Raw genomic sequence first — 288,358 nt, 5'->3', positions numbered from 1 at the left:
TTCAACAAATGTTGCTGGGAATTAGCTATCCATGTGGAAAAGAATAAAGTTGTACCCTGACTTAACACAATATAAAAAATTAACTCAAAATTAGCAAAAGCCTAAATTTAAGACCTGAACTATAAAACTTTCATTTATTTATTTTTTTTGAGATGGAGTCTTGCTATGTTGCCCAGTCTGGGGTGCAGTGCTGTGACCTCAGCTCACTGCAATCTCTGCCTCCTGGGTTAAAGCAATTCTCCTGCCTCAGCCTCCCAAGTAGCTGAGATTACAGGTATGTGCCACCATGCCCAGCTAATTTTTATATTTTTAGTAGAGACATGGTTTCATCATGTTGGCCAGGCTGGTCTCAAACTCCTGACCTCAAGTGATCTGCCCACCTTGGCCTCCCAAAGTGCAGGGATTGCAGGCGTGAACCACCGTGCCTGGCCATTAAGCTGTAAAAGTTTTAGAAGAAATATAAGGCAACATCTTCACAGAATTATATTTGACAATCCTTTCTTAGATATGACATTAAAGACGAGTGCAGCAAAAGACAAAGTAGGCAAATTGGGCTTCATTAAAATTAAAAAACTGTGTGCATCAAAAGATAATATCAACGGAGTGAAAAGGCAACCCAGAGAATGGGAGAAAATACTTGCAAATCATATACAGTTAGCCTTCCACATTTGTGGGTTCCACATCTATGGATTCAACCAAACACAGGTCGAGAATATTTGGAAAAAAAATTCACAAATTTCAAAAAGCGAAACTTGAATTTGTCACTCACTGAGTACTACATTGAACCCATGCAAATGAAGTGATGTGTAGACATTGTATTAGGTTTTATAAGTAATCTACAGATGATTTAAAATATGCGGGAGGGCAGCCGGGTGCAGTGGCTCACACCTGTAATCCCAGCACTTTGGGAGGCTGAGGTGGGTGGATCACTTGAGGTCAGGAGTTCGAGACCAGCCTGGCCAACATGGTGAGACCCCATTTCTACTAAAAATACAAAAATTAGCCAGGCATGGTGGCACGTGCCTGTAATCCCAGTTATTTGGGAGGCTAAGGCAGGAGAATAGCTTGAACCTGCGAGACAAAGCTTGCAGGGAGCTGAGATAGCGCCACTGCTCTCTAGCCTGGGTGACAGAGTGAGACTCCATCTCAAAAAAAAAAAAAAACAAAAAAAAGCAGAAGAATGTGCATAGGTTATATGCAAATGCTATGTCATTTTATCTAAGGGACATGAGCGGCCACAGATTTTGGCATCTATGGGTGTTCCTGGAACAAATACCCTGCAGATACAAAGGGACAACTGTATCTGATACTGGATTAATATCCAGACTATACAGAGAACTCTTAAAACTCAACAACTCCAAAAACGAACAACTTGAAAAAATAGGCAAAAGACTTGAATAGACACGTCTCCAAAGATGGTATACAAGTGGCTAAAAATCACATGAAAAGATGCTCAACATCACTATTCTTTAGGGAAATGCAAGTCAAAACTACAATGAGATACCACCTTATACCCAGTAGGACTGCTACTATCATAGAAACAGAAAATAACAAGTATTGACAAGGATGTGGAGAACATGGAACTCTTGTGCACTGTTGGTGGAATGTAAAAGGGCACAGCTGCTGTGGAAAACAGTACGGTGTTTCCTAAAAAAATCAAAGATAGAATTGTCATATGATCCAGCCATTCCACTTCTGGATATATACCCAAAAAGAGTTGAAAGCAAGGTCTTGAAGAGATATTTGCACCCTTGTGTTCATAGCAGCATTGTTCACTATAGTTGAAACATGGAAGCAACCCAAGTGTCCATTGGAGGATGAATGGATAAGCAAAATATGGTCTGTCCATACAATGGACTGCTATTCAGCCTTACAAGAAAGGGAAATTCTGACATATGCCACAACATGGGTGAACCTTGAGGACTTTATGGTGAGTGGAATAAACCAATCACAAAAGACAAGTACTGTGTTACTCTACATACATGAGATACTTAGAGTCATCAAAACCATAGAGCTGGAAAGTAAAATGGTGTTTGCCAAGGGCAGGGGGAAGGGGAGAATGGGGAGTTATTATTTAATGGGTATAGTGTTTCAGTTTTACAAGATGAAAGGAGTTCTGGAGATGGATGGTGGTGATGGTTGTACAATAGTATGATTTTTTTTTTTTTTTGAGATGGAGTTTCGCTCTTGTTGCCCAAGCTGTAGTACGATGGCGTGATCTCGGCTCACTGCAACCTCCACCTCCTGGGTTCAAGCAATTCTTCTGCCTCAGCCTCCTGATTTGCTGGGATTACAGGCATGCACCACGATGCCTGGCTAATTTTTTGTATTTTTAGTAGAAATGGGGTTTCACTATGTTAGCCAGGCTGGTCTTAAACTCCTGACCTCAGGTGATCTGTCCGCCTCGGCCTCCCAAAGTGCTGGGATTACAAGTGTGAGCCACTGTGCTGGGCCATGAATGTTTTTAATACCACTGAATCATACACATAAAAATGGTTAAGAGGGTAAATGATACAGGTTTTTTTAACCACAATAATAAAAAATTGAGAACAAACCTCTTAATTATATTTGTATATTTCAGCCACAGTGAGAAATTTAAATTGTATAAAAGATAACATTTATTATAGCATAAAAATTTCAAACATCTAGAAATAACTCTAACAAAATATGGGAAATGCTCTACTTAGAAAAGCATAAAACCTTGAGAGGGGGCAGGGCATTGTAACGCACACCTGTAATCCCAGCACTTTTGGAGGCTGAAGCAGGAGGATTGCTTGAGGTCAAGAGTGAGAGACCATCCCATCTCTCCAAAAACAACAATAATAAATTAGCCAGGTGTGGTGGTGCATGCCTGTAGTTCCAACTATTTGGGAGGCTGAGGTGGTAGAATTTCTTGAGCCCAGGAATTAGAGGCTGCAGTGAGCTATGATCACACCACTGCATTCCAGCCTAGATGACAGAGTGAGACCCTCAGTTACATGCAACATTATGTGTGAATTTTACAAATGTAGTAGTCTGAATTTCACGGTGGATGTGAATTTTCGGGGAGTACCATTTGTTATGGGTTGAATAGTGTCCCTGCAATGGATGTGTTGAAGTCCTATCTTCTCCTCACATTACATACTTGTGAGTGTGATCTTATTTGGAAATAAGGTCTTTGCAAATGTAATCAAATTAAGAAGAGGTCATTAGGGTGGACCTTAATCCAATATTGCTGATGTTCTTATAAGAAGAGGAGAAGAGGCAGAGATGGACACACAGAGAGGAGCAAGCCATGTGAAGACACAGACACAAGAATGTCACATGGGAACAGAGGCAGAGACTGGAGTGACGCATCTACAGCCAAAGAACAGCAAGGATTGCCAGCAACACCGGGAGCTGAGAAAAAGACCTGGAACACAGTCTCCCCTAGAGTCTTCAGAGAGACCGTGGCCTTGCCGACAACTTGATTTCAGATTCTTGGCCTCCAGAACTGTGAGAAAATACAGTTCTGTTGTTTTCAACAACTCAGTGTGTGTGATTTTTGTCACAGCAGCCCTGGGAAATGAATACAGCATTCGCCCAGTACAGTTTATCAGGATTTAGTCCAACTGACTGCTTTCCACTTGTCCCATTTTTCTTTTATTTTTTATTTGCAGCCTTCTTTTGGATTAACTACAATTTTTTTTCCACTTCATTTATTTTTCTCTTCAAGTATGTGCCCTCCCTCCCCTTACCTCCCTTTGCATGGCAAAAACCATAACTTTACAAAATGATACACTAGGAATTTCTGCAAGCACATTTAAAAAGTCTACAGTTAATCATCTTTGTCCTCCTCCCAAGTTACATAAAGATATTATAATACTTAAACTTGGATCAGCTCTTTCCTTATATGATATTGTTACTAGTATTTTAGTTTTACATTTTTAAAAACCTGTAAGTTAGACATCAATGTGATGTTATATGGTCAATGAAATTTAGATTTACTTACATATCTATCAATTTCTCTGTTTAACATTCCTTTCGTATCTCAGTCCTCCTATCTGGGATCATTTTACTTTTCTCTAAAGTACATATTTTGGGATTTTCTTTTCTTTTTTTTTTTGAGATGGAGTCTCGCCCTGTTGCCCAGGTTGGAGTGTAGTGGTGTAATCTCGGCTCACTGCAACCTCTGCCTCCCTGGTTCAAGCAATTCTCCTGCCTCAGCCTCCTGAGTAGCTGGGATTACAGGCGCCTGCCACCACGCCTGGCTAATTATTGTATTTTTAGTAGAGATGGGGTTTCACCTTCTGGCCAGGCTGGTCTTGAACTCCTGACCTTGTAATCCACCTGCCTTGGCCTCCCAAAATGTAGGATTACAGGCGTGAGCCACTGCACCTGGCCTGGAATTTTCTTTAGTAAGGATCTGTTGATGGTAATCTTTCTCAGCAATTGTTTATTCTTGAAGAATAGTTTATCAGGGAACAGAATTCTGACCCGACTGTTATTTCCTCTCATTGAATGTGTTACCACACTCTCTTCTGGCCTGCAGTGGGTGATCTCATATTTCTCGCTAGCTCCCCGTAAAGGACCTAATTCTCACCCATAGCCAGAAGATCAAAGTATATATTGCAAAGCTCAAGGACCAGGTGAGGGGGTATTGGGAAGATCAGAGGAGTGGGAGCTGAGAGAAACACAACAGCTCAGTGGGGGAGGGTGTCCTCTGATTCTTCAGCCTTTGCAGGGAGACTCAGAGACTGGGCTCGGCAATGGGAAAATAAACTAGAACTCCTTTACCACCTTTCATGTTTAAAATACAAGGGGGCACCCAGATTTGAACTGGGGACCTCTTGATCTGCAGTCAAATGCTCTACCCCTGAGCTATACCCCCAGTTATGCTAGTGGGGTCCAATTAATAATCTTTCCCTGTGCAGCCACACCCAGACCTGCTGTCCTAGATTCCACTTCAGGATGGGTTTCTGAGTTACAAGGCCTGACTTGCTGCCAACTCAACACCCTGTCTTAGAGGAAGCAACCAGTTCCTTCTCCCACAGCTCTGCCACCTCTCTGCTCTCAGTTCCTGGGTAAGTGCAGGGATCTGGGGAGCAGTCCCCCGACAGCTGGAAGGCTCTCTAGTGACACCTATATTGTGGGTTTTGGGCCGAGCGCCTGCGAACAGAGACTCAAAACGCCCAATGGTTTGGCCAAACCTGCAACACTTCAAAGATAGAACCCACATTTTTCTGGATACTGGATGATAGCTCTCTTCACAAAGCCATGCTCTGGGATGCAGGCTACCACCTCTTCTGTTGCCCCAAATCTCCATAAAGTCAACACTTTCATCTGCTAAGATGTGCCCTCTGAAGAAATGATTGAAGAAATGATTTTCTGAGTTCCAAGTACGCCCTTCTGTGCTCTGTTCTGTGATGCTGGGTCAGGGGCTCCGCAAACCACACTCCTCCTTTAGCAGCCAGCTTCCTGGCCATCCTGCCAGTAGGGCTCTAGAGGGACTAAAGGTCGGAGCAGGGAGAAGCTCCTTCCTGACTGCGTTGGGTTCCTGTCAGTGTCACCTGGTAGTAGCAGTGACAGTTCATCCCAGAAACAACCATGACCGTGGCCTGCAGCTTAGTCTCACAAGAGCAGCATCACCAGGCCTCTGCAGACATGAACACCCCCCGGGGGTCTGGGTCCCTGATCCACAGATATTCCTCAAGCCTCTAAGATTTTAACAATTTCAACCTCTTCTATTTGTTCCTTGCTCCAGGATGGCAGCGGCTTCTTGAAGGTACTAACGCTGTGATACTTAGTCTTCCACTCTGTCCTGTCAATTCCCTAATTCCTATTATCCTCCAAAAGGGCATGTTGAAGTTCCAACTCCCAGGACCCCAGAATGTGACTTTATTTGGAAATAGGGTCACTACTGATGTAATTAGTTAAGATGAGGTAATACTGGAGTAGGGTGAACCCTTAGTCCAATATGACTCGTGTCCTTATGAGAAGATGGTTGTGTGAAAAAGGCAGAGCTGGGGGTGACACATCTACAAGCCATAAAGTGCCAGGAATTGCCAATGAGCACCAGAGGCTAGGAAGGGGCCAGGGAGGATTGTCCCCTTAAATTTTCAAAGACAGGATGGCCCTGCCAACACCTTGAATGTGGACTTCCAGAAATTCTGAGATATTTCTGTTGTTGTAAGGCACACATTTCGTGGTGCTTTGTTAGGGCAACCCTAAAAAACTTAAACATTCCTCCACAATTATGTTGAATTCTCTCTGCTAATATAATTGGTGCAGTTTTTGTCTCAGAGCTGGACCCTGAATGATACACAAATAGCTACCTGTGGGGCACCAGGAAATATACCTTCAAGGAGGGTATTGGGATGGACTTGGTCTTGTCCTTGGTCTTAAGGCAGTGCTGAGCACCTGGTTGGATCCTGAATTGTAGGGGATGGCCGTAGGAAGAGGGTCATAAAGCCACTGTTTCATAAGCTCATCAGCTTCCTTCTGTGAGGGGACTAGACTATGGTCTCTACTCAAGTAAAACTCTATTTTGTCAGTTCAGCTCAAGGAGGAAGATGAATTCTTTAAAGGGGACACCTGGAGTTGATCCAGGGACCTCTTGATCTGCAGTCAAATGCCCTACCACTGAGCTATAATTGAGAATAAGTATGTAATTTGTACTTTCTTATAGTTCCACACATATGTACAGGTGCTCATTCTGACTCAACAGAGAGTGGCTGGTCCTGTTCAACTGTCAGTGGATCTCCTTATGCCATAACTATTTCCCTTTTCCAAAAAGAAACCATCATGTCTTGCCATCAGCTTGGAGGCCCGCTGGAGGGTCTGTGTGAGACCAGAAAGTCTGTGCCTGGCTTGGTATACAGGCGGAAGGTGAAGCCCAGAGGGAAGGCGCTGCTTACTGAGCAAGGGTTCGAACTTTCTTTGCCAGCTTTTCAGTTGAGATCACTTTCTAATATCCCCCAGTGTGGGACCAAGACGACCTCCCTGAATTCTCCTTCAAATTCCACATTTGTTTAAGGCAGTTGAACTTTAAAACAATATTTTAGTTTTTTTGCCTCATATATCGTGCCCCTTACAAAGCAGGTTCACTGTGCACTGGTTACCACTTCAGCCCACTGCGTCGCAGGCTGCACTGTTACAGAATCCTTGGGGTGTCGTTTTGCCAGCCAGAAACCTCTGTGGCCAGTGGTGCCTTTGCCTGAGTTTTGCTCTGGCCTTCTGGGCTTCTTCTACCCACTCAGCCTGTTAAGCTGCACCCAGCTCACACTACTGGCCTGGATCCCATACTTGCCAAGGGCAAGCCAGGCACGAAGTGGCAAGGGGTCTGTGAGTGAGAGTGGGGTCTGGCCACTGTCCACAGCTAGACACACAGGCTGTGGTGGGGCGGGCAGTTCACAGCACTGGCATGGATGCCAGCTCCCTGCAAGGCTGCAGCTGGACCAGGCATACCATAAGCAGCTTCCACAGCTCACACCAGAAAATGCAGTGGTGCCTGGAAGCTTGGAGATGCCAGAAACCACAGAGCCCTAAAGAGGGTGTCACAGCCCTGGCTCAGGGAGCTCCTAGGTCTGAGGCTACAGCTCTTCTCTCCTTCTCTCTTCTCTTCTTCTTGTCACCCACAACGTGGTGAGCAAGGGGCATGTTTCAGCCCTGCTTGTGTTACAGCTCTTTCAGCACCCCCATTTGGTGGGTAGTGAGCTCTTGTCCTGCGTCCAGGAAGAATGAGATACACAGACAAGTGGAGGGTGAGCAAGACAAAGAGGAGCTTTATTGAACAATAGAATGGCTCAGAGGAGACCTAGAATTGGTAGCTCCTCTCCATAGCCACGGTGTCCGGATGAGTGTTCAGCTTTCAGCAGAGACGTTAGCTCCTCTCTGCAGGCAGGTTGTCCCATCATCTCTTGAGCTCTCAGCGGAGAGGGTAGCTCCTTTCTGGTTGTCCCAGGGTAGTCCAGCTGGTTGTCCCATCATCTCTTCTGGTCTGGCTGAGTCCAGGGCTTTTTATGGGCCTTAGAGGGGAGAAAGTGCATGCTGATGGGTCCATGGGTGGCCATGGGCAGGCCCAGAAAAAGCACCAGAAGTACCCACTGTGGTCCATGGGACTGGCAGCTTGGTCCCAGGCTTCAGGCCCTCCCCAGCTTGAAGGTGGGACTTCACTGGGGACCTGCCCCTTTCTGCCCAGGAGCGTGTCTGCCTCTTGCCACTGTTTGTGGTGCCCAGGCTGTTTATGCTGAAGGGCACCTGCAGGCCAGCTCCGAGCTGCCCTCAGCTCCCCCTCAACCTCCTTCCAGTACTTGTTGGTGCCCAAAGTCCAGAGGGGGCCAAGTGGGCAGGGGGCTGGTGTGTCACCACTGTCCTGAGTGTGCACATACCCAGCCAGGTTATGACAGTGCTTGGGCTGGACCTCAACTTTGCTGTGTGATTGGAGTGGCTGTTGACAGTGGAGAGAAGCCAGACCATGGGATCAGACACTTCCAAGCCCACAGGAGACGGGGGGTCCTTCCTGGGTCTCTGAGAGTGCAGAGATGCCTCGGTCTGCAGCTGCAGCTTGAGCGGCTGCAGCTGTGCCCAGGAGGGTGGGGCTGTTGCCTGCTTCTGGCCCCCAAGGGCTTAGGGATGCCCAGTTCTGCAGCCATGGCTTGGGTGGCTGCATTTGCCCCTGGGGAGCTCCTGCCAGCTCTGTGGAGTGCAGCACCACCCCAGGCCCCACTCCACCTCAGGGACCGTCTCTGCCCACCCCTCTGTTCCTGGTTGCACTACTCTCCCGCTGACGGGTGACTCAGCCTGGCCCCATTGTGGCAGCTCCCAGGGCAGCAGGCTGTGGGGGGCTCCCAGGGGTGGGCTTTGGGGACTGCTCACCTCCTCTCTGCGTTTTCCCCTTTCTACGTTTTCCCTGCAGTGATGATAGATGAGGTGCCGGTGACACGGCAGCCCGGGCCAACCTCACATGAATAAACTCCATGCTTTTGGGGCTGGTCTCACGAGTCCTGGCTGCACCTTTGGCTGGGTGTTTGCAGGCTCCCAAGATGCAGCAGAGAGTGAGGTTGAGGCTACAGTGGAGGCTCTGGGCCTGGGAGCAGGTCTTTCCCGGCCATATGGGGACGGGGGTGGTACAGTCGGCTGCCTCAGGAACACAGGGCACAGGGGTGCCACCGCCACCACTGCTGCTCCCGCAGCCTCCTGCCACCACTGCCTACACCTCCCCACTGCAGCCAGCATGAGGCAAGTGGCCACTCTGCATGGCTTGCCGCTGCCATCACTCTACTTGCCCAACTCCAATGACACAGAACACTCCCACACACATGAGCTCCATAAAATGGGTTTATTACTTACACATAGGCAGCAAGGAATAGCAGAAGCTAGGCCTCTTGCACCAGTTAGTGAAGTTGTGAATGCAAAGGAAAAGTTCTTGAAGGAAATTAAAAGTGATACTTGAGTGAACACACAAATGTTAAGAAAGCAAAACAGCCATATTGCTGATATGGAGAAAGTTTGAGTGGTCTGGATAGAAGATCAAACCAGCCATAAGATCCTCTTAAGCCAAAGTTTAATCCAGAGCAATGCCCTAACTCTCTTCAATTCTATGAAAGCTGAGAGCAGTGAGGAAGCTTCAGAAGAAAAGCTTGAGGCTAGCGCAAGTTGGTTCATGTGGTTTAAGGAACATAGGAAGACAAAGTGAAGCAGCAAGTTATCCAGAAGATCTAACTGAGATCACTGATGAAGATGGCTATATAAACAACAAATTTTCAATGTAGATGCAATATTCTTTTATTAGAAGGAGATGCTATCTAGGACTTTCATAGCTAGAGAGGAGAAGTCAATGCCTGGCTTAAAAGCTTCAAATGACAACCTGACTCTCTTGTTAGGGGCTGATGCAGTTGGTGATTTAAGTTGAAGCCAATGCTCATTTACCATTCTGAAAATTCCTAGAGTTCTTAAGAATTATGCTAAATATGCTCTGCCTGTGCTCTAGAAATGGAATAACAAAGCCTAGATAAGAGTACATCTGTTTACAGTATGGCTTATTGAATATTTAAAGCCCACTGTGAGACCTACTGCTCAGATAGATTCTTTTTAAAATATTACTGCTTATTGACAATGTGTCTGGTCACCTATGAGCTCTGATGGAGATGAACAAGAAGATGAATGTTATTTTCATGCATGCAAAGACAACATCCATTCTGCAGCCCACGGATCAAGAAATAATTTTGACTTTGAAGTCTTATTATTTAAGAAACACATTTTATAAGACTATAGCTGTGATAAATAATGTGGTCCCTCTGATAGATCTGGACAAACTAAATTGAAAACCTTCTGGAAAGGATTCATTTTAGGTGCCATTAAGACCATTCATGATTCTTGGGAGGAGGTAAAAATGGCAACAATAACAGTAGTTTGGAATTTGATTCCAACCCTCATGGATGACTTTTAGGGGTTCAAGACTTCAGTAAAGGAAGTCACTACAGATGTGGTAGAAATAGCAGGAGAACTAGAATTAGGAGGGGACCTTGAAGATGTGACTGAATTGCTACAATCTCAGGATCAAACTTGAATAGATGAAAAGTTGCTTCTTACGGATGAGCAAAGAAAGTGATTGCTTGAGATGGAATCTGCTCCTGGTGACAATGCTGTGAACACTGTTGAAATGACAACAACAGATATAGAATATTTCTCAAACTTAGTTGATAAAGCAGCAGCAAGGCTTGAGAGAATTGATTCCAATTTTGAAAGAAGTTCTACCATTGGTCAAACTCTATCAAACAGCATCACATGTTACAGAGGAATCTTTCACAAAAGGAAGAGGAAATTGATGTGGCAAACTTCATTGTTTTATTTTAAGAAATTGTCATGGCCACTCCAAACTTCAGCAACCATCATGTTGATCAGTCAGCAGCCATCAATATCAAGGCAAGACCCTCCACCAGTAAAAAAGATTACAACTGAAAGCTCAGATGATCATTAGCATTTTTAACAATAAAGTACTTTTAAATTAAGGTATGTACATTGCTTTTTTAGACATATTGTTACTGCATACTTAATAGACTACAGTATAAACATAACTTTTGTATGCACTAGGTAATAAGAAATTCCATGTGACTCACTCTATTGCAATATTCACTTTATTGTGGTAGTCTGGAACTGAACCTGCAGTATCTCTGAGGTACGCCTATACTTATATATTGCTGCATAACAAAATAACCCCAAACTTAGCAGCTTAAAACAAAAAAACATTTATTGTTTTATATCATGCAGTCTTGAAGGTTCAGAAATCTGGAACGACTGAGCTGTGTGGCTCTGATTCAGGGTCTCCTATTAGATTGCAGATAAGATGTCAGCTGGGGCTGCAGTCATCCGAAAGTTTGACTGGGGCTAGAGGAACCACTCTAAGCTGACTCACTCACATGGCTATTAGAAAGAGGACTCAGTTCCTTAACGGATATTGGCAGGAGGCCTCAATTCCTTGCCATGTGAGCCTCTTACAGGGCTGTTTGATGTGTCCTTGTGACACAACAACTGGCTTCCCCGAGTTTGTTATCCAAGAGAGAGAAAGGTAGAGCCACAGTGTATTTTATGACTTTATTTCAGAAGTGATACATTGTCATTTCCACCACATTCTATTCATTACAAGTGTGTTACTAAACTCAGTAACACTAAACTTAGTGTCTTACTAAGCACATGGAAGATAATTGAGCTTCACATCTCCAAGGGAGAAATGTCAACATACTTTAAAACTACCAAAGTCAGCTCAAAGTAGAAGGAATATACAGTTGTATCAGGCTGAATATATTTAAATAGGCCTACTGAGCTGAGATTTTCCAGATTTAGTGTGTTAGCTCCAGGGACTGGGAATGACTCTGAAAGGATACCTTCAAAGGGGACATCTGGATTTGAACCAGAGACCTCTTTAATTTGCAGTCAAATGCAGACTATATCCACATTGTGCTAGTGTGGCTGAATGAAAAACAGGTCCAAAGGTAGCCTACACCAAATGAACTTGAAATGCCAGAGCTTCCTTGGTATGTTGTAGTGGAAGATGTGGTAGCTAGAACTGTAAGACGGCCCCTATGATTCCTGTACCCTAATATCCATACGTTTGTGTAGTTGCTTCCCCATGAGTGTGGATTGGATGTGTAACTTTTTTCTAATCAACAACATATAGCAGGCTGGGCGTGGTGTCTCATGCCTGTAATCCCAGCTCTTTGGGAGGCCGAGGTGGGTAGATTATCTGAGGTCAGGAGTTGGAGACCAGCCTGACCAACATGGAGAAACCCCGTCTCTACTAAAAATACAAAACTAGCCGGGCATGGTAGCACTTGCCTGCAATCCCAGCTACTCAGGAAGGCTGAGGCAGGAGAATAGCTTGAACCTGGAAGGCGGAGGTTTCAGTGAGCCGAGATTGCGCCATCGCACTTCAGCCTGGGCAACAGGAGCGAAACTCCATCTCAAAAAAAATTAAAAATAAACAAATAAACAAATAAAATAAAATAAATAAATAAATATAGCAAAGGTGATGAGATGTTGTTTCAGCAATTATGTTACCTATCTGGCAAAGATGAAGGGATTTTGCAAATGGAATAAACCTAATCAGCCAACTATAAATTAATCTAAAGGGAGATTATCCTGGATGTGCCTGACTCAATTGTAAGAGGATTTAAGCCTTCCTTGAGAGAGAGAGACCTCAAACAGCCACTAGGTCTGAAATTCCTCTATTCTGTCTACATCCTCCTGCCTTTTGCCTGTGAACAACAAGCTTAAGCTTATGTCTATAGGGTTCCAAAGATCCAAGCTTGTCATTTTCCTCCTGAAAGAGGTCAAGTGAACTCAGAAGAATCAATCCCATATTATAGGTCTTACAGCCATCATTAAAACAGTAGCCAGTTGGGCTCCCAAGACATCTGCTTCATTTAACACTTAGCACCATCAACCACAGTGATAGCTTGATTGGTTGTGATGCCAATGTATGCCATGGACTACTAGCATCCCATTATTTCTCATTGGCAAGGGGCTCCACATTGCACTCAAGCCAAGAATACAAACAAACCAATTTCCCAAACCCATGGTGTGAAACTATCTACTGATTGTTTCCACCTCACTTCTGGTATCAATTCTGTACCAATCAGGATCCAATAGGAAGACAGAAACCACATGGTAACTTAAATAGGAAAAAGTATACAGAAATAGTAACTCTAGTGGAGGATTGGAATAATGAGGGACATTGATTAGTAAGGGGCAAAGAGAACTCTAAAGAATATAGGAAGAGCAGATATAGGGAGTAAACCCTATCCCAGGGCTGAGAAAGGGCACCCAAACAAGGAACAGATCTGGAAAAACCCCACCTCCACTGCAGGCTAAGATTTAAGCTCTATTGAAAAGGCTGTGGTTGTGGCTTACTGTGTGGAGAAATTCACTCAGATGACACAGCAGGGTTCAAGGGGAATCCACCCCTTAGGGTGCTGGGGGCAACGATCCATGGGGAAATGTGCACCTGCAGCAGTCACTGGGAAACTGCTTTCTGGAGTTCTTGGGGAAACCAACCATGAGAAAGTTCTGCCCTCAGAACTCGCTGCAAAGCTGCCTGAAGGTGCTGAGGAAGTCATTCACAAGGAGGTGCCATGCAGCAATGCTCCGGAGAAAGCAGTCAGATGCTGCTGGCTCAGTGTACTGTGGGAGCCCAGAGCTACAGACAGTGCACACACTGTAGGAGCCGCCAGGCAGAGTGCACCACAACCAGGAATACAAACCCTTTCCTTCCCCAGCATCCCTCTTGCGCCTTCTACTGACAAAGCATAACATTGTGCCATTGACTAGGGAGAAATAGTTACAGGGTACCACTCCATTGTCACAGAGCAGGCAATGAGGGATGCATTTGGAGTCAAGAGACATTACTTTGATAACTGGCACAGGAGACATACTAACAGAGATTTTCAGTCCTCATCCTAGGGCAGGGCCACAGTTCTACCTGTCCCAGGGCCCCAACTGAGGAGGTTGGCCCAGCTGGAGTTGCTGGGGCTGGACACTAAGTCTAGGTTCCCCAGAAACAAAGCTTGAACCAACAAGGGCTTCTGTGTTGGGACCAGAGACCCCTCCTCTGCAGGTCAATCCCAGGCCCTGAATGGGCAACTTTCCCTGAGGCAGGCCCACCTGCAGTGTGTCTGCTCCACCTGCAGTGTATCTGCTCGCTGGCCCTTCTGTGTGTCTGTGCTTCCCACCTGGCTATCCATCAGGCTGCCAAAGCTACTCCCTCACCTTTCAAAAATATTTTTTATTTTATAGAAAACTACATAGAATAATTTAAGAATCACCAATATACTTAACACCCAGAAGTGGTAACTGCTATCATGTTAGAATTGGCTCATGATTTTAAGGTAGTGAAACATCACCAACACAGCCACGTCCTCTGCAACATCCTCCTTCCCCGGTCCACTCCCATTCCTCCCCTCCCTAAAGACAACTATTATCCTGAATTTAGGCTGCATCCTTCCACTTTCCACTCTTTTTTTTTTTTTTTTAACTTTTTGAGATAACTGAAGATTCCCATGTAGTTGTAAGAAATAGAGGGATCCTGTGTGCTTTTCAGCTAATTTTCTCCAATAATATAATTTTGAATAACTAGTGTACAATAGCACCACCAGGAAACTGATATTGATACAAGCCCCACCAATCTTATTCAGATGTCATTAGATTTACATGCACCTGTGTGTGTGTGTTTAGTTCTTTGCAATGTTATAACCGGTGTAGACTTGTGTGGCCACCACCACAGTCAACCTACAGAACAGTTTTCTCACAAGGGTCCGTCACGGCATACAATATGTAACCTTCTGAGATTGGCTTTTTTTTCTACTCAGCATAAATCCCTAGAGATCTATCCAAGTTGTTGTGTGTATCAATGGTCTACTCCTTTTTATGGCTGAGTAGTGTTTCATCATATAGATGAACAATAGTTTGCTAAACTTCATTCATCTATGAAGGATGTTTGGGTTGTTTCCAGCTTTTGGCCATGATGAATAAAACTTCTGTGAATACTTGGGTACAAATTTTTCTGAGAAAAAAAATTTGTGCTTCTTTGGCATAATGCCCAAGACTGCAATTATTGAGTCCTACAGTAAGCACATGTTTGGCTTGGTCAGAACCTGCCAAACTGTTTTGTAGAGCGGCAGTACCATTTTACATTCCTACTAGTAATGTATGAGTAATCCAGTTTTTCTGCGTCCTCAACGGCATTTGATAATATCACTTTTCTATTTTAGTTATGCTAATAGGTGAGTAGTGATATCCCACTGTAGCTTTATTAGCATTTTCCTAATGTCCAATGATGTTGACATCTTTTCATGTGCTTATTTGCCAACTGAACATCCTCTTCAGCGAAATGTCTTTGAAATATTTTGCCCATTTTTGAAATGGACTTTTTTGTTAAATTTTGACAACTTTATATATTCTCGATACAAGTCCCATTTTTAAAATATTTTTACATTTATATATGGGTATACAGAAACAATATTCCATATTTTCTGTGTATGTTTAAACAACCCAAATGGGATAATGCTAAACATATAGTTCTGTATCTTAAATTATTTGCACATGACACCGTCTTTTTGAGAGCTAACTGGTCACTTTTGCAGCTGTTGAACGTGGAGCACTCATGAGGTGATAATAAAAGCAACTTCATTTTTGCTCCTCACTGCCCCTTTTAAACTTTCTCAGTGAAATGGCGTTTTCTTGTCAAAGACACTTTAATGATCACTCTTATATAGCAAAAAGTCCCATGGCTGCAATCTTAACTCAGTCATTAAAATGTTCAGTCCCGTGGAATAACTGATACTCTGAAATCGATTGGAGCGTCTATCTTCCACTAGAAGTGGAAGAGTTGAGTCATGGTCCTTCCTCTCCCTGTCCCCATCTAGCATTCATCCCTAGCATCTAGGGTGGGGAGAGGGGGAAGTGGGGAGGAGAGGAAAAGGAGAATGAGAAAGTTCTTACTTGACTGGCACTGTAATAAGATAGCTTTGTTTTTGCTGGGCTTGGCAAGTGTTTCAAATGACTCCCTGGTCATTTCCATGGGATTCTTCAGAGGGCTCCATTGGGAACATCTGACTGCTTTTATGACCTTGCAGCACATCTCTCTTGGACTGACATTTCTACCTGCACCTCTGGCTTTCTGGGTTCCATGTCGCACAGATTCTCTCTGTTGGGGTCCATAACTCATCCTCTTGGGCAGAGTTTAATATAGCTCCTGAGTAGCTCCCTCTCTTGTGTGGCCTACAGGAAATACTCCTGTGGCTTCGGTCCCCAGCCCATGCTGGTGATGCAGGCCCATTTCCAAGAGCCGCATCACTCTCCACCTGCAGGGCAGCCACCTCTGCTCAGTTTTGTGCCCTCCTTTGTGCTGGACTCTGCTCCATCGCAAACCCTGACTCCAGGGCACGTGGACCAAGTTCTGTGAGCTGAGACTCCTTGAAGCTCCTTCACTAGGCTTGAGTTAGGGGAAAACACTCACCCCCAACTCTTTCCCCTTGAGAAGAGCAGGAAAATGTATTCCTCACCAACACTCTAATCTCTAACAAACTGACCCTCTTCTACCTCCTGGTAGGAAGCCATCTGGTTATCAGACATGACTGAAATTTCCACATGGTGCTGTCTCATGCCTGCTTTTGGTATCTGATACCTATTTTATCTTGGACCCTCAGCTTAAATTTTCTTTTAACTGCATAATTTTAAAAATTACATTTTAAGAGTCCAGAAAGTGTTATTCATCTATTCCACTATAAATGGACACACTCAGGACATTTCTTTTTTGTTTGTTTTTTTGTTTTCAAATTAACAATAGTACTGCAAAGAACATTTGTGCACATCTCCTGATAAACTTATGCTAGAGTTTCTTAGATGTACCAAGAAGTGAAATTCCTGAATTTTATGCATACTTTTAAGTATACTCTTATAGGTCTATATGATTTATATATTTATTTTGCTGTTTTATTGCCAAAATTTTCTCCATAGTGAGTGTACCAATTTACCAATTTTACAGTATCAGATATATAAATCTTAAACACAAACCCCAAATCTGTGCCCATCTGTACACTTCCTTATAAAGTCCAGTTTTAGCCAAGAGTTCTGCTAAGCCAGTTTAGCAAGAACCCCCCACACTCTTGATATCTGAGCACTCTCAATAGCTGGTCAAGTTCCTCCTCCTCCATCATCTTCCAGGTGATGATGTCTGATTTCCCTGGCCTGTCTTCAGCAAGAATCCTGTTAGACCAGTTTTTCCAGAATTCCCCTTACTCCTGATGTTACTTCTTAGTAATTTTCCATCCACTGACCCCTCACCCTGCTCCTTGGCTATAAATACCTACTTACCCATGCTGTATTCAAAGTTGAGCCCAGTCTGTCTCCCCCACTGCAAGACTTGGTTGCAGTGGTCTCTATACCTATTGCAATGGCTTCCTCACTGTGCTTGAACAAGATCACTGAATAGCTTTTTCTTTAACAGTATGTATGTATACGTGTGTGTGTGTGTGTGTGTATTCTGTATATTCTATCAGAAGTTTGAGTTCATATTTAGGTCTTTAATTCATCTGTTGTTTTTTTTTTTGAGATGCAGTTTCACTCTTGTTGACCAGGCTGGAGTGCAGTGGTGCAATCCTGGCTCACTGCAACCTCCTCCTCCTGGGTTCAATCAGTTCTCCTGCCTCAGTCTCTGAGTAGCTGGGATTACGGGCATCTGCCACCACACCTGGCTAATTTTTTTGTATTTTTAGTAGAGATGGGGTTTCATCATGTTGGCCAGGCTGGTCTAGAGCTCCTGACCTCAGGTGATCCATTTACCTCAGTCTCCCAAAGTGCTTGGATTACAGGCGTGAGCCACCGTACCTGACCTCATCTGTATTTTTTTTAATGGAGTGAGGTAGGGATCACATTGTGATTTTGTTTAGAAGACAATTATTCCAGCACCATTTATTGTATAGTCCACCCTTTCCCCACTGATTGGTGACACAATCCTGGTCTTATATTCTGAGGCCACACTTCATCTAGAGCAACACTGTCCAATAGAAATATAATGCAAGCTGCAAATGTGAGCCATATATGTAATTTCATAGTTTCTAGTAAACACATTAATAAATAAAAACAAATTATTGAAATCTATTTTAATGCAATATTCCATTTAACCCACATATCTAAAGTATTATTATTGCAACATGTAATTAATAAAAAAGTTAATAAGATATTTTACATTCTTTTTGTATTGTATTCAAAAATCTGATATGGTTGTGAGGGACATTTTCATGTTTTCTGACTGTGCAGAATCTTTGAGTGCACTTGCTGTATATGGGGAACGTCTTCTTTACAAGAACAGCATCCTCAAAATAGAAACTAGAAAACTTGTTCTCCAGGCCCCTTTGTGCTTATGGAATGGGACTGGGCTCCAGTGATGGGATGTACCCTTTAAGGCCTGAAGAGGGAAGAGGGAGGGGCAGGGTCCATTTGGCTTGCAAGGGTGGTGGTGTTGTCTTCCAGTTTTGAGGGCTTGAGTTTCTGGTAGAGAAGTGGTAGGAGTTGTGGTGTCTGGAATGTAGACTCTGTCATCTGGTGCAAAGTGGCACCTGCATTATTGTTTCTTCAGCAGGCCAGTTCTGCAGTGGTTTGGGGCATTTTTTCTGAAAGGTTAGACTGAAGACTAATTTTCCACAACTCTACCTTGTGAGAGAGAGGCTTTTAATAAACGTTTACTGCTCAGTCTAGGTTCTGTTGCTGGTCCTTAAGGGCCCTGATGAACACAGTGAGTGAAATCTTGAAGTGCCAGCTGCTCCACACTAAAGAGTTCTGAGAATGAATCTCCAGGAGGGGTGAATTAAAGCCATGCTTTTCAGTCTATCTGTGGTGAAAATCCAGCTTTATTTTTATTTTCTTAAAATCTGTCATGAATCAACACTGGTCCATCAGACTTGCAGACTTTGAGACCCGCCACACCACTAGAGCTGGCCAATGGCAGATTGTTATAGACTTTTTCAGCATTTACTCTCGATTTCTGAATTTCTGCCATCACAGACCCGTAACAAAGAGTTCATGGACTGGCCTCAGTTCATGGACCACACTGAGTAGCACTGAGCTGAAAGACATGCTAACCATGAATTCCTCTGGCATCCAGGGATGACTTTACCACTCAGTTAAGTTAGTTGTGCAAGCCCTTTGTAGAACTGCCTTTTCCAAACCAGTGGAAGAATCATGCACCAGCAGTTAGGAGCTGCATTCAGCTGCTAGTAACCAGCTGGAAATGAGAGTAACTACTGTGCTAAGGGGTACAGGCTCACTCATGACAGCATACCTTGCATTTCTAACACAGACAAGAAGTTCCTGGGGGACTTGTAGGCAGAGAAGCAGCAAAAGTGTATGGTTCCCTGAGCTCTCCTTATCCTGTAGAGATGTGGACTTGGGCCAGGCAGAGCTGGGTGCACCATGGGATGCGCAACAGTAGAAGGACTTTCCTCCTACATTACTCTGTATCATTAGAGGGAAGCTGAGAAAGCTGTGGGAACACTTAGTTGACTCTGTAACGATGAAAGTTTCCTGGTCAACTCTCAACAATGAGAGTTTCTTCCTGGTCAACTGTCAACAATGAGAGTTTCTACCAAGGAAATGGCCTTGGTAGAAAAACCTTTTTCATGACTAACTCAGACCTACGGAGGTAGGTGCTTGGTAGGCTGTTGATGGAGAAAGGGGATGAACTTTCTGAATCATCTGGATTTTTCTGTCCCTGGAGGTTTCAACAAGATAGCAATTTATGTATTTTTCATAAAGGATATATGGAGGTGTATTAGTCTGTTCTCACACTGCTATAAAGACATACTCTGAGGCCAGGTAATTTATGAAGAAAAGAGGTTTAATTGCCTCACAGTTCCACAGGTTGTATAGAAATCATGGCTGAGGAGGCCTCAGGAAACTTACAATCATGGCAGAAGGTGAAGAGGAAGCAGGCACATCTTCACATGGCCAGAGCACAAGGAAGAGGGTGAAGAGGGAAGTGCTACATACTTGTAAACAACCATTCAACAAATCTCTAGGAAGTTCCAAACTTTCCCTCTTCTTCCTATCTTCTTCTGAGCCTTCAAACTGTTCCAACCTCTGCCCATTACACAATTCTAAAGTCGCCTCCACATTTTCAGGTATCTTTACAGCAATGCTCTACTTCTCTGGTACCAATTTACTGTAATAGTCTGTTTTCACACTGCTATAAAGACATTCCTGAGACTGGGGAATTTATGAAGAAAAGAGGTTTAGTTGACTCACAGTTCCACAGACTGTACAGGAAACGTGGCTGGGGAGGCCTCAGAAAACTTACAATCATGGCAGAAGTTGAAGGGGGAAGCAGGCACATCCTCACACTGCCAGAAGAGGAGGAAGAGAGAGGGAAGAAGTGCTACACACTTTTAAACAACCAGATCTCATGAGATCTCACTCACTATCACAAGAAAAACAGGGGGACGTCTGCCCCCATGATCCGATCACTTCCCAGCAGGCCCCTTCTCCAACATTGGGGATTACAATTTGACATGAGATTTGGGTGGTGGCGTAGAGCCAAACCATATCAGGAGGTGAGCAGACCAGGGCTGGCATGGTAACTCGAGGATGTCTTTAGAGACACAGGCTCCTTTTGTCTCCCTGGTCAGCCTTCCTTAAAATGTGAATCCCATCCTCAAAGTTGACTCATGGTCCAAGTTGATAGCTTGTGCTCCGGCCATCACATCTATGTTATAAGTAGGAAGCAGAAGTAAAGGCAAAGGGAGCACACGACATGTTTGTCCTTCTCTTATATTTTCCCAGAAGTCTTCACTGTTTCTTATCCCTCGTGTGTATGCCACCCCTAGCCAAAGACGGCCCAGGAATGTGGTCTCTTAGCTGACAACATAACTGCTCAGTATGAAATCTGGGTTCTATTACTACAGAGGAGAAGAGAATGAATATTGGGTACTTAACTAGTAGCCTCCTTTGAGACACACACACACACACACACACATGTAGCACTGTTTCTGCAATTTTTAAAAAATGGATAAAACACAGCAAATATTCAGGGTCCCTGTGTTGCATCATTCCAGGGTACCATGTAATTGGTAAAGTTATATAATGTGCAACCTGTGTGTCTGCACATGGTTGCCCTGGCAGTCACCATCATCTGTCCACTGTTCCATCTATTAAGACCTATCATATTAATGCTTGCTGTTCTTCAGAGCTAATAAAATATTTTTATCCACTGGTGAATTGGTCTGTTTTCCCTTTGCATGATTACTGGGAGCTATGAGATGTTTTGAATTCCACAGTAAGAGCTTCTCCTAACCTAGGCTCTTGGGAATAATTATTTACCACCTCTCCTAGACATTTGGCGCTGGCCTTTTAATACTCGTTTTACCAGTTAGAGTTTTATTGTGTCTTTCATTGTAAGTTGCCTTGGATCCTTTTTTTAAAGCAAGCTTGGTGTAAGCAAATAAAATCTCGATGATAATAATTAGGTACAAGGGAAACAGAAAAAACCTAGGGCAGCCTTCCTCTACCCCTCCAGGAAATAATTACGGCTGAGGAGGTAAAAATGAAATATGTGAAAATGTCACAAGAGAAACACTTCAGTCTTTGCCATTGGTGGGAAAGGTGGTTCCTTGAGGTTGGCCTACCAGATAACAAGGAGCTATACTATAATTGCCCAGTGTAAAATGGTAGTGACAAAGGGGGCACCTGGATTTGAACCAGGGACCTCTTGATCTGCAGTCAAATGCTCTACCCCTGAGCTATACCCCCAAGGTACTCATCTCCTTTAAATAAAGATATATTAATAATCACAGTCATTCACAAGCTACACTCTGGCCACCCTGTCTCCTGTAGCTCCCCAGTAGCTACAGGCGTGGAGTTATGTAATGCACAACAGAGCAGCTCTTCTGTACAACCCCCTCCACACCTGCCCGCACCTGGCCAATTAAGCTGCAGCCTTAGCTTTTTAGGAAAAGGAGAGTGGTGGGGTTAAATCCAGATATAGACATAGCTTAAGGGCCTGGGTTTGGGCCCTGGGCCTGATTGTTCTGGAATGCAAAGAGCCCCTACTTGATAGTAATAGATGTTCCAATATTGAGCCATCAGTGCATTTCTGTTTTAAGTCCTTCTTGGTTATGTGGGATTATATCGGATAAGATTTTCTACTATTTTGTCTAGATTATTCTGAAATGAGATTGGACTATAGCTTTCTTTGTGGTATATGCTCTTGTAATTTATGTTTTATATCAGGATTATGTGAATTTCCTAGAATGATTTGGAGAGATGTAAAGCGTTCTATATGCTGGAACATTCTATATAACATAGAATTACATATTTTAAACTAAAGATTAGCAGAAACTTGCCTGTAAGCCTCTGGGTAGGGTGCCTTTTGTGAGGAAGAGCTCCTTAATGATCTTTTAATGAATTCTGTCATTATTGGTCTATTTAAGTGCTCTGCTTCATCTTAGGTCATTTTTAGTAATTCATTTTCACTTAGAAAATGTAATGAAGTTGTACAAAGTATTCGCTCTTTCTTTCTCTCTCTTTCTTTCTTTCTTTCTTTAGATGGAGTTTTGCTCTTGTTGCCCAGGCTGGAGTGCAATCTCGCCTCACTGCAACCTCCACTTTCCGGGTTCAAGCAATTCTTCTGCCTCAGCCCCCTGAGTAGCTGGGATTACAGGCACCCACTACCATGCCCGGCTAATTTTTGAATTTTTAGTAGAGATAGCGTTTTGCCATGTTGGTCAGGCTAGTCTTGAACTCCTGACCTCAGGTGATCCGCCCACCTCGGCCTCCCAAAGTGCTGAGATTACAGGTATGAGCCACTGCGCCTGGCCCATAGTATTCTCTTATAATCTGAAATTTTATTTAGGTATGTTCTATTTTTTTTCATTATGTTGTTCATTTGTCTTTTTTTGGCTTAGACAACATGAAAATCCATTTATTTTTTGAGGTAAAAATTCAGATCCAACTTCAGTTACCCAAAGTTGATCAGTTGATCTCAGTAGTTGTTGCCTCTTGTATTTTGAAACTCTGTTAATAGGTGCATACACATTTAAGATTGTTATGTTCTCTTGATGAATTGATCTTTTTATCATTACGAAATATTCCTCTTCAGTGCATTAATTTTTCTTGTTCTGGTCTATTTAGTCTGTTATAAAATAGACTTTTCATTTTTCTTTTGGTTAGTGTTTGTTTGGCATATACTTTTTCACTCTCTTAAACTATTCATCTTGTTATATTTAAAGTGGCATTCTTATGGATAGCTTATAGATTTCTTTGTTTAAGTGATTCTCCTGTGTCAGCCTCCCAAGTAGCTAGGACTACAGGTGTGAGTCACCATGTCCAGCTGATGTTTTAAAAAATTATTTTTCGTGGAGACAGAGCCTACCAGATAACAAGGAGTTATTCTATAATTGCCCAGTGTAAAACTGGTAATAACAAAGGGGGCACCTGGATTTGAACCAGGGACCTCTTGATCTGCAGTCAAATGCTCTACCCCTGAGCTATACCCCCGAGGTACTCATTTTCTTTAAATAAAGATATATTAATAATCACAGTCATTCACAAGCTATGCTCTGGCCACCCTGTCTCCTGTAGCTCCCCAGGAGCAACAGGTATGAAGTTATGTAATGCACAACAGAGCAGCTCTTCTGTACAACCCCCTCCACACCTGCCAGCACCCAGCCAATTAAGCTGCAGCGTTAGCTTTTTGGGAAAAGGAGAGTGGTGGGGTTAAACCCAGGTGTAGATGTAGCTTGAGGGCCTGGGTTTGGGCCCTGGGCCTGATTGTTCTGGAATGCAAAGAGCCCCTACTAGCCTCGAACTCCTGGCCTCAGTTGTTCCTGTGGCCTCAGCCTCCCAAAGTGCTGAGCAACACTCCCAAAGTGCTGAGCCAGTATGCCCGGCCACATTTGGTTTTATTTGTTCCAAACAGTAGATTTTGTTCTTGTTTTCCTGACTTCATTGGGACTGCATTTTTTTTTTTTTTTTTTACGATCTCATTTTGTCTCCACCATGAGCTTATTAGCTATTCCTCTTTGTTTTATATTTTTTAGGGTTCCTCTAGAGATCGCAGTATCATCTTTAACTTATCACATTTTACCTTCAGATAATGTTTTACTACTTCTCTGATAGTGTAAGAATCTTACAACAGATTTCCATTTCCCTCATTTTGTCCGTTGTGTTATTATTGTCATAGATTTTACTTCAATGTATATTATAAACCCAATGCATTTATATTATTATTGTATTACTTATTTTTATTTTTTCTTTTTGTTTTTAATTTTTTAATTTAAAAATGAGACAGGATCTCATTATGTTGCCCAGGCTGGTCTTGAACTCCTGGCCTCAAGTGATATTCCTGCCTTGACCTCCCAAAATCCTGGGATTACAGGTGTGAGCCACTGTGCCCAGCTACATTAATTATCCTTTAAAGAGTTTTTAAAATGAGACAAAATTATATTACTCTACATATGTACCATTTCTGACACTTTTTATTACTTTGTGCAAATCTGGATTTTCATCTGGTATCATTTTTCTCTTTCCCTGAAGAAGCCTAGTCTACTTCCTATAAAGTAAGTCTATGGGTAACAAATTCTTTCAGCTTTTTGTTGGCCTGAAAAAATGTTTACCTTCATTGATGAAAGATATTTTCACTGGGTGTAGAACTCATTGAATATAGAATTAGTAGTATTTTTAAAAAGATGTTCCTTTTTCCCTTTCTAGACTGCATGATTTCTGATAAGAAGTCTGCTTTCATTCCTCTGTGTTGGCTGTCTTTAATATTTATCATTAGCTTTCAGCAACTTTATCATGATGTGCTTTGGTTTTGTTTTCTTTATGATACTCATGCTTGGGATTTGTTGAGGTGATCTGTGGATTTCTAATTTTCATCAAATTTGAAAACTTTTGGACCATTTATTAAAATTTTTTTCTGTATTTCTCTCTGTTCTTTTCTTCAGAGAACACACACACACACACACACACATACCACACCACATTTTTTGTTTTTTTTAAAGACAGGTCTTGCTCTATCATCCATGCTGGAATGCAGTGGCATGATCATAGCTCACTGTTGCCTCAAACTCCTGGGCTCAAGCAATCCTCTCACCTCAACCTCCTGAGTAGCTGGGACTATAGGCACACACCACCACACCTGGCTAATTAAAAATTTTTTTTTTTTTTTTTTGAGACGGAGTCTTGCTCTGTCGCCCAGGCTGGAGTGCAGTGGCCGGATCTCAGCTCACTGCAAGCTCCGCCTCCCGGGTTCACGCCATTCTCCTGCCTCAGCCTCCCGAGTAGCTGGGACTACAGGCGTCCGCCACCTCGCCCGGCTAGTTTTTTGTATTTTTTAGTAGAGACGGGGTTTCACCGTGTTAGCCAGGATGGTCTCGATCTTCTGACCTCGTGATCCGCCCGTCTCGGCCTCCCAAAGTGCTGGGATTACAGGCTTGAGCCACCGCGCCCGGCCTAAAAATTTTTTTTGTAGACACAGGGTTTTGCTTATTACGTAGGCTGGTCTTGAAATTCTGGCTTCAAACAATCCTCCCACCTTGGCCTCCCAAAGTGTTGGAATTACAGGCATGAGCCACCATGCCTGACCAAATATATATGTATTAAACTGCTTGATATTGTCTCACAGCTTACTAAATCTATGCTTATTTTTTTGTGTCTTCTTCCTCCGTGTACTTCATTTTGGTAGCTTATATTGCTATGTCTTTAAGTTTAAAAATCGTTCCTTCTAAAAGATCGAATCCAGTTACTTTTCATTTCAGATATTATATTTTTATCTATAGAAGTTATATTTGGGCCTTTTAAATATTTTTTATTTCTTTCCTCATTATGTCCTTGTCTTCCTTTGCATATTTGAGCACATTTACAGGATTTATAATAGCTGTTTTAAAATGATTTTCTGCTAACTTCATCATCTCGCTCCTTTCTGCATCTGTTTTTCCTCTGATTATGGCTCATGTTTTCCTTTGTATTTTTGTTTGTATGTGGGACGTTGTGAATTTTGTGTTGTGAATGTAAAATTGGATGCTACATTTGGTTATATTCCTTTACAGAGTGCTGAATACTAGATTTAGTTGTATTCCTTTAAAGAGTATTGAATTTTGTTTTGGGATGCAATTAAGTAACTTGGCTGTCAACCTACTCCATTTGAGGCTTGCTTTTACATTTTGTTAGAGTGAGTCCAGAGTAGCCTTTATTCTGTAAATCAGTCCCCCTTTATCTATAGTTTCACTTTTCAAGGTTTCAGTTACCTGTGGTCAACCTTGGTCTGAAAATAGGTGATATAGCACTGAAGGGGTGGCCTGCCCCTCCACATCTGTGGGTGTTTCTTGTTAGGTGGAACGAGAGACTTGAGAAAAGAAATGAGACATAGAGACAAAGTATAGAGAGAGAGAAAGTGGGCCCAGGGGACCGGCGCTCAACTTACAGAGGACCCACACCGGCACCGGTCTCTGAGTTCCCTTAGTATTTATTGATAATTATCTTTACCATCTTAAAGATAAGGGAGTGGCAGGACAATAGGATCATTGTAGGGAGGAAATCGGCAGTAAGACATATGAACAAAAAACCTCTGTGACATGAATAAGTTTAAAGGAAAATGCTGTGCCTTGAGATGCATATGCAAACATCTCCATAAACCTTTTACCATTGTTTCAGCCTATCACATGGGGAGAAACCTTGGACAATACCTAGCTTTCCTAGGCAGAGGTCCCTGCGACCTTTGGCCGTGTACGTGTCCCTGGGTAGTTGAAATTAAGAGAATGGTGATGACTTTTAACCAACAAGCTGCCTTCAGGCACTTGTTTAACAAAGACACATCCTGCACAGCCCAAAATCCATTAAACCTTGAGTCACCGCAGCACATGTCTCTTGCAAGGACAAGGTTGGGGGTAGGGTCACAGATTAACAGCATCTCAAATACAGAACAAAATGGAGTCTCTTATGTCTACTTCTTTCTATATAGACACAGTAACAGGCTGATCTTTCTTTCTTTTCCCCACATAGCACAATAAAATATTTTGAGAGACAGTGAGAGAGAGGGAGACCACATTCATATGACTTTTATTAAAGTATACAGTTATTATTTTTCTATTTTATTATTGATTATTGTTGTTAATCTCTTATTGTGCCACACTTATAAATTAAATTATTATTATTATTATAGGCATGTATGTATAAGAAAAAAAGTATAATTAAGATTTGATATTATCTGTGGTTTCAGGCATCTACTAGGGATTTTGGGATATACCCCAGCTAAGAGAAACTACAATATAATTTACCTTCACTTCTATGGCAAGAACCTTCTGATAACTTTGCTCAATGACTTAGGTATTATGAGATCTCTCCACTCTCTTTGATTGGAACATGAATTCTTTCTGGTCTTGTGTGAACTCTAGGAGTTGTTTGCCTTGCTGCCTACTGGTGTATTTTTGGTGTTTTTTTTTTGTTTTTGTTTTTTTTCCTTTTGGACTTAAGGATTTTCCTGTTGTCTAGACAGAATTTTAAGGTACCTCCCAGCTCCCACCAAAATTCCTACCCCCTGGGATATATGCACCATATAACCCTCTTCCTTTCCTTGTGGGTAAAACTTATGAACATGATGGGATTTCACTCTCATGATTAGGTTACACTGTATCATAAAGGTAAAGGCATTTTTCGGATTAAGGTCTCTAATAAGTTGACTTTGATTAATCAAAAGGGAAGTTATCCTAGGTAGGTATGATCTAATCAGAGGAGCCCTTTAAAAGAAGGTCCTGGTCTTTCTTGAAGAAAGAGATCCTCCTTCTAGCTTTGAAACGATGGGTTGCCATTTTCTGGAAGGACCATGTGGCTAGGACCTGAGGGCAACCACTAGGTGCCTGGCCAACAGCCAGCAGGCAATAGGGACCTCAATCATATGGCCACAGAGAAATGAAATCTGCCCAAACCAGTGAGCCTGGAAAAGAGCCCTGAGCCTGAGCCTGGCTGCATCTAGATTTCAGCCTTACAAGGCTCTGAGGAAATGACCAGCTAAAATATTTCTGAATTCCTAACTGTCTCACTTGCACCTATGAGATTTTAATTTATGGAGGAGAACTGGAGAGACAACACAGAGACCAATGCCATTGAAAGAAGATGTTTATTACTTATATTATCCAACAGAAGGAGGCATGCCCCATCATGCAGAGCCACATGGGTGAAGCACCAGTTTTGGTCAGAAGACAGAAGTGACAGGAAAGCATAGGCCAGAACCTTTATTGGGGTTACCATGGGAAAAGTAAGGCAAAGCAGGCCCACAAGTTTAGGACTGGCTGGTTTGAATAATCCTGGTGAATCTTAGGGGCATAGAGCCTGTCCCTAATTGTCTTGATACCTGGCCCTGGAGTAATTTAGAGTAGGGGAATATTGCCATGGTATGTTAGAGTTTGATAAGGATGGTTTGGAGGATGGGCTCTGGGTTGGTTAGTTTGCATATAGAAGGTGTGCTCCCAGGTGAGCCCTTTGCTGTCTCTAAGAATTGGCTAACCCTGAGAGGGGCAGTCTCTGCCCAGTCAGTGAAACCACAAATGCCAGAGCATCAAGAATACAGACATAAGAAAATATAGTTAACATAATTGGCCCTGTAATGAATGGAGGCCAAGCGACAAAGAATCTAAGAAAGCACAGAACACCAACCCACAGAAACTGTGAGATAATAAGTTTGTGCTGTTGGGGCCTCTAAGGCTGTTTGTCATGAACCAATAGAAAATGAGAACAGTCCTCCAGGCACACACATCCTCGTCGTGGGACCTCTCCGCAGCTTCCCAGAACTCTTCATGCAGCTTCCTCCTCTTTGGTACTTTCACCTACAAACTCTAGCTTCCCTGACCTCCTTGAAGTCTTATTTTTCTCTCTTCAACTCAATGAGACCCCTGGGGACTGTGTTGATTCCCTGTCCCTTCACTGCAGACCACAGGCAGTAAGCTGGAGTATTGCAGGGCTTGGTCATTGTAGGGCCGTTGTTTTCCTTCTCACTGCTCTCCTCTGCTTATTGTTTAGTGTCTGAAAACCATTGTTTTATTTATTTTGCCCAGTTATCTCATTGCTTATGGCAAGGAGGCAATTCCCATAGTAGTTAGCTTTTTCATGGGTGGATGCAGAAATCCATGAACCCAAAAACCATTTAACAGTCAAGTTCGCTACTCCAGAACCATATAGACAAAGGATAACAATAGAATATTACTTCCAACCGGCATGTTTTCACTTGTGTATAAGTTTGTATTCTTTGGTTGCAGCCCACAGAAATTAACTCTGGATAATTCAAACAAAAAGAAATGTATAGTGTAGCTATTGGGTAACTCACAGAATGGCTGGTAGGCTGGAGAGCTAGCCGGCAGGAAGCAGAGTAGCTTGGTCATCTGGATAGCAGAGAGTTTGGCACTCTCTAGTAGCTGCCACCACTGAACACTCCACCTCTGCTGTTTTTTTCCTTTTTGAGGATGCTAATCATTGCATTTGAATTCATTTATTTAATTAAATTTATTTTTATTTGAATTTTTATTATTATACTTTAAGTTCTAGGGTACATGTGCATAACATATTAAGGTTTGTTATGTCTTTATGTATACTTGTGTGCCATGTTGGTGTCTGCACCCACTCCATCGTCAGCACCCATCCTTCGTCATTTACATGATGCCATAACTCCCAGTAATCCCCTCCCCTCCCATAATAGGCCCCGGTGTATGATGTTTCCTACAGGTCCAGATGATCTCATTACATTTCAGACTTCCCCACCTATGGTGAGAACATGTGGTGTTTGATTTTCTGTTACTGCGAATGGTTGCTGAGAATGATGGTTTCCAGCACCATCCATGTCTAAAGGACACAAACTCATCCTTTTTATATGGCTGCATAGTATCCCATAATTGTATATGTGCCATTTTCTTAATCAGTCTGTCACTGATAGACATTTGGGTTGATTCAAGTCACACTATTGTGAATAGTGCCGCCAATGAATATACATGTTCGGCGTATTGATAACTTTATAGCAGCGCGTTTATAATCGCTTTGGGCCTTCTTGGCTGTAGTGGCTTCAGGTCGCCTGTGCTTCAGTTCCTAGATCCTTGAGAATCGCCACACTGTTTTCCATAATGGTTGAACTAGTTTTACAATCCCACCAACAGTGTAAAGCATTCCTATTCTCACATCTCTCCAGCACCTGTTGTTTCCTGACTTTTTAATGATTGTCATTCTCTTTGTCTTGAGATGGTATCTCACATATGGTTTTTGATTTACATTCTCTGTGATGGCCAGTGATAGTGAGCATTTTTCTAAATAATGTCTGTTGGCACATATGCATGTCTTCTTTAGAAATGTCTGTTCATATCCTTTGCCCGCACTTTTTGATGGGGCTGTTTGTTTTTCTTGTAAATTTGTTTGAGTTCTTTGTGGGTTCTGGATATTAGCCTTTGTCTGAATGGTGGGTGGAAAATGTTTCTCCCATTCTGTGGGTTGCCTGTTGACTCTGATGGTAGTTTCTTTTATGCAGAAGCTCTTTAGTTTAATTAGATCCCATTTGTCAATTTTGGCTTTTTGTTGCCGTTGCTTTTTGGTGTTTTAGATATGCAGTCCTTGCCCATGCATATGTCCTGAATGGTATTACTAGGTTTCTTCTAGAGGTTTTTATGGTGATGAGTCTAGGCAGTCTCATCCATCTTGGATGGAGCCACACCATATAAAGTGGGGAAAGATCAGTTTCAGCTTTCTGTGGCCTTAATTTTCCCAACTTTTATTTTATTAATAAGTCCTTTCTATTTCTTATTTTCTCAGTTTGTCAGATGGCTGTAGATGTGTGCAATTTATTATTCTGAGGGCTCTGTTGTGTTTCCAGCTGGTCTATATTGCTGTTTTGGTCCCAGTACCATGCTGTTTTTAGTTACTGTAGCCTTGTAGTATAGTTGAAGTCAGATAGCATGATGTGCTTCCAACTTTGTTCTTTTGACTTAGTTATCTTGGCAATGTGGGCTCTTTTTGGTTCAAAATTATGAACTTCAAAACAGTTTTTCAATTCTGTGAAGAAACTCATTGGTAGCTTGATGGGGATGGCATTGAATCTATAAAACCACGCCCAGGCGATATGGCCATTATCATGATATTGATTCTTCTATCCATGAGCATTGTATATTCTTCATTTGTTTGTGTCCTCTTTATTTACTGAGCAGTGGTTGTAGTTCTCCTTGAAGGTCCTTTACTACATCCCTTGTAAGTTGGATTCTAGGTATTTATTCTCTGAAACAACTGTGAATGAGGCTCGCCACAAAAGAATTCTTCTAGAAAGGCAACTCCAGACACATAATTGTCAGATTCACCAGTTAATGAAGGAAAAATGTTAAAGACGCCAGAAAGATCAGGTTACCCACAAAAGAGAAGCCCCATCAGAATATGTGAATCTCAGCCAGCAGAAAACTCTACAAGCCAGAAGAGAGAGTGGGGGCCAATATTCAACATTTTAAAAATTTTCAACCCAAATTTATATCCAGCCAAACTAAGTTTCATAAGTGGAAGGAGAAATAAAAATCCTTTACAGATAAAGCTGTCTTGGGGAGATTTTGTCACCTGGGCCTGCCACAAAGAGACCCTGAAGGAAGCACACTAAACATGGAAAGAACAACTGGGTACCAGCCATTGCAAAAACATGCCAAATGTAAGACCATCCCATTCTGCTAGGAAGAAACTGCATCAACTAATGAGCAAAATAACAGTTAATATCATAATGACAGGATCAAGTTCACACATAACAATATTCAACCTTAAATGTAAATGAACTTTAATGGATCCATTAAAGGCCTGAACTGGCAAACTGGATAAAAGTCAAGACCCATCAGTGTGCTTGTATTCAGGGAGACCCATCTCGCTCGCACAGACACACATGGGCTCAAAAATAGGGATGGAGGAGAAGGTCTGCCAAGGAAATGGAGAACAAAAAGCAGGGGTTGCAATACTAGTCTCTGCTGTTTTTCTCCATCCTTAGGTTGCCCTACTTTTTGCATGCTTGGGTCCCCTAAGAAAAGTGTTTGGCCTAACATGGGACCACTGTCTGACCTGTGCTGGGATAAGGGGGTGTACCTTGCTTTACTATCCCACCAAAAAGACACCCAAAGGGAAAGAGGAGGCTCCCCCAAAAGAAGCTTAGGTTCCGATAGGAAGTGGGAAAGGATGTTGGATGGCCATGAAGAGACAAATGCCACTGGAGCCTTGAGGACGCACAGCTGCCAATGATGTCGGACATTCTGCACATTCCAAGGGCAAACTTCCTCCCCTGCAAACTGCTTCCCTTCCTGCCAGGATCCCCTCCTCACCATCTGGCCCCTGGATGCCCCACAACCATCCGGCTGCCCTTTCCAAGTCTGTGGCTAAAATCGTTGACTCCTACAACCAGAAAGGACTTCAGGATGACCTTTTCTGTGCCCTTCTAAGTTGGAGACAGCTGATCAATAACACAGTCAGGCAGTGCCATATGGGGCCTAGAGGCTGCATGTCTTGTCCTAAGACATGGCCAGTCACACCCAGTGTGTAGTGGGCACTGATGACAGGCCAGACTCTGAGCTGGACACTGTCCACGCATCCCTTTCACAACCCACCCGGCCACCCTAAGCGGTAATTTCTCTTTTCAGTGCTTACAGATGAAGATGCTGGGGTTTGGAGAGGTTAGAGAACTTGTTCAAGGCCACCAGCTAATAAATGGAGAGTCTGCCTTGGAGCCTTGGGCCCTGCAAAGTCAAGGCCAGTGATCTTAACCACGAAGTTATACTGCGCTGAATACAGAGGCCATTTTCCCCTCTTTGCTTGGTACAAATGAGGACACAGGAGGGGTGGCCCCAGAGTCTGAGGAAATGGTGACCACCCTCCCAGAGAGGGAGCAGTGGAGATTCACCATCATCTGTCTAGCACATGCTTTTGTAAAGGTGTTCATCCTGGGAGAACGTTCGCGTGTGTGCTATTGACAGGAGAGTTGAACGTGGTTGAAAGACCCCCACTGCAGGGATCGGGCCTGCCTCCACCCCTCAGTGGTTTGTGCCTCAACAAAGCTACAGGATATTCCCAAGTCTTGGCTTTCTCATCTAGAAAATGAGAGAAGGAAAGACCTTCTTATCCCCTGTGTGAGTTCCCTTCCACGTGTTGCAGGGAGTCTGTCCTACTTGCAAACATTGTCTGTGTGCGTGAGGAGGGGTGAAAGTGGGGCCAGGTGTAAGCTCGTGTGGGGGTTGAAGAGGAGGGTAGGGGATCGGTAGTAAACTTCCGTGTGAAGGAGTGATGAAGACAGGGCGGGATGCGGTAATAACCCCTAACTACACTTCCCAGCACTGACCAGGGCACGTGTGCACACCTGGGGCCCCTTGTGCTGTGGCGTCCAGAGAGGCAGACTCCACAGTGAGGCTTGGAGCTCTCCAGGCCACCCCACAGTCCCATAAATGACCCCCAACACCATCCAGCTCCTTTGGTCCAATCCTGAATTTGCCTTTGCTAAGCCACTCCCAGATTCTCTCAACACGGACCCTGCTCCCTGCCTCATAGTTCACAGAGACTCTAGAAGCTGTGTCTTTGACTTTCCCAACTTCCCACTCTTCCCAGGGTCACTCTGTCCTCACCTATCCAAACCCTGAGCTCTTCATGGCCCATTGTATCAATGATCTTCTTCTTGGAGTGTGTCCAGTCAATGGTGAAAATATGCTGAAGCACCCCTTCTGCAATGACTGACAGATAAATGCACAATGTCTTGGAACTTTCTTTTGATTCTCCCAAATCTAGCCAGACATCCATGGCTTCTTCTCTGTCTTCCAATTCCTAAATGATATACACCCAAAAATTCTTAAAAATTGTTTTTGTATCAAAACAATGTGTATGACTTAAAAAGTTTGCATAATACATGCATATGTGGGATATTACTCAGCCTTGAAAAGGAAAGACAGTCTGACACATGCTACAACATGGATGAACTTTAAGAGCATTATGCTAAGTGCAATAAGATAAGCCAAATACTGGATGATTCCACTCATGTGACGTGCCCAGTCAAATTCACAGAGACCAAACGTAGAATGGAGGTTGCCGGGGCGTCGGGGGAGGTTAAAAGCGGGAGTTAGTGTTTAATACAGACAGTTTCTGTTTAGGAAAATGAAAAGGTTCTGGAGATGGATGGTGGTGTTGGTTGCATGACAGTGTGAATGTGCTTAACACAACTGAACCATACACTTAAAAATAGTTAAAATAATCAATTTTATGTTATGTATATTTCACTACAGTAACAAAAGAAAAAGGCTTATAAAGCTTATAACAAAAAACAAAAAACTGGCAGCCCCATGTCACCTGTCTGCATAAAATCCCTGCTCCCCGAAGGCAACCGGTTTAAACTCTTAGTGTTCCTCCATGGTACTTCCATGGACCTGAAGAACAGGCTTATACTGTTATTTCTTCATTTTTTCAGTTTTTTATCTAACTTCCTCTGATGGAAGACAAGAATTTAGTTCTTGTATAAGCCTCTTTCTTCCCCACAATCTACACACACACCCACATACACACACAAACACACATGCGTGCACACACACACATATTTTCTCTCCCTCTAGTCTCTCAACTCAATATTGAATATTTATATTATTATGATCATGCGAGTATTTTTTTTTAACAGCTGGGCTTTATAGTGTCCTCTGATTAGATTTTCTCTCATACAGCTCTTTGTTTTCCTGGGAATTTATGGTGACCTTTTTGCTAAGTTTTCTGCAAACTTCATTAATCATCCCGATAGCTCTGAAAGAGGAATGAATCTTTATTTACTGGTGGAGTATTTTTTGTTTTTTTTTTTTTTCTCGGAGACATACTTCCCTAATCGCTCTGAATTGTTCCATGCACTCTGGGCCTGCTGCCAGCTACTACTTGGGATCCTCTCCTCCCCACCAGCCTGGGAAGTCACCAGCCCTCCCTGCCTTTGATGGTCTGTTGCATTCGTTTGATGAGTGCATCCTCCAGCTGCTTCCTAGGACTTTAGGTCTCTGAAAGCACCTTCTTCTAACATCATACTCAGTGGGTCGTTAGTCTGGAAATTTCATACCCAGAATTGGTAATAATTTTTCTGCACAATATTCAAAAGCTTTCCCCCCTTGTTTTTTGTTTTTGTTTTTGTTTTTTTTTGAGACAGAGTCTCGCTCTGTCGCCCAGGCTGAGTAGCATCTCGCTCACTACTTTCTCCCTGGTTCACGCCGCATTCTCCTGCCTCTGAAGCTCTTTCTCCGAGCAGTTGACCATATATACCACGCACTACCGCCTAGCTTAATTTTTATTTTGTGACGGGCTTCATCCTGTTATCCAGAATGGTCTCGATTCTCCTGACCTCGCGGATCTGCCCACCTACGCCCCAAAGTTCTGATCATATGGATTACTCGCCCTAACTTTTCTTTTCTTTTTGAGACAGTCTCATTTGTCGCCTTAGGGCTGGAGCGCTGATCTCGGTTTCACTGCAAGTCTACTCCGGGTTCACGCCATTCTCCTGCCTCTGCCTCCCGAGCAGCTGGGACTACAGGCACCGGCCACTACGCCCGGCTAATTTTTTTGTACTTTTAGTAGAGACAGGGTTTTACCGTGTTGGCCAGGATGGTCTGGATCTCCTGACCTCGTGATCTGCCCGCCTCCGCCTCCCAAAGTGCTGGAATTACAGGCGTGAGCCACCGTGCCCGGCCGCCTGCTCCCTAACTTTCAATGTTACTATTGAGAATTCCAAAGTGATTTTAATTCCCTATGCTTTGACTCTGTCCTTTTCCCCCACGCCGCTCCCCACAGGAAGCCGTTAAAAGCCTGCAGTTTCACAACGTAGTCCCTTGGCGAGAGTCTTGGTGTTCGGTGCTTGATGGGCCCTCTCTGTCTATAAACTCACTGCTGCTGCTCTGGAAAATTTTCTCCTCTCTGTCTTCTGAATTCTTCTGTCTTGGACATTGAAAGTTGGACTTTCTAAATCGATCCTCTAACAGATTTTAAAATCTGTTTTCTCCTATTGTCTTTATCACTGTCTTTTTTATTCTACTGTCTGGATAAGTTTTCTTTCAATCCTTCTACTGAATTTTTAATTTCTTGGGTCATATTTTGAGTATTTCTTTTTCTTATTCTTTGAAGTTCTTTTTGGTTTTATACTGTGTTCCCTTTTCATGCATGCAAAATCTGTCCTTATCTCCCTGAGGATAGCAATGAGACACACATACAGTTTTTGGTTTTTTGTTTGGTTTTTTTTTTTTGAGATTGAGTCTTGCTCTGTTGCCCAGGCTGTAGTGCAGTGGTGTGATCTTAGCTCACTGCAATCTCTGCCTCCCGGGTTCAAGCGATTCTCCTGCCTCAGCCTCCTAAGTAGCTGAGATTATAGGTACACACCACCATACCCGGCTAATTTTTGTATTTTTAATAGAGACGAAGTTTCACTATGTTGGTCAGGCTGGTCTCAAACTCCTGACCTCATGAACAAAGTCTTAAGTTTTCTTCTGCTCCTAGTAGTGTCTCCTTTTCTTTTTCTGTTTGCTTTCATCTATGTTTTTTATGTGAGAGATGTTGCCTCCAAAGTCTGTGGATCTTTAATCACTCATTTGTAAATCAAGAGTGAGGTGACTGACGCTGATTGGGTTCCCTCTGAGTATGGGTGGCACTTGTTGGCTGATGGCTTCATAGTAGGGAGATCCAGAAAAGCTTGATTTTGCAGATCACATGCAAGGACTCCAAATGGTATCGCCCGGCTCCAGCCAGAAAGTGTAATGTGGCTACCCGTGAGCTGGGGTCACAGAATAGGGGAAAGGGATGGAGAAAGTCTCACAGTTTAGCATGCAGGCTTCCCCTCAGTCCTCTCTAGAATGGGCAGGGACTTTCTCTTGTCTGGCACTGTAGCCGTGTTACCGTGCCATGTGCACTGTATCCATTCAACAAATGCTTTCTGAATGGATGAGTGAATTCCGCTATTTCTAGTTGAGCAACCAACACAGATACTCCGAAGTCTGGACTTCCTCTGGATCAGCCTTTCAAGTGGGAAACCTCTCTCGCATCTGGATTACTCCATGGCAGAAAGGATTGGGGGTCTTTCTGCTTTGGAAATAGAATTTCAACCAGGGCTTCTGTTTCCAGCTCCATGACAAAGGTCCACCCATTGGGCTCTAGGGCCTCCAATTCCTGAGCCCTTCTGGGGTTAGGGTCACCTTGGGAGTCAGTTTGCTTCTCTGGGTTCTGTCACTGAAGATATTTAGCTTGCAGCATCATCAGGTCTGTGAAATCAGTCATCCCTCCCGAACTGGGATGACATTTTCTGTTAATTTAATTCCGATTCTCTTTGTCCTTTCTGTGCAAATCTCCTCTAACACAGCGAAACACATCAGTTAATCTTCTGATTTTGTTTTTCTTGAAGATAGACCTCTTGGAATAGCCTGTATAACTGCTCTGAAAATGACATAAAGATTTTTTTGAGCAAAGAAAAACACAGTATTTATCAGCTAACCTCCCTAAAGAAAATATTGGAGTATTCTTCAGGCAGAAAACATGTATGGAATGTTGGATATGCAAGGGAAGAAAAACAATAACGAGAATAAACAGATGTGTTGGCCAGATGCAGTAGCTCACGCCTGTAATCCCAGTACTTTGGGAGGCCAAGGTGGGTAGATCACTTGAGGTCAGGAGTTTGAGACCAGCCTGGCCAACATGGTGAAACGCTGTCTCTACTAAATATACAAAAATTAGCCAAGCACGGTGGCGGGCATCTGTAATCTCAACTACTTGGAAGACTGAGGCATGAGAATCACTTGAACCCAGGAGACGGAGGTTGCAGTGAGCCGAGATCGCACCACTGCACCCCAGCCTGGGCGATACAGCGAGACTCATTCTAAAAAAAAAAAAAAAAAAAAGAATAAATAGGTGTGTCATGTAAATAAATATTGATAGTATAACACAATGATAATATCTAACATAGTTTAAAATATATAGATAATTACAACACACAGCAACATTACATAAGATGAGAATAAATGGACTTAAAGTGTTTTAAGGTTCTTGCGATTTCATGGAGAGAGGGTCAATGTACCATCGGTATTAAATTTTGACATGCTCAGCATGCATGCTATGCCCTCTAGGATAATTATAAAAAAAGAAGAGTAACAAAAATGAACTAGGAAGCAAAGTACAATAGAGGAGATCAATGAAGACAAAAGTTGGTTCCCTGAAAAGATTCATAAAGGCCAGAAATCTCTGGCAAGACTTTTAAGACAAAAAAATAGAATACGAAAATACCTACTACTAGGAATTTAAAAGGGAACATTACTAGAGGTAACACAGATTAGATGGAAATTCAAAGTTAAAATATGATAAACAACTTTAAAAAATTGAACATGTAGATAAAATGGTAAATTATAGAAAACCCAAATTTACAAAACTTACATATGCAGAAATAGAAAGCTGGAATGCTCCTATGACTATTAAAGGAATTAAATCCATCATTTAAAACCTTTCCCAAAGAAAACTCTAGACTCGGATGGCTTCACCAATGAATCTAACCAAACATTTTAGAAGAAACAATGCCTCTGTTATACATAGCCTTCCAAAGAACACGAATAAAGGGAGAATTTCTCAACTTAGTTTATGAGGCCAAAATAACCTTAACAACCTAAATCTGACCAGGACATTGTAAAAAAGGATAATTGCAGGCCAATATCACTTATGAATGTAGATGAGAAAATTCTCAAAAAGTACTAGCAATTCAGCAAATCATAAACAAGATAATGTGTTCTGATCAGTTGAGTTTACTCCAGAAATGTTGACTTAACATTTGTAAATCAATCAAGGTAATGTTAATGTCACCACATTAACAGAGTAAAGAAAAAAATCATATGATAATTTCAATAGATACAGAGAAAAGCCCTGATAATATTCAACATCTATGATTTTAAAAATCATCCATTATAATAAAATAACAATAAAAATCTCAGTTTAAAAATAGAAAGGGGCTGGGCACAGTGACTCACACCTGTAATCCTAGCACTTTGGGAGGCTAAGACGGGCGGATCGACTGAGGTCAGGAGTTCAAGACCAGCCTGGCTAACATGGTGAAACCCTGTCCCCGTCTCTACTAAAAATACAAAAAAAATTAGCCAGGCATGTTGGCACACGCCTGTAATCCCAGCTACTTGGGAGGCTGAGGCAGGAGAATTACTGGAACCCGGGAGGCGGAGGTTGCAGTGAGCTGAGATCGTGCCACTGCACCCCAGCCTCAGTGACAAAGTGAGACATCGTCTCAAAAAAAAAAAAAAAAAAAAAAGGAATTTTCTTAAATTAATAAAGGATGTCTAATAAATGTCAACTAATTGATGAAATATAAAAATATTTCTCAACTGGACATGGTGGCTCAATGAACCTGTAAACCTAGCACTTTGGAGGCTGAGGTGGGAGCCCAGCCTGGGCAACATAGTGAGATTTTAATTTTAGCAACAACAAAAAATTAGCCAGGTGAGGTGGTGCACAACTGTAGTTTCAGCTACTTAGGAGGCTGAGGTGGGAGGATCACTTGAGCCCAGGAGTTGAGCTGCAGTAAGTATGATGGTGTCACTGTACTCCAGCCCAGATGGTAGCGAGACCCTGCCTCAAAAAATAAAAAAAACCTTTCTCTCTGAGATTGAGAATAGGCAAGCATGATTCCTATCAACACTTCTATTCACATTTTTATGAAGTTCATAATACCTGAAAGAAGGCAAGTAAAATAAGTAAAAGTATATGTATTATAAAGTAAGAAATTAATCTGTTCTTATTCACAGAAGGTGGCCAGAGTTCCTAGACAATCCAAAAGGATATACAGATAAATCATTAGAATTGATATATGAGTTTAGCAAGTTTGTGACTTATAAGTAGTGGGAAAATGAAGTCTTAAAAGTATAACAGCATCAAAAATACCAAATACCTAGGGATAAATCTAATGAATATATTTACAGAGAAAATGATAATCTCTCTACACAGAAAGTGATAAAATATTACAGAGATAAAGATATTTCTGAGAGAAATAAATAAATGAAGGAATATATCATCTTCATGGACTAGAACACACACAGCATAAAGACATTAATGTGTATATAGATTCAACTCAATCTAAATCAAAATTACTGCAGTTTTTCATGGTGGATGGAGGAAAGAGATTAACAAGCTGATTCTAAAATTTACATTGAAAATGCAAAAGGCCAGGAATAACCAAGCTAATGTTCAAGAACAAAATAAGAGGAATTGCTCTTACATATAAAAATATTATTTTAAAATATTGTTAGCAAGTTATCATGATTAAGATGGTATATTTGCACAAGGAAGAACAAGCAAACCAAAAGAATTGAAATCCAAAGGAACCCAGAAATCGACTCACACACTTAGGGATTCTTGATTTATGACAAAAGCGGCAGTGGTGTTCCTGAGCAGTTCAGAAAGGATGGCTTTGTCAATAAAGCGTCTGAGCCCATTAGACATCAATATAGAAAAAAATGAAACTTGGACCCCTGTCTTGCACCAACACAAAATCAATTCTGGGTGAATTACAGATCCAAAGAGGAAAGGTGAAACAACTAGCTTTCTAGTGGGCAACAGAGGCGACTCTCTTCTGCTCTCAAAGAAAGTAAAGATTTTTTAAGCAGACCTTAAGAAGAACCACAAAAGAAAAAGACTAAATTAAAATTAGAAATGCTTGTTTATGAAAAGTTGTCATTAAAAGGTTGAAAGGGGTCAGGTGTGGTGGCTCATGCCTATAATCCCAGGACTTTGAGAGGCTGAGGCATGAGGATTGCTTAAATCCAGGCATTGCAGACCAGCCTGGGCAACACGGCAAGACCTCATCTCTACAAAAAAAATTTAAAAATTAGCTGGGCACGGTGGCATGCGCCTGTGTTACTTGAGATGCTGACGTGGAAGGTTCACTTGAGCCCAGGAGATGTAGGCTGCAGTGAGCCATGATCACACCGCTGCATTCCAGCCTGGGCAACAGAGTGACGTGCTCTCTTAAAAAACAAACAAACAAAAAGTTGAAAGGCAAATTATAGAGAAGGAGAAGATATTTGCACACATATAACTAACAAAAGACTTTATTCAGAATATATAAAGAAATCCTATGAACCCAGTACAAAAATGAGCAATAGACCTCAACAAGAAAGTTATCCAAAGAAAAAGTTATCTGAAGAAAGGTTATCAACCAACACATGACAAATGGTCCAATCTAGTCATAATTAGTGAAACGCAAAATAAAATCACAAGATACCCTACACACCCACTGGGATGCCTAAATTAAAACAGAAAAATACTAACAATAATTGTGTTGGTAACCAGATGGTGTAATGGAAAAACATATTGCTGATGTGAGCATAAACTTGCACAACAACTTTATCCACTAAAGTTGACATTATCCACTAGAGTTGAAGATACAGACACCGTATAAATGAGAAAATCCTCCCCTAGGTATATGCTCAAAAGAAATGTGCACTGAAAGACACATATATGAATATTCATAGTAGCTTCATTCATAATAGATTCAAATAAACAATAACCCAAATGTTCATAAAGAATAGAATGGATAAATACATTGTACCATTAGCCCAAGAGAATCTTATGCAGCATTAAAATGAATGTGCTATAGCTTCATGCAATAAAATGAATGAATCTCACTCTCTTAATCCATTCCAGCACCTATAACAAAATACCATAAGCTGGAGAGCTTATAAACAATAGAAATTTATTTCTCACAGCTCTGGAGGCTGGGAAGTCCAAGATCAAGGCAGATGCAGTAACTGGTGAGAGCTCCATATCTGGCTCATAGATGGTGCATTCTTACTGTATGCTCACAGGTGGAAGGGGTGAGGGGTCTCTCTCCAGCCACTTTTATAAGGACACTAATTCCATTCATAAGGGCTTCACCGCCGGGCACGGTGGCTCACGCCTGTAATCCCAGCACTTTGGGAGGCCAAGGCAGGCGGATACGAGGTCAGGAGATCGAGACCATCCTGGCTAACACAGTGAAACCCTGTCTCTACTAAAAATACAAAAAAAAAAACACAACAAATTAGCCGGTGTGGTAGCGGGCGCCTGTAGTCTCAGCTACTTGGGAGGCTGAGGCAGGAGAATGGCCTGAAACCAGGAGGCGGAGCTTGCAATGAGCCGAGATCGCGCCACTGCACTCCAGCCTGCGCAACAGAGCGAGACTCCGTCTCAAAAAAAAAAAAAAAAGGCTTCACCTTCACAACCTAATCATTTTCCAAAGGCCTCACCTTCTAATACCATCACTGTGGGGATTAGAATTTGGGGGAACACAGACATTTACACCATAGCACTCACAAATAGAATATTGACAGAAAAAAGCTAGACAAAAAGGAATATATATTTTATGGTTCCATTTAAACAAAGTTCATAAACAGGCAAAATTAATGCGTGGCAAGAGAAGTCAGAAGAGTCTGATTCTTTTGGGGAGGACAGGCCAGCGCCTAGGAGGGTCCTGCAGCTGGTTTCTGAGTTTCTGCTGTGTTCTTTTCTCAGCTGGTGCAGTGGTTAGTTACCAGGCATGCTCGCTTTGTTTTAATTCATTGAGCTGTACATGAGTCTTTGTGTACTCTTCTCTGTGTTATGCTTTAGTTTTCCAAAGTAAAAGGAAAAAACTAGCCATGAAAAGAAACCACTGGAATCACCAGGTCCTGCCGCAGGTGACTGCCAGATCCTCATCAGGTGCATCGCCCAGGTGCTGAGCCAGTGTTCGTGCCCAGGTGCTACCCAGGTGCCACCAGGTCCTGCCCAGGTGCTGCCAGATCCCATCAGGTGCTGCCCAGGTGTTGCCCAGGTTCTGCTCAGGTATTGCCCAGGTGCCACCAGATCCTGCCCAGGTGCTGCCCAGGTGCTGCCAGGTCCTGCCCAGGTGCTGCCCGGGTGCTGCCAGGTCCTGCTCAGGTGCTCATAGATCCTGTCCAGGTTCTCATAGATCCTGTCGAGGTTCTTCCAGGTCCTGCTCAGGCACCGCAACAGCAGCACAGGAGCTTGGGGGCCACAGTATCCCTGAGGCTGCTCCTAGGACCCCACCTCTCTGGAAGGCAGTATTCCCAGGGCTACATCTTATACTTTCAGTTAAAACAAATAAAACAGTTTATAAGGAAAAAAGTTAAAACCCCACCCCCAACCTCACAACAGCAGCAACAGCAGCCTCAAAAATACACAAACATTAGTATGTCGCCCTTGTCTCCCCCTTCCTCCCACATAGCCTCTGCCTGCTGACACCATCTGCCTGCAAAACAAATATGAACCTGCGGTTCCTTTGCTTCAAATCCTCAGTAAACTCCAAAATGTCTAAAATGTCAAAGCTTCCAAGCAGTCGATATATAAGGGTCCCTACAACCTGTATCAATCTACTCTTCCATCGTGGTCACCTCTCTCTCCCACCCCTCCCTGTTCCTCTCACTCCCTGTCCTCACCCTCCTTACCACCACCCCACAGACCCTTACAGGCACACATGCGCCCTCCAGCCACCGTGTGCTCTTCATGGTCTAGCATGCCTTCTAATGTGCCATCCAATGCACTTCCTAACCCCACTGTATGGACACACATTCATCTCTTGCAGTAGAGGTGACCTATCAGCTGGGTTTTTTGGTTTGTTTGTTTTTGTTTTTGTTTTTGAGATGAAGTCTTGCTCTGTCACCCAGGCTGGAGTGCAGTGGCACGATCTTAGCTCATTGCAACTTCCACCTCCTGGGTTTAAGTGACTCTTGTACCTCAGCCTCCTGAGTAGCTGGGATTACAGGCACACACCACCATGCCCAGCTAATCTGTGTATGTTTAGTGGAGCTGGGATTTCACCATATTGGCCAGGCTGGTCTTGAACTCCTGGCCTCAAGTGATCTGCCCACCTCAGCTTCCCAAAGTGCTGGGATTACAGGCATGAGCCACCAAACTGGGTATGTTTTTTGAAGACTTTTCTCCCTTTCACTGGCCCTGGGTTGAGTTGCTTTTTCTCTTTTCTGTTTTATTTTCCCCTTAATTTAAGATTTTGTTTGCAACTGTAGCACATATTATTATGTTGTCATTATGCTCTGAGCATGTCTTAGGCAGGAGAAGTGTTCAAATATTCCTCATCTGCATATGTCTGAAGCCTTGGCACTCAGTAGATGCTCAAAAAAAAAAAAAAAAAAAAAAAGTCAGTTGAGTTTAACCAAGGAGGGTTGATTGGCCTTTCCATTCTTAAATTTCAACAAGGCTATTCATGAATGTTTTGCCTTGGAACTGAGAAAGCATAGGCTGAAACACTGTGAAGACAAGAAAGGGATGGTTCATGGCAGTAAGTAAGACCACTAGTTAGAATTGGTGTTGCCAGCTCCTGAAAGCAAGCTTGAAGTCCTGGGCATGTCCTCACAAATGAAAGGTGGCAGTTGTGAAGTCACAGCAGGTCAAAAGGATGGCCCGGAAGTAAAGCATTTGACTGAAGGTCAGAAAGCACTTGGTATAAAGAGAGGAACAAAAGACCATGGAAGTGACAGTGTGCGACTTTTGAAGCTAGACAATAAAAGCATGGCAGCTTCCACCTTGGTCTTTTAGATTTATTACTCCTGGGGGAAGCCAGCCTCCATGCTGTGAGGATGCTCAAGCAACCCTGTGGAGGCTGATGTGGAGAGGAACTGAGGCCCTCAGCTCATAGTCAACATCAGCTTGCCAGCCATGGGAGACAGCCACCTTGAAAGTAGGCCCTCCAGCCCCAGTCAAGCCTTCAGATGCCACAGCCCCAGCTGACATACGACTACAACTGCAGGAGAGATCTCTAAATGAGAACTGCTCAGCTGAGCCCATCTTGAATTTCTGGCCAATAGAAACTATGGAAGTAAGACATGTTCAGTGTTGTTTGAAGCTCTAAGATTTGCTGTGATTTGTTTTGCAGCATTAACTAATCAAAATACCAGGTGAAGAAGACAAGTAGGAAAGGGCATTTGGGGTAGAGGATGCAGTATAAACAAAGGCTGGGCAAGGAATCACGTGTGTCGGGGAGCAGTGAGAAGGGTGGTGTGGGCCATGGAGGCACTGAGGGCACGATGGCTGGAGAAGGCAGCAAAGTCTAAATTGCTATGGGCCATGAGTTCCATGGGATGAAGTTTATATTTTGTCCTGTGAACACTGAGGATCCACAAATGGTTTTATTCAGGAGATGAAAATAATCTGCTCAGATTGTTCAGGAATCTCATGGTGGTGATCACATTGGAAAGGAGAGTCCAGTGGAAGCAGTTACAGGGATGTGACTTTAGAGTCACAATGATTCAGGCAAGAGTACATGAAGCCATGGCAGTTGGGGTGGAGACAGTGGACGAAAATTTGTAATAAAAATCTATAAGATTTGGGCTGGGTGCAGTGGCTCATGCCTGCAATCCCAGCACTTTGGGAGGTCAAAGTGGAAGGATCACTTGAGCCTAGGAGTTCAAGACCAGCCTGGAACATTGTAGTGAGACCCCATCTCCACAGAAAATTTAAAAATTAGCCTGGTGTAGTGGTACACACCTGTAGTCCCAGCTACTCAGGAGGCGGAGTTGGAAGTATTGCTTGAACCCAAGAGTTTGAGGCTGCAATGAGGCCTGTGCATTCCAGTCTGGGCAACAGAGTGGATGGATTTGATAACTCTTTGGACTGAAAGGTGAGGTGAGATGGAAGCAGGGAGGTGAAATACACAGAGGACCCCAGCTTGGAAGCCTTGAGGGCTTGCAATGTTCTCACTATTAATAGTTTTTATTTTTATTTTTAAAATTTATTTTTAGAAATAAGTTATTTCATGATTATTATTCTTTTTTATCTTCTTTCTTTCTTTCTTTATTTTTTTGAGACGGATCCGCCTCCCAGATTCAAGCCTTTCTCCTGCCTCAGCCTCCCAAGTAACTGGGACTACAGGCACCCGCCACCATGCCCGTCTAATTTTTTGTATTTTTAGTAGAGACAGGGTTTCACGGTGTTAGCCAGGATGGTCTGGATCTCCTGACCTCGTGATCCGCCCGCCTCGGCCTCCCAAAGTGCTGGGATTACAGGCGTGAGCCACCGCGCCCGGCCTCATGATTATTATTTTATGTAGTCAGTCTTCTCCCCACCAAAGACAAAAAGTTAGGTATGCCTGGAAGTTATAAGTTTAAATAGATCCCAGCTGCAGATGAAATTGGGATCAGAAAATAAGGGGAATGGGAGGAAAAGAAATATGACTTTGCACCAGAGATGATTTTGTACCAGTGATTGCCCTAAGCAGTTTGCACTGATATCTGGAGGAAGGCTTTTGCTAGTGGAGTGGGACCATCTCTCCGTGATGCACCAATTTGCCTCCACTCGTGTACATGTGGCATAAAAAGTTCCAGGCCCCCATCCTCTCTCTTCCCCTCCCTCTGGAGGATGCTGGAGGAGGCATGGTGAGGGTGGGCTGCACAGAGTATGGGAAAGGATGCGGGAGTCTCTGGCCAGTCACCGCAGGGGCCGGGAGTCTGGGTTGGGTATTTGTTCCCCTTAGGTCATTGTGTCCGGCGGAAGGGAGGTTTTCTGGAAATAATGTGTTTAGTTTGTATCAGGGGCGGTAAGAGCCGCATTTCCACACTGGGACGTTTCCTGGATGCACTGCTCTCTGTCCACAAGCAGAAATGGAAGTAGCCACGGCAGGGGAGTGGGGCCCAGGCGGCAACCAGAGCGGCAAGTGAGAGGCCAGAGGGAGCGGATGGAGCAAGTCCCGCTTATAAGGAGGGTGGAGTCCTCGGCGATGTCGCAGCGCAAACCGGCAGAAGTTGAGCTCCCGGGCATAACATACACGTTTGTCCACACGTGGTCTCCTCGCGAGGACCCCAGTTGTCCTGGTTGTGAGGATTCTGAGACTCAGTGACTTGCTAACAATGACACAGATGGCAGGAGGCAGAATCAGGATTCAAACCTACTCAAACGTACCACAGGGTTTCTGCAGAAACAGAGAGAACTTGCTAGAAAACTCATCGTGAGGCTAGCAAAGCTTGTCTGCTCCATTCTATTTCTTTGTCACAGACAAATAAGACATTACAGTCCTAGAGGCTGGCTTTTGGGGGGGTGGGAGAGGAAGAAAACAAGATACTCTTGCTGGATAAAAACATAAACCGTAGGTGACACCTGGATTTGAAGCAGGGACCTCTTGACGTGTAGTCAGATGCTCTTCCACCAAGCTATATCCTCTACACTGGCAAGGTCATCTCATTAGCGCCTTTCAAGGCTGCAGTCCCCTGCCTTTTCTGATCTCTGGCTGTTCCTGGGCTCTCACCTTCAGGGAACTGGTGCTGGCAACATGGTTTCTCGCCCCCGCCGCCAGGACTCACTCACGGATTCACTCCTAGGCGGCACCAGCATCATCCTCCTGCCCAGGTGCACTCCCTTTATGTAGTCTCTCTCCGGGTCCACCTCCCTCCAGCTTCTGCTTTGCTGTCCCTGGGGTGAGGGCTGTGAGAGCAAGGCCTGGAGAGCTCCCCTAACCATAGCTCTTACCTTGCCTCAGGCCCAGGACGCTGGCCAGGGAGCTCAGGGCTTCGCCCTGCCTCCTCTGGGATCGAGTAGGACTGCAAGAAGGACCCGTTCTCCTCCCTTCCCTCATCAGCCTGACCCTCTTCCCTCTGCGGTTGCTGTTGTCCTGCTGTTAGCACTCCCTGCCCCTCCTCTATGCAGATTCTTATTCCCTGATTCCCTTACCGAAAATCGTGGGACTTGTTAGCCTCTGTAATGTCATGAATCAACTCTTTAAAATTAATCTCCATCTAGATAGATAGATGATAGACAGACAGATAATAGATAGATGATAGAGCTCTCTTTTTCTGTCTACCTATCCAGATCTAGCTATCAGTATCAATCTATCAATCTCTATCTATCTATCTATCTATCTATCTATCTATCTATCCATCCATCCATCCATCTATCCACCCACATCCTATTGGTCCTGTTTCTCTGAAGAACCCTGACTACCATACCAGCTAAACCCCTGTTCAATAATAATGAAAAGATAAGAACCTTTCATTGATAAAAACTGAGAGAATTTGCCATCAGCAAACTCTCACTAAAGTAAATTTTATTGTATTTTGAGATAGGATCTCACTCTGTTGCTCAGGCTAGAGTGCAGTGGCATGATTGTGGCTCACTGCAGCCTTGACCTCCCAGTGGGGAGGTCCTTAAGTGATCCTCCCACCTCAGCCTCTTGAGTAGCTGGGACTACAAGGGTGTGTCATCATACCCAGCTAATGTTTTTTTTTTTTTTTTTTTTTGGTATTTTTTGTAGAGACAGTTTCACCATGTTGCCCAAACTGGTCTCAAACTCCTGGGCTCAAGTGATCCTCCTGCCTCAGTATACCAATGTGCTAGGATTATATGCGTGAGCCACTGTGCCTGATCTAAAGTAAGTTTTAAAGGATATTTTTTCAGGAAGAAGACAATTGTATACAGAAGTAATGAATGATAGGAAATAGGAGAGTTAGAAAAGAAATTTAAGAATCTGGCTAATCGCCGGGCGCGGTGGCTCAAGCCTGTAATCCCAGCACTTTGGGAGGCCGAGACGGGCGGATCACGAGGTCAGGAGATCGAGACCATCCTGGCTAACATGGTGAAACCCCGTCTCTACTAAAAATACAAAAAACTAGCCGGGCGTGGTGGCGGGCGCCTGTAGTCCCAGCTACTCGGAGGCTGAGGCAGGAGAATGGCGTGAACCTGGGAGGTCGGAGCTTGCAGGTGCACGCCGAGATCGCCACTGCACTCCAGCCTGGGTGACACAGCGCGAGACTCCGTCTCAAAAAAAAAAAAAAAAAAAAAAAAGAATCTGGCTAATCTAAAAACATTAATTGAGCAGAAGACTAATAATACAATAATTATTAATTTATTTTTAAATTAATAATCATGCAGGTATTTGGTGAAGCGAAAACAAGGTGAAGCGAAATACTTGCTTGAACAGTAAATTGACCACTTGCAGTGGCTCACGCCTGTAATTGCAGCACTTTGGGAGACCAGCTGGGAGGATCATTTGAGCCCAGGAGTTCCAGACCAGCCTGGACAACATAACAAGACTCCATCTCTACCAAAAAATTTAAAAATTAGCTCGGCATGGGGGTGTGCCCCTGTAGTCATAGCTACTTGGGAGGTTGAGACGTAAGAATCACTTGAGTCCAGGAGGCTGAGACTGCAGCGAGCCATGATTGTGCCACTATACTACAGCCTGGGTGACAGAGCAAGACCTTGTCTAAAAATAAATAAATAACTCATACAGAGAGATTTTAACATAGCTTTCTCAGTAATTGATAAGGAGACAAAAATGAGGATTTTAAAGATTTCAATAATGTAAATTATAACCTTAATTTAATAGATACATATATTATATACATTATATATGTAAAACATTGCACTCAATAATAATGAGGCTGGGAGTGGTGGCTCATGCCTGTAATCTCAGCACTTTGGGAGGCCAAGACGGGCAGATCACTTGAGGTCAGGAGTTCGAGACCAGCCTGGCCACTATGGTGAAAACCTGCCTCTATTAAAAATACAAAATTAGATGGGTGTGGTGGCGGGCACCTGTAATCTCAGCTACTCAGAAGGCTGAGGCATGAGAATCACTTGAACCTGGGAGGCAGAGGTTGCAGTGAGCTGAGATTGCGCCATTGCACTCCAGCCTGGACAAAAAAGCAAAACTTCATCTCAAACAAACAAAAACAATAATGAATGCACATTTTTTTCAAGCACAAATAGAACATTTATAGAAATTGACCATATTACAAGTCTAATTTTAGCACCTTATAAAGAATTAGCATAATACAAACTTCATTCTCCGACAAAATGTAGTAAAGGCAGAAATTTGTAACAAATAACTTCTAAATAATCCTGTATGCTTTAAAAAGAATTGAAAGACTTCTAAATTACTCATGGGTCAAAGAAAAAAATAACCATGAAAAGTGGAAATACCTGGAAGCAAACAATAATAAATATTATCATCAAAACTTGTGGGCCGGGCGCGGTGGCTCACGCCTGTAATCCCAGCACTTTGGGAGGCCGAGGCGGGCGGATCACAAGGTCAGGAGATCGAGACCACGGTGAAACCTCGTCTCTACTAAAAATACAAAAAAAAAATTAGCCGGGCGCGGTTGTGGGTGCCTGTAGTCCCAGCTACTCGGGAGGCTGAGGCAGGAGAATGGCGGGAACCCGGGAGGCGGAGCTTGCAGTGAGCTGAGATCCGGCCACTGCACTCCAGCCTGGGCGACAGAGCAAGACTCCGTCTCAAAAAAAAAAAAAAAAAAAAAAAACTTGTGAAATGGCTTCAGAGAGGGATGTCCCCAGGATTGACTCCTAAAAGTGAAAATATCAGAGTCCCGGAGCGCAGCAGAGTGGCTCACCACGGTGATTCTCAACAGTAACTCCATCTCCAGTGCTTCCGATAGGCTCTCTCCCTCTCCTTCCCCACTGAGGTACTTGCTGGGTTACAGCAGTCAATCTGCTCCTTACTGGAGTGCTAATAATTGGCTTCAGAAAGGCGTCCAGAAATCCTGGACTGGCAGAACTTCAATGTGGTTGAAGGTATGGAGCTTGGGCCTCAGATTTGCAGCACCAGACCCCTGAACTTGTAGATGCAAGCTAATTTGACCAGGCTCTCAAGGTGGCCTTAATTAGACTCTCAAAGACTGATACATAATAAGCCAGAATGTTCTTCAGGTCACCTGGGAAACTAAGAGCCATCAGAAGGTTGCTTCGTGAGGCTGCAATCACAGCAAATGGAATTGAAGGCTCTTGAGGGGATTTTCTCAGGTCATAGAAAATTATTATGACTGATTCTTCTTCCAAAGTATTGTCCCCTCTCTAGAGGCCAAAATCTCACATCCACGGAACTGAGACCCTCAGTGACTCCTTGCTCGTCCTCGGCAGGTCACTGAGTCCTGCCATTCAGTCCCCAGGACCTAGACACCCATCATCACTGCTAGTGTCTTGGCTCTGTGATCCGCTATGTGTGTGTCCAAATCTCAGTCCACAAATTGAGGAGTAGACGGTCTATGCCTTGTTACAGAACAACTTGATTTATATTTTGTGTCCTGTCCTGCTGGGTGACAGAAATTTAATGACTCAACTATAAATCCCCCCAATATTTCCCCCGTGTTGCCCCTAAATTCGGCAGTGGCTTTAGGAGTGCCACAGCCCAGAGGTGGGGATAAGGGTTTGCTTCTTCACATCATCTTGACCACATGTGACTGTGGGACATTGTGGTTTCCTGCTGCCTCAGGGTCCTTGCTGGTCCCCACTGTGCCTCCTCCTGCCAGCCCTGCCCATATGGCTCTCCCATGCGGGGACAGTGCTACCTCCACGCCAATCTTTATTGCCGGAGTCTCCCAGCACCCAGACTGCTGAAATTAAAAGATGAGCACCGACAATTTGCATTATACGGCGACATTCCTTCCCTGTGGTGTGAAAGGCACAAGGCCTACCTGTCCGGATAAGAGAGCAGGTGGCAACAGCAGCCACAAGGGGCAGAAACCTTGCTTTTTTTTTTTTTTTTTTTTAGATGAAGTTTAGCTCTTGTCACCCAGGCTGGAGTACAATGGCATGTGGTCTCAGCTCACTGCAACCTCCGCCTCCTGGGTTCAAATGATTGTCCTGCATCAGCCTCCCAAGTAGCTGGGATAACAGGCACCTGCCACCACACCCAGCTAATTTTTGTATTTTTAGTAGAGATGGGGTTTCACCACATTGGCCAGGCTGGTCTGGTCTTGAACTCCTGACCTCACGTGATCCACCCACCTCGGCCTCCCAAAGTGCTGGGATTATAGGCATAAGCCACCGCGCCCAGCCGTGAAACCTCGCTTCTTATCTTCCATTATGAGGATCCAGCTTTTCAAATCTTCTCTGTCTTCCCTCCACCTCCCCATGACTCTCCATCCTTCCCAGAACAGGTTTTACAGGGGCTTTCATATGACCGGCCGCTACATGCTTTCCATTAATTGCCTCCTTTTGTCTTCACAATGGGGTAGGTACTGTTGTTATCCCCAATTTACAAACGAAGAAACCAAAACTCAGAGACATTCAGTAACCTAGACAGTCTAACTTCAGAACCACAGTTCATGATCATATTACAAGAATTCTTTTGAAAACAAGGTCACAGAAGGTCTTTGCCTACATGGCATTGTGAGATAAAACATCTGCCACCTCCTTATTGTCTGATTTGCCTTTTTAGATATTTGGGAAATAACAGCTCACCACCCATGACTTTAGGCTGTGAGGTTATGAAACAGTTAATTAGACTGCCATTTCATTTCATTTACTTTATTTTATGTATTTTTTCTTGGATGTGGGCAAATCTCATTTTAATTGCAAAAGACTTCATTTACATCACATTCAATAATGAACCAACAGGAGAACTGCTGACTTTGGAACATATGAATATATAAAAATTCAGGTAGTCAAGATAATAAGTGCATGCAAGGAAAGCAATCCTCCCCATTTTTCTGAAAACTGTTTTACATTTTTAAAGATGACTAGGCATACTTGGAAGTTCAAGGCAGTAGGATGCACCGTGCAGGGAGAGAAAGAGGAAAGCCCTTTCCATGTTGTTAGGTAAATATATGTCAAATATATCCCACTTCCACTTAACAGTCAGTTGGATGAGCTCTTTGAACCAGGCTAGGGCAGAATACTTAGTAAAACTGGGCGCTGGGTGGGGATGCGAACCAGGAGAAGAGGAGCACCAGATCCCATAGGTTCCCCTCTCTAACACAGACGAGGCATGCTGCCCCATGTCCCTGGACATGGGATACACCAGCACAGTCATCAGATGGTTACTGCACCCACTGCCTGGTGCTGTCCAATGGTCTTAATTTAGGCCATGGAGAAAATCCCTTACCACCAAACGCAAACTGTCATTGAACTTAAGTCATAAAGGATGTTATGGGGGAAATTCTTGTTTGAAGAAGAATTTCTTCTTCAGTTTGAAGAAGTCACTTTGGTTGTTCCTTCACATGAACACTTCTCTCTGTGTCACTTCTGCTGACTCCAGTCCCACCCAGTGCATGCTGATTTTAGCTTCACGTTCATGGGCTGATGTTATATTCAAGTGACTTTATCTTCAGGTTCCAGGAGTATCACCATCCCAAAACAAAAGTGGGAGGGTCATTGGAGAAACTGGAGGTAGGCACTTTTCTGTTTTAAAAATCTCTGGGCAAGATGAACCATGCAGCCCATCCCTGAGGCAGGAACCTACCTGCAGAGCAGCTAAGGTTTCTAAGGACATTTGTCACCTAGCCCTGTGTTGCTAGTGACGCTATTGAACCAGAAACCATGGTGACTGGTTCTCAGTGTGCCTTCTTTTTTTGTTTCTCCTTTTTTTTCAGCAAAGTTCCTATTGAAAATGTCAGCCTGTCTCCATGGTGCTAAGAAAAGTAAGGAAAGAAAGTTTTCTCCAGACACACCAATATGAACTCCATTAATGTGAGACAGAAAACTAAATCAGAACCTCAAAATCAGACCCTCATTATGGAAAATTTCAAATATATGCAAAAACAGTAGAGTCTTCCATTTAGATCCAGTCCTAGTGGATGAGACCTAATTTAATTACATTTGCTTTAAATTTTAAAATGTATATTTTAGGCTGGGCACAGTGGCTCATGCCTGTAATCTCAGAACTTTGGGAGGCTGAGGTGGGAGGATGACTTGAAGCCGGGAGTTTCAGACCAGCCTAGGCAAGAAAACAAGACCCCAGTCTCTACAAAAAAAAAAAAAAAAAAATTAGCTGTCACATGGATCGCTATCGCAGTGAGCCCCAGATACTTGCTGTCACAGGATCCTTCGCAGTAAGCCCCAATCTTGCTGTCACAGGATCCTTCGAGGTAGCAATGAGCCCCGATCTTGCTGTCACAGGATCCTTCGCAGTGAGCCCCGATCTTGCTGTCACAGGATCCTTCATAGTGAGCTCCGATCGCACTGTCACAGGATCCTTCGCAGTGAGCCCTGATCTTGCTGTCACAGGATCCTTCGCAGTGAGCCCCGATCTTGCTGTCACAGGATCCTTCATAGTGAGCTCTGATCGCGCTGTCACAGGATCCTTCGTAGTGAGCCCCGATCGCGCTGTCACAGGATCCTTCGTAGTGAGCCCCTATCTTGCTGTCACAGGATCCTTCGTAGTGAGCTCTGATCGCACTGTCACAGGATCCTTCACAGTGAGCCCCTATCTTGCTGTCACAGGATCCTTTGTAGTGAGCTCTGATCGCGCTGTCACAGGATCCTTCGCAGTGAGCCCGGATCGTGCTGTCACAGGATCCTTCGCAGTGAGCCCTGACCTCACTGTCACAGGATGCTTCGCAGTGAGCCCCGATCGCACTGTCACTGGATCCTTCGCAGTGAACCCTGACCTCACTGTCACTGGATCCTTTGTAGTGAGCCCTCATCACACTGTCACGGAATCCCTCGGTGTTGACTTTGGTATCACTTCGCCAGTGGGAAATTTCTGTGGCCAGTGGCACCTCTGATTGAGTTTTGCTCGTGGCTGCTGAGCTTGTTCCACCTACTTGGGCTGGCAGGCTGTGCTCAGCTCAGGCTACCAGCCCAGATCCCCCACCTGCCAGGAGCAAGCCAAGTGCGGAGCAGTGAGGGGTGTGTGAGTGTGTGGGTGGGGAGGTCTGGCCACTGCACATAGCCAGGCACATTAGCTGCTATGGTGGGGTGGGCAGTTCCAGGCATGGGCACAGGTGCCAGCTCTGTGTGAAGCTGCAGCTGGACCTTCCACCACAGGTACCAGCAATTGGAGGAGGGGAATGCATTGGTGCCCAAAAGCTTGGAGATGCCAGGAACCACAGAGCCCCAAAGGGTGTTACAGCATGTCACGGTCCTGGCTTGGGGAGGCCCACAGCTCTTCACTCCTTCTCATCACTCACAGTGTGGCAAGTGGGGTTGGCGGTGTCTTGGGGGAGTATTTCAGCTGGTTTGTGTCACAGCTCTTTTGGTCCCACCGCCTAGCTCTGGCCTGGAGCTCCTGGGCTGGTCTGGCCCTGCCTCCTGCCACTGCTGACAGAGGGCGGGAGGGCTATAGTGTTACGGCTCTGGCTTGGGGAATCCCAAGGTCTGGGCCTCAGAAAGGTTGTCACTCTTAACTCCCACAGTCCAGAAACCTATCACTGCCCACAGCCTGGTGAGCCAGCCAGCAAAGTGTTACAGCTCCTTTTGCTCCCACCGTGTGGTGGGTCCCAAATTCTTGTCCTGTGTCCAGGAAGAATGAGGCTACTCAGACAACTGGAGGGTGAGCAAGGCAGAGAAGAGCTTTATTGCGTGACTGAACAGTTCTCAGCAGAGAGGAGACCGAAAGTGGGTAGCTCCTATTCACAGGCAGGTAATCCCAGAGTGTGTAAGTCTGGCTGAGTCCAGGGTTTTTATGGGCTCAGAATGGAGGAAGTGCATGCTAATTGGTCCATGGTGGGCCTGGAAGAAGCACCACTTGATTGGCTGAAAGGCATCAAGGAAGTTTTTTCACTCCCGGTAGCAGACTTCACTGGGAACTAGCAGCCTGGTCCCCAGGCTTCAGTCCATCCTTGGCTTGAAGGTGGGGTTTCATCTGGGACCCGCCCTTTCCTGTCTAGAAACCTGTCTGCGTCCTGCCACCAGCAGCATTATTGCACTCCAGCCTGGGCAACAGAGTGGAGGCCTCATCTCTTTATTAAAAAAAAGAATGAATAAAATAAAAACAAATAAAAAATGTATATTTTAAAAATAAACACTGAATTCACAGAATTCACACAATACAATATTCTAAAGGAACGAACAAGTAGGCAGTGAAATTCTCCCTCTTGTTTATCTACCAAGACTCCACTCACTGGGGGGGAAGCCTATGTTTCACGTTTCTTACATATTCTTCCATAATTTGTACGTGTGAGGAGTTATTAGTGCATATTTTCTCCTACCTTTTCTATAAACACAAATGATAGCACAGCATATGCATCTTGGTTTTTTTCTACCTAATTTAATTTTATAGTCTCCAGATACCTTTAATGGTGTCATAGTGGTAAGTTTTCCAGCTGAAATTTGTAGTAACATTAATGGGAGGGGGAACATTACCATAAAACCCGATAGGGAAAGGGAAGGAAACTTGGGAATAGAGGGCACCCAGATTTGAACCAGGGACCATTCGAACTGCAGCCAAACGATCTACCCCTAAGCTATACCCCCTTGCCTGAGGGACATTCCTTCTTAGCACATTTCACCTGTGTAGCCACACCCATTTGCTATAATACCTAATGTTTTTGTGCAATTATATTGTTCTAAATAAATTGTAAGAGTTTCATATGTATAATTTTAAAAATTATTTGTGGTAGTACTATCACCACTACCACCATCATCATTGATGACAATGACATATGGAATTGAAGCAACTTGCCCCAAATCAGTGTTAAGTGACAGAATCAAGAGCTAAAGGCAGGGTGTGGTGAATCATGCCTGTAATCCCAGCACTTTGGGAGGCTGAGGTGGGTGGACTGCTTGAGTGCAGGAATTCAAAACCAGCCTGGGCAGCATGGCGAAAACCCATCTCTACAAAAATAAAATAATAATAATAAATAAATATATATATGATAGCTGGGCGTGGTGGTGCACACCTGTAGTCCCAGCTACTCAGGAGGCTGAGGCAGGAGGACTGCTTGAGCCCAGAAAGTCAAGGCTGTGGTCAGCCATGATGCATTCCAGCCTGGGTGACAGTGCAAGACCTTAAAAACGATGAAAAAAAAAATAAATACATAAATAAATAAATAAACAGCCACTACATGATCCAGCCTCCACTAGGCTGCTCGTTACTTTGGGTGGGGTCTGCAGGGCTCTGCTGCCTCCCAGCTGACCCCACTCCCTGCTCTGTTACAACCTCATCCCCTGCCTCCTCCCTGCCAGCCCTCCCTGTTTTTATATAATGGGGTTGCCCAGAGAAGGCCATTTAATCCAAGTGCCCTGAGAGGGCCCAACAGTGGCTTCTGGAAGTCAGAACATTTATTGATTGATTTTTGCCAGTGGTAATTAATTTTATTGCAAGCTGTATACATTCACAATTTGCTAAAATTCTTGTCATTCTTACAAATTGCCAATAAATGTTCTCAATTTCATTGAAGAAAACCAAGTTAACAAATTAGAATTATTTCCGGTCAAAATACGTTCAGAAAGGAATTGCTGAGGAGGCTACACACCATAGAAACAGTGACATTTGTCAGATTATTTAACGATTATGATAAACTACTTCCAGACCTCTTATGTAACAGAATATTTTTAATAAAAGTTTAGATTTTCATATCAGCTAAATGGAGACATAATAACCTTTTTTAAAATGAGCTATAATTTATGCATCATATACTCCACCTTTAAAAAGTATATAATTCCGTGGTTTTTAGTATATTCACAGATTGTGTAACTATCACCACTATCAAATTTCAGGACATTTTCATCACCCCAGAAAGATACCCCAAACCCATCAGCAGACATCACTCCATTCCCACCTCCCCCAGCCCCTGGCAATGAGACATGTTAGCCTTGGAGTAGAGCTGGTTATTTGCAAAATCAGAGGGGTGGGGGAAGCCTCAAGAAATCATCTAGTTCATTTTCTACCCTTAAGAGCCTCTGAAGGGAGATCCACAACCTTCTATGGAAGCTACTGTGTACTCTAAAAATGAATATAAGGGAAGCAGACAAATGATATCTATATTATCCTAGGTAAAATGGTTTCTATATTCAGAAGAGCTTGCTTATTTTACAGCTATATTTTCAATCTGGGATCAAACCTTAATAGTATTAGATATGAATACATCAGAAATTACTCGAAGATTCACCACATTATTTGATAATGTTTCTACCATTTGATTGCTTTACTTTTAACGTGAGCATCAGGTTTCCTTTTTTTTTTCTTAAATCCCTACAGACAGACAGCATTAGGTTGTCTGTTGTGCCCCCTGAATCTTACTGTACACAAAAGTAAGTTGAGCCACTTTAAGGAAGTCAACATGCCTTTGGCTGTTACTTTGCTGTCACTGATTTTATTGGAAAAAGACAGTGGCACCTAGATGTCTCATCAAGATGTATAATGCAGTTCAAAAGCAGACCCTAGCTTTTTTTCTTCCCCTCAAAAATAGATCTGAAGAGTCTCAGAGAAACAGAATGATTCTGTAAATACAAGTGTAAGCTACAAATTGTCTAGAGTAATAAAAGAAAAATCTTTCCCTGCCTCCAAATCTGGTAACTATTTTTTTTAGACTTTTTTTATTTCCATAGGTTATTGGGGAACAGGTGGTGTTTGGTTACATAAGTAGGTTCTTTAGTGGTGATTTGTGAGATTCTGGTGCACCCATCACCCAAGCAGTAAACACTGCACCCAATTAGTGGCCTTTTATCCCTCAGGCCCTTCCCACCCTTTCCCACTGAGTCCCCAAAGTCCATTGTGTCATTCTTATGCCTTTGCATCCTCATAGCTTAGCTCCCACTTATGAATGAGAACATACGATGTTTGGTTTTCCATTCCTGAGTTACTTCATTTAGAATAATAGTCTCCAGTCTCATGCAGGTTGCTGTGAATGCCATTAATTCATTCCTTTTTATGGCTGAGTAGTATTCCATTGTATATGTATACCACAGTCTATTTATCCACTCATTGATTCATGGGCATTTAGGTTGGTTCCACTTGTTTGGAATTGCCAGTTGTGCTGCTATAAACATGCATGTGCAAGTATCTTTTTCATATAATGACTTCTTTTCCTCTGAGCACATACCCAGTAGTGGGATTACTGGGTCAAATTATAGTTCTATTTTTAGTTATTTAAGGAATCTCCACACTGTTTTCCGTAGTGGTTGTACTAGTTTACATTCCCTCCAGCAGTGTAGAAGTGTTCCCTTTTCACCACATCAATACCGACATCTATTATTTTTGATTTTTTTGATTATGGCCATTCTTGCAGGAGTAAGACAGTATCACATTGTGGTTTTGATTTGCATTTCCCTGATCATTAATGATGTTGAGCATTTTTTCATATGTTTGGTGCCCATTTGTATATTTTCTTTTGAGACTTGTCTATTCATGACCTTAGCCCAATTTTTGATGGGATTGTTTATTTTTTTTCTTGCTAATTTGTTTGAGTTCCTCATACATTTTGGACATTAGTAATGTTCGTATAGATTACAAAGATTTTCTCCCACTCTGTGGGTTGTCTGTTTACTCTGCTGTTTTGCTGTGCAAAAGCTCTTTAGTTTAATTAAGCCCCAGCTATTTATCTTTGTTTTTATTGCATTTGCTTTTGGGAAAGTCAGAACATTTAGAGGTTTTCTAAATGTGCAAATTAGTTAGTTTTTGTATGAGTAACGCTTTCACATGGCTCAGAATTTGAAATGTACAAGATGGCATACAGAGAAAAATTAAGACTCCATTCCATCCTTGTCACCTGGCCAGCATGTAACCTCTTTACTGGTTTCTTGTACACCTTTAAAAGAGAAACATTTCTCTTAGAGCCCCAGAGTTAACTTTATTTTAGTTTATTTCTTAGTTTATTTAGTTTAGTTCTTAGATCTTTATACACATGTGTACACAAAACTAGATATAACTGCCCTGTACTTACAGACTTATACGACTATAAAGACAAAATAATTTTAGAAATCAGGCCACAGGTGGTGGCTCAGGCCTGTAATCCCAGCACTTTGGGAGGCCGAGGCAGGTGGATCACCTGAGGTCAGGAGTTTGAGACCAGCCTGGCCAACATGGTGAAATGCCATCTCTACTAAAATTACAAAACTTAGCTGGGCATGGTCATGTGTGCCTGTAGTCCCAGGCACTCGGGAGGCTGAGGCAGGAGAATCACTTGAACCCAGGAGGAGGAGGTTGCAGTGAGCCGAGATCACACCACTGCACTTCAACTAGGGCAACAGAGCAAGACTCTGTCTCTCAAAAAAAAAAAAAAAAAAAAATTTTTTTTTTTTTAGAAATTATTACAAATGAAATCATAAATCAAATAACACTCAAATTGTTAGCTATTCAGAAGAAACTGACTTGCTAGAACTAATAGGCTCTGTGTAATGTGTTTGTGGGGCTGTCCCTCACAAGCCTGTGAAGACCGGCTGGTCCCCAGCACGTCTGGGAAACCGCCTGTTAGCACAACTCTCACTTCCCTCTCTTGTGGACTTAGTTCAGCTTCTGTTCTTTTGCCATCACAGGTATTAAAGCACCACATGGTGGTGACAAGTGAATCACAAACACACGCGTACAGGCACACCCAAGCACAGAGTGCCTAGAAACAGCTTTTGGTTATTAAGTGTCCACCCAAACAAGCCCTAGCATGCCTATATTAAAAATGTGAAGATTGTGATTAAAATTTGAATAGAAAAATTCTTAGGAGAGTTCAGGGACTGCTGGAAAGCACGGATCTAGCTGCCTCCTCCATGCCACCCACCTGGAAAGCGACTCAGAGGCCTGCCTGCGTCTGATTCGGCTGTTGACAATGGTCAGGACTATGACTCCGAGCTGGGTGCAGTGGCTCCGGCCTGTAATCCCAGCACTTTGGGAGGTGGTGGCAGGAGGATTGCTTGAACCCAGGAGTTTGAGACCAGCCCAGGCAACAAAGTAAGACCCTGTCTCTACAAAACATACAAATCACCTGGGTATTTTTTTGTTTTGTTTGGTGGCAATTGTGAATGGGATTGCTTTTCTGATTTGGTTCTCAGTTTGGTTATTGTTGGTATATAGGAATGCTAGCAATTTTTGTATATTGATTTTGTAGCCTGCAAGTTTGCTGAAGTTGTTTATCAGCTGACAAAGCTTTTGGGCCACGAATATGAGCTAGATATAGAATCATGTTGTCTGCAAACAGAGATAGTTTGACTTCCTCTCTTCCTATCTGGATGCCCTTTATTTCTTTCTGTTGCCTGATTGCTCTGGCTAGGACTTCCCATACTATGTTGAATACAAGTGGTGAGAGAGGGCATCCTTGTGTTCTGCTGGTTTTCAAGGGGAATGTTTCCAGCTTTTACCCATTCAGTATGATATTGGCTGTGGGTTTGTCATAAATGGCTCTTATTATTTTGAGGTATATTCCTTCAGTACCTAGTTTATTGAGAGTTTTAACATGAAGGGATGTTGAATTTTATCAAAAGCCATTCCTGCATCTATTGAGATAATCATGTGTTTTTTGTCTTTAGTTCTGTTTATGTGATGAATCACATTCATTGATTTTTGTATGTTGAACCATCCTTGTATCCCAGGGATGAAGCCTACTTAATCACAGTGGATTAGCTTTTCGATGTGCTGCTGGATTCTGTTTGCAAGTATTTTGTTAAGGATTTTTGCATTGATGTTCATCAATAATACTGGCCTGAAGTTTTCTTTTTTTTGTTGTGTCTCTGCCGGGTTTTGGTATCAAGATGATGCTGGCCTCATAGAATGAGCTGGGGAGAAGCCCCTCTGCCTCAATTTTTTGGAATAGTTTCTGTAGGAATGATACCAGCTCTTCTTTGTACATCTGGCAGAATTCAGCTGCAAATCCATCAGGTCCTGGGCTTTTTTTGGTTGGTAGGCTATTATTACTGATTCAATTTTGGAGCTCCTTATTGTTCTGTTTAGGGAATTAATTTCTTCCTGGCTCAGTCTTAGGAGAGTATACGTGTCCAGGAATTTTTCCATCTCTTACAACTAACCAGGAAGGTGAAACATCTCTACAATGAGAATTACAAAACACTGCTCAAAGAGATCAGAGAATACAGAAACAAATGTTAAAACATCTCATGCTCATGGATAGGAAGAATCAATATCATTAATATGGCTATACTGCCCAAAGCAATTTATAGATTCAATGCTATTCCTATTAAACTACCAATGACATTCTTCAGAAAACTAGAAAAAATACTTTAAAATTTATATGGGACCAAAAAAGAGACTGAATTGCCAAGGCGACCCTAAGTAAAAAGAACAAAGCTAGAGGAATCACATTACCCAACTTCAAACTATACTATAAGGCCACAGTGACAAAAAGAGCATGGTACTGCTACTAAAACAGGCACATAGACCAATGGAACAGAATAGAGAGCCCAGAAATAAGGCTGCACATCTATGACGATGTGATCTTTGACAAAGCTGACAGAAACAAGCAAGGGGGAAAAGACTCTCTATTAAATAAATGGTGCTGGGATAATGCAGAAGATTGGAGCTGGATCCCTTCCTTACACCATACACAAAAATCAACTTGAAATGGATTAAAGACTTAAATGTTAAAAAAAAAAAAAAAAGACTTAAATGTAAAACTGAAAATTATAAAAACCCTGAAAGACAACCTAGGAAATACCATCTTGGACATAAGAATGGGCAAAGATTTCATGAGAAAGACACCAAAAGCCATCACAACAAAAGCAATAATTGGCAAATGGGATCTAATTAAACTTAAGAGCTTCTGCACAGCAAACCATCAACAGAGTAAACAGACAACCTACAGAACAGGAGAAGATATTTGCAAACTACGCATCTGACAAAGGCCTATAAGGAACTTAAATTTACAAGAGAAAAACAACCCCATTAAAAAGTGGGCAAAGGATGGCCAGGGGCGGAGGCTCACACCTGTAATCCCAGAACTTTGGGAGGCCAAGGCAGGCGGATCATGAGGTCGGGAGATCGAGACCATTCTGGCTAACATGGTGAAACCCCGTCTCTACTAAAAATACAGAAAAAATTAGCTGGGCATGGCAGCATGCACCTGTAGTCCTAGTTGCTGGGGAGGCTGAGGCAGCAGAATGGTGTGAACCCGGGAGGTGGAGCTTGCAGTGAGGTGAGATCACGCCACTGCACTCCAGCCTGGCTGACAGAGCAAGACTCTGTCTCAAAAAAAAAAAAAAAAAAAAAAAAAAAAAAAAAAAAACTGGGCGAAGGACATGAACTGACATGTCTCAAAAGAAGACATACATGCAGCCAACAAGCATGTGCAAAAAAGCTCAATATCACTGATCATTAGAGGAAGCAATCAAAACCACAATGAGATACCATCTCACACCAGCCAGAATAGCTATTACTAAAAAGTCAAAAAATAACACATGCTGGCAAGGCTGTGGAGAAAAGGAACCCTTATACACTGTTGGTGGGAGTGTAAATTAGTTCAACCATTGTGGAAAGCAGTATGGTGATTCCTCAAAGAACTAAAAGTAGAACTACCATTTGATCCCATTACTGGCAATATAGCCAGAGCAATGTAAAGCATTCTACCATAAAGACACATGCACACAAATGTTTATTGCAGCACTGCTCATAATAGCAAAGACATGGAAACAACCTAAATGCCCATCAATGACACAGTGGACAAAGAAAACGTGGTACATATGCACCATGGAATATTATGCAGTCATGAAAAAGAATGAGATCTTGTCTTTTGCAGGAATCTGGATGGAGCTGGAGGCCATCATCCTTAGCAAGGTAATGCAGGAATGGAAAATCAAATCTGCATGTTCTCACTTATAAGTAGGAGCTAAATGATAAGAACTTATGGAGACAAAGAAGGAAACAACAGACACTGGGGTCTACCTGAGGGGAGAGGGTGGGAGGAGGGGGAGGAGCAAAAAAGATCACTGTTGAATACTGAGCTTAATACCTGGGTGATGTGATAATATGTACAACAAACCCCCGTAAAACGTGTTTATGCGTGTAACAACCCTTCACATGTACCCCCAACCCTAAAATAAAATTAAAAAAAAAATCCTTGAAATTGAAAAAGAAAAAGAAAAAGAAATCGCCTGTAGTTTCAGGTACTCTGGTGGGAGTACTAAGGTGGGAGGACTGCTTGAGCCCAGGTGGTCGAGGCTGCAGTGATGCCATGATTGTGCTGTTGCACTCCTGCCTGGGCAACAGAGCAAGACCTTGTCTCAAAAAGAAAGAGAAAGAAAGAGAAAGAGAAAGAGAAAGAGGAAGAGGAAGAGGAGAGGAGAGGAGAGGAGAGGAGAGGAGAGGAGAAAGAAAAGAAAAGAAAAGAAAAGAAAAGAAAAGAAAAGAAAAGAAAGAAAGACTGTGACTCCAAGGTTTTGATTTCTGCTCCAGAATCTCAATCTCACACCTCAGGAGGAGCATGGACTACCCTCCTCTGATTTTCTCCTCCTTCCAGTGCACCCTCCCCACCAGCCAATGGAGATAAACCTTTCTGAGGAAAACATTATCCTGGGGAATAATGAGTTGGTAAGCCAGTGATTAATGAAGTTGAGAAACTACAAAGCCATCATTAAAAAGGTGAACGTAAGTCTGTTATTGAGGACAATCCCCTTTCAGGTCTGTAGTCCTGGCACCTAATTAATGGAACCAAAGCTTTTGGAAGTTCATTTTATAAAAGGTGAAACAGTTGCCGTTATTGTGAATGCTGGTATACTCGGTTTAAAAGTGCAATATTGAAGGCAAAACTCTTTGTGCAGCAACAATACAAGGGTGCGATTTGGGGAGCACAGCACCGGGATGAAAACAATGTTCTTGGCAAGGAAGTCTTTAGTAAATCCTAAGAAGATTCAGCAGGATGTCGTTGGAACCAGATGTGGTGTACACACAACTCACAAGTCTATCCAAACAGGCTGGGATAGTCTACCAATTCAGATAAAGTGTGAGTTTTTTTTTTTAGGTGATATATATGCAAATAAACTAAATTTTTTTGGGTCACAGAGCTGATTTAGTATAATAAAATATGTCGTTATGGTAGTATGCACTTTCTGCAAGTGTTTTTGAAAATAGCTATTGAATAGAATCGCTAGTCAATATGTGGTCTACCAAAATACTAAAACTAAATATTGAAACAATTTTTTTACTCAAAAAATAATTCCAAAAAGTATATAATTTAGCATCCCAATGTCCTCTCCAAATCATCCTTACTTGAACAATATATGTGGCTGGGAACCTGACTGTGGCTCCAGGGGCGCAGGTGTGTGAGATGCGAGGCACTTCCAAGCCCGAAACCCGCGGGCCTTTTCTACACCTTTCCGGGAGCAGCCGCTGGAGATCCTCTCTCTCCGGGAGCCCCTGGCTAACCCCTACTTGGGTCAGAAGAAACGTGTGATGGGAAACCAGCCCCTCTCTGGGACTGAGCGTAAAGAAGGTCCTATATTTTAGTTCCAGTGGGGCTGCCAGGTCTTTGGAAATCAGAGTGCTGTGTATGCAGGTTTTCCTACAGCCTGGAAACCTCTAAAAGTCACTGCACAGGGGGTACCGGGATTTGAACCGGCAGGGTCTTTGGAGGAAATCAGGGTGCTGTGTGTGTAGGTTTTCCTAGAGCCTGGAAACCTCTAAAAGTCACTGCGCAGGGGGTACCCGGATTTGAACCAGCAGGGTCTTTGGAGGAAATCAAGGTGCTGTGTGTGTAGGTCTTACTAGAGCCTGGAAACCTCTAAAAGCCACTGCGCGCAGGGGGCACCCGGATTTGAACCGGGGACCTCTTGATCTGCAGTCAAATGCTCTACCGCTGAGCTATACCCCCTCCAGCAAGACAGCAGCGTCACTCACACCTTCGCAGTCAGCCGCACGCAAGTCGCGTACAGCGCAGCAGGGTCCGCGCCTTGGGCGGTGCTTTCCACCGGCGCCCAGTTCCGGCCTTTGCGTTCTCACCGTCACACTCCAACGCACTTTCTTCCCCCAGTTTGGGAAGAAAACCGGGATGACAGCCCCGGCTCACTGCGTTTACTCCTTCAGCCGTCCTCACCTCGAACCTTATCTTTAAGCGTCCCTTTTGGGCTCTTTCCCTTTTCGCTCTCCTCATCTTTATTCCCCACCTCTGTCCTCTTCCCAGGATCCTCTGACGTCACTCATGGCCCTCCCCCACACCCCTTCTCCTACCCGCAAACCACGAAGACCCTCTTAGGCCTTTATCTGATGCAAGGATTGTCTTTTTCAACTAACTGCTTATCTGCGATGAAAATGGAGGGCCTGGAGCAGTGAAGAAAAGGTAGACCATTTATTTCCTAAAGCAAAATAGGCGACGGAGGCCAAGAAAACCAAAAAGCGACAGCAGCGGGAGACAGCCTGCCCCACTAAACATCAGCATCTGCCAGGACGCAAGAATGGACTCGGCGCAGGGACAGAACACCTGGAACGCAGACCTGGGAGCACACCACAGTCCATGCACGAGCTGAATGAAAGAGCGTCACTCACGTTTACAGAGCAGTCGTGTTCACAGCGACTCCGTAAGGCAGGCGCTATGACTGGTGTCCCAGTTTTACAGATGAGAAAGCTGAGGCACAGAAACGTTGAATAAGCTGTCCAATGTCAAATGGTTGGTAAGTGGAAATGCAGACTCAAGGAGTCTGGCAACAGAGTCCATACACGCAACCACCGTGTTTTACACATCACAGATTCATAGGGGAAGGGAAGAGTCCCAGTACATACATTCTACTGGGAGGCTTAGTTGGCCATTTGCGAAAAATACAGTGGCAACTAAACTTCATATTATACACCAAAATAAAGTCCAAGTGGATTAAATTATTACATGTAAAATATCAAACAAATAAAAGCATAAGACAGTATAAATTGCATCGAACTGATTTCTGAAGGACTAATACACAATGGAACAAATCCCAACAGAAAATACCAATAGATTCGGCTACATACGCATTAAAGGTTCAGGTATGTAAACAAAATCAAAAGGTTAATAGCAAGTTGGGAAAATATTTCTATCATGTATGACAGTCAAAATATTACAAATTAATATCCTTAATAAGTAAAGAGCCTACATGTAATAGCAAAGGCCATCAAAAGACAATTCTCAAAAGGAAATAGTATCATAGTAGTTGATAGAAAAGAGTAAGTATTATCTCAGTAAGTCAAAATAAATCTTAGTAAAACCAAAGACATGCAAATGAAAACAACACCATTGAACATTTTTCCTGTATTGAAATGGACAAATATTAAAGTAGTAATCCTCATCCTGGCAAGGGCATGGTAAGACCATACTATTTTAGGCCTGTAAACTGGTACAATTTTTTATTTTTATTTTTATTTTTTTGCTCTATCGCCCAGGCTGGAGCACAGTGTCACGATCTTGGCTCACTGCAACCTTCACCACCTGGGTTGCAGTGAGCTGAGATCCTCGGCCTCAGCCTCCCAAAGTAGCAGGGATTACAGATGCCTGCCACCATGCCCGGCGAATTTTTGTAACTTAGTAGAGAAAGGGTTTCACCATGTTGGCCAGGCTGGTCTCCAACTCCTAACCTTAAGCAATCCACCTGTCTTGGCCTCCCAAAGTCCTGGGATTACAGGCCTGAGCCACCATGCCTGGCCTTGGTATAACTTTTCTCGAGAGGAAAGGCAGTATAAAATAAGAGATAAGTTCAAACAGTTCCCTTTGACCTAATAGTAATTTTATTTCTATGAACCCAGCCCAGAAAAAGCCTGAAATGTGAAAAAATGTTGGCTCAAAGGTATTTAAGTGCTCTTAAGTGTTATTTAAAATATTTAAGCTAATAGATGGCAGGGAGCGGTGGCTTATGCATGTAATCCCAGAACTTTGGGAGGCCGAGGCAGGTAGATCACCTGAGGTCAGGAGTTCGAGACCAGCCTGACCAATATGGTGAAACCCCTGTCTTTACTACAAATACAAACATTAGCTGGCCTGTGGTGGTGCGTGCCTGTAATCCCAGCTACTCAGGAGGCTGAGGTGGGAGAATAGCTTGAACCTGGGAGGCGGAGGTTGCAGTGAGCCAAGATTGCGCCACTGCACTCTAGCCTGGGCCACGGAGGAAGACCCTGTCTCAAAAAACAAACAAACAAACAAAAAAACAAAACAAACAAAAAAACAAATAGAAACAGAAATGCCTAATATTAGAGAGGTGGTTAAGAAGCTATGGCATAGGCACATGATAGAAAACTAGCTATTTAAAATGTTTGATATAATTCATAAGAAAATGTGAATTACATCTGAAGTCAGTGGTTCTCAATTCTGACTGTACCTTAGAATCACCTAGGGAGGTTTTAAAAGTACTAATGCAGATCAGTTGAATCAGAATATTTAGGGTGATACCCAGACACTGATAGTTTGTACTGTCAGGGGATTCCAGTGTGCAGCCACAGTTGCGAATCGCGATGTAAAATGAGAGGGGGTATTATCTCAAAGGTAAAAATAAACAGAATCAATGAAACAAAAAGCTAAAAAGAAATATTTTGAAATCCTAATATCTCCTAGCTCCATGGTGAGATTGTTAGTGACTATTCCTTCTTTATACTTTTTGGTATTTTCAGTAATTGTTCTATTTTCCTAAACCACTAAGAAATTATTTTGTAAGTTTAAGGGCCCCCAGAAGCACCTCAATTCAAATTGGAAGCTCTTGATCTATAGTTAAATGCCCTGTTTAGGGCCATAGCCCCTTCTTGTGCCCCCCTCCCCCATCTAGCCACTCCCAGGACTCAGTCAAACAAGCATCAGTGTGTGGAACAGGCGCAGGTCCTCTCCGTGGCCTTCTAGGGAGCCACTTACCTGTCAGCTTCCCAGATCACCCACCTGGGGGCATCTCAGTTCGGTGAGGATGCCCTTCACGTGCACTGTTTGCTTCAGGACACACATGTGAGGACTAAAGCATGAATACAGGGGTTATGGGTGATTTTAGAATGTTTTTCTTTATATTCCTCTATATTCTTCACATTTTCTGCAATAAAATGTATCACTTTGGAAATCAGAAAAAACCCATAAATATTACACATTTAAGTATATCTCTTCTCGTAATTATAAGCAATATAATTTCCTTTTGACATAATTAGTACATAATTGCTTAAGACAAAAAAAGACTCCAAGGAATGCTAATTTGGGAAATAAGTACATTATAATTTACACATAAAGTACTCATTCAAGTGCTTTTTTTTTTTTTTTTTTTTTTTTAGAACCAAGGTCTTGCCCTGTTGCTCAGGAGTGCAGTGGGCACGATCATGGCTCACTGTAACCTCAAACTCCTAGGCTCAAGTGATCCTCCCATCTCAGCCTCTCAAGTAGCTAGGACTACAGGCCTGCACCACCACATCATCTGGATTTGTTGTTGTTGTTGTTGTTGCTGTTGTTAGAGACAACGTCTCGCTCTGTTGACCAGGCTGGTCTTGAACTCCTGGGCTCAAGCAGTCCTCCTGCCTCAGTCTCCCAAAGTGCCAGGATTACAGGTGTGAGCCACCATGCCTGGCCTCATTAAGGCTTTTATAGGAATAATTAATTCCATTTTGCACATGAGGGCACAGCCTCAGACAATTTCCAAGGAACTCAAGTTCAAGACCTCTCTGTCCATGTCCAGGGCTCTTTCCACAATACTGCATTTCTTCCATCTTTTCTAGTAAAGCTTGGATAACTGCAAGAACAGAGAGCTGATTACTGGGATCTGAAAGAGTTACCACCTCATTCCCAGTCCTGCCCTCTCCATGTGAGGATGGGTGAATCTGAGATAGAAATAATGGCTCACGTGTGCTGAGTGTTTCTGTTGGAGGCTCATATACACTATCCTACAGAATCCTCATAGCTCTCTGAGGCAGGCACAATTGTTATATCCTAGGAAATAGTTAAGATTGCCCCCATTTTATAGCTGAAGAAACAGATTCAGGGGGACTAAGTGACTCATTCAGTCATTTAACAAATACGCTACGTTCCAGGGTCTAGTCTAGGCACTGAGGACTCAGCAGTGAATGAGGCAAAGAAAAACAGCCCTGGCCCCATGGAGCTGTATTCCCAGAGTGCAGTGTGACAGACAAGCAAACGAATGCATGAATGAAATAATCACAGATATTGAAAACACTACAGGAAAATAAAGCATGGTATTCTGATGGAAGACAACAGGGATGGTCAGGAAACGATGATTGGAGTTGAAATCTGAATGATAAGAAGCCAGTGAGTAAAATCTGGATGTATGTGGGGGCTCACACCTGCAATCCCAGCATTGTGGGAGGCTGAGGTGGGCAGATTGCTTGAGCACAGGCATTCAAGACCAGCCTGGGCAACATAACAAAACCTCATTTGTACAAAAGATTAAAAAAAAAAATTAGCCAGGCGTGGTGGCATGCACCTATAGTCTCAGCTACTTGGGAAGCTGAAGCCAGAGGATCAGTTGAGCCTGGCGAGTCGAGGCTGCAGTGAGCTACGATCATGCCACTGCACTCCAGTCTAGGTGACAGAATGAGACCCTACCTCAAAAAATAAGTAGATAAAAATAACTAAAATTCTGGATGCAGAGAATCCCAGGCCTTGGGTAGAGTGACCCACTTGGAAGTGGCTTGGCAGCATGAAGCAAGAACGAAGCCAGTGTGGGGCAGCAGAGGGGGCAGAGCAGGACACTGATTTGAGTTGGAGGTGAGGGAGGTGAGGTGGAGTCAGGCCATGGAGGGCCCTATGAGCCAGGTCAGGAGGTGGCATTTGTTTACTGTGCCATCCCAGGGAGAGTGGAGCCTGGATTTGGATCTCCCTCCCATGTGCAGGGGCCACATCTCTGAGCCCTGCCTGAGAGACTCTGCTGGGCTTGGCACAGGTCTTCCTCATCATGGGCCTGTCCTGTGGAGACCAGCTACCCAGGTCAGTCTGTAAGCCTCCTCGGCCATGGAATTAAAGTTATTGTTCATCCAGACGACCTGGTTTCTGCCCATGAGGAGCAGGTTTAGGTGGAGGAGGCACACATGAACATCCACTGTCACTCAGTATCACTTCAATGATAACTGTCTTAAGTTCTGTGAACCTAGAAGGGGGAAGGTGGACAGTGGGCACCACAGTTACCCTAAGCTGGGGTGTTCCAGAGGCCTTCTCTGAGGGAGTGACATTTCCACAACACCGTGCAGGAGGAACGTTAGTTGGGAGATGAGCAGCCCAGGAAGCTGGACAGCATGGGTGAAGCCTAAGGCAGTGGGGCGCCAAGAGCAGAGAGAAGGTTAGGGTGCTGGAGTCTGGGGGACAGCCTGTGTGGACTTAGTAGGGTCTTCCCAAAGTTCATGTCCTTCCAAGAGCCTCAGAAGGTGACCTTCTTTGGAAATAGGATCATTGCCGATGTAATAGTTAATGAAGACAAGGTCATCCTGGAGCAGGGTGGGCCCTCGGTCCAATATGACTGTTACCATCAGAAGAGAGGAGACACGGGGAGCAGGCCAGCTGCATGCTGGCGTGCTGCATCCAATGCCAAAGCCAGGAGAGTGGCATGGGACGGTGTCCCTCAGAGACTCCAGTAAGAACCAAGCTGGACCACACCTTGATCTTGGACCTCTGGCCTCCAGAACTGCGAGAATCCATTTCTGTTGTTTAAAGCCAACCAGTTTGCGGCACTTTGTTACAGCAACCCAGGACAGGGCCGAGGAGGCAGGCAGGGCCTAGTGGGCCCTGAAGAGATTTTGGACTTTACCCTAAGAGCAATGGGGAACCGCCCAAGCAAGAGAGGACTATGATCAAATTTACCTTTTCCAAAGATCCCCTGGCTGCCTAGTGCTCCCACAGCATTCAAATCCGTTAAGAGTGAGGCCCCACAATAGGGCAGAGGCCCCGCCGCCTGCACAGCACTCACACGGAGGCACACGGAGGTACACGTTCCTCAAATGCACCGGGTGCTTGCCAGCCTTCCCGCCGGCCCACGGAGCGGGGCTTCCCTGCCTGCTCCCCACACAGAACGAGGGGGAGACGGCCGACCTGCGGGGGGATCGTCTGGTCCTGTGCCTCAAACGCTGGACCAGGCAGTTCCACTCTAGGAGGTTAGTCTTCGTAGGGCATTTGTTTTCTTTATTAGGGGGCCACCGCAGCCTGAGCTAAAGAATTTAGTCTTCGGAAATAACTAGGCAGACATTTGAAAATATATCAAGGAAAAAAAAGTGCAGCCTTATCATGAGAGAGTGCCTCCAGGTCCACCTCCCATGGGACAAACACAGCGAGCGGCCAGGGGCTGGGCCTCAGCCTTGGCTTCCTCATCTGCACGAGAAAAGTGGGTAGAATGCCTGCTGCCCGGGAAGGAGCTTGAGCAACCCTAAAGCTCGGGGTCAATTAACGGAGTCCCCTCTTCTTCTGGGACCCCACGGTCCTCTGGGTCTTCTGTGCTCTTTTGTGCCGTGGGTTGAGCCTTCGGGTTGGGGTAGGTCTCATATTTCCTGTGCTCTCAGATTCCTGCGGCCGCACCTTTGTTTGCACCAACTGTGTTTGCACCAACTGTGTTTGCACGGGGATCTGCCGGGGCCTTGGGCCGGCAGGCCAGAGAGCGCAAGAAAAGCAACCTGAGAGCGGCTGCCGCTAACCAGGGCTGGCTCCGGGTTGCTCCCGCACTGCGACGGCGGAAGTGCCCGCCGGCTGGCAGGCGGGGCTGGGGCTCGGGCGTCTGGATGAGCGGGTCCCTGCCGCGAGGCAGCCCCCGCGCCACCACCGAGAAGGCCGCGCGCATTCCTAGAGCGGCCACCAGCGGCCAGGTGAGGGCGCCGCGGCCTCCGGGGCCTCCCCGGCTCTGGCCGGCAGGGGGCAGCGCGCGGCCTCCTCGCGGCCCGACGTGGCGCGGGCCCGGGAGGCAGCCCGTGGGCCGCCGGCGCGCCCTGCCGGGCACCCAGCAGCGCGCTCCCGTTGTCATCAGACGGGGGAAAAAACGCCCAGGAAGAGGAACGTCTAAAAGTCAAGTCATCAAAATTAATTTAATCGAGAAAATGTGTATACTTAAAATATGGATAGAGACGCATAAATACATCTTTAAAGTAAAAATATAATCGTTTAAGTCCTTGCTCCATTGGCTCGCAGCTGCACTCACAGCACCGGTGAGACTGACACGGTTGTGCCCCATCCCACAGGCGCCAAATGGGGGGCGCAGGATTTTAGGGGCTCGAGTAGGGCCTCTTGGGCGGCAGCAATGGAGCCGCGAGGCCGGCGGGGAGACCGAGGACGGGACTCGCTGAGCTCTGGGCGAGCCGCGGGGACTCGCGGGGACCTGGACAGGCCTGGCTTGGGGGAGGGCCCCTTCTCGGGTTCCCAAGGCCCCGGTGTGCCGCTGCCGTAGGGAAGCAGGAAGGCACGGCCGCGCCAGGCGACCTGAACGAGAGGAAGCCCGGGGTTGCCGCTCGCGGGCGCGGCTGGCGTTCATACCCAGCCAGGAAGGGCGGGCGGGCCTCGGGTGCCACGCGGCGTGCCCGGCGCTGTCCCCGCAGTCCCGCTCGCTGCCCGTCCCTGGACTCCTTATCAGGCAGCTGGGTGACCTTGCTGCAAAGGGCAGGACCGTGGAGCAGGATTTCTGCCGCACACCAGCCACCTGCAACGGTGGTAAGGATTTGGCAGTGATGCGGGTACTCTACCTAATATTGGGGCTGAAATGTCAGAAGGAATGATAAAATCCATTTTTAAGTGATAGCGTTTAAAAGTGTTGGATCAGTTTTAATGAAGAGAATCATCTCCATCCCAGCTGGGCAGAGATTTGCGATTGTACCCGTGTTTCTTCCCGCACATTGTCACCTGTGGCTTGTTCATCCGTTCATTTCGCGTTCACTGAGGACCTCTGAGGACTTTGCGCCAGACTCTAGAGCAAGCGCGAAATGAACAAAAGCCGGCCCTGCCCTTGGGAAAAATCAAACACACAATGGCCGCTGAGTGCACGCTCCGAGCACGCGCCAAGCCCTGGAAAGCCCGGTAGAGGGGACTCTCCAACCTCCCGCAGTGATGTGTGTGTGGCCAGGGGTCTTGCGAGGCTGCACCTTGCACCTGAATCTTTCGTTGCCTTCACCGTGGAAGCGTTTGCTGTAAAAATAACATGGGGTTGGGGCGGGGGGGTGAGGGGGGACGTCCTTGTAGCTTTCTCACAGAGCTTAAGACATCTGCCCTGCTATCTTCCCCGGCCTTCCAGGGATTCTCGGTAGATGTTAGCTCTCTGGATTTCACTGGCAAGGTTATAGAGACTTACTATTTTCTGATAAGAACATCTGCCAAGTAACATATAGAAAATAGGAAAGCATGCATATCCCACAAGGAAAGAAATAAACCTAAGAAACTGTGTTCTGTCAAAGAATTAAGTAAGCATGGAGTGTGTCACTGGATAAATTAAACATACAGAGTTTGGATTGAGGCTAGGAAAAGTTGAAGCAAGAGAAAAGGAGCCCTGGTGACTTGCCCAGGGCAGAGGTTTTTGAAGTGAGCTTCCTCCTTGGAGACCCCTCAGTACAGGGGGAGTTTGGGAAGACGGGAGCGCCAGAGCAGGTAGGCTTGGCTCCCTCTCCAGCCTCTTAAGGCACGAGTCATTTTACATATTTAGCTTCTGAAAATTGTTTTATTTAAACAAGGGATACCAGAGGCTTCAAACAAAAGCTTGAAAACACTGACAGATGAAGTGCAAAAATTTTATCATTATAAATTTGATAAAGATTTCATGTCCTGAATCTGAAAGAGATTCTAAAATATATTACAGATTTAGTTCTACAGAGAAGGGATGAATGCATCCAAGTAATTTCACAGGTGGAGATGGTTAAAAGTCCTCATACTGGGTGGTAAATAAAATTGATTTCTTCCATAGTTATGGAAGAGACTTGACACCTCGTCTTGGAGAAATAAGGGACTTGTTCAATTTTCAGTTTTTATTGTTTAGAACATAGAAATTCCTTCTACAACCAGAAAAAAATGCTATTTTCATTTGGGGGCAAAGAATTTTAAATAAAATTCTGGAATTCTGTTACGTGATTATTACATACTAATGAGAGTTAATCTTTTTGGTAAAATAAACACCCAAGCATGTTTGTAGGCAATTAACGTTTATTTCAAGACTCTGAAGAGCTGGCAACAATTTGGGCAAGGAAAATGTGTCTATTTCTCTCAATTTGTCTACTGTATGAATTAAATACACCAGAGATTGGCTTAAACTGGTCTGAATATTGACTTGCTTTTTTAGCATCACTCTGAAACATTTGAGGTTTTTTGTTTTTTTTTCCCCCCAAACTTATTTCAGAATGCATCACTGGATAAATGGGCTTGTTAAGGCATTGATTAATTCAAGATAAGGTAAGGAACCACTGGGTTAAAGTGGGAAATAAATAATACAAATTTTAGCTGGACAGTCATTATTATTAAATTGTTCAGGGGGTCACTATGGGAACCAACTTAGCGTCTTTACTTTTGGACAAAATTAATGTGATTTATAGTGATGACTATCATCCAAATAGAAAAATACATACAGAATTTTTTTAAGAGACGGGTTCTCACTACGTTGCTCAGGGTGGTCTCAAACTCCCAGGCTCAAGCGATCCTCCTCAGGCCTCCCAAAGTGCTGGGATTACAGGCGTGAACCACTACACTCAGCAGAAATTTTTTGTATAGGCCAGACGCGGTGGTTCACACCTGTAATCCCAGCACTTTGGGAGGCCTATGGAGGAGGATTGCTTGAGTCCAGGAGTTTGAGACCAGCCTGAGCAACGTAGTGAGACCCCGTCTCTACTAAATATAAGAAAATTAGTTAGGCTTGGTGGCTTATGCCTGTGGTCCCAGCTACTCGGGAGGCTGAGGCGGGAGGATCACCTGAATGTGGGAGGACCCAGGTGTAGTGAGCCATAATGTCGCCACCGTACTCCAGCCTGAGACAGAGCAAGACTCTGTCTCAAAAACAAATAAGTATTTTTTATCTTAAATTTTAGAATTTGCATAATTCTGCAGCAAATTCGATCATGGAACCATGTAGTTCTTGGCTGGTACCTTCTGTGGAAAAATGGCAAGTTTCACCTTCCATACTTGTTTACTTTTCTTAATTGAGTTTAGCTTAAATTCAAGCTATTTCAATCCTTTGAGGACATAATTTTATTATTTGTATATCCTGTAAATGAAGAGCTGATTGCATTTAATTTTTTAAAATATTTTATACTTATTAGACTATACCAATTTTAAGAAGAAACAGTCTGTTGTCCTGATAATCATTCTTTAAATAAAATTACTAGCAGGGATAGAAATTTTCATTGGTACATTTTGTCATTAAAATGCAACTTTCCATTACCTAAATTAATAGACAGCAGTGATGCTCCTGTCTTATAATACTTGAGTTATTTTGAGAACCTGGATATTATTTTACAAAGAGAAGCAGTGAGTTTCATTCATGTGGTAGTGGCGGGGAGGGAATGGTGAGAACTCAGAGGTAGCATTGAGCCGGCAGGATTAGAGTCAAGGATGTATTTTATGTTATTAGAAAGCAGGTAGTTTTCCTTATAATAATCTCCTTCATGCAACTACTCCTTTGACTGATAAACAAATGGTTTCTTAGGTCCCAACATCAGAAATAAACAGAGAAGGGTGGCCTTTTGCCATATCAGTGCTCTTCCCAAAGTGCCTAAGGTATAGAGGGCTCAGTCTAAAATGGGGGCTGGATTGGTGTTCTAACCACCAACGTGCCCAGGAACACCTATTCTACCCTGGTCAGGTGAACCTCAGTGCCTATCCCAATGTCGCCCGGGCTCAGCTGGCCAGGCAGCCAGGGAACTGTGCTGGCCAGGCAGCCAGGGAACAGGTCCAGACTCACATGCTGTGCCCATAGATAGTGAGAGCTGCAAATCAAAAAGAAATAGTCATGTTGTGCCCTCTTTATTAAGGATCCATGTTGAAATTGGGAGGCAGTATGTAACAGTGATTAATAGCACACAACTGGGCTTCCCACACACTTAGGTTAAATTCTGGCCGTGTGACCTTGGCTGCTGATTGCTGAACCTCTCTGAACTTCATCTGTTCAAGGGGACACAAATACCAATTTCACAGGTTGTTCCAAGATAAAATGAAAGGAAAGCATTTACGATTTGGCACAGTGACTGCAACATGGTAAAACTCAATGAATTGTTGTGATTTTAGTTATTATCCTTAATAAACTTTTGGCTAGTTCTGACTTCTGAACAGAACTTTTCATGTAAGATTGCGATCAATAGTACTATGTTTAATGTTTTCTTTCCTTTCTTTCTATCCTGGTCTTTTTCCCTTTTTTCCTTCCTTTCACCTTCCTTTTTTTTTTCTTTTTTTTTTTTTTTTTTAGAAAAATCATTTAACCGGGAGCTGTCCTTTGTAGAAAACAGAAGTAAAAGGGCTAAAGTCTATATTTTAATGAAAATTCCTAATTTCAAGGAAACCAACTAGAAATGGTAGATGTAAAGTTGATTTTTTTACAAATTGTAATCTAGAAGTTGCCACTATGACTGGGAAGCAACAAGCCTTCAACAGCAGTAATGCTTTCCAGAGTGCTGGAGGAGAGGCCCTGGCCTGACTCAACGTTGCCCTGGCAACAGTAGGGCCTGGAGGGCCTCTGTCCCTGATCCCTTAATCTGAGGAGCTGCCACCACAGTGCTTGAGGAAAGGTCTCCCACAGACACCTGGCTGGTTCAGGCTACATCCACTGAAGAGAAATGAAGAAAGGCGGCCGGGCGCGGTGGCTCACGCCTGTAATCCCAGCACTTTGGGAGGCCGAGGCGGGCGGATCACGAGGTCAGGAGATCGAGACCATCCTGGCTAACACGGTGAAACCCCGTCTCTACTAAAAATGCAAAAAATTAGCCGGGCGAGGCGGCGGGCGCCTGTAGTCCCAGCTACTCGGGAGGCTGAGGCAGGAGAATGGCGTGAACCCGGGAGGCGGAGCTTGCAGTGAGCCGAGATCGCGCCACTGCACTCCAGGCTGGGCGACTAAGCGAGACTCTGTCTCAAAAAAAAAAAAAAAAAAAAAAAAAAAGAAATGAAGAAAGGCTGGGGATGCGGTCCTTGTCGGAGACAGCCGCCTAAAGGCCTCTGATGGTCCCAGCTTTCCAGATCCCCAGAGGCTTAATCAGGCTGCCAGTCTCCACCAGATGCTAAGTGCTGTCAAGGCAGCCATGGATTCCTAATCCTCTTGTGTTTCTCCACAGAGCCCAGCACAATTCTTTGCACACAAGTGGTGCTTAATAAATACTGGGGGGCTGGAAGACAGTGAGCATCCCCTCAGTACCAGCCCTCCTGTCCCACCTGTGACCTCAGAGGACCCAACTCCTCTCCTCTTCATTTCTCAGCTGTAAAATGCTAGGGCTCGGCGCTAAGTGTTTTTTCCTGCCTTGAACATTTTTTTTTTTTATCCTCTTACTGTGTTCATCATTTTGGCAAATGCACAGGGCATGTTCTGTTTAATATATTGTTTCCCCCAATTTTATCTTCAGTCAAAAAATCTGGAGGCAAAATGGAATAATTTAAAAGAGGTGCTGGCTTTTCTTTTTTCAACAACCATACTGACCCCAGGAAAAAAACTTTTTGGCCAAGCACATGGGCTTTGGAGTCAAAGTACTGAGTTCAAATCCTGGCTCTACTATTTGGTTGTTGTGTGACTTTGGGCCTACTTAACCTCCCTGAGCCTGGAGCTCTTCACCTATAAAATGGGTGTAATGAAACGTGCGTCAGAGTTATGAAGGGATGTATGTAAAGTCTTCCAAAGTAAGAAGCTCTCAAGAAATGGTAGTTATTCCTTCTGCTACACAGCTTTATGGGGCCAACGGCAACAGGCAACTTAGGAGTTCAAAAGTCTGACTTTCTAGTTAAATTAAGGGCACCCAAGAAAAGCACTGTGAAAGAGGACCGGAAAACCCAGCGAGGTGGGGTACTATCTCCTGCAAACTCTGGAGTGTGGCCAAGGGGTGAAACGAAACCCTGTCCACTCCTAGATAAGGACCATGATATAGTTGTGGTTTAATTTGCACTTTCTTACACCAAAATAATCTCCATTTGCCTACTGAAATTTCTTTCTCAAAGATTCATTCTTTTAGGATATAACACTAGCCCACCACCAACTTGAACTTCTGTTTGAAATGAGTAAACTCTTACTGAGACCTTAGTATCCGCCAGTGTGTTTGCTATGTATTTATTGTGATTTAAGCCTCAGAACAATGGGACCTTTATTGTCCCCATTTAACAGATGAGGAAATTGATGTTCTGTTAATTAACTTGTTCAAGGCCATACAACTGAAGTTTAAAGCCACATCTTTTTGACGCCAAAGGCTACCTACACTTTAGGAACCAATAGCAGAGATTAGGGCAAATGGAAAGTGAGATTCAAGATGGTGGCAAGAAGTCAGGACAAGGGGAGAGACGATTTGGGGCACAGGGTGCTAGGCACTTACGAAGAAGAGGCATGAGGAGGGAGTCAGAGCCAAGGAAGGGGAGGTAGTAGTCAGGGAAGTCATGGCAGCCCAGCTATGTGTTAAGATGAACCAGTCTTGACGTACTATGATGTGTCTTGAAATACTTTAAATCGTATTCCAATAGACAGAGACGTAAGGATGCACGAACCAGACTGTTCTAGTTGATGCAATAAATTAAGTCAGTTAAAATAAAAAGAAATACCAATCTTTGACTATATTTGGTTTAATCTTTTTAAAAAACAAATTTCAGATGGGATCAGTGGCTCATACCTGTAATCCCAGCACTTTGGGAGGCTAAGGTGGGAAGATGGCTTGAGGCCAGGAGTTTGAGACTAGCCTGGGCAACACAGAAAGACTCCCCCATCTCCAAAAAAGTTAAAAAAAATTAGCTGGATGTGGTGGTACACACCTGTAGTCCCCCAGCTACTCGAGAGGCTGAGGCAGGAGGACTGCTTGAGCCTAAGAGGTTGAGGTCAGAGTGAGCCATGATTGTGCTACCACATGCCAGCCTAGGTGACAGTGCAAGACCCTGTCTCAGAAAACAAGCAAAACAAAACAAAAACCACCCAGATTTCCTAGGAAAAGAAAGCCTCTCAAGCACCATTCCCATTTGACGCCATAATGTCCTGCTAACTTCATGTAACAAATGAAGTTCCTCTTTGAGTCTCCCACATGGATTCTACCGCACTCCACCTCAGTCTCCAATCAAGCTGGACGTTTCAAGCACTCTTCAGTCCTCCAATTCGAGCTAGTAAAAATTTAGGGCAGCAACAGCCCTCTACCAAATACCTCCCCAAATTCCTCCACTAACAACAACTCTTTGAGACTTCAAATATCCTCATGTTCAAAAGAACCATTTCCCCTGCCATCCCTTCAACCTCCACCCACGGGTTCTGCTATCTGCAACCTGTCCGTGGAAGTGAGCTGGTTCTCCCACACCTGACTGTTAGGTTTCTTTGCCTTCTACCAGATTCAGTCCTTGGATAGCTATTTGCATCATCTCTCTCTCCTACTCAGCAATCTTCAATGGTTTTTCCTACAAGATCCAATTCAAAGTCTGCAGCCTTGCAGTTTTAGATCCTCTCTGCACCCCTGGTCTACTCCAAACCAACATTTGGCCCTGTTTTTCCTAGAAAGGCCCTTTCCTCCAGCTCAGGTTTAATTCATCACTGCTCCTGATCTTACATGCAGCCTACTCTCCACACTTTTCCTTTTATGACCACCCCCACCAAGAAAGCTTTCCTCATTTTTCTCATCTATGGAAATCCTCCCCATCCTGTAGGCCCAGCTCAGATTCCACCTGCTGGGGGAAGCTGTCCTCCTGCAGGCGCCCTCTGCCTGGCAACTGGTGAAGCTGGCTGCACACTACTGGAACTACCTGCCCATGTATCTGCACCAGCCCCGCAGCTGATGCTTGAGGTCTTGGTGGAAACTGCCCCTCAGACCTTCACACCAGCCCAGACCTCTGCTCCCTCCTCTGGCCACCATCCCTGTGTCCTACCATCGACTTAGAAATTCAGTCTAAATGGAGAAGCTTCACATGTGAGATCTTGTGCTATCACTTCCCCTTTCTGTGCTTAGCTTACGAATTCTTTATACAAAGAAGAGGGAGTTGATGATCTCTATGGTCCCCTGAAAGTCAAGAGTGTATCACCTTCGTCCTCCAAATCCCCTTTTGCAAACCCCCTTCAAGTATCTTGTCACAACTTGACAGGCCTGGCTTCAGCAGTGCTCTCCTCTCAGGCCAGTCTCTCCGCTTTCAGCCCAGCTTCCTCAGTGTGCGAGACTGAGCTGCGCACTCTGCTAGCCTCCGTGAATTGTCCCTTCGAATGGCCTGAATTCTCTCTGGGCCACTGCCAAACCCATCAGCAGAGTAAATCGCTCTGTGGGCAATGTAGTATGCCTGCAGTTTCTCTTTCAAAAGAGAGAGCTGTAGGCAGATGGGAAATGAATGAATACCTTGAGAAACCAGGATTCATTAGTGCATTCAGCAAGTCCAGAGTAGCTTTGATGCAACATTCAAATAAAAAATGTTCTGACTGGTGCCTTTTGTGGCTTCCGCAAAGACTGGCACCAGGGGCCTCTGCACCTCTTCCCTAGGCTTCCCTCCCGCCACCCTACTCCTCAGCCAGCTGCATTTCAAGCTAGGCAGGAACGCCTGGGCACTGAGGGAAGCGCCCAGCTTTTGCTACAGGACTCCAGCTCATTCCAAACCTGACCGTCACTCTTGTTGATCATGCTAGTCAACTGGGACCTATTACGTCCTGAGCTCCCAGCATCCTCGCGGACTCCAGGGCAGAAGCGAAGGTCTAGGGATTCCCGCGGTCCTTTAGACGTCAGTCCTGCCTCTCCTTCTCCATTTCAGAACCAGCGGGATCAGCGTCTCCTTTACCACCCAAATGGAGAAGGCACACAAAAAAGGGTCCCAACAGAACCTGTCAACTGACACTACCATATGTCCCTCGGGCCTTCTCAAACCCTCCCCTTCAAACCAAACAAAAACGGCAAACAGGAAACGCTCGTCTTTTAAAAATTACTCTATTATTATCAAATAGAACCACAGTATCCAAAAGGTAATTATAAAGTTCTATCCCCAACTAGATGGGCCCTACACCGCCCCTCTGAGTGGCCGGCGGCCAAATCACGCCCCCCGTGCTGATTGGTTTCATCCATTTTATTGTCAAGGAAATTAACAGCCCGAAAGGGTTCCCCAGGTCCGCGCCCTCCCCCCTGGGGCCCCGGGGAAACGCGGCAGCAAGGGACCTGGTCTCACTGCCCCCATGTCCTTGGGAGGAGGGACGAAAGGAGAGGGGAGCTCACGGCAAAGGGGCTGGGGGCGCCCCGCCCCCACCCGCTGGGCTCGGGCCTGGCGGTGTCCGAGGGGGGCTCGGCCCGCGAACCTGGCCGGGCAGGGGTGGCGGGGCGCGCGCTCACTCGCCCGTGTGGGTCCGCAGGTGGTACTTGAGCGACTGCTTGTAGCGGAAGCACTTGGCGCAGTGCGTGCAGGGGTAGGGCCGCTCGCCCGTGTGCGCACGCTGGTGCTCCAGCAGATGGTGCTTCTGCGTGAAGCGCTTGCCGCACTCGGCGCAGTGGTAGGGCCGCTCGCCTGTGTGGATGCGCCGGTGCTCCAGGAGGTGGTGCTTGCGGATGAAGCTCTTGCCGCATTCGGGGCAGGCATGTGGCCGCTCGCGCGAGTGCACACGGCAGTGGTTGGTGAGCTTGGACTTCTCACTGAAGCTCTTCTCGCACTCGGGGCACTTGAAGGGCCGCTCGCCCGTGTGAGTCCGCTGGTGGCGCAGCAGGTGCGAAGGGCGGCTGAAGCTCTTGCCGCACAGGCTGCAGATGAAGGAGACCTCATGCTTGCCCGCATGCACGCGCTGGTGGATCACCAGGCTGATGTGCAGGCGGAAGCTCTTCTTGCACTCGGGGCACGTGTAGGGCCGCTCGCCCGTGTGCGTGATCTGGTGTTTGGTCAGGCTGGACTTGTGGCTGAAGCTGCTGTCGCACTCGGGGCACTTGTAGGGCTTGGGGCCACTGCCGCCGCTGCCCGAGCTGGGTGACTTGGGGCGTGGCTTGAGCGCGTGCTTGGGGTTGAACGTGGGCCCGCGTTCGGGTGAGACGCAGCCTCCGCGCACGCGGTGGATGCGCTGGTGCAGCGTGAGCTGTTGCTTGTGCCGGAAGCTGATCTCGCACTCGGCGCACTCGTAGGGCCCCTCCTTGATGTGGTTGCGCTGGTGGATGATGAGGTTGATCTTCAGGCGGAAGCTCTTGCCGCACTCCATGCAGGTGAAGGGCCGCTCGCCGCGCCGGTTCCGCTGCTGCTGGCTCGAGGCCCCGCGGTTCTCGCTCAGGTGCCGCTCACCGTGCATGGAGGGCGCCAGCCTTTTCACTGCAGGGTTTCCTAGCTGCAGAGGCGGGGGGCTCTCCTCGCCCTCGGGGGACATCTCCCCGGGCAGCGGGGTCTGGTACATACTGGCCTCGTATCTCCCGGACAGCTGCCCAAGGGATTGCAAGTGCTGCGGCAGCTCATCCTCCTCTTCCTCTTCTTCCTCCTCATCTTGTTCCTCTGTCTTGATCACGATCCCTTCTGCTCCAGGGACAGAGAGAGAAAGTCGTTAGCTGTTGCCTGGCGCCCCTAGCCTACCTGGATGGAGGTACAGCATTGCTTTACCCTCACCAAAACATTGCATTATTGGCCCAAATTCCTTCTTTTGGGAAAATTCTCCTCTCTCTGCGGCCCCTGGTCCGCTCCCCTCCCCCAATGAAGTGGATGCGTAACCCAGGCTGGCCTTGCTATTTGGTTCAGGAATGAGTCCAGACTTAAAAGGGGCTAAAAAGAGTTCTCCTTGGATTTATACGGAGGACCGCACGGGAAATCGCTTCCTGTTGGTTATGATGCAAATGGTAGAGCCGGACCCAGCAGGAAAGAAGGAAACCAGTACATAGAGCCGATGTGGGAACACCTGGATCCAGCCATGCCTGATGCTGGAATACTCACGATTCTCTAATTATGAGTGATACACACCCCTTTTTCCATTAGGCTACTTAAAGGTTGGGTTTCTACCAGCTGTACCAAAGGGTCTCCACTCCTCTAAGGTTCTCAGTCTTTGCCCCTCTGAGGACATCTCTGCCTGAACTCTGCTCAGACCAGCCCACTTCTTTCCTAATCCACTGGGAGATTTCTCCTCTTGGTGCCTTTCCTCACCTTCCTCCAGAAATTTCCCTCTCCTCTCCACGTCTGCCTTGATTATCAAAACCTACAGCACTCCACCCCTCCTTGGAGCCCACAGTACTCACTGGTGCCCACCCTAGGAATCAGGAACCCAGCCTTCTGCAGCCTCTCATGGGTGGAAGATGCACCGGCACAGTCAGACTCCACCACTCTTGAACCTGGATCAGCTGCAGGCAGTGTACGCCCCACCCAGGGATGCCCCCTCGACTCTCTAGCCTGGTCCTTTATGATAATGTAAGTTTCAGAGAAAAGAAGTGGCTCCCGACTCCTGTTTGAGTTTTCTCAAGTGGCTTGTACTTATTTGGCACTAACTGGTGAGTTCTATTTTTAGTCACCAGCTTTGTGTGACATGAGAAAGTCACTTACTTCTCTGAACCCATCTGTGACGAAGACAAAAAGTCTGTGTGTGCAGAATAATTAAAATCAAACCAACAAGACCTTTTCAGAGCACTCATACCTGTCTTCTTTTCATGAGCACAATATCTTATTATAGGGCAAGTCAAGCAAGAATTCTCCCCATTTTACAGATGGGTCATCCAAGCTCAGAGATACCAAGTGACGTTTCCAAATAGAAAATGAAGTCCTAGGCCTTTCTGGAGCTTGCAGGTTGGGACCCATCTGGTCTACCTCCTCAAGTAACAGGGACTGAAGCTAGCAATGTTCGTGACCCAGCCAACGTCTTGTAAAGTTGCTAGTGACTCCCTGTCTTCCTTAGCACTTCCTTGTCCTCCTCTACAGCCAGTGAACTACAGTGGTAAAATTAGGACACAGGTGTGCTGAGTCAAGGCTGCCTCAGTAGTGTTAGGATTCTCAGCAAGAAGTGACCCAGAACATCCTTGGAGCACGATGCCTAAAAGATCAAGAGCAGGCAGCTGCAGAGTGTGGTAACTAGTTGCCCTGGTGTTTATCCTGAAAATACTGAGTATCTCTGAAAGGCAAAGGGGAAAATAGATCCTGAGAAGGGCTAAACTCTCCTTGAGGATCAAAGGTGCTTATTTCTTTTTATCTTTTTTTTTTTTTTTAATTTATTTTTGAGTCTGGCTCTGTCGCTCAGGCTGGAGTGCAGTGGCATGATCTTGGCTCACTGCAACCTCTGCCTCCTGGGTTCAAGTCATTCTCGTGCCTCAGCCTCCCAAGTAGCTGGGATTACAGGCGCCCGCTACCATGCCCAGCTAATTTTTGTATTTTTAGTAGAGATGGGGTTTCACTATATTGGACAGGCCAGTCTCGAATTCCTGACCTCAAATGATCCACCCGCCACAGCCTCCCAAAGTGCTGGGATTATAGGCAGGAGCCACCGCGCCTGGCCAAAGGTGCTTTTTTCTTAATGGAATGATAAACACCAAACATTTGGCCCTAAAACTCAAGACTCACAATTCCACAAACTACTGTTTAGTAGTTTTCTAAAGTTCTACTACAATTAATGGGGACTGCTCAAAAGGCAACTGAATTTATACAATGATGGTCCCAATTTGGCATGTACTCAGAATCTACCTTAGACAACATGGTATGTCAAAAACACTTCTGAAATCCCATGGAGTTACTTAAAAATCAGGTGGTAGATCCATATATGTACATATTTTTGAGACAGTGTCTTGCTCTGTCACCCGGGCTGGAGTGCAGCAATACAATCATGGCTCACTGCAGCCTCAGCCTCTCAGCTTCAACCAATCCTCCCACCTCAGCCTCCCAAGGAGCTGGGACTGCAGGCATGCACCACCATTCCCGGCTAAGTTTTAAATTTTTTGTAGAGATGGGGTCTCCCTATGTTGCCTGAGCTGGCCATGAACTCCTGGGCTCAAGCAATCCTCCTGCCTTTGCTTCCCAAAGTGCTGGGATTACAGGTGTGAGTCACTGCTCTGGGCCTAGATCCATATCTTTTGACCAAGAGGAATGGTCATTAATAAAATGCAAATTATGGAGGAATTATCTACAGATAATTTTTAAGCAGTTTACATCAATATAATACTTTTAAAACCAGAAATGGATGTGGATATATTTCTAAATATAAAAGTGTTATACAAACATGTAATGGTGAATGACTTACACATAAACAAAACATCCAGACAAAAACAGAAGTCCAAGTGGGTTCTACCAGTTTTTCAAGGAACACACTCAATTCCTATTTTTTTTCAGAATACAGAACAAGAGCAAAAGCTGCCCAGTTCATCTGATAACAGTATAATACTGTTTCCAAAATTAGATGAGAATAATTCAAGAAAACGTTCATTTCATTTATGAATACAGTTGTCTAACTTGAGTAAAATATTTATTACCTAAGTCCAATAGTGAATTCAAAAAATACATCATGATGATCAAGTAGGGCTTTTCTTGGGCCTGCCAGGATGGCTCAGCATCAGAAAATCCATCACAAAAGATGTCCTGGGATCAGGCCACCATGAGCCCCAGTGCCTTACTGTTCTTGAACTCAGAAGGAGCAAGAGTGAGCAGCACGGTGATAAAGTTTTATAATTAAACAAAAATGAAGACTAGGTTCGAACACAGAATGGCAGTGCTATCATTATTTGAAAACCATGCTCTCCAGGGCTGAAATCTTCAAGGTAGTTGAGGCTTCTAGGGTGATGTGAGATGATCAAGGACACGTTGGGAGAGTTCTGGCTTTGCCACTCTCTGTGTGGCCTTGTCCAATCTATTTAACCTCTGCCTGTAAAATGAGGGGTGGGATAGGTGAGCTCTGAGATCCCTTTCATTCTTGCCTGAACCAGTCTTTAGCGGTAACCACTTCTTTCCTGGGTTGGAGATGGGTTCTTATAAGTCCTGCGTCACGAAGCCTATACCCGAGGCCATGCTTGGTAATTCTTTCCCACCTGTTGCCCCATCAGTGTCCAGCTACCTCTCTGAAGGAACCACAGCTGTCCCAGGGGGCAGCGGCCCTCTGGAAGGCCTCATGGCAACACTTCTCTGGCCCTCCCCACCCAGCACTCACCCGTGCAGTTCCTCTGCTGCACCAGCATCTGCTTCAGTTCGCTGAACTCACTGGAGCCTTCCGTGGACTCCTCCAGCGTGTTCTCTGGCTCCTGCATGTCCAGGTCTGGCTGTTCCCCACAGGGGTCACCCAGCTCTGAGTCCTGAAAGCCGTGCTCTTCCACCTGTCCCATCAGGGGCTCAGGTGTCTCCAAACTTTCTGAGCCCTCGTCGTTGGTCTGTACCTCGATCTTAATCACGATCCCGTCATGTGCTGAGAGAGGGTGGGCAGGGGTGAGAAGAAAAGAACCCAGAATGTTCATGCCAACTGCCCAGGTTTCTGCAGCCCTACAATTTACATCTCAATAAGTCTCATCTTAGAGACCCTGAAGAAATGTAATATTGAGTTGGAAATGAGTAGACACAGAATTTTCTGGACACCTTGTAGCTTTGAATACCAATACAAACTGCAGTCAAGTTAAAATAGATGCAAAGTTTGTTTGCCATGAGCACCATAATTAAAAAAAAATTCAGCATTGTCAGGGTTTATTTTATTATTAGTCTTATTTTTTCAATAGACAAAGGTCTCGCTCTATCACCCAGGCTCGAGTGCAGTGGCACGATCATAGCTCACTGCAGCCTTGAACTCCTGGGCTTAAGTGATCCTCCCAAAATGCTGGGATGACAGGCATGAATAAGCCACTGTGCCCAGCCAGGGTTTATTTTAAAGAGATGCCCATTCCTTTTCTCAGTCAGACCAGCCAACTGGTACAGTTAACACAGTTTCTCTCTCATCTGCTCGCTCACAATCAGGTTGATGAAGAAAAGGCCATCTCCTGACTACTCCCACCCCTTGGCCCCATACCCTGAGGTGTCCAAAAAACAGACTCACATTCCCAAGCACGTATGCATGTACACCAGGGGCATTTGAGTTTGTTTTTAGTTAAATAGCATCCTATTACACACTACCCTGAAATTTATGTTTTTAAACTTGCCTATAGGTCTGTAGACTAATTTCAAATGTACCATTACATACATAGGTGTCATTTTACATAAATGGGATTATAACACATTTTTGGGTTTTAGTGCAGTATTTTTTTCTGTCTAATTTGCGTTCCCCTTCCCTCTCTTCCCATTTCACTGTTATGACTTCCCAGGTAACTCCTATAATTTACCAGGACTCTTCTCTGTGCTTATGAATAAGCCACATACACGTTTATTTATTTATTTATTTTTCTGTCACTATTGGCCTCCTCTGTGTTCCTCTACTCAAATATCTTGTAGAAATCCCTTCAATTTCTTTCTTTCTTTTTTTTTTTTTTTTTTATTTGGAGTCTCACTCTGTCACCCAGGCTGGAGTACAATGGCGCAGTCTCGACTCACTGCAAGCTGCGCCTCCCTGCTTCAAGCGATTCTCCTGCCTCAGCCTCCCGAGTAGCTGGGATCACAGGCACCTGCCACCACGCCCGGCTAATTTTTTGCATTTTTAGTAGAGACAGGGTTCCACCATGTTGGTCAGGCTGGTCTAGAACTCCTGACCTCATGATCGGCCTGCCTCAGCCTCCCAAAGTGCTGGGATTACAGGCGTAAGTCTCCTCACTTTTTTTTTTTTTTTTTTTTGAGACAGAGTCTCCCTCTGTTGCCCAGGCTAAAGTGCAGTGGCATGATCTCAGCTCAGTGTAACCTCTACCTCCCAGGTTCAAATGATTCTTGTGCCTCAGCCTCCCAGGTAGCTGGGATTGCAGGCATGCACCACCACACCCAGCTAATTTTTTGTATTTTTAGTAGTGATGGGGTTTTACTATGTTAGCCAAGGTGGTCTCGAACTCGTGGCCTCAAGTGATCTGCCCACCTCAGCCTCCCAAAGTGCTGGAATTACAGGCATGAGTCACCACACCTGGCCTCAAGCCAATTTCTACAGTGCTAATACATTGTTAAAAATGCTGTATATATTCCATGGTCAGGATAATACCGTAGCTTATTCATTCTTTCCCTAATAGAAGAACATTGGCTTTTTTTCCCAGACTTTTGCTATAGTTAAATAGAATATGTCATGTACAAACATATTCATTCATTCATTGAATGTTTACTAGCAGATATCTACTGAGCACCAATTACATGTCATGTGGTCTAACAGCTTTTGATATATCAGTGAAAAAAACATGGACCTTACATAAGGTGGTAGACACAATAAATAAATTACATTGGATGTTAGAAGGTGACAAGTGCTGTGAGAAAAAGAGAAAAGAAACCAGGAGATAAATGAACCAAGCAGCCTCAGTCCTGCCCTCCTGAGGCTCCTCCTGCTCCTCTGCCAAATCCATTCATTCCCTTACTAAGAAATCAGACAAACTCATCAGGCTGAAAATGGGTGCTAGATGACCTAAGCTGGATTCCTTCGGATGAGTGGCACTCCTTTAATGCCTCTCTGATTCACCAACTCCACTGGTTTGGAAGTGGATGGAATATAAAGCAGCTCTAATGTTCTCATTTACCCCGATTCCCTCAGAACTGTGGGACTCTCCCACTCTCTCCAAAGATGTCTGTGTCCCATTCTCTATGAAAAGGAAAAGAAAAACTCATCCATACCTCCATCCCCTACTTCCTGCACTGGCTCAGAGTCACCATCTTTACCTCCCTTTTCTCTCCAATCTCAGGGAAAGTAATGTCTCTCTTCCCTCCTCCTATCACTGAAATCCTCTGCTTGTTTCCTTAGCCCTGCCCATTTCTTTCTCCCTGGAGTTTTGCTCCATTAGTTGTGTGCCTTTTCTCCTCTGTCTTCAATCCTTGTCTCTGTGCTAAATCGTTATGATCCCTCCACAAACATGACCATGACCATGACCATGACTCTAGCATCAGGAAAACTTCTTCCCTGACTTCACAAACTACTTAAAATATTTTGCTTGCTTACACCTTAAAATAATTTTTAAAACTATGTACTCCTTTGCATCTTTTTGAATAAATATATAAAATGCATCAGTAACTGCAAAAGATGTAATTTCTGGAGTATTGTAAATATTGATACTTTGAAATAAACTCTTCCATCACCCTTTAATGTCGCCAATGGAATCTAAGAACCCCAGCAATTTTAAACCCACCATTATTCACTTAAAAACACATGAACAAATTCTTCTTTGATAGCTGGAATTTTTATATCATTCCTTTTCACCTTGAACTTCTATTTCTATTCCCACTTTGCCCACAGAATTTTATCCTAATAGAACATATTTGTATGCTTAGAAGCCTTTTACTGATCACTTCATCTACCACTCTGCCACAAAAATGTGTATGTAAATTGAAGGTTTAATTTTGCTTTCATTTCTAATAACCACAGGTCTCTAAGTGTTCATTTTTTTCCTGGCTTAAGTTATCCTTAGTGATTATCACTACAGAATGATAAATAATTATCCAAGATAGAAAATAAAGAAACTTTGGGAAATGTATCTTATAAGGATGAATAGAATTTTTTTCCAATTAGTTTACTTATCTGGAAATCAATATTCTTATTGTAGAATATACAGTTCAGAATCAATTTGTCTGTTTCATTTTTATAAATGAAACCTCATTTACATTGGGAAACCTCATTTACACAAATATGTAGATGGGCTGGAAGCAGCTTTGTTATGGAACTGTCACTCAATTCTGAACTTCTGAATTATATGCCACAAAGATCACATGGTCAACATTATCATCAAAAACTGTTTCTAGGGCCAGGCGCGGTGGCTCACGCCTGTAATCCCAGCACTTTGGGAGGTCGAGGCGGGCGGATCACGAGGTCAGGAGATCGAGACCATCCTGGTGAACACTGTGAAACTCCATCTCTACTAAAAATACAAAAAAACTGGCCGGGCGTGGTGGCGGGCACCTGTAGTCCCAGCTACTCGGGAGGCTGAGGCAGGAGAATGGCATGAACCCAGGAGGCGGAGCTTGCAGTGAGCCAACACGGCGCCACTGCACTCCAGCCTGGGCAACAGAGCGAGACTCCATTTCAAAAAACAAAACAAAACAAAACAACTGTTTCTAATGACCTATCAGTTCACAACATGATTAGTTTCTCTTTCAATTTTGTTAAAGGTAAAATATTGCAAACAACCTAAGCTGCAAGAGAACTTGCCATCCAGGCCCCAGAGTGACGCGCTGCAGGACATGTATCCCAAAATTCTGAATATTCTCTCTGTTTGGTGACCTGGGGGCTTTATGCCTCTGAGAAATGCTTTATAGTAAGATGGAGATGGGCAGGAAGTGCCTGTTTTGTTTTGTTTTTTAAGACATGAGGCCTTGCTCTGTTGCCTAGGCTGGAGTGCAGTGGTGAGATCATAGCTCACTGCAGCCTCAACCTCCTGGCTTAAACCACCTGCCACCTCAGCCTCTAGAGTAGCTGGGACTACAGGCATGTGCTACCATACCCAGCTAATTTTTAAAGTTTCTGTAGAGATGAGGTCTCCATGTTGCCCAGGTTGGTCTCAAACACCTGGACTCAAGTGATCCTCCCACCTCGGCCTCCCACAGTGCTAGGATTACAGGCATGAGCCACCATGCCTGGCAGCCTGTTTTTTTTTTACATAATGGGAGAGTAGATGAGAAGCCACATTTCAGAGACCACATGCATTGTGTGCTTTTGGCTGATCAGCTGGACAAGAAGAGATGGACTAACGACCGGAAACTGTGCCCTCAAAGACATCTGTATTATGTCTCTCCTGGGGAGTACCCTTATCCCCTCAAGAGCATGGGTACCCCAGCTTGAAGACTAGTGCCTTCAACACCTGGCCCTACTTCAAGACCCAACTTGAGTGTCCACCATTCCATCAAGCCTCTTCAGTGCTCTCAGCTGGACACAGCTGTGCTCCTCCCTGAGCTCCAGGCATTCGCCTGCTCCTCTTTGTGGCACATACTCTTTCTCCCTCAAAACAGGCAGTATGTACACACTTTGACCCTCCCCTCCACTTGCTAGATAGCAGGGAACGCCAGTGTTTCCCACCAACAATGTCTCCCCACCCCAAACAACTTTTCAAAGAGTACTGACAACCAAGCTGCATTTATTTATAAGCAGGAATTTGTTCTCCCATTTAAAAAATTAATCGAAGACACACACATTGTGGGAATATAGTTTATGAAAAAGGTAACATTTCAATCCAGTGGGGAAAAGTTTAAAAGGAATGGAGACAACTGGCTTCCTGACTAGAAAGGGAAAAAAGCTACTTCACGTATTTCACACTGAACTCCTGATGAACAACAATATTTATGTATAAATAAGAAATTCACACCTAAGTTTTACAACTTTAAGCTGAGGAACAGGCTATCTGTAACCCTATGGGACTTCAGATAGTCCTTCTGGAGGACGTTTGGTAATTCGTGCCAAGCATATTAAACATGCCCAACTCCTATCAACTATAATTTTGCTATAAATTGTTTTGAAAGGATTCTTGTAGCTTGCTGTTGCCATCATTTGGCTATAAGAAACTTATTTAATCTGTGATTGGTTTTTAATAATTCATGTTCATAAGAACTCCTGTGAGGTGGGGAAAAATCCCATAAATTGTTTTCAAATGTATTAAACATTTGCGAAGACTGAATTTATTAGTTATTGAAACTGATATAATGCCATATTTTTAGACATTTAGTTAAAATAAGCATTTAATTACTTAGACTTAGCAATTTTCTTTTTGTTTTCTAGGGCAAAAAAAAAAATTTATTTTGTGTTTCAAAAATTTTTATAGCTTTTTTTGAGATGCTCACAGACCTAAGATCTGTGATCACAGTGTTTACTAAATAAAATAGCTTGAGTAAATATTTCTACATTTGATATGAAACCCAGATTGGGAGGCTGAGGCGGGTGGATCACCTGACGTCAGGAGTTCGAGACCAGCCTGGCCAACATGGCGAAACCTTGTCTCTACTAAAAAATACAAAAACGAGCTGGGCGTGGTGGCAGGGGCCGGTGATCCCAGCTACTCGGGAGGCTGAGGCAGGAGAATCGCTTGAACCCGGGAGGCGGAGGTTGCAGTGAGCCGAGATTGCGCCACTGCACTCCAGAGTGAGACTCTGTTTCAAAAAAAAAAAGACTGATAAATTTGAATACATAAAAGTTAAAAACTGCTATTACACACACACACACATACACACACAAAATATAAAAGTAAACCACAGGCCAGGCGTGGTGGCTCACGCCTGTAATCCTAGCACTTTGGGAGGCCAAGGTAGGCAGATCACTGGAGGTCAGGAGTTTGAAACCAGCCTGGCCAAAATGGTGAAACTCTGTCTCTACTAAAAATACAAAAAAATTAGCTGTGCATGGTTGTGGGCGCCTGTAACCCCAGATACTCGGGAGGCTGGGGTAGGAGAATAGCCTGAACCCGGAAGGTGGAGGTTGCAGTGAGCTGAGATAGTGCCACTGCATTCCAGCCTGGGCAATAAAGTGAGACTCTGTCTCAAAAAAAAAAAAAAAAAAAAAAAAGTAAACCACAAACTGGGGAAAGTATTCATATACATACTGTTAGGCAAGGGCTAATATCCTTAATATTTTAAAAGCTTTTTACAAATCAATAAAAAGATGAATAATCCAAAAGAGTAACAAAAAAGATTATTTACAGAGTAGTAAGAGATAATAGTAATCAATAAAGGTATGAAAATATGCTCAACATCACCCTTATAGAAAGTATGTTTCATCCACATATTGTGTTTTTTCTACTTACTACTTTGGCAAATGAGAAAAAGATAAATAATACCTGTTACTGGTAAGAGTGTATAGAAACAAACATTCTCATGCTTAGATGGATGAAGGCATGTAAATTGGCACAAGTGATTTGAAGGGATTTGCCAGGATCTATTAAATTTTTAAGTGGGTATATCCTTTGACCCAGAAAATCCATTTCTAAATAAGTTCCTGACAAGTGCATGAAGATCTATTTATAATAATCTTTACTGAAGCACTGAAACTTGTGAACAACCTAAATGCACATTAATGGGACAGTATTTAAACAAATTATGAAATCAATACACAGAATACTACTGTCGGCTATGAAAAAGAATATGACAAATTTATATATTGTGACATGTAAAAATGTCAATGATATACTATTGAAAAAAGAAACTTGCTAATACTTCTATATTGTCTGACTTTTTTACAATGATAATGTGTATATGTATTACCTACATAATTAAGGCTATGTGTATGTAATCACATGCACATAAAATTGGAATGAATAAACTGCTGACTCTTGAGAGAATACTATCGGGGACTTTCTCTCTGTACTTTTTCTTTGTGAAATTAAAAACCAGTATTGCCACATTAACTCTCTCTACCAGCTCAAAGCAAATAAATATTGGTTGACACTGACTTTCCAATCTTCTCATGGCTATACTTTGTTAGGTTTTTTTTAATTAAAAAAATTTTTTTTAAAGTTATACATGCACACAGGCTCGTTGAACATAGTTGAACAGTTCTTCGAAAAAAAATTTTTTTTTGAGACGGGGCTGCAACTTCCACCTCTTGGGTTCAAGTGATTCTCCTGCCTTAGCCTCCTGAGTAGCTGGGATTACAGGCACGGGCCACCACGCCCAGCTATTTTTTTCTTTTTTGCCCTTTTAGTAGAGATGGGGTTTTACCATGTTGGCTAGGCTAGTCTCAAACTCCTGACCTCAAGTGATCCACCTGCCTCGGCCTCCCAAACTGTTGGGATTAGAGGTGTGAGACACCACACCCAGCCCAGAACTTATTTTTTAAAAAGTTCTTTTCCACTCACCTACCCCCATTTCCTGCTCCCCGAGGCAATCACTTCAATGATTCCAGCTGATTCTTTGGTCATTTACCTCCATAACTCTAAGTAACACACTTATATTGCTACTCCTTGAGTTTTCAATTTTAAGCATCATCCATTGACTTCCAAGGGATGAAGGTCTCCTCTGAACTGATCCTGCCAATACAGTTTTGTAGTAATTTTAGTTGGATCAATACTGGATGTTTACCTCGCTAGATTATATCAATGTTATTTATAACAAAACTCTGTAGTATAGTGAGTACTTCCAATGCCTGTAAACCTTCTTGCCTTCCCTAGATCTGACACTTTTTTCTTTTGCCCAGCTTACGACTAATTATCATGAACTCAGCCCCAAACTCCCCCAACCTTACCTTGCTGTGTAACTCTCCTCTCCAAACATTCAAATATATTGGGTGTTTATCCATTTCATCTACTTGAAGACAAATTTCTGGGACCTGTGGAGGTGCCCCACACAACCGGCTGCCTCTAGGTGCACAGCTGGCCTCTCGGAATGCCCTTGGGCCATGCCCCTGGAGTGCCCCCACCTCTCTCTCAAGTTGGCGTTTGTAATGCCTCCTTCTTGGTTTACTTCCTCATTTTGGCAAAGCACCTCCCCCACTTTGATAAAGGATTTGTGGAGACTTGAACATCTCAAAATGTCTCAGTTTCACTCATATTTAATCGAAAGAGTTTGGCTAGATATTGAATTATAAGTTGGAAAATATTTTCCTTTGGAATTTGAAAGGCATTGCTCTACTGTCTTCTAGATCCCAATGTGGTTACAAATGTCTGAGGCCATTCTAATTCCTGTTTCTTCGCATGACTCTGTTTCTCTTCTCTGGAAGCTCATAGGATTTCCTTTGTTCTCAGTTGCTCTGAAAGTCCATGCTGAAAGTGTAGGTCTATTTTCTTCCAGTGCTCTGGGCAGCTGGCTCTTTCAATCTACAAAATTATGGCTTTAATTGGTGGGAATTTTTCTTGAATCATTTTGTTGATAATTCCCACCTGTTTTTGCTACTCTTTTTTTCTGGATATTCCTATTATCTGGATATTGGATTTCCATCCTTCAGTTTTCTTATTCTTTCCCTATTTCCTTCCATCCTTTATTTTTATTATTTCCCTATTTTCTTATCTTTTAGCTTTATTTTCTGGGATGTGTGCTTATCCTCCAACACTGCTCCTAAGTCTCTAACTTGTACTATTACATTTTTGATTTCCAAGAGTTCCTTTCTCTTCTTTTTTAAAAAAACAAGCATTACACTTTTGTGTCATGAATGCATTCACTTATTTTATCTAAGGATTTTATATGTAAGTATTCATATATACATTTTTTTCCTCTCTGCATGGTCTCTGTTCCTCTAAATATATTTTTTCTGATGTCTTTACTTATTCATCTCTGTACACCACAGACTTTTCCCAAATGTCTTCTGGTTCTTGGTTGTCCACGGAGACTTACAAGAGGACACTCAAGAGAACAAAGAGCTGAATGCATTTGGGTGGGGCTTGCTAAGTATGTGTGGGTCTCTGCTTGGCCCATAGGGAGCTTTGGCCAAGTCATTTTACTCAGAAACCTCTTGGCCTGGTCCCAAAAGTCTCCAGATAAGGCTCTTCCAATATCCTGCCCGATGGGTTTAATTCTGGGTGTTGGCAACATTCTGGGAGTCGAGTTAGGGAAGAAGTCTGCAGATCTCAATATCTGCACGTCAAGTCTCCTTCTTCCCATTTTCGATGTAGTGCCCCACCCTCAACTGTGCCTGGTGCCCATGTCCAGAAAGCCTCCTTTGCACCCTCTCCAGAGAATAAGCCTGTCACATAACACGGCTAGAGAAACGCAGATGCCTGTAGTAGGGACTGAGGGAGGCAATGGGAGCTGAGGGGAGTGTTAAGTGGTCTATTTAAAAGATGTTCAGCCAGCTGTCTGTGTTTAGCCTCACTTCATTCCTATTTCCAGGAATCTCTAGAGTCTCTGGTACTATTAACTCTTGAGCCCCAAGCAGGTGTGGGGGTGCAAATTGAGTTTCTTCTCAGTTTTCCCCAGTACCAATTTCAGATTCAGCTTACTACATCTATCCACTTGCTTCAGGGCTGAAAAACTTCATTGCTGTATCTCTTTTCTTTTTAAAAGTTCCTTCACTCTTATTTTAGAAGGATTTGGGAGGCCGGGCACAGTGGCCTCTAATCCCGGCACTTTGGGAGGCCGAGGCGGGCAGATTACCTGAGGTCGGGAGTTCAAGACCAGCGTGACCAACATGGATAAACTCCATCTCTACTAAAATACAAAATTAGCCAGGCGTGGTGGTGCATGCCTTAAATCCCAGCTACTGGGGAGGCTGAGGTGGGAGAATCACTTGAACCCTGGAGGTGGAGGTTGCAGATCACGCCATTGCACTCCGGCCTAGGCAACAAGAGCAAAACTCTGTCTCAAAAAAAAAAAAAAAAAAAGAAGGATTTGGGGAGGTAGGAATAAATACATGTTCAATCTGCCCTGTTGAACTCAATCTTTCATTGTATACTGTTTTAAAAAATATATTTTTACTGAATAAGAAGTAATATATGCTTACATCAGAACATTTTACAAAACATAGAGAAATACGGCTTTGGTATGTTTCCATCCAGTTTTTTTAAATCTACTTTTGCTTACATCACTGACCTCACTATATTTACTTTTCCCACTTCTACATCCTTAATCCTCCTATCAACTGGATCATTCCCATCAACATTTCAAACAGGCTTTAGCAATCCCCATCTTAGGCAAACAAGAATCCCCACAACTGTCCCATATTTCCACTCCCCCACAGCTACACTTGTTGAAATGACTGTCAGCACGTGCCATCTCTACTTCCCTGCCTCCCACCCGCTCCTCACCCACTGACTATCAGGCTGCCACCTCCACTAAGCTACCAACGTTAGTCTTCCTAAGGTCACTGATGATTTTTAGCTTGCAATCCAATGGACACTTTTTAGTCTTCCTATTCCTAAACCACACAGCAGAATACAACACTGTTGGGCATACTCTCTCCTTCTGGAAACATTCTTCTCTAGAAATACCCAACAGGGCACTATCCTAATTTTCCTGCTACCTTTCTGGCCACTCTGTTTCCTTTGATTCCTCTGGCTCCTCCTTCTTTTTCCAAATCCTACAACAGTGGTTTTCAACCCTGGCTGCACATGAAAATCACCTTGGAAGCTAAAAAATACTAACACCTGGGCCCCATCGTGAACAACATATTCCAAATTCCCGAATCTGCCCCAAAACCCAGGGTTCTGCAGGGCATGGCTTGTGTTCTCCTCTCTTCCCCCTCTACAGACTGAGCAACCCAATGTATCTATGCTGCCGACACCAAATGTCCAAATGTGCCAAGGCCAGATGTCTCCAGCTCAGACCTCTGCTCTGAACTCCAGACTCCTTTATTCAGCTGCCTTCTCAACACCTGCTCTTTGATGTCTCACAGGGATCTCAAACCTAATGTGTTCAAAACGGAATTCTCAGTGTTTCTCCAAATCTGAACCTTACATTACCCTCCCTCTATTCTTACTTAAGCCAGAGGCCTAGGAGCCATCCTTAGCACCTCCCCATCCCTCCTATTCAACACCCACCAATCCCTAAGTCCTTCCTAGTCCACTGCCAAAGTATACCTTGACAACAGCCACTTCTCTCTCAGGGTGATGCCAAGGTTTCCTACCGGGAAGACAGAAAGAATCTCCAAGTGGTCTCCTAGCTTCCAGACCATCCTCCCTTCAGTTAGTCCTCCACGGAGCAACCGGAACCCTACTTGGCCTTCAGGTTTCCACTAGAAATCCCATGTCCTCAAAGAGGCCTTTCTGACTTCCCAAACTCAAGGGCACCTTTCCTGTCGTGGGCCTCGCAGTCCTGGATGCTCTGCGTCCGTCACAGCTGGTGCCCGTGCTTTCATCTATCGGGGGTGTTTTGGTTGTTAATGTCAGTCTCTCCACAGGAGTTAAGTCTGAGGGCAAGGGCCTCAGGGTTAATGTAGTTCTTGACACAGTACCTGCTACCAAAGAGATCTGATGAACTAAATAAACATACGAATGAAACTTATGGTTTCAAAACTCTTCATAAATGTGATTTTAGTGTGTAATAGTCTATTATACTGTGATTTGTATTTGTACATCTTAATCTATATTTTGGATTCTTTTTCATGCTAGACTCTCAGGAAGTAAATTATTAGGTCAAATGTAAGAACATTTAAAATATTTAAAATATACTTAATAATAAGCCAGGCGCAGTGGTTCATGCCTGTAATCCCAGCACTTTGGGAGGCTGAGGCAGGTGGATCACTTGAGGTTAGGAGTTCAAGACCAGCCTGACCAACATGGTGAAACCTCGTCTCAACTAAAAAAAAGTACAAAAATTAGTTGGGCGTGGTGGTGCACACCTGTAATCCCAGCTACCCAGGAGGCTGAGGCAAGAGAATTGCTTGAACCAGGAGGTGGAGGTTGCAGTGAGCAGAGAGCACGCCACTGCACTCCAGCCTGGGCAACAAAGTGAAGCTCCATCTCAAAAACAAAACAATATATATATACACACACACACACACATATATAGTAAAAAAATATGTATATATTTTTAAGACTAGAAAGCATCAAATTGCTTTCTCGAGAGACTGAAATGATGAACACTCCGAGTGGCAACGTCTGAGCACACAGATTTCAGCCATGCTTTCTGGTTCGCCTTACTCTTTGCTAATTTGCTAGGTGAAGATGATGCCTGGCTTCTCCAGCCTCCAAGGCCACCCTTCCAGGGCTGTGAATGAATGGGAGCCCCTGTTCTGAGTATTTGGAGGGTTGACATCTGAATCATCTTTGGATCTCTTTGCCCTTGGGAACCCAACCATTAAATGGTAGTTTATTTGCTGAATTTACTTAGCCAATTCATAAAACTGTCATGTTTGGTATATTTGGAATTATGAGAAGTCTCAATTTTCTGGACTTTTCCCCCTTGGTCTCATACTTTTGGTCTGGCCCATGGCTGGATTTGCTGCCATTCTGCAAAGGGAGAAGGTGCTTGGATGGACATGTTACCACTGGAGTGTAGGGGCTCTGATACCTGCAGTTTTGCAGAACCAGCCTGCAACGGCAAGGCCGGGGCCTTTGGTTTAGCACAGAGGTGCGAGTGTGCAGCTCACGCTGTGGAGCAGCACTGCCTATGTCCTCCCCTGTCCTCCCACTGCAGACTCCCAGGGGCTGGAGATGGTGACTGGAACAAATGACACATTTCAGCCACACAAGGAGGCCTCTGTGAGGCTGCCTATTCCAGCAGAAGCTCCTGTGGAAGTGCATGTGCCAGAACAAACCCAGCCCAGGGCCGAATGGATTTGAGTTATTTTGCTTTTCAATTCTGGCCCCATTCTGTGAGAGGCCCATCTGTGATGAGGCTGTGAAAAGCAGACAGAGAAAGGGGATCCATGCTCTTGCATCCAGCTCTTCCAAGAAAATTCCATGAGAGCTGCACCTGAACCGCAAGTCCCTGCTGGGACAGCAGACTGTATTTTAGGATTTTTACCACAAATCATCTCTCCTGACTTCTCATTCTCTGCCTCCCAACCCTTCTTTCTCATTTCTTCTACCTAGAATCTCTCTATTCCTACTTGACCTTTGTTTTTGGATGTGGCCACTCAAACCTTTACGGTACTGACTGATTTTCCTCAACCAAAAGTTCACCCTGCCATGTGCCACACTGTCACCAACACCTCATCCTCATCGACTTTTAAATTCCTCTTTTCTGTCTGCCAGAATGAACTCAGGGTTAGCCCCTCCCCTCGAGTTAAATTTTAGGCAAATTCATAGAAAGTGACGCCGCTGGATTTCTCTGGGACATGCCAGCACTTGTATTTTTACAGGGTTCTGTCTCTCCCAGAAGTCACCTTTCCACTCAGCACATGGGGCTGACATTACTCCATGTTCCTAGAACATCTGCTTGGAGCCAGCTGATAGGTTCCCAAATCAATGACATTAGTTCCTAACAAGACCTGGCTGTTGGCCCCAAACAGAGTTCTCCAGGTGGATCATCCTCTTTCAGCAGACATGACTGCCAGTAACACTCAGCTATGTTCACACGCCACACCTGCCCACAAAGGACCAGGATCAGCTTCCGCTGACGACCGTCGAGGTAAGTGATGCAAGTCCAAGGGCAGTTCCCAAACAGGGGCTTCAAAGAGCAACCACGCACCACAAGAGCTCCTGCAGCATGAGTGTGTGAGCCACTGAGCCGGCCGCCGTGAATGGGGTGACCCCAGGCACACCAACAGCGGCTGGTCTACTGAGCCACTGCTATGTGCCAATCACTGTGCCAGGCCCCACGGTTAGATATTAGTGCCAGTTCTATTTTATAGATGAGACTCTAAAAAGATCTAGTAACTGAAATCCCATCACCAGTAAGCAGAAAAACTGTACTCAGATACAGACAGCCTCACACCAGGGAGTGCACATGAGCCACACAGCCTCTGGTCAGTCTCACCGGGAACATATCCGCTGACTCCACCTACATGCTGTCCTACTGAAGCTGTGCGTGTAGGATGTTCCCGGTAAAGTCCATGCCTGCCCCTTATCCCTCCACTAACTACCTGCAGGACTCACGGATGTGGTCCTTTTCTCGGAAGTTCCAGGAATTTTAAGCACTAATGATTGCTTGACAAGTGACTGCCTTTCTTTGAGTTTCTCGCTTTATTTCCTACAGAGAGTGAGGTGACACTTGGTCATGTCAAAAAATTCACGGCATTCCCATTAATCAACAAGTTAGGCTACTGGTGATCATGGCGCTCCAAAGGAGGTCCTGGCACCTGTGGGCCTCCTTCCTCCTAACATATCCCGGCAGGGCCTACCTTGGATTGTGCTGACTCATGCTGGGGCTTCCTGACTGGTGAAAGATCTAGAATGCAGAGCTGTGGATCACCCTTAGCCACTCACCAGCACTGGGATCTGTTGGCGTCTCACCCTCCTCAGAGTCTTCCTGCTCCTGCATGGTGGGCCGCTCCCCGCGTTCCATCTGTGACATGAGGTCTGGTTTGGAAATTGCATAGTCTGGACAGAAGAAAGGGAAAAAATATGCTCTGGGATGAGGTTGCACTGGATGTTGTTGTATCTTCTGTGGGCACGTGATTTCAGGAGCAGCTCCTCGACTGAAGACCATAATGGAAAACCACCAAGCCTCCCCACCTTTTCCGAAGAGAGGTGTGTGTGTGTGTGTGTGTGTGTGTGTGTGTGTGTGTGTAGATCATGTTGCTCAGAGGTGGTCAAAACCTGCCCAGGTTTTCATTACAAAGGCAGAAGACATTTGAAATTTTGTAAGGTAAAAAACTAATCCTGGCCAGGTGCAGTGGCTCACACCTGTAATCCCAGCACATTGGGAAGCTGAGGCAGGTGGATCACCTGAGGTCAGGAGTTTGGGACCAGCCTGGCCAACCTGGTGAAACCCCGTCTCTACTAAAATTACAAAAAATTAGCCAGGCGTGGTAGCGGACGCCTGTAATTCCAGCTACTCGGGAGGCTGAGGCAGGAGAATCACTTGAACCTGAGAGGAAGAGGTTGCAGTGAGCCGTGATCTCACCACTGCACTCCAGCCTGGGCAACAAGAGTGAAACTCCGTCTCAAAAAAAGAAAAAAAGCAAAAAACTAATCCTGATAAAAATCTAAAAGCCATAAAATACAATATCAAAAGATTTTCTTACATAAAATGAGTTCGCAGTTCTTTGGAAATAAAGTTAAAAGATGAAGAAACTTAGAGGAAATGTTATACATATATATATACATGTTTGTCATATGGCAAAGGGTTAATATCCATAGTTATACATAAAGAACTTCTATAACTAGTAAAATTGCAAAGTTATAAATAGGTAAATCGTACAAGAAATATGAATGGCCAATAAATATATAAAAAGATGCACAAGTTCACTAATCATCAAAGAATACATATTTAAATAAATGAAGTAGGCCAGGCACGTGGCTCACGCCTGTAATCCCAGCACTTTGGGAGGCCAAGGCAGGCGGATCATGAGGTCAGGAGATCAAGACCATCCTGACTAACATGGTGAAATCCCATGTCTACTAAAAATACAAAAAAAAAAAAATTAGCCGGGCACGGTGGTAGGCACCTGTAGTCCCAGCTACTCGGGAGGCTGAGGCAGGAGAATGGTGTGAACCTAGGAGGCGGAGCTTGCAGTGAGCTGAGATCGCGCCACTGCACTCCAGCCTGGGCGACAGAGCAAGACTCTGTCTCAAAAAATAATAATTAAATAAAAAATAAAATAAATGAGGTAGCATTTTTTACCTATGAAAAAGACTAACATTTAAAATAGAAGAACATCAGCTCAGGCCAGGGTATGAAGTGGTACTTTCACATACCCTTGCAGAAATATCAACTGGCTCAGCCTTCTGGAGGGTACCAGGCAGTAGCCATAAAACTGTAAATGTGCATCCTGTTTACCTGGCAATCCCACTTCTCAGTATCCGTCCTACTGAAACACACAGAAGTGCACAAATACACAGAGATGTTTATCATAACACTTTGTAACAGTGAGAAAAACAGAATCAACCTACTGATCAGCAACAGCAGAAAGGTCAAAAGCCCTAATGGTTCACATGGAACACTGCATTGTCTTTCCAAGGAGGCCTACGTATGCCGACATGGAACACTCTCTATGCCCCTACATTAGGTAATATAAGCAAATGGGCCCCTCTGTGCAAATCCCAAACCGCATGTGCATCAGTCCATGTATCATGCTTATATCTGCACATGCAAAAAAAGATGAGAGAGATCACAGGTCAAGGTGTTCATGGTGGTTACCTCCAGGGAGTGGTACTGGTGAATGGGTGGTGGTTGCTCTTAATTATATAAATCATTTAAATTGCTGAATTTTCACAATTAAAAAACACAATTAAAAGAATTTTAAAAGGAAGGGAATGTATCCTATGGAAAGGTATGTATAAAATTGTCAGTTCTAGTTGGAATTAAAGTTTCTATGTGACAACACATTTAAATGTTTAAGATAACATTTTTGTATATATCCAAAAAGTTCTCTATATCGGAGAAACAGATACGCATATATAAAAGTAAAGTACATTTTTCCTTTTTTTTTTTTTGAAACAGAGTCTCGCTCTGTCGCCCAGGCTGGAGTGCAGTGGCTTGATCTCGGCTCACTGCAAGCTCCGCCTCCCAGGTTCACGCCATTCTCCTGCCTCAGCCTCCCTAGTAGCTGGGACTACAGGTGCCCACCACCACGCCCAGCTAATTTTTTTTTTTTATATATATTTTTAGTAGAGACGGGGTTTCACCGTGTTAGCTAGGATGGTCTCGATCTGACCTTTTGATCCGCCTGCCTCGGCCTCCCAAAGTGCTGGGATTACAGGTATGAGACACCGCACCCGGCCATGTAGAGTCACAGGTTTTCTTCCTTAAATATTCCTAATGAAAATCACAAGAATCTACAGACTTTGGGGTAAGACAGATCTCCGTGAAACAAGCATTTAACCTCCCTTATCATAGCCTCAGTGTTCAGGCACCTGAATCATCAAACAGGAGTGTGAACACCAGTCTTAGCCTCCCCAACATCTTGGCTGTGTGGGTCCAAGAAGGTGATTCTTGTACAGCACCTCAAACGTGGCTGGTACACAGTAGGCACTCAGCATACTTTTCTTTCATTCTTTTTTCCTTCCTTAATAATAGTTTGCTGGACAAACTAATTTATTAAAAAAGGGGTCCATGGGGAAAAATATGACAGAGAGACCACTGATGTCGAGATCTTTCTCTTCCTCCTTGTCCCAGCAGCTTCTCCGAGAGTGGGGTCTCAATTTACAAGCCATTCTGGCCTGGGCCGCGCTGATGTGTGTGGGTATATGAGGGCATTTGCTTTAATTTGTTGTGATCTGTAAAACTCTGTTCTCCTTGCTTGTGACTATTGGCTCTGCTGAGGTTCAGAACTCCCTAAGGTTATGAATGCACCTTGAGCTGGTGTCCAGGCAGCCCCCAGCGAGTGAAGACTTCTCCTTACCCATGGAAACCAGGGACTCGTAGTTGCCTCTCATCACGTTCTTGTAGAGTTCCTTCTGCCACTCGGACAGGTTTCCCCACTCCTGCTCCGAGAAGTGGACAGCGACATCATCAAATGTGACAGGGACCTGAAACCACACAGCAAACTCGGCTCAGACCCGCTGGAAGGCAGTGACAGGCCCACAGCTGGCCAATCCCAAGGCCCAAACTCCTGGCTCTGGGCCTTCATCTACAACTTTTCTAGAAGTCTGGCCACTGTCCTGGCCCCAGAGAGTGAGGGGCCTGTCTTGTTGGATCCTTTTCCTGCCCTTCAGGATATAATTCTTGCAGCTCTAAAGCATGGTCTGTGGACCAGCAGCAATGGTGCTACTAGGAAACTTGCTAGAAATTCGAACTCTCAGACCCCACCTTAGACCTACTAAATAGCTTCTGCATTCAGTAAGATCCTGGGGAGATCCATGTGCCCAGTAAAATTTGAGACATGCCGGGCTAGAGAACAGAATCTGTTTTCTCCCTACATATGGCTGTGAAAGGGGGCAGCAGCACTGAAGAAGAGAAAGCAAGCCAGGCTACACTCAAGCTCTTTCAGAACCTTCTGGAAAATAATATGGAAACCTAACTTCTCCAGCTTTTGAAAGGAAACCTCTTGAAATCAGTTTTCCTGGCACCAATATGGCTTGTACGTGAACTGATAAACATGTGGAGCAGGACAGATCCTTGTGATGTTTAACCCAAGCTCCGTCCTCTGCTGCAATTGTAAAGCGAACGCACCCTCAGTGACTGATGGTAAAGCCTCTCCACGGCTCTCATCGGCCTTCGCTTTGCCTTCATAGCCTCTCACACCATGGACAGCTCTGCTGAACACCCTTCTAAACTGACAGCCCCTGATCCCAGGGGCATTTCTGTACTAGCCTATACTCTCATCAACACAAGAAATAATTTGATTTTGGCACATCCTAGCAACTGGGATCACTATATTTTTTCCTTTCTCAACCACCCCTTTCTTTCATATTATACTACATTCCTAAACCACACTCCAATTCAGATTCCTTGGATCAGCTTCCTTGGGAAGCCCCAGTTGGGATGTGCTTACCTTGGGAACTTCTCCATTGCTGCCGGGGGGCAGCCGCAGGATCCAGAAATTTCTGTTTTTCAGCAGGTTCTCCATGTTCTCCAGCCGCCTCTGCAGCAGCCCATACTCCTGCAGCAGGGTCCCCAGCACGACCCACTTGCTCTCCAGATGGTTCGCAAACTCCACGGCTGTCTTTTCGCAGTCGGCTATCTTCTTTTCATTTGTCCCCGTCCTGCCTTCCAGAGTCAGTAGCCTCATGGCCTGGGCCTCCAGCTTCCTCTCCACTGCTTGGACGGCAGCCCACACAGCCAAGCGGGTGATCTCCGCCGTGGGGAGTGGCTGTTCCTTCTGGACTGCAGAAGAGATCTGGAAGGGGGTGTCCTTTTGGGAAACCGGGCTCTGGAGCAGGGGGTCCACGTCAGTCTCGGGAACTGTTGGGGAAAGGGTCAGGGGGTCTTTCTCAGGAGTTTCAGGGGAGTGAACGGGGGCTTCTTGGTGGGGGGGGGAGTGGGAGAGAAGGGAGATTTCTTGTTCAGCAGCAGCTGGGGATGGATACTGGGTCCCTTCCTGGGAAGCCAGGGGGCCCTGGAGAGGAGTCTCTTGCTCAGAAGCGGCAGAACACAGGAGTGAGGGTCCCTTCTGGAGCACATGTGGCATCCGGCCAGAAGTCTCTTGCTTGGGAGCACTGGAAGTTTGGGGCAGGGAGGCTTGTCGGGGAATGGTGGGAGACAAAGAAGGAATTTCTTTGGGAGGAAGAATGCGGGATTGGAACAGAGTTTCTCGGGGGAGTCCAGCAGGGGCCTGACGTAAGGTTTCTTCTTGCGGAACACTGGGGAACGACAGAGGTGATGAGCGTTGATTCTCCATGTCCAGCTGTTGAACCTGTGTTCATGGAAGAAAGGAAAAGAGGATTGAAGGTCACAGTCTCCAGCTAGCAAAATAAATCCCAAAGACAAGTATACACATAAAAAGTGCTTCCATTTGGTAGCAATAACATGTGCCCCTCAAATGTGAATCTCTTCTAGAGACCACAGCACCAATTTAGACATCAATTATAACACTATTATGAACAGCAAATGAAAGATGATTATGCCATCTTTTCTTTCTTACAGAGCCATCTCCTTTTTACAACATACACTGCACAGGTACCTTACGAACAGCAGTGTGGGAGAGGGGAAGGGTGCTGGGCTCCTGTTAGAACATGTGGCTTTTGGCCCTGTCTACACCTATTGCCACCTGTGTCACTCTGGATCAGTCGTTTGACCTCTCTGTTCTTAGTGCCCTGTGTCCTCATCCATAAAATGAGGATAATAATATCTGGCACACACACCACCCCCCCGAGTTGTTAGAGCAGTGAACATAAAACTTTGAGAAACAAAAGAGCAGAATTTTGTAAAAGCCAAGCACTTACTATCCTACATCTCCCAGCAGGGGTGGGGGTTCACCAGCAGGGGCCGGAACTGTTAATGTTCTTAACTGGAAGGTGGACTTGGCATCCAGCCACCACCACTTCTACCAGCATTAGGCCTTTGTGGTGCCCTGGGTTCCTTCCTTCGTTCGGTCCAAAAGTGAGGACATGACATTATCTGAAGTTTCCCAGACTCCTACTCTTTGATAACAGTTGCACTGCAGACTCATCTCAATGAGTCAGTATGGTATATGTTTGACTTGGAAACATCTTCTATGTGCCCGGCCCCTGCTGTAGAGGCTGAATGGACTTCTGGATATTTTGGCCTGGTTCTGCTATAAGCAGAGCGAGACATCAAGGCAGGTGAAGGCAGGCAATTCAACCACTCCTAGGAGTGGGCAGTGATCCACTGCAGTAGGTGTGCTCAGGTGGTCTGGGTTCCACCCTCGGGTTTCCGAGGTGGGGAATGAGGAAGCAGTGAGGCCTGGAAGGACGGGCAGCAGAGCAGAAGTCAGCCGGACTGGTGACTGGTATCCAGATTTGGGGGGACTAGAGCACCACAAAGACTGGGAGTCCTTCTGGGATCTCAATGACCCACGCTCTCCTTGTTCCCCACCCTGCCATACTCACATTGAGAGAATTCTTGAGTCACTGGGAGGCGAAGCCACGATCTTCTGTGAGTAACTAGTTATGTATTTACCTACCTAGATCACCAATATCTTTCGGAACCGAACACAATTTCTCCTGTTACAATGTCTGTCCACTCCCTCATCATCTTCCTTCAGTGAATCTGCTCAGTCACTATGCTCTATATCCAAGTGGTCTTTAATTAAAATTTCAATTTTCTTCAGTTGAAAATTAGCATATCCCCAGTGTTCAGTCTGACATATAGTATGTGTATAGTATGGGCCTGAAGAGTAAATTGTTGAGTTACAAAAAAATTATTAGGATAAATAATGACGTTCCTTTAGTCACCTATCAGAGACTTATCTAAAGCTATTCCATATCTTCTACAGCTTTTTTTTCTTTTATTGGTTCACTCAGAGGTGACTTAACTGTGACAGCATCATACTTTTAAGCCACGGATTGAATATTCAAGATCCTAGTCACAAAAGGTTTTTGAGGTAGTATCGTCTAATGGCCTCTACCTTGAACCAGACATGAGCACTAATCAGCTGAGAATGGCTAACAATTATCCAGTATTTATTATGTGTCGTGAGCTGTGTTAAGCATTTTAAAGGATTATCTCATTTAATCCTCACAAAATCTATGAAACAGGTACTACTAGAGTTACTACCCATACTTAGTACAGGAGGACACTGGGGACAGGAGAGGCTAAGCAACCTGCCCCAGGTCACCCAGTGTTCTGGTTCCACAGCCTGCAGGCTACCTCCAGGCCTTAACTGTCAACTGAGGCAGCTGACCAGGCAGGTGTGTGCTCTGAATCCTTTTTACCTCTAAAATCCCGAGGCCAGATATTATTAATATACAAAGACTTGTGGCAGGTTTGATAGGGTTGGGAGAGGTGGGGAGGAAGGCCTTGCCTTTAGAGATATTATCATTTAAGTTGGGGTCAGGGACCTCTTTGAAAACCTAATGAAAGTTTTGGGTTCTTGTCCTCAAAAAAGACACAAGGGCACATACACAGAATTTCGCAAACATCTTCAAGGAACTCACAGACCCCTAAACCTGCAGGCTCATCAACAGCTAAGCCATCTTTCAACTCTTCACTGAGGTGAAGGAAGCGCTGGGGGCCCTCAAGGCTAGGCGCCTGGCTCTCAGGGAAAGTGACTGCCTAACACAACACAATAGCCACATTACAGCCCTTGCCTCAGAGGGAGATTAGGGTATCTGCCTAGCACTAGAAAGAAGGGGGAAAAAAAATCCCAGGGGAGCAAGTGAGTCTCTGAGTAATGCAGAGGTTTAACTGAAACAATGAAAAAAAAAAAAAAAAAAAAAAAGCCGCCAGTATAGTAAACAGAGCCAGCAGACCAAGGCATCTTTACCAGCTAGACAAATCAGAGCTCAAAGGAAAATACTATTTCTTTGCTATTATTAGACTGTCTCTCTCCATTTCCGGATTTGGAGGACTGTAGAGGGGCCACAGGAGTGTGTTCCCTCCCTCGCCTCCCAAATAAAAGCCCTTTGCTATCATTTCATCCATCCCAGTAAACCTGTGGCTTATCTCACCCTAAGCAGAAAGAAATGCCCAAAGAGAGGGAGGGAGCTGTAAATATGTCTAAAACGAATAAGCTCAAATTCTCAAATTGCTGGTAGGGGGTTGGAGGGAGAATTCTTTTGAACCATATTCGTAGGATTTAACCGTCCCTCCTTCCCCCACGGATCAAGAGTGGACAGAGTCTCCAGGATTCATGCCACATTAGCAGAAGCATCCATAACCACAGTATCTGACTTATTAAGAAAGTCGTGGCATTTTTTTGAATGACCCCGTATGGTTCACCCAGCATTATATACCATTCAAGGCCCCGGAAGGACTGAGTCTGGAATAAGACATGTAAAAATCTTCGTTTTATTTTACTTTCCCAAGAGTTTTTTTTTTTAAATTAAAGAATTGGGAGGCTTTTTAGAAAGCTATATATCCTGCCTCCTTCCTGTGTACACAATAGGAAACTGAGGCTCAAAGGCACTGACTCCCATGCAGCAATCCTCTCACTAACATGGCCAGGAGGTCTCAAAGAGCAGGTCTGCGGGAGGATCTGAGGGATGATTTTTTAAGAGTGGCTCCCTGAAGAGGAACATCAGCCCCCAACCCCCGAGAAGCTCACTCCCCAGACACCATCTGTCAGGACACCCAAAGTTTAGCCCGCGACCTTCCAGACGCAGAGGCCGGAGGCCGAGGCTTGAGCTCAGAGGGTAACCTGCTCCCACCGCGGAGATGCCCAGCTGGGCGCTGCCCGGCCTCCCCCACCGCCTCCGACGGGCCGCGTCTGCTGCCAGGGCGGCCCAGGCCCCTCACCCAGGGGCGGCCGCCGCCAGAGCCACCCCCTCCCCGTCCAGGCCCGCAGCCCGCTGGGCAGGCCTTTCTGGGGCCGCCGCACCGTGCCACGGATGCCTTGCTACGTGACCTTGGGGCCGGAAGGGCGGGTGGCCGCCAGGTGTCTGTGCCTCAGTGTCTCCGTTCTGCGAAATGGGAGAGCCGCGTCAGCGCCGCGCCCGGGCCGGCGAAGGCTCCGCGGGGCCGAGCTCTGCGGAAAACGTGCCGGCCGCTACCCCGACGGACGCAGCGCGGGCCCCGCAGGGAGCGAGCGCGCCTCCGGGCGCCCCACCTCGGGGCCGCGTGTGTGCCGGGCCGGGCGTCAGCGCAGCCTCGCACGGACGGCGGTGGGGCCCGTAGCCCTCCCCCACCGCCCGGGTCAAGACGCGCGGGCCCCTCCAGGGCGCCCCCACCCCCCGCGCCAACGTCGCAGCGTTTCTGCCCCTTACCAAGATCCCAGGCTGGCTGCCGAGCTGGCCACGCAGGCCGTCCCGTCTCTCGAGGCCGCGCGTCCGTGCGCGCGCGGGCCGCCCTCACAGGAGCCGGGGCCGCCTCGGCCATGGCCCTGCGCTGTCCGACCCGGGCCCCCGGAGTCGCCGCCGCTACTGCCGCCGCCGCCGCCGCCGCTGCCGCTGTTGCGCGCGGCCCCACGCAGGCCCGGCCGCCCGGCGCTCTCCGCAGGCGGCGCCGGCCCAGCCCTGCCTCCTCTGCCGGGACTCGCGCGCGGCCGTCGGCCCCGGCCTGCCGGGGCGCGCGGGCGAGCGGGCGCGGGCCGCGGAGCCCGGGCGGCGGCGTCGGAGCGGGCGCGCGGCTGTGCGTGGATGCCCTGGCCGGCTGCGTCCCGGTGGCGAGCTGGGCCCCGGCCCTCAACGGCCCCGGCCCGCGCGCCGCCTCTGCGCCGCGGCTGGGGACCTCGGTTTCGCCCCGGCCCCGGCTGCGAGCTGCGCTGCCGTCCCGGCGCCTCTTCAGCAGGGGAGCTGCACAGCAGCTGCCATGTTGCTACAAACTGCATCCTGGGAGGCATGTCCCTCTCAGGCCGTTTAAAGAGAAACACTCCGAGGCTCGTCGGAGGCTGCCGGAACCCAGACAGCTCCATCTACAGCCGGTAGGAGCGAACAGTGTCGAGCGAGCCGCCCGGCGGCGACGGACACGCCCTGAGCCCGGGCCAGCCCGTCGTGGAGCCCGGGCCGAACCGCCGGGGCCTCCCACCCTCCAGGACCCTCCGGCCTCTCACCTGGGGTCCTCTCCTGCCCGGACACCCTCGGGCGAGGCCAGGAGGCGCGCGGGCGGAGGCGAAGTCGGAGCGCGCAGCCCAGGCGACGTGCTGGGGTCTGGAGGCGGCTTGATTGGCTCCGACAGCCTTCCTCCCGCCGATCCCCTGCGCCTCTCACACCCAGAACCCGGGGTCGTTCCCTTTCAAAACCTGCGCTCACAAAGGGATCTAAGAAACCCGTCACACCAGAGAAAGCCCGGAGTTCATGTGACCAGCTCAGTGCAGCCCGGGTTCCAGGGACGCGGGCTGTGCTTCCAAGGGGAGCCAGGGGGTTGGGTGCTTTTGTGAAATGCCCGAGTGTTGTTTTCGACATGAAAGGACAGAATTCCTAGAATCAGACCCTGCTGGGGATGGAAGTGGCCAGACGGGTCATTTAGGAGGAAACTGAGGCCGAGTGGGAGGTGACTTGTTTACCCTCAGTCACAGTATGAATGAATGCTCTTTGTAACCATGAGAAGTCCCAAAAGAAATGCAAGAGCTTAGAGTTGAAGACTCCCCTTCCTGGACAGGTCCACTTAACCGTGTATTAATTGAATACCTACGAGGTGGCGAGAACTGGGGATAAATTGAAAAGGAAAAAAAAAGAAGAAACTATAGGCAGGCGTCCTGGTTTTAGCGATGAAGCCCAACTGGAACTAACTTAAGTGGGGGGGAAGGCGGGGGGAGCAGAGGACATGTGTTTACCTAATGGAACCCCAGGAGTGGAACTGGTCTTGGAAGGCAACAGGACTCAGTATGCTGGCAGCTCAGATAATGGAAAGTTATAGCCGGGCGCGGTGGCTTATGGCTGTAATCGCAGCACTTTGGGAGGCCGAGGTGCGATCACGAGGTCAAGAGATTGAGACCAACCTGGCCAACGTGATGAAAACCCGTCTCTACTAAAAATACAAAAATTAGCTGGACGTGGTGGCACGGCCCTGTAGTCTCAGCTACTCGGGCTGGCTGCGGCAGGAAAATCGCTTGAACCCGGGAGGCAGAGGTTGCAGTGAGCCGAGATCGGGCCACTGCACTCCAGCCTAGGGGACAGATCAAGACTCCATCTCAAAAAAAAAAAAAAAAAAAAAAAAAAGGAAAGTTACGGATAGAGGTAAGGCCAGAGCTATGCATCCTGTCCCCTCCCTTCCCGGAGGCTAGAGTTCTCACTCAGGTCTTTATGCATTTCCTAACATGTGTGCATTCGTAAACAATGCACACTACGGGTTTTGGTGTTTTTACATTTTATGTGAATGATATTATCCAGTCCCTATCCTGTTGCAACTTGCTTTTTTCCATGGGTCATTTTGTTTTTGAGATAAAGACATGTTTAAACAAGAATATCTGGTTCATTCATTTTACCCACAATATAGTAGTTCATTGAATATATAAACTACAGTTTACGTTCCATTCGCCCTGGAGGAATGAGAACAAACCTGCTGCCGGCGACATCTGCATGCATGTCTCATTGTGCACTGCTAAAGTGCGTCTCGAGAGACGCCTAGACATGGGACTCTGGATGGCAAGAGCACCTTCATCTTTCCCTGGCTTCCCGAACTGCTTCCTGAAGGGATGGTGCCCACTTACACATCCACCATCGTGTAATTTTCTCTTTCCCCATCCTGGCTCATACTTACTGATAATGGACTCAGAACGTTTGCCGACATGATGAGTGTGAAATGGTAGCTCATTATTTTAATTTGTATTTGTATTAATGAAGTTGGGCATCTTTTCATGTTTACTAGACATTTGGTTTCTTCCTCTGTAAATTTCCTCTTCATATCATTTGCCAATGTTTCTGTTGTGAGATCTTTTTCTTATTGGCTTATAGTTGTTTCATTAAAAATCTATTCTGGATGTTAATCATATCACCAAACATTTAATGTAATTACTAATACGATGGCATTTAAATCTACCATCTTACTAGTTATTTTCTATGTGTTCCAGCTGTTCAGTGATACCTCTCTCTCTCTCTCTCTCTCTCTCTCTCTTTCTCTCTCTGCCTGCTTTGGGGTTGAGGTTTTTTTTTTAAATTCTATTTTTATATTAATACTCTATTTTTTAGTAATTTCTATTTTCACCGTTCTTTTACTAGTTACATATAATGGTTGTCCTCAGTTTTACAATATACATCTTTAATTTTTTAACAGTCTACATAAATTATGCCACTTCACATATGGTGCGATAACCTTACAACAGGTTATCCCTACCATCTTTTATACTGTTGTTAGCATACATTTGATGTTTATGTATATAATCTCCACAATACCTTGTTAGATGTGCAGATGGCAAATATCTTCTCCCAGCCTGTCTTTTAACATGTTTCATGGTAAGTGTTGCATAAACATTAAACATTTTTAAATTAAAGTATTATTTATATGCAGTGTAATGCAGATTTCAAGTTTGTGGCTTGTCTAGCTTTGACAAATGCAAAGACTTATGTACTCCATACCTGCCGTCAAGACACAAAACATTTCAGCTGGGCACGGTGGCTCACGCCTGTAATCCTAGCACTTTGGGAGGCCAAGGCGGGTGGATCACCTGAGGTCAGGAGTTCGAGACCAGCCTGGCCAACATGTTGAAACCTCATCTGTACTAAAAATACAAAAATTAGCTGGTCATGGTGGCAGGCGCCTGTAGTCCCAGCTACTCAGGAGGCTGAGGCAGGAGAATCGCTTGAACCTGGGAGGTGGAGGTTGCAGTGAGCCAAGATTGTGCCACTGTACTCTAGCCTGGGCAAGAGAGCAAAAACTCTGTCTCAAAATAAATAAATAAATAAATAAATAAATAAATAAAGCATTTCATTACTGAAGAAAGTTCTCTTATGTTCTTTTTCAGTCTTTGAGTTCTGATGAATCCATGCATCTGTGTTCTGCCATGGTAGATTACTTTTGCCTTTTCATAGAAATGGAATCATACATATACACTCTTCTGTATGTAGGTTCCTTTAGTCAGCATACTGCTTTTGAGATTCTGTCATGCTGTTGCATTTTCAGTAGTTCAGTCCTTTGTGTTTCTCAGTAGTACATATTTCATTTCATAAAATTACATGCTTAATATGAATTTATTCCTATAATTGTGTATACTCGTGGTTTATTTCCCCCCCACAAGACTACCAACTGTATATTTGCACATTAATACTAAATATTGTGCAGTCAGCTGCAGATTTTTGTTATGAATGTATCACAAATTGTTAGCAAAAAGTGTTTTGTATTTTCTTCAGTAAATGGTTCTTCTTTTAAAAAACATTTTGTATATTGTATTATTATTTATTTCTGATTACTGCATTGTAGTTTTAAAGAGTAGCCTGAGTAAAATATGTTATTTGGAATTTGTTGTGATTTGCTTTGCAACCTATTTTTGTAAATATTCCATGTATACTTGAAAAGAACAAAATCTCTAATTGTTTCAACAAGACTAGTTGAATATGCTTTTGAAATTTTCTATATCCTTACTAATTTTTCTTTATCAATTACAGAGAGAAGTATGTAGAAATCTCCTATTGTGACTTTTCCTTTTTTTTCTTTGTAATTCTGTCATTTTTTGCATTATATATTTTGAGGCCATGTTGTTAGGAACATTGAACCTCATTTTTTTTCATAACATTGTGATCTTATTTATTGTAGTAATGCTTTTTGCATTAAAGCCTGTTTTGTCCAGTAATATTAATGCTCCAGCTTTCTTTTGGTTAATGTCTGCTCGTATATCTTTTTCTGTCCAGTGAGTTACTTTGAACTATTTTGTGCCCTCAAGTTTTAGGTATATTGCTTGCAAACATCATGTGACAGGATGTCAAGCATTATTTTGCCTGTGTCTGGGAATTGAGGCTAAGGCTCAGTACTAAGGATAATAGTTGTGAGGAACCCCACATTTTAACTTCATGTGGCCAAAAGGAGTTGAGACAGTCACTTACAGAGCTGACCAGGAGGTACCACCTCAGGACTGGCCCACCACTGACACCCCTACCCCCATACACAGAAAAAGAAGACTTCAAGAGAGGGAGATTGTTGGCTATTCCTTCCCTTTCCACCACATGAGAGAGTCTTGGTCTCCTTTTGTGGGAGCCCAGGACATGGCTCATGAGCCTTTTCAGTCTCCATCTTCCACTGTAGGGAAGAAGAGGAGGCCTTTGATATGTGTCTCCTGAAGTGTGTGGATGTACTGAATCATGGAAACAGTATTTCATGTCGATTTCTGAAGAAGTAACTCATCAGAGTAGGGCTTAAAGTAACATAGGGGGCAGGTGGGGCTATTCCCACTCCATCCCAGTTCCTCTCAACCTGATGGTGCGATGAGACTTCATCAGCTTCCTTGCCTCCCTGGGACAGAGCAGGGAGGGCAGGGAGGGGCAGGGACTCTGTGGCTGCTGTGAGCCACAGGCCACAGGATGAGACGTCCGCCCCTGAGAAAGAGTTAGGGTCAGTACTTTCCAGATCCCTCTCTTAGGAGTGATTCTCAGTGTCAGAGCGGGTGAGGGTGAAGCTGAGCACTACCCCACTTACCTGGACGCTGCCATACCAGCAGATGCCTGCAGTCACAGGTGGAACCAAGCTGAATGAAGGTTCTCCATCAACAGATGTAAGCACATTCTCCTCTACCTCCTTTTTGACCTTATAAAGCCAAAAGTGAAGCTTTGTGAAGGCCTAGGCTAGTGTCTGTGAGGGAAGCATGACAGGGTCTGAAGAACAGACTACATGTTCTCTTCACCCTAAGGTAGATCTAGCCTGAACCAGAGTTGAGGGGACCTGAGTTCTGTGTTGAGCTTCACTCAAAGTTCAAATGTGCCTCACACTAAGACTGAAATGAGACTTTCCTTATAACAGAAAGTGATGAAATATAGTATTAGAATTTTGACAAGATGTCATATGGTATCAAATAGCTGGAAAGCAAGGAAGGGTTGATATAGCACAATTACAGGGTAGTCATGAAGAAAAAGGAAAACTATTTTATGGTTATGCTCCAATGAATGAATACTCCTAAAACTTAAAAGCATAGAGCTGGATTTTTGTTTTCTTTTATAATCTGACAACTTGTTTTTAAACTAGAACGCTTATTTTGTGTACATTTACAGTGAATACAGATGTATTTAGATTTTTTTCATCATTTTATTTTATGATCTTTTCATCACTTCTTTCTCCCTTTCCCTGCCTTCTATTAGATTAGTGAAACTTTCTTTATTCAAATTTTCTCCCTCTGCTAGGCAACATTCTATTTCTATTCATCTAGCAGTTTTAATGAACATTTTAAACGTGTGTTTGACTCACAAAGTCTATATGTAATTGATATCTCTGCGCTTATCTTGAAGTCACAAGGACCATAGAATACTTTCATTTTAATCATACTCCATCCACCTTACATGTGATTGTTTTCTAGTATTTTAGTTCCATTTTTTTGTATCCCTAAAATTTGTATTGTTTTATAAAGCCAATGCATGTTTAGATTTACCCACATTTACTGATACTTTTTCTCACCGTTGTTTCTTCTTATATCCTTCTCCTACTGGATTTACCTACTAAGTTCAAGTTTCTTCTTCCTGAAAGATAGTCCCTAATAGTTTGTTTTCAGTGAGGGTCTATGAATGGAATATCTGAGTTTTTATTTTCTGAAAACATCTTTATTTGGTTTTGCTGTTGTATGATAGTTGATCAGGGTATAAAATCTTCATTGACAGTATTTTCCCTTACCACTTTGTAGATGTTAGTCCATTGTCTTCTGACTTCCATGTTTACCATAAAAGAGTCTATTGTCAATCTAGTAGTTTTCCTTAGAAGCCAATCTGGTTTTTTCCTCTGGTTGTTTTCAGGATGTCCTCTTTGTTTTTGGTGTTTGATAGTTTTATCACAATATTTTTACATGTGACTTTACCTTTTGTTGATGAAAATAGTCAAACTATAAAATATTTGAAGAGATTTTTTTTCTGAGCCAAATATAAGTGACCAAGAAGTCAACAAAGAAAAAAAAAAGAGTGACCAATGGCCCATGACACAGCCCCAGGGGATCCAAAGTGGCTGGGCTACAGCTTGGTTTTTTATATTTTAGGGAGACACAAGACATCAATGAATACATGTAAGACGTACATTGGTTTGGTCTGGAAAGGCAGGAAAACTGGAAGCAGGGCCTTCCAGGACATAGGTGGATTCAAAGATTTTCTCATTGGCAATTGACTGAGTTATTATCTAAAGACCTGGAATCAATAGGAAGGAATGTCTAGGTTAAGATAAGGGGTTGTGAAGACCAAGGTTTTATCATGCAGATGAAACCTTCAGGTAGCTGGCTTCAGAGCTCTTATGAGACCTAAAAAGATGCCAGACTCTTAGTTAATTGTCTCCTGGATCATGGAAAAGACCTGGAAAGAAACAGGGATTTTCTATAGAATGTAGATTTTTCCCCTCAAGAGACAGCTTGGCAGGGCCATTTCAAAATACGTCAAAGAAATAAGTTTTGGGATAAAACACTTCAATTTTTTCAGGGCCTGCTATTTTTCATGTGATGCTATACTAGAGTCAGGCTAGAAATTGTGTCTTATTGCTACAAAAAGTCTTTTCTGGCAGTCTTGGGATCTCCATTTTAATGTTAATGCTAGTCAGCTGTGCCTGAATTCCAACAGAGGGCGGGTATAATAAGGTATGTCCGACCTCCACTTCCCATCATGGCCTGAACTAGTTTTTCAGGTTAGCTTTTTCAGGAATGCCCTTGGCTGAGGGAAGGGTCCATCAGTCAGTTGGGGAGCTTAGAATTTTATTTTGGTTTACATTCTATTTACCTTATTCAGGACTTGTGCCTCTTAAATTTGAAGATTTATATCTTTCATCAAATTTTGAAAATTGTTAGCCATTCTTTTTTTTTTAAAGTTTCTTTTCTCCAGATTTCCTAATCATTGCTTTCTAGATGAGAGCATCTGATTAGATAGAGGCATGGCAAATATTCCTAGCCTATGTTGTTAACATGTCATGTTTCTGTCCATAATTTTCTGTGTCCTTCATTCTGGGTACTTTTCTTATCTAGCTTTGATTTAACTAACTCTTTTTAGCTGTATCTAGTCCTGCAGTTTCACCAGTCCATTAAAAAATGTTCAAAGAGCATATATTTTATATATTCTAGAAATTCTGTTTCAAATACTACTTTCTTTTTTTATAGTATCTTGATTTTTTTAAAAATTAGAGATTTTGCACTCCTGGTATCTTGTTTTATGTTAGGGTTTGGTGATTTCTAGTTCTATGGTTTTCCCACTCTGCTTTTTCTACTTTGTGCCCTCTGTTAGTCTTACACATTACAAAAATACTCATTTTGTATTCTCTTCTGGATTATCTTTACATGAATTCAAGCTCTTGGATTTTAATCTGCTGCTTGTGTCCTCACTGATGGTGGATTGTTTCCTTGTGGATTTTGCAAAGTGTGACTATGAGCTTACACTGAGCAGGGCTTGTGGTCTGGATTGTGGGACGGTTCCTCCTGTTTTTGAATTTGCTTCAGTCAGAAACCTCAAGTGCTATCACTGGGCTAAGGCCAATTTTTATGTCAATGTATCAGCCCAGTGGATAATGTACATTTGAATCACAAACCTGTATGAGGTACTAGCTGTGGTTTTGAATTCTGAAGGAAGATACCACCCCCTCTGGTGCCATCACCCAGAGTCCAGCCTGAAACAGATAAGCTCTCTGTCGTCTGTGGCAGCCGTGGAGCTACGCCACTCACATCTCCATTCAGGAACTTACTATTCAGCTGCAAGGTGCCCTGCTAACAGCTTAAGTAGTGAACCCCTTCAGAAAATGCCCTGGTTTTCATGCTTTTCTTGGGCAGCCCCAGTCCATGGCTGAGCAGGTGGGGTCCTAGGGCCTGGTTATTTCTGCCCAACATGGAACTTCTCTGAGAGGCAATATTTGCTCTTGAGCCCCTCATCGGGTTGGCTGAAACTCAGATCCACATCCTGCTCTGTTCCTGCTTCCTTACCTCTTTCCTTTCACAGGTATTGGCCCTGCCTTGTGGCCTAAGACTTGCCTGAAAGATCCTGCTTCCTCCCCCATTTATCTTCTACAGGCATTATTCCCCAGTAGACCTCCTGAACTCCAAGCCGTGTCTCAGTGTCTGCTTCCCAGAGATGTAACTAACACAACATCCTTTGTTGTTGGGATGCATTTTTTTCTGAACCATGTATTTAATGAAGACGAGGCCCTCGAAAATGAGGCCTCAAGGGGCTTTATGTGGAGGTGCCAGTTTTTACCTCTGTTGGCCCAAGGCCTACATATCCTTCTCCTCACCCCACTCCAGGTAGGCCCAGCAGCGACCCACGTGCTGACAACTTGGGTGTACAGTTTTGCCTTCGTTTGGGGCACACTGGAGTTTCCTTTTATTTCATTCTATCTTAGCTCCATATTTAAAGTTATGTTTGGCCAGGTGCGGTGGTGGCTCGCACCTATAATCCCAGCACTTTGGGAGTCTGAGGCGGGCGGATCATGAGGTCAGGAGACCTATACCATCCTGGCTAACACGGTGAACCCCCGTCTCTACTAACAATACAAAAAAAAATTAGCTGGGCGTGGTGGCGGGCACCCGTAGTCCCAGCTACTCGGAAGGCTGAGACAGGGGAATGGCCTGAACCTGGGAGGCGGAGCTTGCAGTGAGCCGAGACCGCACCACTGCACTCCAGCCTAGGCGACAGGGCGAGACTCTGTCTCAAAAAAAAAAAAAAAAGTTACGTTTATGAGGTCCTATCTGGAACTTCCAGATGTAGTTGGGTCATACAATCCACAATATTTGCATTTATGACTCTGACCAAATTTTTTTTATAAAACATAATTATTTAAGTGTATGTATTTCATGTCTAAACTGTGTTTTTAATGTCTTTAAATAATCAGGTACAACTGTACAACTCTGGGTTAAAAGAAACTTGACAATTACAACAAAAATAGAAACTTCGTTTTATAGCTGTCAGGGAATAAAGGCCTCCTTATGACTTCTAAGTTTCTTGCCTCATTTTTAAATTTTTTTTTTTTAATTTTTTGAGATGGAGTTTCATTCTTGTTGCCCTGGTTGGAGTGCAATGGCATGATCTTGGCTCACTGTAACCTTCACCTCCTGGGTTCAAGCAATTCTCCTGCCCATTCTCCCGAGTAGCTGGGACCTCCTGTTCTGCCCGTTTCGGCCTCCCAAAGTGCTAGGATTACAGGCATGAGCCACCACGCCCGGCCTCTTGCCTCATTTTTAAACAGACAACTTTTACACACAAAGTGAGAGATGGTCTTATGAGGTGACAGACGGAGCCTGAGCAGGGGTCTGCGGGAAAAACAGAGGAGGTATCAGTTCCACCTGGAGAGATCAGGGAAGGCTGGGTGATGCTTTGGGCCAAGACCTGGGGGAAAGTGGGAGTGCACCAAGTGGTCCATGAGGAGGGGAAGGACACAACATGCAGTGGGAACGGCATGGTGCTTAGGGAAAGGCTGGCAGTTCGGTTTGTCTAGAGGGTGAGATGCAAGCGGAGGAGCAGAACAAGGAAGGAGTGCCCTCATGAGGGGCTGGATGTGCTGCGCTGAAGTATGCATTTCAGCAAGCAGATGACGGGGAGCCACTGGAGTACTTTACATCAGGGAGCCTCAGTAAGCAGACTTACCAGTTAAAAAGGCCCCCCGGGTCAGTATGAAGGATGGACTGGTGCAGGGTGGGGGTAGGAGTTATAGGCTTAAGGCCCAGAGAGACCTCTAACAAGCCTTCAATGTGGAAAAATGATTGACAAATGTCAGAGGAATGTCAGCGTAATAGTTACAAGTGGCCAGGGCAGTCTTCAAAGATCTTGATGCTATTGAGATGGTTAAAGTGCAGCTTAACCCATCTTGTCTTCAGTCTGCCTGTGAACATGACAATGATGCTGCATTGCTACTTAACAATGGAAAGAGTTGGAGGGAGGGGGCCATCTTCAGAAGCATCAGGAATAAGAAAACAAAACTGTAAAAAGATGAAGGAAAAGATGTCAAGAGGAGGCAACAGCAAATGAACACCTTTTGATGGGCAACAGAGGGTGGCCAAGATGAAGGAATGGCTGGAATGATGAACCTCAAATGTTCTCATTTTGGCACAAGTTATTTCAGTGCCAGAACATATATGAATGTCCCAGGGAGTATTTGGCCTGGCCTCAGAGAAGCAATGAAGGTTGCCCTGAGTTTTGGGAGGTGTGGTAAGCTGAATAACACATCCCTCCGCCCAGGGTGTCCACATCCTAGTCCCCAGAACCTATGAATGTGTTAACCTTATGTAGCAAAAGGGACTTTGCAGACTTGGTTAAATTTGGATCTTGAGAGGCAGAGATTATCTAAGTGAGCCCAATGTAATCCCAAGGGTCTTTAATGAAAGTAAGGCAGGGCAGTGAGTCAGAAAAAGATGTGACAATGAAAACAGAGGTCAGAGTGATTCCTGTGGAGGAAGGGGCCACGAGCCAAGGAATGGAGGGAGCCTTAGAGGTTGGAAAAGGGGAGGAAATGAATTTTCCTCTGAAGCCTCTGCCTCTGGAAGCAATTCTGCCCTCATGATACCTTGATTTTGGTTCCAGAACTCATTCTGGATTCTGATCACCAGAATGGTAAGATAAACGTGTGCTGGTTTCAGCCACTAGGTTCCTTATCATTTGTTATAGCAGCAGCAGCAGCAGCAGCAGCAGGAAACTATCAGAGGAAGAGAACCCTGTGCTTGGCCAAGCATGACGCTTTGGGACAGTGGTAGTGCAGGGGTTCCCAGGAAGTCCGTGGGGAGTGGTGGCCCTCTCATTCACTGGTACTCATCTGGTCTCCCTCACAACTGACTGGGCACCTCCTCTGGATGTATGAAGCAGAACTCAACTCCCCTGCCCAAACCTGCTCCTGTGTTCTCTGTCTTGGTGAGAGGCACCCAAACCAGAGACCAAGGAGTGCTTCATTTAGGAAACCATGCACCAGGATTCTGGCTACGATACTCCAGATTTCTGCATGTGGTGTATGGATGAGAGGGAGTGTGAGAACACACAAGATCACTGGGGAGGGTACGGGGTGAAGAGGTGCCCCAAGCTGGACAGACACCAGAGGCTACTCCAGACTCAGCCAGGGGGCAGGTGGACCATAAGCACAGCAGAGAGGTCAGGACTGACAAGGAGGGCAGCATGTTCCCATCCCCAGTTATCCTCACAGCAGCCAGGGCAGATCTTCTCCCATGCCCGCTGTGGCAAAAATTAAGGTGGATTTGACATTTTCATTTTCTTAAAAAGGCTATGACCAAAACAGAAGACTGAAAACTCGAGATAAAATGGTAATGATTATTAACTCTGGCTGATGGGAATATGGCTAGCCTGGCTCAACTGCCATTGGCTAGACTTTGCTCTAAGACCTGGATTACAACTACAGGCATCACGATCCTTTCTTCACCTCATGCCCAGCCAAGAAAAGATGCAAGAGGCCAGGTGTGGTGGCTCACATCTGTAATCCCAGCACTTTGGGAGGCCAAGGTGGGCAGATCACCTGAGATCGTGAATTTGAGGCCAGGCTGGCCAACATAGTGAAACCCCGTCTCTACTAAAAACACAAAAATTAGCCAGGTGTGGTGGCTGGCGCCTGTAATCCCAGCTACTTGGGAGGCTGAGGCAGGAGAATCACTTGAACTCAGGAGGCGGAGGTTGCAGTGAGCCGGGATTACACCACTAGACTCCAGTCTGGGCAACAGAGCGAGACTCTGCCTCAAAACAAAACAAAACCCCAAAAACATGCAAGAAGAAAGCATCCAACATCCATTTATCTTGGATACTGTGCAATTTTTCTCCCAGACTTTCCTATCTTCATGTATGTCATCTCAAATCCTACACAATGTAATGACATAAACTATGTTTATATCCTGTTGGAAAGTGATTTGATGTGTTTTGATTCTCTCTCTAAATGTCAGTTTCTCTTCACAGAGTCAGATCTCTCTGGAATCTTCCATTCCTAGTTCTCAAGGTCAGTCACCTGTCTGGGTCCAGGTGACCAAGCCCAGAAGGAGGGCATTATGAAAGCTGACCGGACAGCCCCTTGGAGGGCATGTTTGGGGGCATCAGTGACAAAGACACATGCCTAGGAACGGAACCCAACAAACCGCCTTGGTGCTGGTTAGGTTTTATTTTAACAGGATGTTTTCTCTTATTTTTCAAAATATCAGTTATATCAATATTAGAAGTGTAAACAGGTACAAAATATACAGTACATAGAAACAATTTTCTTAACTAGTCTATTGCCTAATAAAAGTATGCATGAGGGGGCTGAATGAATGGGCGCTGCCAGGTCCCTCCCTCTGCAGGGGAGACAAGAGGACCAGTGGCTGCTTCAACAAAACAGGAATGGGTATTTGTGTGGTAGGAACAGCACTGTGGTCAAATTAAGAAATCTGGGCCCACCTTTATGATGTTAGATGCTGGAATGAACAAGCCACTTGGCCCCCATACCCAGTCTCATGAGCTGGGCCCTCCAAGTGCCCCCAACAGGTCTGAGAGTGCACATGCTAAGGAGACTAGGGCACAGGGGAGGTGGCTGCTACAAGCAGAAGTTCCTTCGAGGCCTGGTGACTGGACTCTTGTCGGTGTGGGACAAATATTTTAAGAGGGAAAACCTGGAAATCTCTGCTTTCCCGCAATGATGTTCCAGTAGGATGAGACGTCTCGCCTGTGGCTCTTCCCCACTCATGGCACACCATGTGTACTCACAGTGAGAGGCCGAGGTGTGTCCCCTCTGAGCGGTTTGCACCTCTAAAAAGAAATCCCTGTCCTGCTGCTTCCCAAGGTCACAGTAATGATCAAATGAGATGCATTTTGAAAATGAGAAACCACCATACAAAGTGAACAGGAGACAGAAGCATCTCACCGAGTGGGAGGCAGCCCCAGGTGGGGGTGGGCGGCCAGGCTTTGCTCCTGGGGTGGTGCAGCTCCCCAGTTTCAGCTTCTCCATCTCTCCAGACCTAATGCTGTGATTTCTGACAACTCGTCCTTATGAGGCCGAGGAGTCACACACTAGGAGACACCACCAGGTGCCCTTGGGACAGGTACTGCAGATGGCCTGAAATAGAGAAAATTGGGGCCAGCACTTTTGGGGGACCTTTTCAGGAGAAGCAAGCTGGGAAATGCAACCGCTATTCCTGGAGGGGTCCTTCCTGCTGCGCTGAGGTGTGCTCCAAGGGACCCAATGGCCCTCACTGCCCAAGGGCTTGGTGCTCTGGGCTCAGTCAGCCCACCTGGGCAGAGCAGGGGCGCCCACAAGACCCCATCCCCAGGAGTCAGTGGGCCAGGGGTCCCCAACTGCTAACCTTCCAACACACTATCAGACTCAGTGACATAGTGACAGAAATGCAAGCCCTGAAAACCAAAAGTACCTACAAAATTCAAATGGCCCTATTACTATTTTCCAGCTTTTTCCTCAAGAATTAAAAAAAAAAAAAACCGGTTTGCAATTAAATTACTTAAAATTCTACAGCGCTCCCATTTCACAGAGAATTCTACTTGGTTTCGAGGTGGCAGCTGTCCTGGTGGATAGTTTCTCCTTCTCCAGTGATCATCAGTTCAGCAACTTGGACATTTGGGTTCTCCCCGTCCCGCGTCTGCCTGAAGCTTCCACGCCGCCCTGCTGCCTGCACACGGGGCTTTTTACACGTGCGGCCAGCCGGGGTCACGGGGCTGGTGGTGCTCACATGTCCCCGCCATCGGTGGGTCCTAGGACGCTGAGGCCACAAGTCCAGTCGGTCACAAGGTCTGTGGAGGCCAAAGGTCCTTTGGAGGCGGGGCTCTTGAACGGGTCGGGTGGTGCGGGCGGCGTCGGGAGTGGCTGGCCTCGGGCCGGGGTCTTGGCGCCCGCCGCATGGTTGCGCTGGTGCTTGCGGAGGTGGTCCTTGCGGATGAAGCTCTTACCGCAGACAGTGCAGGTGAAGGGCCGCACGCCCGTGTGCGTTCGGTAGTGGTCGATGAGCTTGGAGCGTTCGGTGAAGCGCTTCTCACACTCGGTGCAGGGGAACGGACGCTCGCCCGTGTGCAGCATGCGGTGGCGGATGAGGTGCGCAGGGCGCGTAAAGCAGCGGCCGCACTCCCCACACCGCAGGGCGCTGCCATCCCGTGCGCTGCCCCCACCGCTGCCGCTGCCGCCGCCGCCGCCACCGCCGCCGCCGCCGCCACCGCCGCCGCCACTGCCTGTGCCAGGGGCCGACCCATCGGGCACCCCGCAGCTGCGCTGGTGCGCGCTCAGGCTGACCTGCAGCTGGAAGCTCTTCCCACACGTGGCACAGGTGAAGGGCCGGCCCCCGGGGGGCGCCGCGGGGTGCTTCTTCAGCCCTGGCTTGTGGCCAAAGCCTTTGGTCCGGCCAGGGTATTTACAGGGTTCGTTGAAGGGCCTCGGGGCCTGGCTGGGGTCCAAGACGGCCTCTCCGTTATCTGAGGAGTAAGGAAGCCCCTCCGGCCCTGTCCTCGGGTTCAGGCCCACTGGCGGTTTACACCGGAAATTCCAGCCCCACCGGACCCCCCCGAAGAGCCAGTCCCCAGGAGGGGTCTCCTCCTGGGCCACAGCAGGGCTGAGCTCACTCATGTCCCTCTCAGGCCGGGCGGGCTCTCGCAGCCCCAGCACAGGGTCCTGGCTGGGGAAGGAGCTGCCCTGGCTTTCCCAGGCTCCTTCCTGGGCAGGACTAGGGAAAAACCGTGTGGCTTGGCCTGGTCCAAACAGGGTCCCGTGAGCCTCTAGGTCAGTAGGATGTACAGGTGTGGCCACCACCTCCTCTTCCTGGACTTCTGTTTTTATTACAATTTTTACATCTGCTGAGAAAGACAAAAAGACACATATTGACCTGTCCCTCACCTGCTGAGCGAGCCACGATCTGCCACCATCACTGCTCAGCAGCTGCTTGGCCACACAAACTCCACCAAGGCCCTCGTGGCTGAGCCCAGAGGGCAGCTCAGCAGAGCAGCCTGGTGGTTGTGAGGCGGCCTCCCACCCGAGGACACCAGTGTTCTGGCACCTTCACCACAGGAAAAGCCACCAGCATATCTGCTCCCCAGGTTCCATTTTTCAGTGTGGCTGTTAAGGCGAAGCATGAATTGATCCTCAGAAAGGAATTCGGACTGCTGCAGGTACTGTGCCCCACCGCAGGGCAGGGAATGAAGGTTCAGACAGGTCGGCCACACAGCAGCTGTGGGCTGCAGGCAGTTCCTAACCCACAGCTCATCTGTGAATGCCCACTTCACAGGTGTGAGAATTAAACTAGATGATATGTCTGAAAGTGCCTTAGTGAGCTATTTGACATGCAGCAGCATTCAATAAATGGACCCACTAGCTAATGATAAAAATATTACTGAATAAGAATGTGTTTGATTTTATGTAAGTGTACTTGAACTTCACATTCTGAGGTTTCACATCAGGGATCTTGGCTATTAGCACGTGTTCTGGGTGCTAAAATATGACGTTATTAAAGTAACAGGTGACTGGGCTTTACAACAGAAGTAAACAGAAAGCTAACAGATAAATTTGGTGGCAGTTCTTCTGAAATCGGCTTTCAGACACCTGTCTTTGGTAGTACCAATATCTAAGAAGTGGTTTCAGTTCAGTTTTGTTTTCTTCCATGCCAGAGAGAAGCCACAGTTGCTTAAGCCTGGGGAGGAGGTATATCCTTCAATCGATCAGCTTATTAGAATACACCACTTAACACCATATGAAAAAGCAACAGACTGAAACATGGATGTCCTCAAGAAGGGCTGCGGACGCCTATGATTTGGGAAGGAGATAAAGAACAGAATGTGCAAAGGGTCATAAGAGTGCAGACACCCTAATGTCTATTGGCTGGAAGGTCAGAGCAGTTCACCAATGAAAATGAGACGCCTGGACGGAGGTACTCCCCACAGGCAAGCATGGCCCTTCCCTTCCTCCTGTTGCCACCCGTACCTTCTGTGGAGGCTGCTGTGTTGAGCTTCAGGGTCCCATCCGAGCATGCTGAAGAGGGATGGTGGGGAGGGAGATCCGCCTGCCAGGAGGTGGGTGGGATGGTGGTGGAAAAGTTGGAATGGACACCTGTGATAAGGGGAGAACAGAGCCTGTGGGTTAGGGGAGGGATGGGGAGGACAGAAGACTGCTGGGGAGGAGAGCAGGCTAAGCTCTGAGGTCCTCCCCACTGGGGGCTTTTCTGAGTGATCCCGGTTCTTTTGTCCCCCACTCTGAGGCACTGGGAAGCTCAGACATCATCGCTGTGTTTCACACGGGCCCGTCTTGAATAGAGGCAGCCAGTGACTTCAATGCCCAAAGATGGGGCAAGAGGAGCGGCCGCATGGTTATGCAGGGGCCACTGGAACAGGGCCAGAGAGATGCCCAGGAACAGCATCTGCGACCTGAGAGAGGCTCGAGACAAGTCCTTCAGTACAGTCCCACCTTAAAATGGGAAAATTTCTAAAGTTGTCAGGTCGGAAGTGTTGAGGGCCCACAGCTCCCCGATGCTGCCACGAGCCCTCCCCTGTCCCTCCTGTGATCCCTGAAACTCATTCCTTATGTCCCTGTCTCAGCCACTTACCAGAGGTGGCGTCCGTGGAGATGTCTGCTGCGCCAGAATCCAACTGGCTGAGGCCCCAGGGCTCCTCCCCGATATCTGGCTGCCCGGCTGCCCATGCCTCCACACCTAGGGCCTGCTGCTCCTGGAGCTGGAGCTCACCCTCCTGCTTGATCTGCATCAAGAGGTCTGGGGCAGGAACTGGGGGCCCCGAGCCTAGGAAGGGGAGCGAGTGTGAGGATACAGCATCACGGCCCCAAGAGGTCTGGGGTGGACACGCACCTAGCTGGAGAGGTAGACACAGGGGCCTTACAAGGGTCCAACAGCAAAAGAGCCTGGTGGGAAGGCAGGTAGCAGCAAACAGGATGGGGGCCTAGGGCAGAGCCTGAGGTCACATGGTATTGGGAATGCAGGTAGGGCAGGAAAGGGTGAGGTGGGGGAGGGGAAGAATACACAAGCACATTCTCAGGGCTAGGCTGCCAGTCCAGGGGGAGACTGAGTTGCCCTGGGAATGGCCTGCCCTCACTTGAAACACAGAAATCCTGGACAAAAGTGAACCCCAAGTCCCCCCCCAAAACCTTACTCCCCTCATATATTTAAGTGAGTGCAAAAGAAAAGATCCCAGAGGTAAGAATGACAGAGAACACACAAAGTCCAATCAAGAGTTACAGTGGAAGGCAAGCGACCTAGAGTTGTTGGAATAGGATACAGGCCTTAGGGGCTGGGCTTTCATGTCCATGTGAGGCTGGGAGTGTGGCCGAGCCACCTGCCTGAAGCCAGGAGCCATAGGCTGTGGCCTGTCTGTGAGATGGGGACTAGGAAAACTCCATCTGCCTGCGGGAGCCACCAGGAAGCAGCCTACTTGTCCAGGGCTATGTGTGGGAAAGAAACCCATAAAAACTTGGAATCCCATGTCCACACAGAATTCACACTACCCACATGGGCAGACACCATAAACTGAGAAATTCACAGAAAAACTGGCTGACAGCCATGGCAACTTAGGAGGCCCCAGCATGGGCAAATGCAGATCTGCCTCCGAGGGGCACCCACACAATGCAGTCCACAGGGGGCTCCTAAGGGAAAACTAAAACCAGAAGAAAAACTAAAACTTACAAAACAGAAGAGGTGCCAAATGGCCATGATAGTCATGGCAGAGTTCACTCCCAAGAACTACAGAAAAAAAGGAGAGGCTGAATGATACAGTAACCTAAGTATGTCTAAGATCATCAAAGAGATAAAGAACAGAATCTTTAAGGCAAGAACTGTAAATTATTTTGAAAAAGGTAGATTTGAAAAAGAACTCAACATTCTACAAATGACAGAGACAGCTATGGAAATGAAAAACTCAAATGGATGGCTCTGGCTCAACAACAACAGACTGAACACAGCTAGAGAGAATATTAATGACTTGGGAGAGAGATCCAGGGAAATAATCCAGAGTACAACATTGAGAGATAAAGAATGACAAATACGAAAAAGTTAAGAGACATGGAGGATAGAATGAGAAATTCCAACACATGCTGGTAGAAATCCCAGAAGAAGAGAATGGAGAAATGAGTAATGGCAATAGGTAAAGAAATAATGGTTGAGAAATTTCCAAAACTGACGGCATTGGGTAAGTCCACAGTTTGAAGGAACAGACCAATTCCCAAGTAGGTAATAAAACAAACAAACCTAGACAACATTCATGTGAAATGGAACCATAGGAAAGACAAAGAGAAAAATCTTAAAAGGTACCCAAGAGACAATAATAACATTCACACTAAGAGTAGATTTTCTTCAGCAACTAGGATATCAGAAGATCATGGAATATCTTCAAATGTTGAGAGAAAACATCTGTCAACTCACTTTATGAGGCTAAGACAATTTTTGTTGCACAAACTAGAGGGGTTGTATATGAACAAATTTAAAAAATAATCTCATATATGAACAGATATGCAAAGATTCTAAATGAAAGAATTACAAATCAAACCCAGCAATATAGTTTCAAAAAAGAAAAAGACATAATATATTATGAACACATTGGGTTTATTCTGAGAGCTCAAGGATAATACTAGAAAATATAATGAACAAAGTTAAGATTAATAGCAAAAACAATAATCATCTCAACAGATGTAAAAACAACATTTAGCTCTTCTATTTTTGACATATGGCTGGCTAGATGTGCAAAGAAACAAAAATTCCTCCCAATGCGGAATATCTAAAATTGCTGAGTAGGCTGGGTACAGTGGCTCATGTCTGTAATCTCAGCACTCTGGGAGGCTGAGGTGGGAGGAGCTCTTGAGCCCAGGAGTTTGAGGCTACAGTGAGCCATGTTTGCGCCACTACACTTCAGGCTGGGTGACAGGGTGAGACCCTGTCTCAAATAAACAAACAAAAAAAGCCAGCCTAGGCAACATAGAAGACCCTGTCTCCACAGAGGGGAAAAAAAAAGTTTTTAAAAAAAAGTTAGCCAGGCATGGTGGCATCCCCTGTGGTCCCAGCTACTCAGGAGGGCCACTGTGGTCCAAAAACTTCCAGGTCAAGACTGTAACTTGAAGTGGTCTTAAGTCTGCACTGGCATCAGATGACCAGCCAAGGAACACATACACATTCTCAGGAGGAAAGCATTTTAAACATAGCTTTCAAATAATCAATGAGATTATTTACAGAAATAAAAAAGGGGAGTGAAAGTATGAGGAAACAAGACTATCAAAACTGATCAAATTTTGAAAAAGAATCAAATGTAACTTTAGAGTGGTAACAAAAATAACTGAATTTTTTTTTTTTTTTGAGATGGAGTCTCGCTCTGTTGCCCAGGCTGAAGTGCAGTGGCACAATCTTGGTTCACTGCAACCTCTGTCTCCCGGGTTCAAGCAATTCTCCTACCTCAGCCTCCCCAGTAGTGCTGGGAGTGCAAGTGCATGCCTCCGGGCCCGGCTAGTTTTTTTGTATTTTAGTAGAGATGGAGTTTCACTGTGTTGCAGGCTGGTCTCGAACTCCTGAGCTCTGGCAATCTGCCAGCCTCGGCCTCCCCAAATGCTACGATTACAGGCGTGAGCTACTGTGCCTGGCCAATAACTGAAATTTTAAAATCCAATGTGTAGGTTAAACAACAGAATGGAAATGACTGAATGGTGAATAGTGAACTAACTAGAAGATAGAATAAATTATTCCAAACTTGGCCAGGCACGGTGGCTCACACCTGTAATCCCAGCACTATGGGAAGCCAAGGAGGGCGGATCACCAGGTCAGGAGATCGAGGCTAACATGGTGAAACTCCGTCTCTACTAAAAATACAAAAAATTAGCCAGATGTGGTGGCGGGCGCCTGTATCCCAGCCTACTCGGGAGGCTGAGGCAGGAGAATGGAGTGAACCCGGGAGGTGGAGGTTGCAGTGAGCCGAGTCGCACCACTGCACTCCAGCCTGGGCAACAGAGTAAGACTCCATCTCAAAAAAAAAAAAAAAAAGGCCAGGCGCGGTGGCTCAAGCCTGTAATCCCAGCACTTTGGGAGGCCGAGACAGGCGGATCACAAAGTCAGGAGATCGAGACCATCCTGGCTAACATGGTGAAACCCCGTCTCTACTAAAAAATACAAAAAACTAGCCGGGCGAGGTGGTGGACGCCTGTAGTCCCAGCTACTCGGGAGGCTGAGGCAGGAGAATGGCGTGAACCTGGGAGGTGGAGCTTGCAGTGAGCTGAGATCCGGCCACTGCACTCCAGCCTGAGCGACAGAGCGAGACTCCGTCTCAAAAAAAAAAAAAAAAAATTTCAACCTCAACATAGAGACTGAGCTGAAAATATAAAGAGGGGTTCGAAGTTATAAAGGATAATATGAAAAAGTTCCAGAATAAAAGGTTAGAGAGAAAGGGGGCAAGGCAAAATTCAAAGAGGGAAGATAACACATTTTCCCAAATTGGTGAAACATTTTAGTGATTACAGCAGGATAAAAGAAAATAAACCCACATCTAGACACATTGTAGTAAAACTGCAGATCACCCAAGACAGAGACCTAAAAGCAGAGAAAGAAAAAATGCAGATCATCCACAAAGGAATCCTGATTAGACTGATGGCAGATTCTCAATAGCAACAACAAAAGCCAGAAAAAAGGGGCAAATTATCTTCAAAAGCTAAGAGAAAATAACACTCAAGCTAAAATTATGTCTTTCCACTACAGTTGTCCCTTGGTGTCAGTGGGGGATTGGTTCTAGGGCACACCATGGATACCAAAATCCACAATGCTCAAGTCTCTTATATAAACTGGTGTAGTATTTGCATATAACCCACACACATCCTCCTGTATACTTTAAATCACCTCTAGATTACTTATAATACCTAATACGGCATAAATGCTATGTAGATAGTTGTTACTCTGTATTGTTCAGAGAATAATGACAAGAAAAAAGTCTGTATATGTTTAGTAGACACCTTTTTTCCTGAATATTTCAAATGTGCAGTTACTTGAATCCACAAATTTGGAACACATAAAATACAGAGTACTCACTGTATAGGGATGGAATAAAGATATTTTCACACATATAAATATATATAAACTCATATACACACACAAAGTGAGGATTCACTACCATCAGACCCACAAAAAATAACTTCTAAAGGAAGAAAAAATTTCTAAAGACTCCTCTATAACAACAGAAATAGAATACATTAACTGTCAAATTAATTAAAAATAACAAAAGTTTGAAAAGGAAAAAACCTAAATGAATAATTCCCAAAGGAGGGGCAGGAAAAATACAGAAAAGGCAGAACTAAAGATTAACAACACAGTTTAAGATTGTAGAAAATAATCCAAATAAACTAATAACCATAATCAATGTAAATGGTCTAGACCAGAGCTAAGAAGAAAAAATAATGTGAACCACATATCTAATTTTAAGTATTCTGGTAGTCATGTTAAAAAAGTAAGAACAGGTGAAATACATTTTAACAGTATATTTTATTTAGCCCAATATATTGAAAATGTTATTTCAAAATCAATATAAAATGATTTATATTATTTTATACATGCATGTTTTGTACACATGGCTTGTTTTTGTACATAGTTTGAAATGTGGTATTTTATCCTTACAGCACATTTCAAGTGCTCATGTGGATAGTGGTTACTGTTTGAATATTTAACAGGTAAAGGTAAAGATTATCAGACTAAAACCAAACAAATCCCCCAGCTATCTGCTGTTTACAAGAGACATACCTAAACAGAAGGACGCAGAAAGCAATGTAAAAGAATGAAAGATGTACTAAGCCAGAACAATGTAAAGAAATGATTTAGCTATACCATATCACATGAAATAAACATTAAAAGTAAAAATATTCATAGAAATAAAAAGCATTACTCCATAATAGTAAACTAACCAGGAAGATAAAATAATTCTCAAGGTTTTTTTTTTTGAGATGGAGTCTTCCTGTCACACTGGCTGGAGTGTAATGGTGCAATCTCGGCTCACTACAACCTCTACTTCCCAGGTTAAAGCGATTCTCCTGCCTCAGCTTCCCGAGTAGCTGGGATTACAGATGTGTGCCACCATGCCTGGCTATTTTTTGTATCTTTAGTAGACACGGGGTTTCACCATGTTGGCCAGGCTGGCCTCAAACTCCTGACCTCAGGTGATCCACCCGTCTCAGCCTCCCAAAGCGCTAGGATTACAGGCGTAAGCCACTACGCCTACCCAATAACTCTAATTTTTTAAGCTTATAATATAGCTTCAAAATAATAAAGCAAAACTGATAAAACTCTAGGGAGAAATGAGCAAATCCATTTTTGCAGTGGGGGATTTTGATGTATCTCTCTGTAATTGATAAATCTAGCTAACTAAAGGTTACATAAAATTTGACCAACTCTACCAGTAAACCTGATCAAAGGGACCAAAATAGATTCCAAACACAGAAAACACAAGCTTTTTAAGCTACACAGAGCATTAAGGAAAAATGAACACTTTCTAGGTCATGAAACAGACTTCAGCAAAATTTAAACGACTAGTATTTTACACACTGCATTTTCTAGCTACAACATAATTAAGTTTGAAATCAATAACTCCCATACATACTAAAAATTTAAAATATATTGCTTTCTAAATAATCTGAGTCTAAGAAAAAAATCGCAATGAAAATTAGAAGATATCTGGAACCCAATATTAATGAAAATATTGTCTATCAAAATGTATGGGCTACAGCTACAATGGTACTCAGAGGAAATGTTATAGCCTTGTATGTTTATATTAAAAAAGAAAACACAGGGGCTGGGAGCAGTGGCTCAAGCCTATAATCCCAGCACTTTGGGAGGCTGTGGCAGATCACGAGGTCAGGAGATTGAGACCATCCTGGCCAACATGGTGAAACCTCGTCTCTACTAAAAATACAAAAATTAGCTGGGTGTGGTGGCTTGTGCCTGTAGTCCCAGCTTCTCAGGAGACTGAGGTAGGAGAATGGCTCGAACCCGGGAAGTGGAGATTGCAGTGACCCAAGATCGCGCCACTGTAAGCCTGGAGACTGAGCGAGACATCGTGTAAAAATAATAATAATAATAATAATGCGCGTAAAAAATTAATGGGTTAAGCAGTCAATGCAAGACATTAGAAAATAAATAACATTTAAGAACCTTTTCAAATGTAGAAGGAGATAATACATATAAGAGTATCATAAACTAATAAAAGAGAAGACAAAGATAGAATATAGTTAGTCAAAATTGGTTCTTTGAAGAGACTATTAAACCAATTCACCTCTAGCAAGATTATCAAGAGAATGGGAGAGACAGCACCAATAACCAATTGGAAGAATGAAAAAGGGAACATAATGATAAATGTAGCAGAGATTTAAAAGATATAGAGGATATTATGTTATTCCAAGTAATTTGAAAACTCTGGGGAAACTGACAAATTCCTAGAAAAATTTCAACCTGCCAAAACCAAAGAAGAAATAGAAAACCCGAATAGTCCTATAACTAAAATAAATTAAATCGGTAGTAAAAAATCTTCCCCACCAAGAAAACTTCGGGCTCAGGTGGCCCCACTGGTGTTTTCTACTAAACATTCAAGGAATAGGTAATTCCAACATTACAAAAACTCTCTGAAATTTTTTTTTTTTTTTTTTGAGACGGAGTCTCGCTCTGTCGCCCGGGCTGGAGTGCAGTGGCCGGATCTCAGCTCACTGCAAGCTCCGCCTCCCGGGTTCACGCCATTCTCCTGCCTCAGCCTCCCAAGTAACTGGGACTACAGGCGCTCGCCATCTCGCCCGGCTAGTTTTTTGTATTTTTTAGTAGAGACGGGGTTTCACCATGTTCGCCAGGATGGTCTTGATCTTCTGACCTCGTGATCCACCCGTCTCGGCCTCCCAAAGTGCTGGGATTACAGGCTTGAGCCACCGTGCCCGGCCAAACTCTCTGAAATTTAAAAATAGAATGAATACATCATAGCTCATATTTTTAATACCAAAACCAGACAAAGATGGTCTGAGAAAAGAAAATTACAAGCCCATCTTTTCCATGAACAAAGATTCAAAACTTCTAAACAAAATAATTAGCATACAGCAATGTACATAAAGGATCATGACAAAGTTAGGTTTATTCCAAGACTGCAAGGTTGGTTCAACATTAGAAAGTAACATAATTTGCCTTACTAGCAGGTTAAGGAGAAAAAAACGCATAATCATCTCAATGGATACCAAAAGAAATTATATAAAATTCAAGTCATTACTGTTAGAAACACCTAGCCAACCACAGACAAAGGAAACTTCTTTAGCCAGATAAAGGATATTTGTAAACAAAATCTTTAGCAAATATTATACTCAATGTGAAAAGTTAAAAAGTGTTCTCTTTAAAATCATGAACCAATAGGATACCTGGTATCATCATTTCTATTTAAGGATTTTCTGGGAGTTCTCAGTCAACACAATAAAACAAGAAAAAAAACCCGTAAATATTTAAAAAGAAATTATTACTCACAGATATGATTAACTTTTCAGAAAATCTGAGAATGATTAGACAATTAATAGAAAGGTTATTAGCATTAATGAAAATTTTAGTAGGGTTCCTAGATCGTTAAATAAATGAAAGACAACTATATTTTTATATATTAATACTGTGAGGTTTTTGAGAAAGCCTATCAATTACAATTTTTCTTCCTTATCAAGGGTCTTAACAAACACAGAAACAAAGCAAAAAGGAAGACAGGTGAGGCTAAGCTATTTTTATTACTGATAATTCACGGCAGAGACACTGGAATGAGCTCTTGTGATGGGAGAAAAAGCATTTAGAGAGGAGTATTCTCTGCCCTCAAGTCCCCAAAAGCAACAAACAGAAAATGCAATTTGAAAAAAAGATATCACCGACAAAAGTGATTTTTTTTTAAAAGAACCTAGGAATATATCTAATAAAATATGTCCAAGACCTTAATATAAATATAAAACTTCACTGCGACATTATAGACAAACCAAATGGAGTGACTTAGGACATTCACAGATAACATGACTGAATATAGTAAAAGTGTCAATTCTCTCCAAAATGTTAATAGATGGAATGCAATTGCAACCATAACCCCAACTGGAATTTTTCATGGAACTTGATAAGGCAATTTGAGGGTTTATCTGAAAGAGCAAAGGGAAAGAAGAGCCAAAGTGTAGTGAAAAAGAAGCAGGGTCTCCACCTCAGAGCACCACAAAAGTCCATTTCTGAAGGATGAAGAACTTGAACATGAAAGATGAACTCTGAAAACCTTTAGTAGGAAATATGAGAAGGTGCACTGGTGCGCTACAGCATTGAAGAACGTAAACATTTCTTAATTGTTTAAGGCACAAAAAGGATAAACCATAAAGGAAAGACTAGTAAATCTAAGAACTTTAAAATGAAAAGCATCTGTTCTTTAAAATATACCACAAACGGAAAAGATAACAGCAACACACATAGTTGACAAAAAGATTAATATTTAGAATACGTAGAGAACACTTACAGGCCAGGCACAGTGGTTCCTGCCTGTAATCGCAGCACTTTGGGAGGCCGAGGCAGGCAGAGATCACTTAAGGTCAGGAGTTCAAGACCAGTCTGGCCAACATGGTGAAACACTGTCTCTACTAAAAATATAAAAATTAGCTGGGCGTGGTGATGCCCACCTGTATTCCCAGCTACTTGGGAGGCTGAGGCAGGAGAATTACTTGAACCCAGGAGGCGGAGGTTGTAGTGAGCCAAGATTGCACCACTGCACTCTAGCCTGAGCAACAGAGCAAGACTCTATTAACAAAAAACAACTTTAAAAAATGCAGAGAAGACATAAACACACATTTCACAGAAGAGGAAGGACAAATAGCTCACAAATAGAGGATGTAATGTTCAATCTCATTAATTAGGAAAATCCAAGTTTTAAACCATAAATTTTAAACCATTTCCCTCACACCAAATGGGCAGAAATAAAAACAGCATTTCCCAGGCTGGTGAGGATAAGGTGTGATTGCAACCCCCAGGCCCTCCTGGGAATACCAGCCGGTATCCCCACCTGACATCACCTGGAAAAGTTTGAACACGTGTCTCTTCTTTCCTATGGCCCAGCAGTTCCACTCCTGGATCTACATCTAGAGAAACTTTTACATATGCATAAGAATGTTCACAACAGCAAAAACAGCTAAAAAAAAAAAAAAAAAAAAGAAACAACACGAACACCCACCAACAGTAGAAGGAATAAATACATTGTGTTATGGTCATAAAATACAAAACTGTAAAGTGCTGAAAATCATGAAAATGAATGAGCCACAGCTCATTAACATGGATGGCTCTCAAAAACATAACGGCAAATGAGAAAACCAGGTTAAGGAAGAACATATGTGGTATGATTCCATTTATAAAAAGTTCAAAAGCAGGTAAAACCAAATGTATTTCTTAGGATACATACTGAGGGAATAAAAATGTAAAGAAAGGCAAGGGACTCTATTTCTGAATTTTCAGTTTATGTACATTATAAAAGGAAGGAAGGGGTGTGATCAGGGAAGGACGGGGGTCCAGGAGGTTCAAGCTGTGGTCTCTCTCTCATGCTGGGTGTTGGGAATACGGGTTTACTACTCATCTCTAAACGTCACATGAATTTTGTTCTGTATGTATTTTGTTTGTTGTTATATATAATACACAGTAACAATGTTGTAAAACAGGGGTCCCCATGCCCCGGGGAACCTGGACTGCACAGCAGGGGGTGGGTGGAAGACGAGTAAGTGAAGCTTCATCTGTATTTACAGCCAATCTCCATCGCTGGCATTACCGACTGAGCTATGCCTCCTGTCAGATCAGTGGTGGCATTAGTCTCACAGCAGCGCAAACCCTATTGTGAACTGTGCATGCGAGGGGTCTGGGTCACACTCCCTTCTTATGAGATGGAACAGTTTCATCCCCAAACCATCCTCCTGGTCCCCCATCAGTGGAAAAATTGTCTTCCATGAAACTGGTCCCTGGTGCCAAAAAGGTTGGAGACCGCTGTTTTTAAAGAAAGAAAACACAATATTTTTAAAAAGGAAAGCATCTGATACAATATAACACTTGTTTGCAATAAAAACTTTTGGGTAGCCTGGTTAGAAAGAAATATCTTTAACAGTATTTTCAAAAGCCAAAGGCAAAAATCATACTTAAGGCTGAAACTCTAGAAATATATCTTGTCCACAGACAGGATGCCACTATCACTGCTGCTATTCAACAATGTCCTAGTCAAACTGCTAAAGAAGAAAAATGAAGTTATAAAAAGTTAAAAAGCAGACACAATCTTTGTATGATTTGTAGAGGATATAATAATCTACATAAAAAATCCAAGAGAATATAAAGAAACAAGCCATTAGACATGAGAGCAAGATTTTTTTAAAATAAAAGTCAACAGCATACCTGTACACCTGCAATAACTATTAATACATGTAATAAACTGTAAAAATCCCATTTATAAAGAAAAACAACTATCAGGAGAAAACTGTAAAATCTTATTCAAGCACATAGAAGGAAGCCTTCAATAAATGAGTCTTCCAGTAGAAGTACAATGTTGTTGGCGGTAGTGGCTCAAGCCTGTAATCCCAGCACTTTGGGAGGCGAGGCAGTACCCAGTCAGGAGATGAGACCATCCTGGCTAACACAATTACGTCTCTACTAAAAATACAAAAACTTAGCAGGCCCGGTGGCCTGTAGTCCCAGCTACTGGGGAGGCTGAGGCAGAGGTGGGGGAATGGCGTGAGCCGGAGGCCGAGGAAAAGCTTTGCAGTGAGCTTGAGATCCAGCCACTGCACTCCAGCCTGGGTGACAGAGCGAGACTCCATCTCAAAAAAAAAAAAAAAAAAAAGAAAGGCTAATGTTGTCATGAGAGCAATTCTCCAGAAATTAGACTGTAAAGTAAATGCTATTCCAATCAAATTTCCAACAGGATTTTCTTAGGAACTTGACATACAGATCCCAAAATTCATATAAAAGAACAAAGATCCAAGAATAGCCAAGACAATTTTTTGAACAGCAAGTAGAGAAGGATTAGTCTACTAGATATCAAGGTTTATTATGAAGCTAAAAGAGCAAGGTGTTGGTGCAGAGACCGACAAAGAGACCAATGACACAGAAGAAAGCACCCAGAAACAGCCTTGTGCACATGCAGAAACTGGCTCAGGACAGAATCGCATCACAAATCAGTGGAGAAAAGCTAACACATTCAGCAAACTTTGCTGGAAAATCAGACCATCGTTGTCGGAGGAAAAACTGAAACCCTCCCTTGCAAGCTACGCATATTTTAATTCTAGATAAATTAAAAACTTAAATTTGAAAAGCAAAACTTTTAAAAATTTATAAAAAAAGAGAGAATATCTTTCTGACCTTGAGTGAGGTAAGCAAGGATCTCTTACTACAGAAAAAGCACAGATCATAAAGGAAAAGACTGACATGTTTGACTCTTTCAACAGTGAAAACTTGCATACAAGAACTATAACGTTAAAAGACCTACCACCGACACGGAGAAAATGTTTGTAATGCAAATAATAGACAAAGGATTCGTATCTAGAACACATACAAAGAAGCCCTGAATCAATAAGAAAATGAAGAATATCTCAACAGAAAAACAGAAGACAATTCACTGGAGAAGCAGCCAAATAATCATATAAAAAGGGTGCACATACTCACTAACAGTAGGGAAAATACAAGTTGAAACGAGAGGCCATCTCACCCCCATCAGGTTGGCAAAAATGTAATTATGGAAACTGGGCAAAGATGTTAGGAAGCAAGTTCTAGGAGCACCTGTTGGCACTGGGTACCCCGGGGAGGGTGATACAGTAGCAGAAAAGGTGAAATCAAGCCTACGACGTGGTAAGGCCACTGCTGGATCTGTTTCCTGGAGTAGCATCCCCACAGGGGCACAAAGAAACAGGCGCAAGAACGCTCACTACAGTATTGCTTGTGAGTGAACAATCAGAAAAAGTTTAAGTGCCAATCAGTGGAGGAATGGAAAATAAATTACAATATAGTTGCTTCTGGAATATTAACCATCTGTTAAAAGGAATGAACTTGATCTACATGTATCAACATGGATACGTCTGAAATACAGAATAAATGAGTGATAAATATAACAACATCTATGTAATTTTTCAGAACACAAAAAAACCATACTATATATTGTTTACAGCTACCAAAGTACACAGCAGACGTTTCAAAATGTGGATAGGAAGAATAAACACAGAAAATTCAGGACAAGGGGTTGCCCTAGGGAGGCCTGGGAGACCTAAAAAGGGATTTAAATGGTATCAGAAATACATTATTTCACACACACACACCACACACACACACGTTTTAAATTGTGAAACAGCATACATTCAGCAAATAGTTATTGAATTCCTACTCTGTACTAGGCAATATTCTAGGGTCCTAGAATGATTAAACAGATAAAAATTTTTCTACTTTTGAAATTGACATTCTAATGGAGACCTGACATATGATGAATGTATAAATAGGAAACATATATATGACGTGACGCTGTCTGACACGGAAGACCCAAAGCAGGAAAGGAGGCCTGGAGTCCTGGGTGGGGAGGGGTTGCAGTACCGATGACAGGAAAGGCCTGCAGATGGGACCTGCCTAAAGAGCACTCCCAGTAGAGGGCACTGCGAAGGCCCTGGCACAGGGCAGAGGGGACAGCAACGTGGATGGTGCAGCTGGGCAGAGTGAGAGAAAAGTGGAGGAGGTGAGCCGATGGTGCAGGTCAGATGGAAAGCCAGGACTTGGGTCCGACTTGGGTCTAAAAGGGATCACTCTGCTGGGCTGAGATGAGACTCGGGGGTATCAGAGCAGGAGGAAAGGGGCTGGTGACAACCTCAGCAGGAGATAATGGGCCTAGGTGGCAGAGCAGAGGGGACAAGGCCAAGTAAGAAGACAGACCTTTCAGCACCATGGAGGGCCCTAGTAACCAAGGTTGGAGAGGTTTTGGTGGAAGAGGTAACACAGTGGGAGGGAAGGGGCAGGAGACAGCAAGGGCAGATGTCCCCAAGGGACTCTGCCACAAAGGGGAGCAGAGAAGCGGGCAGGGGCTGCAGGGGTAGAGGTCAAGGCAGGATTGCTTGTGTTGCCCTTGAGAAGGTGGCATGAGGTGGGATCTGGCGCCAGACTGAAGGAGGGCTTTGGCTGGAGGGCTGACAGTTTAGCAGTCACAGGAGTGAAGGCAGAGAAGGGGGCACAGGTGCAGGCAGATGGCGTGGGGAGGGCTGTGCGAGTGGTGTGTTTCTCTTTAATTTAAAAAAAAAGGGTTAAAATATAAAACTATTCTCAGTTGTGCACCATACACAAACAGATGAGCTAGGTTTGGCCCTCAGCCACAGTTTGCTGGCCCCTGGGCTAAGGAGACACAGTGTGACTGTGTGGCAGAGCACCCACTGAAGTCGCTGGTCGTGAATGTCATGTGACACCAGCAGCCAGCTTACCTGGTTCTCTGCAGTCACGTGCAGCTGCTTGGCTGCAGGTGCAGAACACTAATGGATTTCACAGGTGGATACAATGACCAAAACAGGGGTAAGAGCGCTGAGGCTGTGTGCAAGGGGGAACCACAGTGGTGGGCATGGAGGGAAATGAGGATGAGCTAGGGCAGTGAAAAGGCAGCAGGGTTGGTGGCTTGCAGGTCTTGAAGGACTGGAAATTGCTGGAATCAGGACACCAGACAGGGAATTGAAGGGACGGCAGGAGGCAGCTGGGGAGTGGTGTGCTGGAGATGGAGATGGTGGGTGTGGTGCAGTCACTGTCATCACAGTCACAGATGGCCGTGGGATGGGTGGACGGGGCACAGGACCATCCGCATGGAGGCAGCCATGGCCAAGACTGAGGGCAGGAAGAGTGACAAGAAAAGAGGGAAGGTCTGCAGAAGCAGCAAAAAGACGAGGCCTGAGACCCAAAGGCAGGGTCTCTAGATAGGGATTGAGGCTGGCAGAGGCACAATCTGAGGGGTCAGGACCCTGTCCCCGGTGGGCCTGGGCTTAGAGGGAGGCAGGGAAGAGGATGACAAGCACTCAGAGGGCTGCAGTCCCCTGGAGCTCAGTCCGAGCAGGGAGCACTCAGGACCTGCGTGGTCTGCTGAGCCCTGAGTCCCACAAGGCTCAGTGGGGGGATGTACAGGAGGTGAGAAGGGGAGGTGAGGTCTCACAAGGGATGGGCAAGGCCAAATGTGGCAAGGGATGAGCTGGGAGTCCTGGCTTCTCAGACAAAGGGGAGAGAGATAAAGGCCACACAGAATCCCTGCCAACAGGCTCAAGGTGGACAGTGGAGTTTGTGTCTACTCATCTTGTCTAATGGTGGGTAGAGGCCACCATTCAGGTAGAGCTGCTGAATATCATACAATGCAGCTAGAGAGTGTTATGGGGTCTCACCAGCAACCAGCATATTTCGAGGCCCCTCTTTATTCTCGTTTAATGATGCTGTGGAAGTGAGGGAAGCCTCCACACACGGTGTAAATACAACGAAACCCACCCACCCAGAACCTCCCACCCAGGCTAGGAAGCTGGACGCGCATGGGTTGTAACCCTCTTTTCCAGCCCAATAGTATGTGTTCTCAGCCGTCTTTCTGTCCTCTAGCATTCAGCACTGTCCTTGACACCTAGAAAATTCTCAAAATACATCTGTAGAACTGTCAATGTCCTGAGGACGACTAGCAAAGCGCCCAGCTCAGAACATGCTTCTGCCCTTAGGAAAGTGCAAATCTGACTGACATGAGATGATGAACATGGGGGATGCATTTAATTTCACACAAGTGGAGCACAGGAGGGCCTCTGCGGAACACCACCTTTTTAAGTGTCAGATGAAAGCGAAAACCAAGGCAGGTGGGACGGTCAACGGCGGGTCTTCTGGAGGAATCAGGGGTCGAGCCTTGCAGAGATGTGGTCTCCGTGGTCAAATGACCCAGCAGGTCTTCACTTTAGGAATTTGGTTTTTCTCCTGTGTCCACCTGTCCTTCCCTTAACTTTCAAAGGTGCTGACTGGCTCCAGGGAAATCTGAGACACTGATATCTGGTAACCAGATTCACCTTAAATAAATGTGTGCTTCTAATCATACCGAACCATAAGGCTGACCAATGGGTGTATGTTCTACAACTGCTATGGGTTTAAATTAAGGTTGGTTCTTGGAGGCAAGGCTGACTCTTTGCAAAGCTTTGAATTAATTTTGTTGTCAATATACAGCTGACCTCGAACAACATGGGTTTGAACTATGCAGGCCCATTTCTAAGTGGATTTTCTTCTGCCTCTGCCACGCCTGAGACAGCAAGACCAACCCCTCCTCTTCCTTCAGTCTACTCAATCTGAAGACAACAATGAGGATGACCTTTATGATGACTCACTTCCACTTAATGAGTAGTAAATATCTTTTTATTTTTTGAGACAGAGTCTTGCTCTGTCGCCCAGGCTGGAGTGCAGTGGCACAATCTCGGCTCACTGCAAGCTCCGCCTGCTGTGTTCACGCCACTCTTCCTGCCTCAGCCTCCCGAGTAGCTGGGACTATAGGCGCCCGCCACCATACCCAGCTAATTTTTTGTATATTTAGTAGAGATGGGGTTTCACCGTGTTAGCCAGGATGGTCTCGATCTCCTCACCTCGTGATCTGCCTGCCTCGGCCTCCTAAAGTGCTGGGATCACAGGTGTGACCCACCACGCCCAGCCTATTTTCTTTTCCTTATGATTTTCCTAGAAACATTTTTCCCTAGCTTATTGTAAGTATACACTATGCAACACATAGAACATACGGAGTATGTGTTATTGACTGTTTGTATTATCAATAAGGCTTCTGGTCAATAGGAGACTATTAGCAAACTTTTTGGAGAGTCAAAAGTTATACGTAGATTTTTTGGCTGCGTGGGACCGGGGGCTGTTGCCCCTGGCCCCTGCGTTGTTCAAGGGTCAGCTATGCTCCTGCCTTCCCTCTCGGTGTCCTCCTCTCCCTCCCCTCATCCCGTTCCCTGCCTTTGTCTCTTCCTAAAAGATTAGGTTTGCCACCTGTTTCCCTGATAGAAAGTGTTCATTTCTGGAGCATTAGCTGAATAAGTTAGAGATTAAAACAACTATAAAAAACTCAGACATAAAACCTGTAAGTTTCCTGTTTCTCCTCGGCTCTCTCTGGAAAGATCACACACTTTCTGGCCTTCCCCTCTCTGTTTCCCGCACATCACCTGAGGCCTCCCTGGCCTTCTCCCAGCCCTTACCTGGACTCGGGTCCACAGGAACATCTGGAATCTTGGGGCCAGGGCGGCGCCAGTTGCAGGGCTCCTTCCCTTGTTCAATCTGGGAGAGGACCTCGGGCTTGGAGATGGCGTAGTCTGAGGAAAGACAGAAGGTTAGTTTTTGCCACGTTCCAGTCAGAACTGGGAACAGTCAGCCCGGAAAACCAACAATGGTCTAGAAACGAAATCTCTTGATTGTCACAGAGCAGGAGCTTCCAACTGCAGGCAATTTTGCTCCCCAGGGGACATTTGGCAAAGTCTGGAGACAATTCTGGTTGTCGTGCCCAGGGCTGGGGGAGAGGTGATTGACATCTGGAAGGTAGAAGCCAGGGCTGCTGCTGAACATCCTACAATACAGAGGATGGCCCCCGACACACAGAATCACCTGGTCTCAAATGTCAACAGTGCTGGGGTGAAGAAACTGCTGCAGAGCACGCACGTTACACAGCAGTGCACTTGTGCTGACGAAACATAACCTCACATCTGCACCTGCTCCTGTCCTCTCTAACAGGCCTCACTGCCCTCGGCTCCGGGGTCACACAGAAACCATCGGGAAGAGGAAATCAGCCCAGAAAGAAACAGTCCGGGCCCTTCCTGGGCAGGATCAAACAAGGAGAGCAGCAGTAGCCCCAGGGGCTGAGGGAAGCAAAGTTCTGAGGCATGAAGACAATGTCTGCTGCAAGCAGCACTGTCTGCCCATGTTCTCCACTGACCTCGAGGCAAGTTGCCATAAGGGCCACGCATGTTTGTAGGAGAAGGCTGAAAGAAAGAGTCTTTCTCTAATGTGAGTCAATTACATACTGGATCTGAGAGCAGAAGGGGCCTTCCTGCTCCAAGTCAGCAAGAACAGAAAGGTCCACACCCTGGGCCTGCGTAGGAGAGAAGCCACCGCCTTTCCCAGCCTGGCATTCTGGGAAACTCAACACAAGGAGAAGGGAGCTTTTAACTCCATCACCCAGGGCTCATCTTTCACAAAAGATAACTTGCAAAGTCAACAGTGTTTTTGGTGATTCACATATCACTGTCATGAAAACAACTATGTGGAAGGAGAAGTTTGAGGACTTGCAAAATCCTATTTAACAGAGAAATGAGTGTCAGGTCTTACCCAGGGAGACCAGTGTCTCGTAGTTGCCCCTCATCACATGCTTGTAGAGCTCCTTCTGCCAGTCCTCCAGCTTGCCCCACTCCTGCTCGGAGAAATACACGGCCACATCATCAAACGTCACGGGCACCTAGAACCACAAATGTCACACTCGCTCACCCACACGCTCACGGGTTTGGCCACTTGACCTCCCCAACCCCAAGGAATCCCAGGGCTACCTTTGGGGACTCCCCCTTGCTGCCCGGGGGCAGCCGCAGGATCCAGAAGTTCCTGTTGCGCAGCAGGTTCTCCACATTCTCCAGCCGCCTCTGCAGCAGCCCGTACTCCTGCAGCAGGGTCCCTAGCACGGCCCACTTGCCCTCTAGCTGATTCCCGAACTCCACAGCTGTCTTCTCACAATCGGCCAGCTTCTTCTCAGCCATCCCGGTTCGACCTTCTAGGGAAAGCAGGCGAGCAGCCTGCGATTCAATCTTCCTCTCCATGGCCTGAATCGTGGCTGCCATTGTCCACGGAGAAATCTTCGAGAAACAAAAGAGAAACCGGCATCATTCATTCCACCCACTGACTTCATTGAGCCCCTCTCTCACTAATATGTGTGGACAAGTGGGGCTATCCCGTACCACATGCCAGATCTCAGGCTGGCAATCACCTGTTTGGGTATGTTAGGTCTATGTCTGGGTGGGTGCCTTTACTCCAGGCCTCTGCAGCACAATGCAGACCCTTCTCACGGTGCTTACCACCCTACACGGTAATTTCCTACCCACGCCTATACTGTGGGCTCCCTGAACATGGTATTGCATCTTTTCATACCACAATCCTTGACACATGGCAGGTACCCAGTGCAATTTTGCTGTGTAAACAGTGACTTAGCATTGCTGGGCATTTTAGTGGAGAAATGGTAAACTGCAGATTTACTAGAGCCCAGCCTGCACCTCCCCTCATGATTACACAGGAACTGTCTACTGATGATGACCCAGCAAAAAAAACAGCTGGTTCACTGAAACGGCACAAACAAAAGTATTGCTCAATTTCTTTCTTTCTTTCTTTTTTTTTTTTTAAAAGCATCTCATGTCCTCTTTTAATAAACATAAAAATATAATGGCCAGTTCCTCTTCCCCCAGGACAGTCTCATTTTGTCACCTTCCCATCTGCCCCTCCCCCACAAGCTAAAATCCCCATGACATCAAATCTCCATCAGTCTAGAGTTTTTTGACACTGCATGAGCCATACAAGATTCTTTCTCTTTCCCAAGTCCCACCCGCTCAAGGTAAAAACGATGGCCTCCAACATTTTTGTAGCTGTACCAGGGACAGTGACATACCCTGCAGCCTGGTGAGGAAAATGGACATATGCCACAAAGTTAGACTTGTATATGGGCAGCAACCATCTTAATTAGAGATGAGGGGCTTCCCTGTCATTGGAAATGTGCACATGGTGTATCAGTGACCGACAGCTGGGAAAAGGAAGAATGGGCACATTTTGCCTTGGGTAGGGAGCTGGACTGTTTGAGCCACCTACATCTGAATGTGGGACCTACAGGGCAGAGAGGCGCTCCTGGTATCGGGACCTGAGATCAACGAGGATCAACGCCTCCTTACAACATTCTGCAAAATAATTCCTCAACAAAAGGTCGGTGACTATTTCCAAAATGAAAAAGTGGCTACTAGAAACCAGTGTGGATTCACTTAGAGAAAGTCACTGAGAACTAGAACGTGGATGGACACCTCAAAAAACAGAGACAAAAGGAGAGTTTGAGCAGAGGCAGAAAAAAACTTGCCTAGGACAGTGCTGAAGAGACTATTTGGAGGGAAGCAGGACGCAAACAAGGTAGGACTCTAAAGGGTCTTCAAAGCTGGGAGGTTCTGGACAAGCTGAACTGTTTCTAGGCGAAAACCCCAATGTGGGTGGGAGTCTTGCTCTCAAGTAGTAGGTGGTCCCGCAGCACCTGGGTGGGCTGGCTTGGTTCTGGGCTTGAGTCCACCCCCCACCTAAGGCCACTGTTCCTTCCCTCACCTCTCCTTTCTCAGATCCCTGTCACGTGATCCCAGAAGCCAAGAGTTTACTCCAGAAGCTTCCTTTCAACTGGTCACCAGCTCCGCATCCACTGAAATCCTCCCCATCCTCCACGTGCATTATTACGGTCTTTGTGTGGCATGAAAGGGATCTCCGCATAAACTACTTTATTAAGAAAATATTAGTCTTTTACAGATGGAGAACCAGGTGCACGGTTTTCTTACAATTCTGATGGGGCCAGGAAACCCTGTGTAAGGCCCTCACATTATGTGGTGGGAGGTGGCGACTTTGCGCTGCTCACTCCAGCCCAGCTTCTTACTGTCTGGTGGCTGGAATATGTGGGGCTGTCCTTAGACTCCTGCCAGGAAGCCGAAATTCTTTGCTTGAGAGGAGCTGATGGTAAGAGGAGCCGGATCCCTCATCCACTGCCCACCCGCAGGATGAAGTCCAGCCATGCAGGCCCCTTCCTAGTCTCTCTCTGCAGACTCCTTTCCCACTGCCTCCAAACCAAAACCATCTTCTCCAGGCTCATGGGCTCCTTTCTGTTCCTCAACACGCCCTGCACTGTCCCGTCTCTCTGCGCCTTTGCCCAGGCACTCCTCCCTTCCTGAAAGCACCACGGGTCTAGCTGGGCCTGAAATCCTAACCTTCCCTAAAATCCCAGCTCAAATCACAGAGGCACAGAGCATCAGGCCAGGAGGGGTGGACACGGTACCAGGCGGCCCCCTGACACTCCTTCCCCGGGAGCCCACCGCAAGCTTCCACCTGGGCGCCAGCACTCACCACTTTCTGTTTTGCACGATTATTGCCTGCGTACCTGTCTGCTTGGTCCTTGAATACACGGAGCCACTGTGTGTCTTTTTTCACACTTTGCAGCTGGGTAATCCTGGGCAAGTTAACTTCTCTAGGCCCCGGGTTTTTCTTTTGTATGACAGAGATTAACACCAGTACCCACCCGACAGGCTTGCTGTGAGGACAGACTAACGCCTCAACAGGGCTTGTTCAAGTGCCTGGCTCTATATTCCCTTCCGAGCCGACCCCAGGGAGCTGCGCACGTAGTGGGTGTCGGTGTATGCGGATTCGAAGCCGGACACCTCCCAGGTGCCACCAGGCCGCTGCGGGGGAGATGGAGAGGGACCTACAGGCCGAGCGCCAGGCAGAGAAAGGAGCCGCGGGTGGCGGGGGGGGGGCACCCAGAAGGAGGGGACAGCGGCTGGGGCGGGGGCAGGAAGCCCCGGAGGGCCCAAAGAACTTGGCGTGGGGCGGCCCCGGCGCGGGGACAACCGTTCCGCCAGCGCTCGGGCTCGGCTCAGAGTGGGGACCCGGCCGACGGGCGCAGTAGGCCCCGGCGGACCCCGCGCCCCATTCGCGGGAGCCCCAGGCCCAGTGGTCCGGTCCGGACCCCGGAACCCCTCCCCAGGGCCTGCGGCGCCGTGTGCCGGGCCCGGGCCGCCCGGGGCCCCAGGCCGCGAGTCCGTGCGCGCGCAGGTCGCCCTTACCGGAGCCGCGACCGCCTCGGCCATGGCCCTGCGCTGTCCCGCCCGGGCCCGGAGGAAGTCGTCGCCGCCGCCGCGCGCGGCACCACGCAGGCCCGGCCGCCCGGTGCTCTCCGCAGGCGGCGCCTGCCTGGCCTTGCCTCTGCCGCCGCTCCTCACTGGCTGCCCCTGCGCCGCGCCGCGCCGCCCGCAGTCGCGCCGCCTCCGTCAGCGCCCGGCCGGTCCACACTGCATCCTGGGAGCCGGCGCAGCGGCCCGGCCGACGAAGGCCCGTGAGGCTTCCTGGAGGCAGCGCGGCCGCACAGCCCCACCTGCAGCCCGAGAGGCGAACGGCAGGCGCGGCGCCCGCCTGCCCGCGGCCCCGCCCCGCCCCGCCCAGCCCCGCCCAGCCCCGCCCGCGGGGCCCGACGGGAGGACCTAGCGACCCTGGCCGACCCCGCGACCCCGGCCGGACTGCGGAGCGCGGGGGGAGTCACTGCACTGGCCCCGCGGCCCAGCCCGAGAATTCGGTTACCGAAAGGGTCCCCCTCATGGGACCCGCCTGGCCGCGCCCGCGGGCGAGCACGGGCTTCCGGGCAGGGCGGCCCCCTCGCCCCGGGAGGCCCGGCTCCCCCGCCCCGGGAGGCCCGGCTCCCCTTACCCCGCCCCAGGGACACTTCTGCTGCCAGAGGTCCTGGGTCTGGAGGTTTGGGCTATTTTGCGGGGAGACAGATGTAGCTCATGCCCATCTGTGTTTGAAATGGAATAAATACTTTCAACAGCAGGAATATAGTTCGGTAAACCCCGGTAGGCAGCCACCTAGCATTTTCTGTAATGGGTTTTTTACAGTAAATATTTTTCTTTTTTTTTTTTTGAGACGGAGTCTCGCTCTGTCACCCAGGCTGGAGTGCAGTGGCCGGATCTCTGCTCACTGCAAGCTCCGCCTCCCGGGTTTACGCCATTCTCCTGGCTCAGCCTCCCGAGTAGCTGGGACTACAGGCGCTCGCCACCTCGCCCGGCTAGTTTTTTGTACTTTTTAGTAGAGACGGGGTTTCACCGTGTTAGCCAGGATGGTCTCGATCTCCTGACCTTGTGATCCGCCCGTCTCGGCCTCCCAAAGTGCTAGGATTACAGGCTTGAGCCACCGCGCCCGGCCCAGTAAATATTTTTCAATGGCATGAGCAGTGGAACGCAATAGCATCATTTAAAATTATTTCGGTGAAGGTCTTGGTAGGGACAGATGTTCATGATGTTATAAGAGAAAAAGCCTGTCCGGGACGATCCTGTCTTTGTTTTAAAAATAACATTTTAAAACAATATAGGACATATGTAGCGTTATATACTGTGTACATGTGTAATTATAGTTTTGAAAAGTTTGGAAGCATATATATCAACATGGCCTCAGTAGCTTTCTTTTAATAGATCACAGGCCGTTTTTATGTCTTTTCTGATTTTTTCCAATTTATGTTTTTGTTTTTCCATAACAAGGATAGTATTTTTAAACAAGGAGAGAAAAATAAAAATTTAAATGTTCTTAAAGAGGCCAACCAGAGCAGGGGAAGGAGGGCGTCTTGGACGGGCCCCTCCGTAGTTTCAGAGGCGCATTGCCTTTCAGGAACACGACTTGCTCATCTGTGTATTCCCCAAGACTAACTAGCCAACTGCCTAGCACACACTGATAAGAAAATATGTGAGAGATCTGTAATCGTTTTCAAAGAAGGCAGACCTTACAGAACAGATAAAATTTGAGCTGGATCTTGAAGAATTGGCAGAGAGCATTTCAGACCACAGGGTGGTAGTAGAGGTGTGAGCTGGATGACAGCCTAAAAAAAAATTGAGGCAGGAAGATATACAGCATTTTAGGCCCGGACGCGGTGGCTCACGCCTGTAATTCTAACACGTTGGGAGGCCAAGGTGGGCGGATTGCCTGAGCTCAGGAGTTTGAGACCAGCCTGGGCAACACGGCGAAACCCTGTCTCTACTAAAAATAGAAAAAATTAGCAAGGCGTGGTGGCACGCACCTGTAATCCCAACTACTGGGAAGGCTGACGAACAAGAATCGCTTGAACCCAGGAGGCAGAGGTTGCAGTGAGCGGAGATCACACCACTGCACTCCAGCCTGGGCGACAGAGCAAGACACTGTCTTGAAAAAAAGAAAGGAAAAGAAAAAAAAAAAAAGAATTCCAGGACAGTCCTAAGGCATTGGATTAAATGGACCCAACTGTTTTATTCTGTTGCAGAGTGCACCTGCAATAGAAATACAGTGATTAGAAATAAGAGACATGGACATTTTTAGTGTGCAATTAAAAAAGTCCACTTTTGACAGCCTGAGTCGGATATGCCAGGGCCATCTCTAGGTAGTAATTTCCAAGCCTGACTCTCAGAGCAGCTGCATTAGTCTCTGGGGAAGCTTGTGAAGGATATGGATTTCTGGATCCCATCTCATATCTACTGAATCAGAATGTCTTTGGAATGGGTCCTGAGTATTGTGGAGAAAACTTATTTTAAAAGAAGGTCTCTTTTTAACAAGTTCCTTGTAGGGGTCGAGGTAAGGGTGAAAGTGGGGCTCTGCGGACAGCCAAGTTAGGGTAATGATGACTTGCTCTGTCCTCCACTGAAGACAGGGATCTATTGCAAAGCATTTCTGGTGCTGGTCTTCCTGCCTCTATTTGCAAAAAGAATGAAGATAAACCTCCTTGGATAGATAAATGAGGCTTCCAAAGCCTTTTGCTCCATTTTGGACACAGGTGTCAAAAGCTGGCATGAGAGTTTCCACTCCTGTGCCTTTCCTCATGCTTTTCCCCTCTCCTCTTGCCCACCCAAAGTTCTCACACCTTTTCCAGACCAGCATATGCCCTAATTCTTCCAATTAAGTCTCTCCATGCCAATCACGCCTGCAGCAAGCTACTTTAATAATTTTTATTATCGGTGCCGTTCTTTCGGCATTGAGAAAAAAATTACAATACAAGCGAATAGTGTCCTAACTCACCTCTTGGATTATAAGTTCCCTGAGAGCAGGGACTATATCTTATTTCTCTTGTCTTTCCTGCAGTGCTTACTACCGGGCAGGTTTAGGCAATATAAAGTAATGATTTAGTACAAGTCTTTATTGATTGCTCTGTGTGGTGTGATAAACTGTGGTCCAGAGAATCATCCCCCTCCTCTGCTCTAATACTTCTGCAGCCCCTACAGACTCCACCTTCCTGCTGAGTAGTCCCAGAAAAAAAATCGTAAAGCATTTTCAACACACCCAGAAGGAGCCTGGAAGGGCTGGAGAACATGAGACCACATGTCAACTCAGGGCGTCAGGGAGGCAGGAAGTGTGTGGTTCAGACTGCGTGCAGACTGTGTAGATGTAGGGGCTACCGATCCACGCACCCCTGTGAGTGCTTCCTATACTTCAGCAGGTACAGCAGAACAGATGGACCTCTACTTTTCCAGCTGCTCCCTTACGCCTGAACTTTTCCCCTGGGACCAGGCACACAGCCTGAAAGTTCAGGCTTGGGGTTTTCAAAAAGATTGTGGTAATCGTTGCTGCCCACTAAATATTTTTAGCTGGTTTCCCTTGAGGAACATGGCTGGATGGCACTTCCTGGTTTCTTCTGGCTGGTTTGGACCATGTGACAAGTTCTGGCTGATGTTTTTTCTTTCCCTCTACTATGGTAACCCAGCAATATTTGAGGAGGTGGGTGCTGTATTTGCCTGCATCCTGGAGGCAGGGGACATTGACTGGAATCCCCAGCTGCCCATGATGAGCTCCTTACAGCATGAACATGAAACTTTTTGTTATAACATGGTTTGGGGGTTGCTTGTTTCACAGCTTGACCTAGACTATCCTGACAGATACAAAGGCATGGTGAAAGTTGGCCAGGCGTTGCAGCAGGCATCCTTGGGCTCCAGGTGGTGTCTGCTTGAGCCAAACTTCACTTACATTGTCTGAGTGCTCTCACCTTGAGCATTACCCTGCAGCGGTTAGAAGTGGTGAAGTGCTGGAGAACTTGCAGCTGGCCCTGGAGTCTCTCCCGTGGAGCCAGTGCCAAGTTCCTGCCTCGAATCCCTCAGTGAAATTTGCAGATTGGGATGGGCAGGGCCATGGCTCTGAGAAGCTACCTCCTTTCCTTCTTCTGCTGGGAGCTGGGAGACTCACAGTCCTCTGGGGTTGGCTGGCTGGAGGCCAGCGCGTCAAAAATATTCTATACCAGAGCCCTTGAGTACAGAGAAAAGTATGTCCTGTGGGTCTGGACGCTGCCTGAAATGGCCCTCAGTGAGCCAGAAGTTGTGATGAATTGTCATACTTTAACAGTCCATGTAAATCGTGTCTCCCTTATAAAACTTCTGTGCTTGTTTTAATTTTAAAAGATTATTTTGATTTATCGACCACAGTAAAAATTTTATTTGATGTTTCAAGACCCCTCTGTTGCTCCTGAAATGGGAACAATTCCTTCATCCCCCTCTCAGGGTGTGAGATGGGGGCTGTGGCTCACGTCGTTGGTGCCCCGCTGCTCAAACCTCTAGCGGGAGTAGCAGGCAGGTTGTGGGGCTCCAACCCCACAGCAGCATCTAGTGTAGAGTGTTTACAGCTCCTGAAGCCCCAGTGGCTGTGTGTTACAGTGCGCTCTTTCAGTTTAGCCGTCCACAGGCAGCTTATGTTAATCAGCTCAATTAGACCCTCTGCCTTATCACAAGGACAGAGGGCTTTCTGTATCCTGGAGTTCTTGCCTTAGCGTGCCAGAAAAATTAGATCATGCGTGGGCTTGGGGATGGGTGCAAGGTTTTTTGTTAAGTGGTGATAGCTCTCAGTGAGGTGGATGGAGAGGCCAGAAGGAGGATGGAGTGGGAAGGTGGACTTTCCCTTGAGTCGGGCCGCCCAGTGGACAGGCCCTCCTCCGACTGGTCTCGGCTGAACTCTGTGTCGTCCCGTCACAGATGGCCTGCCAGTGTCTGCTGGTGTCTGCCAGTGTGTTCTTCTGCTGTTGAGTTCCTCTTGATGTCTAATTGCTTGTGTCTGTGCCTACTAGGGTCTGAGGGTTTTTATAGGCACAGGATGGGGGGTGTGACAGGCCAGGATGGTCTGGGAAATGCAACATTTGGGCACAGAAACAGACATACCTGTTCTCACCTAGGTCAGTGGGCACAGGCCTGAGGGTAGAGCCTTTGCCAGGGACCCTGCCTTTCTCTACCCAGTACTTTCCTGTCTCCCTCCTGTATCACTCCCACATCCCTCCCCACTCTGGACCTCCCTTTCAGGGAGTCCGTGCCTCCGTCAGAGAAGCACAGCTCCAGGCATCTCAGGTATTGCTGAGTTTCCACCCTGATGGCATCACCCTCTGCCAACCTAGAGGTAAGATCCTGATGTGGCATTAGAAAGCCAGGGGCAAGGTGAGCAAGTGGCAAATGTGTGGAGGAAGTTTCAGTGCCCTGGCGTCCATGATTGCCTTTCAAGTTTTCTAGAAGCTTCCATAGCCTCAGTTATTCTGATATGGTGATGTTAAAACCTGCCTACACCAAGGGTGTTTATGACTGACAACAACTTAGAGAGTGACCCATCCCAGGGCCCTGGCTCTTCTCTGGGGTCAGAGCTTTGAGCGACAGGAATGAACAACAGGGCATTCCAGACTCCCTCAGCAGAGTGCAAGTCTCTGCACCTGAGTTCTCGAGGGCAGGATTGAGGTCACCTTGCGCCGGTGGAGATGAGGTGGATGGTGAAAGAATATAGGAGGCCTTTACTTTAAGCAAACTCCAAATATGGAAATATGGAAAAATCCAGACATATGAAACAAGCACCAGAGTTTTGTTTTTAGATCCATTTAAAATTTTTAATAACTAAAGTTATTGAATTTTCCCGTAACTAAAATCTCCACAGCTTTTGAAAATAGTGTTCTAGGTACAAAAATTGGATTTCTCAAGGAGCACTTACTGTGCAGAACATGGCCCACCCCAGAAATATTATTAATTATGATAGAAACAAGCTTATTACTCAGATGCTGACTCATATTTACAAGAGATTTTGAAGTTTTATAAGGGCTGACCTTCGAGTCATCAATTTTTGACGACCTCACAATAGTCCCTCATGGCTTTTAGAGTGGGGGAAGCCTGTCACATCAAAGGCTAGCCAGATGAAATGAAGAATATTTTATAAGGACACTGAGTCCTTTTGAGCTTGGCTAGGGACAAAACTCACTCAGCAGAAATTAGTCAACAAGTCTATACTGAGTATTTACTGGGTCCTCAGTCAGATTATATACATGAAATGTATATAATCAAGGTGACAGTATTTTCGAAACAGAAAACTCAGAGTTTTTAGTATAACAAATGATATTTATGTCATTTATTGGTGCTAAGAGATAGTCTGGGAGATGCAATTTGGACCTCAAATATAGAAAAATATGGGCCAATTTATGCATTCATTTGAATAAAAAAGAATATGTGAAATTATGATTGTCCTGGGAAAACAAGTATGCATGGTCATTGTTCAACAAAAACTGCCCAGGGTTCAGCACAAAGATGAAAGCTGCAGTCCTTGCCTCAAAGAGCTCACTGTCTAGTTGGAGATGGATGTGCAAATCAACAACAATAAGGGGATAGATGTGAAAACAAATTCCAGGAGAGTGAATAAGGAGTGCTAAGTCTTGCCTGGGAGTCAGGGATCACTTCTCAAAGCAGGTAACTTGACCTGAACAGAGAAGAATCAGTAGAAGTTTGCCAAGTAAGCGTGGGTCAAGGAATATTCCAGACAGGAAATAGAATGTCTGAAATATGGGGGAATGGGACAATGCATAGAGAATGACAAGAAAATTCAGTATGGTTAGAATGGTGGGTGGCCATGGGATGGGGTGAGGGATGAGAGGCAAGAAATAAGACTGAGGTGAGATCATAAGTAGTTCTGTATACCATGTTCATAATTTATTGTAATTTTTACTATTTTTTTGAAATAGGGTCTCACTGTCTCCTGGGCTGCAGTGCAGTGGCATGATCTCGGCTCACTGCAGCCTCAACCTTCTGGGCTCAAGCAATCCTCCTGCCTCGGCCTCCCGAGTAGCTGGGACTACAGGTATACGCCACCACACCTGGCTAATTTTGTTTGTTGGTGGAGATGGGTTTTTGCCATGTTGCCCAGGCTGGTCTTGAACTCCCGAGCTCAAGCAATCCACCTGCCTTGGCCTTCCAAAGTGCTAGGATTACAGGCGTGAACCACTGTGCCTGGCCTCATGTACATAATTTAGATGCTATTATCTAAGACAAGTGCTATCAAATCATTTTAGCTCCAAGCCCCTTTCTTCAAATAAAAATCTGAGAAGTACAATATAGAAATCGGATCAATGAGAAAGTGCCCAGTGGGAGTCTTTCTCTCTCTCTCTCTCTCTCTCTCTCTCTCTCTCTCTCTCTCTCTCTCTCTCTCTCTCTCTGTGTGTGTGTGTGTGTGTGTGTGTGTGTGTGTGTGTGTGTGAGAAGGAGGAGTCCACAAGCCCCCTGGCAGCTTCACCATTTCCACATCCCTACTGGAAGTTCTAGAAGAATTTCCACAGAACACACTTTGGACCCACTGATTTAGGAATTGGAGAGTAGCTGATAAATTCTGAGGAGGGAGAATTAGGTATTTTGAAAGATTACTCTTGAGGTTTTATGACTGGTTGCTGTAAAAGGAGGGTGGCTCATGCCAAGAGATAAGCACAAAAGTTCAGGTGAGATAACAAGAGGACAAACTGGAGCTCTCATTGTTGAGAAAAGAGGCCCTGATAAACACACCACCCTTTCAGCTTTGACCCTTGCAGGGCTAGATCAGCTTCATAAGAATTCACATCCAATTTGGAATCATATCATTCCCAGATTGATCTATGATAATCTGCTTCTACTCTAACTGCCTGACAGGAGGAAAAGCAAATTTCTCTGAAAGAAGATAACATCTTGTACAACCTCAAAATATTACATTTTCAAATATAGTATCTGTCACTCAATCAAAGACAACCAAACATGCAAATAGATAAAATTGAATGAGAATCAAGAGAAACACAGACAATAGATACAAATTCATGAGAAAGCCACATAGTAAAGTTACCAGACATAGACTTTAGGTTAACTGTTATTTATAAGTTTAAATGTGATTAATAAATGACAGAATGGGTAATTTCAATGGAGAATTAGATATGATAAAAAGAATCAAACAGTAATTCTATAATGTAAATAAATAACTTAGTAGATGAGTTTAACAGCACAGTGGGCACAGCTGAAGCAAGAATTAGTAATACAGAGTACAGGTCAGGAGAAAATATCCAGACTGATGCACAGAGAGACAAATAGTGAAAAATATATAAAACCTAAAAGAGAATACAGGACATGGAGAAATGGCCTAACATATGTATAATCAGAAACCCAGAAAGACAGGAGAAAGAGAAAAGAGGTAGGAGTAATACATAAAGAGATACTGACCAATAATTTTTCAAAACAAATGAAATGAGACAAGTGCAACTTGCATGAGTTACAAATTCCAATTAGAATAAATAAAAAGGGGACAATGTGAACTGACAAACATACTATGGTTTATTTATCACGGGAACTCTCTGTACCTTCTTCTTTTTTTTTGAGACGGAGTCTCGCTCTGTCGCCCAGGCTGGAGTGCAGTGGCCGGATCTCAGCTCACTGCAAGCTCCGCCTCCCAGGTCCACGCCATTCTCCTGCCTCAGCCTCTTGAGTAGCTGGGACTACGGGCACCCGCCACCTCGCCCGGCTAGTTTTTTTGTATTTTTTAGTAGAGATGGGGTTTCACCGTGTTAGCCAGGATGGTCTCAATCTCCTGACCTCGTGATCCACCCGTCTCGGCCTCCCAAAGTGCTGGGATTACAGGCTTGAGCCACCGCGCCCGGCCCTCTGTACCTTCTTCTTAATTTTGCTGTTAACCTAAAACTGTTCTTAAAAATAAAGTCTATTTAAAAAAAAAAACAACCCTCACTTACAAAAAAGGAAACTAGGCCTAGACTCACAGACAAATAACTGAAAACCGAAGGACAAAAGGAAATATTATATGTAGCCAGATAAAAAGGACATATTCATTTCAAAATAACATAAAATAAGACCTATCACTAACTTTCAACAGAAAAATGGAAGCCAAAGGACAACAGAATGACACTTTGAAAGGACTGAAAGAAAATAACTGACAACCTACAATTCTATACTCAACAAAAGTATCCTTCAAACACAAACATAAAATAAAGACACTTCCAAAAAGCAAAAACAGATAATTTGTTAGCAGCATATCCTTACTAAAGAAAATAAAGAGGGGGAGTTTTTAAGGCAAAAGAAAGACGAGTCAGATGAAAGAAGGTGTAAATGCAGAAAGGAATGAAGAGCAACAAAAAAAGTAAATATCCATGTAAGTCTGCATTAATTTCAACTATGTAAAGCAACAAATAATAATAATAATAATGTGTCTCATCTTTAAATTATATGTAGGGTTTTTCAAAATGTGATAATAATAGAAAAGGCAAGATAGAGAGTAAATTGACTTAAAATGTTATAACATCCTATGTTGTCTGAGAAGCGTTAAGAGTAGTAACTTAAATAAGATTTTGGTAAGTCATGGCTGTGTATTGTAACATCTAAAACACTGAAGGAATAGTAAAAGAATGTATAACTTAATTAGTTTCCTAGGGACACTATAACAGATTACCACAAACTGGGTGGCTTAAAACAACAGAAATTTATTCTCTTATGGCTCAGGAGGTCATAAGACCAAAATCAGGGCATTTTGGGGGCAGGGCCATGCTCCCATCAAAGGTTCTGGAGAGGGTGCTTCCTTGTCTTTTCCTGCTTCTGGTGACTTCTGGCATTCCTTGGCTTGTGGCTGCATCTCTCCAATCCCTGCCTTTGTCTTCACATGGCCTTACCTATGTGTCTGTGCAGTCTGTGTGTCCTTTTCTGTCTCTTATAAGGGCATTATCATCATTGGACTTACAGCCCACTCTAAGCTCTACTTTAATTACATCTATAAAAACTGTATTTCCAAATAAGGTAACATTCTGAGGTTCTGGATGGACATGAATTTTGCGGGAACACTATTTAGCTCACTACGATAACTAGCAAAAAAGATTTTAAAAGGTAGAGAAAAGGGAATATAGAAGAGTTGACACAATGAAAAAAACAAATAATAACAGATATAAAAGCAAATATATCAGTAATTAAGTGAAATGAAGTAATTAAAAAACAAAAATTTCTAAAATTAGAATTAATGTAATCTCCAAACAATGAAATTATAAGAGACATACTTTGAAGGTGAAGATATGTAACATAAAATAACGGGGAAAATATGTACCATGCAAACCTAACAAAAAGAAAGTAGGTAAAGTTATAGTCCACAAATTATATTTTAAACAAGAAGTATTCCTATAGCTAGAGATATTTCATAATGATACCAAGGTCAACTCATCAGAAACATTAAAACAAATTAAAATTTTAATGCACAGAATATCACAGTCTCAAAATAGATAAAGCAATAATTAAGAGAACTAAAAGAAAAAGTGTTTAAATATATAATCATAGTGGGTGATTTTATTTTATTTTATTTTATTTGTTTTAAACTTAAACATTCAAAGCCAATTGTTCTGAAGAGTGGGTGATTTTAATAACCTGTTTCCATAACTGATAGAAAAAGTGGGGAAAATTAGAAAACATGGGGGGCCTGAAAAATCTCAATTAATAATTTTTTTCTAAGCTGGGCACAGTGATGCATGCCTGTAGTCCAGCTATTTCAGAGGCTGAGGTAGGAGGATCTCTTGAGCTTAGGAGCCTGAGAACAGCCTGGGCAACATAGCAAGACCCTGTCTCAAATAAAAAATTTTGATCTACTTTACAAGTATAGAACAGTATGCAACAATTGAAGAATAAACTTTCATTTAAGTGCACATGTAAAATTTACCAAAATTGACCACGTGTTAGGTCATCAAGCAAGCTTCAACAAATTTTGGAAGACTGAACTAATAAACTATATTCTTGGCCACAGTAGAATAAGCTTGAAATCCATAACAAAAAAATAATGAGATAATCCTCAAATGTTTGGAAATCAGACAATACACTTCTAAATAACTCATAGAAATTAGAAACTACTTTGAAGAGAATGATAAAATGAAAATAGAACATATGTAAAGTTTGCATGTTACAACTCAAGCTGTGCTTAGAGGGAAATTTAAATCCTTAAATTCACATATTAGAAAGAAAGGTTAAAAAACCGTATAAGTAGCCATACCACACAATTAGAAAAAGAAACAAATTAAACCTGAACAATGTAGAAGAAATGAGATAATAAAGACAAAAACAGAGTGACATCACCAAGACGGCAGAACAGAAGGTAATCCACTCACATCCCCCCACAACAAAAACAACAACAATTCTACATGCATCAACAGTCAGAAATCTGTCTGTGGGAGCCTCAGGATTCAGGTAGGTGTTTGTGAAACCTCGGTGGAGTCCAAGACCTTGGAAGGCCATTTTGAGAGTGCAGACTAATACCTAGATGGCTGATTCATCAAACTTGCTCCTAGGTTCAAGCTCCGAAATGACAATCCTCCCAGGTCCCTGTAACAGAAACCATCTGCCAAGGGGGCAAGGAGGAACTGCATACACTACTGCCTTGGTGGAAAAGCTCATCTGCCCACTGACATTGGTCACAGTAGTGAACCTGAAAGTTGCCCTGTAACTCAACTACAGCTCCCCTTAGCTAAGATCCCAGCTCAGGGCTGCTCACACAAGGATCTGGAGGGAGACTTGCCCATATCTCACAACCCAGGAGTCTGGGCCTCCTTGTTGGGCTTGCCAACCTCCATCTCACCGCAGATCCCAAGGGGATACAGCTTCAGCTCTGGCCCCTCCTGCTGCAATCAGAGAATGATCTTCTCTGTGCTTAGGTCTGCTGGGAAACCTATACTTGTCTGGGCCAATGAGACAGGCTCTCCAGCCTCTGTCTCACAGCACATCCCAAGGGGGCCCAGTCCTAGCCCCAGCAACTCCTGCTGCAATCAAGGAACTATCTTGTCTGTGCAGGGACTTTGCCAGGACACACATACTCCTCTAAGCCAGTGAAGGTGGGCTCTCCAGCTTTTGCCCTACAACAGATCCTGAGGGGGCCTGGTCTCATCTCTATCCCCTCCTGCTGCAGTTGAGAAACTATCCTGTCTATGCAGGGACCTGCCGGGAGACACCTGCCTTTATGAGCCAATGTGATAGCCTCTGTTCCACTGCAGATACAAGGAGAACAAGTCTCAGCTCTGGTCCCTCCTGTTGTAGTCAAGGAATAACCGTGCTTGTGCAGGGACCTGCTGGGTGATGCATGTGCATCTGAGCCAATGAGACAGGCCAACCAGCCTGTGTCCCACAGCAGATCCTGAGCTGGGGGCAGTCTCAACTTCAGCCCATCTCACTTTTTTTGGGGACCCATCCTGCCCATGCAGAGGCCCACTGGGAAGTGTGCCCATCTGGGCCACCAGGACATTCTTGTGGAATCCGGTTCCTGGCCAGCATTCCAGGAATGCTGGATCTTACCCAGGTTTATCAGACCTGGAAAGCCACATCAACCTAGACGTCCTTGTGAGACTTGTGGTAAGCCTGAGTTTAGAGTATCCTCTGTTGCTGAGATGGCTGCAAGTGGTCACAGTCTAAGGAAACTCAACAGTTAGTTCTTAGAATCCCTGGAAGACCTTCTGAAGGACAGGCACAAACAAAGCCAGACTGTAAAGGCTAAAATAAATACCTAACCCCTCAATCCAAAGACATTGTCACACATGCACAAGCATCAGGAACATTTAGGGAAATATGACCTTACTAACATACAAAATAAGGTGCCAGAGACTGACCCTAAAGTGATGGAGATGTGTAATCTCTCAGCCAAACAATTTAAAACAGCTATTTAGGCCAGGTGCAGTGGCTCACGTCTGTAATCCCAGCACTTTGGGAGGCCGAGGCGGGTGGATCACGAGGTCAGGAATTTGAGACCAGCCTGGCCAACATAATGAAACCCCGTCTCTACTAACAATACAAAAATTAGCCAGGCATGGTGGTGTGTGCCTGTAGTCCCAGCTACTTGGGAGGCTGAGGCAGGAGAATTGCTTGAACCCAGAAGCAGAGGTTGCAATGAGCCAAGATTGCACCACAGCACTCCAGCTTGGATGACAGAGTGAGATTTCAAACAAAACAAACAAATAAAAAACCCCCAGCTATTTAAAAGAAGCTCAATGAACTTCAAGAAAGCACATAGAGCCAATTCATAAATTTATCAGAGATTGAAATAATTTTAAAAAATCAAACAGAAATCCTGGAGCTGAAAAATACAGTGAATAAAATGAAAAATGCAATAGAGATCATCAATAACAGAATTGATCAAACTGAAGAAAGAATCAAGTTGAAAGATCGACTATTTGAAAGTACACATCAGAGGAGCAAAAAGTTTGAAAAAATGAAGAAAGCTGACAGGTCCTATGGGACAACATCAAAAGAGTATGCATTCAGGTTGTCAAAGCTAAGGAGGAAACTGAGAAAGACAAAGGTGTAGAAAGCTTATTCAAAGAAATAACAGAAAACTTTCCAAACCTGGAGAATGATATAAATACTCAGGTACAGTAAGGTCAAAGGTCACCAGTGAGATTCAACCCAAATAAGAATATCCTAAGACACGTTATAATCAAACTCTCAAAGGTCAAAGACAAAGAGAAGATCCTGAAAGTAGTGAGAGAAAAGAAGCAAGTAACATGTAAGGGAGATCCAATATGCATGGAAGCACACTTCTCAGCAGAAAACTTACAGGCCAGAAAGGGGTGGAATGATATATTCAGAATGCTGAAGAAAAAAGGCTGTAAACTAAGAATATTATATCCAGGAATACTATCCTTTAGAAATGAAGAAGAGAGAAATACTTTCCCAGACAAACAAAAGCTGAGGAAATTTATCATTACCAGAACTGTCCTGTAAAAAATGCTAAAGGAAGTTCTTCAAACTGAAAGGAAAGGATGCTAATGTAATTGTTACACTGATATTGTAATTGTGGTGTATAAACCATTTATATCCTTACTAAGTAGAATAAAAGACAAAACTATTAAAAATGATAATTACTAGGTTGGGTATGGTGGCTCATGCCTGTAATCCCAGCATTTTGGGAAGATGAGGTGTGCAGATCACCTGAGGTCAGGAGTTCGAGACCAGCCTGGCCAACATGGTGAAACTTGTCTCTACTAAAAATACAAAAATTAGCCAGGCATGGTGGCAGGTGGCTGTAATCTCAGCTACTCAGGATGAAGCAGGAGAATCACTTGAACCCGGGAGGTGGAGGTTGCAGTGAGCCGAGATTGTACCACTGCACTCCAACCTGGGCAACAGAGTGAGACTCTGTCTCAAAAAAAAAAAAAAAAAAAAAAAAAAAGATATCTACTACAGGTTGTTTAGAAATAGGCAATAGGAAAGGGCAAATTGTGACATCACAAATTCAAAATGTGGGGCGAGAAGGGAGAGAGTTAATGTGTATAGTTTTTGTTTGTTTGTTTGTTCTTGTTTTTGATAAAAGCTAAGTTGGTATTTCATGTAGTTTGGCTCTATGTCCCCACCCAAATCTCACCTTGAATTGTAATCCCCATAATACCCACATCAAGGGTGGGACCCGGTCAGAGGTAATTGAGTCATGGGGGCAGTTTCTCCTATGCTGTTCTCATAATAATGACTGAGTCTCACAAGATCTGATGGTTTTATAAGCATCTGGCATTTCCCCTGCTAGCACTCATTCTCTCTTCTGCCATCCTGTGAAGAGGTGTCTTTCTCCACAATTGTGAGTTGCCCAAGGCCTCCCCAGAGATGCAGAGCTGTGAGTCAATTAAACCTCTTTTCTTTAGAAATTACCCAGTCTTGGGTAGAATGAACTAACAGAGTATTAGTTACTTTTTTCACTAAAAAAAAAAGTGTGTATTGAGATTAAATTCACATACTCTACAATTCACTCACTTATAGTCACAGACTTGTGCATCTATCACCACAATCAACTTTAGACCATTTTTATTACTCCCAAAAGTAACCCATACCTTGTAGCCATCACTGTATGTTATCCAAATCCCTCAGTCCTACACAATCACCAGTCTACTTTCTATCTCCATAGATTTGACTATTTAGAACATTTTCTATAAAGGAAATTATGTAATATGCAGTCCTTTATGAATGGCTTCTTTTACTTAGCATAATTTTCAAGGTTTGTGTCATTCATTTTTTCAGATTTCCAAATTCTCTCCTGGATCAAGTTAGAGCACCAGAAGTCTACATACTAGGATGATAATAGTTTATCTCAGATGTTTCATTTATTTGCTTTTTTTATTTTTATTTTTTAAATTTTTAAATTTTTATATTTCAATAGGTTTTGGGGAAAATAGGTGGTGTTTGGTTACATGAATAAGATCGTTAGTGGTGATTTCTGTTTTTAGTGTACCCATCACCTGAACAATGTACACTGTACCCAGTGTGTAGCTTTTTATCCATGACCACCTGCCACCCTTTCCCCCAAGTCCCCAAAGTCAATGTTTCAGTCTTATGCTTTTGTGTCCTAATAACTTAGCTCCCACATATGAGTGAGAACATATGATGTTTGGTTTTCCATTCCTGAATTGCTTCACTTAGAATAATAGTCTCCAATTCTATCCAGGTTGCTGCCATTATTTTTTCCTTTTTTTTGGCTGAGTAGTATTCTCTGGTATATATATGCCACATTTTCTTTATCTACTTGTGGATTGATGGACATTTGGGCTGATTCCATATCTTTGAAATTGCAAATTGTGCTGCTATAAACACGTGTGTGCAAGTATTTTTTCTTGTATAATGACTTCTTTTCCTGTGGGTAGATACCTAGTAGTGGGATTGCTGGATCAAACAGTAGATCTACTTTTAGTTCTTTAAGGAATCTTCACACTGCTTTCCATAGTGGTTGCACTAGTTTACATTCCCACCAACAGCGTAAAAGTGTTCCCTTTTCACTGCATTCATGCCAACATCTATTTTTAAATTTTTGTGATTGCGGCCATTCTTGCAGGAGTGAGGTGGTATCACATTGTGGTTTTGATTTGCATTTCCCTGATAATTAATGATGTTGAACATTTTTCCATATGCTCGTTGGTCATTTGCATATCTTCTTTTGAAAATTGTGTATTCATTCCTTAGCCCATTTTCTGATGGGATTGTTTGTTTCTTTCTTGCTGATTTGTTTGAGTTCTTTGTAGATTCTGGATATAGCCCTTTATCAGATGTATAGATTGTGAATTTTATTTTCCCATTCTGTGGGTTCTCTGTTAACTCTGCTGATTATTTCTTTTGCTGTGCAGAAGCTTTTTAGTTTAATTAAGTCCTATCTATTTATCTTTGTTTTTGTTGCATTTGCTTTTGGGTTGTTTGTCATGAAGTCTTTGCCTAAGCCAATGTGTAGAAGGGCTTTTCCAATGTCATCTTCTAGAATTTTTATGGTTTCAGGTCTTAGGTTTAAGTCTTTGATCCATCTTGGGTTGATTTTTTTATAAGGTGAGAGATGAGGATCCAGTTTCATTCTTCTACATGTGGCTTGCCAGTTATCCCAGCAGCATTTGTTGAATAGGGTGTCCTTTTTCCACTTTATGGTTTCATTTGCTTTGTCGAAGATCAGTTGGCTGTGAGTATTTGGCTTTATTTCTGGGTTCTCTATTCTGTTCCATTGGTCTATGTGCCTTTCTAGCAGTACCATGCTGCTTTGGTAAATGTGGCCTTATAGTGTAGTTTGGAGTCAAGTAATGTGATGTCTCCAGGTTTGTTCCTTTTGCTTAGTCTTACTTTGGCTATGTGGGCACTTTTTTGGGTCCATATGAATTTTAGGATTGTTTTTTCTAGTTCTGTGAAGTATGGTGGCAGTATTTTGATGGAATTGTGTTGAATTTTTATATTGCTTTTGGCAGTGTGGTCATTTTCACAATATTGATTCTACCCATCTATGAGAATGGGATGTGTTTCCATTTGTTTGTGTCATCTATTATTTCTTTCAGAAGTGTTTTGCAATCTTCCTTGTAGAGGTCTTTCACGTCCTTGGTTAGGCATATTTCTAAGTGTTTTATTTTATTTTTTTTGCAGCTATTGTGAAAGGGGTGGAGTTCTTGATTTGTTTCTCAGCTTGGTCGCTGTTGGTGTATAGCAGAGCTACTGATTTGTGTACATTAATTTTGTATCCTGAAACTTTGCTGAATTCGCTTACCAGTTCTAGGAGCTTTTTGAACGAGTCTTTAGTGTTTTCTAGGTATACAAACATATCATTAGCAAACAGCAACAGTTTGACTTCTTCTTTACCAATTTGGATGACCTTTATTTCTTTCTCTTGTCTGATTGCTCTGGCTAGGACTTCTCAGTACTATGTTGAAGAAAATTGGTGAAAGTGGGCATCCTTGTCTTGTTCCAGTTATCAGGGGGAATGTTTTGAGATTTTCCCTGTTTAGTATAATGTTAGCTGTGGGTTTGTCATAGATGGCTTTAATTACATTAAGGTATGTCCCGTCTATGCCAATTTAGCTGAGCATTTTATTCCTACAGGGATGCTGGATTTTATCAAATGCTTTTTTTTGGGGGAGGCATCTATTGAGATGATCATGTGATTTTTGTTTTTTATTCTGCTTATGTGGTATATCACATTTATTGACTTATGTATGTTAAACCATCCCTGCATCCCTGGTATGAAACCCACTTGGTCATGGTGGATTATCTTTTTGGTATGCTGTTGGATTTGGTTTGCTAGTATTTTGTTGAGGATTTTTGCATCTGTGTTCATCAGGGATATTGGTAGTTTCCTTTTCTTGTTATGTCCTTTCCTTGTTTTGGTATTAGGGTGTTACTGACTTCATAGAATGATTTAGGGAGGGGTCCCTCTTTCTCTATCTTTTGGAATAGTGTGAATAGGATTGGTACCAATTCTTCTTTGAATGTCTGATAGAATTCTGATGTGAATCCACCTGGTCCTGGACTTTTTTGTGTGTTGGCAATTTTTAAATTACCATTTCAATCTTGCTGCTTGTTATTGGTCTGCTCAGAGGTTCTATATCTTCCTGGTTTAATCTAGGAGAGTTGTTTCTTTCCAGGAATTTATCTGTCTCCTCAAGGTTTTCTAGATTATGCACGTAAAGGTGTTCATAGTAGCCTTGAATAATCCTTTGTATTTCTGTGCTATCAGTTATAATATCTCCCATTTTGTTTCTACTGAGCTTATTTGGATCTTCTTTTTCTTGGTTAATCTTGCTAATAAACTATCAATTTTATCTTTTTGTTTCATTTATCTTTTGTGTTTTTGTTGTTGCTGTTGTTTCAATATCATTTAGTTCTGCTCTGGTATTTGTTATCTCTTTTCTTCTCCTGGGTTTGGGTTTGAATTGTTCTTGTTTCTCCAGTTCCATGAAGTGTGACCTTAGATGTCTACATGTGCTCCTTCAGACTTTTTGATGTAGGCATTTAATGCTATGAACTTTCCTCTTAGCATCATTTTTGCTGTATCCCAGAGGTTTCAATAGGTTGTGTTACTATTATCGTTCAGTTCAAAGAATGTTTACCTTTTCATCTTGATTTCATTGTTGACCCAACAAACATTCAGGTGCAGGTTATTTAATTTCCATGTTTTTGCATGGTTTTGAAGATTTCTTTTGGAGTTGATTTCCAATTTTATTCCACTGTAGTCTGAGAGAGTACTTGATATAATTTTAATTGTCTTAAATTTACTGAGACTTGTTTTGTGGCCTATAATGTGGTCTATCTTGGAGAATGTTCCATGTGGTGATGAAAAGAATGTATATTCTTTAGTTGTTGAGTAGAATGGTTTGTAAATATCTGTTAAATCCATTTATTGTAGGTTATAGTTAAAGTGCATTGTTTATTTGTTGATTTTCTGTTTTAATGACCTATGTAGTGCTGCCAGTGGTGTATCAAAGTCCTGCACTATTATTGTGTTGCTATCTATCTCACTTCTTAATCCAGTAGTAATAGCTTTATAAATTTGGGAGTGCCAGTGTTATGTGCATATATATTTAAAGTTTTGATATTAGTCCTTTTATCATTATATAATGCCCCTCTTTGTCTCTTTTAACTGCTGTTGCTTTAGAGTTTGTTTTGTCTGATATAAGAATAGTTGCTCTTGATTGCATTTGGTGTCCATTTGCACAGAATATCTTTTTCCACCCCTTTATCTTATGTGAGTTTTTATGTGTCAGGTGAGTCTCCTAAAGACAGCAAAAACCTGGGTGGTAGATTTTGATCAATTCTGCCATTCTGTATCTTTTAAGTGGAGCATGTTGGCTATTCACATTCAATGTTAGTATTGAGATGTGAGGTACTATTCTATTCATCATGCTATTAGTTACCTTAATACCTTGTTAGGTTTTTAAAATTGTGCTATTGTTTTATAAGTCCTGTGAGATTTATGCTTTAAGAGGTTATATTTTGTGTATGTTGAGCATTTGTTTTAAGATTTAGAGCTACATTTAGCAGTTTTTCTAGTGCTGGCTTGGTAGTGGCAAATTCTCTCAGCAGTCACAGGCCTCACACTGCACTCTGCTCCCATGCAGCCTGCAGTCCTAAAGATCAGTCTTACTCCCACCGTGCCGCTCAACAGCACCAAGTCTATTTCAAGGCAGCCAGTGACCAGGGCTGAGAACTTTCCCCAGAACACAAGCCTCCCTGTTGAGAAAGCAAGCAGACTCATAGTTTTTTGGCATCTCAGGCACTGTGTCTGCGGCACTGATTCAGTTCCTTCAGTGAACTTGTGGATTCTCTTGGCTTTCTTGGTATGTTTATGTGGTAGCTCTTGGAGCAAAAGTTCATGAGGTGATTCTCCACATGCTGCTCTATCCATCCGAGTGGGAGCTGCAAGCTAGTCTCACCTCCTATCTGCCATCTTCAACCCCCATTCTGGTATTAGTTTTAAATAACTTGTTATAACTATGGAATTTTTTATAAGCCTCATTGCAATCACAAAACAAAAATGTATACTAGACACATTAAAAATAAAAAGCAGGCCTCTACCAATCATTTAACGAAGAACTAATACCAATTCTACTCAAACTATTTCAACAAATTTAAGAGGCAGGAATACTTCCAAACTCATTCTAGGAGGCCAGCATTATCCTGATACCAAAGCCAGACAAGGACACAACAACAGCAAAAGAAAACAATAGGCCAGTATCGCTGATAAATATAGATGCAAGAACACTCAACAAAATACTTGCAAATGGAATTCAACAACACATTAAAAAAAATCATTCACCAGGGATGCAAGAATGGTTCAACATATGTAAATGAATAAATGTAACACATTGCATTAACAAAACTAAGGACAAACCCATGTGATAATTTCAATAGATGCTGAAAAGCATTCAATAAAATTCAACATCTCTTTATGATAAAATCTTTCAACAAATTGGGTATAGAGGAACGTACCTCAACATGATAAAGGCCATATATAACAAACACACAGCTAATGTCATACTTAGTACTGAAAAGTTGAGAGCCTTTCCACTAAGATCTGGGACAAGACAGGGATGCCCACTTTCTCTACTTCTATTGACCTTAGTACTGTAAGTCCTAGGCATAGCAAGTTAGAAGATAAAGAAAGAAAGGGCATCAAAACTGGAAAGGAAGAAGTCAAATTATCCTTTCTTGAAGATAACAGGATCTTATATTTAGAAACACCTAAAGTCTCCACTAAAAACTCTTAAAACTGATGAACAAATTCAGTAAACTTGCAAAATACAAAACCAACATACAAACGTTAGGGATATTTTTATACACTAACAGTAAACAATTTGAAAAATAAATCAAGAAAACAATCCAATTTACAACAGCTTATAAAACATGATAAAATACTTGGAACTCAATTTAACCAAAGAAGTAAAAGATCTCAACAAGGAAAACTATAAAACACTGATGAAATAAATTGAAGAGGACACCAAAAAATGAAAAGAAATCCCATACTCATGAATTAGAAGAATCAATATTGTTAAAATGTCCATGCTACCCAAAGCAATATACAGATTCAATGCAATCCCCATCAAAATACCAATGACATTTTCACATAAATAACAAAAATATCCTATAATTTGTGTGGAACCAAAAAAGATCCTGAACATGATACTGCCATAAAAACAGACATATAAACCAATGAAAAGAATAGAGAACCCATAAATAAATCCATGCACTTATAGCTAACTCATTTTAGACAAAGGCACCGAAACACACATTGAGGAAAGGACAGTCTCTTTAATACATGGTGCTGGGAAAACTGTATATATGTATGCAGAAGAACGAAACTATATTCCCATCTTTCACCATGTGCAAAAGTCAAATCAAAATGGATTAAATTCTTAAAGGTAAGACCAAAAACTATGAAACCACTGTAAGCAAACATTGGGGAAACACTACAAAGACATTGGTATGGGCAAAGATGTTTTTGGGTAAGACCTCAAAAACATGGGCAACAAAAGGAAAAATAAATAAATGGGATTACATCAAGCTAAAAAGCTTCTGCACAGCAAAGGAAACAATCAACAAAGTGAAGAAACAGCATACAGAATAGGAAAAAGTATTTTCAAACTACCAATCTGACTATATATATATATATATATATATATATATATATATAAACCTTAAACAACTCAATAGCAAAAAAACCAAATGACCTAACTAAAAATCAAGCAAAAGACCTGAATAGACATTTCTTACAAGAAGACATACAAATGGTACAAATGGCCAAAGGTATATGAAAAACTGCTCAACATCACTAATAATTAGGAAAAATGCAATTCAAAAGCACAATAAAATATTATCTCACCACAGTTAAAATGGCTATGATAAAAAAGACAAAAGGGCCGGGTGCGGTGGTTCACGCCTGTAATCCCAGCACTTTGGGAGGCCGAGGTGGGCGGATCACGAGGTCAAGAGATCGAGACCATCCTGGCCAACATGGTGAAATCCTGTCACTACTGAAAATACAAAAATTAGCTGGGCGTGGTGGCCCGTGCCTGAAGTCCCAGCTACTCGGGAGGCTGAGGCAGGAGAATCGCCTGAACCCGGCAGGTGGAGGTTGCAGTGAGCCGAGATCACACCACTGCACTCCAGTCTGGCCACAGAGCGAGACTCTGTCTCATAAAACGAAACAAAACAAAACAAAAATGCTGACAAGGATGTGGAGAAGGGGGAATCCTCATCCACTGTTGGTAGGAGTGTGAAATCATATAGCCATTATGGAGAACAGTGTAGAGATTCCTCTAAAACTTACAAATTGAACTATCATATGATCCAGCAATCCCACTTCTGTATATATATTCAAAAGCAGGGATATCAGTATATTGAAGAGATACCCACATTCTTATCTTTATTGCAGCAAAATTCACAATAGCCAAGTCATGGAATCAACCTAAGTGGCTATTAACATATGAATGGATAAAGAAAATGTGGCCTATATACACAACATAATATTAATCAGCCATTAAAAAAAGAATAAAATCCTATCATTTGCAGCAGGATGGATGGAACTGGAGGTCCTTATGTTAAGCGAAATAAGCCAGCACAGAAAGACAAATATTGCATATTCTGACTCATATGTGGGAGCTAAAATAGTGAATCTCATGGAGGTAGAGTGTAGGGTGGTGAAGGCCAGAGGCTGGGGATGGATGAAGGAAGGGAAGGCTGAAGAGAAGTTTGTTAAGGAGTATAAAAATACACGTAGATCAAAAGAATAAGATCTAGTGTTTGATAGTACAATAGGGAAACTATAATTAACAATAATTATTATAGATTTCAAAATAGCTCTGAGAGAAGAATTATAATGGTCCCAAGATAAGTTTTTGAGGCGATGGATAGTGAAATTACCCAGGTTTGATCATTATACATTGTATATAGGTATGAAAATATCACATATACCCAAAAATATGTACAACTATTATATATCAATAAAAAATATTAGAAAGTAAATAAATAATGAAGATAAGAACAGAAGCAACACATTTATAGATAGAATCAACAAAGCCAATGTTCATTAGTGAAAAAGACTAACAAAATTGGTAAGTCATTAGCAAGACTGATCAAGAGAGAAAAAAACAGGGCACATATAGCCAATATCAGTAATAATAAAATGGAAGAGCACTTCAGATCCTGGAGACAACAAAGAGATAAAAGAAGGATTTTATGAACAAGTTGATACCAATACATCTGAAAAAATAAATGTAATTTTCAAATTCCTAATAATATAATTTATTAAAACTGACCAAGAAGAAATAAAAAATTGAATTCACTTTTATCTTAAATAAGTTCTCTAACTAAAAGCCTTCCCAGAAAGAAAACTTGATTCTCAGATGGATTCTCTGGTAAATTCTTCTAAATATGTAAGGAAGGACTAATATTAATCTTATATCCAACCTTTCAGGGAATTAGAAACATAGGACATACTTCCTAACATATTATATAAGGCCAATATTATATTGATATTAAAACCTGATAAAGACAAGAGAAGAAAATTATGGGCAAATCTATCTTGTGAACTAGATGAAAATATCCTAAACAAAATATTAACAGATGAATCCAACAATATTTAAAAGGATAAAGCATTATGACTGATCAGATTTATTCCAGGAATTAAAGGTTAACATTTGAAAATCAATATAATTCATTACATTAACAGAATAAAGGAGAAGAATCACACAATCATCTTAATCAATGCATAAACAGCATTTGAAAAACTCAACATCTACTTGTGATTAAAAACTATTGGCATAATATGGATAGAAGTTGTAGTTTCCTATGGCTGCTGTGGCAAATAACCAGAATAGGTGGCTTAAAAGTACACATTTATTATTTTACAGGTTCTGTAGGCCAGAAGTCCAAAATGAGTTTCACCAGGCCTAAATCAAGGAGTCAGCAGGCTGCACTCCCACCATAGTCCCTAGGGGAAAGCCCACTCTTTGCTTCTTTTAGCTTCTGGTGGCTGTTGGCATTTCTTGGCTTGTGCCACATCCCTTCAATCTTAGCCTCTGTGGTCATATTGCCTTCTTCTCTGTAAATCTCTCTTTGCTTGTCTTTTATACAGATACCCTTGACTTATTGCATTTATGGTCCATCCAAATAATCTAGAATAATCTCCCCATCTCAAGATCTTTAACTTAATCACATTTACAAAGACTCCTTATCTGTGTAAGGTGACAGTTAGAGGTTCCAGAGATTAGGACCTGATATGTTTTGGGGCCATTACCCAGCCTACTATTGAAGGCAACATTATTAGTCTGATAAAGGGTGTTATAAAACTTCTATAGTAAGTACCACACTCAAGGAGGAAATACCGGAAAGGTTTTCTTTGAGAGTGGGAAAAAGGAACTGATACCTGGGGTTACGATTTATATTCAAAAGGGAATGAAAAGCATGAATGATAAGAATAGAAGAAATAAGACTGTCATTATTCACAGATGATATTGTGCATGCAGAAAATCCAAAATAATATACAGATCAACTATTAGAATTAATAAGTGAACATAGCAGGTCATTGTATACAAGATGAAGCCACAAAAATTAGTCCTATTTCTGTATGACAGAAATATGAAAGTTAGAAAAATTTTAAACAATTCTATTTATAACATAAAAATCCACTACAGAGGAATGAAAGTGAAGTTGTGCAAGATTTCTGCACAGAAAACTATAAAATGCCATTGAACATGATATTTTATTTAAAAAATGATAGCATATACTAAATTAGTGGAATGATAGACTAAGTATGGTAACAATATCAGTTGTTCCCTCTTCTTTATAGACTCAGAGTGATTTCAACCAAAATCACATTTTTTTGTGGATATTGACATGCTAATTCTAAAATTTTAATGGACATTTCATAGGCCAATTGGTGTGGCATTGGTTCTTGTATAAATACGTAGATCAGTGGAACAGAAGAAAAGGTCCAGACACAGACCCACACCTATGTGGGCACCTGATTTATAACAAGTTTTGTGCTGCAGAGTTTGGGGAGAAGGAATGGTTCTTCCAGTCACTGATGCAGAGTTAGCTAGAAAACTGTATAGAAAAAAGGTTTAGACTTTCACTCTGTACAACAAAATTAATTCATAATGGATTGTAGCTTGAATATAAAAAATAAAACAATATGCTTCTGGAAGAAAACATAAAATAATATCCTTGCGTCCTGGTGTAAAGGTAAAGATTTACTAAAGAGAACATAAAAAGCACTAAACATAAAGGAAAAGATTGATTCATGAGACTGTTATAATTAAGAATTCTGGTCAATAAAGGACACCACTAAGAAAGCTAAAGGTCAAAGAGAAAATATTTGGGTTGGGTGCGGTGGCTAACGCCTGTAATCCCAACACTTTGGGAGGCTGAGGCAGGTGGATCACAAAGTCAGGAGTTCGAGACCAGCCTGGCCAACATGGTGAAACCCTGCCTCTACTAAAAATACAAAAAATTAGCTAGGTGTGATGTTGCTCACCTGTAGTCCCAGCTACTCAGCAGGCTGATGCAGAAGAATCTCTTGAACCCGGGAGGTGGAGGTTGCAGTGAGCCGAGATTGTGCCACTGCACTCCAGTCTGGGTGACAGAGTGAGACTCAGTCTCAAAAATAAATAAATAAATAAATAAAATAAAATAAGATATTTGAAATGCACATAATTAAGAAAAAACTTACATTCAAATATAAAGGTAATAACTACCAGCCAATAAGAAAAATGACAGAAAGCCAAATAGAAAAATGAGACTGGAATAGAAAAATCATATCCTAATGGCTAATAAATTGGTACACACAGCCACTTTGGAAAATTGTATTTTATTAACTACCAAAACAGAACAATTGCATATCTGTGATCCAGCAATTCTACTACTAGGCATGTATTTAATAGAAATGTGTACATGTGTTTCTCAAAGACACATATGAGTACATTCATAGCTGCTATGAATAGCCTTAATATTCCTAATAGCCACAAGTTGGCAACAACCCAAACACTCTTCAACAGGATGTTAGGTGAACAAATCGTGATGCATTTGTATAGCAGAATACTATACAGCAAACAAAAGTTCAGAATTTTGGTAAAATTACTACAGAGGTGGGGTTTTTGTTTGTATATGGTTGCCATATGTTTTAAGATCACTTTAATCTAGACTAGTTCTCTAGACTTCTGTTTTCTTTCACAATGTTGACATTTTTGAGGAGTCTGAGCCAGCTGTTTTGCAGAAGGTCCCTGTATTCAATATCTATACAGCAGCATGACTGGATCTCACAAACATAAGAGTATGTAAAGTCAAAAATAGGCCCAAAATATGCTAAAATTAGTGTATTGGTTTCTTTGGAGAGGATTTGAGGATTTGTCTGATTGTTTTCTCGTTATTTAAATAAAGTTCAGAATTTTGGTAAAATTACTACAGAGGTGGGGTTGTGTTCTTCTCAGTGCGTCACTTCAGGAGGCAAGGAAGTCAGTTCGTCCTACGACTGGTGAAGTTGAATTTGATTGTTTAACTTAAATGGTGTTTGACATATTTTTAAAAATTCTGTTTTCCAACAATTTTCAACTAACAAATTTAGCATCTGATAATGATTGTTACCCAAATCAGTTACTACAATGATGTTTATAAAATGATGTTTTATATTTCCATCATTCCATCTATATTTGTTAGTTAATGTTTTTGGTAAAGAAGAGTTTTTCTTTCTCTCTTTACCTTAAATAAAAAAAATAAATTTACTAATATGGATTCACAGACTCTTTAATGAGCTATAAAACACTCGTATCTTTATTTGTTGCAATGCTTAAATTGTCCTAAATTTAGCTAGGAGTGAGTCTCTCCAGGCTGGCTCCTGTGTTCTGTTGACATGTCTCAATCAGTTTTTAAGCACTTTCTTCTGGCACAAGATGTTCCATTGTTTATCTTTTAGGTTTCCTGTCCAGCCCTAGAATCAGGCATTTCTTCAGGAGTTCCCGATTTCTTTTTCTTTTTCTTTTTCTTTTTTTTTTTCTTTTTTTTTTTTTTTTGAGACAGAGTCTCTCTCTCTGTCACCCAGGCTGAAGTGCAGTGGCGTGATCTCGGCTCACTGCAAGCTCCAACTCCCAGGTTCATGCCTCACCCTCCCAAGTAGCTGGGACTACAGGTGCCTGGCACTACACCTGGCTAATTTTTTTTTTTTTTTTTGTATATATATATTTTTAGTAGAGACGGGTTTTCACCATGTTAGCCAGGATGGTCTCAATCTCCTGACCTCGTGATCCACCTGCCTCGGCCTCCCAAAATGTTGGGATTACAGGCATGAGCCACCACACCTGGTCTCCTGATTCCTTTTAAGGGGATTTAATTCCAAGGGCATTAGGAGTGCTCACAACTAAATGATTGGTTCTGGTCCCTTTCAGCAGGCAGTTAGGAAATTTTGTGTGTGTGTGTGTGTGTGTGTGTGTGTGTGTGTTCACACCACTAATTACAATGTTAGTCCAACACTGTGGTAGTTTCTTGCCTCCCTCTGAGAGAGGAGAAAGGAAAAAAACCCGGTTGAGCAGATAGTTAAGGCAGGTCCTCAGTAGAATTTTTTCAAACAGAGAAACAGCCTGAAAAATCAAGCTGCAGGCCAGGCACAGTGGCTCATGCCTGTAACCCCAGCATTTTGGGAGGCCAAGGTGGGCGGATCACAAGGTCAGGAGATTGAGACCATCCTGGCTAACATGGTGAAACCCTGTCTCTACTAAAAATACAAAAAATTAGCCAGGTGTGGTGGTGGGCACCTGTAGTCCCAACTACTCAGGAGGCTGAGGCAGGAGAATGGCATGAACCCAGGAGGTGGAGCTTGCAGTGAGCTGAGATTGCACCACTGCACTCCAGCCAGGGCGACAGAGGGAGACTCTGTCTCAAAAAAATAAAAATAAAAATCAAGCTGCAGCTGCACAGATATGGGAGGAAAGCCCAACAAAGAAATGCCTTTGTTCTTTGTGTGATCAACAGACTCCCAAGAAAAGGTTTCCTCCCCTTCTATGACCATGCAAATGGTGGTCTCCCTGGAAACTTGCATGTCAGGGGAGGCTTCCTGAGACATGCTGCAGCTGCACAGATAAGGGCAGTTACACAGACAGCTACACAGACAGGGCAAGTTTCTTATGAAAGCCTTTGTCTTCAACTGAAAAAATGGCAACACTTCTGGGCCCCCTGCTGTGGAGAGCTTTCCTCTTTTGCTTTTTAAACTTTTGCTCCAACCTCACCCTTGGTGTCCACACTCCTTAATGTTCTTGGTTGTGAAACAAAGAGCTCAGGTAATACCTCAGACAACAACACTGCAACATTGTGCTGTGTTGGCCTGGAAAGGATATATTGGAATGGTGAGTAGGAGCAGACCTCCAACTCTTTACTTTCGTTTCTGAGACTTCTCATTCTCAGCTTTTAAAAATTAAACAGAACACTGGAACCCTGTCAGCCAGTTAAAGATGAATAGTGTGGCTGCCAGCCTTACAGAACTAAGGGGACAGGCATGTTGGAGAGGACTTTGTCAATCTCCGATCACCATCAGGTGGTGGGAATGTTGGCTCTGTTCCAATCGAGTTTTCTTTCATGGAAAGCCTAGCCATTGCGTGGGACTGGAAGGAGGTCCTGGGGCAACTGAAGGTTTCTGGCCAAAGCTACACCTCAGTGTTACCTGAAAGCCCCTGGACTAACTCCAGTCCTCAGCAAGCCATCAGGGTGTTGGCACCAGGACTTCCAGATTTTCTTATCACATTGTCTTCCTTTCTTTTTTGTGGCTGTCACGTCTCCTATCCCTTTTTTGTATGCTATGTTAAAGGAGTTTTTACAGCCTGGGGAGATAATCTTGTTGGGTAAAGTTAGCAAATGTCTTAGTAGCCAGGAGTGTAACTCAAATAATTGCTGCTTCTGTGATTTTCTTGGGATGGGGTGATTTCAAGATTTCAGTCTAAACTTTTCAGTCTAAACTTTCACCTAGTAAGGGCCTTTTTGTCCCCCAGTGGTAGTCATTCATGGCACTGTAAAGGGGGATATTTCACCCTGAGTGAATACCCTTTTCTCCATTTGGGTTGTTTTCTTTTTCCTCCATGGAAGAACTCAACACTGCCCAATGAATTCAAAAAGTTCCTCCATGAGACAAATCAAATTTTTTCCTGCCAGTAGGCATATTGTGGGGACAGCCTACCAAGCCTCACACCTCTCTAACCTCTGCCTGGAAAGAATTTGGAGTCAAAGTTTTTACCAAACATTTCAGTCCCTGCTACGCCACCTAGTGAAATGGAATTTTTCTTCATAGGGAGCTTTATCGGCCCTTTGTCCCAAACCTCTAGTTCCCCAAATCCTTTCCCTCCTACATCTCTCTATCAGTAGTCAGAACACATGCCCTATTTATAGGCAGGTAAACTGCACTTTCAATAGTTGGGAGGAAATCACCCTAAAGAGACAAATTCTAGCTTAGTACTGTCCCCATAGAAGGGACGACAGCCATGTAATCCTTATGTTCTTCTGAGGCACCTGTTATACATCCAGCTACATTGGCATTTAAACAAAAAGGGGATTTTATGCTTAGAAATCTGTTGGTTCCATTTTCTGGGAATTCAGTACTTCATTAGAGCCATAGTAAGAGAAGCCAGGTATAGAGTCAGGACATTCCCTCCATTAAAGGGTCTTGCCCACATCCAGTTACTGCACAATCTCTCCTGGGCCCATGGGGTACCTTGGAAGCCTTTTGAGTCGAGTAGGCTTGGGAAACCCAGAGACAGAGAGCTAAGGCATCAAGTAGGTAAGCATGACTACTCCTGCTGACTAGCTCTTACAGATCCATGGGTGAAGGTCAAGCTTGCATCCGTGGGCAGCACCTATGATGGTTGCTGGGACCCAGAGGAGACAAAAGGAAAGAGAAGGGGGACACCCTTCCTATCTTTCTTTCTATCCTGGGTCACTCTAATAGGAGGGAGAAGACGAAGGGACACCTTTTCCCCCTCCCTTTCTAGATCTTCAAGCCTTCACTCCACTTGAGTGCAGCCTGGATCTCCTCTAACCCTCAGACCTTGAAGTTTGTTCTGGGAAAGCCCCAAATTCACTCATATATTGAGGTCTTCTAGGATTTAACCCAAGTATTTAAACTCTCCTGGAAGGATGTTATATTAATCTTAAATCATACCCTAACTGCTGCTGTGAAACAGGAAGCCCTGCAAGCAACAGAGAAATCTGGGGATAAACTTTCTGTCTCATACAGTGCCAGGGAAGGGGAAGAGCCTTAATCAATTGGGAGAGTAGTAATGCCCTTGGAGGACCCTAAATGGGACCATGATAATAGCATCAGAGATGGAGAGGGAAGTTCTTTCAAATGTGTATATTGGAAGACTTGCAAAGGACTGGAGCCAAACCTATTAACTACTTCAAGCTTTCCATAATAGATCAAAAACTGGATGAAAATCCCTCAGCCTCTCTGGAAAGGCTGAGAGAAGCATTAGTGAAACACACCTCCCTGTCTCCCAATTCAATTGAAGGACACCCAATCTTAAATAACATATTTATTACTCAGGCAGCCCCTGATATCACAAGGAAGTTGCAAAAACAGGCCCTGTCCAAAGATCGCTGATTTTTCTGACCCTCAATTTGAAGAGTTGCAGTATGTCAATAACATTCTCCTCTGTGCCCCAACCAAGAAAGTCTCAGGAAGGCACTGGGGCTGTCCTCAATTTCTTAGCTAAAAAGACATATAGGGTTTCAACATCTAAGACTCAGACTTCAGTAAAGTACCTAGGTCTAGTCTTATCAGAAGGGACCAGAGCACTAGGTGAGGAAAAGATTAGGACCATTTTCTCTTTTCCCCTACCCCAAACTCTTAAACAACTGAAGGGATTCTTAGGCATTACTGGATTTTGCAAACTATGGATACCTGGGTATGCTGAGATAACTCACCCTTAATATCACCTCATAAAAGAAACTCAAGCAGCTAAGACTCACTACCTGACTTGGGAACTTGGGGCTAAAAAAGCCTTTAACCAGTTAAAACAAACCTTAGTTAAACCATCAGCCCATAGTCTTCCGATAGGGAAGGCATTCAGTCTCTATGTATCAAAAAGGAAGGGAATGGCCCTGGAAGTTTTGACTGAGGCGCAAGGTCCAGCTCAACAGCAAGTAGGTTACCTAAGCAAGGATCTAGACTTGGTGGCTAAAGGATGGCCAGCCTGCTTCTGAGCAGTTGCTGTGGTGGCTTTGCTGGTGCCAGAAGTCACCAAGTTAACCATTGGGAATAAGTGTATATACCCCACATAATGTGGTAGAACTGCTGTCCTCTAAGGGAAGTCTCTGACTAACAGATAATTGCCTCTCCAAATATCAGGCTTTGCTGTTAGAGGGGTCTGAACCCAGCCACTTTCCTCCCAGAGGAAACTGGAGAACCTGAACATGACTGTGAACAGGTAGTGGTGCAAACTTATGAAACTCCCCCAGAAAAATCCAGAAGCCGGACATGCCAGCAAAAGGTTAAAGTTTTGTTTTGTTTGTTTGTTTGTTTGTTTGTTTTTAACCAGATGGACTTTTGGCTTCTTTCTCCCTGTGCAAACTGGTAAAAGGAACGATAAGGATCACTGTTTGTATTCTCAGCAAAGTTTTAATTAATAAAAAAGGAAGTTCTTAAAGAGTACTCAGCTTAATTAAAAGTGGATATCCATGGGAGGCTGAGACGGGCAGATCATGAGGTCAGGAGAACGAGACCATCCTGGCTAACATGGTGAAACTCTGTCTTTGCTAAAAAAAAAATACAAAAAATTAGCCAGATGTGGTGGCGGGAGCCTGCAGTTCCAGCTACTCAGGAGGCTGAGGCAGGAGAATGACATGAACCCGGGAGGTGGAGCTTGCAGTGAGCCAAGTTCACACCACTGCACTCCAGCCTGGGAGACAGAGCAAGATGCTGTCCCCCGCTCAAAAAAAAAAAAGTGGATATCCAAGTTATAAGTGTATTTTTAAAAGCCTTGACTGGGGATGGTGGCTCATGCCTGTAATCCCAACACATTGGGAGGCCAAGGAAGGTGGATTGCTTGAGGCCAGGAGTTTGAGATTACCCTGGCCAACATGACAAAATCTCGTCTCTACCAAAAATGCCAAAAAAAAAAAAAAATTAGCTGGGCACAATAGCGTGTGCCTGTAGTCCCAGCTACTCAGAATGCTGAGGCAGGAGAATCACTTGAACTTGGGAGGGGGGATTGTATTAAGTCAAGATCACACCACTGCCCTCAAGCCTAGGTGAGAGAGCAAGACTTTCTGTCAAAAAAAAGGACTTTGTGTTTTTTTCTTCTTGGATCTTGTTTTTCTGGAAAGGTTTTCTTTTCTTCTTTACTTTTTCCTCAGTCAACTAAATTACTTTTCTCCATTTTGTCTTGCCACTCTTAATGCATGCATAAAAAGCCCTAGGACAATTTCTAATGGCCTGGGACTCCTTGGAAAAATAGAAAAGACACCACGGATTCCATTTTGGGAGAAATCTCTATCTTCCTCATGGAACACCAGGTATTGGAGGTAAATAGATCCCTCTCAAAATCTGTTTTTGTATAACAGGTATGCCTGTTTATTAGGCCCTAGAAACTGCATGCTTTCCTAGACCTACTCTTAAAGGACTTCACCCTGAGGCTAGTAATCCAATATGGAGATTGATAAACAAACAAACAAACAAACAAACAAAACCTTGTAACTGCTGCATCTTCTGTCTGTGTAGTCATATGTATTATATGTGTAATGTTTATATTTAAAAAGCTCCAATCAATTGGCTTAAAAAATAAGCACTTAGATCAAATAAAAGCTATAATGCCTTTAGTTCATGTCACTTTAATCTTTAAGAAATAAGACTAGTCTTAAACATTATAGGTAAAATACAAATGTCCTCAGATGTAAATATGTGGTCTAAATTATGCAGGTCAGATACTAGGTTTGCTAGTTGTGTTTTTTTTGAGACGGAGTCTCGCTTGTCACCAAGGCTGGAGTGCAGTGGTGTGATCTCAGCTCACTACAAGCTCTGCCTCCCGGGTTCATGCCATTCTCCTGCCTCAGCCTCCCGAGTAGCTGGGACTACAGGCATCCACCACCACACCTGGCTAATTTTTTGTATTTTTAGTAGAGACAGGGTTTCACCATGTTAGCCAGGATGGTCTCTATCTCCTGACCTCATGATCCACCTGCCTCAGCCTCCCAAAGTGCTGGGATTACAGGCATGAGCTACCATGCCCGGCCTAGGTTTGCTAAACGTTTTAAGGTTGTAAACTGCTCCTTTGTTCTTTGAGAACAATTTGACTTGGCTGCTTCACAATTGATAAGCCCTGGGTACATATCAAATTTACCATGCCCTTAACTATGCTGGAAGGAGTCAGACTTTATGTGTGCCTAGTTTATAATTAAAACAACTTACCAGGTTTTACATTAAAGTTAAAAATTGCTAAGAGTTACCACTATAACATGTAATCGAGACTACTGAAAATAGATTTACATGCAAGGTATGTAAAAACAGTAAAATGTATTTTAGTAAAATATTATAAGAAGACATGGAAAAGTAAATTTCTGTCTAGAGTTAAAGGGTTGTTTTAGATTAGAGTCATCATGTTGACTAAAATAAATAGCTTATAGTGATCTGGAATTGTATTTTGTAATGTCAAGTGCTTTGAACCTCTAACATATTTAACCGGCTTCCCAAAATCAAACCTCAGTTTCAAGGTTGTCTTTTCTAACCCCTAGCTTTTGGATGCTACAGAGGGCCCCTAGAGCACCCAACAGGGAGGTAAACAGGATTATTTGACATGTTTGGGTATGTGGAATTGTCTTTTTTTTTTTTTTTTTTTTTTGAGACACTCTTGTTGCCCAGGCTGGAGTGCAATGGTGTGATCTTGGCTCACTGCAACCTCCGCCTCCTAGGTTCAAGTGATTCTCCTGCCTCAGCCTCCCGAGTAGCTGGAATTACAGGCATGCACCACCACTCCCAGCTAATTTTGTATTTTTAGTAGAGATGGGGTTTCTCCATGTTGGTCAGGTTGGTCTTGAACTTCCGACCTCAGGTGATCTGGCTGCCTCAACCTCCCAAAGTGCTGGGATTACAGGTGTGAGCCACTGCGTGAAGCCGGGATTATCAAAATGATGTTTAGTACTCTTCAGGTTATATTTTAGTAAATAATATCAATATATATTCCAACCTTATATGGGATTTTAAAAATTATAATGTCTGGGCTGGGCACGGTGGCTCATTCCTGTAATCCCAGCACTTTGGGAGGCCACGGTGGGTGGATCACAAGGTCAGGAGATCAAGACCATGGTGAAACCCTGTCTCTACTAAAAATACAAAAAATTAGCTGGGCGTGGTGGCGGGCACCTGTAGTCCCAGCTACTCGGGAGGCTGAGACAGGACAACGGCATGAACCTGGGAGGCAGAGATTGCAGTGAGCCGAGATTGTACCACTGCACTCCAGCCTGGGTGACAGAGCAAGACTCCATCTTAAAAAAAAAAAAATTATAATGTCTAAATATATGCTACCAATTATAATTAAGGATTTTATGTTAAGTTATTGAAAACCACAGAAATAACCAAATTTCTTTGCCAAACATGTTCTTAACTGTAAATAACCTGGACATTTCATCATTTCACAGACAATTGTTGTCTTGTTTTGATCCTCTTCAAAAGATAGTTATAATCAGCTATAGGACTTTGACAGGTGCTCTCAAATGCAAGTATCTGATAACTGTGGAGATTTTAACATTGGAATAAAGTAAAAGTGTGCAGGACTCATGATGAGCTGAAATGTTCATGAATATTAAGCAAAGCAAGAGTTAACAGAATGGACTGAACTAACAGAAAACTGAAGTAACCTTTTTAGCCTTTTTGCTTAAAACGTTACTGATCCTTGTTTTGTTTTTCAGTCAAGAAAACTTATCTTGAGCTATTTACAGCCTTTAATGATTGAGTAAGGTATATTCCTGTAAACAAAATTTGAAGCATGTTTGTTTATCTCTGCCTGGCATCTCCAGAATTTGGAAACTATTTGTGGGTATTCCAAAATTATGGCAATATACTTATTTGCATCAGTGCAATAAGAATCCATTTTCTTTTGCAACAGGACACAGCTGGAGATACTGGCCATTTTACCAAGGCTTTGACCAGAATGGTGTTCTTCCCTTTAAGGAATCAAACTTCACTTGCAGAGTCAATAAAAGCCCCTTGGAAAAACTAACCTCATACCTTGTCTACATAGTCCCTGTACAGGGTTCCTAAACTTTCTGACAGGCCCAGGAGCCCCATATTTTTGGGACCTCAAGAAGAGAGGAATTTACCCAACTCATAGATATTTAAGGGTACAAACCCATGGGTGGGCTCAGGTTTAAAAGGTCTCATCTTAGATTTTTTGTGGAGCAGAGCTCCATCAAGGCCAATTTAAAAGCATCTGTGAAGGATTGGTATCCTTGCTGCACTTTACACAAATAATCAGGCCAAGTATAAAACTAAAGTTTATTTTGCAAACAACTAAGTCTTATCATGATTTTTTTTAGAAAAAAAATGAGGACTGGACAGAGAAAAATTATGTTTCAAGACATATACACTTGTCAATTAATTCTAATCTCAGTTGTTTTTAAGTTTTTGCCTACATTATAGATTCACCTTGCTTATTCCTGTAAACCAACCAGTGATCTATGGCTGCAGCTCAGAAGAAACAAAAGGGATAGGTAATATAAATAATCTGGATCGATATTTTAATTCTGAGCAATTATCCTGCAAACGCTGCCAGGTGATGGAAATAGATAGGGTGCCCATAACTCAGAGGTTTGTTTGGGAGAATAAGACCAAGGAACCTAACCAAAGCCAAGTCCCATGCACCCAAATCTTAACAGGCATAACTATAGCCACCAGTTATTGGGGAGTGTTGACAGCCTTGGGATTTTTAAGCTGTCCTTACCCCCACCTTGTTTTGTTTTGATACATGTCCTCTAATAACCCAAACTATTTCTTCTCACTTAGAGGCCACTGAACTTCAAATGGTAATGCAAATGGAACCACACATGGCCACACCATTCTTCTGGGGACCCTTAAATTAACCTCAGGAGGAGCCCTGACTGTTATAGTCCCCCACACGATGCCACTATTTAGCTGGAATTAGCTAGAAAGATCATCATCCAACCTCCCTAACAGCAGCTGGGGTCTCCAGTCCTGAGTAGGGAAATGAGAACAGAAAAAGGAAAAAAACCCAGGTAAGCAGACAGTTAAGGCCAGTCCTCAGTATAATTCTTTTAAACAGAGAAACAGCCTGAAAAATCAAGCTGCAGCTGCACAGATAAGGGAGCAAGGCCTAACATAGAAACACCTTTGTTCTCTGTGTAATTGGTGGGTTCCCAGGGAAAAGTTTCCTCCTCTTCTATGAGCATGCACACAGTGGGATCCATGGAAACTTGCATGGGAAGGAGGCTTGCCTGAGACATGCCTGCAGCTGCACAGGTGAGGGCAGTTACACAGACAGCTGCACAGATAGGCGAAGTTTTTTGTTTTTTTTTCTTTAATGAAAGCCCCTGTATTCAACTGAAGAAAAGGCAACCCTCTCAGGTGCCCCTTCTACTGCGAAGAGCTTTCCTATTTTGCTTATTAAACCTCTGCCCCAGCTTCACCTTTGGTGTCCATGGTCCTTAATTTTCTTGGTCATTAGACAAGAGCTCAGATAACAAGACTGCAACACCTCCATCCCATGTTTATATTTCCTATCTTCCACAAATGGAACACTAGCACCCCCAAATATCAACATGCACGTTTTGTAAGCTATACCAAATCAACTTACTAAGTAAAGTTCAATATCTATTTTTTTCAATATCTCACTTTTTTCCTTAGAATATACACCACTGAGAGTTTTTTTTTTTTTTCTTTGTAGGCATGGTATCAATGTAATATATCATTAGATTTATTGGTTTTATTTATATTTATTTTTAGGTTTATCTCCTCATACTTGTTTTATTTTTTGGAAATGTAAAATATTAAAATGATTCAACAGTCAAGGCTATATAAAAATGTATACTTAGAGAAGAGTCATTCCCTATTACATTCCTTGCATTTCATTTGCATCTACCCATGAGTAATGTTCTATTTCTTGATCTGGATGTGAGATTACACAGGTATATTTATTTCTTCTTCTTCTTAAAGCTGATCACTTATTTGTGCTTTTTTTGTATGTTTCACAGTGAAAAAGTTTAAAAATATCAATGAGATGTGTCAGTCAGTATTCAATTAGGGAAGCAGAATCACTTAAGTATTATTGAATGAGGAATTGTTATAGGACTAAGACCATGCACAATTATAGGATGAGTTAGGGAAGATGGAGGATCAAAGAGCAGTCACTATCCAACCTTCCTAAAGCATGGCAAGGTGGACAAGTTGAGATTGCAGGGGGCCCTGAGAATCCAAGCACATTCAGCTGCTAGAGTGGAGTTACAAAGTGTCTAGAGAAAAACTCCAAAGAAATTTAGCTACCACTTCTGTGGGTCCTCTGACAAGTATCTGGTGGTGGCATTGGGGCTACTGCTAATGGACATGGCTGGCCATTGGGAAGAGCTGAACACAGAGTAAGGGAGAGCAGGATGAGCCGGAATCCACTGGTATCTGTATGTCACGACAACTAGCAACAAGAGCTGTCAGAGAGTAATGGCTGTGGCTTCTCTTCTACCTCCCAAATATCACTCAAATTCTTTTGTCCAACTCTAACCTGAATTTCGACCAGGAAATAATTCTGGGAAAGTAGTTTTAGCTATACCAACTGGTACACGGTACAAACTGCCACCAGAGAGATGATAACAGTCTTAGGGCAGTGATTGTTGACATGGAGAAAAGGAGAAAGATTAGGGAGATGTATATGAGTTAGAATTGATCAGATTAGTTAATAAACTAGATGTGAATAATGAGGGAAAGCAAAATCTAAATGACTCTCAGGCTTTAACTTAGACAGCTGTGTGGGTGATGGTGCCATTGACTGAGGCAAAGACTCCAGGTGGAGAAGGCGGAGATGATGGCTGCAGGGAGATAGGGCATTTAGTTTTGCCCATGTTGATTCTGAGAAGGTGGTGGGGCTTCCAAGTGAAGATATGCAGTAGGACCCAAATATATTACTATATTTTTTAAATGGGCTTTTGCTTATTATGACAATTTATCCTCATTCTGACTGGATTTGTCCTCCTATCTAAAATAGCCAAAAAACTGAAAAATATAGGAAACAACAGTTTCAAGACATTGGACATCAAGCAGCAAGGGACCATGATCCCTGAGCAATGGAAAATAAGTCCTATGAATGCTGTAATTGACTGCCTTGGGAAAGCGTCTAGGATACGGCACAGAGAAGAGAAACCCAGGCCAAGCCCTATGGACTCCAAGAATTAAATAGATGGAGCTCTGAGCCTTGAGAGATAAAGGCAGTCAGAGTTTGCCAAAGAGAATACTGGAGAGGAGAGAGATGCCCAGAGATAGAGAACTCTGGAGCTCTGCAGAGGATCATGCTCAAATGCTCAGCTAGGCACCGATCAGCACATGCACATGAGGAAACTCTCTAGGGCCAAGGAAAGAACCATCTGAAAGGATAAGTGGTAACAATGCATGGTGTTCACACTGAAAATAGTACCTATTTTCACCAGCCAGACTGGAAAACCTCATGATTCATGGGGCACTGGGTGGAGAATACAGAAGTGCCTTGCCCTGTTTTCAAGCAGCTTGATTGAATTCCAGAACGAAGCTCAAGAATATCTATGCAAGTATTAAAATATCCAGCTGCCAACAAGATAAAATTCACAATGTCTGCAGCCAAAAATTACTAGGTATGAAAGAAGCAGGAAAACACCACCTATAATTAGGAGAAAAGTCAACCAATAGAAACTGACCCAGAAGTGACACAGATGTTAGAATTAGAGAGAAGAACATTTAAAGTCATTATAAGTGCATTCTATCTGTTCAAAAACTTTAGTGGTATAGACTGAATATTTGTATCCCCCTCAAATTCATATGTTGAAATTTTAAACCCAAAGGTGATGGATGGTATTAGGAGGTGGGAATTTTGGGAGGTGATTGAACAGAATTTATGCCCTTATAGAAGAGGCCTGAGAGAGGACCATCGTGCCTTCTGTGATGTAAGGTTACAGCAAGAAGATGGCTGTCTGCGAACCAGGGAATGGGCCCTCACCGGACATGGAATCTGCTGGTGACTTGATCTTGAACTTCCCAGCCTCCAGAACTGTGAGAAATAAATTTCTTTATAAACGACTCTTTCTCTAGTAGTTTGTTGTAGAAACCAAGCAGTTTCATTGAAGTTTTTAAAAAAATAGTATATAATAGGGGGAAAAACCAAACTATTTTCTTCCACTATACTCTCAATATTCCACATAAAACACTTCTGGTCACAAAAATGTGGGGCTGTTTTTCCCATAAAGTAATTCTCCAGTTTTCTACAAACACCAGCTAGGTGTTCTATAATTCAACTAATTCTGACTCTATCTAAATGGAGTTAGAATGAGATGCCACAGGTTAAGGGCTTAGTCACATATGTCTGACCTCACTTCAGTTGCCAGTTTTGAGTGCAAACTTCCAGTACTTCTGATAGGCTGGCTATAAATTGGGAGTTCCTATGACCTCCTTCTCATATTTGGTCTTTTGCTAGAATGGCTCACAAAACTTAGGGAAGTACTTACTTAAACTTACCACTTTGTTTTAAGGGACATTACAAAGGATGTGGATAAACAGCCAGATGAAGAGGTACATGGAGCAAGGTACATGGGAATTGGCATGAGGTTTCTGTGCCCTCTCCAGGCATGCCACCTTTCCAGCACCTTCACATGTTCAGCAATCTGAAAATTCTTTGAAGGCCATCTTTTGGGGTTTTATGCAGGTATATTTAAAGAGGCTTCATTGTGAAATCATTGATCAGTAGTAAACTATTCACCTTTCAGTCCCTCTCCTCTCCCTGGAGGTAGAGGGAATGGGGCTAAAATTTCCAACGCTTTAATCACAGTTGATTCTCCTGGCAACTATCCCCCATCCTGAGGCTATCCAGGACCCTCTAGCCATCAGTCCTCTTACTACCATATTCATCAGACACTCATCACTTCAGAGATCCCAAGGATTTTAGGAGCTGTGTGCCAGGAAATGGAGGCAGAAACCAAATATGTATTTTTTTATTATGTCACAAAGACTAAAAGTGAATGAAAGAGATGAAAACTACAATGGTGAGTAAAAAAGACACTGCTTGATTAACAAAAGATTAGACATTGTAGAAGAATCATCAGCTTGAAACCATAGCAACAGAACTATTTAAAGTGAAATACCTAGAGAAAAGAGAATTTTAAAAGAAAGAAAGAAAAAATACAGCTAAGTGAGCAGAAAAGAATTTCTGAAAGTTGGAGTGTAGGGCAGAAAAATATCTGAAAAAATGCCCCCCAAATTCCAAATTTTAGACCAACTCTACACCCACATATTCGAGAAGCTTAATGAAACCTGGGCACAAGAGACGTGAAGAAAATAAAACCAAATTACATTATAGTCAAATTACTCAAAACTAGTAATAAAGCAAATCTTAAAAGCAGCCAGAGGGGGGAAAAATGCTATGTACAGAAGAATCAAAATAATGACAAATATTTTATCGGGAACAATGCAAGCAAGAAAACAGTAGACCAATATCTTCAAAATACTGAAAAAAAAGAACTCTCAACCTCATTCTATACTGAGTGGAAACACCTCTTCAAAACAAATGTGAAATAAAAGCATGTTAGACATAATAAAGTTGAAAGAATTCACCACCAGGAGACTCACAGTGAGGCAAACGTTAAAGAAATTCTTTAGGCAGAATAAAAATGATACCAGGCCGGGCATGGTGGCTCACGCCTGTAATCTCAGCATTTTGGGAGGCCGAGGTGGGTAGATCACGAGGTCAGGAGATCAAGACCATCCTTGCCAACATGGTGAAACCCTGTCTCTACTAAAAATACAAAAATTAGCTGGGCATGGTGGTGTGTGCCTGTAGTCCCAGCTACTCCGGAGGCTGAGCCAGGAGAATCTCTTGAACCCGGGAGGTGGAGGTTGCAGTGAGCTGAGATTGCGCCACTGCACTCTAGCCTGGGTGACAGAGCAAGACTCCATCTCAAAAAAAAAAAAAAGATACCAGGTGAAAATATGAATCTATAAAAAGAAATAAAGAGCATCAGAAATGGTAACTATGTGGGTACATCTATGTACTTTTTCTTAAACTTTAGATCTGTTGAAAGATAACCAACTGTTTAAGCAAAAATAACAACAATGTACTGTGATATTTGTAGCACATATCAAAGTATAATACACAATAACAATAGCACAAAGTTTGGGAGGGGAGAAATTGAAGTAGAACATTGTGAAGTTCCCAAACATGCAATGGTATCGTATCACTGGAAGATAGTCTGAGATAACTTAAAGGTATATAGTATAGACCATAAAACAACACTAAAATAACACAACAAAAAGTTGTAGCTAATAAGATAACAAAGGGGGTAACATGAAATCATTTAAAAATAATAAATATAAAAGAAGGTAGAAATGAGGAAAAGGGGAATTTAAAAACACATGAAACATATAGAAAGTACAAACATAATATATTTAAATTTAACCATGTCATAAATCTCATTAAATGTAAATGGTCTAAACACTCATATAAATGACAGAGATTGTCAGATTTGATTTTAAAAAATGAAACATCTACATGCTGCCCCAAAGAAATACACTTTTAATATAAAAACATAAACTAAAATATATAGTGTGTTAACAGTAATCAAAAGCTGGATTATCTACGATAGCATTACAAAAATTGGTTTTTAGATGAACAAATATTACCATAGATGAAGATAGTAATTCCATATTGATAAGGGGTCAATTGATCAAGAGAACATAACAATCCTGAAAGTTGATGCCCCTTATTAACAGAGATTCTAAATACATTTAGTCAAAAAGTTTCTGTATTAATTTGATTAGGATAATGGCCTCCAGCTGCATCCATGTTGCTGCAAAGGACTAGATTTTATTCTTTTTATGGCTGTGTAGTATTTCATGTTGTGTATGTACCACATTTCCTTCATCCAATCCACCATTAATGAGAACCTATGTTGATTCCATTTCTTTGTTAAATAGGCTACTTTCAAGAAAAGCATTTTATTTATTTGAGACAAGGTCTCGCTCTGTCACTCAAGCTGGAGTGCAGTGGCATGATCATAGCTCACCACATCCTCAACCTCCCAGGCTCAAGCAATCCTCCTGCATCAGCCTCCTGAGTAGCTGGGACTACAGGGGCATGCCACCACATCTGGCTAATTTTTTATTTTTATTTTTTTGAGACAGAGTCTCGCTCTGTCACCCAGGCTGGAGTGCAGTGGCGTGATCTCAGCTCACTGCAAGCTCTGCCTCCCAGGTTCACACCATTCTCCTGCTTCAGCCTCCTGAGTAGCTGGGACTACAGGCGCCCACCACCATGTCTGGCTAATTTTTTTGTATTTTCAGTAGAGACAGGGTTTCACTGTGTTAGCCAGGATGGTCTCAATCTTCTGACCTCGTGATCCGCCTGCCTCGGCCTCCCAAAGTGCTGGGATTACAGGCGTGAGCCACCGCGCCCTGCCTTCCCACATAATTTTTTACATTAGTGTGTCAATTACTATAAAAATCACTATTAGGATTTTGATTGCAATTGCATTAAATCTATACATTTGGAGAGCAGTATCTTTACAAAATCATTTTGTCCTATCCAAAACCAAAGCATACTTCTCTACTTATTTAAGTGCCTTTTAAATATCTTTCAATGAAGCTTTAAAATAGTCTAAACAGAGGACTTGTACAACTTGTATTTATTCCTCGGGATTCTGTATTTTTGTTACTCTGTCAAGAAATTTCATTTCTAACTTTGTTACTGGTGTGTGGAAATATATTTGATTTAAAATAAGTTTATTGTATAACTTACTTGAATTTATTAAAATAAATAATTCAGATAATCTGTAGATTACTTCGTGTTTTCTATATAATCACAGTGTCACTGAAATAATGTATGTTTTGTTTCTTCTATTCCACTGAAAAAAACCTACTTTTTTGGTCTTAAATGCACTACCTCTAGCTTTTGGTGGTTTTAAATAGAAACAAAGCTACCACGCATCTTTGTCGTTTCCAGTTTTTAAGAGAATGCTTCTAACGTTGCACCATTAAGTAGGATGGTTGCTGGTTGTAGATTTTTGGACTTTTTAAAGAGTCTTATTGTTTAACAAGAAGAATTTTAACATGAGGATTTCTTTAATTCCTTCCTTGCCTTTTCCCTTTTCAGTAAGAGAGGACCATTGCTGGGGGAGCCAGAAGACCAACAAGAGAGAGCAGCCAGTGACAGAGCTCCACGTGGCTGTGAATTGGCTCATCTCCTCCAGCAAGAAACATGGAATCTGAGCTCAGAAGACTATGCATGCTCAGGTTTGGAGAACTGAACACCAAAATAGCAACAGAGTTCATTTGACTGGTGCTACCTCAAGTAATTTATATTAACTCTATTCTTAGTTATCCTTGCCGGTTTTGCTGTCTTTACTTCCCCCCAATAAATATTTATTGCATCCCAACTTTTATGCTCAATGTTGTTTGGCACTGTAGAAAGACACAAAGAGACTGCATTTTCCTTTGTGAGCCTCTGTGGATTCTGAGCTTTGGTCTCCGTGACACAGTTATCACAGGCACTGCCACCATCTCATCTGACCCTTTGGGTGGGTGTCCTTTCTCCACATTTTTGAGATCTGTATGGCCTTTTAATGTCAGAAGTGGCCTTAATGTAGGATGTTGGCCAAGGGCCAGGTTCACTCTGCGGGACCTGTGGTGCTGCGCCTCCGGGCAGGGTTTCGCCCAGCAGAGGAGACATTGCCGGTCCTTGCTGCTTCAGTTGTGCTTCTGGCCTGAGGCCCTTTGGGACAGCTGGGGAAGCTTCCTGAGCTCCATCATGGGATTCAAATAATTCAAATTATTAGTATGGGCTTTCCTGGGTTCAGTCAAGACCCTGCAAAAAACCAAGAACAGCTGAGATGAGAAAAAGAGAGGAGATGGGCAGAAGAGCCCCCAAATCCATCCACTAGGGGTGAGGGTGAAAAGAAAGGATGTGGGGACACATTCAAGTGAGTGGACTTTAAGGAGGAGATGAAGGAAGAAAGGAGTGGCCCTGCTCTTGGCAATGATTCTTCAAGCAGGTGTCTTCAAAGTGGTCCTAAGACGAGATGGAAGTGAGCCAAGGAGGCTTCTAGGGGCCCAAGTAGGGAGGGATTAATAAGAAAGAAGAGGGCCAAAAGGTCTAATTTTCTGTGAGGCAAAACGTCCATATCTCTAAAACTTTCTAAGAGTCCATATAAATTTCAGTGCATAGATGTGTGTTGCAACACATGTGAAAAGGTATTTAGCAGAGAGTCCTAGAAGCTGAGGGGGTATAGCTCAGGGGTAGAGCATTTGACTGCAGATCAAGAGGTCCCTGGTTCAAATCCAGGTGCCCCCTGGAAAGAGTCTTTTTAGTACCTGCGTCTCTTTTCAGTCTCTTTTTAGTACCTGCGTCTCTTTTCAGTACCACATGCCAATTGGTACCTTCAGGTTGCCCCAGGTCCTATGGCAGGTTGAGGGGAGGTTCCTGGGAAGGAAGTAGAGGGAAAAGAGATGGAAAGGAATCTAGTCATCTTTTGGGCTGGGGCAATGGAAAGTCCCAAAACCAGGAATGTGGTTCTAGCTATGATCTTGTTATTAAGGGATGTGTGAACTCAGGCAGGCCTTTAATTAGTCTTTGTTTTTTCTTTCAGGCATGTAACATGCAAGTATAGACTAAATTCAAAGTTGCCAAACATGTCTGAGCACCAGAATGACCCGGGAGTGTGGTCAAGTATACAGATTCTGATTTGTTAGGTGTGAGAAGTTTCATTTTTCTTTCATTTCATTCTCCCACATCACAGAAACACCAGATGATCTCCTGGGCTGCAAAATTCAGCAACCACTTATGAAGCAGACTCGCCACGTACCAGTTATTAATCTGTAGTTTGTACCACTTGCTCGAGTCCAGTGACACAGAATACTCATATAGCAAGTTAAGCAAAGCAACTTTATTCCTTACAGGCAGGCAAGGGACAACAGAAGCCTGGGATTTAGGGTGAGCTGGTTCCCCAAGGCTCAGGAAGCTGCCCAGGGCAGATGGAGTCTCACCTGTGTGTCCCACTTCACACTGCAGCTGAGGGACCCTGAACACCCTCTGCTCTCAGTTTTATACCCCAAGGGCAATTTGGATCATTGGGCTAAAGCATAGCAGGACATCCTGTCCTAGGTGTGATGGGAACAGAGTCCAGGTTTAGGACAGTTCCTCCTCATCTCAGGACAACACACCCAGCACATTCTCTAGTTATTCTGAGAACTACAACCAAGAAAAGAAGGAAGCACTGGGTTGGTCAAGGCCATCCAGGGACTTGTCCTGCTGGGTCATTTAAAAAGCTTTTCTAGGATAATGTTGGCCTTCCAAGTGGTTTTCCAAGCTGATGTCTTTCCCATTGAGAGAAGAAGCTGTAGGCCTGTGGACTGCCAGGTGGGAGGAGGTTGGGGTTTAGAGGAAAGAGGAGAGCAGGAATGGGTTGTTTGCAGTGGGGCTGTTCCCATGGACTGACCAAGAAGAAATCGGGGTGCTGATGGGGCCGCACAGGTGCTTATCAGAAACAGTTATAACAAGTGAGGGGTGTAGCTGAAGGTAGTGCCTTGCACTGCAGGCCAAGCGGTCTCTGGTTCAAATCCATGTGCCTCCCACCCCCCTTCAGTTTTCTACTTACTGAACAAAAGCCTTTTCACCTCTGGGGTCTACTATACTGGAATCTTCCTGCAAGGAGAGAAGAGAGAATAGACGGCATAGAGCTTTGCCAGGAAGCTTCTCCAGTTTCTTGTAGGTCCCAGTGAACTTCTGCAGGCGACTCTGTCCCCTCATTAACCCTTATCCTCAGAGCCTTGAAATGGGCCCAATTGTCCCACAGAACTGATGTTTACGGTTTCTCTTGAATAAACCTAGAAATTGACCCTCTCAGTCTTGAGAAATTTACATTTGTGTTATCTAATTCCTTTCTCAGGAAACCAACCAGCAATCCTCCCAGAGAGTATCAAGAAACTGAAATTTACCAGATCCCCACATGTGGAAAGTGAGAGGCCAGACCCCTCACCCATCATGATTGCCTAGGTGACCACCTACTGCCTGTTGGCCAACTCCTCTTCCTTGCCCCTCCCTAATCCGTTTTCCCACATGTAGTTACATTTCTTCCCTGCTATGTAAACCCCTAATTTTAGTCAGTCAATGACGATGGATTTGAGACTGATCTCCTGTTCATCCTGTCTGTAGCACCTGGATAAAGCCTTATTCCCTGGCAAAACTCATCTCAGTGACTGGCTTTTTGTGAGATGAGCAGCAAGACCTAGATGGAACCCCTGGTGTTTCCGTAACAGCCTTGCAACTTGCACTTTCCCTGTGGGAATGCTCATCTCCACCACACAGGGCCATCCCCTGGAGGCGCAGGTAGTGATTTGACTCCTCTGGAATCCTCACCCCCAGGGACTGCATAGCATAGGGCCTTGCCTGGAGCAGATCCCATGGTTGCAGCTGCTCCCCCCTGAGCTGCTCTGGTAGGGTCTGTACAGACTGAAGGAACTAAAGGAAGAGTGGGCCGGGCGCGGTGGCTCAAGCCTGTAATCCCAGCACTTTGGGAGGCCGAGACGGGCGGATCACGAGGTCAGGAGATCGAGACCATCCTGGCTAACCCGGTGAAACTCCGTCTCTACTAAAAAGTACAAAAAACCAGCCGGGCGAGGTGGCGGGCGCCTGTAGTCCCAGCTACTCGGGAGGCTGAGGCAGGAGAATGGCGTAAACCCGGGAGGCGGAGCTTGTAGTGAGCTGAGATCTGGCCACTGCACTCCAGCCTGGGTGACAGAGTGAGACTCCGTCTCAAAAAAAAAAAAAAGAAAAAGAAAAGGAAGAGTGGTGAGGAGGGCTCCTAAGTGGCAAAATGACTGCCAGGGAAGTGGCTGTTACAGGCAGGGGTTTGTAAGCTACTTTCAGTCAGGAGGCCCCACATTATGCCCTGGGGCTACTTCCCTGCCCCTTGTGTTTATGAAGCCCCAGTATCTGCTTCATAAACACCAGATGTGCATGTAGGGGGCATCTGTTTCCCACCTGAGCAGAGGCTCCCAGTGCCCACTGGGGTGAGTGAGCTGCAGTGTCTTCTCAGGGAGGTGAACAAGGTGAACTGCTTTAACGCTGACCGTTGGAATCTGGGAGAAAGACCGAAAGAAGCAGTGGTTTCCTGTGTCTGAGTGAGTGCTCAATTACTCCTTGTGGCAGTATCCCGCGGATGACTGGTTGTTGCTTGCGGGCTTTCTTATTTCAAGTCAATAAAACCACATCCTTACCAATAGGGAGACATCTATTCAATTCGCTTCTGCCAGCGGTATCAGACTTCCACATGTGGGTTCGCTGCCTCGTTTTGTATTACTTGAAATTCTTATTTGGGACTCGGGAGACCTCTCTTGCCCAGCATGCCCTGCTGGGCTGACTCCATTCGGTCTCTCCATAGAGTTAAAATCAACAACAGCTAAAAGCAAAGATCTGAAACAAACAAAAAATAACTAATTTTTAAACAAAGAAAAAAAAGCAAAGATCTGAACCCAATTCTGCTTAATCCCTAGCAGATTTTTTCTCCCTAAACAAGAGTATAATAGTCCATAATAATTGTAGCTGCAATCTGCTTACTCCCATAAAACATTAGCCTAAGAGACAAACACTGCCGCTTTCTAAGGTGCAAGTCAATTTATTTTCAAGTTTTGAAGAGTGCGAAAGTTGGAGCCTCATGTAGGAAGCCTGACCTTGCTCTTGCAGAGCTACAGGCAGGAGCCGTGCAGGTAGAAGGAGCCTCAGCAGAGGCCAGCATCAAGTGCGTGCCCTGGAGTGCCTGGGGACGGGGAGCCTGGGGCATGGAGCAGGGAAGGTGGGGCAGAGAGTAGCAGGGGAACAGGATGCTAAAGATGGAAGGGCTTTATAGTCACCACACAGAATTGGGTTCCATGCAATGCAGCTCAGAGCTACCCTCCGTCCTTTTTCAGCTCTCCAGACTTCTTTTTCCCCTATGCCCTCTGCATCCAGGTCTCTCATTGGGCTCCACAACAGCACTCTGGCTGTGTACCCTTCCCTCCTCCCCACTTCACCTCCAGGCCACCTACCCTGTAGGTCCCCTCCAGGAATGGGAGCCCCATTAGACTAACACCTCCAGCCCCCATAAGCAGCTCAGGAGAGGGATGGGCCTGCGGGGCTGGACAGCCCTGAGTGTACCTGACTCTCCAGAGACCGCGGGCCAGGCAGAGGCCATGTCTGCTCTATGCCAGGATCTCTGATTTGGGCTGGCGGGAAAACAGTGCATAGCCCCCAAGATGACTGCCCTTCTCCTTTGGAGGAGCACTGGGCAATTTAATTAACTCTTACTTTTTTGAGGGCCCAAGACATAAAAGCTTCTTTTTGGGGTAACCCATGAATCTCTGGGAAGCTGCATTCATCTGGACTTTCCATTGAGACATGAGATTTGAACAATGGTGTGGGACGAGGGCCCATGTGGGGAGGAGGAAGAAGTGGGAGCTTGGGATGAGGCACGCATCCGGGCTGAAGTAGGCTTCATTAAGGTTCCACACTGCACACAGGTGACCCTGGAGCAATGAGGGAGTTAGGGGTGTTGACACCACACCCCGCGCCCCACCAACTTGCAGTCAGAAATGCGGATATAACTTTTGACTCCCCTGAAACGTAACTACTCATAGGCTACTGTTGACTGGAAGCCTTTCTGATAACAGACAGTCAATGAACACATTCTGTATGTTTGATGTGTTATATACTGTATTCTTACAATAAAGAAAGCTAGAGAAAAGAAAATATTAAGAAAATCATAAGGAAGGGAAAATTTATTTCCTATAGAACAAGTGGAAGTGAAGTGGATCATCATAGAGGTCCTAATCTTTGTCATCTTCACAGAGCAGGCTGAAGAGGAGGAGGAAGAGGAGGGGTTGGACTTGCTGTCTCGGGGGCAGCAAAGACAGAAGACAATCTGTCTGTTAAGTGGACCCACAGTTCAAGCCTGTGTTGTTCAAAGTCAACTGTAGTTTTACTTACAGACTTTACAGATTCAGGACCAGGCTTTCTGGGTCCAAGTAATGAGAAGTGCAGAACCATCTTTGCTGACTAAACCCAAGCCCAGCTGAGGGGCGCTTGGACTGGAAGCAAGGCCTCTTGGTCTGCACTCAGCTACTGCGCTCTGGCACTGGCACCTGGGCTGGCTGAGCAGTATCTCTGACTCTGGGAGCTGAGTCCCATGCTCTTGTTGCCTGCAGCTCTTTCTTCACACCCAGAGTGGCTTTGGTTTACTAACGGGTCTGCTTCCCTGCTAAGAGGACACCTTGCTTCCCTTTCAGTCACCTCTTCCGGCCGTTTCGGCCAGCGCTCCTCAGCCTGAAGTCTTCAGCTCCTTGGAGGGCAGGTGGATGGAGAAGCTAGAACCACTTTCTCAGATCTCACTTGGGCTCTTCTGGTACCTAGGGAGCTACTGTAATTTGAAAATCAGCTCACCCTCTGGGCGTGTCTCTCTGCAGAAGGTGCGTGCTCTAAGAGGCGGTTTGTGCATGTGTTGCTGAAGGGGACTTAGGAAGTGCTTACCTTTATTGGAGATGATGGGGAATCTTTCAGAACAGATATGACCACTGGGAACAGTGACCTATTAAGCTGATGGTTATGGAAAGCTGGGGTTGCCTAGAAACATATATGAAAGGGAGAGGTACTGTGACTTGGTGTTTGTTCCTCCCAGCAGGACCTGAATAATCCCTGGAGAGGGGGCTCTGCTGTTGGGCAGGCAGAGGCCAGGACGCTCTGGCCCAGTGCAGCAAACTCTCCACCCTAACATCAGCCTTGCTGCAGAGCCCCCTGCCTGTTCTGATGTGGGAAGGGGTCCTGATTACTGAGTGTGAATAGTCCTCTAACTGGGAAGATCTAGAGTTGTGAAATAATGTTCATTTTTTGAAACTGTGGCTTTGGGTGAAATTCAAACATTGCAGAAAGGTGAGACCTAAACATGGTGCTTACGCTGAGACTCGGCTTGAGGGGCCCACCTGAGCAGCCAGCCAGCCCCCACCCTGATGATATTGCCACTGGGTTACAAGGCATGGAGTGTCTCAGGCTCATCACAGGTAGGGGTGTGCAGTGAGAATAAAACAGGAGTCATGGGCTTTTCATGGAGATCCAGAAATAATCAGACAGCTGAGGCCTTTGAGGCCTCAAAAGGACTGTGACTTTTGACATCACCAACAAAGCTTTAGGACTCAGGCCTAGGTCACCCCTTCTTTACCAGAGTTCATTGATAGCCAACCTGATCAATGGTTGTTCTTCTATAAACACCTGTACCATATTACTCGTAGTTTCCGATCACTAAAAACTCAACATACTCATATCTTTTATGGCCATTCTTTGCGAGTCTTTTCATCTTCCCCCTCTGCTGTCAGCTCCTCTTCTCTTTCTTGGCATCTGTTATGTTAACCATCTTGAAAAGAGAGAATCTGATTGGTCATTATCCCTGTGTGGGCAGAACTGCAGGTCACTGGTTCACTTGTATATTAGCTGGGAAGAGAGGAAAACATCAAAGAAACTAATTAATACTCTGAGAAAAATATGAAAAAATATTTCATCTGTTAAACAAGGCACATAAAAGGGTCAATTATAGAACAATAACTTAGAAATTAAGAAAAAAGGATAGAAGATATAAAAATTAAATAGAAAATTTGAAAAATAAAGCTGAGGCAGTTTCCCAGAAAGTAAAATAAAACAAAAAGACAAAGGAAAAGATAGTAAGAGAGATAAAAATAAGAAAGTTAGAGGTTAAAACCAAGATGTATAAAAACCAACTAAATAGGCTTGGCGCGGTGGCTCACACCTATAATCCCAGCACTTTGGGAGACCCAGGTAGGAGGATCACTTGAGGCCAAGAGTTGAAGACCAGCCTGGACAACATGGTGAGATCCCTGTTTCTACCAAAAAAAAAAAAAAAAAAAAAATCAGCTGGTCACCGTGGGGTGTGTCAGTAAGCCTAGCCATTCAGGAGGCTAAGGTGGGAGGATCACTTGAGGTCAGGGGTTTAAGGTTATGGTGAGCAAGACACTGTCTCAAAACAAAAAAAACTAATAAAAGTCCCAGAAAGAGAACATGATGGAAAGGACATTATACAAGAACATTACTCATAATGAAAGGACTTGGCTATGCATTAGAAAAGATTCTCCAAATGCCCAACAAAATGAATAAAAAAAATCTTCATCAAGTATATCATAGTGTGATTACAGAATACCAGGACAAAAGAGAAGATCTTCAAAACTTAAAGAGTAAAAGAAACAGGTGATACACAAAAGATAGAGGATCACAATGGCACTTGACTTTTCTATAGCAACACTAGACACTAGAAGACAACAGAAACAATCCTTCACAATATGCAGGATTATAAGTTGAACCTAGAAATCTGTGTCTGTCCAGACTGCTAATCAAGTGTGTAGGTGGAATTATGGACATTTTGAGGCATGCAAGGTCTTAAAAAATTCACCTCTACTCACCATTCCCAGAAAACAACTGCAGGACATCCTCTGCCAAAATGAGGAAGTAAATTAAGAAACATTCAAGACGTGGCAATCCAGGAAAAAGGGACTTGCACACAGGAGACAGAGATGGAAAGAATGTCCTGGTAAGGGTGGAGGAAGTCCCAGGGCATGGGCTGAGCAGCAGACTTTCCAGGGCAACCAGCACAAACAGAGCAGGAAGCCGGAGAGCTTCTGGAAAACAAGAAGTGAAAATGTTAATTATCTAACAGCTTTTACAATGTGGTAAATTGATTTGACAGGCATTTCATGGAGCAATGAAAGGCTGTGGAAAATCGTAGATATTCCAAGAAAACCAAGCAGTTGAAAATGTGAGACTATCAGTAACTTGAGGGAAAAAAAAGTTCCATCAGAACTCTTAGTTCAGCTTAGGATTATGTACATTGGCCATAAACACTATTAACTAATCATAATAATTAAAACACGGAAGATAAAATTGAATAGAAAGTAAATATACAGCATTTTATCTAAGAAGTTGATATATGGTAGGTATACTGGAAAACAGAAAAGAAGGGACATGAGTGATAATCCTCACCTACAAAAATAAGTCAGCTAATGATGTCTAAATTTGATTAGACATACCATGCTATGACATACTTATATTACTTAAAATTATAGAGGCAAATAGACTAGAAGAAACAGTCAGAAGGGTGGAGAGTGGCTGCCTCTGGGTGGCAAGAGGAAAATAAAAAGGACTGAGGTTTCTTTTACTATAAGCTTTAAAAGCAATATTTGACTCTCAAAAATAGTTGCACAAGATACTTAGATAAAAACAAAAGTATATGTAAGGTTTAAAATAGCCTTGCACTGGGAATGGGGGTGGAGTTCAGGGTAGAGCTTTCCACACTAGCAGCGGAGTTTTCTGGCCAAAACCTGGACGAGCTGTGTGGTCCTCATGCTATGTTGTCTCCATGATGCTTCCCAGGACTGCTCTCTGATCCATGTCAGAGCCTGGGAACTTCCCCAACTTCGCCAACTGTTTCATGAACTGGATTTAATGCAAAGATCCCAGACTGAGAGATATCTTTATATGTCAGTATTGCATGTGTCTCAATTGTCTCCAAACTGCTATTTTGTAAACAAGAAGAAATCAGACATGTAGACCTAAAGGCTGTTCCAGCAGTAAACGGGAACACTCCTCCCAGCTGCTCCCGTCACCACAGACTGAGGGAAAGCGGGGAGATGTGCAGGTATGTGAGCAGGGGCTAGGGTTTGGGAATTGGGGATGGACTTTTCTGGGGTGAGTTTGTGGTAAAATCCGTTGCTGGTCTTACTCTCTAAAACCAAGCGGGAACTTTCAATGTGCTGTAGGACTGCTGGGTGTGATTTCCAACATGAAAGGTGCTTATTAAACAGTCATGACAAGTAGGGGGTATAGCTCAGGGGTAGAGCATTTGACTGCAGATCAAGAGGTCCCCAGTTCAAATCTAGGTGCCCCCTACTGCACTTTTTCTATTCATACAAGCTGTTATGTTCTTCACAGAAGCTGTTGGTCATATTCCAGTTTCTTTTCATCCATTCCACCTATGATTTTCCCTGGAACTGGAAGCTACAGCTCAGGCCTACCCAACTGCACCCTGGCTGGATAACTTCTCATCTCTTCCAGCACCAGTTCCATGGGTATCCCTCATATTCTTGGTATCCAGCTCCCTGCTCCCCCTATACATGTAATTTCTCCAGCTGTCATGCAGAATGCTTCTGGGTTTTTCCAGGGCAGACCAGAGAGTAGCACTACAGCAGGTTTCCCAGAAACAGACAGGGCATGGCATCCCAAGTTATCACCCTCCTGGCTCCTTCCCACAGCAGCAGTTTGTGCACTGGAGTTGTGGCCAGTCCTGGGGAGACACATCACAGCACGCAGCGTTCCCATATAGGGCAGATATTTCCCCCTGGAGAATTGGTTTCTCCCACGCCAGAGCTCACTCACACCCTTGCTTCAACCTTGTAGGCCAAAAGCCTGGCTCAGCTACTCTAACAAGGGAGATAGAGGTTCTGCAGTGCTGCCCCTGCAGACCCAACTCCTGTAGCTCTGCGAATTCACAGAGTGAATTTCAGCCCACTCTGTGACTGTGGCCCAAGGCTTCGAGGTAGGGGATTAGACTCAAGAGTCTGTTCGTATGAGATGATTTGGAATTCCAACTTGGTTCTGTGGGCCACAGGGAGTCCTGTGTGCTGCAGTGAAGAACCAAGTCAAGTCCTTTGTCTAAGGAGGTCCTTTAGGAGACATGATAGATACTGGTTTGGAGTTTGCTGAAAGACAAGGACAGGAACTGGTGTTATTTTTTGAACACCTACTATGCCCTACTATGTGCTAATATCATGCTAGGCAGTTTATCATCAGTTACCATATTTGTCCACTCTGTCTTCACTGCAGGAAAAAGGAATTCAGGCTGGGAGGTCAGATCAGAATCTGTGGACTGTTTTGGAGACCAGTGGCCAGCTCTTGGGTTAACTCCAAAAAACAATGGGAAATGACTGGGGGTTCTACAGGCAGTTTCCATCCTTTTCTCCTGTTCATGGCTCCATCCAGGGACAGGCCTGGTGAGCTGCAGAGCTGAGGGAAGGTGTCTAGCTGTGAATCACATCTGGCAGCTTCTAGAAAGTCCTGGAGGGAAGCCATCATTTAATTTTACAAAGCTGAGTGCTCCCACACTGATGAAAGGTATGAACTAGGTAACCTCAGTGTGCCATGGGGGTATAGCTCAGGGCTACAGCTTTTTGACTGTAGAGCAAGAGGTCCCTGATTCAGATCCAGGTTCTCACTTCTGTTAAGTTTAATTTTGGTAGAGAACTTTATCCACATATATCTTAGATTGGCATGAGCCACACTGATGTTCCTTCTATCTGTATGGGGTTTGCCTCCTTAATCCATTATAATCATCCAGATCCCCTGAAGGCTGCCTCATCTTGCAATCCCCCACCTCATTAGTACAGTGCACTCAAAGCAGGTCTCAGGAATTGCTCAGTAGATAGCCCTTCCGACCTCCCTAGCCACTCCCTCCATGCTCCTCCCCTCCAGCCTCTCTCTCCATCTTCCATCCCATACTCCCGGTCAAGGAGAAATGGTGCTTGTTTTGGTCCAGAGCCAGCCACAGAGTGCAGAGCTGCATTTCTGAATTCTTAGAATTGGCAGGCTAAGGTTTGAGGGGTAGGGACTTCAGTCTCATGAGGCTGTGCTAACAAGGACAAGTACAACTTGGAGGGGAATACTAGAGGAGGCTGAGGCTGTCAGGAGAGTCACAGTTGAGTCACAGTCATTTACTCACTAAATGTCACCTATTGAAGAGGCGCCAAGCAGTTTGCCCCGCTCTGGAATTACGAAGATCACATGTTCCTTGCATACATCTGGCAGCAGTGGGAAAACCTCAGAAGTTCCTGTGGGATGTCTGATTTCTATTCCAAGAGGCAGGCCCTCCTGGACACTCGCTGGGGCGTGTGAGTTGAGTGACACTTCGCATAAGTTACTCAGCCTCTGCTGGGCCTCAGTTTCTGCATCTGTCAAATGGAAGATAATAATCCTACCACCTCATAGGTTTCCTTGGTGAGGGTTTAAAGCACATAGAACAATGCCTGGCTGTGTCTGGTGGCTCATGCCTGCAATCCCAGCACTTTGGGAGGCCGAGGCAGGCGGATCACCTGAGGCCAGGAGTTTGAGACCAGCCTGGCCAGCATGGCGTAACCCCGTCTCTAATAAAAATACAAAAATTAGCCAGGCATGGAGGCAGGTGCCTGTAATAACAGCTACTCAGGAGGCTGAGGCACGAGAATCACTCAAACCCAGGAGGTGGAGGTTGCAGTGAGCCAAGACTGTGCCACAGACTTCCAGTCTGGGTGACAGAGGGAGACTCTGTCTCAAAAACAAAACAAACAAACAAACAAAAAACAACACCAAAAAAACAGTCAGGAGTCGGCATGGAGATCTGAAACAGGCAGAGATTTTTTAGTCTGCAGTCTAATGCACTAGATCCAAGCCGTTATTTGACATGTCACCCAACAGGGGAATGACCGTATTTTTCTGACTAGTCCCCTCCCTCCCTTCCCCTCCTCTCCATTTTCTTCCCTTTCCCTTTTCCTTACCTCTCCTTTTCTTCTTTCAAGCTGTCTCACTCAGTTCAGGTCCAGCTCAGACTGAAGTACAGTGCCATGATCATAGCTCACTGCAGCCTCCAACTCCTGGGCTCCAGCAATCCTCCCATGTCAGCCTCCTGAATAGCTAGGACTACAGGCATGAGCAACCATGCCCGGCAAATTGTTTTTAATTTTTAATTTTTTATAGAGACAGAGGTCTCGCTCTGTCACCCATACTAGAGTGCAGTGGTACAGGTCATGGCTTACTGTACCCTCAAACTTTTGGGCTCAAGCAATCTGCCTGCCTCAATCTCCCCAGTAGGCAGGACTACAAGTCAGTGCCACATGTCCAGCTCATTTTCTTATTTTTTAATTCATAGAGGTGGGGTCCTGCTATGTTTCCCAGGCTAATCTAGACCTAGGAAACTCAAGCAATCCTCCATGTCTCAGCTTCCCAAGAGCTGGGATTACAGGCATGAGAAACCATGTCCAGCCATAACTAGTATTTCTTCAGTGTTGAAACCACAGCTGTGACATTGCCATCTTACATAAGCAGGGTTGACCCACCCCACTGAAAATGTGTCTCTCTTTCTGCTGCCTACTCCCCTTCCACCAAGGCCACGGAACCCTCAGCCAGTAACCCTGCAGCCTCCTCTTCCTCATCTTTCTCCCTCTGGGTGAGAACAAAACTCCAGAGAGCTATCGACCTGTACAGAGTCAGCAGTCAACCCCCTCAATTAAATTTCTCAAACATTTAGTAACCAAGAGGCCAGCCTTTGTGGGAGGATAGAGATGAGTGAAATCTAGCACAAATCATCCCTGTTCTCTCTTAGAAGCTCTCGATCTAGTGAGGAAAAGTGATGTCAACAAAAAATGACATTAGCTGCGATAGAAAGCAGTGTGGACTATAGCCGGGACACCTCTGGATGTGGACTCAGTGACAGCTCTGCAGAGATAGTGAGCATCAGTGAGGTCTTGAAGGTGAGTGTGTGGGAAAGGTGTGCTAGACAGAAAATGCAGAGGAACAAAGATGCAACGTTGTTGGAGTGCTGTCTGGGTCTAAAAGAAAGACCGAGGTGTGTGTGCCTGGGTGTGTGTGCACCTGTGTGTGTTCGTGCCTGCAGGTATGCCTGCTTGCATACGGAGTAGATCGGAAGTGTTTTTGTGATGAGTGTGCAGAGCAGGGGGTGGGAGGACTGTGACTGCAGCCTAAGGCTTGGAAGTGGGTGACTAGACTGCAGACTTTGCACGTATGAGATGTTTTGGAATTCCAACTGTTCGTTTTTTGAGATGGAATCTCACTCTGTCACCCAGGCTGGAGTTCACTGGTGCGTTCTCAACTCACTGCAACCTCCACTTCCTGGGTTCAAGGGATTCTCCTGCCTCAGCCTCCTGAGTAGCTGGGATGACAGTCATGTGCTACCATACCCGGCAAATTTTTGTATTTTTAGTAGAGACGGGGTTTCACCGTGTTGGCCAGGTTGGTCTCAAACTCCTGACCTCAGGTGATCTACCCGCCTTGGCCTCCACAGTGCTGGGATTACAGGCGTGAACCACCGTGACTGGCTGGATTCTGAGTTTGTTTTGGGGGCTACAGGAGTCCTGTGCCCTAAAATGAAGCAACCAGGTCAGGTCACTTGTTTCAGGAGGTCATTTCGGAGACATTACAGAGAATGATTTGGAGTTTGCCAAAAGACAAGGACAGGAACTGGTGTTATTTTCTGAACCCCTATTATGTGCTAATATCACACTAGGCAGTTTATCATAAGTTATATTTGTCATAAGAAACTTATCTGTGTTTAAGAGAAGAAACTGAAGCTTACAGAGTTAAATAGCCTGCTCAGTGACACAGAGTAAGGAAACGAATGTAGAGGAGAAAAAGGGATTCCAGAGAAACTTTCAAGATAAAATATTATAGGACTTGGTGACTGATCAGACATAAAGGCTGAGGAAAATGTGAGAAAGAAGAGTTGAGAAATAAAAATTTCTTTTTTTCCAGAGAGCAATATAGCAGTAGCTACAGGGGAAAGCGCGCAATCTAACCTAACTTAGGATAGAGACTGAGCATGCTTTGGGTGGGGGAAGGAACGAGATTGAGAAAGAACTCAATTCAGTTATAGAGACAAGAGTACAGATGGGGTGATGTGCGTTGGAAGGAGACAGGAGAATGTCTTCCCTGAGACAGAAGGGAAAGGACTGAGAACAGAGGAAGAGAGATCTCCCTGTGGTAGGGTGCGAAGCCGAGGAGCTGAGGTCTGGCGGCTTTGACTCCCTCTGTAAAGCAGAGGGAACGCGTCGCAAGGACAGAGCGTGGGGAGACAGCAGTTGCTGATGAGCTGCAGTCTGAGCAGAGGGACTTGGACAGTACAAAGAGGAGCAGTGTCATTTTGTTGGAGCTGGGATTGTGTGCTGCTCCTCTCTGGAGTCCGCCTCTCAATGGGCACTGAGAACACTGATGTTCCCAGACACACTTGTCCCTGCCTAGGTCAGCACAAGGAGAGTGCCAATGATTTTACTCTCCAGCTCTTTATGTTTTTTTTTGTTTTTTTTTTTTGTTTTTTTTTGAGACGGAGTCTCGCTGTGTTGCCCAGGCTGGAGTGCAGTGGCCGGACTCAGCTCACTGCAAGCTCCACTTCCCGGGTTTACGCCATTCTCCTACCTCAGCCTCCCGAGTAGCTGGGACTACAGGCTCCTGCCACATCGCCTGGCTAGTTTTTTGTGTTTTTTTAAGTAGAGACGGGGTTTCACCATGTTAACCAGGATGGTCTCGATCTCCTGACCTTGTGATCCGCCCGTCTCGGCCTCCCAAAGTGCTGGGATTACAGGCTTGAGCCCCCGCGCCCGGCCTTTATGTTTTAATTCTATGCAGATCCTGGCTCAACGTGTCTAGGTCACTCTCAGGAGTAGACCAGGTTACTGGTTTCCTTGTGTACAGCCCACTTCTACCTTCTGTCAGTCACACATTAACCATCTTTTGGGTGATCCCCTCAGCGGAGGAATCCATTCGCTCAGGGGACTCTTGCAGATTTTTACCAGTTCACTCCAGGCTTGGCTGTGGTGGGAACCTCACCTCTAAACTGTGAGGATCTCTTTCTATAGTGTCCAAAATAAGACCATAAAGGAGATAAAAAGAAACTAGAACTTGCCGGACAAAGGAAATTTAATCAAAAGTGTTACCAGTATGAACATGGCATAGAATCCATTGTTACCAGTAAGAACATGGAATATAATCCATTAAATTCTCCACTTAAAACACAAAAAAATTAACCGGATTTAAAAAATTGTATCTTGTTCACGAGAGAGGACACAGAAATGTTAAAAATAAAAGAACAGAAAAAGATATCTGTATCTAAAGCAACTACATATGATGTAGCTATAGTAAGTAATAACAGAGAAAATAGTTTTTGAGGCCCGAAGCATTACCAGGGATAAAGAGAGTAATTTTGTATTGACAGAAAGTTCAATTAACCAAAAACAGCAATTCTAAATTTGGTATACCTAATAACATAGCCTCAAAACATAAGAAGTGAAAATAAACAAAACTGAAAAAGAGAAATGGACGAAACCTCTGCTGGATCTTTCATGTGAGAGATCTTAAAAACCCTTGTGAATGTGTAAACAAGCCCACATAGTATCAAAAGGACACAGACGATTTGGACAACATGACTAACAAAACTGACCTGTTTAACATGTAAAGAATCTTGCACTTACATGCAGCATATGGATTTTTTCCAAGCGCACGTGGAACACTGACAAACATGAATTGTATACTGAACCACAAAGCCAGTCTTAACAAATTCCAAAGTATTGAAATAATAAAGAGCATGTTTTCTGACCAAAATAAAATTAAGCTAGAAATTAATAACATCAAATAACAAATCCAACAAATATTAGAAAATCTTCATGTTTAGAAACTAAAAATTCTACTTCTAAATAACCCATGGGTCAAATAATAAATCGTAATAGGAATTAGAAAATATTTTGAACTAAATGATGAAAATACGAGATATTGAAATTCATCAGTTGCAGCTCTACAGTACTTAGATGGCAATTTACAGCCTTAATGCATCTCTAGTATTATAGAAAGAAAAGGTTAAAATGAACAAACTAAGCATCTCTCCCAAAAGGCATGAAAGTAGTAGTAAAATGAATCCAAGGAAAAAATAAGGGAGAAAGTAATACATTAATTAATGAAAGCACAAATTAATTAAGTAGAAAACACACGAGAGAGGGTCAATGAAGCTAAAGTTGTTCTTGGAAACAAACAATAAAAGTAATAACCCAGACAAGATTGACAAAGTAACACTAATAACCAATATCAGGAAAGAAAAGAATGCATTATTATAGTTCCCCCCAAATTAAAAAGATTGTAAGATGATATGATCAATTTTATGCCAATGAAATATAATATTTACATGGCATGGAAAAGTTTCTAGAAGAATAAAACTTACACGAAGAGAGAAATTCTTTGTCTGCTTGATGGTCTCAGCTCTCTCTCCCTTCTCATTAATCCACTTTAGTTTAGCAGTACTAAGCTGGTTTGAAGGAAAAAAATACAATTTTTTAGCTGATACAGGTGCCATTATGCCAACCTCATAAACACTTGGTGGCAATATTCCACATTCTCCTGTCTACCAGCAAGGCTGATTCTTTTGCCAAGAAGCTTTTACTGTTAAATATTTCCTCCAAATATCTGATGTGGCACAGAGAAAGAATGTCTCTTCTGGAGTACTTGCTACCATGTGTCTAACTTGTCCAGCTCAAGAACGTGTTTCCTTGAAATAAAGAGAGTTTGGGAAGTTGCAGACATTCCGATGCATTGTTTGTAACTTTTCCCAAATAAATCTTACTTTATGCTTATACCAGTGGTATTTGTCCTCAACATCTGGCTTAATTTTATCAAAATTGACACAAGAAGAACTAAAAATCACGACTAATCATGGAACGTTCATAATGAAACATTTTGCCATTAAAAAAGTAACAAAAAACTTCCAGGCACAGATAGTTTAAACACTTGTTATACCAAACACTTCAGAAAGAAATGATGTAAGTCTTACACAGACACTTCTGGAGAATAGAAAATTAAAGACAGCGTACCTTTCCCAACTCATTTTATGAGGCTAGTTAAACCTATTATAAAAAATAACAAAGACAATGTAAGAAAACAGGCCAATCTCACATATTAACATAGAATAGACTTTAAAAACCATAAGCAAAACTATTAATACATCAAGGTCAGCATTACATAAGAAAGAATAACACATAATAACCAAATTAAGATCATTTCAGAATGTAAGGTTGACTTAACATTAGAAAAATCTATTACTGTAATTCACCACACTATAGGACATAGTAAATGCTGTTAGTGTCCCACTGATATTCCTTCAGAACTTATCAGTTCTGTGCATGCAGGCCCCAATTTCAACTGTCAGCACCTGTAACTATGTCTGAGGGCATTATCAGGCTGCCCAAACATATAACAGGCTAAAAGTACCAAATAATTAGCAACCAACCTTCGAAAGCAACCCTCTACCCATGACTGATGGAAGCAGATGGAGAAATACACAAGTTGCCTTGTTCTTTTGGAGAGGACAACCCTAAAGCATGTTATACATTCTTACAAAGTCCCTAACAGTATTAAGCTCCAGTTACCTATAATGGTGCCTATAATGGTAACTTGTCTAATATCCCACTGTGAAAGCTGTCAGAATGAAAATGGAGTCACTTGTGTTAAAACCGGACAAATGGAGCCAGGGAAGGCCACAAAGGTAGAGTTTTTATATATGAATTCCTGATAACAAGAACTATCACAAAAGACTCTGTAAAAACCACAACCTTGCACAAAGGCCACTGTAACCTTACACACTCACAAAAAATACTTCTGCAAGGACATTTGCCCAGCAAAAGCCTGACCAGCCTTGGACTGTTGCCACCTTTGTTACTGATTGCTGTAGCCAGGAATTATTTCTTCAAAAAAATTTATATAATCCTTCTCATTTTGCCTTTACCTTACCACGACCTCCTCAAAAACACACAGAGTTTACTGTGACACCTGTATTCCCATTGCCAATGCTTGTTTCCTAAATAAATATAATTTCCTTTCAGAGAGCTTCTCTCTGTCTGTTAGGTAGGCTGACACCACCTTTTATTGGCTTCTTTCCTTTCTCTGTCTGACTTACCATCCCTGACTGGTGTTTCCTGAACTTATCTCCCAAATAAACTACTTGCTCTTAAATTCTAGTTTCAGGGTCTACTTCTAAAGAAAGCCAAGCTAAGACAACAGATTAAAGGAAAAAAATCACGTCATTAAAATAGATGAAGAAAAACATCCAATCAAATTCAACACGTCTTCATGATGTGTCTACCTAAAACATAAAAAGAAATCTTACTTAATAGTGGGATGGTGAAAGCTTTCAACTGAAAACTGAAAGCAAGACAAAAGTGTTCTTAAATAAAGGAGAAATGGAAACTGAATTGAGGAGCAAAAGACTTATCAAAAATCACCAAATATATTTTTAAAATAAATCAACTAAGACATTCCAGAAATGAAAAGTATCAATGTCTTCCTTTTTATTTACTTTTAATTGAAATACAACTCACAGTAAGGTACACACATCTTCAACATACAGCTCAATTAATTTGCACACATGCATACCTATATACCCACCTCCCAAATCAAGATATAGAAAATTTCTAGCACCTCAGAGGGTCCCGTGGTTCCCCTTCCCAATTACCCTCTCTCCCGAAAAGGTAACACTATTCTATCACCATGGACTAGTCTTGCCTGTTCTTGATTTTATATACTGGAATTGTACATAGTTATGCCTTTGAAACTGCCTTCTTTCACTCAGTCTTATGTCTATAGGATTTATCTGTGTTTTTCCACGGTAGTGGTACTCTGTCCTTTTTAAAACTCTGTTTAGGATTCCATTGTATGACTAGACCATGACTTATTTACCTATCCTACTGTTCATGGACATTTGTTTCCAGTTTGGGACTATTAAAAGAAATGCTGCCATGAACATTCTTGCATGTACATATACACTCTCTGATGTCTGTATCAAGGAATATAACTGCTGAGGAAGAGGGTGTTTCTACTTTTACTTTTAGCCAAATAATGCCAGATGGTTTTCTAAACTGGATACAGCAAATGACACTACCACTAGCAGGGGATGAGAGTTACTATGGCTCCACATACCATCACTGAGTAACATCAGTCTCTTTCATTTTAACCATCCTAGCAACAATTCTAGCGATAGTTCACTGTGGTTTAACTTGCACTTTCTAGACTCACGAGGTTTGAGCATCTTTTAATAAGCTTATTGGCTGCTTGGATGCCCAATTGTATGATGTAACTGCTCAAATCTCTTCATCATTTTTCTACTGAGTTGTGTATTTTTAAATTGTCTTGTGCAATTCTTTATATATTTTGGGTATAAACCCTTCATCAGTTATGTGCAATAGATACCTTCTCCTGCCGTATGGGTTTTTATTCCCTTACTTGTGTTTATTGGCTCTCATGAATGTCAGCTGATTTCCCTGCAAACTTTTTAACTGTTCCGTAAACAGTATACAGAAGTTACTACGTGCCAGTCCTGTTTTCAGTGCTTTACGTAGATTAACTCATTCTATTTACACAACAATCCATCACGTAGACACTCTTATTACCCCCATTTCACAGATAGCACAGTTGAAGAAAGGGAAGGGCAGTAATCTGCCCAAGGTCTTCTAGTGCGGTAGGCCTTGAAGCCAGGCTGTCTGGCTTCAGAATCCACACCTATTGGTATCCACGCCGCACTGTTTCTCCCGGGCTTATTGTGCTTGTCCAAACTCTATCAATGGGCATTCTTTGAAGTATAGTTCCTGATGCAGTCTGGGGAGGATTTTCCTTTGGCCAGGAGCCTAAAGTACTACACATCCAACTCCAACTTGAAATAAGTTGCCTGTAGTTTTTCAGACCCAATAAAGACTGTGAATTCAGGGCCCATTAAACCCCAGCCACTCAGCCCGCGGCTAGGGATTCTCGGGACTGGTTTTCTTTCTTCCTGTATTCTCTTCACTCCTTCCAAAAGAGCTCAGCGCTTCTTGTATCCTGTCTTTGTGCAAGGCAGTCTCTTTCCTGATTCCTCACCATGTGTGGGGCCTAACATTTCTTCCTAGAAATGCCCGTTCATCACTGTACTACTGACACCTGGCCTCCAGAATCCAGACACGTCCCAGCCCTCCTGGACTCAGGTTGCTGCCCAGCCCTGCCAGCAGAGCATTCCGTGCTCCCGTAGTCTCATCATTCCTTTGCATCTTCCTTCGCAGTCCACCCTACTGCCAAAAAGGAAAAGCAAGAGGATTTTAACATTATCATAGAAATGGCAGTGGAAGTCAGTGTTTCCGCAGGCTCTTGGGCCTGCAGTAGAGAGGAGTGGCTAGCTGTTGACTGCCTTCTGAGAAGGTTGCCAGGACTACAAGGCAAAGGCCTGTGGGTAAAGGAGAAAATTCCAGTAGCAGGGAAAGGCAGTTTGCAGAAGAGAGTTTACCAGCTCCTGTGACAAGAGAAGTGGGGCCTTGGCACAGCTGAGGAGATGAAAAGGTGCTAACCCAAGTGTTACTCCAAGTGTTCTTTCTAGGTGGGATGGAGTTCTGTCTATCATCAGAAAAGGTCTCACGGGAGGCTGGAAGCAGTGGCTCATGTCGGTCACCCCAGCACTCTGGGAGGCCAGGGAAGAAGGGTCACTTGAGGCCAGGAGTTTCAGACCAGCCTGGGCAACATAGTGAGACTTCGTCTCTACAAAAAAAAAAAAATTTTAGCTGGGTATGGTGGCACTCACCTGGGGTCCCAACACTTAGGAGGTTGAGGTGGGAGGATTGCTTCAGCCCAGGAGTTAGAGGCTGCAGTAAGCTATGATTGTTTCACTGCACTGCAGCCTGGATGACAGAAAAATACCCTGTCGCTTAAGAAAAAAAAATGAGACCAAGTGGGGTTGTTCTCTAGCAACACTTTTTGGTCATGAAACTATGGTAACATTGGCCCTACTAATGCTTTTGGGGATTCTGAAATCTACTCAGCTACCTACTTCTCACTATTTCTTAGAGTTGCTCCTTCTCTATCATTCTCCATCTGTATTAACTGAAGAAGTAAAAGTTGGAAGAATCATCTTTTGTCCTAGACTGCAGTTGTGTTGAATCTGCCCTGAATGGAATACTGAGCTATGAGAGCCAGGCCCAACTCTGTCATTAAGTATGTTAGGACAGACATCTCAGTCACACAGTTTCTCTTGTACATGCCCACCATAAGAGGTACTGGAGGTTGACTCTGAAGGCCATTCTAGCAGCCACTGGCAGTGCTTTTCCAGGTTGCTGCCCTCAACCAAGGACTCAAGGCAGGGAAGACACAAGATCCAGAGTATTTTACAAGGGGGCACTGCCTCTTGTTATGCACAAGGTCAATGAGTTTTCACTGAGGTAGGCCTGGCAGCTCCTAGGAGCTTCCATTGTGAAGTGGCAACACATAGGTCATCTGGGTATGACTGCACAAGTCAAAGATATTAATTGACCCTCATAACAGCAGGAGGGGGTGTAGCTCAGGGGTGGAGCACTGGACTGCAGACCAAGAGGCCCCCAGTTCAATTCCAGACACCCCCTCCGCATTTTCTATTTTGACATTTGTAGAAAGTAAAAAGTTTTGTTTTCAAAGTTTCTCTTCTTATTAAATAATAAATCATAAGTGTTAAAAGTAATAGTTTCTTTTAAAAACTAACTTCTTTCAAGCCTCTTTGCTTTGTGCCAATAACTCTTTATTAAGCCTTATCTTATGTAGCTGTTACATATAAAAGAATAAGTATATTCTGTTTTGTACTTTAACCAAGATATTTGTGCTAAACATGCTTACAAGCACGTTCTAGCTCACATCCTATGTCCCTTCCTCATTAAAGAATGTTATTACTTTTCTAAATCTTTTCATAAGCAACTTCCTCTTTTCCTTTCTTCTCCATTACTTTTACCTATTTAAAAAGGTTTTAAATTGTTAGCCAATCAAGTTTAGTTTAAATTATAAAGTCTAGCTCCAGCCAATAGAGACAAAACATAGTAGTAAAGACAAGCTACATAAAAGATAAAAATTGTTTCCCTCCATTGTTCAAGTGTATTCTGACCATTATTCCATCTGCGAAGAGCACCCACACTTTCTACAGAAAGTAAAATTGCCTTGCTGAGAAAACTTTTTGTCTAAATGCAAATTTTTCCTTGCAGTACCAAAAACCAAACATTTTATTTCTAAATAAACATTTTACTTATAACACAATGGTGGCCCGTACAGTGATACATTCTCCTCCTCTCTCATGAAGACGTGCCCCACTGCCTCATTGCAGGGGCCTCAGGGGTAAGGAATCAAGTCACACCCGGTGCAACGAATAAACCTGGACTCTCAGCAAGGCAGAAAGAAACCAGCCGGCGACCTAGAGTAAAAGATCTTCACATATCACGTGGACCAGGAAACCTCATGCATGAGCCAAGGAAGGAAACACCAGAAGAGCTGGTAAAGTATTTCATTGGTGGTCAAGACCAAGGAAAGAAAAGCCGCAGGGCAGTGAAGCATTCCCTGGTTAAGATATACCACGGAAAGAGAAACCACACGGGCGATAAAGCATTCCTTAGTTAGGACTAAGGAAAGAAAAGCTGCAGGATGTGAGTGAAGTATTCCTTAGTCGGGGTGTCTTAGAGGTGAAAAAGAGGTGAAAAATCTCCATCGGGGGAGACTGAACCTCACACAAACCTCTGGTAGTAGGAAAACATATTCAGAACTTCCCTTTCCCATCTTCTCAGGGGAAGAAAGAGGCTAAGCTCCACTCCCGCTGGCCACTCCATAGCGGGAGGGGAAGAAGAGGGGAGAACAGCAGCGTGGGTGGCTGGCAGAGGCATGAAAAGACCAGCAGAGAGAGAAAGAGAAAGGCAGAGACAGAAAGCAAAAATCTTTTGGCAAAATTTTAAAGTTTTCTAGAAGAGGTGAAAGAAGAAAGACAGGGAACTCAGAAATGCAAAGAGAAAGAAAGCAAAGTTAGTACTTTAAAGGAGAAAGTCAAAGGAAGTATGTAAGGGCTGTGGATGTGAAGGTAAGGAGAAAAGACAAAGGCACCCTCTAGCCCAGCGTTAATGACTTGTGCAATTTATGCCAGGCATCTGCTGAGCCTCTGGGCCAGCGGCGGCCCGGGCCCAGACTGCGGCCATGCAAATCCCACCCAGCCCAAAAGACTAAGTAGAAAAGAAAAAGGAAATGGGATGACAGAGAAAGAGAGAGAGAGAGAGAGCAAATGAGAAAGAGAGACAGAGGGAGAGAATAAGTGATAGAGAGGCTGAAAGAGAAAAGATTAGAGAAAGACACAGAAGGTGTGACTGGGGAAAGAAATAGTGTAAAAAGAAGTCAGAAAGTTGAGGCATGTCAAAGATGGTCTATGGAAGTCGTAAAAAATGTTATAATAGGGAATTCATGCAAGAAATATTGTATAATTTAAAATTAGGCATCCTAAATGTAAAACTATTAAAGAAACTGTTTATGTGCAAAGTATGTAAGGAAAGTAAAACATACTTTTACTAAAAGAATTATAAAGAGGCAAAAACACATGGATTTTTACCTACATTAAAAGGTTAAAAAAATAGGTGCTAATGAAAATTCAAAAAGAAAATAAATATTATTAAACCAAAGAGAAACATTATCCAAACCCCTTATAAAGGAAATCTTGCTCCATCTACATCAAAAAACCCATTAAGGGCCCTCCAGCACAAAGTTAATAACAAGTTTCCACCTCCAGTGGCTCCTAGAGAGGCTGCAGCACAAGTTGATGAGGGGACCTAACCTTGAACAGACACTTCCTGTACAGGGGAGGGGGACAAGTGGCCGTTAGACAGCGCAGCCCTGCCCAAGGCCAGGGGCCAGACAGCGAGGACTCAGGCAGGAGCAAAGTCTGAAGGCGGCTGGGTGACTCACAAAGCCCCTCATACCCAAAGCTGCAACGCACAGGAGCAGTGAAGGCCACAGGGAGGTCGAGACCTTAAGAGGGGGCAGGGCTGTTGCACCCCCTAGGCAACGCTGAGCAGGGATGGAGCAAGGGGTGTCACCGTGGGGTCTTGGGCCCCAAGATACGCAGAGTTCTGACAAAATAAGGAGCCCCAGAGAGTCCCTCAGAGACAACATAAGTAAAAATAAAAAAAGAAAATTTCTCAGCAAAAAGGCACTAGAGACGATAAAATCAAAGAGACACCTATAAATTGCCTTACTTATATGCCACTACTAATGTCCCCACATTTAAAACAAAAAAAAAAAAATCAGTTGTTCAGAAATTATATACTTAGTTTATCTTCTATGTTTCCCTTCCCTCAGAACTAAAAGTCTTTTAACACAAGTACCACCCCTAAAATTTCTGGTAAACCTGCACCAGCCTGGAGACCATGTCATCATCAAAAGATTAAAAAAAAAAAAAAAAAAACTCAAGCCAGCCTGGGGAGGACCCTACCTCATGCTGCTAACCACTGAGACTGCCATTTGCACAGCAGAAAAAAGATGGACACAACACACCCAAGTCAAGAAAGCATCATCACCGTCGGAATCATGAGCCATTGTTCCAAGGTCAAGCCCTATGAAATTAAAGCTAAGAAAAACTCAATCTATCTTTTCTTTTTCCTTTCTTCCCTTTACTCCCCATCTTATTATTAATGTAACTAGATCTAACTCACCTCAAGTTATTACTTTTGATGCCGGTTTAGTTATACCTTATAGAGATTTACATAACCAAAGACAGCTTACTACTTCAAAAAAAATATCTTTGTCCCTCTTGGACTTCCTCAGATTGGGAAGACATAATGAGTTCCTGTAAGGATTTATAGTATAAGAGCCGACATTTCAAAAAAAAAAAAAAAAATCCTACAGAAAATTTTGAAATGCACTTTATTGCTAGTTCAACTTCTCCATCATCACTCGTCCCAAACACAGTGACAAAACCAAAGTCTCTATAGTAAAAGAAAATCTAAATCAAACCACAGCAATTAAAACAGGGTATCAAGATATAAATGCCTGGCTAAAATAGACTAAATATTCCATCTGCACTCTAAATAAAAACAATTGTCATGCTTGTGTGCATAGTAGGCCAAAGGCCCAGGTTGTCCCCTTTCCACTCAGATGGTCCTCTACAACAAGACATGGACTGCATGGTGGCTCCTTTTCAAAATCCTACAGCTTGGGATAGTGAACTGTGCCAAACTCTCTCTCTGCTATTTCCTGAAGTGCAGTACCCTGTGGGTCAGCCGCCGAGGGCCATCCAGTCTCCATCTTCCAAGACCAATTTTACCTCGTGTCTCCAACAACAAGAGAATAATTTGGCATTCCTTAGAGACTAAACAGGATGCAGTGAGGTCAAGCACTTCCACGAGCTGACTCATCAGTATGCCCTTATTCATCCCGAAGCAGATGTATAGCAGTATTGTAGAACACCTTTACTAGACACCCTGCCAAATAATTAGAGCAGTACTTGTGCTAGTTCAATTAACTATTCTTTTACCCTGGCATTTCATCAACCAAAAAAACTTTTTCTTTTAAAAACTCAAGCAAAACAGCTAAGCCAAGACATGTTAAGAGAGTTTAAAGAAGAAAAAAAACTATAAAATCAAGAGGCGCGAACTGTAGAAAGTAAAAAGTTTCCTCTTCAAAGTTTCCCTCCTTATTAAAGAATAAATCATAAGTGTTAAAAATAATAGTTTCTTTTAAAAACCAACTTCCTTCAAGCCTCCTTGCTTTGTGCTAATAACTCTTTATTAAGCCTAATTCTATGTAGCGGTTAGATAAAAAAGAATAAGTACATTCTATGTTCTTGCACTTTAACCAAGATATTTGTGCTAAACATGCTTACAAGCATGTTCCAGCTTGCAGCCTATGCCCCTTCCTTATTTAAGAATGTTGTTACTTTTCTAATATTTCACAAGCAACTTCCTCTTTTCCTTTCTTCTCCATTACTTTTACCTATTTAAAAAAGTTTTAAATCGAAAGCCAATCAAGTTCAGTTTAAATTATAAAGTCTAGCTCTAGCCAATAGAGACAAAACACAGTAGCAAAGACAAGCTACGTAAAAGATAAAAACTGCTTCCCTCCATTGTTCAAGTGTGCTCTGGCCATTATTCCATCTGCAAAGAGGACCCTTTCTACAGAAAGTAAAATTGCCTTATTGAGAATACTTTTTGTCTGAATGCAAATTTTTCCTTGCAGTACCAAAAAACGAACATTCTATTTCTAAATAAACATTTTACTTTATAACAACATTTTTTTTTTTTTTTGAGACGGAGTCTCGCTCTGTTGCCCAGGCTGGAGTGCAGTGGCCAGATCTCAGCTCACTGCAAGCTCCGCCTCCTGGGTTCCCGCCATTCTCCTGCCTCAGCCTCCCGAGTAGCTGGGACCACAGGCGCCGCCACCTCGCCCGGCTAATTTTTTGTGTTTTTAGTAGAGACGGGGTTTCGCCGTGTTAGCCAGGATGGTCTCGATCTCCTGACCTTGTGATCCGCCCGTCTCGGCCTCCCAAAGTGCTGGGATTACAGGCTTGAGCCACCGCGCCCGGCCTATAACAACATTTTAAATGGGTGCCTACGTTTTAACTTCTTCCTTATTAGACACTAGGGTAAAGGTTTCATTTTTTCTGAAATCAGCAAATGCTGAGGGTAGAGAGTGGTGGTTCTTAATCCCAGATATAAATTAGAATCACTTGAAGAGCCCGTAAAAGTGTGATTTCCCAGGCCCCACCACAGATCAATTAAATCAGAACATCTAGGGTGGGGCCCAGGCATGGTGAAAGCTCCCCAGGAGGCTCTAGACTGTAGCTAAGGGCAAGACCCCACTTTAACAGAGCTTCCAAGAAGTCTCCTTAGCCCAAGTCTCCTTCTTCCCACTCTGCCTCTTCTTATTCATCCTTAGGTGAACCCCAAATATCTAGAGAAAGGTCTCAGTTAATTAGGAAAGTGTATTTTGCCAAGGCTGCAGATGCATGTCTGTGACACTGCCTCAGGGGGTCCTGACAACCTGTTCCAAAGATGGTAGGGGCACAGTTTGGTTTTATACATTTTAGGGACACATGAGCTATCAATCAATATGTGTAAGATGTACACTCGTTCGTTCGGAAAGGTGGGACAATGCCAGGCGAAGGTGGGACAACTGGAAGCTGGGAGGGGGCTTCCAGGTCATAGGTAGAGAAGAGACAAAAGGTTGCATTCTTTTGCATTTCTGATGAGCTTCTCTAAAAGAGGCAGTCTGAAACAGATTTATCTCATAATCAGAGGGGTGACTTTGAATAAAATGGGAGGCAGGTTTGCCCTGAACAGTTTCCAGCTGGACTTTCCCTTTAGCTGAGTGATTTGGGGCCCCCAAGACTGATTTTCCTTTAACACTTATGTGGACAGCACTTAAAACTGGACCAGAACAGTATCTTCCAGGAACAAATGCTGTTTCACCATTTCCTGGTTGTCTTAATTTTTCCTCTTCTTGATCTAGACATTCTCTCTGGGTTGGGGTGGTATTGGTCTTCTATTTCCAAGACAAACCACCAGGATCTACAGCTCAACGCGTAAGCCCTTATAAGGCCAAGAGAGTTTGCAGAAGATGAAATGTCAACATGTTAAAGTATAAGTAAAGTTCTACGTTGTGTTCAGATGTTCCAATTATCAAAGGCAATTTTACGTCATAGTTAAGCTTTAAAAGGAAACTTCTGCAGAAGGGATCACTGAATTATATCAACCATCTCAAAAACTAGAGGATGTCATGGCATCCTATGCTTTAGAGAACAAACAGCTTTTTTTTTTTTATACAAATCTTAAAATTCATGGAGGTTCAGCTATACAGCATAGAATTCAGAAGCACAATTCATGATTTTTAGTATCCCTTATACTAATCATGTTTCATGAACCTTTTTAAAAACTACCTAAAATACATTTAATAATTCTTCAGATTTATGTAAACAATGTAAGTTTATACTTTAGATAGGCTAAAAACAAGTTCTTGTAATAAAACTACTTGAAAGCAGGAAAGTCTTACTATCTTTACATTGAATGGCAGGAAAACACATCAGAGAAGCAGACATTGAAGACAGAGCCTGGTCAAGTGTAGCGTCACTTGAGGCGCTAATGTGATCGTTTAGCAAATGCTTTGCTCTACTCCCCTGAGTTGAAAATATTCTGTATCCTGTGACTTTCCTTATTAGTATAAGATGTAGTGGCCTGAAAAACAGAACTTCTTTTATTTTCAGTGATGTGTTTCATAATTTCCTATTCATTAAAGTGGATTCCTTTTAACAAGAGATGTGAACTTTTTATTTAGTATTTTTTTTCCCTCCAAAAAGTGGCATTGGTAACTCAAAGGATAAATGCTACAGGGGATGGACACCTCATTCCCCATGGTGAGCTTATTTCACATAAAATGCCTGTTTCCCAATAGCTCATGTACCCTATCAATATATATACCGACTATGTACCTACAAACACTTACATTTTTAAGAAGTACCTTTTGCTGTTCCAGTTTCACACTTAGCACATTGGCCTAGAACTTGGGTACTTGCCCCTCTCCTGTCCCTACCCTCCAATGCCTTCTGTTAGTAGAAATGGTCTCTTGGGGCAGCCTCCTTCCTGTATCCTCATTACTGTTTCAGTTCCTCCACCCAAGCCCGCCAGCCCTCCAGCTACTCTATAAACAGTCTTCTTCCACCTTAACCTTTCCCTGCAAGTCTGCCTTTTTATCCATCCTTGTACACTCGAAGGTCAGCTTTCCCCTAAAGCCATCCCTCCCCTTCAACTTCCAGAACAGAGGGTGGGGTCACCTTCTCAGCTTCATTCTCTATGCTGTCTTTAAGCCCTAGCTCCTCTTCCATCCCTCCACGCTTCTCCTCTCTCAAAGCCATCTCCTTCCACTACTCTCTCACCATTCATGTCTTCTCTGATATTTTACACACAAACATTGGACATTTTTAGAACCAGACTAACAATCCTATTTTCCTCTCCACCCTCTCCTTTTGTCCTCAGGAATGTCAAACACCATGGCAATGTGCTTCCAATGCTAAGGCCTCCCAATGCTAAGAGATTTCCTTCTTCACGGCTCTACAAATGTTCACAAACTCTACTCACTGCAGCTCTCAAGGTGTGTGGTGAGACAGAGATTCAGCATTTTCTACCAGTGTCTTCTACCCTGCTTCTTGTTTATCAGCTAAGCACACAGCTTCCTGGAAGGAAAACTGCATTTTCCAGACCCTCTTGGAGCTGTGAGGCCACAGGCACAAGGCTGGTCAATGAGATGCAGGTGAAAGTGATGGGTGTACTTACAGGAAAGACTTGTCTTTTCCATCTTCCTGCTGCCTGGAAGGTCGATGAGATGCTGATGTGGGTGACGGCATGCTGGGATGAAAGCCAAGCCAGCCAGGCAGCTAGAAAAAACTCGGGTTCTTGACCCTATGGAAAGCCATGCCTGGACCACCTAGCTGTGGACTTTTAAATGGCAGATAAGGAAGCTTCTGGTTTGTTTGCTGCTTCTGGTTTTACTTTAATCATTCAGTATTCATAGCCAAATGTGATCATCACTCAAACTATTCTCTTTCAAGATCTTAGAATCAGAAAAGTCCTTTAATGACACCTCTTCTGATGTTTACCTTTTCTCCTTACTGTGCCTCTCTGCTAATGAGCAATAATTCTATTCCTTTCTAATTCACCTCTTCTCCATTTCCCACCATGCCTGGTTCACACTTTGCCCTTCTTCCCAAGTAATGATTCCCAGCCTACCTCCTTTATTCTCTTTGGATGACCTGTTTTCTACCTGACTGAGAAGACGAAGGTATAGAGTCCCCTCAGCATCCTCTGCTTCTGTGCATCTTCACCTTCTCCTCATCCACTCCAGGGTAGGAGACAAAGCCTGGTTTTAACCAATTCCCTGCCAATGGATATTTAGATGGTCCCCAGTGTTTTGCTGTGAGGAATTAAAAAACCGCTATCATGAATCTCCATATACATGTGTCTGAAGTATCTATTCCTATAATATGCAATTATAGGAATATTTTCGAAGGATAAATTCCTGCAAGTGGTACTCTGTAGAGAATCATCTTTTTTTTTTTTTTTAGGTTAGGGGTACATGTGCAGGTTTGTCACATAGGTAAACTCACGTCATGGAGGTTTGGTGTACAGATTATTTCATCAGCCACGTACTATGCATACGTATTATTTTCCAATCTTCTCTCCTTCCACCATCCACCCTCAAGTAGGTGCCAGTGTGTGGTGTTCCCCTCTCTGTGTCCATGTGTTGTCATCATTTATTTCCCACTTGTGAGAACATGCATTATTTGATTTTCTGTTCTTGTGTTAGTTGCTAAGGTTAACGCCCTGCAGGTCCATCCATGTTGCTCCAAAGGAAATGATCTCATTCTTTTTTATGGCTACATAGTATTCCATGAATATGTGCCACATTTTTAAAAGACTTAAGTATTATTTTTTGAGTATCTTTTTCTTTTTTTTTTTTTACAAAAGCAATTTGCTTTTTACTTGACAAATTATCATGAACAGTATTCTATGTCAAACACAAGTCTCCAGACACAGGCTCTGGTCTCCTTTCAGTGCCGGGGAGGGTGGTATCACCTAGTTACAGTTCTGTCCCCAGCCTAGCACACCTCACATGATGCTCAACAATTGATACTGTCTAAGAGAATTATCTGGATGACTTGAAGGGTCTCTCCGTTTACAAAGGTCAACAAGGCCACCAGGGTGTTCTCAGCCAGGTACACACAGAAGTGATGGAGAAAGAAGTATCAGTGAAAGGAGTGAGCCCAGAATTCAGAGAAACAGAACCGGCTTAGACATCCAATCCAGCAGAGCTGGGTCTTGCTCGTGCTGTGCTGACACATCAAAAGGGTGTTAATTACACTATCTGCCTATGACTGGGGGTATAGTTCAGGGGTAGAGCATTTCATTGCAGATCAAGAGGTCCCTGGTTCAAATCCAGGTGCCCCCTACACGGTTCTACTTTTAATCACCAAAGTGGGTCCTAGGTCATAAGCTCCTCCCAACCCACCCTGGGCAAAAAATGACACAGCCTATCTAATCTCTGACCCATGGCATCTCTGAAGTGCAGACTCAATAACCCTCAGGTGATTTTATGGGCTTTAAAGTTTGTAGGGCACACCGGTCTCCTGCAGCCCGCTGGGTACCACTCCAGCACTTTTGTAGAGTTCTCCAGAATCTCCCCAGGCACATCCATGTGATCCCCAAGAGAGGGCTGGGCCATGTCTCTAAGTCCTGCTGTATTATCCACAGCAACCAGCTTCTACTGTGACACAGGAGTACCTGAACCAGCCACAGTCTCATGCCCACCTCCAATGGGCATGAGAAATCGAATGAGCTTAGATTTTTTAGCTTAGAGTGCTGCACCCTGGACTTTGGCTCTGTGTCCTCAGGTTCTGGATTTCCCATCTGGGGCTGCTGCAGACTCACACCCTGGCCTAACCAGACCAAGGACTGGGGGAGAGCAGGATTCTGGGAGGCTCTGTGAGACTGTGGGCAGGGAGTGAGATGATGGAGGAAGTCAGCTGGGACTTCCCAGAGGACTGACCTGATCCCATCAGCCTCTTCTCTCTCCTCCATGCAGACAGATACAGATCATGGGCTCCAGCAAGGAAAAGTAGGCTGGAGTCAGATTCCAAAATCAGTAAATAAAAATAAGAATAGGTAAAGGGTACCCTGATTGGAAACTTTTGGTCTGTCCTCTAAGGCTCGTCTCATTATTATGTGATGAAAACCTTGCAGTCTATAGTCTTTTGGGTGAGAGGAGCACACCATGGGTAGTAACTGTGGTCTCTCAAGCCCCCTCTGATGGTGGTGGTAGCTGAACAAAGCAAGATGCAGAATGTGGTCCTTTCTGGAATATTCTGATGTTCCCCAAAATACCAAACCTCCAGGACCTTCACAGATGCAGCAGAGCCACCAATAGTCCCAAATTATGTGGATATTTTCCACTCCTCAATGCAGTGTCCAGGCAAATGGCTGAAGGGCCTATTAGAGGAAATGTGGCAGGAAGATCCACAATCCATGACTGGGTATTGTGGCAGAGTTCTTTTCTCAAGCTTGGCTTTCTCGTCATCAGGGCAGGCAGGTTCTTTGAGCAGATTCAGACCGGGGTCAGAGGCCAGGAACCTCCATTGTGCCAGTTATGGTGGTAGCTCAGACCTACACATCCAGCGGACCACAATGGCTCCCCATTCTCAGGCCTAAAATCCTCACCACTGATGAGTCACAGCCAAGACCTGTGTGGCACAGACCGTGGGATAACATTTCGCGGTAAAGTATCACAGTGCTTGGCCTCTGATACCCTAGGATCCTCCTAGCCTCACTGAAATCAGGGGCTCCCTTTCCGCTATCATCCCTCCCACCAGCATTTCTGTCTACAGAGAACAGCTACCATAATTCTTTTTATGAATGTAGAAGCTCCACACACCTACGTATTTTTCAAGCCAGGGCAAGTCACGTGTGATAAATCCACTCCAGCTTACCTACCCCCTAAAGCCTATGGATTCTTTCTACATTATAGCAAGAAATTCCTAGTATCTCAAATGCATTTACAATTGGCCTCCTGTGGCCGGGCGCAGTGGCGCATGCCTGTAATCCCAGCACTTTGGGAGGCTGAGGCGGGCAGATCACGAGGTCAGAAGATAGAGACCATCCCGGCTAACATGGTGAAACTCCGTCTCTACTAAAAATACAAAAAATTAGCTGGGCGTGGTGACGGGTGCCTGTAGTCCCAGCTACTCAGGAGGCTGAGGCAGGAGAAAGGTGGGAATCCGGGAGGCGGAGCTTCAGTCCACGTGGAATGGATCATACAGGGTGACACGTGAGCTATTTGCTTTGTTTAAACTGGTGGGACCAGTCATCCTGCCCAGAGGCCACTTATAATCTGGGAACTAGAAATTGGTCCTGATGGAACTGCAGGCAAAAGTTACTCAACTTTTCTACAGCTTGATATGGGCTTCTGGATTTCTATCCCCTCAAACTGCATAGATTTTCATTACCTTCAAGTTTAATGAGGCCAGATTCCCAATCCACATTCCCTTCATGTTTCTGTAATCATTTATTATACATCCCTGGTACCAGCAAGGGCACTATGATTTCTAAAGAAGATGTCATCTAAGGTGAGTAGAGACACAGAGGGCAATTGCTGACAGGATGGCGAGGAGCTCATACAGTTCAGAGAAGCCCCCAGAGCCAGGCTCATCAAATAGGCAGGACCTCAGCCCACCCTGGCTAGGGAGCCGCCACTGCTACCACAACAGACACTGGCTGCAGCCTCTCGCCCTACTGCCATTGCCAGAGCTCTGCCATCTCCAGAATGAATTCCAAATTCACCCTGCTTCTATGTAGGATTTAATCTACATTCATGGTCTTGTTTAGGGGAATATAATTAGCCCAACTGAAGCCATTCCCAATGGTGCTGGTTAATTTTATGTGTTGGCAGGGCACAGTGGCTCATACCTATAATTCCAGCAGTTTGGTAGGCTGAGGCATGTGGATCGCTTAAGCTTAGAAGTTTGAGACCAGCCTGGGCAACATGGCAGAATCCCATCTCTACAAAAAATACAAAAATTAGCTGGGCATGGTGGTGCGTACCTGCGGTCCCAGCTACTCAGGAGGTTGTGGTGGGAGGATCCCTTGAGCCCAGTAGATGAAGGCTGTGGTGAGTGGAGATAGCGCCACTGCACTCCAGCTTGGGTGGTAGAGGGAGGCTCTGTCTGCCTCAGCAAATTTTCTTCTTTAAATGTGTCAACTTGGCTAGGCCATGGTGGCCAGATGTTTGTCCATAGCAATCTGGATGTTGCTGTGAAAGTATTTTTTAGGTATGATTAACATTCAATCTACAGACTTTGAGTAAAGCAGATTACCTTCCAAAATGTGGGTGGGCATCATCTGATCAAATGAAAACCTAATGAGGAAATGTCTGCTGTCCCCCAAGAAAGGAATTTTGTCTCCACGCTGTCTTCAGGCTGGAGCTGCAACCTCAACTCTTCCCTGCTTCTCCAGATTGCTGCCATGCCCTGCAGACACGACACTTGCCAGCCCCCACAATGGCATGATCCAGTTTCTTAAAATCTATGTGCACACACAAACACAAGCCCCTATTGGTTCTGTTTTCTCTGAGGAACCCTGATTCACACACCAACATTCAGGGAGAGGACATATCGGACCTCGTACTTCCCTTAACCAGAGACAGGATCCTGTCTTCCACCAAGACTTATACAATTGTGAATTCCCCAAATGAAGAGGGTTGAGATGTGTAAGAAAAAAAGAGTTCTCCCCAGACCTGTGGACAATGACTTAGCCTTCAAGAAATTGGGTTTCTCTAGAGCTTCTGGTGTCAGGGGAGGCTTTCTAGTGAAGACCTGACCTGCCTCCTCTCTCTCCTGCTTTTCAGAATGAATCCATGTGTTGAAGAAAGGCTAGGAATACAACATCCTATCATGTTCAGTGACTGAAAACAGGGAGGGGGCACCTGGATTTGAACCAGGGACCTCTTGATCTGCAGTCAAATGCTCTACCCCTGAGCTATACCCCCACCTGACTAGCTGTCCCTAATAAGTACTATAAACCTGTATGGCCACACCCTGTCACCATCATGAGATGGGTAGTTGCTTTGTCATGATACACCCCCTTCCTACTCCATACGTGCCTGCCAGCTCTACTTAACAACCAGCATCCTTCCTTCTCCAGTGTCTGACTGAAGGCAGTGACATTAAAATCACTGAGGTTTGCAGCCAGAACATCCTTCAGACTTGCCTAGAACAAAGGGACTCAGAAGAATTGGTTGTTCAGCAGACCTGCTGGAGGTGAGGCTGGGCGGGGCAGAGCTGGGTAAAAGCAAAAGTTCTTGGGCCCCACTTGAGGACTCCTAAGCCAGACTCTCTGGGAAGGGACCTAGGGAACATGTATGCTTCTGAAAAACCTGCACCATTCTAATTCATGGTTTGGAGATACTGGTTTAATCTGTTCCCTTCCGTGGTACAGATCTGGAAACAGTGATGGTAATTAAAATCATACCCAAACAAAACACACCTGATTAATGACCAAGTCATGACTAGAATCCACGTTCATGATAAAGGGCCTCTTTGTACTGAACATTCTGAGGCAGGAGTTGAACTGCCTTTTCCTTTCCTTTTCCTCTCCATTCGCTGAATCCCATGATGTGTCAGATAAAAGTTAGTAACCAGAAGACAGGATCCAATCCATGGAAAAGTGGAGAAGTGGAGAATCAGAGAAATCTGTGGTCACTGGGACATGACACAGGACGGAGTGATTGAAAACATGTGGGCAGAGTGAAAGGAAGGGCCAATAAGTGACACCGTCTTGAACCAGGGACTACTTGATATGCAGCCAGATGCTCTGCCCCCAAAATGTGCCCCTCTATCTGTTTAGACCTTCCTGACTGACACTGTTTCACCTATGTTCCCAGGCCCAAGGATCTAATATACATTGTAATTTCTCATCATTTTCAGTGAACCACTGGCAACTGACTTCATTCAGACAGACCTCTATCTATTGTGAACTTCTACCCCTGTCCTTCCCCATGGACCTATTGTGAGGGACTTCTAGAAATCTTCCTGCCTAGAATCCCAGCCTCCTCCTCAGTCCCTGTGTGGGGCAACAATTTGGAGAATTGCTGTTTAGAGCTGGAAGCCTCCTCCTTCTTCTCTCCTACTTCAGTTTTATCTTCTAACCTACTCCCATGCTTCCACTTCACTTCACCTCTGCACAGTGGGGTTACTTTGGGCCTTGTCCTACATTTTTCAACTGTCTTCGCCCCTCTCCTCACTTATTAGTCCTTGCCTTTAAAAGGGAGACACTTTAGCAGAGGGGACCCAGTCCCATGCTGACCCCAAACCATTAGCTCAGCACAACTAGCAGAGCCAGGATCAGGTACGAAATCTATTTGAGCCCTGAAGCTTAGGCCTCTAGTATCCTGAATTAGGACCAGGATCTCTCCCCCATCAGGTTGGCAGAAATGTAATTATAGAAACTGGGCAAAGATGTAAGGAAACAGGTTCTTCATAGCTGCTGCTGGGAGCACCCGGTGGCACTGGGGTACGCCTGGGGACAGCAATATGGCAACAGCAAAAATGAAATCAAGAAAGCCTATGATGTGGTGAGGCCACTGCTGGATCTGTTTCCTGGAGTAGCATCCCCACAGGGGCACAAAGAGGCCCAAGAACGCTCACTACAGTATCGCTTGTGAGCGTGAAAAATCAGAAAAAGCTTAAGCGCCAATCAGTGGAGGAATGGAAAATAACTTAAAATACAGTTGTCTGGAATATTAAGCATCTGTTAAAAAGAATGAACTTGATCTACATGTATCATGGATAAGTCTGAAATACACAATAATGAGTGACAAATATAATGATAACTCTGTAATTTTTCAAAACACAAAAAACCATATACTACATTGTTTACAACTATGAATGCACATGGCAGATGTTTTAAAATGTGGATAGAGGCCGGGTGCAGTGGCTCATGCCTGTAATCCAGCACTTTGGGAAGCTGACGCAGGCGGATCATGAGGTTAGGAGATCGAGACCATTCTGGCTAACACGGTGAAACCCCATCTGTACTAAAAATACAGAAATTAGCCAGTGGTGGTGGCACACGCCTGTAGTCCCAGCTACTCAGGAGGCTGAGCCAGGAGCATCGCTTGAACACGGGAGGCAGAGGTTGAGGTTGAGCTGAGATCACGCCACTGCACTCCAGCCTGGGTGACAGAGGGAGACTCTATGTCAAAAAAAATAAAATAAAAGTGGATAGAAAGAATAAACATAGACAATTCAGGACAAGTGGTTACTCTAGGGAGGCATGGGAGACCTAAAAAGAGATTCAAATGGTATCAGAAATTCATTATTTCACACACACACATCACACACACTTTTTAAATTACCAAGCATGGCATACATTCAGCAAATAGTTATTGAATTCCTACTCTGTGCTAGGCAATATTCTAGGTGCCTAGAATGATTATATGAAGAAAACAGATTTAAATTTTTTGTACTTTTGAAACTGACATTCTAATGGGGAAGACCTGACTTACGATGAATCTATAAATAGGAAACATATATATACATGATGCTGTCTGACAGGCAAGACCCAAAGCAGGAAAGCAGTCCCAGTGTCCTGGGTGATGAGAAGATAGGGAAAGTCTACAGAAGCAGCAAAAAGACGAGGCCTGAGACCCAAAGGCAGGGTCTCTAGAGAGGAGTGAGGCTGGCAGAAGCACAATCATGAGGGGCAAGGACCCTGTCCCAGGTGGGCCTGGGCTTAGAGGGAGGCAGGGAAGAGGATGACAAGCACTCAGAGGGCTGCAGTCCCCTGGAGCTCAGTCCAAGCAGGGAGCACTCAGGACCTGGTGGGTCTGCTGAGCCCTGAGACCCACAAGGCTCAGTGGGGGGATGTACAGGAGGTGAGGAGAAGGGGAGGTGAGGTCTCACAAGGGATGGGCCAGGCCAAATGTGGCGAGGGATGAGCTGGGAGTCCTGGCTTCTCAGACAAAGGGGAGAGAACGAAAGGTCACACAGGATCCCTGCCAACAGGCTCAAGGTGGACAGTGCAGTTTGTGTCTACTCATCTTGTCTAATGGTGGGTAAAGGCCAAGGATGCTGCTGAACATCGTACAACGCAGACAGAGAGTGCTGTGGAGTCTTACCGTCTACTATCAAATTTCCAGATCCCTCTTTACTCTTGTTTAACGATGGTGTGAATGCAAGGGAAGCCTCCACACACAATGTAAATACAATGAAACCCAGTCACCCAGAACTTCCCACCCAGCCTAGGAAGCTGAACGCACTTGGATTATAACCTTCTATTGCAGCCGAAAAGTATCTGTTTTCGGCCATCTTTACGTCCTCTAGTGCTCAGCAGTGTCTTTGACACCTAGAAGATTCTCAAAATGCATCTGTAGAACTAAACTGTCAATGTTCTGATGACAACTGGGAAAGAGGTCAGCTCGGAACATGCTTCTGCCCTTAGGAAAGTGCAAATCTGACTGACATGAGATGATGAACATGGGGGATGCATTTAATTTCACACAAGTGGAGCACAGGAGGGCCTCTGCGGAACACCACCTTTTTAAGTGTCAGATGAAAGCGAAAACCAAGGCAGGTAGGATGGTCAAGGGCGGGTCTTCTGGAGGAATCAGGGGTCGAGTCTTGCAGAGATGTGGTCTCCGTGGTTAAATGACCCAGCAGGTCTTCACTTTAGGAATTTGGTTTTTCTCCGGTGTCCACCTGTCCTTCCCTTAACTTTCAAAGGTGCTGACTGGCTCCAGGGAAATCTGAGCCACTGATATCTGGTAACTAGATTCACCTTAAATAAATGTGTGCTTCTAGTAGGGGTGTATGTTCTACAACTGCTACAGGTTTAAATTAAGGTTAAGGCCAGCCGTGGTGGCTCACACCTGTAATCCCAGCACTTCAGGTGGCCGAGGCGGGAGGATGGCCTGAGGTCAGGAGTTGAAATCTAGCCTGGCCAACACGGTGAAACCTCATCTCTATAAAAATACAAAACTCAGCTGGGCATGATGGCGGGTACCCGTAATCCCAGCTACTGAGGAAGCTGAGGCAGGAGAATAACTTGAACTCGGGAGGTGAAGGTTGCAGTGAGCTGATAACGCATCACTGCACTCCAGCCTGGATGACAGAGTGAGACTCTGTCTCAAATAAATAAATAAATTAATTAACTAATTAACATTAGTTATCAGAGGCAAGGCGGACTCTTTGCAAAGCTTTGAATTAACTTTGTCTTCAAGACACAGCTGCCCCTTGAACAACATGGCTTTGAACTATGCAGACCCATTTATAAGTGAATTTCCTTCTCCTCTGCCATTCGAGATAGCAAGAACAATCCCTTATCCTCCTCCTCAGTCTACTCAATCTGAATGATGAGGAGGATGACCTTTATGATGATCCACTTCCACTTAAAGAGTAATAAACGTATTTTCTTTTCCTTATGATTTTCCTAGTAAAAGGTTTTCTCTAGCTTATTGTAAGGATACAATATATAATACATAGAGTATACAAAATATGTGTTACTGACCATTCATATTGTCAATAAGGCTTCTGGTCAATAGGAGACTATCAGTAGTTAACTTTTTGGAGAGTAAAGTTAGATGTAGATCTTCAGCTGCGTGGGATTGGGGGCTGGCGCCCCTGGCCCCTGCGTTGTTCAAGGGTCCACTATGCTCCTGCCTTCCCTCTCAGTGTCCTCCTCTCCCTCCCCTCATCCTGTGCCCTGCCTCTGTCTCTTCCTAAAAGATTAGGTTTTCCACCTGTTTCCCTGATAGAAAGTGTTCATTTCTGGAGCATTAGCTGAGTAAGTTAGAGATTAAAACCCAACTATAAAAAACTCAGACATAAAACCTGTAAGTTTCCTGTTTCTCCTCGGCTCTCTCTGGAAAGATAACACCCTTCCTGGCCTTTCCGTCTCTGTTTCCCGCACATCACCTGAGGCCTCCCTGGCCTTCTCCCAGCCCTTACCTGGACTTGGGTCCACAGGAACATCTGGAATCTTGGGGCCAGGGCGGCGCCAGTGGCAGGGCTCCTTCCCCTTGTTCAATCTGGGAGAGGACCCTCGGCTTGGAGATGGCGTAGTCTGAGGAAAGACAGGTTTTTGTCACGTTCCAGTCAGAGCTGGGGACACTCAGCTTGGGAAACCAACAATGGTTTAGAAATGAAATCTCTTGATTGTCACAGAGCAGGAACTTTCAAACATGTACTCTGTTCAAGAGGGCATTGGCAAAGTCTAGAGACAATTTGCTGTCGCTCCAGGGCTCGGGGAAAGGTGATCACATCTGATCGTAGAGGCCAGGAAATGCTGCTGAACATCCTAATACAGAGGATGGCCCCGACACACAGAATCACCTGGTTCTAAAATGTCAACAGTGCTGGGGTGAAGAACTGCTGCAGAGCACGACGCTACACAGCAGTGCACTTGTGCTGACTCTAAACATAACCTCACATCTGCACCTGCCCTGTCCTCTAACAGGGTTCTCGCTGCCCTCGGCCCGGGTCACACAGAAACCATCGAAGAGGAAATCAGCCCAGAAAGAAACAGTCCACCCCTTCCTGGGCAGGATCAAAATGAGAGCAGCAGTAGCCCCACAGGCTGGAAGCAAAGTTTGGTATGGAAGAAATTCTCCGTCTGCTGCAAGCAGCACCGGCCTGCCCATGTTCTCCACTGACCTCCAGGCATGTCACTGGGTGGCGGGCCATGCATGTCTGTAGGAGAAGGCTGGGACTAGAAAAAGAGTCTTCTTCAATGTGAGGCCCCATTACACACAGGCTCTGAGAGCAGGAGGGGTCTTCCCCTGCTCCAAGTCAGCACCAACAGAAAGGTCCACATCCCAGGCCTGTGTAGGAGTGGAAGCCACCACCTCTCCCAGCCTGGTGTTCTGGGACCTGCACACAGGGCTAAGGGAGCTTTTAACTCCATCACCCAGGGCTCATCTTTCACAGGAGGCAACAACTTTCAAGGTCAACGTTTCTGGTGATTCACATATCACTGTCATGAAAACAACCACGTAGAGAGGGAAGTACAGGGACTTCCAAAATCCCATAATGAGTGTCAGGCCTTACCCAGGGAGACCAGAGTCTCACAGTTGCCCCTCACCACGTGCTTATAGAGCTCCTTCTGCCAGTCCTCCAGCTTGCCCCACTCCTGCTCAGAGAACTACACAGCCACATCATCAAAGGCCACGGCACCTGAAACCACAAGGGTCACACTCGCTCACCCACATGCTCAGTCTCGGCCCCGTGGCCTCCCCGACCCCAGGGTGCCCCAGGGCACCCCTGGGCTACCTTGGGGGACTCCCCCTTGCTGACTGGGGGCAGCCGCAGGATGCGGAAGTTCCTGGTGCACAGCAGGTTCTCCACATTCTCCAGTTGCCTCTGCAGCAGCCCGTACTCCTGTAGCAGAGTTCCCAGCATGGCCCATGTGTCCTCCAGCTGGTTCCTGAACTCCTCGGCTGTCTTCTCACAGTCGCCAGCTTCTTCTTGGCCATGCCTGTTTGACCTTCTAGGGAGAGCAGGCAAGCAACCTGCCATTCAGTCTTCCTCTCCATTGCGTGCATGTTGGTTGCCATTGTCCACGCAGAAATCTTTCAAAACCAAAAGAGAAACTGGCATCATTCATTCCATCCATTGTCTTCACTGAGCCCCTCTCTCCCTAGGCACGGGGGAGCTGGGCTGGGAGCCCATATGTGTGGACAAGTGGGGCTATCCTGTACCACATGCCAGACCTCAGGCTGGCAATCACCTGTTTGGGTATCTTAGATCTATGTCTGGGTAGATGCCTTTACTCCAGGCCTCTGCAGCACAATGCAGACCCTTATCATGGCACTTCCCACCCTACAATTTCCTACCCACACCTACACTGTGGTCTCTCTGAACATGGTATTACATCTTTTCACACCACAGTCCTTGACACATGCCAGGCACTTGGTGCAGTCTTGCTATGTAAAAGTGACTTATCATTGCTAGGGCATTTTAGTGGAGAAATGGTAAACCACACATTTACTACAGCCCAGCCTGGACCTCCCGTCATGATTACACAGGAACTGTCTACAGATGATGACACAGCAAAAAAACCAGCTGGTTCACTGAAACGGCACAAACAAGAGTATGGCTCAATTTCTTTTTTTTTAAAACAAAAAGCATCTTATGTCCCTGTTGGGGTCCACGTGTTTCCTAAACAAAGGAATGAACACACAAGACAACACAGGACAAGACACATATGGCGGCCGCACTCAGAGCCTCCGCCTCACTTTATTTATACTCCATAAACCCCACGTCAGCAGAAAGAACACAATGCAAAACAAACTTTCTTTACCCAGATGTAACCTTCTACTTAGTTCCTTGTCTCTATGCTCTTTCTTATTTGTCAGTCTTCTTGGCGCCTACGGGAGTTCATTAAAAGTTCAATTGGAGATACTGTCCTTGAGCCCTATCTATTCTCAGCATACTGTTTTCAAGGGCCCCTGCATTTCCCCCTTTTTGTTTTGCCTCAATTCTAAAAAGGTAGCCCATATTTGTTCCTGTGTTTTCTTTTGTTTTTGGAGGCGACGGAGGGAGCATCGGATCACCAAGAGAAGCAGACCCAATCCGAGCGCCCAAAGCAATATACTTCCAGAGATTGTAGAGATCCATGTTTTCATCTGGGTCCATGGGTTAAGGGCAGCAAGGCGTTGACCCAGCTCCTGCAGGGTTGCGGTTTCGGACAATACATGTAATTGTTGTCGAAATGCTTTGGAAATATTTTGAGTGAGCTCTTGGATGTCCAAACTAATATTTTTATGGCCTACTAATAATTTTCGGATTTCGGTCCAATTCTAAGAGATATTAAAAGGCACAGGCGTTACACAAAATTGAGTGGAGTTCCAATCACATTGTAATGTTATTCGAGTACTGAGGACAGTGAGCTGATCTCCAAGCCATGTCAATGCTTGCTCTATGTTGTCTAATCTTTCAGCAAGTTGAGAATCAATGTTTCGTTGTTAAAGCCATAACCGGTGAGATTGCTCGTGCCATTGCTGCACAAATTCAGCATTTTGTATGCTTTGATGTAGAGCGAGCCCTGCTACGGCCGCAGTGGAGGCGATGGTGACAAGGCTCATCACCGAGGCAATTATAAGTCCAAGGGCATGGCAGGTTCGCTGGAGAGAAGTCCAAATATAAGTCTCAAGAGGTGATGCCCCCCACGGTCGCGTAAGGTTAACAGGTAGCCAAATTTCCTTACTAGCTCTGAGGATATAAATATCCCCAGTAAAATTGTGCCACCAGGAATGATTGAGGCAAGACAAAAATGTACACGTATCTGTATAATTAACAATCCCCGTATCATTATCCCATGTCAAATTTTCCGCTAATAATGGGTAGGGCTTACGGACACAAGCAATAATATATCGGGAGGTATTCCGATATAACTGAATATGAAAGAAGTTATTCGGGTTAGAAAGATTAAGGGACATATTTCCCACAAAAGTGCTAATGGCATCGCCTGCAGTTAACAATTTCCAAAGATGACTCTGTACTTGTAAAGAGCGTCTAAGATGAGGCATAGGTGGCGACAGGCCTCCTTCACGCCATACCAAGGTTTCATTACCATTAGCGGCAATATTTTTATTTACCCGGTGCCATTTTAAAGGTATGTGACTAAATTTTGTTTGAATATCACTGTGCACACTCCAATCAGTTATTTGCATCCCATTGTATTCTAATAAAATCTGGGGTTTAGTTCCCTGACATTGTTGCCACTCCAGCACCTCAATATTAGGGGAAACCTCTGGGATAGGACAAAAAGGTAAGAAACTAGGAATAGTCTCATTACTATATACAGTATGATTATATTGAAAGCTTTTAGTTACAATAATAACAGTATTAGCAGCCACATGACTATGATTATAGCGAATAGCCCAGGCTTCATGTGATTTTTGGAGACAATGAGGACAATTTCCCATGCATATTGGAAGTCCTTCCACTCTAAATTGGTATGTGCTGTTTATGATTCCCGTTTCCTGTTCTATGTTGTCCTTGTCTATATAGGGGGACGGCATCTAAGTAGTGTCATTGGTGAAAACCTTAATTTCCGCCTCCACCCAGGCAACTCCCTGATACAAGGGTGGAAAGGGAATATAAGTCCAATATTCATACAAAGCCTCACTAAGGGAAATAAGTTCCCCGCTGAGGCACATCCAACAAAGGAAGAAATGCATGCTGAATCCAGTTTTCTTTTCAACAGGGTTTCAATCGTCTTGTAGGAAACCACTCAGGTCCGCTCCCTGTAAGGACAAGAGCATAGTCCCGTCCCTGTTTTAGAACTTGCCCTTGAAAATACTTATTTTCTTCATTAGGATACCAAATCCTTAAATTGTCAGCGGGGACTATCACCGAGGGAGGTGAGGAAAGATGGGTTATGGCAGCAGAGTCTTGCAATTGTCTCCATTGATTTAAAAAATTTAAGGTAAAAAGAACCTTCAGTATCTGGTTTTTGGGGGACTCATTTCCCCCTTTTTGTTTTTGTAGTTGAGTTTTTAAGGTTACATTTGCGCGCTCAATGATGGCTTGACCTTGACTGTTGCCCGGGATATCGGTGATATGTTGAATATTGTATTGCTGTAAGAAAACTTGTAATTTATGAGAGACATAGGCAGCGGCATTATCAGTTTTAAGTATAAGAGGAATGCCCATGATGGCGAAACAAGCTAAGAGATGTGTAATAACAGAATCAGCTTTCTCAGATGGCAACGGAGTGGCCCATTGAAAATGAGAAAAGGGGCCGGGTGCGGTGGCTCACGCCTGTAATCCCTGCACTTTGGGAGGCCGAGGTGGGCGGATCACGAGGTCAGGAGATCGAGACCAGCCTGGCTAACACGGTGAAACCCTGTCTCTACTAAAAAATACAAAAAATTAGCCGGGCGCGGTGGCGGGCGCCTGTAGTCCCAGCTACTCGGGAGGCTGAGGCAGGAGAATGGCGCGAACCCGGGAGGCGAAGCTTGCAGTGAGCTGAGATGGTGCCACTGCACTCCAGCCTGGGCAACAGAGTGAAGACTCCGCCTCAAAAAAAAAAAAAAAAGAAAAAAAGAAAATAAGAAAAGGTATCAATGGTATGATGAACATACTTTAATCGTCTAAAAAACGGGACATGTGTGACATGCATTTGCCAAATCTGATTAACTTGAGTATCTCGTGGATTAACCCCAGGATGGAAGGATGGAATGCTCAAAGGAGCAAAGGAAGGACAAGCTCGAATAAGAGAACGAGCTTGTTTATGAGTTAAATGAAACCGTCATTGAAGGCCAGAACTATTAGTGTGATGTAGAGCATGTTTTTGTTTTGTAGCCTGCAGGTGGTCAATTAAAAGCGAATCAATCTGAGTATTACCATGAACTAATGGTCCAGGAATTTGAGAATGAGAACGAAGATGAGTGATGAATAAAGGAGCTCGACGTTGGCTCAAAGTAGAGGATAACAAAGAAAAGAGTTTTTGAAGAGAAGAAGTAGCACAAAGAGGTAAAGTGGCCTGAGAAATATAAGAAGTAACATAAACGGCGTATTGAGAATCACTAATAATGTTATAACTAGTAGTAGGGAAATTAAGTAAGACTATGAGAATAGCAAACAATTCTCTCTGTTGCACCGAGGGATAAGGATAAACTGTAACTCGAGATTGATGAACACTAATATTTAGCCTTACCATTGCTATTAGCGTCAGTAAAAAAGATAGGACCTTGAACAGGAAATACAGAAATTGGTGAGAAAGGCAGCACAGAATGTTGCCTAAAAAATGAAAAGATCGGAGACTTAGGATATTAGGTAGAAAATTGTTCAACAAATGAAGTGCAAGTAACTTGCCAAGAATCAGAAGTTGCAAGAAGATAAGTAATTTGACTATGAGTGAATTCAGAGATAATTAAGGAAGGATCTTTTCCCCAAGGCTGTCGACAGCAATGTCGTCCTTTGATGATTAGTTTAGCTAAACGGTCGATATAAGTAGTCAAGCATTTAGATGTTTTATTGGACAAAAAGATCCATTCTAGTGGCCGATTAGTTTGACGAATTATTCTTGTGGGAGAATGTAAAGTATGAAATAAACAAAAGGAAAGGGGAACGTCAGGAAGGATATAATGTAAATGGGCCTTTTGAAGTTGCTCTTTTACAAGCTGGAGTTTCTGTAAAGCCAAAGGAGTTAAATGGCGTGAGCTGTCCAAGTGACTGTCTCCTTCTAGAATAGAAAAAAGATGTTGTAACTGATATGTTGGTATTTCTAAAACAGGACGCATCTTTTGAAAGTCATTCAATGTTTTTAAATGATCACGTCGAATTTGAGTTTTTTTGGGTCGAATATTTTGTGCTCTCAAGGTATAACCTAAATATTGAATAGGAAAATCTACTTGAATTTTTTCTGGGGCAATATTAAGTGAGTAGAAAGAAAGCTGAGTTTGTAATGATGTAAAAGGACAAATTTTTGACACAAGGTAGGGCTGTTTAACATACCTTGAGGTAAAACTTTTCATTGATATTGAGAAAGTGGCTGAGAATTATTAAAAACAGGAACAAAGAAGATCTATATAATGATAAATTAACACAGTTGGAAACTGATTTTTTATAGGATTTAAAGACTTATGTACGAAGTTTTGACATAAAGTAGGGTTATTAAGTATATCCTGGGGAAGAAGCTTCTACTGATATTTTTGAATGGGCTGTTTATTATTAGGAATAGTAAAGGCAAACTTTTTACAATCTTGAGGTTGTAATGGAATAGAGAAAAACAATTTTTGAGAACTATGACCATTAATTTTTAACTTTGTGGGATAAGGGCAGGATTAGGAAGACCAGGCTGTAAACTTCTCTTAGGTTGAATGTAAACATTTATAGTTTTAAGATTAGTTAATAAACGCCATTTTTTATTTTTTTCTCTCTTTTTTTTTTTAACATGACACACATGACAAAGACAGGGGAATTCCATGCAGAAGTACTTGGCTTTATATGCCTCTCGGCCATTTGTTTTTTGACTTACTCTTTTAAAGCCCTAAGTTTTTCTTTAGATAATGGCCACTGTTTCACCTAAACAGGAGTGGTAGTTTTCCACTTTAATTATAAAGTGGCTATGAGTTTAAAGGATTGTAGCCCATTTTGAGTTTAAAGGATTGTAGCCCATTTTGAACATCATATTTTTGGCAGCTGAGGAAATATGAGGAATGTTTAAAAAAGCACCAAATTGTTGTGAAAGATATTGTCCCCAAAGATTAATATTGATAGGAACAATATAAAAAAACACTTGACCTTGTTGACCTTTAGGACCGACACAGGTTAAAGGTTTTACGTTTTGATAAACCACAGAAGCAGCACCCAAGCCAGTGAGTATAACTGAAACTTGTTTTCTTTTTTTCATTGTATAGGCCACTAATTTAAACAAATGATAGACACATTTATCTCTGTATCAATTAACCCTTTATGAACATAAGGGCTTTTGATTAGAAACTAAAGTTTCCCAAAAAAACAGTTTTTCTTGTGCTACCAAACCCTCTCTGTCGAGATATCTTTTCAGATAGGAACGGAAAAAAAGGCAATAAAAGTAATTGTGCAATACGCGCCCCTGCCTCTAGGCGTATAAATTGTGAGACTTGTACCATAATAAGAATTTTATTAGTAACATCAGGATCAATGATTCCTGGAATCACCATTAACTCCCGTATAGCACTGTTGTTTTGACCTAACAAAAGTCTTATATGTCTTTTTGGCAAAGGGCCACACACTCTAATAGCCAATTAGGGGACAAGGTATAAGGCTGAGTAATAGCTAAGTCAGCAGTGGTGCTCTGCTTAGTTGTCGCATAAAGCTGAGAAACTGGGGTAAGGTGTGGGATCCTTAAGGAGGACTTGAATTTATTCTTTGATGTTGTAGGCCATTGCTCACTGGGTATTGTAGTAGACTTGTATTGTAATTGTTGGGGCCCCAAGCCTGTGGGCCCCGACTCCTGTTTCCCGGGAGAGGAGACAATAAATTTTCACTTTTATCAGTTTTGGAACGACATTTATTTGTTCAATGTTGACCTTTACCACAACGTTTGTACACCTCTGAAGGCAGCTTTCTGCCTTGAGGGATAAAAGTGTTCAATTTTTTACGACATTCTTTTTTGAAATGTCCAGGTTTACCACACTGAAAGCAAACACCTTGTTGGTTATTTCCTTTTAAGGTTTTAGACAAAGCTCCAGCAAATAATTGAGCATTATAAATAGCCCTTTTAACACTAGCACAAGTTTTAATATATTTATTTAAATTGGCCCCACTGGCCTTTACCGGTCTTAACAATTTTTGACAGTTAGCATTAGCATTTTTAAAAGACAATGTTTATAACAAAATTTTTGAAGCAGGGCCAACACCCACAATTTTCAAGACAGCATCTTGAAGACGGGCTATGAAATCTGGATATGGTTTATTTGTGCCCTGTAAAATCTTCACAGAGGAAAGGGAAGATTTTCCTGTTATCTCTACCTTATTTCAGGCCCTTAAAAACAAAGTCTTGATTTGAGTAAGGGTGACATCATCTAGGCCAGCCTGAGCATTAAGAGTAGCATATTGGCCCGTGCCTGTGAGTTGTTCTTCAGTGGGTCCTGGGGGATCACACGTAGCAGCTGTGCAATTGTAACCACTGAGAACGATCAAGAAAAGCCTTTTCCAAAGTCTCCCAGTCTATAGGAATCATCAAATTTTCTGATGAAAAAGCATCAAGAAGACCAAGGATAAAAGGAGATTGAGGTCCATAGTTAGAAATGGCAGCTTTCATTTCTTTCAAAAATTTAAATTGTAAGGCATTAAATTGGACATTATTGCTACCATTTGGAAACTGAGCATTAGGAGCAAAAGAAGCACGAATAATTGGAAACAGATCTAGCTCCTTAAATTTCTTATCTTTTCTTTTTCTCCCTCTCTCAATGGCCGGAAAGGCACTGAGAAAACTGCCAGACAAAGGTAAGGAAGCTGGGGGGTTGGAGGCACTGGAAAATCTTCTTCTAACAGGGCAGAAGGAAAAGAAACAGGGAAAGCTCGCAAAGGTGAATTAGAAGAATATATCTGTAATATTTGTTGAAGCATTCCCATAGTATGCTGCATGTCAGAATTCCCTTAGAAGGTAGACTGGCTCTTCTCTTCTCCCCTTTTGCTACCCCCATCTCTATTACTCTGGCATAAATGGGCTCCATTTCAGATTTATTTTTCCCAAATCCTCAGATGCCTTTCCTCCTGTGGCTACATCACCACACTCTGAGATGTTCAGTAGCTCTAATGCCTGGTGACAGAGTTACACAAAGGTCCCACAAATTTAGAGCGCCAGTATCCCCTAACTGGTGAGCTCTAAGCAAAGCTTTTACTACCTGTAACCATTCTCTCCGATTCAGCTGCACTTTTAGTCTGATACTGAAACCAGTAACAATGTTGTTCAACATGGGCAAACAATTGCTTCAAAGTCTTTTTTTCTTTCGCTGCTCCTACAGACAGCAGCAGTCCTTGAAAGAGCCCTAAATATTCTACCGAGGCCAGAGAGGTGGAATTCCCTATAATTTTCGAGGGTGCCTGTTTACTTACAAACCGGGTGATCCCCCTCAGTTCCTTGCTCTCTTGGAGCCACGGACCCTGCTGCGCTCGCCCAGTTGTTGAGGTCGTGTTTCCTAAACAAGGAATGAACACACACAAGACAGCACAGGACAAGACATAATGAACACACAAGGCCAGCACTGTCTTGTCTGTGTTGTCTTGTGTATTCATTCTGTTAAAGCTTCACGACTAACAACGAATCGCACCACTGCACTACAGCCGCGGGTGACACAGTGAAACTCGTCTCAAAAAAGCATAAACTTTGGGTTTAATAGATCAGAGTTTAAATCTAAGCTCTGCTATTTATCAGCAATGTGACCTTCAGCTTCCAATTTCATCATCTGTAAAATTGAGGCGATAACATCCCACCTACTTTAAAGGGGTTATGATTATTAAATGAAAAGAGCACATGCAGCATACTCTACCATGAAAATATTAAATAACTGTTGGTGTTGTTTTTCCTAAGAAGAGGTTTTATCTTGCTGCTCCTAAAATAACTACATTATGGTGAATTGTGGCTGTTTTTACATATAAACAATTGCTTTAATAATACATGCATACATACACATATATTTGATTATTTTTTATGAATAATTACTTTTCAAAAACAATCATATCTTAGTAAGCTAAATTACTAGGTATAAAACACAGTGGTGGTGTTATCAGAAAAAGGACAATTCTACAGCAAAGAAAACCCTGAAAGACCTGAACTAGGCAAGAGTCTAAACTAGAAATTTCCCTTTTTCAACAGCTTAATCTACTAAGCCACCACCCGGTCCTAAAAATTAGTGGAGGAAAAATAGTTTAATAATGATCTCTACAGTTAGAAAGGTAGCAATGTGCTAATATGTTCCATTTCACAGGGAAAGCATTTTAAAGAAAAAGGATGTGTTTCATCTTGTATTCTTTTTATTCTGCTATATTACCATTTCTTTGTAAATTTTAAAGATGCCAAATGTGACAATTCACAAGAATAAGACCATACAAATTTTAAAAGAAACTTCAAATGTTGAGGCTACCTCATGTTGCTTAATGCATCTGGTCTCCCTCAATTACCTACACTGATAGATGAGCCACAGCAACTTCTTTTCAGCCTCGCCTCCTCCTCCATTATACTTAGCTGGGTTCAGGTCAAGAAAAGGCAATGCCATAAAGTGCATCTTTAAGCATTTAAATATATGTCTGAATAATCTAAACTGCAATCCTGAATCAATATACATTATATTATTGTGGTGGTCTTTAGAATTAGGCTTGCTTCTAGACCTGCTTGACTATGGCTTCCTACTCACAGAGGAATGTGATTTGTTCCTCCTTACTGCATGCCACAGTGACCTCAGGGATTGGGTGCCTTTTATCTGGTGGGCTTCTTGTGCCAGTACTTGCAATAATGAGCTATTAAGATCTCTTCAGTATCTGCTTTGACTCTTTGATAGTTGGACTTCTGATTATACATAACCAGGGCTGGTTTCTATATAGACCTTGACTAATCACATGTCCTCATTCTTTCTCCCTCAGAACACATCTAGTGATGTATCACATAACAGATGCTAAACTGCACCCCATGTCTGGTCTTGCGTTCTCCTAAACACAGCAGCTCTGCTGGATTCATCCACTCTGGTGATCCTCTGACCTTTAGTGATGTTCATGAGTGTATGGCTTAATAGGGTGTGTAGTTAAGAAAAGGTAATACTCCATGGAACCAAAGGTAGTCAGGTAAATAAAACATACGAAAATATATACAAGATGTAGAGATGGTGTGGTTTAAAAAAACTTAAAAGCAACAACCTTGGCATGAAGCAGGGAGGCATATCCAGATTCAATAAATGGGACACATTGGGCCAAATCCACACTAACCTCTATAAGCCCTGGTTTCTCCTCTTTAAGTAAGGATAGGTGTGATGACTACTGAAGTGGTCTCAATCTGTGGAAGCTGAAAAAATTGCAAGCATAGCATATCTTCCAGCCAATCTACAGATGCACCCATTAACTCTCAGATATTAAAGGGGGATCCCTTATACAAGGTTGGAAACTCCTGGACTCTCAATCCAGGCATTTAATAGGTATAAGCAGGTTTACACTTGGGTAGCCTGGCTGAGACTCTGACAAATCACAACCATATATACATTGGCTTTTCAATAAGTGCCATAGCTGAGAGTCCTGTTCTAGTCGATCCTGGGTCTCATATACATCTATGATTCCATGATTATAATAGCACTTGAACTTTCATACACCAATGTTATATTCGAGAAGCAAGTTCTTGGAGTTACCTTTCATAAGATAGGGTGGATTGCTGCATAGACACACTCATTTCTGTTAATGGTTTTAAAGTGGCAGCCTGCGTATTGCCTAAAACTAACAAGGTTATACACTTCCCAACCCACTCATGAAAAGTCTACTGAAAGATCCTTAAAAAGGCAGTCCTAAAAGAACTAAGACTCAAAGCATTTAACTAAAAGGACTTAGTGGGGCTGGCCTTGATGGCTCACGCCTGTACTCCCAGCACTTTGGGAGGCCCGAGGCAGCCGGATCACGAGGTCAGGAAGATCGAGATCATTCACAGCTGCAGTGAGAAAACCCTGTCTCTACTAAAAATGTCTAAAAAAGTAGCGGAGGCGTGGTGGTGAGCCTGTAGTCCAGCTACCAGGAGGCTGAGGAGCCAGGAGAATGGTGAACCCAGGAGGCCGGAGATTGCAAGGCGAGCGAGATGGCATTGCACTCAGCCTGGGGACAGAGCGAGACTCCATCTCAAAAAGCAATACCTTAGTAACTTGCACTCGCTCTGCCTGTGGCACTCCTCCTCCCTGAAAGCACCACGGGTCTAGCTGGGCCTGAAACCCTAACTTTCCCTAAAATCCCAGCTCAAATCACAGAGGCACAGAGAATCAGGAGAGCATCAGGCCAGGAGGTGGACATGTACTAGGCGGCCCCCCTGACGCTTCCTTCCCCCCGAGACCACCGCAAGTTTCCACCTGGGCGCCAGCACTCACCCCTTTCTGTTTTGCACAATTATTGCCCGCGTACCTGTCTGCTTGGTCCTTGAACACACAGCCACTGTGTGTCTTCACACTTCCAGGTGTGCCAGCCTGGGCAAGTTAACTTCTCTAGGCCCCGGGTTTTTCTTTTGCATGACAGAGATTAACACCAGTACCCATCCCACTGGCTTGCTGTGAGGAGAGAAGGACAGAAGGACAGACTATCGCCTCAACAGGGCTTGGTGCAGTACCTGGCTCTATATCCCCTTCCGCGCCGACCCCGGGGAGCTGGGCACGTAAGGGGTATCGGTGTATGCGGATTCGAAGCCGCACAACTCCCAGGTACCACTAAGCCGCTGGGAGGAGCTGGGGGAGGGACCCACAGGCAAAGCGCCAGGCAGAGAAAGGAGCCTCGGGTGGGGAGACGCAGACTTAGGGTACAGCGGCTGGGGCGGGTGCAGGAAGTCCCGGAGAGGCCAAGGAACTTGGCGTGGGGCGGCGACAACCGTTCCGCCAGCGCTCGGGCTCGGCCCGGAGTGGGGGTCCCGGCTGGCCGGTGCAGTAGGCCCCGGCGGACCCCGCGCTCCGGTTCCCTGGAGCCCCAGGCGCGTTAGTACGGTCCGACTGCCGGAGCCCCCGTGTGCCGGGCCCGGGTCGCCCAGGGTACCCAGGCCGCAAGTCCGTGCGCGCGCTGATCGCCCTTACCGGAGCCGCGGCCGCTTCCTCCAAGGCCCTGCGCGGTCCGTCGCGGCCCGAAGAAAGTCATCGCGGTGCTGCGCGCGGCCCCACGCAGGCCCCACCTCCCAGTGCTCTCCGCAGACTGCGCCCGCCCGGCCTTGCCCCCGCCGCCGCTCCTCCCTGGCTACCCCTGCCTGGAGCCGCCCGCAGTCGCGCCAACACCTTTAGCGCCCGGCAGGTCCACGCTGTATCCTGCGAGCCGGCGCGGCCGACTAAGGCACGTGAGCCTTCCTGGAGGTAGGCAGCCGCACAGCCCCACCTGCAGCTCCGGAGACGAACTGCAGGCGCGACGCCCGCCTGGCCGGCGACCCGGCGCTGACCCCGCGACCCCTGGCCGACCCGTCACCCATCCCCCGACTGCCGAGTGCGCGCGCGCAGTCACTGCGCTGGCCCCAGTGCACTGGCAGGGCCCCCTCCCCGGTGACCTCGGGCAGTGTGACCCCCTCGCCCAGCTGGGCCCTAGGCGCGCCCGAACAGGCACTTCTGCCGCCTGAGGTCCTGGGCCTGGAGGTTTGGGCTATTTTCGGGGGGCAACTGTAACTCACCCCCCATCTGTGTTTGAAGTGGAATAAATACTTCGAACAATAGGAATATACCGGTAGACGCCACTTAACATTTTCTACCATGTGTTTATTACAGTAAATATTTTTTAATGGCATGAGCAATGGAACGCAATACCATCATTGAACATTTTGGGGAAGAACTTGGTATGGACAGATGTTCATGATACTTTAAGAGAAAAAGAGATATTTAAGAGAAAAAGAACGATCCTGTCTTTGTTTTGAAATTAACACTTTAAAACAATATATGACATCATATGTAGCGTTATATATACTCTATATATAACGTTATATATACTATATATAGTTATATATACTCTATATATACGTTATATATATCTATAGTTTTGAAAGTTTGGAAGCATACATATGTCAACATAGACTAAGCAGTTTTCTTTAATAGACCACAGGCCTTTTCCCAATTCATGTTTTTATTTTTCAATAACAAGGACAGTATTTTTAAACGAGAGAAAAATAAAAATTTAAGTCGTTAAGAGGCTGGGGATGGAGGACGCCTTAGACGGGCGCCCCCACGTGGTCACAGAGGCGCATTGCCTTTCAGATTCCTGGGCTGAGCGGGGCTCTTTCCAGCTGGGGAAACTGCTCCATGTGGTGCGGAGTCTATGGGGCTTGCCAGGCTTAGGCACTGGGATCTGAACATTCTCTGCTAGTTTCTCCTTTTTTTTTTTTTTTTTTTTTTGAGACGGAGTTTCACTCTTGTTGCCCAGGCTGGAGTGCAATGGCGCGATCTTGGCTCACTGCAACCTCCACCTCCAGGGTTCAAGCGATTCTCCTGCCTCAGCCTCCTGAGTAGCTGGAATTACACCACCACGCCAGGCTAATTTTGTAGTTTTTTAGTAGAGACGGGGGTTTCTCCATGTTGGTCAAGCTGGTCGCGAACTCAGGACCTCAGGTGATCCGCCCGCCTCGGCCTCCCAAAGTGCTGGGATTACAGGCATGAGCCACCGCGCCTGGCTGTTCTCCCCTAGTTTCTCTTCATCAGCGTGGGCTGAACGTACATCTCGGGCATCATCCGGGTTGCATTCTTGTTTGTGTATAAAAATAGAATTGCCCCAGGAGTCGTGTGGGGGAAGACCTTACTCATAGTGTTGCCAATGCTCCTGCATCCGACTTTCTTCTTCAGGTCACAGGCACTACCCAGCTATTCTCTGATGCCTCTCATCTCTGGGTGATTGTCCCTCAAATGAGGGGGTTTAGACATTTCCTGCCTGGAGCCCTTGGCATCGTTTTGTCTTTTGGAGTAAATCCCACAAAGGGTAAAATCACCCAACTCACCCCATGAGCTGTAGGAGAATGTCCCCGGACCTGCCCCCAGGGTTTTTCCTGTTTTTTTCCTTCAGCTCTTCCACGTGATTCCTTCCCCTCTCAAGTGACACATCTCCTCTGCTAGGGGTGGACCCATGTTTTATGGCTCTGAAGCTTGTGTAATCTGGAAGAACATTATTAACAAAAAGCCTCATAAAATTACAAATGTAGAAGGAGGCACAGAGCTGGTGCAGGGGAGGCACTCTGAAGCTTCCTTAGCTTCATTGTAATGTCCTGGATTAAAAAAAAAAAAAATCCAGCAGCGGCATCAAACATACCCAAGCATTGTCTAGGCTGGGGCATGTGCACCAGGGATATTGTAGGGGGAACTGGGAGTCAGGAGACCCATCAGTTCTGTCATTAACCAGTCGAGATCCTTGGGCAAGTCAGTCAGCCCTTGCCTCATATGTAAAGTGAGGAGATTGGCCTAGACCATTCTGCAAACATCCCTGAGTCCAGCCTTCCTTTTACCACTTGATACAGGACCCAATAGAAGACCACTGCTTCCACTCTCACTGTGGCCTTTTTGCCACATGCACTCTGCATGATAATTTACTTCTATTATCAAGGCCACCATGTGTTGATCAGTCCCTACCATGTTGCCTGGAAGAGCTACTCCCAGACGGCCTTTGAAAAGGGGGTTTATTCCTGTTTGAGGAGACTGAGGTGTTATCTCCATGGCAATATGGCCCCTAGGGGAACTAGTGCTTTCATGGTATGTCAGAGAGGACATGAGCAGTGGGGCAAATGGCAGTCTGGACTTAAGTGACCATCTGTGTGTCCCTTGAAAGAATGTAATGTCGTCATAGAAATCACTGGGTAAGTCAATGTTTTCCAAGGCCCTCGGGCCAGGAGCAGAGAGGAGTGGCTCACTGCTGGCTGCCTTCTGAGAAGGTTGCCAGGGCTACCAGGTGAAGGCTTGTAGGTAAAGGAGAAAATTCCCGTAGGGGGCAAACACAGTTGCAGAACAAACAGTTTACCAGCTCTGAGAAAACAGCAAAAGTGGATCCTTGGCACAGCTGAGGAGGTGAAAATGAGCTAACCCAAGTGTTACTCTAAGAAGTATTCCTTCTAAATGGAACAGGGTTCTGCTCGCCATCACAAAAGGTCAAGTGGGAGGCTGGACACAGTGGTTCATGCCTGTCATCCCAGCACTTTGGGAGGCGAAGGCAGGAGGATTGCTTGAGGCCAGGAATTTGAGGCCAGCCTAGGCAACATAGTGAGATATCTTCTCTACAAAAAAATAAAATAAAAAAAATATTAGCTGGGTATGGTGACACACACCTGTGGTCCCAACTAGTTGGGAAGCTGAGATGGGAGGATTGCTTAAGCCCAGGATTTGGAGGCTGCAGTGAGCTACAATTGTTTCACTGCACTCCCAGCCTGGGCAATAGAACAATATCCTATCACTTAAAAAAAAAAAAAAAAAAAAAAGAGTCAAGTGGGGTTGTTCTCTGGGAACATTTGATCTTTGAAACTATATTAACATTGGCCATTTTAATGCTTTTGGGGATTCCACAATCTACCAGCTACCCACTTCTCACTATTTCTTGGAGTTGTTCCTGCTTCATCATTCTCCATTTTTATTAATTAAAGAAGTGGAGTTGGAAAAATCATCTTTTGTCCTAGATTGTAGTTGCGCTGAAAGTGCCCTAAATGGAATACTGGACCAGAAGAGCCAGACCCAACTCTGTCAATAAGTGTGTTAGAACAGACACCTCAGTCACACAGAGTTTCCCTTGTATGTGCCCACCATAAAAGGCACTGGAAGTCGACTCTGAAGGCCATTCTAGAAGCCAGTAGCGGTGCTTTCCCAGGCTGCTGCCCTCAACCAAGCACTCAAGGCAGGGAAGACACAGGCTCTGGGGTATTTGAGGAGGAGGGGCACTGCCTCTTGTTATGGACAAGGCCAATGAATTTTCACTGAGGTACGCCTGGCAGCTCCTAGGAGCTTCCACTGTGAAGTGGCAACTCATAGGTTACTGGTCATCTGGGTGTGACTGTAGAAGTCAAAGACATTAATTGACCCCCACAACAGCAGGAGGGGGTATAGCTCAGGGATACAGCACTGGACTGCAGAGCAAGAGGCCCCCAGTTCAACTCCAGATATCCCCTCCGCATCTTCAATTTTGACATTTTAGATAGGTGCCTACATTTTAACTTCTTCCTTATTACACACTAGGGTAAAGATTTCACTTTTTCTGGAACCAACAAATGGTGAGGCTAGAATGTGTTGGTTCTTAACCCCAGATATAAATTAAAATCACTTAAGAGTCCATAAAACTGCAATTTCCCAGGCCCCACCCCAGACCAATTAAATCAGAACATCTGGGCTGGGGCCCAGGCAAGGTAAAGCACCTCAGGGGGCTCTAGTCTGTAACTAAGGGCAAGACCCCACTTCAGCAGAGCTTCCAAGAAGCCTCCTTAGCCCAGGGTTCCCTTATTCCCACTCTGCCTCTGCTTATTCATCCGCATGTGAGGCCTGAATATCTGAAACAGGTCTCAGTTAATTTACAAAGTGTATTTTGCCAAGGTTGAGGATGTGCACCAGTGACACAACCTCAGGAGGCCTCAAAGACTAAAAGATGTGATGACGTTGTATGCTTTGGAAAACAAACAGCTTTTTTGGTATGAAATCTCAAAATTCATGAAGTTCAGCTATACAGCATAGAATTCAGAAATACAATTCATGATTTTTAGTATCCCTTACACTAATCATCTTTTATGAACTTTTTTCAAAATTACTTAAAATACATTTAATAATTCTCCAGATTTATACAAACAACAGAAGTTTCTACTTTAGATAGATTAAAAACAGGTTCTTGTAATAAAACTGTGTGATAGCAAGAAAGTCTTAATGTCTTTATGTTGAATGGCAGGAAAACAAAACAGAGAAACAGTCATTGAAGATAAGGGCTGGTCAAGTGTAGTCTCACTTGAGGCTCTAATTTGATCATTTAGCAAATGGTGCTTTGCTCTACTCCCGGAGTTGAAAAAATTCTGTATCCTCTGACCTTTCTTTTTACTATAAGATGTAGGGGCTGAACTGGTCACCCGATTTATGAAAAAGGTGGCGCTAACAGGTGAGGAAAGACTGGTCTTTTTCTTTTTTTTTTTTTTTTTGAGACAGAGTCTTGCTCTGTCACCCAGGCTGGAGTGCAGTGATGCGATCTCGGCTCACTGCAAGCTCCGCCTCCCGGGTTCACGCCATGCTCCTGCCTCAGCCTCCCAAGTAGCTGGGACTACAGGTGCCCCCCACCACACCTGGCTAATTTTTTGTATTCTTAGTAGAGACGGGTTTCACTGTGTTAGCCAGGATGGTCTCGATCTCCTGACCTCATGATCCACCCCCCTCAGCCTCCGAAAGCGCTGAGAAGAATGGTTTTTTTAAATAAATGATTCTGGGTCCATTGGATACCCATATTAAAAAAAAATTAACCTATTTCAGACCACATGTAACAATCACTTCCAGATGGTTTTATATCTAAAATTTGGAAAATAAAGTAATAATGCTTTCAGAAGAAACCATCTTCATGATGGTCGACAACTTCCACTGTCAGGTAACAAGCCTTATCAAAAAGCTACAGAAATTAAGGCTTTGGGCTATTGGCACAAGAACAAACATAATCCAATGGACCCAAACACAGACCCAAACTTATTTAAGCATATATTTATATAAGTTTCAATTGTGGTATATTCATATCCTAGAACACTAGACAGCAATGGAAAAGAATGGGCTACAGCTACACACCAGACTATGGAGAAACTTCTCAGACTCCATGTTGAGTAAAAGACTCCAGAGACAAAGGCTACAAACAAATATCTCTTAATGGTAAAATGGGATAAGCAAATTGTGATTTGTACAATGAAATATGATAGAACAATAAAAATGAACAAAACACAGTTAAACACAACCAAATGATGACTCTCACAGAGATTATGCTGAGCAAGAGAAAAGTTGCAGAAGAATCCCTACAGTAAGATCCCTTCTGCATCAAGGTTTAAAACCAGCATACCTAAACGACAGTGTTTAGAGATGCATTACACAGGTGGTAAAATTATTAATAAAAGCCAGTAGACTATTTGCACAGAAACCAAGATACAGCCAAGAAGGAAAGATGTTGTGATAAGGAAGGGAGCACTCAGGGATCCTGGGGCTGGGATGGAATGTTCAATTTTTGACCTAGGCAAATTTTGCCTAGGTCAAATTTTAATTTAGGTGGTTAACTAAATTGCACATATATGTACATATATTCTATTCTGTATGTGTATCTCATAAGTAAAAATTCCATTGGTTGGTACTTTCACACACTGCTGGTGGAAGTGCACACCCATGCGGCTTTTCTGGAGACAAATTTGGCAATAGAGAGGCTCAAAATATGCATACACATAAATTCCATGTCTAGCAAATTATGCTAAAAGCAAAACCAGATGACAGACAGATGCATTTTTAGTAAGGTCCTTTGCAGCACTGTAAGAGTAGAAATTAGAAACTGCACAGATGTCTTACAATGGAACATTGGCTAAATAAAACTGTAGTGCCAGCCACACAGAGGAAAACAATGCAGCCATGAAGAAAGCTTTCCTCAATTTAGTTTTGCAAGAAAAAATAATCCAGACTTTAAAAAATGTTAAAATAGGCCAGGTGCAGTGGCTCATGTCTGTAATCTTAGCACTTTAGGAGGCCGAGGAGGCAGAATTGCTTGAGCACAGGAGTTTAAAACCAGCTTGGCCAACATAGGGAGACCGCATTTCTATTTTTTTAAAAAAGTTGAAATTATCATAAACATGAAGAATAATTTCACTTTTGTAAGTTACATATGTTGTATACATAAATTCTCCCTAAAATGATCTATTTGCTTTTCTCTAAATATATTAGTTTTGTTATTAAAAAAAAGCAACAATCCCAGTTCTGTTAAACAAGAGATACCTTCATCTGAACAGAAACTGATTCTAACAGGAATCATAACGGGTCAGTGGAGGCAGGTCCCGACTGTCAGAATTCCATCTGCCCTCTTCCTGAGGACCCAGCATCCGGGCTGGTGGGCTCACAGAACAGTGACATCTAAATTCTGCATCTCTCTTTGGCAACCCCAATGGCTCTATTATTTGGCAGTGTTTTAGCATTTCTGCAGAAGTAAATAGGGGTTACTCACAAAGCTACCATCCCTCATCCGCAGGTCAGTGAAAATACATTGCTCTTCCAGTTGCTGACATGTAAAAAGAGAGTGAAGGCAGCTGTATCCGTTTGTGTTTTTCAACAAGCTGCTGAAGAAGACTGCTTAATTTAAGAAGAGAGTTTATCGGAAGAAGTGTTAGGAGGCAGAGAGCAAGGCTTCCTAAATGCAGGACCAAATTAGCCTCAGAGATTCTGAGGGCGCCGCAGTGATCTCACCGTGAGGCCAGGATGGTCCAGGATGGCATTTGCCTGATCCAGAGCCAACCATTCTGGGAAACTTGTCCCTTGTCCAAGGTGCTCAAGATCCAAGAGGAGGGCATGTGTATAACCCAGCTAACATCGGGGCATGTCCCCCTCAAGTTTATAGAAGGTCCTGCATTCTAGTTTCCTCAGACTGTACACAAGGGAACCAGGATATTTACTATTAGGAAGGGGAAACGGACCTTGGGCAGCCAAGAAACCTCCCACATGCCCACTACATCAGTATCTTTGAGACATTTGCATCAAGAAATGTTGCCTCAAGGAATGGTTGCTGTGCTGACAATACAAACATTGTTCCTGTCACAGCCGGACATGTGAGAGAACAGGCAATTTAAAAGCACAGTGTTTTCCTGTTCTTTTTCTTTGGCTGAGGCATCTGCCAAATATCCTTTTTAACTTAGTGCCAAAGGTGTTTCTCTTATCACAAAGTTCAACTTAGTTTTAGATAAAAAGAAAAAAGGATAGGCCACCATAGACACTCAAAATAAGAAATATCAAATGTGTATGTGCACATAACTATTAGAAAAAAGTTCTGGATCATTAGAAATATAGAAATATATATATATACAGGTAGGTAGAATCTGGCAAGTAGAACCCATTCCTTAGTGTTCTAGGGAGACCCATTCAACCTAAGCATTTTCTCCTCCCTGGCACCATGACCTCAGGAACAGAAACATATCCCAATAAAGGCTAATGTGCGAGTACAGTGTAGCAACTTCTCTCAAGTTTGAGTTCTCCTGACATCTTCCAAAAATGCCCTGCAGCTATCACTGACGTAGCAAGTCATAATACTAGAGATGGGGAAACTGTGAAACCAACCAGAATTGCAGATTGGCAATTCTGCCTTTTTGTTTTTCAGCAATCTCAGTTATTCAGCAGCAAGAGCTGAGTGTTTTGGTATAGTCGTGGAGACATCTGCACATTCCATCTGTGTCTGGAGAAGGCGTTGTAGACATCTGAGCTTTCCATTGTATGTCTTTGAGCTTCCCAATGCTGTCAGACTCAGCTGGGCCCTTCATACTGCTCTGTAACAACAGCTGGTCCCTAAAAGTTTTGTCCTTCATTGGGAACTTTATTCCAAGAAGTGACACTTGAAATATTTAACCATAGCTACAGCACAGACACTGACCAATCAGAATGAATGCCAGCCATAAGCAGCCACTGAATGCCTACCAAGTGAATAAGCAGCCTTGAATCTGGTGATCAACTGAATCCAGGTGATCAAGTACTCAGTTACTTTACTCCTGAGACCCTTGGGCTCCCAGATTGTCAACCCTGAACAATCAACTGGATTTCTACTTTCTGCAATCGCAATCATGACAAAGTCCACCCTACACTTACCCCATTTTCTTTGGGATCTTTTGCCTGCAACCCTCTCCAATTGTGGCAGCTGCATAGGTACATCGTTACAGAAACTGGTTCTGTCCAGTGAAACAGATGAGACTGTCATTGTCCCTGTGTCAGGGAGCTCAAGCTTCTGAAACAGGGGGGATCCAGGCCACCCATGTGGTCGGGCTCTCAGGAAGTCACACTGGTTAGGGAGCTGCTGGACGGCGCCTGAGCTCTGCCAGCCCGGGAATGAATGCGAAGCTATCTCTGCCTCTACAAGTCACTCACTCTGCATGCATAGTATCACTCAGGGCCACTTGAGTGGCCAGAAGTGCCAGGAAGACAAAGAGAGAAAGTGGCTTTTTCCTTCAGCTTCGGGGGCTGCAAGCAGAGCCATGTCTTCCACTGTGCCTCACACAACTGGGGATCCTCAAAATGTGGACAGAGGGTTCACAGGGTGGGGAAGAATAGGAAGAAAAACAAGAAAACACAAGAGAAGTGCTCACCAAAGAAAAGCAAGATAAGACCGATCAGGCCTGCAGAGCAGATCTGGGCAGGTCACATGGGGCAGCAGGAAAGTAGAGAGTAGCACGGGACAAACCGACCTCCTTACCCTCTCGTCCTCCTTGCAGGAAGAGTCAGCTGCAGGGGCCTCAGGAGGTGAAAGGAAACTGTGTTTGAATACCCTGGTCAGTATGGGAAGAAATTAGGGTAGTTAGGGAACATATGAATTTGAGTCAGGGACCTGTGGATCGTCAATCAAATGCTTTACTCAAAAACAACTAGTGTTGCTTTGAACATGCTTCAATTCTGAACTTTAATGCAGGGAGTCAAGTAATCACTCATGGCCTGCCACCACCCCTAGCTGACTGTGCCACTGCAATTGGTCACCCTCCTACCATGCCCACAGCTTCATTCTGACTTCCCCCACCTTTCCCACACTCTCCCACCTCTACACCCCTGGCCACTGCCTATGCCTGCAGCTCAGCACCCCACATGCCCTCAGTGATGGACTGAAGGCAGGCACTAGCTTGAATGTCACTGATGCTTCCCACCAGGATGCTGTGTAGAATGGCAAGTTGTTGTAGGTTCCAAAAAAATTTTCCAGCTGCTTAGAATTATTGGATGTTAGAACAGGTATTAACAGGGGATTATGCTCCAAACGACCCCCAAAAGTAGAAGTTCTCTGATTCCTCCTCAGTTCTACTACACTGGAATTTCTAGGGAGTAATCTGTATTTTTGATATGTTCTGACAGTAATGATGATGCAAAGTCAGACTACGTAACTGGTGATTCAGCCTGTCCTGCCATAATATAAACTTCAAAGAAGAGCAGCTGATTAGAACTTTTGAAACACACACAAATTATTACTGACTTGACCATGACTTGTGCCAGAAAAATGAAGTCACAAGAAAACTGACACAAGCTATAGGAAGAAGGACAGTGGTAAAGATGACTAGCAAGCTCAACATCAGGAAAGGAGAACCCACAGCTAAGTGGCAGCAGGGGGCACCTGGATTTGAACCAGGGACCTCTTGATCTGCAGTCAAATGCTCTACCCCTGAGCTAAACCCCCTGCTTGGTAGATATTCCTCCTTACATATTTCACCTGTGTCGCCACACCCAAGGATGCTATGGTGCACTGTAAATTGTATTCATTCCCAGCCAGCTTATGGAAATTGGCAACTCTACCACAACTGACTAGAGACTGCTCTTCTGGTCATGAGTTCACCCCTCCTTTTCCCAGAGACCCTTCACTGGTCTAATGGTATTTTTCTACTCTGAAGCCACAACCTGAACTCCTTCAACTGTCTCCTCCCATTCCCTTACTCAGTACCTGATGGGCACAGGGGATGGGGGTTGGGGGAGAGGCAGGGGTAAGAATCAAGGCTGTATTTGTCAGGTATTTCCACAACAATGTGTCACAAAAAATCATCCCAGAATTCGGCCGTATGAAACCATAAGCATGTACTCTCGTGCTCATAGGTCAGTAGCATGGATGCCAATCAGCTGATGTACGCTGGGCTTGACCTGGTGTCTGCTTCAAGCTGTGGCTCCCTCTGTGCTTGGTTTCTGTCTGAGCTGGGCTCAAGTCTGCCCCATGTGTGTTCCTTCTACAATCCCAGCTGGAGGAGTAGCAGCTAGCAAGGGGACATTCTTCTTGTGACAGCAGAAATGCAAAGGGGGAGGCCCAACTATGCAAGCAGCTTTGAAGCCTCTGTTTGCATCACATGTGCTAACATCTCATTGATCAAAGCAAGTCAGCCCTAATTCAAGAGCAGGGAAGCAGGTTCCACCTCTAGTGGGAAGATCTGCAAAGTCTCATGGTGAAGGTCACAGATGCAAAAATAAGTGAAGATCCAGGGCCACTTCCAAGTGGTTCACTTGTGCCTTGTAACCCCTGAACCCCCAAGGCAGGTTGTTTCCTGCTTGCCTTGAAATGGAGGGATTAATTTGATCAGACCCACCTGCCCTGCTTGCTTTTTGTTGCTTGCTTCTTGTTATTATTTTCCTTTTTCCATGAAGCTGAAGGCCACTGTACCTGAAAGCCTCAATGCTGAATGCAGAAACTTAACTTTCATAGGAGGCTATATAGATAACGTTCATAGGTCACATGGTGATGGTCACTTCAGTTGTTTTTCAGGCACTTGGGCCAGCTCCTGTCCAGCTAAAACTGGTTGAGACAACTGACTCTTCAACTGGATCTGTGCAAGTGCCTGAGGTGGCCTTTTGACATCAGAGGGCCAAAAACCTCACCCTCAAATCATGCTAATGCCACCATTTTCTGCGTATATGTCCTGTGAAATGTCATGAGCCTAGGTGTGATGGTATGTACCTGGAGTCCCAGCTAGAGAGCAGGCTATGGTGGGATGGCTTGAGACTGTAGTGAGCTATGATCATGCCACTGCACTTCAGCCTACATGACAGAGCAACACCTTGTCTCAAAAGAAGAAAAAAAAAGGAGAGAAGAGAAGGAAGAAGGGAAGGAGGGAGGAAGTGAAGGAAGGGAAAGAGAGAGAAATAGAGAAATACCTTTGGTCTCTGATGTTGGTGACCTTCAGATGGGGTTTTTGCGTGGTCGTCCTTTTTGTTTATGTTGATGCTATTGCTTTCTGTTTGTTAGTTTTCCTTCTAACAGGCCCCTCTTCAGCAGGTCTGCTAAGAGTTTGCTGGTGGTCCACTCCAGACACTGTTTTCCTAGGTATCACCAGCAGAGGCTGCAGAACAGTAAAGACTGCGGACTGCTCCTTCCTCTGGAATCTTCATCCCAGAGGAGCACATGCCAGATGCCAGCCGGAGTTCTCCTGTATGAAGTGTCTGTCGATCCCTGGTGGGAGGTGTCTCCCCATCAGGAGGCACGGGGGTCAGGGACCCACTTGAGGAGGCAGTCTGTCCCTTAGCAGAGCTCAAGCACTGTGCTGGGAGATCCATTGCTCTCTTCAGAGCCGGGAGGCAAAAAAAGTATAAGTCTGCTGAAGCTGTGCCCACAGCCACCCCTTTCCCCAGGTGCTCTGTCCCAGGGAGATGGGAGTTTTGTCTACAAGGCCCTGAATGAGGCTACTGCCTTTCTTTCAGAGATACTCTGCTCAGAGAGGAGGAATCTAGAAACGCAGTCTGGCTACGGAGGCTTTGTGGCGAGGTGGTGGGCTCCAACCAGTCCAAACTTCCCATAAATTATAAAAATATATGTAACATTAAAAACAGTCACACACTGGGAATGGAGGTATAGTTCAGGGTAGAGCTTTCCACACTAGCAGCGGAGTTTTCTGGCCAAAACCTGGACGAGCTGTGTGGTCCTCATGCTATGTTGTCTCCATGATGCTTCCCAGGACTGCTCTCTGATCCATGTCAGGGCCTGGGAACTTCCCCAACTTCGCCAACTGTTTCATGAACTGGATTTAATGCAAAGATCCCAGACTGAGAGATATCTTTATATGTCAGTATTGCATGTGTCTCAATTTGTGTCTCCAAACTGCTATTTTGTAAACAAGAAGAAATCAGACATGTAGACCTAAAGGCTGTTCCAGCAGTAAACGGGAACACTCCTCCCAGCTGCTCCCGTCACCACAGACTGAGGGAAAGCGGGGAGATGTGCAGGTATGTGAGCAGGGGCTAGGGTTTGGGAATTGGGGATGGACTTTTCTGGGGTGAGTTTGTGGTAAAATCCGTTGCTGGTCTTACTCTCTAAAAGCAAGCGGGAACTTTCAATGTGCTGTAGGACTGCTGGGTGTGATTACCAACATGAAAGGTGCTTATTAAACAGTCATGACAAGTAGGGGGTATAGCTCAGGGGTAGAGCATTTGACTGCAGATCAAGAGGTCCCCAGTTCAAATCTGGGTGCCCCCTACTGCACCTTTTCTATTCATACAAGCTGTTATGTTCTTCACAGAAGCTGTTGGTCATATTCCAGTTTCTTTTCATCCATTCCACCTATGATTTTCCCTGGAACTGGAAGCTACACCTCAGGCCTACCCAGCTGCACCCTGGCTGGATAAATTCTCATCTCTTCCAGCACCAGTTCCATGGGTATCCCTCATATTCTTGGTATCCAGCTCCCTGCTCCCCCTATACATGTAATTTCTCCAGCTGTCATGCAGAATGCTTCTGGGTTTTTCCAGGGCAGACCAGAGAGTAGCACTACAGCAGGTTTCCCAGAAACAGACAGGGCATGGCATCCCAAGTTATCACCCTCCTGGCTCCTTCCCACAGCAGCAGTTTGTGCACTGGAGTTGTGGCCAGTCCTGGGGAGACACATCACAGCACGCAGCGTTCCCATATAGGGCAGATATTTCCCCCTGGAGAATTGGTTTCTCCCACGCCAGAGCTCACTCACACCCTTGCTTCAACCTTGTAGGCCAAAAGCCTGGCTCAGCTACTCTAACAAGGGAGATAGAGGTTCTGCAGTGCTGCCCCTGCAGACCCAACTCCTGTAGCTCTGCAAATTCACAGAGTGAATTTCAGCCCACTCTGTGACTGTGGCCCAAGGCTTGGAGGTAGGGGATTAGACTCAAGAGTCTGTTCATATGAGATGATTTGGAATTCCAACTTTGTTCTGTGGGCCACAGGGAGTCCTGTGTGCTGCAGTGAAGAACCAGGTCAAGTACTTTGTCTAAGGAGATCATTTAGAAGACATAACAGATACTGGTTTGGGGGTTTGCCAAAAGACAAGGACAGGAACTGGTGTTACTTTTTGAACGCTTACTATGCCCTACTATATGCTAATATCATGCTAGGCAGTTTATCATCAGTTATATTTGTCCACTCTGTCTTCACTGCCGGAAAAAGGGAGCTAGGCTGGGAGCTTGGGTCAGAGGCTGTGGACTGTTTTGGAGACCAGTGGCCAGCTCTTGGGTTAACCCGAAAAAACAATGGGAAATGACTGGGGGTTCTGCAGGCAGCTTCCATCCTTTTCTGCTGTTCATGGCTCCACCCAGGGACAGGCCTGGTGAGCTGCAGAGCTGAGGGAAGGTGTCTAGCTGTGAATCAGGTCTGGCAGCTTCCAGAAAGTCAGTCTTGGAGGGAAGCCATCATTTAATTTCACAAAGCTGAGTGCTCCCATACTGATAAAATATATTAACTAGTTAACCTCAGTGTGCCAGGGGGGCATAGCTCAGGGCTACAGCTTTTGACTGTAGAGCAAGGGGTCCCTGATTCAGATCCAGGTTCTCCATTCTTTTCTTTATGTTCAATTTTGGTAGCTAACTTTATCCACATACATCTTAGATTGGCATGGGCCACACAGAGGATGGGGTCACCTTCTCAGTCTCATTCTCCACATTGCCCCCAAACCCCAACTCTCCCTCCATTCTTCTCCTCTCTCAAAGCCATCTCCTTTCACCACTCTCTCCTCTCACCATTCATGTCTTCTCTGATATACGGGACTCCACAAACAGTGGACACTTTTAGAACCAGGCTAATAATCGTATTTTCCTCACCTCCCTCTCCTTCTGTCCTCAGGAATGTCAAACACCACGGCAATGTGCTTCCAATGCCTCCCGAGATTTCCATCCTGCTTCCTCTACGAATGTTCACAAACTCCACTCACTGTGGCTCTCAAGGGTGTGGTGAGGCAGAGTCAGCGTTTTCCACCAGTGTCTTTTACCTTGCTTCTTGAGGCAGGAGAATCGCTTGAACCCAGGAGGCGGAGGTTGCAGTAAGCCAAGATCTTGCCATTGCACTCCAGCCAGGGCAACAAGAGCAAAACTCTGTCCCCGACGCAAAAACAAAAAACAAACAAAAAAAACCTTTCTCTTACTACAACTTCCTCAAACATAGTTTACTATGACATCTGTATTCCCATTGCCCATGCTCATTCCCTAAATAAGTTACATTGCTTTTCAGAGGGCTTCTCTCTGCCTGTTATTTAGATTGATACCACCTTTTACTGGTTTCTTTGCTTTCTCTGTCTGACTTCCCACTCCTCACTGGTGTTTCCTGAACTTATCTTCCAAATTAACTACTTGTTCTTACATTTTAGTTTCAGAGTCTCTTTCTAAGAAATCTAAACTAAGACAACAGATTAAAGGAGAAAAATCACGTCATTCAAATAGATGAAGAAAAACATCCAATCAAATCCAACACACCTTCATGATTTAAAAAAAATTCTTGGCAAGCGAGGACAAATATTCTACCTCCTTAATATGCTACTAGCTGCCTACCTAAAATATAAAAAGAAATATTATTAAATGGTGGGGTGGTGAAAGCTTTGAATTGAAAACTGAAAGACAAAAATGTTCTTAAATAAAAGGGAAATGGAAACTGAATTGAGGAGCAAAAGACTCTAAAAAAATCACCAAATATGTTTTTTAAATGAATCAACTAAGACATTCCAGAAATGAAAAAAAGTATCAACATCTTTTTATTTACTTTAACCTGAAATATAACTTACATAAGGTACAGAAATCTTTAACGTACAGCTCAATTAATTTGTATACATACACACAAATGTACCCACCTCCTAAATCAAGATATAGAAGATTGAAAGGAATGTTGCTATGAACAAGAATCTTGCACGTACATAGACACTCTTTAATCTCTGTATCTAGGAATACAATTGCCGAGGAAGTGGGTGTTTCTATTTTTGACTTTAGCCAATAAGGTCGGACGGTTTTCTAAAGTGGATAGAGCAAATGACACTACCACTAGCAGGGGATGAGAGTTACTATGGCTCTACATACCATCACTGAGTAACATCAGTCTCTTTCATTTAAACCATCCTAGCAACAATTCTAGTGATAGTTCACTGTGGTTTAACTTGCACCTTTCTTTCCTTTTTGTTTTGAGATGGAGTTTTGCTCTTATTGCCCAGGCTGGAGTGCAGTGGCGTAATCTCGGCTCACCACAACCTCCGCTTCTTGGGTTCAAACAATGCTCCTACCTCAGCCTCCTGAGTGGCTGGGATTACAGGCATGCGCCACCAAGCCTAGCTAATTTTGTATTTTTAGTAGAGACAGGGTTTCTCCATGTTGGTCAGGCTGGTCTTGAACTCCCGACCTCAGGTGATCCAGCCTCCTCGGCCTCCCAAAGTGCTGGGATTACAGGCATGAGCCACCACGCCCAGCCTAATTTGCACCTTTCTAGACTCATGAGGTTTGAGCATCTTTTCTTGGGCTTATTGGTCACTTGGATGTCCTCTTCTGTGAAGTGACTGCTCAAGTTTCTTCTTCATTTTTTATCTTCATTAAGATAACTATTTGTTAACTGTCTTGTGCAATACTTTATGTATTTTGGGAATAAACCCTTCATCAGTTATGTGCAACAGATACCTTCTCCTGCCATGTGGGTTTTTATTCTCTTGTGTTTATTGGCTCTCATGAATGTTAGCTGATTTCCCTGCAAGCTTTTTATCTGTTCAGCAAACGGTATACAGAATTTACTACGTGCCAGTCCTGTTTTATGTGCTTTACCCAGCTTAACTCATTCAATCTACACAACAATCCATGAAATATACACTTTTTTTTTTTTTTTTTTGAGACAGAATCTATCTGTCGCCCAGGCTGGAGTGCAGCAGCGCGATCTCAACTCACTGCAACCTCCGCCTTCCCGTTTCAAGCGATTCTCCTGCCTCAGCCTCCTGAGTAGCTGAGATTACAGGTGCCCGCCACCACGCCCAGTTAATTTTGTATTTTTAGTAGAGATGGGGCTTCACCACATTGGCCAGGCTGGTCTCCAACTCCTGACCTGGTGATCTGCCCACCTCAGCCACCCAAAGTGCTGGGATTACAGGTGTGAGCCACCGCGCCCGGCCATTGCTTAGCCCTTCTTGTATCCGCCTTTGTGCAAGGCTGTCTCCTTCCTGATTCCTCATCACGGGTGGGGCCTAAGACTTCCGCCTGGAAATGCCCATTCATCATTGTACTACTGACATCTGGGCCTCCAGCATCCAACGATATCCAGGGTCTTCTGCGACTTTCTGGACTTTGTTCTTGTTGCCCAGGCTGAAGTACAATGGCATGATCTTGGCTCACCGCAACCTCTGCCTCGTGGGTTCAAGCAATTCTCCTGCCTCAGCCTCCCGAGTAGCTGGGATTACAGGCAAGAGTCACCACGCCCGGCTAATTTTGTATTTTTAGTAGTGATGGGGTTTCTCCATGTTGGTCAGGCTGGTCTCAAACTCCCAACCTCAGGTGATCCGCTCACCAGGCTGCTGCCCAGGCCCTGCCAGTGGGGAGTTCTGTGCTCTTGCAGGCTCATCAATCCTCCTCATCTTCCTTGGCAGTCCACCCTACTGCAGAAAAGGGAAAGCCAGAGGATTTTAACGTTATCATAGAAATCACTGCGGAAGTCAGTGTTTCCTGAGGTTGTCGGGCCAGGAGCGGAGAGGAGTGGCTGGCTGCTGGCTGCCTTCTGAGAAGGTGCCCAGGGCTACAAGGCAAAGGCCTGTGGGTAAAGGAGAAAATTCCAGTAGGAAAGAAAGGCAGTTTGAAGAAGAGACAGTTTACCAGCTCCTGTGACAAAAGCCTTAGCAGGGCCTTAGCACAGCTGAGGAGGTGAAAAGGAGCTAACCCAAGTATTACTCCAAGTGTTCCTTCTAGAAGGGACAGGGCTCTGCCTGCCATCAGAAAGGTCACGTGGGAGGCTGGACACAGTGGCTCATGTCTCTCATCCCAGCACTTTGGGAGGCCAAGGCAGGAGGATCGCTTGAGGCCAGGAGTTTAAGACCAGCCTGGGAAAAATAGTGAGACTTCACCTCCACAAAAAAATAAAAAATATTAGCTGGGTATGATGGTACACACCTGCGGTCCCACCTACTTGGGAGGGTGAAGTGAGCTATAATTGTTTCACTGCACTCCAGCCTGGATGACAGGAAAATACCCTGTCACTTAAAGACAAAAATGAGTCAAGTGGGGTTGTTCTCTAGCAACATATTTTAGTCCTTGGAACTATGTTAATGTTGGCCCTCTTAAGGCTTTTGGGGATTCCGAATTCTACTCAGCTACCGACTTCTCACTATTTCTTGGAGTCGCTCCTTCTCTATCATTCTCCATTAAATTAATTGAAGAAGTGAAAGTTGGAAGAATCACCTTCTGTCCTAGATTGTAGTTGTGTTGGAATACTGGACTAGGAGAGCCAGGCCCAACTCTGTCATTAAGTGTGTTAGAACAGACACCTCTGTCACACAAAGTTTCTCTTGAACGTGCCCACCATAAGAGGTAATGGAGGTTGACTCTCAAGGCCATTCTAGCAGCCACTGGCAGTGCTTTTCCAGGGTACTGCCCGCAACCAAGGACCCAAGGCAGGGAAGATACAGGCACGGGGGTATTTGAGGAGGGGGAACTGCCTCTTGTTATGCACAAGGTCAATGAATTTTCACTGAGGTAGGCCTGACAGCTCCTAGGAGCTTCCATTATGAAGTAGCAACGCATAGGTAACTGGTCATCTGGGTGTGACTGCACGAGTCAAAGACATTAACTGACCCCCACAACAGCAGGAGGGGGTATAGCTCAGGGTTAGAGCACTGGACTGCAGACCAAGAGGCCCCCAGTTCAATTCCAGATACCCCCTCCGCATTTTTAATTTTGACATTTTTACATAGGTGCCCACATTTTAACTTCTTCCTTATTAGACACTAGGGTAAACATTTCTTTCTTTTTTTTTTTTTCCTGAAACCAGCAAATGGTGAGGCTAGAATGTGGTGTTTCTTAACCCCAGGTATAAACTAGAATCACTTGAAGAGTCCGTAAAAGTGCCATTTCCCAGGCCCCACCCCAGATCAATTAAATCAGAACATCTAGAGTGGGGCCCAGGCATGGTGAAAGCTTCTCAGGGGGATCTAGACTGTAGCAAAGGGCAAGACCCCACTTTAGCAGAGCTTCCAAGAAGTCTCCTTAGCCCAAGACTGCATTGTTCCCACTCTGCCTCTTCTTAGGTGAACCCCAAATATCTAGAGAAGGGTCTCAGTTAATTAGGGTTAATCAGTTAATTTTTCCAAGGCTGCGGGTGAACATCTGTGACACCGCCTCAGGAGAGTACTGACAACCTGTGCCCAAGGTGGTTGGGGCACAGCTTGGTTTTATACATTTTAGGGACACATGAGCTATCAATCAATATGTGTAAGATGTACACTCGTTCCGTCCGGAAAGGTGGGACAATGCCAGGCAAAGGTGGAACAACTGGAAGCTGGGAGGGGGTTTCCAGGTCATAGGTAGAGAAGAGACAAAAGGTTGCATTCTTTTGCATTTCTGATAAGCCTCTCTAAAAGAGGCAGTCTGATACAGATTTATCTCATAAGCAGAGAGGTGACTTTGAATAAAACGGGAGGCAGGTTTACCCTAAGCAGTTCCCAGCTGGACTTTTCCCTTTAGCTGAGTGATCTGGGGGCCCCAAGATTGATTTTCATTTCACACTTATGTGGACAGCACTTAAAACTGGACCAGAACAGCATCTTTCAGGAACAAAGGCTCTTTCAGCATTTCCTAGTTGTCTTAATTTTACCCCTTCTGGATCCAGTCATTCTGCCTGGGATGGGGTGGCTTGGTCTTCTATTTACAAAACAAACCACCAAGATCTATCGCTCAATGAGTAAGCCCTTAGAAGGCCAAGACAGTTTGCAGAGGATTAAATGTCAACATGTTGAAGTATAAGTAAAGTTCTACATTGTGTTCAGATGTTCCAACTATCAGAGGCAATTTTATGTTATAGTTAAGCTTTAAAAGCAAACTTCTGCAGAAGGGATCACTGAATTATACCAACCATCTCAAAAACTAGAGGATGTCATGGCATCCTATGCATTAGAGAACAAACAGCTTTTTTGACACAAATCTCAACATTCATGCAGGTTCAGCTATACAGCATAGAATTCAGAAGCACCAATTCAAGATTTTTAGTATCCCTTATACTAATCATGTTTTCTGAACCTTTTAAAAAAGTACCTAAAATACATTTAATAATTCTTCAGATTTATGTACACAACAGTAGTTTATATTTTAGATAGATTAAAAACATGTTCCTGTAATAAAACTATCTGAAAGTAAGAAAGTCTTACTATCTTTACATTGAATGGCTGGAAAACACAACAGAGAAGCAGGCACTGAAGAGAGAGCCTGGCCAAGCGTAGTGTCACTTGAGGCTCTGTCTAATTTGATCATTTAGCAAATGGTGCTTTGCTATACTCCCCTGAGTTGAAAATATTCTGTATCCTGTGACTCTCCTTATTAGTGTAAGATGTAGTGGCCTGAAAAACAGAGCTTCTTTTATTTTCAATGATGTGCTTCATAATTTCCTATTCATTGAAGTAGATTCCTTTTGTTAACAAGATACGTGAACTTTTTATGTACTACTTTTTCCGCCCCCCTAAAAAGTGGCATTGGTAACTCAAAGGATAAATGCTAGAGGGGATGGATACCCCATTCCCCATGGTGAGCTTATTTCACATTGTAAGTCTGTTTCACAACAGTTCGTACACCCCTTAAATATATATGCCCACTAGATACCCACAAAATCTTAAGGATTTTAAGAAGCAGCTTTTGCTGTTCCAGTTTTACAAACACTTAAGAGCTTTGGCCTAGAACTTGGGTACTTGCCCCTTTCGCGTCCCTGCCATCCAATGCCTTCTGTTAGTGTAAATGGTCTCTCAAGGCAGTCTCCTTCCTGTATCCCCATTACTGTTTCAGCTCCTCCACCCAAGCCCGCCAGCCCTCCAGTTACTCTGTAAACAGTCTCCTTCCTCCTTAGCCTTTCCCTGCAAGTCTGCCTTTTTATCCATCCTTGTACACCTGAAGGCTGGCTTTCCCCTGAAGCCATCCCTCCCCTTCAACCTCTGGAATAGACAGGGTGGGGTCACCTTCTCAGTTTCATTCTCCACACTGCCCCCCAAACCCCAGCTCCTCCACCATCCCTCCCTGCTTCTCCTCTCTCAAAGCTATCTCCTTCCACCACTCTCTCCTCTCACCATTCATGTCTTCTCTGATATACAGGACTCCACAAACAGGATATTTTTAGAACCAGGCTAATAATCTTATTTTCCTCACCTCCCTCTCCTTCTGCCCTCAGGAATGTCAAACACCATGGCAATGTGCTTCTAATGCTAAGGCCTCCCGAGATTTCCATCCTGCTGCCTCTATGAATGTTCACAAACTCCACTCACTGCTGCTCTCAACGGGTGTGGTGAGGCATAGATTCAGAGTTTTCCAGTACTATCTTCTACTCTGCTTCTTGGTTATCAGCTGGGCACATGGCTTCCCAGAAGGAAATCTGCATTTCCCAGACCCTCTTGGAGCTATAAGGCCACAGGCATAAGACTGGTCAATGGGATGCAGGTGAAAGTGATGGGTGTCCCTACAGCAAAGACTTGTCTTTTCCATCTCCTGCTGCCTGGGAGGTCGATGAGATGCTGATGTGGCTGATGGCATATGCTGGGATGAAAGCCAAGCCAGACAGACAGTCAGAAAGGAGAACTTGGGTTCTTGACCCTATGAAAAGTCATGCCTGGACCACCTAGCTGTGGACTTTTACGTGGTAGCTTTTAAGCTTCTGGTTTGTTTGCTTCTTTCCATTTTACTTTAATCCTTTGTTATTTTGGTTGTTCAGCATTCATAGCCAAACTTGATCATCACTTATTCTCTTTCAAGATCTTAGAATCAGAAAACTCCTTCAATGACACCTCTTCTGATGTTTACATGCCCTTACTGTTATAGAAAATGGTTAATTATTCTCATTTTGACCTTAATCTTGTCTACCTCTCTCTTCCCATGACCCCAGAGACACCTTGGGGTTCAGCTATCTGCCTGCCTATTATGAACCCCATGTTTGGCCTCTCAGTCATGATTCAAGCTCCTTTGAGGGCTTGGCCTGTGGTCTGTCTACCTCCCTCATGAGCCCTTCTGCTTCCGCGGATACACTCGCCATTGGCCTTTCCCATCTTTGCTCTGGGGGAGCCAGTCTTTGCTGGAGTAAATTGTACAGCCAGACAAATGGTCCCACTGCAAATCTATGCCAGTCTGACCTCAACCAGTGCCTCTCTCCTAATGAGCAATGATTCCATTCCTTTCTAATTCACCTCTTCTCCGTTTCCCACCATGCCTGGTTCACACTTTGCCCTTCTTCCCAAGTAATGATTCCCACCCTACCTCCTTGATTCTCTTTGGATGACCTGTTTTCTACCTGACTGAGAAGACCAAGGTATAGACTCCCCTCAGCATCCTCTGCTTTTCTCTGCACCTTCACCTTCTCCTCATCCCCTCCAGGGTAGGAGACAAAGCCTGGTTTTAACCAATTCCCTGCCAATGGATATTTAGATGGTCTCCAGTGTTTGCTGTGAGGAATTTAAAAACCGCTGTCCATGAATCTCCACATATATGTGTCTTCATGCAATTATAGGAATATTTTTGAAGGATAAAGTCCTACAAGTGGTACACTATAGACAATCATTTTTTTTTTCCCTAACTTTATTTTAGGTTCGGGGTACATGTGCAGGTTTGTCACATAGGTAAACTCATGTCACGGAGGTTTGGTGTACAGATTATTTCGTCAGTCATGTACTATCCATAGGTATTTTTCCTGATCTTTTCTCCTTTCACCCTCAAGTAAGTGCAAGTGTGTAGTGTCCCCTTCTGTGTCCATGTGTTCTCATCATTTAGCTTCCACTTGTGAGAACATGCAGTATTTGGTTTTCTGTTCTTGTGTTAGTTTGCAAAGGACAATGCCCTGCAGCTCCATCCATGTTGCTCCAAAGGACATGATATCATTCTTTTTTATGGCTGCATAGTATTCCATGGTGGACATGTGCCACATTTTTAAAAGACTATTATTTTTTGAGTTTTTTTTTTTTAATTTGCTTTTCACTTGACAAATTAACACGAACAGTATTCTATGTGAAATACAAGTCTCCAGACACAGCCACTGGGCAGGGAAAGGTGGTGTCACCTAGTTACAGTTCTGTCCCCAGCCTAGCACACCTCACATGATGCACAACAATTGCTACTAAGAGAATTATCTGGATGACTTGAAGGGTCTCTCCATTTATAAAGGTCAATGAGGCCACCAGGGTGTCCTTAGCCAGGTGCACACAGAAGTGATGATGGAGAAACAAGTATTAGTGACAGGAGGGCGCCAGAGTTCAGAGAAACAGAACTGGCCTGGACATCCCAACCGGCAGAGCTTGGTCTTGCTCTTGGTGTGTCAACACATGAAAAATGGTGTTAATTACACTATCCTCCTATGACCGGGGGTATGGCTCAGGGGTAGAGCATCTGACTACAGATCAAGAGGTTCCTGGTTCAAATCTAGGTGCCCCGTACCCTGTTTTACTTTTAATCACCAAAGTTGGTCCTGGGTCATAAGCTCCACCCAATCCACCCACTTGGGGGAAAAATGACACAGCCTATCTAATCCCTGACCCATAGCATCTCTGAAGTGCAGACTCAACAGTCCTCAAATGATTTTACGGACTTTAAAGTTTATAAGGCACAGACCCCTGCCTCCTCCAGCCCTCTGGGTACCACTCCAGCACTTTGGCAGAGTTCTCCAGAATCTCCCCAGGCACATCCGTGTGATCCCCAAGAGAAGGCTGGGCCATGTCTCTAAGTCCTGCTGTATTCTCCACAGCACCCAGCTTCCACTGTGGCACAGGAGTACCTGAACCAGCCACAGTCTCATGCCTACCTTCGATGGGCATGAGAAATCGATTGAGCTTAGATTTTTGAGCTTAGAGTGCTGCACCCTGGACTTTAGCTCTATGCCCTCAGGTTCTGGATTTCCCATCTGGGGCTGCTGCAGACTCACACCCTGGCCTAACCAGACCAAGGACTAGGGAAGAGCAGGATTCTGGGAGGCTCTGTGAGACTATGGGCAGGGAGCGAGATGATGGAGGAAGTCAGCTGGGACTTCCCAGAGGACTGACCTGATCCCATCAGCCTCTTCTCTCTCCTCCATGCAGACAGATAAAGATCATGGGCTCCAGCAAGGAAAAGTAGGCTGGAGTCAGATTCCAAAATCAGTAAATAAAAATAAGAATAGGTAAAGGGTACCCTGATTGGAAACTTTTGGTCTGTCCTCTAAGGCTCATCTCATTATTATGTGATGAAAACCTTGCAGTCTGTAGTCTTTTGCATGGGAGCAGCACACCACAGGTAGTAACTGTGGTCTCTCGAGCCACCTCTGATGCTGGTAGCTAAACAAAGCAAGATGCAGGATGTGGTCTTTTCTGGGATATTCTGATGTTACCCAAATTACTGGATTCAGAAGCTTCACAGATGCAGTAGAGCCACCAATAATCCCAAATTATGTGGATATTTCCCACTTCCCCATGTAGTTTCCAGGCAAATGGCTGAAGGGCCTAATATGGGAAATCGGGCAGAAGGATTCACTGTCCATGACTGGGTATTTTGGCAGTCCTTTTCTCAAGCTTGGCTTCCCCATCAAGGGAGGCAGGTTCTTTGAGCAGATTCAGACCTGGGGAATGGGTCAGAGGTAAGGAACCTCCATTGTGCCGGCTATGGTGGTAGCTCAGACCTACACGTCCAGGGGACCATGATGGGCTCCCCATTCTCAGGCCTAAAATCCTCACCACTGATGAGTCACAGCCAAGACCTGTATGGCACAGACCACAGAATAACACCCAAACTTCACTTTGGGTATCACACTGCTTGGACTCTGACACCCCAGGATCCTCCCAGCCCCACTGAAATCAGGGGCTCCCTTTCTGCTATCATCCCTCCCACCAGCATCTCTGTCCACAGAGAACAACCACCAGAATTCTTTTTACGAATGTAGAAGCTCCACACATCTACGTATTTTCCAAGCCAGGGTAAGTTGCATGTGATAAATCCCCTCTAACTTACCTACCACTTGAATCCTATGGATTCTTTCTGCATTATAGCAAGAAATCCCTAGTATCTCAAATGCATTTAGAATTGGCCTCCTGTGAATCCAGGCTTAGGTCCACCAACGGAGCAAACAATTTTATCCCAGCTGCTCCAGCTATGGTATCTTACATAGAATTTTAATTGGGTATACTCCTAATAAAAAATTCAGACTCATTTAAAATTAGTCTCTCTACTTTATGAAATACTCCAATAATCTGTATCCACACATGGTCTTGAAGTTTTTGCTGACAGACATTAACCAGTTGGAAATGATTTTGGTATCTGAGTCTTCACCTCCCAGCAACTGGTGCCCAGGCTCAACTGAGACCTTACTCTCACTGTAGGTCAAGGAACAATGGGCAGTGGGGAAACCCATCTCTTGCAGTGAAAACCCTTCCGTCTGGGCTGGTCGGCTTTCAGGCAGGAAGAACGGGCAGGCTTGGAGATTAGGTAGAGTTGGTGATTTGGGATAAATCAAGTTTTCCAAATGCTCCCATAAATCCATCTTAGAATTCCTGAAGTTCCACCCTCTTAATCGCTGACCTATTTTCAGCTGGGAGACTGGGGGAAGCTGCAGATTCCATGGACATCAAAGTTTGGCACCCACAGGGATCAGCCCTGGCTCTCATTTTCAGCTAGTTGAGTTATTTAGTGGCAGGAGATCAGAGTTTTGTTATACAGTCAGAAAAAGGCCTGTGTTTCAACCCACGTAGGACAGATCATATAGGGCAGCACGTGAGCTATTTGCTTTCTTTGAACTGGTAGGACCAGCCATCTTGCCCAGAGGCCACTTATAATCTGGGAACTAGAAATTGGTCCTGATGGAACTGCAGGCAAAAGTTACTCAACTTTTCTACAGTCTGACGTGAGCTTCTGGATTCTATCCCCCCAAACTACTTAGATTGTCACTACCTTCAAGTTTAATGATGCCAGATTCCAAATCCACATTCCCTTCACGTTTCTGTAATCACTTGTTACACATCCTTAGTACAGGCAAGGGTACTTTAATTAAAGAAGACGTCATCTAACGTTACTGTAGACACAGGGGGCAATCGCTCACAGGATGGCAAGAAGCTCATGTACCTCAGAGAAGCCTGCAGAGCCAGGCTCATCAAACAGGCAGGACCGGCTGGGCACAGTGGCTCACGCCTGTAATCCCAGCACCTTGAGAGGCTGATGAGGGCAGATCACGAGGTCAGGTGTTTGAGACCAGCCTGGCCAAGATGGCGTAACCCCGTCTCTACTAAAAATACAAAAATTAGCTGGGTATGGTGGTGGGTGTCTGTAGTCCCAACTACTTGGGAGGCTGAGGCACAAGCATCACTTGAACCCCAGAAGCGGAGGTTGCAGTGAGCCAAGATCGTGCCACTGCACTGCATCCTGGGCAAGAGAGAGAGACTCTGTCTCAAAACAAACAAACAAAAACAAATCAGGCAGGACCTCAGCCCACCCTGGCCTGGAAGCCGTCACTGCCACCACAACAGATACTGGCTACAGCCTCTGGCCCTACTGCCATTGCCAGAGCTCTGCCATCTCCAGAATGAATTCCAAATTCACCCTGCCTCTATGTAGGATTTATTCAACATTCATAGTCTTATTTAGGGGAATACAGTTGGCCAAACTGAAGCCATTACCAAGTGTGCTGGTTAGTTTTATGTGTCAGCAGGGCACAGTGGCTCATGCCTGTAATTCCAGCAGTTTGGTAGGCCGAGGCATGTGGATCACTTGAGCTCAGAAGTCTGAGACCAGCCTGGAAAACATGGCGAAACCCTATCTCTACAAAAATTACAAAAATTAGCTGGGCATGGTGGTGCACACCTGTGGTCCCAACTACTCAGGAGGCTGTGAACCCAGGAGATGGAGACTGCAGTGAGTGGAGATCACTGCACTCTAGCTTGGATGACAGAGGGAGACCCTGTCTGTCTCAAAAAAACATTTTTTTTTTTACTTAAATGTGTCAACTTGGCTAGGCCATGGTGGCCAGATGTTTGTCCATACCAATCTGGATGTTGCTGTGGAATTATGTTTTAGATGTGATGAACATTCAATCTACAGACTTTGAGTACAGCAGATTACCCTCCAAAATGTGGGTGGGCATCATCTGATCAGATGAAAACCTAATGAGGAAATGTCTGCTGTCCCCCAAGAAAGGAATTTTGTCTCCCCGCTATCTTCAGGCTGGAGCTGCAATCTCAACTCTTCCCTGCTTCTCCAGATTGCTGCCATGCCCTGCAGACATCAGACTTGCCAGCCCCCACAATGGCATGATCCAATTCCTTAAAATCTCTGACACACACACACACACACACACAGCCCCTATTGGTTCTGTTTTCTCTGAGGAACCCTCATTTACACACCAACATTCAGGGAGAGGACATATCTGACCTTGTTTTTTCCTTAACCAGAGACAGGATCCTGTCTTCCACCAAGACTTACACAATTGTGAATTCCCCAAATGAAGAGGCTTGGGATGTGCAAGAAAAAAAGAGTTCTCCCCAGACCTGGCACTGACTTAGCCTTCAAGAAATTGGGTTTCTCTAGAGCTTCCGGTGTCAGGGGAGGCTTTCTAGTGAAGACCTGACCTGCTTCCTATCTCTCCTGCTTTGTAGAATGAATCCATGTGCTGAAGAAAAGCTAAGAGTAGAACATTCTATTGTGATCAGTGAGTGAAAAGATACTGGGAGAAAAGCTGAGTGTTAGGAGAGAAGCTGAGGCAGGGCTTGCATGTCTGGCTAGACTTGCTGGCTCCTTGCTTCTAGCACTCCATTATCCTGTTTCTCTTCACTTGATACACTGTTTCCTTTCAACCCCCACATCCTCTCCACCTGTTTGTTTGAGCACCAATAAATAGCGTAGGCTCCCAGAGCTCTGGGCTTTCCCAGCCTCCACACTAGTGATGGCCCCCTAGTCCCACTTTCTCTCTCAAATTGTCTTTTTCTCATTCCTTTGACTCCGCCAGACTTTGTTGCCCCCATGACCTGGTATTGGGTCTGATCACCCCAAAAGAAAATAGGGAGGGGGCACCTGGATTTGAACCAGGGACCTCTTGATCTGCAGTCAAATGCTGTACCGCTGAGCTATACCCCCATTTAATTGCCTGTCTCCAGTAAGAACTATAAACCTGTATGGCCACACCCTGACTGTCACCGTCATGAGATGTGTACTTGCTTTGTCACGATACACCCCCTTCCTACTCCACACCTGCTTGCCAGCTCTACTTAACAACCAGCACCCCTCCTCCTCCAGTGTCTGACTGAAGACAGGGACATTAAAATCACTGAGGTTTGTAGCCAGGACATCCTTCAAACTTGCCGAGAAGGGCAGGACTCAAAGAACTGGTTTCTCAACAGACCCTTTAAAGGTGAGGCTGGGCTGGGCAGAGCTGGGTAAAAACAAAAGTTCTTGAGCCCCACTGGAGGACTCCTAAGCCAGACTCTCTGGGAAAGGACCTAGGGACCATGTGTGCTTCTAACCAACTCCCTGCAGCATTCTGACTCATGGTTTGGAGCTACTGGTTTAATGTGCTCCCTTACATGATACAGATCTAGAAAAAATGATCATGCCCAAACAAAACATACCTGATTAATGACCAAGTCATGACAAGAATCCACATTCATGATAAAGGGCCTCTTTGCACTCAACACTCTGAGGCAGGAGTTGAACTGCCTTTTCCTTTACTCTTCTTTCCTCTTATCCTCCATTCGCTGAATCCCACGATGTGTCAGATAAAAGTTAGTAACCAGAAGACAGGATCCAATCCATGGAAAAGTGGTGAAGTGGGGAATCGGAGAAATCTGTGGTCACTGGGAAATGACACAGGACAGAGTGATTGAAAACATGTGGGCAGAGTGAAAGGAAGGGCCAATAAGTGACACCGTCTTGAACCAGGGACTACTTGATATGCAGCCAGATGCTCTGCCCCCAAAATGTGCCCCCCTATCTGTTTAGACCTTCCTGATTGACACTGTTTCACCTATGTTCCCAGGCCCAAGGATCTAATATACACTGTAATTTCTCATCATTTTCAGTGAACCACTGGCAACTGACTTCATTCAGACAGACCTCTATCTGGCTGTGAACTTACCCTGTCCTTCCCCATGGACCTATCAGAGGACTTCTAGAAATCTTCCCTGCCTAGAATCCTGCAGCCTCCTCCTCAGTCCCTGTGTGGGGCAACAATTTGGAGAATTGCTGTTTAGAGCTGGAAGCTTCCTCTCTCCTTCTCTCCTACTTCAGTTTTATCTTCTCTAACCTACTTCCCATACTCTCTCCACTTCACTTCACCCTCTGCACAGTGGGGTTACTTTGGGCCTTGTCCTACATTTTTTCGACTGTCTTCTCTTCTTCCCTCTCCTCACTTATTAGTCCTTGCCTTTAAAAGGGAGACACTTTAGCAGAGGGGACCCAGTCCATGTTGGCCCCAAACCATTAGCTCAGCACAACTAGCAGAGCCAGGACCAGGCACGAAATCTATTTGAGCCCTGAAGCTCAGGCCTCCAGTATCCTGAATTAGGACAAGGATCTCTCCCCCATCAGGTTGGCAGAAATGTAATTATAGAAACTGGGCAAAGACGTAAGGAAACAGGGTCTTCATAGCTGCTGCTGGGAGCACCCGGTGGCACTGGGGTACGCCTGGGGACAGCAATATGGCAACAGCAGAGACGATATCAAGCAAGCCTATGATATGGTGAGGCCATTGCTGGGTCTGTTTCCTGAAGTAGCATCTCCACAGGGCACAAAGAGGCCCAAGAATGATCACTACAGTATCGCTTGTGAGCGTGAAAAATCAAAAAAAGCTTAAGCGCCAATCAGTGGAGGAATGGAAAATAAGTTACAATATAGTTGCTTCTGGAATATTAAGCATCTGTTAAAAGGAATGAACTTGATCTACATGTATCATGGATACGTCTGAAATAAGAATAATGAGTGATAAATATAACATCTATGTAACGTTTCAAAACACAAAAATCCATATATTGTTCACAACTACCAACGCACACAGTAGACATTTTAAAATCTGGATAGAGGGCGAGCGCGGTGGCTCACGCCTCTAATCCAGCACTTTGGGAGGCCGAGGCGGGTGGATTACGAGGTTAGGAGATCAAGACCATCCTGGCTAACACGGTGAAACCCTGTCACTACTAAAAATACAAGAAATTAGCCAGGTGTGGTGGCATGCGCCTGTAGTCTCAGCTACTCCAAAGGCTGAGGCAGGAGGATCGCTTGAACTTGAGAGGCAGAGGTTGCAGTGAGCCAAGATTGTACCATTGCACACCAGCCTCAGCAACAAAGCGAGACTCTGGCTCAAAAAAAAAAAAAAAAAAAAGTGGATAGAAAGGATAAACATAGACAATTCAGGACAAGTGGCTGCCCTAGGGAGGCCTAGGGGACCTAAATGGTATGAAAAATCCATTATTTCACAAACACACATTACACACATACACACACACACACGTTTTAAATTACAAAGCATGGCATACATCCAGCAAGCAGTTATTGAATTCCTACTCTATGCTGGGCAATATTCCAGGTGCCTAGAATGAATATACAAAGAAAACAGTTAAAAAGTTTTTGTACTTTTGAAACTGACATTCTAATGAGGGAGACCTGACATAAGATAAATGTATAAATAGGAAACATATATATTACACGATGCTGTCTGACACGGAAGACCCAAAGCAGGAAAGGAGGCCCGGAGTCCTGGGTGGGGAGGGGCTGCAGTACCGATGACAGGAAAGGCCTGAAGGTGGCATTTGCCTGAGGAGCACTCCCAGCAGAGGGCACTGCGAAGGCCCTGGCACAGGGCGGAAGGGACAGCAACAGGGATGGTGCAGCTGGGCAGAGAGTGAGAGAGAAGTGGAGGAGGTGAGCCGATGGTGCGGGTCAGACGGAAAGCCAGGACTGGGTCTAAAAGGGATCACTCTGCTGGGCTGAGATGAGACTCGGGGATCACGGCAGGGGCAGAAGGGCTGGTGACAACCTCAGCAAGAGACAATAAGCCTGGGTGTCAGAGTGGAGGGGACGAGGTGTGGACAGACTCTGGGCAAACCTGGCAGGGAGGGCCAGTAGGGTTTCTGGTGGAGTGGATGGGGATGTGGAGGAGGAGGTCAGAGAGGACTTCTCGGGTTTTGACTGCAAATGGAAGGATGGAGCTGCCATTTACTGGGATGGGAGAATGTGGGAGGAGCAGGCTATTCAGAGAAGACAGGAGCTCAGCTCTGGGAATGTTTAGGGGGAGATCTATGAGACACTCAGGTAGAGATGCAGGCCAAGCAGCTAGATGTGTGGAATTTGGGGCAAAAATCCAGGTTCGAGGCACACATTCCTAGATGGTACGTGTGGCCCCAAGACCCTGGGAGACAATGGGAGTGAGGAAATGCAAGGAGTAGAGAGGGAGTGTGAGAACCAAGGGCGCTCTGGGGCTGAAAGGCTCCACGGGGCCACAGGAACCAGGGAAGAAAGAGCAGCGAAGGTGGGTGGCAGGTGCAAGGAAAGTGAGCAACATGGCAAGTGTTACGAACAGGCCAAGTAAGAAGACAGACCGTTCAGCACCACGGAGGGCCCTGGTAACCGAGGTTGGAGAGGTTTTGGTGGAAGGGGTAAAAGAGTGGGAGGGAAGGGGCAGGAGACAGCAAGCGCAGATGTCCCCGAGGTCAAGGCAGGATTGCTTGTGTTGCCCTTGAGAAGGTGGCATGGAATGGGATGCAGAGCCAGGTGGAAGGGGGGCTTTGGCTGGAGAGTCGACAGTTTAGCAGTCACAGGAGTGAAGGCAGAGAAGGGGGCACAGGTGCAGGCAGACGGCATGGGGAGGGCTGTGCAAGTGAGTGCTGTATTTCTCTTTAATGAAAACAAAGGGGGTTAAAATATTAAACCATTCACAGCTGTGGGCCATACAGAAACAGATGAGGTAAATTTGGCCCTCAGCCACAGTTGGCGGCCCCTGGGCTAGGGAAACACAGTGTGACCGCGTGGCAGAGCACCCACTGAAGTCACTGGTCGTGGATGTCATGTGACACCAGCAGCCGGCTTACCTGGTTCTCTACAGCCACATGCAGCTGTTTGGCTGCAGGTGCAGAATACCAATGGATTTCATCAGGTGGATACAATGAACAAAACAGGGGCAAGGACACTGAGGCTGTGCGCAAGGGGGGACCACAATGGTGGGCATGGAGGGAAATGAGGGGTGAGGCCAGTGAAAAGGCAGCAGGGTCGATGGCTTGCAGGTCTTGAAAGACTGGAAACTGCTGGAATCAGGACACAAGACAGGGAACTGAAGGGACGGCAGGAAGCGGCCGGGGAGTGGTGTGCTGGAGATGGAGATGGTGGGTGTGGTGCAGTCACTGTTATGACAGTCATGGATGGCCGTGGGATGGGTGGAGGGGGCACAGGACCATCCACAAGGAGGCTGCCATGGCCAAGAGTAAGGGCAGGGAGTGACAAGAGAGGGAAGGTCTGCAGAAACAGCAAAAAAGACAAGGCCTAAGACCCAAAGGCAGGGTCTCTAGAGAGGGAGTGAGGCTGGGAGAGACGCTATCATGAGAGGTCAGGACCCTGTCCCTGGTGGGCCTGGGCTCAGAGGCAGGCAGGGAAGAGAATGACAAGCACTCAGAGGGCTGCAGTCCCCTGGAGCTCAGTCCAAGCAGGGAACACTCAAGACCTGGCAGGTCTGCTGAGCCCTGAGTCCCATAGGCTGGGTGGAGGGATGTGCAGGAGGTGAGGTCTCATAAGGGGATGGGCCAGGCCAAATGTGGCGAGGGATGAGCTGTGATTCCCAGCTCCTTGGATAAACGGGACAGGGATAAAGGCCACACAGGATCCCTGCCGACAGGCTCAAGGTGGACAATGGAGTTTGTCTCCTCATCTTGTCTACTGGTTGGTAGAGGCCATGGATGCTGCTGAACATCATATTATGTAGCCAAAGAGTGTTACGGGGTCTTCCCAGCAACCAGCATATTTCCAGGCCCCTCTTTATTCTCATTTAATGATGCTGTGGAAGTGAGGGAAGCCTCCACACACGGTGTAAATACAACGAAACCCACCCACCCAGAACCTCCTACCCAGGCTAGGAAGCTGGACGTGCATGGGCTGTAACCCTCTTTTCCAGCCCAATAGTATGTGTTCTCAGCCGTCTTTCTGTCCTCTAGCATTCAGCACTGTCCTTGACACCTAGAAGATTCTCAAAATGCACCGGTGGAACTAAACTGTTGTTGCGGGAAGTCAGGGACCACAAACAGAGGGACCAGCTGAAGCCACGGCAGAAGAACATAAATTGTGAAGATTTCATGGACATTTATTAGTTCCCCAAATTAATACTTTTATAATTTCTTACGCCTGTCTTTACTGCAATCTCTGAACATAAATTGTGAAGATTTCATGGATACTTATCACTTCCCCAATCAATACCCTTGTGATTTCCTATGCCTGTCTTTACTTTAATCTCTTAATCCCCTCATCTTCGTAAGCTGAGGAGGATGTACGTCACCTCAGGACCGTGTGATGATTGTGTTAACTGCACAAATTGCTTGTAGAGCATGTGTGTTTGAACAATATGAAACCTGGGCACCTTGAAAAAGGAACAGGATAACAACAATGTCCAGGGAACAAGGGAGATTGGACTCTGACTGCCGGTGAGCCAGACGGAACACAGCCATATTTCTCTTCTTTCAAAAGCAAATAGAACTATCGCTGAATTCTTTTTCTCAGCAAGGAACATCCCTGAGAAAGAGAATGCACCCTGAGGGTAGGTCTATAAACGGCCCCCTTGGAGGCTGCCGTCTTTCATGGTCCAAAAGCCCAAGCCGCAAGTGCTCCCAGGCTTATTAGGACGAGGAAATTCCCGCCTAAGAAATTTTGGTCAGACAGGTTGTCTGCTCTCAAACCCTATCTCCTGATAAGATGTTATCAATGACAATGTGTGCCGAAACTTCATTAGCAATTTTAATTTTGCCCCATCCTGTGGTCCTGTGATCTCGCCCTGCCTCCACTTGCTTTGTGATAGTTTATTACCTTATGAAGCATGTGATCTCTGTGGCCCACACACTATTCATGCACTCCCTCCCCTTTTGAAAATTGCTAATAAAAACTTGCTGGTTTTATGGCTCAGGGAGCATCACGGAATCTGTCGACATGTGATGTCTTCCCCGGACATCCAGCTTTAAAATTTCTCTCTTTTGTACTCTTTTCCTTTATTTCTCAGACCAGTCAAGACACTTATGGAAATAGAAAAGAACCCACATTAACTATCAGGGGTAGGTTCCCCCGAAAAACCATGAATGTCCTGATGATGACTGGCAAGCGGCCAGCTCGGAACATGCTTCTGCCCTTAGGAAAGTGCAAATCTGACTGACATGAGATGATGAACATGGGGGATGCATTTAATTTCACACAAGTGGAGCACAGGAGGGCCTCTGCGGAACACCACCTTTTTAAGTGTCAGATGAAAGCGAAAACCAAGGCAGGTGGGACGGTCAAGGGCGGGTCTTCTGGAGGAATCAGGGGTCGAGCCTTGCAGAGATGTGGTCTCCATGGTCAAATGACCCAGCAGGTCTTCACTTTAGGAATTTGGTTTTTCTCCTGTGTCCACCTGTCCTTCCCTTAACTTTCAAAGGTGCTGACTGGCTCCAGGGAAATCTGAGACACTGATATCTGGTAACCAGATTCACCTTAAATAAATGTGTGCTTCTAATCATACCGAACCATAAGGCTGACCAAGGGGTGTATGTTCTACAACTGCTACTGGCTTAAATTAAGGTTGAGGTCAGACACGGTGGCTTATATCTGCAATTACAGCACTTTGGGTGGCCGAGGTGGGCAGATGACCTAACGTCAGGAGTTCAAGACCTGCCTGGCCAACATTGGGGGTGAAACCCTGTCTCTACAAAAATACAAAAATTAGCTGGGCATGATGGCGGGTACCCATAATCCCAGTTACTCAGGAAGCTGAGGCAGAAGAAATGCCTGAATCCAGGAGGTGGAGGTTGCAGTGAGCTGAGATCGTGCCACTGCACACCAGCCTGGGAGACAGAGCAGGATTCCCTCTCAAAAATAAATAATAAATAAATAAATTAGACATTGGTTCTCAGAAGCAAGGCCGACTCTTTGCAAAGCTTTGAATTAATCTTGTTTTCAATACACAGTTGCCCCTTGAACAACATGGGTTTGAACTATGCAGGCACACTTATAAATTAATTTTCTTCTGCCTCTGCCATGCCTGGGACAGCAAGACCAACCCCTCCTCTTCCTCCAGTCTACTCAATCTGAAGATGACACTGAGGAGGATGACCTTTATGATGCTCCACTTCCATTTAATGAGTAGTAAATATTTTTTCTTTTCCTTATGATTTTCCTAATAACATTTTTTCTCTAGCTTACTGTAAGTATACAATACACAATACAAGAGCATACATAGTATGTGCTATTCCCTGTTCATAGTATCAAGACTTCTGTTCAATAGGAGACTATCCAGTAGTTAACTTTTTGGAGAGTAAAAAGTTAGATGTAGATTTTCGGCTGCTTGGGATTGGGGGCTGGCGCCCCTGGCCCCTGCGTTATTCAAGGGTCCACTATGCTCCTGCCTTCCCTCTCAGTGTCCTCCTCTCCCTCCCCTCATCCTGTGCCCGGCCTCTGTCTCTTCCTAAAAGATTAGGTTTTCCACCTGTTTCCCTGATAGAAAGTATTCATTTCTGGAGCATTAGCTGAATAAGTTAGAGATTAAAACTCAACTATAAAAAACTCAGACATAAAACCTGTAAGTTTCCTGTTTCTCCTCGGCTCTCTCTGGAAAGATCACACCCTTCCTGGCCTTTCCGTCTCTGTTTCCCGCACATCACCTGGGGCCTCCCTGGCCTTCTCCCAGCCCTTACCTGGACTCGGGTCCACAGGAACATCTGAAATCTTGGGGCCAGGGCGGCGCCAGTGGCAGGGCTCCTTCCCTTGTTCAATCTGGGAGAGGAGCTCAGGCTTGGAGATGGCGTAGTCTGAGGAAAGACAGAAGGTCAGTTTTTGTCACGTTCCAGTCAGAGCTGGGGACAGTCAGCCCAGAAAACCAACAATGGTCTAGAAATGAAATCTCTTGATTGTCATAGAGCAGGAGCTTTCAACCACAGGCAATTTTGCTCCCTGGGGACATTTGGCAAAGTCTGGAGACAATTCTGGTTGTCGTGCTCAGGGCTGGGGGAGAGGTGACTGGCATCTGGAGAGTAGAGGCCAGGGTTGCTGCCGAACATCCTACGATGCAGAGGATGGCCCCCAACACATAGAATCACCTGGTCCCAAATGTCAACAGTGCCGGGGTGAAGAAACTGCCGCAGAACGTGCATATTAAACAGCAGTGCACTTGTGCTGACGAAACAACCTCACGTCTGCACTTGCTCCTGTCCTTTCTAACAGGCCTTGCTGCCCTTGGCTCCAGGGTCACAAAGAGGAAATCAGAAGAGGAAATCAGCCCAGGAAAAAACACAGTCCAGGCCCTTCCTGGGCAGGATCAAACAAGGAGAGCAGAGAGTAGTAGCCCAAAAAATGAGGGAAGAGTAGTTTTGAGGCGTGAAGAAAATGTCTGCTGCAAGCAGCACCGTCTGCCCATGTTCTCCACTGACCTCCAGGCATGTCGCCGTAAGGGCCATGCATGTCTGTAGGAGAAGGCTGAATTAGAAAAAGAGTCTTTCTCTAATGTGAGTCGATTACACACAGGCTCTGAGAGCAGGAGGGGTCTTCCCTGCTCCAAGTCAGCACCAACAGAAAGGTCCACATCCCAGGCCTGTGTAGGAGGGAAGCCACCACCTCTCCCAGCCTGGTGTTCTGGGACCCTGCACACAGGGCGAAGGGAGCTTTTAACTCCATCACCCAGGGCTCATCTTTCACAGGAGGCAACAACTTTCAAGGTCAACGTTTCTGGTGATTCACATATCACTGTCATGAAAACAACCACGTAGAGAGGGAAGTACAGGGACTTCCAAAATCCCATAATGAGTGTCAGGCCTTACCCAGGGAGACCAGAGTCTCACAGTTGCCCCTCACCACGTGCTTATAGAGCTCCTTCTGCCAGTCCTCCAGCTTGCCCCACTCCTGCTCAGAGAACTACACAGCCACATCATCAAAGGCCACGGCACCTGAAACCACAAGGGTCACACTCGCTCACCCACATGCTCAGTCTCGGCCCCGTGGCCTCCCCGACCCCAGGGTGCCCCAGGGCACCCCTGGGCTACCTTGGGGGACTCCCCCTTGCTGACTGGGGGCAGCCGCAGGATGCGGAAGTTCCTGGTGCACAGCAGGTTCTCCACATTCTCCAGTTGCCTCTGCAGCAGCCCGTACTCCTGTAGCAGAGTTCCCAGCATGGCCCATGTGTCCTCCAGCTGGTTCCTGAACTCCTCGGCTGTCTTCTCACAGTTGCCAGCTTCTTCTTGGCCATGCCTGTTTGACCTTCTAGGGAGAGCAGGCAAGCAACCTGCCATTCAGTCTTCCTCTCCATTGCGTGCATGTTGGTTGCCATTGTCCACGCAGAAATCTTTCAAAACCAAAAGAGAAACTGGCATCATTCATTCCATCCATTGTCTTCACTGAGCCCCTCTCTCCCTAGGCACGGGGGAGCTGGGCTGGGAGCCCATATGTGTGGACAAGTGGGGCTATCCTGTACCACATGCCAGACCTCAGGCTGGCAATCACCTGTTTGGGTATCTTAGATCTATGTCTGGGTAGATGCCTTTACTCCAGGCCTCTGCAGCACAATGCAGACCCTTATCATGGCACTTCCCACCCTACAATTTCCTACCCACACCTACACTGTGGTCTCTCTGAACATGGTATTACATCTTTTCACACCACAGTCCTTGACACATGCCAGGCACTTGGTGCAGTCTTGCTATGTAAAAGTGACTTATCATTGCTAGGGCATTTTAGTGGAGAAATGGTAAACCACACATTTACTACAGCCCAGCCTGGACCTCCCGTCATGATTACACAGGAACTGTCTACAGATGATGACACAGCAAAAAAACCAGCTGGTTCACTGAAACGGCACAAACAAGAGTATGGCTCAATTTCTTTTTTTTTAAAACAAAAAGCATCTTATGTCCCTGTTGGGGTCCACGTGTTTCCTAAACAAAGGAATGAACACACAAGACAACACAGGACAAGACATATATGGCGGCCGCGCTCAGAGCCTCCGCCTCACTTTATTTATACTCCATAAACCCCACGTCAGCAGAAAGAACACAATGCAAAACAAACTTTCTTTACCCAGATGTAACCTTCTGCTTAGTTCCTTGTCTCTATGCTCTTTCTTATTTGTCAGTCTTCTTGGCGCCTACGGGAGTTCATTAAAAGTTCAATTGGAGATACTGTCCTTGAGCCCTATCTATTCTCAGCATACTGTTTTCAAGGGCCCCTGCATGTCCCCTTTTAATGAACATAAAAATCAGGCCGGGGGCCGGGCACGGTGGCTCAAGCCTGTAATCCCAGGACTTTGGGAGGCCGAGACGGGCGGATCACGAGGTCAGGAGATCGAGACCATCCTGGCTAACACGGTGAAACCCCGTCTCTACTAAAAAATACAAAAAAAACCTAGCCGGGTGAAGTGGCGGGTGCCTCTAGTCCCAGCTACTTGGGAGGCTGAGGCAGGAGAATGGTGTAAACCTGGGAGGCAGAGCTTGCAGTGAGCTGAGATCCGGCCACTGCACTCCAGCCTGGGCGACAGAGCGAGACTCCGTCTCGAAAAAAAAAAAAAAAATCAGGCCGGGCACCGTGGCTCATGCCTGTAATCCCAGCACTTTGGAGGGCTGAGGCGGGCGGATCATGAGGTCAGGAATTCGAGACCAGCCTGGCCAACATGGTGAAACCCCATCTCTACTAAAGATACAAAAAATTAGCTGGGCGTGGTGGCACATGCCTGTAATCCCAGCTACTCGGGAGGCTGGGACAGGAAAATTGCTTGATCTCATGAGGCAGAGGTTGCAGTAGGCCAAGATCATGCCACTATGCTCCAGCCTGGGCAACAGGGCGAGACTCTGTCAAAATAAAAAAAAATAAAAACATTAAAAAAAAAAACCATAAAAATCGACCAGGCACAGTGGCTCACACCTGTAATCCCACCACTTTCGGAGGCCAAGGTCACGAAGTCAGGAGTTCGAGACCAGCCTGGCCAACACAGTGAAACCCTGTCTCTATAAAAATACAAAAAATTAGCCGGGCGTGGTGGCCCATGCCTGTAATCCCAACTACTCAGGAGGCTGATGCAGGAGAATCGCTTGAACCTGGGAGGCGGAGGTTGCAGTGAGCTGAAGGTTGTAGTGAGCCGAGACCGTGCCACAGCACACCAGCCTGGCCAACAGAGCAAGACTCTGTTTAAAAAAAAAAAAAAAAAAAAGTTAAAACTAAATAAATAAACATAAAAATCTAATAGCCAGTTCCTCTTCCCCCATGATAGTCTCATTTTGTCCCCTTCCCATCTGCCCCTCCACACTAGCTAAAATCCCCATGACTGCAAATCTCCAACAGTACAGTTTTTTTTGACACTGCATGTGCCCTACAAGATTCTTTCTCTTTCCCAAGTCCCACCCGCTCAAGGTAAAAATGATGGCCTCGATCATTTTTGTAGCTGTACCAGGAGCAGTGACATACCCTGCAGTCTGGTGAGGAAAACAGACATATGCCACAAAGTTAGACTTGTATATGCGCAGCAACCATTTAATTAGAGACGAGGGGCTTCCCCATCATTGGGCGTATCAGTGACCAGCAGCTGGGGATAAGAATGAGCATATTTTGCCTCAGTGGGGAGCTGGACTGCTTGAGCCACCCACATCTGAAAGTGGGATCTACAGGGCAGAGAGGAGCTCCCAGTATCTATGCCCAAGGATCAATGCGTCTTTACAACAATATGCAAAATAATGCCTGAACAAAAGGTTGGTGACTACTAGAAACCAGTGTGGATTCACTTAGAGAAAGTCACTGAGAACTAGAATGTGGATGGACACCTCAAGAAATAGAGACAAAAGGAGAGTTAGAGCAGAGGCAGAAAAAAACTTGTCCAGGACAGTGCTGAAGAGATTGACTGGCTGTTTGGTGGGAAGCAGGACCCAAAGAAGTTAGGACTCTAAGGGGTCTTTAAAGCTGGGAGGTTCTGGACAAGGTGAACTGTTTCCAGGTGAAAACCCCAATGCGGGTGGGAGTCTTCCTCTCAAGGAGTAGGTGGTCCTGAGGGTACCTGGGTGAACCGGCTTGGTTCTGGGCTTGAGTCCGCCCTCCACCTAGGGCCACTGTTCCTTCCCTCACCTCTCCTTTCTCAGATCAATCCCTGCCACGTGATCCCAGATGCCAAGAGTTTACTCCAGAGGCATCCTTGCACCTCGTCACCAGCTCCCCATCCACCAAAATCCTCCCCATCCTCCACGTGCATTATTAGGGTCTTGGTATGAGAGGTACTACCTGTATAAAATATTAGTCTTTTAATATGGACAACAGGGTGCACGGTTTTCTTACAATTCTAATGGGGCCAGGAAGCCCTGTGCAAGGCCTTCACACTATGTGGTGCGAGGTGGCGACTGTGCGCTGCCCATTCCAGCCCAGCTTCTTACTGTCTGGTGGCTGGAATATGTGGGGCTGTCCTTAGACTCCTGCCACGGGAGCCGAAACTCTGCTTGAGAGGAGCTGATGGTAAGAGGAGCCGGATCCCTCACCCACTGCCCACCCGCAGGATGAAGTCCAGCCATGCAGGCCCCTTCCTAGTCTCTCTCTGCAGACTCCTTTCCCACTGCCTCCAAACCAAAACCATCTTCTCCGGGCTCATGGACTCCTTTCTGTTCCTCAACACGCCCTGCACTGTCCCGTCTCTCTGAGCCTTTGCCCAGGCACTCCTCCCTCCCTGAAAGCACCACGGGTCTAGCTGGGCCTGAAATCCTAGCCTTCCCTAAAAGCCGGGTCAAATCACAGAGGCGCAGAACAGCGGTACCAGGCGGCCCCTGACGCTCCTCCCCCTGGAGCCCACCACAAGCTTCCACCTGGGCGCCAGCACTCACCCCTTTCTGTTTTACACGATTATTGCCCACGTACCTCTGTTTGGTCCTTGAACACACAGAGTCATTGTGTGTCTTTTCGCACTTTCCACCTAGGTAATCCTGGACAAGTTAACTTCTCTAGGCCCCGGGTTTTTCTTTTGTATGACAGGTTAACACCAGTTATCTCTTCCAGGAGGAAGCGTGGCCGCACATCCCCGCCTGCAGGCCGGGAGGCGAACCCACCCCCACAGGCTTGCTGGGAGCACAGACTAACGCCTCAACAGGGCTTGGCGCAGTGTCTGCCTCTATACTCGGGAGCGCCTCTCTTTTGCCCTGACCACAGGGAGGTGGGCACGTAGTGGGTGTCGGTGTAAATGGATTTGAAGCCAGCCACCCCCCAGGTGCCACCAGGCCACTGTGGTATCCTGGGGGAGGGACCCACAGGCCGAACGTCAGGCAGAGAAAGGAGCGCGGGTGGGGGGCTTGCAGATGGAGGGGAAAGTGGCTGGGAGGGGCCAGGAAGTCCCAAGGAACGCATTGTGCTGCGGCTCCCGGCGTGAGGACAACCGTTCAGCCAGCGCTCGGGCTCCGCTCCGAGTAGGGGGCCCGGCCGTCGGGCGCCGTAGGGCCCCCGCCGACCCCACGCCCCGTTCGCCGGAGCCTCAGGCCCGGTGGTCCGGCTTGGCCCCCGGAACCACTCCCCAGGGCTTGCGGCACCGTGTGCCGGGCCCGGGTCGCCCGAGGCCTCCAGACCGCGAGTCTATGCGCGCGAGGAGTCGCCCTTACCGGAGTTGCGACTGCCTCGGCCGAGGCCCTGCTGTCGCTGCCGTCGGGCCCGGCCGTCCGGTGCTCTCCGCAGGCGGCACCCGCCCGGCCCTGCCTCCACTGCCGCTACTCCCTGGTTGCCCATGCCCAGCACCACCTGCAGTGGCGTTGCCTCCGTCAGTGCCCCGCCGCTCCACACGGCATCCTGGGAGCAGGTGCCGCGGCTCGGCCAACCGAGGCCCGCCAGGCTTCCAGGAGGAAAGGCGGGCCGCACAGCCCCACCTGCAGGCCGGGAGGCGAACCGCAGGCGCAGCGCCCGCCAGCCCGCGACCTGGACGCGCACCACGAATCAGAGCTGACCCCGTGACCCCGGCCCCCACGGCCAAACACGCTCACGCAGTCACTGCGCTGGCCCCGCAGCCCGGCCCGAGGGACTCAGTTACCGAAAGGGTCACCTTCATGGAACCAGCCTGGCCGCGCCCGCGTGGGAGCAGGGGCCTCCGAGCAGGACGCCCCCAAGGTGACGGTGGCCAGGGCGGCGCCCTCGCCCCGCGGGGCCTGGCGCGCCCTGGTTGGCACTTCTGTAGCCTGAGGTCCTTAGCCTAGAGGTTTGGGCTATTTTCGGAGGACCACTGTAACTCACACCCATCTGTGTTTGAAATGGAATTAAACTTCCAACAATGAGAATATAGTTCGATAAACCCGGTTAGGCAGCCACTTAGCATTTTCTATAATGTGTTTGTTACAGTTAATATATGTTAATGGCATGAGCATGGAACGCAATGCCCTCAATGAAAATTATTTTGGGGAAGAACTTGGTATGGACAGATGTTCATGATATTTTAAGAGAAAAAGCATGTCCAGAATGACATGCTTTTGTTAATTTTAAAACAATCTGACAATGTACGTAGCGTTATATTCTGTCTACATGTGTAATGCACTGTGTACGTCATATATATGACATATGTAGCATTATATACTGTGTACGTGTATAATTATAGGTTTGAAAAATTTGGAAGCATATATATCAATATGACCTAAGAAGTTTTCTTTAATAGACCACGGGGTTATGCATTTTTCTTTTTCCAATTCATCTTTTTAT

The 288,358-nt window shown here is 44.5% G+C and overlaps 3 protein-coding genes, 1 long non-coding RNA gene, 5 other non-coding genes and 1 pseudogene across 19 annotated transcripts; 2 read left to right on the top strand and 8 right to left on the bottom strand.

Moving 5' to 3' along the window:
* Positions 1–21,684: 21,684 nt before the first annotated feature.
* Positions 21,685–21,756, bottom strand: TRNAC-GCA. The gene has a single exon. It is a non-coding gene; the product is annotated as a tRNA-Cys (tRNA).
* A 1,674-nt stretch (positions 21,757–23,430) lies between these two features.
* TRNAC-GCA lies at positions 23,431–23,502 on the bottom strand. The gene has a single exon. It is a non-coding gene; the product is annotated as a tRNA-Cys (tRNA).
* Positions 23,503–65,363: 41,861 nt separating this feature from the next.
* TRNAC-GCA lies at positions 65,364–65,435 on the bottom strand. Its single transcript has one exon. It is a non-coding gene; the product is annotated as a tRNA-Cys (tRNA).
* Positions 65,436–81,546: 16,111 nt separating this feature from the next.
* On the bottom strand, positions 81,547–111,401 carry ZNF777 (zinc finger protein 777). Of its 6 annotated transcripts, XM_021936381.2 has the most exons (7): positions 110,011–110,237; positions 106,928–107,834; positions 105,538–106,398; positions 104,446–104,572; positions 101,366–101,479; positions 86,704–86,955; positions 81,547–83,111 (listed from the first exon to the last, which is right to left on the bottom strand). In XM_021936381.2, exons 3-7 carry the CDS (start codon positions 106,381–106,383, stop codon positions 81,955–81,957), a joined length of 2,496 nt encoding a protein of 831 aa, XP_021792073.2. In that variant the 5' UTR covers positions 106,384–106,398; positions 106,928–107,834; positions 110,011–110,237; the 3' UTR covers positions 81,547–81,954. The 6 variants fall into 6 exon arrangements, with proteins under 6 accessions (XP_021792073.2, XP_009202404.2, XP_021792074.2 ...); XM_009204140.4 differs by lacking the exons at positions 106,928–107,834; positions 110,011–110,237 and adding an exon at positions 111,154–111,401; XM_021936382.2 differs by lacking the exons at positions 106,928–107,834; positions 110,011–110,237 and adding an exon at positions 110,369–110,390.
* Positions 111,402–123,252: 11,851 nt separating this feature from the next.
* On the bottom strand, positions 123,253–245,468 carry LOC101016527 (zinc finger protein 746). 6 transcript variants are annotated; one of them, XM_031665043.1, is made up of 7 exons: positions 244,857–245,468; positions 145,650–145,949; positions 145,435–145,516; positions 144,312–144,425; positions 127,681–127,872; positions 127,062–127,187; positions 123,253–125,941 (listed from the first exon to the last, which is right to left on the bottom strand). In XM_031665043.1, exons 2-7 carry the CDS (start codon positions 145,932–145,934, stop codon positions 124,827–124,829), a joined length of 1,914 nt encoding a protein of 637 aa, XP_031520903.1. In that variant the 5' UTR covers positions 145,935–145,949; positions 244,857–245,468; the 3' UTR covers positions 123,253–124,826. The 6 variants fall into 6 exon arrangements, with proteins under 6 accessions (XP_031520903.1, XP_009202405.1, XP_009202406.1 ...); XM_009204141.4 differs by lacking the exon at positions 244,857–245,468 and adding an exon at positions 148,944–149,270 and having other exon boundaries at positions 145,435–145,561; XM_009204142.4 differs by lacking the exon at positions 244,857–245,468 and adding an exon at positions 148,944–149,270 and having other exon boundaries at positions 123,253–125,938; positions 145,435–145,561.
* Positions 176,726–192,509, top strand: LOC103883336. The gene is made up of 2 exons (XR_002521225.1): positions 176,726–177,262; positions 192,227–192,509. It is a non-coding gene; the product is annotated as an uncharacterized LOC103883336 (long non-coding RNA).
* On the top strand, positions 193,352–193,423 carry TRNAC-GCA. The gene has a single exon. It is a non-coding gene; the product is annotated as a tRNA-Cys (tRNA).
* TRNAC-GCA lies at positions 227,195–227,266 on the bottom strand. Its single transcript has one exon. It is a non-coding gene; the product is annotated as a tRNA-Cys (tRNA).
* On the bottom strand, positions 231,337–281,481 carry LOC108585201 (protein ZNF767-like). Its single transcript, XM_031665044.1, is given in 7 exon segments — positions 231,337–232,338; positions 233,322–233,447; positions 233,544–233,728; positions 233,731–233,842; positions 254,814–254,886; positions 274,084–274,308; positions 281,368–281,481. Coding segments are annotated over 5 exon segments (501 nt in total). The 5' UTR covers positions 274,119–274,308; positions 281,368–281,481; the 3' UTR covers positions 231,337–232,338; positions 233,322–233,351.
* LOC116274439 lies at positions 280,486–283,892 on the bottom strand (annotated as a pseudogene).
* Positions 283,893–288,358: the final 4,466 nt, after the last annotated feature.

Source organism: Papio anubis, chromosome 4 (assembly GCF_008728515.1).
Source record: "Papio anubis isolate 15944 chromosome 4, Panubis1.0, whole genome shotgun sequence".
Lineage (NCBI taxonomy): Eukaryota > Metazoa > Chordata > Mammalia > Primates > Cercopithecidae > Papio > Papio anubis.
This window is presented reverse-complemented; position numbering and strand designations above follow the sequence as displayed.

Coding starts and splice junctions, on each gene's coding strand:
- ZNF777 (XM_009204140.4), bottom strand. CDS start 106,383: ATGGAGAATCAACGCTCATCACCTCTGTCGTTCCCCAGTGTTCCGCAA. Junction 101,480..104,445: donor CGAGTCCCTGGTTTCCATGG/GTAAGGAGAAGT, acceptor TCTTCTGTCCAG/ACTATGCAATTTCCAAACCA. Junction 83,112..86,703: donor GCAGCAGAGGAACTGCACGG/GTGAGTGCTGGG, acceptor TCCCTGGAGCAG/AAGGGATCGTGATCAAGACA.
- LOC101016527 (XM_009204141.4), bottom strand. CDS start 148,967: ATGGCCGAGGCGGTCGCGGCTCCG. Junction 145,950..148,943: donor CCGAGGCGGTCGCGGCTCCG/GTAAGGGCGACC, acceptor TGTTTCTCGAAG/ATTTCTCCGTGGACAATGGC. Junction 127,188..127,680: donor CTCCACGGACGCCACCTCTG/GTAAGTGGCTGA, acceptor CCCTTATCACAG/GTGTCCATTCCAACTTTTCC.